A 288,358-nucleotide genomic window follows, 5' to 3' on the forward strand; every position below is an offset into this window, starting at 1 on the left:
AGGGCACGACGATCGCCTACATCGAGGAAATTCTGGAAACCAGCAATGCGTTTGTCCTCTCGGATTCTGCCGCATCTACCCCGACGACCGTAGTTCCCGCACTAGACTTCGACATAAATCCAAGTCTCCCCATGATTAAGCAACAACAGTTCAGCTTACTTCAACGATACAAAGAGTGCTTTTCGACGTCATCAAGGATTCGACAAACGCCAGTCGCAAAACATCGCCTATAATAACCGAAGAGTGTGCTCGACCTCTCCACCAGAGCCCATATCGAGTTTCTACGCGAGAACGTGAGGCTATAAGGCACCAAGTCGACGAAATGCTGCGCGACGACATCATCCAGCCGTCAAAAAGACCGTGGGCATCTCCTGTAGTCTTGGCGAAGAAAAAGGATGGAACCCTACGTTTCTGCGTCGATTATCGTCGTCTGAACAAGATCACGAAGAAGGACGTATACCCCCTCCCACGAATAGACGACGCATTGGATCGGCCCTGCAATGCTAAATACTTCTCGTCGATCGACCTCAAGTCTGGCTATTGGCAAATAGAAGTCGACGAAAGAGATCGCGAGAAGACGGCCTTCATCACCCCAGACGGCCACTACGAGTTCAAGGTTATGCCATTCGGACTGTGCTCGGCGCCTGCAACGTTCGAGCACGTGATGGACACGGTTTTAGCAGGATTCAAGCGGCAGACCTTTCTCGTATACTTGGATGACGGCATCGTCTTCGCCGGAAATTTCGACGACCACCTTAGGCGGCTTGCAACAGTACTAGAGGCCATCAGGTCATCAGGGCTTACTCTGAAGCCGCAAAAGTGCCGCTTCGCCTACAACAAGCTTCTGTTTCTTGGCCACGTCATCAGCAAATCTAGAGACCGCTCCGACCCGCAGAAGACAGCTGCCATTGCAAAGTTCCCGCAGCCCATCAACAAGAAGGCAGTGCGTAGATTCCTTGGCATGTGTGCCTACTACAGGCGCTTTGTCAAGGACTTTTCACGCATCGCGGAGCCGCTAACACATCTAACCACATGTGATGCCGAGTTCAAGTGGGAAACGCCGCAGGCCGACGCATTTGAAGAACTCAAACGACGCATGCAGTCGCCGCCGGTACTTGCACACTTCGACGAGGACGCCGATACCGAAATCCATACTGACGCCAGTAGCCTAGGCCTCGGTGCCGTCCTAATCCAGAGGAAAGACGGACTTGAACGGGTGATATCTTATGCTAGCCGGTCGCTGTCAAAAGCGGAAGGCATTTTTTCCACGACTGAAAAGGAATGCCTCGCCATCATTTGGGCTGCAGCAAAATTCCGCCCTTATCTATATGGGAGGCCATTCAAAGTGGTCAGCGACCATCACGCGTTGTGTTGGCTAGCTAACTTAAAGGACCCTTCAGGACGGTTGGCGCGGTGGAGCCTCAGACTACAAGAATAAGACATCACTGTAACCTACAAGTCCCGACGAAAACACTCAGATGCCGATTGCCTATCACGCGCCCCCATTGACCCGCCGCCGCAAGATGATGAGGATGACGACGCCTGGAATAATAAGCGCTGAAGACTTCGCTGAACAGCAACGAGCAGACCCGGAGCTAAAAGGCCTCGTCGATTATTTGGTAGGGCACACCGACGTTGTGCCTAGGGTATTTAGGCGCGGATTGTCTTCGTTCACGCTTCAAAACAACCTACTCGTGAAGAACTTCTCACCAGTCCGCGCCAACTACCTTCTTGTTGTTCCGTCGGCGCTGCGTCCAGAAGTACTGCATGCCCTACATGACGATCCGACCGCTGGGCACCTCGGTTTCTCCCGGACGCTATCGAGGATACAAGAAAGGTGTTACTGGCCGCGCCTAACCGCCGATGTCACCCGTTACGTCAAGACATGTCGAGACTGTCAGCGACGCAAGACACCACCGACAAGGCCAGCAGGATTACTACAGTCGATCGAACCTCCTCGTCGACCATTCCAGCAGATTGGGATGGATTTGTTGGGGCCGTTTCCGACATCAACTTCCGGAAATAAGTGGATCGTCGTGGCGACAGAATATCTCACCCGCTTCGCTGAAACTAAAGCTCTACCGAAAGGCAGCGCAGCCGAAGTGGCGAAATTCTTTGTCGAAAACATCCTGCTTCGACATGGCTCCCCAGAAGTCCTCATCACCGACAGAGGAACGGCCTTTACAGCGGAGCTCACCCAAGCCATTCTGAAATACAGTCAGACAAGGCACAGGAGGACCACGGCCTACCACCCGCAGACGAATGGTCTTACGGAGCGGCTGAATAAGACCCTCGCCGACATGCTAGCGATGTACGTCGACGTCGAAGACAAGACCTGGGATGCCGTCCTGCCGTACGTAATATTCGCTTACAACACGGCGGTGCAAGAAACAACACAGATCACGCCGTTTAAGCTGGTTTACGGCAGGAACCCGACGACGACGCTCGACGCTATGCGGCCGCACGTCACTGACGAAGAGGATCTTGATGTCGCTACCTATCTCCAGCGCACCGAAGAAGCCCGACAACTTGCCCGCCTACGGATCAAGAAAGCGTACCGACAGCCGACACTACAACCTCCGACGACGCTTCGCCGAGTACCAGCCCGGCGACTGTGTTTGGGTATGGACCCCGATACGACGACGAGGACTGAGTGAGAAACTATTGCGCCGCTATTTCGGACCCTACAAGGTCATCCGACGTATTGGCGCACTGGACAATGAGGTCGTGCCAGACGGGATTTCGCATTCACAGCCGCGCCGCGCACGATCTGAAGTGGTCCACGACCCTTTTGCGGACGCTGACGAACATCCTTATTTTGTTGTTTTCTTTGCTACAAGTGCTTTTCTTTATTACTTTCGTTTGTTTGCAGCATCGGGTCGATGCTTTTAAAAGAGGGGGGTATTGACACGTGTACTTGTCTTTATCGGGCGACCAGGTTTCACTGCCTAACAAATGTTATCGCACAGCACGGGACGCACTTGCTTGTGTCGGAAATTTCTGGAATGGTATCGATGCTTCTATCCTCTGTATGTTGTCGCCGAACCTTGTGTTATCTGATTTCATCGTGTGACGCGAATGGTGTAGAACTTTGTGGAAGGCACGCGGGTCCCAACGATTAGTCTGGAATATTCGACGACTGCTGTATAAAAGCCGACGCGCTTACCCGCTGATCAGATTTTCGACGATCGCCGACTGTGTTCGCCGCTGTCGCCGTTCTTTGAGTGTAGCCTGTCCTTGAGGGCACAAGTTCACCCAATAAAACGCTAGTTTCGTCTTTCTCAGTTTGGCTGCTTTCTTCACCGTCACTACCACGTGACAATATAGAGGCAACCGAGTACAAATTGTATGCGAAGGCCGGAAATGTAATGAAGTGGTGGAACTTCACCAAGGACTGAAGCAAGGACGTCCCTTGTCCCCGTTTTCACTCACGCTTTATGAGTGCATAGGAAGACGACTGGAAAACAGTGAACTAGGGTTTCATTTATCCTACATGCGTGATGGACAAATAGTGCAACAGAAGGTCCCCAAACTGATGTATAGGAACGACATATTGCTACTAGCGGACAATGCAGGAGACCTACAGACACTTGCGAATATCTGTGGTAACGCAGCGACAAATCCAGGCCTTAAGTTTAGCACGTAGAAATCGGAAATTATGATCTTTAATGAAGAGACGAGTAATTACATGGTGTCAATTGAACAGCAAGTCATACCCATAGTCAAGCAATATAAGTACCTCGGGGTATACATAAACAAAGGAAAGGCTTGCTCAAACACCCACCAAGATACCCTGAAAATGAAGGGGAAGCGGAATGCAGCAGTAATGAAACATAGAACACTTTGGGGCCACAACAAATATGAGTTCACGCGTAGAATCTGCAAAGGAGCAATGGTGCCAGCACTAGCGTTCGCAAATGCCAATCTATGTTTAAAATCGGATATCGTGATGGGGTTGGAAGTTAGCCAAAGATCAGTAGGGCCCGTTGGTTTTGGGAGCACACATCAACATCACAGATCATGCAGTGCAAGGTAACATGAGTTAATCGGGCCTCTTTTGAAGTCAGAGAAGCGCAGAGCAAAATTAGTTTTGAAGAAAGACTTAGGAACATGACACAAAGTAAATGTGGGGGCTAAAGTGCACAAGTATCTGTACCTGAAAAGCGTGAACACAGAATGGAGGGAAAGGTTAAGAAAGTTGGCAACCAAGTACGAGGTAATTGAGAGTGTAAATAGACTACCAGGAGTCATCCGGGAGAAAGTGAGAGAAACAGAGACAGCGAATTGGATGCCAATAATGCAAAAAAAAACGGATATATACAAGAATGGGTAGAAAGAAATTAGAAGGAAAAGTCTGTACTGTAACACAAAGCACAGTGCCTTGCTATTTGAAGCTCGATCTGGTTGCCCAAGGACAAGAACATACAGGAGCAAATGTTCGCAGCAAAATGACGCATGTGCATGCTGCAGCGAAAAATCCGGAGCCAGTCAGCACATTCTAATTGGATGTGAAGGGATCCGCCCAGTGAGACCCGTAGGCATCGTATACACCTTCCAGAAACGCTTTGTTTTTCAAATGGACGGAAGCATAAACTGGTCAGCAGTCGAGATAACCAAGTTTAGTCTATTGGCAGAAAAAAAGCAGGGAGAGATTAGCAGGAGGAGAGACAACCGGATCCCTTACAGGTATAGGCAGCGGTACTAGGTAGATAGCGAAGTTTTGAGGCAGAGAAAGAAAGATTTAAGGCGATCTATACACACACGCTAGAATGAAAAGCATGTGCAGCATACCTTATTAAATAAAGCAGGCTAGATGACTATTTGTCACCGCGTTGTTTCAAAATGGATGCCAATACATAATCATCATCATCGTCATCGTCGAGGCGCGAAAGAAGAGTCCCGCTGTAATTCATGCCTTATACATAACTCATTTCGACAGTGACAATACGTTAACTGCATGTGTCACTGTATTGATTCACTGCTAAACGCCTTACCGTCGCCTTACCGTCGGTTGCTAATAGGAGATGAAGTTCTGCCAATGTTCTTTTTTTTTTCGGACAGAACAGGGCCGTACCCAGGATTCTTTTCGGGGAGCGGGGGGGGGGATGTTTGTGTGCAAAACGGCTGCTTTTTTGAAATATTTTTACTGGCTCATCTTCATGTGTGAATCAAGCACATCGCTTGCATATAATAATTTAAGGCTACGTTAAAAATTAGTTGTACCTAAATAACAAAAAAATGGTGTGTAATACTCCAATCTTGGTTAAGGTAAGAAATAAAAGTTTGTACTATAACACCACCGAAGCCGGTGACACAACCGCCTGAGTTTCATGAGCGAAAACTGCAACTGCCTTTGCCCAGCTGTGACCCGGCACCGCGCCTATAAACTGGAAGCTGTGTGCAAAGTACCTTTACTCAGCGAAATGTGTTTTTCGCTGCAGTTCCGAACGCTAGCTGCAATTTCTGTGTAGATGAACGCATGTAATTATCGCAAATGGTGATGTTAGGTCTCATTACGTTTTGTTTGCACTTTCTTGGGCGTGCAGACCCATTATTTGTGCATATGTTAAGTGTTTCGAAAGATTCTGTTTGTTTTTGGCAAGATACCGATCCCTGTGTTTACCCACGGCTCCTGAAATAATAACCCAATGTAACCACGTTACAAGAAATGTATAAATGTTTAGAAGCAAACGACCAAGTAGTCCGACGTTCAGATCTTTTTGTTACCATTCGCCCATTCTGCTTGCTGAGAAGTTTCCTCGGAACCGCGGTTGCAGCTTGGTCTAGTTGCAGTGGCGTAGCCTCAGGGGGCGGGGGGGGGGTGAGGGGGGAGCTGATCTGGCTTCAGTGCCCCCCCCCCCCCTCACCTTGAAACCTTTCCGGCCAGCACCCTGCTTCCTTTTATGCCTGGCACGTCACTGTCAACAAAAGCGCATATATCCTTCTTCGTAGTGTTCCTGTATATGCTCTACGCATGCTCCCTGCGGGAGCATATACAGTAACACTACTTCTTCGAACGCCCGCCCCGGACAAATACAGGATTGTACACGCCTTCATGCAGATCAGGGACCAAGTCAAGGTTACAGTTGCAATACTATTGTTACGCGGAGGACGAGTCAGTCAGGCGAGCAACTATGTACAGGTTACATTTACAACAGCGGTTGCAGCGCTGACTGGTTAGATTCACAGCGCGAGCCCAGTTCGTTTTTCCTCTTCTTTTCTCGAGTGATGGCGCCCACGCGCCTCGTTCTGGTGTGTGTGTGTTTTTCTTTTTTTATTGTTTAACCTCGGTAGGACATTAAGCAGTATATATAATAACAAGAGCTTGGCGACGCAACCCACCGCCCCGTTTCAAAGGGGACGCTCATAACATCCATCCATTCATCCATCCATCCAAACAATCAAATACCACACGCGTGTCGCACTTTGCACCAATCATGGGAAACTTAACAGAGAACTTAACAGGTGGCCGCTCATTGACGCCGCGCCGTCGTGTTTTTGCCCACAAAGTAGGTGCAGCTCAACGCCATGACACCTAAGGCTGTACAAGATTGTGCTCGCCAGCGCTTTGCTAGTGACATCGTACACGGGAACGAAATATACAAAATCTTTTCGTATAGGTAGTTCCAAAGCGTCGTGTTCGACATACCTCACACCCAGGGAAATAAATGTGGGCAGTGCGAGATGTATCAGTGGCCTCGTCAGCTAGAACTGAGAAAAGCATGAACCTGAGTTGACGTTGTCAACTGTCTTTATTTGTATGATTTTACTACAGAGGATTACAAACTCATTTTGATGCTTTGGGCTCGTGTACAGGGCATTCGCCAGAGACGTTTCATGCCACTGACAAACGACGGAAATTTTCGCGCACTGCTTAAAATGAGGGCAAAATGTGGAGATGCCGCCCTGAGCGCTATAATATTGACACGTCTCCGGCTGCAGCACCTGAGACATATTTATTGGACCGGAGTCGTCTGTGCCGCGAAGCGGCTCCTCTGGCCTGCCACAGAAAAAAAAAAAAGCGTTCCCACTATATGTAGCAAGTTCTTGCGGTTTTATTCCGCCTGCTCTTTAAGGCCGTGGTCAAGTTGTGTTATAAGGTCATGTTGTGAGTAGGATCGGACTGTTAGAAAGTTCTCAGATAGCGTTGTTGACATGGCGTTGTAACTGTTGGATGCGTGGCTCTTGAAGGCGTGCATGACTTTTTTTGTAATTGTTAAACGCCTTAGTTACAAAGCAGACCAAGCACTGGTGCTCCCCTTTCCCTGCACACTCGCCTGCGAAGACTACGCAATATTTGCATAACTCTTCTTGAAGGTTCTCTGGATTAAGCCATATATAACGATCTACCTGGTGAGGTATCTATATAGCGCAACAAAACAAGGACACACGAAGAAACAAAGACATATGAACAGGGGCGTAGCCAGGGGGGGGGGCTTATGGGGCTTCAGCCCCCCCCGAAATTTTTTCGTGCTGTCCATGCACCGCCGACCAAAGCGGTCCCCGGCGCCGGAAATCACTCCGGATTTTGTCTAGAATTTCTTTTTGGCGCTCGAAAAGGCATTTAACCGCGAAGGTTGCAAACTCAGGCTGGATTTCATGGCAACGCCCATACACCAGGAGTCACATAACGCCAAGCAGTCTCACCCGAGCACAAAGTTTCAGGGGCGCTTTGATGGTGAGCGGGCTCGCCGCGGCATCTCCCTGAGGCCACGGAATCTATGGAGCGCATGGATATAAATTGCGAAACTTTATTGGTATAAATCTCATAAGCTCTTGATGTGAAAGGTGCATTGACATTTCCAAAGTTGTGCTTTAGATTTTCAATTGCGGAAATTTGTGGGTTTAATATTGTTATAAACATTTGACGCCAAAGTCTATTGACTTTTCTAAAGTCTTACACCGGAACATACGACGAGAGAAGCCAAATCAACACACTATCAGACGAGTTGACAACGCAGGCAGCGAGGTCCAATGAGACGAAGCGTTGGGGTGGTTCATTTGTGCCGTCATGCCACATAAAAAAATATCAACATTTTTTTTTACCTACGCCAGAAGATCCATGTCAAGACACTAAAGCCAGCCAAAGTAACAACGTTCTTATGTATTTTTCTACTTTGACTTTTATTCGCGAGGACACATTACGCCTCTTCAATTTTTTTTTTGTTCTGGCTACCCTACCCGCGGGCTGCCAGAGCCAGCCAGAGCGCATACGTTTTTCTCGCATGGCCCCGACCACCATGCGGTACACTTCGGTGTGCGTTCGGTTTACTCTGGCCGAGTGGATTTTCACCGGACAGAGTTTTGGACGCTTTCTGGCTAGCAGACGAGAAAAAAAAAACAATGGTCGCTCGCCGCATTACTGTGGGGACTCGAAGGATTGCACCGCATTCCTTGAGCGGAACCTTTCCGGAAAGTCTTGTTTCGCCGCTGTAGGATACTGAGCAGTATGCGTATGGTTCTCAGTGGACCAAGCGTCTCATGTTTTCTTCGGTATTCCTTCCGTAGCCCCATTAGGTGCCCGAAGTAGGCATTAGATTCTGGCCAACATACTTTCCTGTTTTTTTTTTTTTTCATTTCGGTGCCTCCGCCTCACAGAAAAAAAAATACATTGTTGCGGCGCAGGGAATTGTCGCATGGTGAAAGTTCGATTTTGATACTTATTTTGCGGAAAGTAATGGGCGACGGGACGCTTCAGTTGCCGGATACGTTTATTATATTATTGCGAAAGCAATTATATGGACACTCCAGGCGCATTCCTGCCATCGCCCTCATGTTTCGGAGTCCAGTCCAAGGGCGATAACATCGTGACCACGCGCTGCATGCTGTATGTGCGAGCGAAAGCGTAGGAGGGGAGGTGGAATGGTTGAACCGACGATGGTGGCTCAGTCTTGTGTGCGCAAAGGAGAAAAGCGGGGAGCAAGCGAGCTGCCTTCCGTCGCGCGCAATACATCGGGGGGAGTGGATGGAATGGGGGTGGAATCTAGGATTCTGTGAATCTATGATTGTGCAACATGTTTATTTGCCTTGTTTGACGCATTATATACAGTTACTTCTTCTTACATACATAGACTCATTGGAGACTTATACGTATACTTGAATATCTTGTTGCGAGGTTTTGTGTATACATGCAGTGAACTTTGTTTCCAGTGACACTTTTTTGTCCTTTATCAAGCCGTATTTTCGCATTTGCATATCCCATTGTATCTTTGCATTTCTAATGTACGAGGGCGAGTCAAATGAAAGTGAGCCTACCCTAACCGCGCAATAATGGTTCGGTTCATTATCTGCGAGGCATGCGCGTAGGAGAACGGTATGTCTCATTTACAAAAGTGACACGCAGGTGTGAAGATAAATGTTCTTTAATGCTCTCATACACTGAGTTGAATATAACTGCGTCACATAATGGACACTTCAAAAGTTGAACAGCTCGGTGTCGCGAAGTTTTTGACAGCTGATGGTGTTTCCAAAACAGAAATTAATCACCATATGACTGCCGTGTACGTTGAACACTGCATTTCATTGACCACTGTGAAGCGTTGGAGCAAACGGTTCAAAGGACGTTGCAAAGACATTCCAAGGCCGGGCCAAAACCATCGTGCAATCACCCCCCACACAATTTCAAAGGTTCATGAGCTGCTGAAACAAGAACGGAGGATAAGCGTCGATGAACTGGCGGACCGTCTGAACATCAGTCACGGTTCCGTTCACGCCATAATTCATGAGCTTCTCGGTTATCGGCTCTTTGGTACGCAATGGATCCCCAAGATTTTTATCCATCGCGAGAAGACGGAGCAGTTTCGCGCTGCCTTGACTCATCTGATCGGGTATCACAATGAGCATGACGACTTCTTGTTTGCAACTGTGATCGGGGACGAACCTTGGTGCCACTACTACGAGCCTGAAACACGACGGCAAAGCTTACAGTGGAAACATTCGAATTTACCACGCCCAAAGAACGTAAAGGCCAACAGGGTCCATTACTGATAGAATTTGCTAAATCTTGAGAGGCTATCAATTGTTTCCGATATTGTAAAACGCCAGAACGGCAGCGTGTCGCAATCAAGAACGAACAACGTGGAAAATTGACGAATGGGGTCATCTTGTTCCACGACAATGCCTGTCCCCACGTCGCTTATGCGGTTAATACAAAACTGGCCAAGTTCAAGTGGTTCAAAATCCCGCCATACAGCTCAGACCTGTCACCTTGCGACTTCTACATTTTAGGGCAACCGAAAAAACAGCTCAAGGGAACCAGATACAGACTTTTTGAAGCAGCAACCCAAGGAGTTTTATAAGACGGGAATCACGCAACTCGTTAGTCAATAGGACAAATGTCTAAATTCTCATGAAGACTACTTTTAAATAATGTACCCCGTTGTTGGCTCATTCAATTGACTTGCCCTCATATATCTTGAAGAACTCCTGCTTTTTATACGTGCTCTCTGTCGCAACTATAACTTCGGTGCAATTACTCACGATACACGACAAGGAACAGCTACTCCTGCGTAATACATTGGAACAAACGACAGCGTCATTGAGATTTTTCACTGGCCATTGCACATATACAAGAATGTAAGCACGGTTCTTGAATGACAAAGTTTCATTAACATATTTGTCCTCAACTTGTTTAGTTCGTTGCCTTTTAATTTTTCATATCAGCGGCATGCACTGCTTTCCTGGTTTCGAACTGACGTAGTTCTAAAGTTCGTGTGATATTTTCTTTACTTAATAAATAGACAAAAACATGGAAGCATTGACGTCAGTTATGTTGGGCACAATATTTGGCACATACGAGTACAATATTTAATGAAAAAATACATATTTTATTTGTATTTACAGTGCGTAGCTTTCAAGAATTCGTTTGCAGCATCTTTGGCAATGACAATGCAGTTATTATTCATGTATTTGATCCCTCGATAAATTGTGTAAGAGGAAGCTTTAGCTTGGGCCCAATCCGACGCGGCCTATTCAAATACTTGTAAAACGCAGAAATGCTTTTCTGAGATAATCCTGCTAATCACTTCAATTGAAATTGGTTGCATTTGAGAGAGAAAGTTTAAATCCTAGTGTCTGTTGGAAACAGAACTTCGATTTAGGGCCTGAATTTTGTTTAAAATATTTTGGAAAATTCGAAAGTTTGAAAAAATAGAAGCACGGCGTTTACAAACTAATAGCTATGCATGAAGAACAGATATTGTGGTTCTGTAAACGGCATTTATTATAACAGTCAAAGCGGACAAGTTTGCTGTGTCAATTTGTATCTTACGTGAATTGGTTACGTTGTGTACAAGGGTTCTGCAAAAGCCGTATTTCCACAATACTAAAATTTTTTAGATTCATGTGTAACATATCTATTTTGTCCGCTGTAGATCTACTATTAGGTGCAATTCACGGAATTGTGATAATATTTTTCATTGTTGAGTCACGGAGTTTTAAACTTGATAGTTTCGTTTTCTGAAAATTTTTAATTTTGGCCAATTATATATATATATATATATATATATATATATATATATATATATATATATATATATATATATATATATATATATATATATATATATATATATATATATATATTGGGCCAGTGGCGTAGCCCCCCCCGAACAAAATTTCTGGCTACGCCACTGCATATGAAGACATACAAATAAAGACGAGCGCTTGTCTTCACCTTTGCGTTTCTTCTTGCGTCCTTGTTATGTTGCTCTATACAGGTACCTTTCAATGATGACCGACCAACAAGCCCATATCGCCACCCTCGTCGATTACCCTGTGAGGTTGGAACTCCAGGTTTCTTTTCTCTGTGGCTGGATAATCATAGCTAGCCGTAGGGGTCCGTGGATCAAGTAGCAGCTTCTCCATCGTCTCTGGGTCAAGTACATGCTTAGTCTTTGAGCCAAAAAGCCACAAGCAAGAATACTTGCACTCGTCGCACTGAGGGCAGGCGAACCAGAATGTGCAGGTGTCATGACACTCACCTTACTCGGGTATTGCTTGGAGTCGAACGGCGGCCGCCATCATTTCTTCGTGGCGTGTCGGTGTCGTGCTTGTCGTTCTTTAGGGCCTATCGCGGTTCGTTCTCGGGTGATTCACATACCGCTGCATGAGCATTTTCCTGAGTCGCTACAGAAGTTCCGACGCGCTTGGCTGCTGGCTGTGCAGAGAAAGAGGAAGTTGTGTCCATTGACGGAGGTAGCGCTTCTCCTCCGCCCGTTTCGACCGTTCGGAATTTTTTTGAAGTATAAGGCGCAAGTCTCGTTTGCTTGGTTATTGCAGCGTGTCTTTTCATATTGCTAGCGCAACCCTGTGCACGCAAACGGAAGCGGCCAGCGACTCCAAAGAGACACGTTTGCGATTGCCTGGCGAAAAGGTCGGACGAATGGAGGGAGAGTGAACGCGCAGAGAATCTATATATGTATACCCTGACAACCTCCGCACTTGTATCGCGCTTAAAACTACAGAATACATTTGGGCTGCGTGGTTTTCTACGACAGTCTTTTTTTTTTCGGTAATCTGACAGGAAGGGAAATGCCGGCTTTAATGAAGCAAAATGTTTTCCCTCTTATCAGTTTTTTTTATCTTATATGGAAGGCAAGGAAAAGTCACCTTCTTTCTTCTACCTTCTCCCCTCATGCCACAGCGCACGTTTTCTTTTCTTTTTTGCTTTCAGCATGCCACCAATGTGGACACAGCTGTGTGTTTGCTATCGACAGGCCGGCAGAGCTGTAACCACTCATGTGGCTTACGTAGCGCTACGCTTGGGAACACTTGGCTCATCTTTTTCACTGTGTTCTTTACATCCGCGCGTCGCCGGCGGCCGCAATTATCTTTTGGCGCGTATGTTCGCTGTCAAGTGGAATTGCTTGACATGCCTTCCTTTCACCAGAGTCGCGGTTGTGCTCCAACGTTTGCTTAGGCTTGTTTTTTTTTTTCTGTGATAGGACCGTGCATTGAAGGAGCCGCCACGGGGGGGGGGGGGGGGAATACAAAAAAAAAATAATAATTGCTGGCTCTCCCGTAATCGAGAGTAGATGCAAGCATGAAGTGGCTACCGGCAAAGCGGATTGGTTGGAGATGATACTAGCCCATAGGCGTACCTACCGGGGGGGGGGGAGGGCAGTTGACCCCCCCTCACATACTTTCACAAATGTGGGGAGGGGGGGGGCAAAGTACGTCATTTGCTCCCGCCCCCTTCTGAAAGTGGGCACTTTCGGCCTGCACGCTGCAAAGTCGAACAAAACTACAGCTGAAACAAAGTTTTCTTCTTAATAGAGTGACCACATAAGGTTTTTTTTTTTTTTTTTTTTTTTTTTACTGCGCATCCTCTGCTTGGACGGGGAGGGTTGTCTTTTGTGCCTTCTCGGGACGCCCTGTCGCGGACGACGCGCTGGATTGGCCATACACTTTCGGGTTGCGGAGAACGCCTGACGATGGGCAGATGCCGCCCTAGCAAATGTCAGCTTGCGCAACTTGTATCACGCCCAGGTTTTTGGGACCGCTATTTCCGTATTCGGAAACACAATCAGCTTGGTACTTTTAACCTACGGGCGAGGGGGAGGTCTGGATAAAGCATTACAATCAGCCGCGCCCAACGACTGGCGTGCCTTACGGCATGAGATCGTTGGTTTTTGAAATGCTGGAACTGTTTAATCTCTGTGTAGAAATAGCCTACGTAGCATTGCAGTCTCAGTATATTAATACCGTCAACAATCTAATCAAACTTCTTACAAGTATAACTGCCCGATTTCATCATGTAATCATGGCTTATCGTAGGTATGCTATTGAACATGACTTCGGCCGAACGTGCAGAGCCATTTCAATACCAACAGAACACTGACGTGAATTTTTTTCTAAAGGAATGTGTCGCTTCTGACTTTGACGATTTCATTTTCAGGCTGTTTTTAAATAAGAGCTGCACTATTGCTTGTCTCCCGGCAGGAGAAAAAAAAGCAGCAGATATTCCGCATTTTGAAAAAAACGAGGGCCACTTTTTCGTGACGTGTACCGAGATACTCTGTAAACAGTTACTGATAGTCACTTTCTCCCAATTATTGGGTGTTATACACGGCATTTAGTTGTTTTCCCCCAGTATCCTCGGCAAAATATGCGATGCACGGTGCTTATATTTATTCTTCGTAGGTTCATTACAGCTTTTGTAGAAAGTTACTCATTAAAGCGTTCCAGAGTGTCATACTGCTGCTAATCTAAATGTTTCCCAGACTCTTAAAACAACAGCACAAGAGACGGTTGACTTTCCGTGAAAACAGAAAGAATTTTAAAAGCAATGCGTCGCGAAACTTTCACTTTTCTGCTTTAAATGGAAGTGTTGCAGATAATTACTAAATACCCGTTTTTCCAGATGTTTTCATGCATCATACAAGATTCGTAGTTAGTTTTTGCGGTGTCCACGGTGAGCTAAACAAGGCATCTTGTTTATATATGAGAAAAACTGTGGGCATGATATGGCCAATGTGTAGGCAATGTTCCAAATGGGTGGGTTAAACGCGCATTTTCCTGTAGAGTACGCGTGTAAGCGGTCCATAGCATTATTGATGCGTTTTGCGAGCGGTGTGAGACTTACACAGGCTGCACTGGCATAATTACAACTACAAATGAGTTCAAATTTTGCGAACATAACGGAAACAATACGCCAAGGTTATGTGCGGTGGTAAATGTGTGTTGATCAAGTGCAGCGTTAAAATGTTTTAAGATAACGTTCGACTGTATCACGCTGCTGCTATTAGGCTTCCCAATGTTCCAAGAGAACTCTGCGTTTCATATATTTCATAATTTGATAGAATAGGCGGCATTTTAAGTGTTAACGTTTCTGGCTTATTTAGAAGCATTAAGAATAATTATTGAGCCGTCATCTTCTTTTTTTTTATTTTTCACGCGTGATATATTAGTTTAGCCTGAAAAGAAACAAATTCGTTTTGTTTGGTGACTCTAAGGACAAGTTAATGAGTGAAGCGTAGGTGAGGTTAAAAATACCTGCGCTTTCACAATAAGTTACGCATGCAAGCACTCTAGAGTGTTATGAGCGTATACCTAACGAGCGGCAGATAATTTAGCCCTCTGGCCTGCAGAACTATAAAAGCCACCACGACCAAATTTAGCGAAAAATGGTGGCACGCTGTGGAAACTCTCTGCGGGAAGAATGGCTGAATCAAACACAGCCTTAATTTGTAAAAAAAAAAAAAAATGCCGTTCGAGTGTTAGGTGGGATGTGGCTGCTATCAGTATGCTTCCCAGTGTCCCGACATAGCTGCACTTTACAACAGGTTTATATTTTGTGGAGAGCGGACGGGGGTCGTTGCAACAGCAATGTGCGACAAAATTTTAAGTTCCTGGTCCAGTTGGAAGCGTTGCGAATAATTACTAATAGGAAATTATTGACAGCAAAAAATAGGAAATTTCTTTCCCTATTTTCAGGCGTCAATACATGTTCCGACTTTGTTTTGGCGACTTCCGCGGCGAGCTGAACAAGACATTTTGTTTATAATCGGCGCAAATCAAAGGCGCGTTATGGACAATGTGTAGGTAAACTTCAGAGACAGGGGGCTGATTATGACATTTGCAGCAAATTACGCATGCAAGCGATCCAGAGTTTTATGAATGTGTTTTGTAAACTGTAAGCAGAGAATTTATCCTGCTGCTCCGAGAAAACTGTGAAATCTACCGATATCAAATCTAGCGGAAATTGAGACGGGGGGTGGAGGGGAGGGGGCAGGGAGGAAGGTAATACTCTATAGTGAATGTTATGGCGAAGTAATGTGTGCTGATGAATTACTGGCTTTTTAACAATTACCAGCAAGAAGTCCTCCAACGCATTACTTGTGGGCAAGGTTTCAAACGGAACAGTCATATAGGCGGGCAACTTTTTAAAGTATATATGCGATACAGTAAAAAAAAAAACTAAAAATATTATAGTAACTGTTCTAAAGAAACAGCTACGCTGTAAGTCGGGTTGTAATTCTCCCAATGTCGAACACATCTGCTGCCTTTTATTTCTTGTGAATATTGCAAGTAATTTATGTTGATTGTGCTCGTTGCGTATAACCTCGCAATACCATTACGTAAACTAGCGATACATTTATGCTGTAGACTTAAACATGAAGTGCAATAATTTGTTTAATTATTACAAATTGCTTGTAGCAAATGCGCATTCTTCATGAGCGCTGTCCTGCTGCTATACTGGGCGGGACTCGGGACCTCTGCGAGGCACTCATTGCCTTTTGTCCATGTATTATCGTGAGATTTTGCATAGTTGCATGAAATACATGCAAATTCAAAGAACGTTCCGGGCCCCCATGGTTCACCACGTGTGATTGATAAAGGTCTATGTATGTTAAAAATAAGTATAACTGACAGACGCATTTCCATGCAATTCAGTCACACGTGGTGAATAATGGGGCCCGAAAAATTATATATATATATATATATATATATATATATATATATATATATATATATGTATGTATGTATGTATGTATGTATGTATGTATGTATGTATGTATGTATGTTATTCATCAATGCTAATCGCATTAATGACTACATTCATCGTGAGATGGATTCTGTCAGAAAATTTTCTAATTCTTTTGATTCTTTCTTCGTATTCACAAATACAATTTCCTGATTTCGTCCAATGAACTGAACCAACCCAGTTCTTTGTTTCTCTGATAATTCATGATTTTATGCTTCCGAGGTACTGCATCCGTCTCATGAATTCTAACATAACGAACAGGCATACTACCGGCTGATTGTTAAAATCTGAGTTTCAGCTCTCTTTTTTATGTTTAAGCTTTGAAAAATAGGAATGTTGGTTTAATTTAAATGGAGATGCATTGCTAGAGCGAGACTAATGCCGAGGGATACCAGAACATTTGCTGTGGAAAGCAAATACACGTACGCTACTTCATTAAAGAAGCATTCAGTTGCCGGTGCATTTGCTGCCAAAGACAACAACAGTACGCTTTCCAACGTACAAAGAAAAAGAAGTGCCTGCGTACCGGCTGCTATTCTGCAATGGCGGCGAGCAGCACTCGGCCAAACGACGCCACAGTTTCAGCGGCCCCGCCTTCACCGCCGCATGGAAACGCAACCGAAACTGACGCTCCCGTCGCCCCGTTTCTGGGCGTTCCTCAGGAAGCGTCTGGCAACTCTGGACGGCAGATGGAAATGTAAAATGGCCGCCGAAGTGCTAATTAAGAAGGGAAAAAGAGGAGCGGCTGCATATTTTCAATCGGAATGCGCAAGAACAAGCAACCCGAGGCAGCTAAACGAGCTGTTGGACATTATTCTTGACCCTCGAAAGCCCATCGACATATGGGACACCATAGATTGGTGCAAATGGCTCATGGCCGGAGGCAAGACTCCGGACGAGTTCTCCCAGACAGGTAAGCAACCCATTCTCTTCTGTCGGGGCGCGTTTGTTGAGGTGTCACATCGCAAGACGTGTCGCTTCGGTAACCGAAAACTCCGAGCAGTACGGACACCTAGTTTCGCCTTATCGCGGCGTGGTCACCGTCGATGCTTAGTATTGGTTTTAGTTTCAACTTTCGCCTCTCGTAGGACCCTGCTGAGTCCTTGACGCGTAGGCGCTCCTACGTGTTAAATTAATTCGCACCACCGTGTGTACTTGACGCTGTTACAGTGCAGTATGTGATTCGCGTTTAATTTCAAATCGTTTATTAATCGTGCCTCAGGTAGTCGCATGAAGGTTTGTCCGGTTTCTAAAGAGTGACGCTACACAGAAGCAAATCTCCGTGCCCATCTGACAAGTCTGGGGACATCGCTACGCGAGGCGTGAACCGTGCTCAGCGCGTGCACCTCCGAAAACTGTTCCGCCTTTCGCTGCCATCAGCGCGTCTTGCGTTTTGATGAATTAACGTGACCCTGAATTTTCGTGCGCGATGCGAAAGTGACAGATGCAGCGCTTCCAGCTGCCGCGTTCGGCCTGGTCGCAGGGTTCGTCATTGCGGATACGCATTCCGCCGTCTCTCGCCGTGCGCGGCTTTTCCCGAGCGTCTAGCGCTCGCATCTGTTTGCAAACTACAACGCGTGTGAGTTCATTTTGTGTTCGCTTCCTCAGTACGATCGTTGCACGCGTCTGTGCTGCTGTTTTGGTTATCGGGGTTTCGCACGCCTACGAGTTGGCGACGCGAGTTTGTTAGTAGTGGTTGCGCAACCACGCTCTCTCTCGATGCCAACCTCGTAGCTGACCGAACGTGGCACGCGCTCTCAACTTTCTCTTGACCAGCCAGCAGCGCGAGAGCGCTGCCGATCGCCCGTACAAGCGCGTGCAGGCGAGCGTTGTTTGCACGTGTGACTAACCCTGTGAACTTCCTGTGGAAAGCTCGCCGTCGGTAGCGCGCGACCGTGGGCCTGGATTTTCGGCGACGTTTAGGGGCATATCGGAGCGGGTTGAAGAAGTGGCGCGTATCCATCTCGTTCCCTAGCGGAGGACTTAGCTCCGAAATTGCACACCGCCTCGCACCAGATGCGCGAAAGCTTTAATACATGTTGCGCTTGCCCTGCCGCAGCGGTATATGCCACCGATTACACTCAGGCGATCCAAGGCTTCTAGATTTGTGCTATTGCCTTTAGATACTTCTTCTGCAAGCAATCCCTCTGTGATCACAAGCAAGTTGCCTGGAGAAGAGGGCAAAAGATTTACGCAGGGCTGACTGAAACCACCTATAATGGGGCTCAGTCTCGGGACCTTCCCTCATTGGTACTCGATGTAAGGCCCTTGCTATGCTTCTGTTGGTCACTTCCCACACACCCAGCAGCAGTAGCACACTGGGCAACTGCCCCCCCCCCCTACCCCCCCTTCTGAAATTTCTGCCTTCCCAGCCTTCCCCTCCCCCCATCCCCAGTCAAGTGGGTGCCTCCCTCACCCCACCCCCCTCCTCAAAAAAATTTTCTGGCTATGTCATTGCCCAACAGCTACAAAACCTGCCAACAGCTTAGGCTGTGTAGCACCGGGAAGGAGGAGGAGCACCGGGAAACAGCACCGGGAAGGAGGAGGCCGAGAGCTAACGTGTCTCCTGCTGAGCTGCACCAACAGTCTCGTTCACCACCGTTGAGGGCACTTGACTGAGATCAACATCGCTGTGGCTCTCAAAATCTTGAAACTCATGGCAGAGCTAGCTATTTAATTTGAATAATCCAGGTATCTGCATTAAGTGTTTCTGTCCTTGGCAACCTTGCCAAGAAAAGATTAAGCTCTAAAGGCAGGATGCAGCGGTGCACTTTCCACAAGTCGTGATGTGCTACTGCCCATCAGAGGGAATCACCGTGATTGCTGTACTTTTGCCAGATGCATCTGCATGAACTTGTCGTCTGGAGGGTCAGCGGGTATGTTGAGACACTTGAGGAGCTGTACATGTTGAGAAGCTGCGTGCATATTGAAGACCTCTGCTCACCGTCGGTGTGGTTCGTTGCAGCACTCCTGCAGCTATCACATGTACCAAGAAGTAAACACCCATCCACTGAGCTGCTGTACTGCAGTAATGTTTTATTGGAAAGCCATCAATGTCATTGAAAGGGTAGAGACAGTGTGGGAACTGGTGTCACTCCTTCAACGAGTGGTCCTTTCTAGGAGACCACTGCCAAGGTTGCAGAAAAGGCATAAGACAGGCTCAAGACTGACTGAGACCAGCTAGCCATGGCTTGAACCCGGCTCTTCCTCACACATTATTGAACCGATTCACTTTCTTTATGTGTGATGCTGTGATTTGATTGGAGTATTAGTTCAATGTAAGTTGATAGGTAGGCTGAGAGAGGCCCTTTGATGACCTTGAGGTAATATTCCCGAGTTACTTTGCCTTGCCAGGAACATTGAATTAAAATTTCAGCCTAACATGACATGTAAGTAACCTATCCTAACCTAAAGTAACATGTTACATATTTCAAAATAATTAGAGATGTTAATTTATTTTCTTCTTTATTGACAGCTGCATTTTCCTATTAGCTGAGGCATTTAGTAAAAATAGAAAACTTGTGTTTAAGGCCTATCGGTCATGTTGATTTGTATGCAAGCAAGTTGAGCATAGTAGATTGGAATGTGAACATTCAGTTTCCACACTGGGTTGTAATTCCCCAAAAATCTGGGAATGTAATAATTAGGGCAGACATTTTTACTGCGGCGTGTCTGCTCATATTTTTTGGGGTTTTCAAGCATGTTGAAGTGTTCAAACCTTTGTGATAGGTGGTTCTAGATTGTTTTATTTTGTTTAGTTTCCAAAAAACTTTTTTTTTTGTTAATTTGCTTACTTCCTGCAGAGCACTTGGCTGTTACTGTGTTACTTCATGCTAAATAAGTATAACGATTATTACATTTTTACTTAATGACAAGAAGCTTTAATATGAATGCATTATGGCTTATTGATTTATAGGTGGGCATTGTATGCAATTCAGAGTCTCAGACCATGGGGCCATATTGAACAATGCACCCGGTGAAAATGCACTTATAGAATGGGCTTTTTGCACCGCTGCGAGCAGTTGTTGGATTTCCGAGGTTGGAAGCTTCCTCCAGGGTGCCCTATAGCTCCGTCTGCCAGGTCGGTGTCCAGACACCTCCAATGCTCTGCGACCAGAGATTATGTTGTGTGCAGAGGCATGGGGATGCTTGGGGAAGGAACGATTAACTTGATTTATTTCACTTTTGTGCCAGCATTAGACCAAGAATAGAATAAAAGTAAATATGAAACGAAACATGAGATGACAGCAAAATGTGCATTTTCTCTTTTAATATCTTAGTTACACTAGCGCTTGAGGATAAATGAAGGTTAAATAAAGGATAAATAAACACTTTATTGATTTAAATGCAGTATACAGATTAGAGCAGGTATAGATTTATTTATTCATGGCTGCAGCTGACACCTGAACGGGGATCAGCTTGCAATGAGAGCCTTAGGTGCAAATCATTACGTGTTATTTTTGGGTGCTTCTTGTTGTACTGAGCAAAAGGGATAAGCAGAACCATGAGGCTAAATTCTTGTAAGAACCATATTAAGTCAACAGACAGTGACACCAAACCAAGGTAAGCATTGGAAGATTAACCCCCGTATGCAGAGATGCAACTTAAGTCGAAGCACATGCTTGACTTGATTTAGATGACGCCTGGCGTTAACATGCCCAAAGACGCTCACTGCGTTTCCTTCGGCGCGTTCCCAATAGGCATCACTCGGATCAAGTCAAGCATGTGCTTCGACTTAAGTTGCATCTCTGCATACGGGGGTAACTGTTTCTTTATTGAACAGTATAGCTGATTACCATTGAGGGTTAAATTTACGATAAACTTCGCATTCTTCATAAAACACAATAGGATAATTAAAGTGGGTTTCAGCTTTGCCACCACTGGAAGCTGAAAAATCTTAGCATGACTTGTGCTTCGCTTTTCCAGTTGTTACATGTTGCCTGTCCCTTAATCTACTATAGCATGACATTAAAGGGACACTGAGGAGTAAAGGTTTGCGAATGTTCTAAACTTTTGAATAACTAATTGAACATTATTGCATTAGATTTCATCCTTGAATTGAATAGTCGTTTGAGATTGCTAATATTTAAAAAATAGTTTTCAAATAATTCATATCTTCCGCTGTGAATGATAAACATGAAGTTCGAGCAAAAATGAATCAAATTTCACTCCTGCCTCAGTGGACACATAGAATGGGAAGTTGCATTTAGAAAATGCTGTGTCACTCTAGGCGACAGAGTATTTCAGCCAAACTGCAATTAATTGCAGTCATAGATTGTTTAGACATAATATTAAGCATGGTATTCGCTTGGTACCACATTTACCAATGTTGCAACTGTGTGTTCTCCTGGGATTAAATGTAAGTAAGCTCAATTGCAACAATATTTGATGTAATAGTATAAGCATACTTGTGCATCGACTATGCCAGCAATAGAACATGCTTTATTCTGATAATGTGCAAGCATGCATGCTTCAAAAAATCCTCCTTATTTCTTTTTAATGCTTCATTCCAGGTTTCACTAAAGCTTACTTCACAGTGGTACAGTATAACAATAGAAGCTTACTAAAGTAGTGAATACTGGGGTGCCAACTTTCATTTGTGTCGATGGTGAAAAAGGCTGTTCATTATTGTCTGTTCTTTAGTTGATGAGTATTCAATATTCTATTCAATTCGCTTTTTGCACAATTCCATTCAGTCTAAAAACTTACTATTTGCACACCCCTACTAAGGAGGAATATGAAGTTGTGCTCTATTGGTAAATTATGCTCCTGCAATAGCTAAACAGACAAACAGACTCTCATACCCAAAGAGGAGGCTTGGCAAGCCAGGAAAGGAGCAAAAAGAATGAATGACAAGGGGCGCCACTGGCTGAGAAGTTCCTGCACCATCTCACCGTGATGTCATGGGTTTTGGCAGCGTCTGCTCAGGTCTTGTTGATTGCTTATCAATAAATAATTTACTCCATTGCATTTTTAAACAACCAGAGACTCTACCTAGCAAGTTTTCACTAGCTTTGCAGCATTCAAAACAGCCAAAATATATCTGAGAATACCCTGAAAAATGTGACATCACACTAACGTACCAGTGCTCGGGTTCTAGCGCAAAATTGAAGAAAAGAAAATGGTGCTATCATTTTCTCATATTGTAACCAACCTTTTCCTGCTAAATGAACAATAGGGTTATGAAAGAATACTTTACTAGTACATACTGATTTAGACTTGCTCTTTAGTGCCCCTTTAAAATGCCTATGAAAAGCAGTGTTAATAAAATAACATTCTTTTTTTTTGTATTCACATTCTTACTTGAGCTGTATTGACAGCTGCACAGCCTCATAGGGTGAAAAATGCTTGGCTCTTTCAGCTCGCCTGCGTAAACATTGACTTACAGATTGCGGCTTTCTGTCGGTGGTTGTGCTGAAGTGATGTCAGTGAGACATGGCTGCATGTTATCGGGGAGGGCAGGGGCAGTTGACGCAGCCTTGGATAGCTTCCCCCACTTTTGTTATCTGTCAGCACTTCGTTATCCCTGGGGTTGCCCGGCCCAGGGATAAAAACCTTGATGACGAAACAGAAGGTGCACAAACACTGATGTATGGTGAGCAGCCTCGGGCGTATAAGCGTTTTGCTGGACGCAGGAATTCAACTGAACATGTAGGAAAAAAAGGCTGGCAGAACCATCTCCCGATGACTGTTGAGGGTGGCACGGCCATCACATAACAGAGTTTCCTTAAAAGAAAAAATTTGTAGTATTCTTCACCTTCTGTGTACCTCAACGGTCAAACTAATAAAAGAAGATATGTGAATATTTAAAATATTTTGTTTACCAGTTGTAACAATCGTTGTCGTCTGTGTAACATATTGTAGCTGTATTAAAGGCCTGGTGGGTGTTAGAAAAATTTTGATTATGAGTATCATTGTACGTGACACATTCACACTTTTAAACACCCAAGTTTGCCTGGCTGTGTGTATTTAAAGGAAAAGGGAAGTAAAGATTAGCACATTTCTTAATATTCTCATTGGAAGCACAGGGTTAACCATGTGCAATCAGAGTTGACCATTGTACACATTACTAAGAAAGCAACAACTTTTTTATTTTCGTGCAGTGACTAGAGAGAACTGCCTTCCATACAACATTGAATCTGAATGATCGTTTTTATGGCTTTCTTTATCATTTATTTTACTGTATTGGGGGCGACCAAGTGGTGGTCATAGAAGTATTAGTGAGAAAAACATTTGCTATGTGCCCACACCCAGTTTCCACTGTTTCACCACAATGAACACCCACTTCACCATAATTTAAAGTTACTGCTGGTGGTACTGTTCTATGCAGTAGATATGTGAAAAGTATTTCAAATGGTAGCTGTGTATCGTCTGTGGTGCCATTGCAGCTCTATTAAAAAAAAAAAAAAAGTCGTACACCCAATTAGCTCACACACACATATGAGGGGTTTGTCAGAAAAAAAAATTTTTTTGAACTAAGGTTTTTTTAATGTTTTTTTCCTACTTATGGAGAGCTCATTTTTTCTGACAGTGTTTGCTTTTTGCCAGGTGATGTTTTGTCGATCCCTTGACTATATGAGTTTCTCGCAAAAAGAAAAAAAAACCTTGTATGTTCCCATATACCACATGGGGCCCCATATGATACAAGTTTGTATATGGGATACTTATACTACATTCATATAATCATATAAGACTTGTCCCATGTGATAGTATATGGGAACACAGAGGTTTATATATGAAACCCCCATATATTCATATGAGGTTGTTAGATATGGGGCCTTAATGCCCTTTTATTTTTTTATTTTTTATTGGGACGTAGTGAATAATGATACCAAGTGGCAGACACATGTGTACTGTATTTTCATTGCATTGTTGGTGGCATTGTAGCATGCAATAAATAAGTAAAAAAGTACTTCTGGTAGTAACCATATAGTTTGTGGCACTGTCTAGTATGCAGACACACATGTACTGTATTTTCATTGCATTGTTGGTGGCATTGTAGCATGCAATAAATAAGTAAAAAAGTACTTCTGGTAGTACCCATATAGTTTGTGGCACTGTATAGTATAAAAAGGACAAGGAATTTCAAGAGTACTTGTATTGTTTGTGATGTTGTGCATGCAGTGATCAGAGGGAAAAATATATCAAGTGGTGCATGTACTCTTAGCAGTTGCAACGATGCATGCACTGTTGCACGCAATAAGTAATAGAAAAGCATTTGTAGTGGTGCCTATATTGCCAGTGGTGCCATTGCATAGAATAAATAGGACAACAGAATTCGCGTGGTACCTTTATTGCTATTTTTTCAGCAACTCAAACTCAGCTTCAGAAGCTTTTAGTCTGAGGCGTTGCTGAAGGTGAATTTGTCATTTCAGATTGGTAGTTTTGATTTTGTGCCTAGTAATGATGTTTCTTGTAATAACAACTGACTGTAGCTGAATGAATGCAAGAATGAATACAGTTTGGTAATCACGGCTGCACTTGTTGCAATTTGGTTTCAAGGCAGATGCACATAAAAGCATGACAGGGATACTTATAGTAACATTGATGCTTCTTACATTAAAGAAGGATTGAAAATGGGAAGGAATTGGCATTAGGAAACATCGCTGATAGTGAGAGTAGTAGACCCATCACGAGAGGCAATGTGTAAAGGCAGTTCATTCAGTGGTACTAAAGATCACTACCTGGACACAAGCAGAAAAATTGAGAAGCAAAGTATTAAGTTCCTGGGAGTGACTGTTGAAGTGTTGTCCTGTTTTGAAAAGCAAGACAGTTATTTGTGGGCAAACCTACACTTGACAAACGGATAGGAAGTGGCATGCTTGCATACCCAAGGTGTTCCTTCTATTCACGCTCGAATGCCTCCTCTCCTCTCTCAACAAACAGCTAATTTCACATGCAGATGGCATATGGGATAACGAAATGGGCGCTCTGCCTTTATCTCCAGTGACACAACTGCTGAAACATGCTGTCGGCAACTTTGCAGAGCATGCATAACAGCACATCTAATTTGAAGATGGTGAACTCCTTGCAGCTACTTTTTATTGTGGCCTTGAATTGAAAGTCAGTTTGGCAGTTCTTGTGTAGATTGGGTGTCCCGTTTAATGTTGGTGTTTTGGGAGTTTGAACTATCCTTTAAACCAAACGAAAGGGCTGCTCCTTGTGAGGCCTTGCTGACCACTGATTACACCAACATATCCAGTGTCACACAGTTTATCTTGTCAGCCAAGGCCAGTCGATGGGCTACTTTAACATGGTATCACACACAGCTTATCTTGTCAGCCAAGGCTCATTTTTATTTTTCCTCGATAGGCTACTTTAACATGCTATCAGCTTTCGGATGTTATTGTAGCTTTTGTGTGTAAGCTCTCACGTGCTGTTGTGCAATCAGCGCCCATTTTTCTTGAGCTAAATTTTCTTTCCATTCATCACCGTCATTTCTAATGGGCACACTTCTCATGCCCTCTTTGTGCTGTGCGCTGCTGTAGACTGCTTTCTGTTGTGCTTGCACTCTGAATTTCAGATTTGCAGCATTCGAATGCGCGAGCCACTCTAATGGTCTTTTAGTGTGATGATGCACCACTCTGTATTACCTGTGGACACAAAGGTTGTAAGTGTTCAAGCGTGGGCTGTATACAAGAGTTGTGATTGATTGATGGGACTTAACATTCTAAGTGAACACTGAAGCTATGAGAGAGGTGGCATTGGGGGGCGGGTGGGCTTACAGATTGATTTCAATGATTTCATGTCCAGACGGAAGAGAAAATTGAGTTGAGTTGTATATTATTAATTACCCGTGTGTAATATATATATATATATATATATATATACACATATATACACATATATATACCAGAAAAAAAGTAGTTCTGGGTCCGGGTAAATATTCACAGTGAAGTAGACGCGCGTATGAAGCGGTTTATTGACGTTTCGGCCGGGGTCCGGCCTTCATCAGAACGCTCGAATGTGTGTATATATATATATATATATTTATATTTATATAAGGCACTCATATCACGAGAGGAGGCTTGGTAATTCAGGAAAGATGCAATAACAAAAAACTGTTCGCAGCACTGCCTTGAAGCTATCGCAGCAGTTTGCCTTGACATCAGGGATTTTGATGGCACCTGCCCGGGCCTAGTTATTTCTTTTTATCGGTAATGATGGATTATGTTGAGTCCTAAAGAAGCCATAGACGGAACCTAGCAAGTTTTGTGAACTTTACTTAGCCACAAGGCCCAGATATGTGATATACTTTGAAATCTGTGCAGTCATGCTGACGTACCGGCATTGAGGTGTCAATGGGAAATTGCTAAAAAAAAAAAAAAAGAGAAAACTCTTCTATATCACTTTCTCTTCTGATAATCAACTTATTCCTGCAAAAGTAATCAAAGTAGAGGTTTGAAAGGGTACTTCATCACTTTAAATTGATTTACTGTTTCAATTTAATGTCCTTTCAATATGCACTGAAGTCTGTATAATTAGCAAGTACACAAGCATTTTGACACTCTGCTGTTGTCATATTTAGGCTGCTGTGGCTAAGAATTGAATTTGTGACCCTACGCTCAGTGGGTGCTTCGGGTGTGTGCTTCAGAATCCCGGGTGGTCAAAGCTAATCCTGAGACCTTAAGCTATTGCATCCCTCATAGCCCACTGTGTAGCTTTGGGATGTTCAACTGCACACTTTAATCAGAATTTTTTCCTCTGCTGAGGCCTCCGGATCAATATCTCAATTTAGAACCAAATGGCAAAACCTCGCACACTCTGAAATGCACTGCATTTGTTCAGTAGAGACTTTCATGTAAGTGCAAAAGGGACTGTAAAAAAAGGGAAGGCATTCTTTCTATAGGCGACTGGTATGATAGTATGATAGCTTTCCAATGTTATGATATGGTATGGCAGGTTTGTACGCTTAAGAGCTTTATGTAGGGTTACTGCATTTAAATGAGGAGGCTGGTGCTTTCCATGTAATTTCATGGTTTAGAAAACTGACGCAAATCCCAGGCTGTGTTCTAGGATTTGTGTTGTGTCGCCTAACCTTGAGGTGCCTGCATTGTCTGCTTATGTGCTAATGAAGGCTGTTAACCCTATCCCCACCAAATTTTTTCAGGAAACCAAAATTTTCTGAGCTTATGACTGATTTACGTGAACAGCTTTCGTTATTGCTATATCAGCAGTTCATTTGTTGTTTTCTGGAGCATTATTTCTGCCAACTTTTCCTGGTTTTGAGTTGCGGATACGCTTGGCCACCAGAAACATTCTATATAACGCTTGACATTTCTTGGAACAGAAGTGAGGCGTGCTTGTGTTGTGCACCATGCGATGTGCCATTCGTGGCACTGCGATATAAAAAATCGCAAAGGCACCAGCAACAAAGCGTTTTTGTCGACCTGCATCCAAGCGAGAGAAGCCACCAGAGGGTCGAAATGCCACGATTCCGGCATTAAGAAAGGTGGCTGCTGTTGCTGCAGCCATCTGACTCTATGCCACCATTTTTAAATGCCCCGAGGGTTGGACTTTCACTGAGTTTCCGCCAACTGTGCCCACAAGAAATTGGTTTTCTGGAAAGCTGGCACCATTTAATTATGCAGCATTCACACCATAATAATAAAATGACTGCCACTGGGTTTGTAACACTCGTAGACGAAAGGAAATCCATTGATGAGTGAGACTCGTCCTTTGCGTGGAAAGGGCTAACAAGCAGTTTAGACACTGAGCAGCTGTGCAGCTTTGCCAAGATCTCTTGAATGGCATGTACTGTTCATTTATAGCCAATTTAGTCGAAGTTTTGTTGCAGTTGGCCTTTAATGTTCAGTTAAGCTTGTTATGCGTTTAGTTATGCTGAAGACAAACAAGGCTCCTTTAGAACCTCTCCATTTGGTGCACTCAATTATTTTATTGTACAAGCCTCTGACGCTTGGTATTGTTTCAGGAAAAATATGGGTTTTGTGCATTCTTATTTCTTGTGTGCTACCTGCTGCTTCCATTGTTTTACAAACAACAGCCTCTCTCCTTCAGAAGTGCAGCGGTGTATGTGTGTGTCATTGTGGTTGGTGAGGCTGAAGGAAAAACGTCTGACGTTTCTGCCTTGTTTTATCCCGCTATGGCAGTGTTTATTCTTGGAAAAAGGTTTAGGGTGGGGGTCTTGGTCTGATTTCAGAATGTTTTAACTACATATTTTTGCCATTATCATTTTATTTACATTACTACAGCTTGTACAAAAAGCAGATTGTTTTGTTCTTGTTGTAGTGGTCGCAGGACTGCACTTTGTGATTATACTCGCAGATTACCTTTTGTGGCAATGAAGGAAGAGCTACGGAGGTGAAGCCACTGCACAAGTAGTGTGGTAGTGTTTGACAGCGCCTTTGGTTTTGTGGAATGGACCCTCAATCAGCGTAGCTTCCACGTGCAACTGTTTTGCATGTGCCAAAATGCGGAAGAGAAAAGCGTGAAAATAAGTCATATTTAACACTCAACCATGTATTTTGTCTTTTATTGGTGTTGTACGAGGGCAGAGCCAAAGATAATGTCTCCTATATTTTTAGATATAGAAACAACTGTTTATCTACTATTAAGTTACATCATTTTAAAGGTTGAAGAATGCTTTATTTTTCTACATAGTCACCATTTCGGTCGATGCATTTTTGTAGATGTTGTGGCAGTTTTACAATGCCCGTGTCATACCATCTTGATGCCATGGCCTTCACAAAGAGCTGAACGTCATCTTTCACCTCGTTGTCGGAGCAGAAATGCCTTCCAGACAAATGTTCCTTCAACTTAAGGAATGGGTTGCAGTCGCTCGGTGCCAAGTCTGGACTATATGATGGATGGGTGATGACTTTCCAACCAAAGTTTCACAGGAGATCGACAGTTTGCCAGACGACGTGTGAGCGGGCATTGTTGTGAGGAATGCTTAAGCCCTTGCCCGACATTTCTTTTGTCTGGTTCTGAATTGCCCTTCTGAGTTTTTTCAGTGTTTCACAGTACCTGTCAGTGTTTATTGTCATCCCAGCAGGCAGAATGTTGACCAACAGTACCTTCTTCCGGTCCCAAAACACAGTTGCCATGACATTACCAGCAGACTACGTTCGTTTGAATTTTCACAGCTTTGGCAAAGAGAGACGCTGCTACTCGTGTGTTGTCTCAGGTGTAAAGTGGAATGCCCAGGCTTTATCACCTGTGACAATCGAGTTCAAGAAGTTGTTCTTTTCGTCTGCATAGTGGCGAAGAAATTTGTGGAAAGAATCAGCTCGTTGCCATTTGTGATCTGCTGTCGGTATACACGGTACCAAACTTGCGCACACCTTTCGATATTGCAGTTTTTCTAGTAAAATCCTTGGGATGGTGCTTTGGGAAACCTCGGTAACCAAAATGCAGAGAGAGCATTCGGCGTGATCCTCCGATCTTCACATATGATTTCCTCAATCTTCGTGACTGTCTCATCGGGAATTGATGACCTACCGCTCCTTTCCTTGTCATGGCTGTCATTGTGACCAGCTGTAAAGTCTCTACACCGCTTGCAAACATTCTTGACATCCATGCATGACTGTCCATACATTTCTGTGAATTGGTGATTAATTTCAGCTGGTTTAACACCTTTTGCGTTCAAAAGTCGAATAACTCTGCGAATTTCACACTTGGTGGTAGGGTTTAATGGGAGCAACCCAGTGGTTGCTAGTTTAGGGCTTTGCCTGTCGTCCTCACTTCGTTCCGTACAAGCGCTGTTTGTTCCCATCCTAATGATGTACTAACCAGCCCAGATCAGCACACTCCTTTGTCTTCTCTTCCCCAGCGTAAACTAGTGCGGATGAGAATGTGTGACTTAATTCAGGAGCGCTGTTACTTGTGCGTACTTTGCCTCTGTAGCTTTCCCTTAATTGCCACCGAAAGTTGTCTGCGAATGTAGTTGTGAATTGGCAGCATTTCAGTCAACAGTGGTTAGTCCTAGAAGTGAAAACCTGACACAGGTTTGTGTATGGAATCAACACTCCCTAATAAGTGTGAATTTAAAACTTGAACAAGAGCCAGTTTTAAATTTCTATTGTCAGAGTGGGTGGATTAAATAAATAAAAATACATTTGGTATAGATAGTTGAAATATTTTAGGTATAGTTGAATCAGTGTGAGTTTAATGTTGGTCTGTTCAGTGACACAAGAAATTGCTTTGCATGTCTTTAGTGCAGCTTTGCTTCCATTGTTCATGATTCCAGATTTTTGTGTTGGCATAAGTTTGCTTAATTGTCATGTGGACAACTCCAATGCCGACATTTGTTAAACAAAAGAATCTGCTCATGCAGTCAAGCTTGGTGGCTTCATTCACTTGAGCAAAAGCAGTTTGGGTAGCTGTCATCATTAGGTTTCTGCCACTGTTGCTTTAATTTTATTCCACATTTCAACCACTCATCACACCCTTGTATCTCTTGTCTGTATCTCTGCAGTGCGGCGTTACGACAATGCCACCACCTGTGGCCTGGTGTGGACGGCGAACTTTGTGGCATACCGGTGCCGCACATGCGGCATCTCGCCGTGCATGTCCCTGTGTGCCGACTGCTTCCAGCAGGGCAACCACCAGGGGCACGATTTCAACATGTTCCGCAGCCAGGCGGGGGGTGCCTGCGACTGTGGGGACGCCAGCGTCATGCGCGAGGATGGGTGAGCAAAGTGACAGCACCGATGAGCTTGTGAGAATATGTCAAGGTTACAGGCAGTGGAAAAAAAACAAAAAAAAAAAACAAGAGAACGACAGGGACGGAGTCGATGGAACATGAAGGTTACAAACTGTTCTTTCTGGTTGCTTTGCGATGCCTGTAATCAGGAACCAGCATGAACTTTCCCAATTTTCTGTTCCTCAAAAGTGACTTAAAGGCAAACACTAAATCAGTTAGACTGACAAAGCATTCTTTCAAAAGTCTGTTTGTTCTTTAATTTTGTGCTAGGAGGTTGAATATTGTTAGACAAGTTGAAAGTCAAGGTTCTGGTTTTGCAATTTTGTGCCAAAATTACAGTGCTTGTGCATCAGTGTCAGGTCAAAGATTTTAAAGTAACTTTTCATATTATAGCCACTGTAGCTCAATGAATCTTTTGAAACTTACCAAGTTCAGTCTCCAGCTCTTTTACAATACAGTGTAGTCCATCTTAACTGATAGAAACTGGGCCCTAGCAGGTGCCGTCAAAATTTGTCACAGTGAGTTGTTGCGGGAAGCTTAAGGTGTCATTTCCACCCAATTTTTTTTTTCGTTCTTGTATCTTTTATGGCTTACAGAGCCTTCTTTCACAATAACACTGACTTTCTTTCATGTAATTTACTAATACAAATCTAAATATATTTCTCCTAAGTATCTGTTTAAGAGAAAATACTTGTTTTTGCATATGATCACGTGCAAAATTATGAAAGGGACAGCAGAGGGAGCAATACTAAAATGGTTTAAGCCAAAAAAGTATTCTTTGAAAACTGTTTTCCTTGTTCAGGCAAAAAAAAGAAAGGCCTATTACTAGAGGAGAATCTAAAGGCCAATCTTTCATTTTCTTTTTAATATTGCGCTAAAACCTGGCTGCTGGTTCGTCAGAGTGGTATTGAATTTTTTAGTGTATTTTCACATTTGGGCCGTTCTTTAAATTTTTAACTAGAACTTTAATTATTTTAGGGTAAAATGTAGCCCTTCTTTGCTGATGACCCGTATCAAATTTTCACTTCTGAAATAAATTTGAATAATAAAAATGAAGTGTGAATAGAATACTTTTAGAATATGAATACTATTTCCATTTTCAAAAATACTATTTATTTCTCCAACCAGAAGTACGAAAAACAAGCCAGTTTGTTGTGCATCAATAATGTACCAAGAAGTTATGCCTTAAGGTCATCAAAATTCTTTAGTACAACACTTTCGCTTGACAGTATCACAACTGCAGTTATTTTTCTTGAAGGAGGGATAGCTACTCAACATGTTCAAAGAGCAGTGACACCTTCCTGCATGTCACAATTCCTCCGGACAATGCAAACAGTCGCTTACTGGACACACTGGTGTCATGTATAGGCAGGTATATCTTCTCAAGCAGAGCTAGCAGTGGGTAGCTCTGAGCACCATGCTCGCACCACCACTCACATGGATCTTTATTTTTGGCCCAAAATGTGATCATGCACATATCATTCAACCTGTGCTTGGGGCAGTGAAGATTGGTGCTGGTTGGTGAGCCTATCGAAGTCTTTCCGCAGCGCTGATGTGGAAAGAGCCTGTTCAGGAGCTTTCGTTGTTGAGGACATCTCTAGGTCTCTTGGTGTTGAACTTTTACTTGCTTCATCTAAAGCCAGGTTTTTAACCCAGTTTGCCATTGAAGCTAAATAATGTAACAGCGCATGGGAATAGGGCAAAAGAGAAGAAAAATGAATGAAAACGCCGATTGTTTCTCTTTCTTTGCCTCTTTTATTTCATCCTGTCTCATGCGCTGTTATTCTATCGAGCTTCAGTATGTACCAACCGGCCCATGTCAGCACTATTTTGCCATTGAAGCATCGTGGTGGTGCACAACTGCTTTATAGCGAGGATTTAAAAACATTGCAAAGCTTTGCTACTTGGTCAAATTTGTAGTCTGGAGACCGTGTTCTTTTAGGCAGTTAGCTAGATTGGTAGCAGACACAGTGGTTTACACTCAGCGGTTGGTGTTGTCCAGATGTGTGAAGAGGCAGTATTGTATGGCTACTTGAGCTGGTAGTGGTGGATGGCCATCAGCACCAGCAATGACCCTGTAACAGTGCCCCCATTACACTTTTGGTATGGTTCACTGCACGACAAGTATGCTTCACTGCAATACAGTTTGCATGTTTTGCTGCCTAGCGTGGCTGTACTGCGGTGAAAATGCTTATAGGGAACTGACCAACAGCATACTTAGTCCCATGCACATTGCTGCGTGCTGGCGACTATGCAAGAACACCGGTACAGCCATTGCTAAAATGCACTTGGTGAGCTAGTGAGCACTGTTTATGTAATTCCTATGTGGCTTCACAATTAAAGCACGTTCTGAATACATTTAAGAATGTTTGGGACTTAGAATATTTTCAATAGTAAAATCGTCTTTCAAATTGAATACCGACCAATTCAAATTGAATATTCACACAGCATTTGTTGTGTACCGATTCTGGCCGCTGAGTTCAGCGGATGACGTATCTGCATCAGTTAACCCCTGTGTTGAAGAGCGCCCTCTCCCGGCCTCAAGAATGTATATATTGTAGCAGTTATCAAGTTCCCACTGTTCTGTGTTTGTTTCGTGACGGCAATAAAAGGTTATTGCTGATACGCCTTGTCGCGATGGTGCCTCGCGATACGGCCCACGCAGCAACATAACACCATTACCAATAAGCGATTAGCTATGCCCGAATAGATGTCAAAACCTATGATGCCACTACAGGCTGGTGAAAGAAGGCCAGGACGGTGTCTCCTCCCAGTCTTTTGTTCTTGCAGTTTTTCTGGCTTTCCAAGCCTCCTCACACAGCAAGGGAAACCAGTTTGCTGCAGCAGAGGTTTAGTAGTGTTAGTGTCCCTTTAAATTGGTCTCAAGCTATAGAGTTGCTGCAAGAATGACACTTGTATAGAAAAAAAAAAAATTGGAGGACGCTTAAGCTTCGCCTTCAAGGGTGGGACGCGACAGCGTTCCCGTCGACCCGCCAAGGGGTATAAGACAATGCGCTACGGCACAGCAATCACTTACGATGCGCCCCGCATCGGACTTAGCGCCCACCTATCACGCGGTGAGCGTCGAGCAATGCAGCGTTCGGCGCGGCAACGAAACGTGCGCCTGAGCGAACGAAACGAACCAAAGAACTCGGTGTCTCGGAGGGGAAACGATCTACGCCAGCCAAACGTCGTGATCGGCACGGGCAGAGAGATAGATAGTAATCTAAACCGGGAGCACGGCGAAGCGTCGTCAGGGGAGAGGGAGTCCCGCGACGCGCCTGGCAGCAGTCCCAATGCGCGCGCGGCGCGCCTCCTGTCGGGGCAGCGCCGTACATTGAGAGGAGGGGGTCTTCTGTGTTTGCCGCAAGATGGCTCTGCGTGTGCGGAAAGCGCAGAAGAAATGCAGCGGAAACGCACTTCGCAACTCGTGTAATTGTGACTTCTGTACGTTACATGTTCATAATTACCGATATACACCGCAGTATAACTTTCCACGGCTCGTTTCGAAGGCAACACCGCATTCACTAGAGGCACGTTTGCACCGCTTGGAAGCATCGAACTCGTGGCTGAGTGGTAGCGTCTCCGTCTCACACTCCGGAGACCCTGGTTCGATTCCCACCGGGCCAATCCTGGAAGTTGCTTTTTATTTATGAAGCGCCTGCCGTGATTTATCGCTCACGGTCAACGCCGCAAACGCCGACGCCGACGCCGACACTCGACGCCGACACCGACGCCGACGACACCGGCTTTTCTGCGACACGAGCTCCTTAACGCTATCGCGTTAATACAAATAGTAGAATATTGTTTGCCTTAGCAAACAACATTCAAGTATGTGCCAGTACAAATATTGTACTTAGCAACCTTGGTACCAAGGAGTGGTATTATGCAATTATCCTCTTCGTCCTACTGCTCGGGTCCACATATACCTTTCCGATCTTGGTGATATTGTGGCTGTTGGGTTTCTTGATCGCTTGTGAAGGGCGAAAAGAGTCAGTTTGGAATCGAATTGGAGGGAAATTGTTTTGCCCTGGGCCTGTACTTGCTTGATTATAGGCATGCTTAAAATACACTGTTAACAGTAGTGAGGTTCTGTGGTAGTAGGTGTGCATCGCTCATTCCCACCTGCCTACATGTCTCTGGGTTGCGAAACAGGTTCTGCCACCGGCATGGTCCCAAGGCACAAGTTGGCAAGCCACCGGCACCTCCGGATCTACTCTGCGTGGCCGAGTCCATGATGCCTCGAGTCATCCTGCGCCTCGTCCAGCACCTGCGTGAGCACAGCAGCAGTGTTGATGCTGGTGAGCGTCTCCACTCTCTGTGAACTGCTCCTGGTTTTCTAACTTGGCCATTTACTGTACTTGTATGATTCTGCCGTGCCACCGATTGTAATGCACAGTGATATTACCACTCAAAAATGAAAAGAAAACAAGCAGGCTTGATGCGATTCTACTTCGCACATCAAGTACACATCAAGTAACGAAATGTGAGTCGACGCGTAGCGTGTAGAAATGATTTTATGGAACATACAAAGGCACACTGGCGCACACAGCTGAATCTCAGCAGCTAGTCGCAATCGTTATCTGTCAACATCTCCTTTTCACTGTCTGCTGACCGCAGACAGTTATCTTCAGTTCCATTTAATGCATTAGAAACTGAAGGCTTGTGCAGTCATCATCTGCGGAAGGGCATTCCATGCACCATGGACCCACCTTGCGATGTCTCCGAGCATCACTTTCTTCAGACAACCCATTCGATGGCAGTGTGGCTAGCTACATTGCGTTGAGCTTTTCTTCAGTAAGAATCGGTTTCATTTTTTATTTTGAGTAGAAATAGCTACGATTGTAATTTGCATGCAAATTTGAACGCTCCTTTTATTGAAAAGAAGTATGCATTCGAATCGTGCAAATATGATACATTGCACACATGAAAGCTTCTGTTACTCTTCCTTAAGCTTGAAACTGTGTTTGCTGTTTGCATCCATTCTTTCCATTAAGCCAGTTCTTTCCATTACACCCTTGGCCTGGGCATTCCGTGACCATGATTTTCTAGCAGTGCCTTTTATGCTATTCTTTTTCATGCTTTGCGTACTGCATCAGTAGTCAGAGCGACATTCTGTACTTCTTGAAAGGGATCAGGTGGCCATGAACAGTGAATGATAAGAGTGACATACAATCGAGCGGAAGGCGTCGCTACTGTATTGTGGCTCATCTCTCGGTCACTCTTATGCTGTCGCTACAGATAGATGAAAGTACAGCCAATGCATGCATCGAATTTCATCATTGACTACTAGATCGACTATGCTTTGCTAGTTTTGGTTTCGCGGAGCACCGACATGGTCTATGACATGGCTCCTCATGTAATGTCCTTGGGCCTTTGACGTATGAAAGAAATAAAATAACCATGCCGTGCAGTGCCCGAAATTTCATTCATCCTTGTATGTTAAAGCTTATGGGGCTAGTGGCGGTGCTGCAGAGCTGTCTGAGTGAATGACCAGGGGAGCAAATTTCTGTAAAACAAAACTTGCCTATCACTGCTACTGAGATTCGAAGTCTGCCCCTGTGGCAATGCACCATTGAGAGGCGGACACAATAACCTGTGTGCTTTTATACAGTGGTGGAGCTTGACAATTTGTGTGAACTGTTGTGCCCCATGCAGACTTTAAAAATGACGACAGCCAGTGACGGTCATATATTTCGGAAGCCATCACAGGCATTACTGTAGTGGGCAAATATAACGTGTGCACCATGAGAAAGTTGTTCTTGACAAGATGGCAGTGTCCACAGTGAGATCCTGCTGCTGTCGCTGTGAGTTCAAAGCCGGAGGAATCGCTGGAGTTGGCAGATCTGTTTACTTCTTTTTGACTTTTAAGCTGTGCTTCTTCAGTTGCTCTAGCTTGGTAGAAATCACTGGACAATTTACTTACAGCTATTCTTTTTTTTTTTGCAGGAACAGTGGGCCAGAAGGCGGTGCAAGAGGCAGATGGCTTTCTGACTATGCTGCATCAGCTGAGTGAGATGGGCGCTGTCATGCGGCAAGTGATGACTCATGCGCTCACCAACCCCCTCAGCTATCGAACTCTCACCTGTGCCGCCGCCAGTAAGTTACAGGAGCTTTTCTGACTTCTTGGCATGTAGGAGATGAAGTCACATGTCAGCTGCTGACACCGCTTGGTGCTTGTGGGCTATCAGAGTGGAATCTTCACGTCTTTGTTACGTTTGAGCCTTAAAATTTGTGAGTGCAGGGCCAGTATAACGTAAGAATTCCTTTCGCGTGATTTGATTCCTTTCTTATTGTACACCGTTTTCAACCGGCCGATCGTAGTGATAACGTGAACAGTGCACCACTTGTAGCACTGAAGAAGTGTGAAAAGAAACAGCATTGAATTAAAATTGTTACATTATCCTGGCATAAGTGTCATCAGAAGCAGAAGAGAGTGAAGTGCTTTAGGATTGAAATGTCCACTTGTCTGTTTTATCAAGCTCTATTTTTGACCAGAAACTTTTTTAGGTCAAGAGTTGCACTAAACTGTAGTTTTCTGATTCTAAATGTGCAACATTCTTGTGTTTTCATAGCAGACCCACCCACTTGCATATTATGAACAAGCACTCATTAAAAGTCTTTTTTCTTTTTTTTTAGCAATTCAGGCAATAGTTATTGCATGACTGAAATGATTCAGGGGTCATTTTATGTAGCTTTTAGGGCAGAGCTTGACAAAGCAAGAGTTGACAAATAATTTGAACTAGAGGGACATGGTCAAAAGAGTGCTGCAATAGAACAAATGTGGAGCTATCAATGTTTGCTGTGTACTACCAAATCTTTAGCTTTTAAAGTTGTTTGCTTTGGATCAAGCAAGCCATCATAACACAGGATTGCCTAGAATGTTTTGTCGTTCAAAACAATGTGCTGCTGCTGCTCCGGCATCATGGATCCCAATAATTGTGCAATGTGTTCAGCCACTCTGCAGCACCATGTTGGTTAGCTCTAGTGTGCGGTCAGTGGCAAGTTTATTGAAATGGAATTATGTATGCTGGAAGATAATGTGCCTTGTTCCTGAAATTCTGTGACTAAATATCTGTTGTGTTGTTAGCTGAAATGCTCTTGTTGCTCAAAGGCCTTTGTCTTTGAAGTCACATTGCTGCTCTGTCTTAATGTGTTACATCTTGCATGTGGCTGTGTACACCTTCACGAAAGCCTTCAAATACCCTTAGTCTTGGAATAATACTTTCGAGGGTTCTTAAAAGGACTGAGAACTGGCCATTATGTGTTGCGAGATGTTGATGGAAATGAAATGACCATGACTTATAGAGATAAGAATCCAGCACGCTGTTTGCGATTTAAGTAGGAATTATAATTTTAGATTGGCTAAGAAAGTCTAAAAAACCAGTAAGTGGAGAGACCTGGCAGTGAAATCTTGGCATTTCGGATGTATTCTGTGAGATTACTGTACGTAAGTTGGCTGTTATTAAATACATCATAATTATTGCTTAAAATTGCAGTTGGTATACTATTAAACATTCACGCATTATTCTATGCTTCGGAAATCAAAAACGCACGTGTGGCTGTGGCAACATGTGTAACTCCGTATCGTGTAAAGGTGTTTAGTTTTTGATCCGACTGGTTTCCTTTTGACTGGCTAAATACCAAAGCAGTTAGACGGGAAACCATGAAAACACGTTGCTATTATTGCAGAAATTATTTAACAATTCGGAAAACATGAATCGTAGGAACATCGACTTCATAAACAAAATTATACTTTGTCACAGCACGGCCACACTTGCCGTCTGCCTCCTGCTAATGCCGGCATATAATCGCTCGCGGTTACCTATCATTGTTTTCAGCATGCTTCTAGTGAATGACTACATCCTCGCTCCAGATTGAAAGATTCTGATAAAAAATGTTCCACAACGTTTTCCGCATTAGCACTTCATGATTAGACACTCTGACCAGTAAGCTTTCCATTGCACAAAAAAAAAAAAGGGGGTAACATGAAAATAGGTTGTCAGTCCCTTTAATACTTCTTGAAAATAGATGCACTCCTTTAATTCTTTGAAAATGGGTGCACAGGTGCCTTGGGTCATAAAATTCACTGGAATATAAGATGTGCGATTGAGAAGCCCCTCACGTGGTAGTTGATGCGATGTGCTACTGTTCTTGGCACAGGTAAGGTGAGGTTCTCAATTAATCTCCGTGTTAGAGTAGGGGGTGAAAAAATAAAGGAAAATTAATGTCGCGTTGAACACAATTCCGTAAGGTCTGCTTCAGCATTACCGAGTTTCACCTTCATCAGACTGAAAGTCCTTTAAATGTCCTTGAATTTTTGAGTAACGCATCCTGCATGACCCCTGTGCGTTGTTGCAATCTCTGTGGATAATATTTACTGTTATGGCAGGGCTTAAAACCATTGTTCTATTGTGCACTGTTTGCAAGCGTGTCTGTTGCTCCCTGTGCAGTCGATGTGGAGGACGAGGAGAAGGCAAAGTTTCTACGGCACAACTATGAGTGCTACGAGGAGGCCAAGCGTCGGCTGCAGAACTGGGAGTGCCCACCTGAATACCAAGGTGAGCTGCGTCGATGGGAGTTTTGCGTATCAAGGCAGCAGAAGTTGTCAACCGCGAACACACACACTTACTGACCCTTGTGCATTGACAAGAGAAATGGGGTATTGGTAGCAATGCCGGTAAACTTGAGGAACCAGTCCTTATTCCTGGATCTTTCATGAGGAAATGGACTCTGCTACAGACTAAGTATAAACCCCCATTTAAACAATTTTTTGTGCGACAGCAACAAGCGGTGCGAGTGACATAGCAGTTGCGTCCACTCTTCGCCTACAAGTTGAACCCTGAGCGAGTGACAACTCTCCTGTGTTACCGGCATGATGGCAGCAAATAAGCACCGAAACTGGCGTGACACTTGCTCTAATAACTTGAGCTGATTTGTTTTGCTGCACAGAGCAACATTATATGCACCTAAACCTTGACATAACATAGTCATTAAAATTGGCAATTTGCTTTGTTATATCAAAATTTCATTACATTGAAGTTCGACTTTTTATGCAAATAAGTACAGTCGCCAATAAATTTTTCTTACACAAAAGGGGCAGCAAAATTTTCTTAATTATTAGGCAGTCAGAAAAAGCAAACTTGAATGAGAAAAAAAAAATCATTTTGTTGAACTCGAGAGTTGGCAATGAAATATATGGTTTCATGCCATGTCGATGATGTCTTCACATCGTTGGTACGAAGCAAAGCCATGCACGTCGTCGTGTCCACTCCATAGTGTTGCCCGCAGTAGGACGACAATATCATGAAAAGCAGCTTATAGCGAACGCTTCGTCTGCCTTTCGTTTCAATGTGTCTCCAAAACTCTATATTACGCAACCTCCAGCACTAAATGTGCAACAAGACAATGCACATGATGCCATGCCATCTTGCCCTGCCCACTCTTTGCATGCGGGCTGCATACGTGCTCAGCCATGCTGAAAGCTATCCGCAGCCACGGGCACGCTAGAAAGCGAGACGTGTTACCATTTTTATTTAATTAAGGCAAATTAAGCCATCAATTTCTTTATAATATAGTATGAAGCCGAGGTGAAGAACAAGCGTCAGCATGACCTATGGTGTTAATTAAGGCATAGTTAATTAAGAAAGAGTTAATTAAGGCACTTGGACCCACAATCTTTAGTGGGAGTCAAACCAATTTTGAGATATGGGCTAACCAGCCATGTCTCCAGGTTGGAGCCCAATTGACATTATGAAGGTCAAGAGTCAAACCCACGACTTTTGGTGGGAGTCTAACCCGTGATCTTTGGTGTTAAATACGCCCAAGTTAATTAAGGCATGGTTAATGAAGTTTGTCTGGCAAGCACAAGATTCAAGTGTTGGTCCTCACAGTGACTTGGAATATGGCCTTGCAAAGTAAAAATTATAGAAGCTTTCAAAAGCAGAGACTGGATCATTGCCGCACAAGCTCATGTTATGCATCAGGACTCATACAAGGTAGTTCGCAGCATTGTTCTCAATGACAGGTTAGTCAGTGGATCTGTAGGTAAACATTGTTACGTACAACTGAACGTACACTCGGAAGTTGTGAGACTGTGGTTGGAGTTTCCGCCTGGCATCATTGTCTTTTGTCAGTGTCAACTTTTGTCTCGGTATTCTGTCGTGGCTGCAGTGAAATTTTGTTACATTGAAATCGTGTATAAACACACTTAGTTATATTGAGTTTCTCAATTCATGGTATTTTATGTACAAGAAGGAATAAACAGTTAAATACTTCATTATATAGAGAATTTTGCTATTGTCACGGGGTAGTGACTGTGAAGAAAGCAGCCAAATTGGGAAAGACGAAACTAGCGTATTATTGGGCGAACTTGTACCCTCAAAAACAGGCTACACTTAATGAACGGCAACAGCGGCGAACACAGTCGGCGATCGGCGAAAATCTGATCAGCGGGTCAAGCGTGTCAGCTTTTATACATCAGTCATCGAATGTTCCAGAGTAATCGCTGGGACCCGCGTGTCTTTCACAAAGTTCTACGTTATTCGCATCGTGCACACATGCAATCAGATTACACAAGGTTCGGTCACAGACAGCAGATGGAAGCATCAATAACATTCTAGAAATTTCCTGTACATGCAGGCATGTCCTGCGCTGTGCGATAACATTTGTTAGGCAGTGAAACGTATCACCCGATAAAGACAAACAAGTACACGTGTCAATACCCCCCTCTTAAAAAGCATCGACCTGATGCTGCAAACAAACGAAAGCAATAAAGAAAAATACCAGTAACAAAGAAACCAACAAAATAAGGAAGTTCGTCAGCGTCTGTAAAAGGGTTTTAGATGCACCACCGGGACCACTTCAGATCGTGCGTGGCGCCGCTGTGAATGCGAAATGCCGTCTTCCGCGACGTCATAGTCCCGTGCGACAATACGTTGAATGACCTTGTAGGGTCCAAAATAGCTCCCTAATAGTTTCTTACTCAGTCCTCGTTGGCGTATCGGGGTCCAAACCCAAACACGGTCGCCGCTGGTACTCGACGCAGCGTCGTTGGTCACCAAGCGACGCTGGTCACCAGCAAATGGCAGTTTTTCCGCACTAGAGCATATATACACTTGCACAATGGCAAGATTAATGGCCGGCATACTAGCGGGAGCCAACCACCCAGCTCCCTGCCGTGTCGACCGCTTGGCTTTACCGTGTCATCGCCTCCAGGGATACAAACATTGAGTACCGTTTTTTACACAAAACAGTGATTGGTAGAACAAACTCTTATTTTTATCTTTTGCAACAAGCAATGACCACTGTCAAACATGAAGCTTGAACCACTGCTGTGGTACGAGGCAAGTTCAGTTCCAAGCCTACATCAGGCCACCGCTGCATTGCTTGCTAGACGACTTGACCTCATCATGTGCTTCACGCTCTGGACCCTGTAAATAGAATCTATGGTCTTTTTTCATGCGAACTGCTTTGTTGAGAAATAAAGCGTATATATAAGATGCATTTTGCAATAGTTGCGTGTTGATTTTCATATCGTTTTTGATACAGCTTCAAAGCCAAGTTCGTTAGGCCTAATGGCACTCTCTGCCCTTGCACGTCGCTGAGCCAACAGCGGTGGGTGTCGTCAACCCAACCAAAAACTCTGTTGGCTGGTGTGCAGCATGCTGTTCTGTTAAGCAAGCAGCTGGTGGGTTTATTTCTTAAAGTGCAATTTCGCACATTTCCTGAGTGGCCGGAAATAGTGAGCACGAACACATTGCTGCAGCAAAGTACATTGTATTTACACCATCTAGACAAAATCTGTGCGAACACCCGAAAGTATGTTATAACCAGGCCCGATAAATGTGCAGTGCTCCCACTCTCGGGCCAAATGCACTTAATTGCCCCAAAAAAGGATTTCCTGTGCCATCGTGATGAAATGCACTGAAGTGTGCCAGAATTAGCGACTGCACAATACATGTGTGGCTGCAGTGGTCTGCAGACATGTATAGTGCACATGACTAAAGCAGTTTAATAAATTGAACTTCCTGTTATCCATATGTCGCTGACCGATAGTTTGGGCTCGACAGGGACCGCCTCCAAGTTGTAATGATCTTGAGTCTGAAATATGCAATTTCGCTAGGAAACAAGCAACTTTATTCCACGAGTGCCCAAATAAGTGGGCCATGTTCTTGGATGACCACTTTCAGGGATGCATTGTCTTTTGCGGGATTTCCCATCACTAGCATCAGACCGCATCGGCATCTGTGAGCGAAAGCATTCTTGGCACTGTGTGAGGAACGCTATCCTCCATTGATGTGTCCAGTGCTAGTCACACGAAATGTCGCAAAAGTGAAAGTGTCCTTGGAAGGGATTGTCATAACATAATGCTGAAGTTTGTCAATGCGTTGCTGCATGTATGTACGCTTGCCTACATTCTGATCAGCCCATGTGTCTACCATTGCCATGCTGTCGCCACATATAGACGAAAGTACCATCAATGCATGCATTGAATCTGCAACCCCTGGCAGCGTAACAAGACTTCGATTTTGTAGCGATGCCTTTTCTGGTGCCACCCGTTTTTGCGCTTCGTCAGTGTTAAAAGTGGTGCTCTGCCTGCATTATCAGTGGAATCAGCCAGCCGGGAAATGTGGACCATGAGGGCGGCATATACAATCGAGCAGATTGCATCACTTCAATATCGTGGCCCAGAAGTTGACTGCATTATCATAGCCAAATGACGGCGGATTTTTTTAGCAACAGTCATTGTTCTTGTCGGCACAGACATCGAGCGTGGTGTCGGCACAGCTTAACTTGAAGTCACTGGGACCATGTTGTTTAACACGTGACTGAAGAAATGCTGGACAGACGTAATTAACATTGCTGGACCTGTGAATGGCTTGCCAGGGTTCGCTTGTTGTACGGCTTGGGCATGGTGCTGTATTAACTAAGTTTCACTAGTTTCAGTTTCCAGGAGGTGTCGGCAACATGGCCTACGACCATGTTGTTGCGACGTCAGTGACACATCAAAGCCAAAATATCACTATTTCCGCTCAACTCAGTGGTCAAGTTAGCATGCATTCATTCAGGCAGAGTCTGAATTATTGGACGACTTGCCTTAAGGTGTCCGAATTTCGGTCCTACATACACATTAAATTTATGGCCAGTAATGAGGCCTCGAAGTGTTGTGAATAATCAAGCTTGTCTGAGTTGTTGGTGACCAAATAATCGTTCGGTGCCAATGGAAAATCAGCCAGTTTTTGGACAGTGTCTTCAGCTTTACGAGGAAGAGCAGACAATGCATTGAAACATTCCTGGTGTCATGCAAAACAGTCCTTGAGCATTACCAAGTGATCATCGAGGCTGGCCTGGCTCAGAAGAGCATTCACGGCATTGAGGATGGCCAGGTGTTTCTGACTGATGCTAGCTCTAGCCTTGCTGAAAACATGGCCAAGCTGGCAGGTGTCAATGAAAAAGATGTAAAATGCAACATCTGAGCATCTTCACTCAACTTGAAATAGACTAATTGCAGTCCACTGCTTGAACAGGCTTGTTGTCTTCATTGAAATTACATGAATACGCAAACTCTGGTTTCCCCATTTTTTGTGTTTATAGGCAGAGCAGCATTGTTTTACAGCAAGCAAATACTTTCTTGAATAATGCTTGTCAATTTTAAAGGTTAGGAATAGCCTAGGACTTGCCCAGAAGTTGGGATTTACAGTACATGACCGATTTTCCGGACACCTGATTTTTCGGACATGCCCAATAATTCGGATGCCTTCGCAGCACTGCGACGGAAGCCCATAGAGTCAATGTATAAGAACATCTGAAATTTTGGACACAAAAACCTTTCGCTGTCTGATTTTCCGTACTTTTTGCCATGACTGCAGATCCAAAATGGCATTATTCGAAGCCACCACCACTGCCATTTTGATTATCTCACGGCGCTCTCGCATGCAGATCCGTTGGTAGTCGTAGCCACCACCGCAGCCTAGCTACTTCGACATTCGCTACCAAGCTTTGTGCTGTTCAGTGCGTGTTCTTCATTGAAACAATTTGCCGCAGTTAGTAATAATGCGGGCTCCACCTTTGTAACCCTCGTCCATGTCTTCGAAGCTCGGAAAGCATGGCGCGTTGCATAATGCCGGTTCCCTAAAATCAGCTTCGCTTCAATACAGAAGTTCTACGCGGTGAAGCATACCAAGAGTAGGAAGGGGCCATTGTCACAGGACACAATATGTATTCCTTAAGCATACAGGCGTGCACCTGCCATTTCTTATCACAGTACGAGCACCAATATGCATAAGTGTACTGGCAGGCCTTCATAGCTATTTCGGACATGCCTGTGGCGATTTGAGGGTAGTGAAAGGCGTGCATTCATTTTTGTCGGACTGCCCCATTTTTCAGACGTTTTCGCGGCCACTAGGGAGTCTGAAAAATTAGACGTTGACTGCATTTGCTCCAAAGTCTCCAAAGACTGTATTTGTGGGCTCCAAACTACTCCAATATTAATATTTTACTGCTCCAAACATTTCTCCAAATCTCAGGGTGTCAGTGGCACCACTAAAAGCAGAAATGTTGCATTGGAAATATAGGCAGACCAAACCAAGTGAGTTGAATCAACTGTTAGATCAAAAAGTATGTTGTATGTGGATCCGTTGTTACAGGCATGGACTATATCTGCAAGCGTAAATGGAGCGGACCTAGTGTTGTTTCCTTACCATCCTGACAGTTGGCAAAGCAATGCATTCTGTTCTTCGATTGACAATCAGTATTTTTGGCGCTTGTCGGCAATGAAACAATTCTATGAAATAAAAATGATTCCATGAAGTACTTTTTTCTTTTGCTTCTCAAATAAGGCTCTAGTGCACGGATGTGATATCTGCTGACTTTAAATTTGAGCTGTAGAACAAGATTACTTCGCTAGATTGCAGTTTTCAGTAAAATTAATAATTATTTTTGTCATTTTTTATCAAGTTTTACTGCAATGTCAGATTTTTCTTGAAGGCCGTTTTCTCAATGGAAGAATGCATTATCCTATATTATCTGTCATAGTGATTGCATCATTAAAAGTGGTTTATCTTTTCACAGACATAATGTGAGAATTAGTGGTGCTGACGTAGTTGATCATAAAAAGTTGTGTATTGCAGGACGTGCAACATATTTATAACATTGCAACCAACAAAAGCATGGCAAAGAGCCATAGCAGTAGCGGGCAGTACATTCATGTTCTGGTTATAAATTGTAGTCTGGGTAATTGAAAATGGGGCTGGGAAGGGCTAAAGTATAAATTATTGGAAGAACCACTGCACTTGATGCCAAGACTGTATTGCTGCATGGGTTTTCTTTTTCTTTGCTGACCACTCTGTTATCATCACAGGGTATGCCCAATTACCATCAAGAGAGAGAAAGAACACTTGCACCTAAATCTTGGGAGAGTCTCTCACTATTAACAATTGTTGTGCAGTACATCCGGATAGGTAGTCCTGATAATCATGTGGATTTGACGTGGTCCATGTGACAATGGATTTTGCTGACCTGCTTTTTTTTTTGGTGGTGGCCAGATTGATAACAGCCACTTTTTGCCCACATCACAAGAGAGAGGCTGTCCACTATCCACTTACTTTCATTCTTATTCTGGCAATTATGTTGAGTCTGAATTCTGGCCCTGAGCTGCATGGCAGTTTGCTACTTGGACCTTACTTACTCAATTTTACTGAGCTCTTCTGGTGAAGCCAGTACAATTAAGCATGCTGAAGCACTGGCGAGTTTGCAGCTGGATGTAGCTTTTTGCCCGCATTGACTGGAGCCAGAGCATACGTCTGTTTCTGGACTACCTTCAGCCTAACAGTGGCATCTGGCAGCTGGCATAACCGAGACAGGGTGGCTGGCTACATGAGAGGCCTTGTCTTGGTGTCGAGGCCCTCACAGATATTTGCACAAGTGTGTACAAAGTGCCCGTATTGATCAGACTGTCAAAGACCACTGACTTCTACAGGATGCCCAAAAGATGTCCCGTGCTTTTCATGCAACTTTCTGCTGTCTCAGATGCCTCCTGCCTCTATGGAGGCAGATGCAGATGAATACTATAAGGGCACATTTTCACTTTTCTAATTAGATAATCAGATTAGTATGTATATCACGGCATTGACTCTGCTGCAAAGGCATTGGGCAGCAGGGTAGTAAAAGGAACAAGAAAGTAAATTTTTCTTTTGTTTGGGTGGCACAACTGTTGTGATCTCTCTTTCTCCTACTCTTGTTCCAGTGTCTGAGTACAAGATGTTCACAAAAGGTGAGCTGGTGACCGGCTGTGGCGTGGCTTTGTTGTGCATCTACACTGTAGTTTTGCATGGCAGCAGCCCCCTGCCCCTCACCAGCTGCTTTTCAGTGGCAAAGCCACTTTGCTATGTCCAGGTGTTTTAGACCCATTTAACATTATTCTGTTTACCTACACATGGCCACAAGCTAGCTAGCTATCCTAAATAGGACAGTGATTAATAGCTGTGTTTTAATTTTTTCTATAGTTGGGAACCACTTACCAGGTAGGTAGTTCTGTAACTCTTGTTTTGCTTGGCTTGTGTTCCCATAGTTCTCCTGGTAGTTCTTAGTTAGTGCTTTGCTTGTCTTCTGAGTTTGCTTTATATGCACTTTTAGTGCAGCAGTTCTCAATCTTTCTCCCCACTCCAGTCCCCCCTCCCCGGCCTATTGTAACAAAATATTCCTAGTGTATTGTTGATTTTGTTTTACTGCATTTCGAAACCTTGTTTTTTTCTTCTCTTTCTGTCTTCCATTTCTGATGTCTCAAATTACCTGTATGTATTCACTTTACCCCCCCAACCCCCCCCTATGTAACAGAAAATCAAGCCCATAGGTCATTAAAAGTAAATGAAGTATAGACATACCAGGTATAGTATAGACATACCTCTCATTTACTTCATTACATGAAATAAAAAGGGACATAAAACTAATATTGAAACTTTATTTTATGGTGAGCATCTTGGCTTACTTTATGGTTTCTCTGCATTGGATGTTCCCATTCCGCTCTGAGAAATAAGTCTGGTCTCAGTCACTGGCATGTTCTGCACTTACGTGACCTTCCCCAAGATAACTTGCGGCCCCCCACTGGTAGCATGCTTGCCCAGCTGTATAGTTGGGCAAGCATGGATAAATGCACCCATAGCTGGATACTTTGTGTGCATTTAGTTAGCTTCCAATAGATGCAGAACAAAAGAAAAGCTGGTTGATGTGAATAACTGCACTTCTGCTGCATGCTCGTTAACAGTAGCTCAGGACGTGGTACATCAACTAGCATATTAAAGCACCTAGCAATTGATTACTATGTGTCTTGTTGGACATAAGGAAAGAAAAAAAAAAAACCCTGGTAATGTAGGAGCATGATAAAAAAAAGAAAAAGGTGTTGCAAGTATAATGGCAAGAATTCGTAGATGTGTGTGCTCTTTGACCTTACCGCAAGTATAATGGACTTCAGGGTGGCTCAATGTTCAGTGATGAACGGCACTTTCTTACATTTGGCTTATTCTGCTCTGTGGACATCTAGACACTGTTACTTGGTATAACATGCCTGGAGAAAGGGCAGTTACATAAAAAAGTAAGAAATTCAGTTTGACATTTGAAGGCTGTTGTAGTGGGCCATTTCTGAAGGTAATGTTTCTTGTCAAATGCTTAGTGTTTAAAATGTCTGTCTCGGAACTGCACCTTGTTTAAACTTGTTTAACTCTTTGCAAGACCTTACTTTGTTACGGATAGCAATATAAATGAAAGTGTAGTTACAGGCTTTTTACAAAGAAGAGCAAAACAGCCAAGATGTTGGATAGTGTATCCTCAAAGCTCCTCATTGTCTTCTTCACTATGACCAACATTGTTGATTTGGGGAGTCGTCTGTTTGCTGACTTTTGACTGAAAATTTGAATATTAAGAAGGCTTGTGCTAAGATGGGGCCAATACTGCTGATGCCTGAGCAAAAGTTTCGACATAAAAAATGTTGCATTTATTGGAAAACTTCAGATAACAGTAATGAATTCTTGCAAAGGGTTGTCACTGCTGATGAAACTTGAATTTACAAATATGACATCGAGCTGAAGTCGCAGAGCAACGAGCGGAAAAAAGAGATGAGTCAAGGCTGAAAGGAGCATGGAAGAACAAAGCAACAATCAGTCACATTCATTATGTTTTTTTTGACTGCCAGGAATTGTGCACCACGAATTTGTACCTGAAGGTAACACTGTCAGTGCAGCTCTCCACATGGAGGCCCTGAAGCATCTTAAAGATTGTGTGTGCCATGTGTGATCAAGTTTGTTGATAAAGGGGTGCTAAATTTGGCGTCATGATAATGCGCCCTGCACACTCTCTGCTGATAGTGCCTGAGTTCTTGTAACACAGTTCCATCCCCTGGCTTTAACACCTTCCCTACGCCCTGGATTTAGCCCCCTGTGACATTTATTTTTTATCCCTAAGTGCAAACTGGCACTCTGGGGGTGGCATGTCAGTGATGTGATGGCACTTCAAAAGGAAACGACATAGTTGCTGAAGCACTTAACGGAAGAGGACTTCCAAGGGTGCTTCCAGCAATGAAAGAAGTGGAACCACTGTATTGTGTCTAATGGGGAGTATTTTGAAGGTGATGACATCGATGTATTTGAATGGTCATGATATTAATTTTTTAAGACTTGCTGCATGATCTTTTAAAACAGACCTCATAATTTGAAGATGGTATAAGAAAATGGTGCACAACAAACTTAATGCTTCAGATTTACAGTACTAGAAGACAGATGTCATCTGAGGCCCTTCCAAAATTGGTTTGAAGGTTGGACCATGGCATCCTTTTAATTCATGTCATCTCTTTAAGTCATCGTGTTTAAGATTCACTTTGCATCAATTTGTTTTTCAAGCCAAGTAGCACACCAGCAATTTCGGAGCTCATTGTCTTGTGTTACTGCTTTACAGATTCACATTGTTGAACTAACATTCAGCACTGCATCTGTGCTTGTGAAAACTTCGTTTAAAGTACCTGTTTGCCAACATAAATAGTATAAAATGTTTCAAGCGAAAATCTGCTACAATTTTTGATTACTTGTAGCAAAGGGGGATGTGTTGATGTTTGTGCTTTGATCTTCATAGGCAGGTGATGCGACTGATGGGATGTCGAGAATCTTCGAGAATCTGGCATGTCGTAGCATGCTGGAGTATTTATGGGAAATAGATATTTTTTTGCTTTCTTTTTGTCTTTCGAGAATCTGGCATGTCGTAGCATGCTGGAGTATTTATGGGAAATAGATATTTTTTTGCTTTCTTTTTGTCTTGCTTAGGTCTGTATGCATCTTTCCCTCTGCTGTCCGTATGTGCAGAGATCGCCTCACTACAGCCCGTCCTGATGCACAACAGCTTCCTGGAGGAGTTGGTCTTCTGGATGGTCAAGTTTGAGTTCCCTCAGAAGCTAGTCTGCTTCCTGCTCAACATGCTACCTGACATAAACTATAAGGTGTGTTGCCCATCCCTTTCCGTCTCCTTTGTTTCGGTGAGAGTAATAGAGAAAGAGTAGCGCTTGTCTGTGATAGGGTGTTTGGCACACTGCAGTTGCTGTGAGTCAGGCTGCAATTGGGGCCAGTTGGTTGGGCACCGTTTTGTACAAAACGAAGAACGACTGCAAAATGGCGCAGCACATACACCCTACACAGAGCGCAAACCAACAACTGTTGTTAGGTTGCACCCTGTTGAGTGTGCGTTTCATCCCGTTTCGAAACCTTCCTTCGTTTTGCGCATTTATGCACTCTTCTCTCGCATTCCTGTGATTGTTCATAAACGATGTGGTTGCGTACTACAGATGTGCAGTCGGTAGTCGTTACATGTGTTCGCCAACAAAATAGGTTGGATTGTTATGCAGATAGTTATCAAAAAATCAAAATTGACCCTTCACATTGTCAAGGTAGTCTGAAAAACACTGCCAATCTGTCATGACAACTAATAGCCAGTAAAAGAAAAAAGGCTAAAAATTGTGTTGTCTAAGAAAACTTGAGCAAAAAAGGTTGAGCAAATAAAAGCCAAAAACACTCAGCCTTATTCACATGTTTTTCTGTTTCTTGTCGTAATATACACTAAAATGCTCTAACCACTACTGCTTTGTCAATGGGTAGTCAACAGCCTGTCGCTGTGCTGTTTGTGTATTCCCATCTCATCTTTAGTTCCTGTGGTGTTTCTATAACCCCTTTAGGCACCATTTAGTTCTGTCCATTAAAAAAATGTTTCACCTACTTTTTTGTATCTTCATAATAGTGAATTGCATACAGCTGCAGAGTGGATTGAGAAGCTCCAATTACATATTCAGTTATATTTTGTAATGTTTACACAATGTGGAGTCCGTGCAAGAGCTCTCTACAGAGACATCAGATATGGAAATATCAACTATTTCTTGTCTAGCATAGTTTAAAAGCACTTATCCAACCAATTGAAGAACATGTATGATGAAAAAAAAAATCTTGAAAAAAATTGTCAGTTTTACCCAAAAGCAAAAGCATCGAAAATGATTGCATGGTTTAGCAATGCGCTAATAATGCCTCAGAAAGCTGGAGATGAGGAGCATGCCAGCAGCTTTGCAAGTGTCACGCCTCGAGACCTGAAGCAAAGCTGTTAGCGTTTGTCAGCATCTAAAGAAAGGATTATGTAAACTTAGCGTGACGGTCACCACGATGTAATATGCCTTAGGACAGAGAGCTGAAGATGACATAGAGGTAATGAATGAAACTGTAACTAGAATGGCTTCAGAAGCAGCAATTGTAGGAGGTAAGGTGCCATAGCAACCAGTCAGTAAGCTCTCCCAAGTATTGAAATACCTAATAAAGAAACAACAAAGCATGGAAGTGTCGAACTCAAAAGATCACATAGAATTTGTGGAACTGTCAAGACTGATCAACAAGGAGAAAATAAGGGATATTTAAAATTATAATGTAAGAAACATTGAGGAAGCAGTAAAATATGCACGCAGCATGAAATCAGTGAGAAGAAAACTTGGCATAGGGCAAGACAAGATGTATGCACTGAAAGATATGCAGGGTAATATCATCAGCAGTTTCAAAGAGTAAAAGCAGCGGAAGAATTCTATATTGACCTGTAAGCACCTAGAGCAGCCATGATACGTATCTCCATCTGAAGTAGTAATGAGCAGGCTACAGAGACTCCTTCTGTAACTAGCAATGAAATTAGAAGGGCCCTGCAAGACATGAAACGGGGAAAAGTGGTAGGAGAAGATAGAATAAGTCGATTTGATCAAAGATGGAGGAGACATCATGCCTGAGAAGCTGGTGGCCCTTTATACGAACTGTCTCACGACTTCAAAGGTCCCAGAGAACTGCAAGAATGCCAACAATATATTAATCAACAAAAAGGGAGAGGTTAAAGAATTCAACAATTATAAGCCCATTACATTACTGCAAGTATTGTATAAAATATTCACCAAGATAATTTCCAATAGAAAAAGGACAACACTTGAATTCAGTCAAACAAGAAAACAGGCTGGCTTCAGGAAGGGATACTCTACAATGGATCACATCCATATTGTCAATCAGGTAATCGAGAAATCTGCAGAGTACAATCAGCCTCTCTATATAGCTTTCATAGATTACGAAAAGGCTTCAGTAAAGACACCTTCAGACACACCTTCAGAAAAGGATTGAGTAAAGATACCAGCAGTCGTAGAGGCATTAGATACAGGAGGCTTACTTAAAAGGACACTAAAGAGAAAAATGATTCCTTCTGCATCAGTAAATTACCTTTCTATGACACCAAAAACACCACTCTTACCACGATAAGATGTTGGTAATCCAGAAAAAGCACAAGAACAAAAAATGGGTGGCGACGCCTCCTTGAAGTTTCCTCACCTGGTCCCTGTGATGTCATGGATTTTGCTGGCATCCTCTAGGGCCTACTTAATTATGTAGCAGTACAGATTGACTACACAAGTTTCGGGAACCTTTACTCGGCTAGCCAACACGGCCCAAATGCAAAAACATACTTTGGAATCCTTCATGTCACACGACGTACCGGTGTCGGGGTTTCGGAGCGAAATTCAAATAGTACTCATACTTTCACCTTCACTTTTTCATAATAATCAAGCTATTATTTTGAAATGACTGCCTGCAGGGTTCTCAAACAATGCTTTGTTAGTCTCAACTGATTTATTGTTTCACTTTAGTGCCCCTTTAAATATCTTAGAAAATATCTACAGAGATTGCACAGCTACCTTCATTCTCCACAAGCAGAAAGATACCTATAAAGAAAGGGGTCAAGCAAGGAGACACAATCTCTCCAATGCTATTCCTGCATGCTTGTATTCAAGCTATTAAACTGGGAAAGCTTAGGAGTGAGGATCAACAGCGAATATCTCAACAACCTTTGGTTTGCAGGTGACACTGTCCTGTTCAGCAACACTAGGGACGAATTACAATAAATGATGAGGACCTTAACAGAGAGAGTGTAAGAGTGGGGTTGAAGATTAATATGTGGAAGACAAAGATAATGGTCAGTAGCCTGGCAAGGGAACAGGAGTTCAGGATCACCAGTCAGCCTCTAGACTCGGTGAAGGACTATGTTTATCGTGGTCAATTACTCGCAGGGGACCCTGATTATGTGAAGGAAATTTACAGAAGAATAAAAATGGGTTGGAGAGCATATGGCAGACATCATCAGATCCTGACTGGAAGCTTGCCATTATCAATGAAAAGAGAGGTGTATAATCAATGAATTCTACGAGTGCTAACATATGGGGCAGAAACATGGAGACTGATAAAGAAGCTCGAGATCAAGTTAAGGTCTGCGCAAAGAGTAATGGAATGAAGAATGTTAGACGTAACGTTAGGAGACAGAAAGAGAGTTGTTTGGATCAGAGAACAAACAGGGATAGCCGACATTCCAACTGACATTAAGAGAAAAAAATGGAGCTGGGCAGGTCATATAACCGTAGAGGTTAGATGACTGGTGGACCATGAGGGTTACAGAATGTGTGCCAAGAGAAGGGAAGCGCAGTCGAGGACGGCAAAAGGCTAGGCGGGGTGATGAAATTAAGAAATTCACGGGTGCTAGTTGGAATCGGTTGGTGCAGCACAGCGTTAATTGGAGATCGCAGGAAGAGGCCAGCGTCCTGCAGTGTGCATAAAATAGCCAGCTGCTGCTGCTAATGATGAATATGCACACAATGCTCATGCTCATGGAAAGCCTTACGAGTTGGCGCAGTGTGTCACAAGATGGCGCCAGCTGCTTCGCGTCCATCACTGGTGATCGTCCAGGAAAAAAAAAAGCGAGAAGCAAACCATCCCTGCGCTCCCTTTCTTCAATCTCCCTCTCTTCCTCATGGAGTGTGGAAATGCGCCATAGAAGCAGTGGTAGGTGCCCCGACAAAGCGCAAAGCTGTGTTGCTTAAGACGAAGCTGCAAATTTTACAAGACTCAAAGTACCAGCTTGCACAGTCAATGATATTGTTACGCCCACGAAAGGGGTTTATTGACAAGTCAGATACAGTTAGATGCAATGGCTTTGATCAGCTGAGTGCCTATTGAGATTCAGCCAGCCTGCCTGCATCATCTTCCTCCTTCACCTGTCTTGGATGCCCCATATACTGGTGAGGCGTGAACTCACTACGCATGCAAGAGTGTCACAATATCGACGATTCTAAAAACCGCGAGCGTCACGATCATGAAAGCTAGAACCAGTGACCCTGCTGATGAATGGTAACGGCGCGCTTTTTGCGCCCGGCTGAAATTCTCATGTATGAAACCAACACGATGGCAGCCGCTGACATTACTGAATTCTGGGAGCATGTTGCTACTGGCAATAAAATGGGTGGTGCTTCGATGGAGGAGTTTCCGAGTGCAGATAGTACTGCCTCGGTCTGCGAAAAATCTCCGATGGGGCGATCGTTGTTGCGACAGGCAGTGGCAAATTTGGTTTCGGAGTTATGAAAGTATGTCTGGCAGCTTTGTTTTTCTTTTTTGACGGCAGTCCAGATATAGTGATGATCAGTTATAAAGATCAGATTTTTCATTCCTGATACCGTTATTAGTGGACTGCACTGTAAAACACGTTGGCGGGCTTGTTGGTTGGAATCCATGACAGAATGTGCAAGTGCGACTGAATGAGGATGTGGAAAGAAACAGACACACAGAGACAGTGCTACTTTCAATTATAGATTTTTATTTTCGTGCGAACCGATAAATATATAGTACTGACCTAGCGGCAACCAAACAGAGGAAAAAAAATTCAGTGGAACATATTGCAGAACTATACACGTGTGTAAGGCGTGATCAAAACGTACACTGTAATAGTTACAGCAATAAACCAAGGAATTCAATATCTTTTTCTGATAGCAACACTGAAGGCTTGCTTACACACCTTCAGTCTAATTTTGCAATATTATACGCCTCCACAATTCCTCTTGTCATCCTGCTGTGAGCCTTCTACAAATTTGAAGTATTTTCAAATATAGGTTTTCAGCCACACTCTCGGCAGTGAATGCCTAAATGGCCTGAAATTAATTTAGTGACGTTATATAGATGCTCTTTGGTTTCTGATTGATGCATCTGCCAGTTTGACCAATATAGGTTCTTTTACAAGAAAGGGGAACGGCATAGACAATTTTGCAAATACAGGTTACGAAATCTTTGCGATGTTGAGTTGACCTCTTTGCATAGCTTCTGCAGACGTTCAGGGGCAGGAAAAACCAGATGCAGCCCCAACTTTCCCGCTATTCTTCTCAGATTAAGCATAATACAATGAATGTATGGCACTACAGAAACTTTCTTTGCTCAAGCATTGCTACTGCTTCCCCTTAATGAGTTTTTACAGAGGTGAGCAGACACGACGGGCAACCAGAATATTCCAGGCGATTGGCCTTATTCCTGAAACTGGTTTCCACTTTGTGGTCATATGACTTCATGAGAGAGTTATTGAAACTAGATGTTACTACAGTGAAACCTCGTTAAACCGTGGTTGGCCGGAGCTCGGAAAAACTATGTACTAAATGGTAGTACTGCTTAACCGAAATAGCATGAGATCGCCCACTTACCTGGCAAAAACGGAAGAGAGAGTGTGATGAAATGGGAAAAAACATGCAGTATTTATTTACTTTGCGTGACAAAAGTGTTATTTTTGTTTGATGCCGTGGCGGCCTAGCAGCGACGACAGTGGCCTCAAACTTACTGAAGCTGCGAGCCAGCTTTTGAAGCAGCCCCCTCTTCTCAGCAAACTCTCACATTGCAGATTCCTCGTTAGTGTTGCATATTCTCCGTGCACGGGCGCGGTAGCGTTGTAGAAGTCACGGGGCAACTTTTTATAGCGCGGTGCTGTTCTCGCTGCGAGGATTGCATTCATGAGGCTGACGTAATGCACAGCTTTTGCCACTGTCGGGCCTGAATTGCCCATGTTGTCGCTTTTCATGTCATCGTTATCACTATCGCTAGGTGACACTTCAGCAAAACAGAGGCAACGATGGCAAAAAGTTGAACCTCACAGCCGACATCTCTTTGTGGTCGCAGCAGCGCTGCCGAGCAACTTCACATTCCAAATGCCACACACCGTAGTCAACAGTAGACCCATGTCGCATGCCAGCACCGACTTCTTCGGGTCACGTTCGACAGCTCGAACGATGTCTAATTTTTCTTCTATGCTGAGCACCCAGTGTCTTTTTTATCCGAGCTTCGGCATGATGCGAGTCCTCGCTTACACGATGTCACAATGCTCTCTGGGACGGCGCTGAAATGATGTTGATGTTGATGTGGCTTCACGCGCAAACGCACAGGGCGCTTGGAGGCCGTTGTTCAGATCTCTGAGGCTTGTTCAGGGTGTCTACAAACCGGGAAAACCATGAATTCTCAGGGATTTTGAATAGTCAGGAAAAACTCGGGGAGAAACTCTGGGAATTTGTGCCTCTATAAGGGAAAATTAGCTGTAATTTTATTGAAAGGGTCGAAAGTCGCGGTAATGCTGGCTCGAGTAACAGACAGGAATCGTAATGAATCGTCTTTGACGCCCTGTCGTGAGCTGGAAGAGTTGCCAATGTACAGTCAATGATCGACTTTCCAGATGACCGATAATTTGGACAGATTCACGGCACCACCACGCACCCCATAGAGTCAATGTATCAGAAGGTCTGAAATTTCGGACGCAAGAACCCTTCGGCGTCCGATTTTCCGGCACTTCTTGCCGTGACCGCAGGTCCGAAGTGGAAATAATCAAAGCCACCACCATGCATGTGCATGTGCATGTGCATGTGCTTTCAGTTTTGATTACCTCGCCGCCTCGAACCGGCGCTCGCATGCAGATCTGCTGGTAGCCGTAGCCACCACTGTGGTGACGCTAGACCTAGCTGCTTTGACGTTCATTGTTAAGCTTCTTGCCATTGGGTGCCGTGTTTTCAATTGAAAGAATTCGCTGCTGTCAGCAATGGCACCGACTCTGCCTGTGTGGACCTCATGATTGGCTTAGAAGCTTGGAAAGCACGGTGCGTTGCATAATGCTGGTTCCCGAAAGTCAGCTTCACCTCTCTACGTAAATGTCATTGTGGTGAAGCATACGCAAAAGTATTGCATTGAAGCATAACGAGCGTGGGAAGGGGCCAATGCCATGAGACACAGTATGTATTCCTTAATTATACATGCGTGCACCCGGTGCCTCCTGTCACTGTACGAGCACTGATATGCCTAATACGTGTACCAACAGGCCTGCAGAGTGTTTTTGAATGTGTCTGGAGCGGTTTGAGCCCTTGAGTGCAGTAAATGACGTGCATTAATTTTTTCCAACTGGCCGATTTTTCGGACGTTTTTGCGGCCCCTAGGGAGTTCGAAAAATCAGGCGTGGACTGTGCAACTGACCAAGAAGATGCTTCAAATGGTCCGTGGGGCGAACGAGTGGTGGAAGGAGGGCAAGAACAAAAAGGACCTACGCATTAAAGAATGAATGGGAAAGGAAGCGTGCTGCCGCTGTTTTGAAGGAGCTTGAGCTCAAAAATCAGTGTTGGCTGATGTCGAGTCAGGTGTCTTCCCTTATCCAAACCAAAATAAACTCTTTAAAGCAGTGAAACACAACGCTGAGTTGTAGTGCACGGGCTGAGCAAATGTCAGACAGTTGAGGTTGACTTACGAGCTGTTGAGAGAGAATCTCAAATGTGACAAAGTTCGGGCCTCATACCACTGAGCTTCGTATGAGTTGATAGAAATAGCTCAGATTCGAAAATATTTGCGTCTGCATGCATCTCCTTTTTATTTGTATTTGAGAATGTCCGACTCGATTTGCTATTTTTTCGAAGACATTTTATTTGCTGTGCATTTTAATAACCCCTCCCTCCTATTCTGTTTTTGAATAACATAAGCACTACTCCTTAGCATTCAAACTGGATTAAGTCGTTTTTTTATTTGTTTTTCATATGCTTACTAGAGAGTGACAGCATTGGGCTACATAGTTTCAACCTGTCTTGACATAAAACATAGTTCTGCGTCACTCAGGGAATTTTGCAAAGGCATTCAGGGAAAGCCTGGAAAACTCGTGGAATTTGGAAATGTCAACTTGGTAGACACACTGCTTGTTCTTCTGCTGGGCCGCCCGATGGAGACGAAGCATTGCCATGTTTGCGCGACTAAAAGTGGAAACACTACCTGTTAACCAATACGTACACAATAAGCTGGTATGGTTTATGCAGGTACAAAACACATTATGTTCAATGGCTGCTGAGTTGGGGATTTGACTTTACTACTTTTAAAATGAAACTACTGTTTAGGTGGGTACGGTTTAATGAGGCTTTACTGTATTGTACATTTAACGAGGTTTGAATGAGCAGAAGGAAATGGTGGGACTGGCTTATTGCCTTTAGGCTGATAACACCAGCAGACCTTTTATGGCTGGCAGATGCATCGATCAGAGACTAAAGGAGCATTATTATAAGGTCACTAAATTAATGTCGGGCCATTTGGAAATTCGTTGTGGAGATTGTGGCTGCAAACTCATACTTGAAAATACTTCAAATTTGTATAAGGCTCATAGCAGGATTACAAGAAAAATCGTGGAGGCCTATGAAGTCGTAAAATTAGATGGAAGGTGCATAAGCAAGCCTTCAGTGTCGCCATCAGAATAAGAGATCGAATTCTTTGGCTTATCGCTGTAACCATTGCAGTGTATGTTACTCATGTCTCACACACGTGTGCAGTTCTGCGATGTGTACCACTGAATGTTCTTTTTTCTCTGTTTTGTTTCTGCTCGTTCGGTACTATACGTTTATCGGTTTGTGCGAAAATAAAGATCTATAGTTGAAAGTAGCGCTGTCTGTGCGTGTCTGTTTTTTTCTATATCCGTGTTCAGTCGTGCTTACACATTCTATCATTGATGCTAACACATTTCTCTCGAGCTTACCATTAAATTGCCATTGAAGTTTTTACATTATTGCTTGTGCTTTCGATGTACACTTGTGCATACAGTGCTTCAAGGGTATATTAGTCACGGTCAAAGACCGTGCCTTTTACTAGCCAGCCTCGCTTCTCACCTGAGTAAATCTCTTTTCCTTCTCCTCTACAACCACCCTGCAGGAGGCATTCACGCAGACCTTCGTCCAGCACTACAGCCGCATCAGCCACATGCTGACACAGTCAACCGACTCGGAGACCCTGTCCAACCGGGTGGTGCATGTGAGCGTGCAGCTGTTCTCCAACGAGGCGCTGTCGCTGCGCATGACGCGCCGGGCGCACCTGCTGCACATCATGGTGATCAGCTTGCGCGCCATGATGTCCCTCATCCTGCAGCCCAGCACCCTGCAGGAGGGCGAGCGCAACTTCCACTACGTCGTCAACTGTGGACACCGCATTGCCAAGGACCACTGCTACTGGCCGCTGGTGAGCGACCTCAACAACATCCTCACCCACCGGCCGGTCGCCATGGAGTTCCTGGCTGACACCCGCCTCCTGGACATGTGGTTCTCTCTGCTCTCCATGTTTCAAGGCAGGTTGTTTTTAACCCTGTGTGTGCCAGTGCTGCCAACAGGTGACTAACCACCAAAAAAATAATTTTTCTTTTTGCTGAGTTTCTGTTTACAGTACATAGTTTCTAGACAAATTTCTTTGGGCAACACTAAATGATAGGTAGCGCGCATCATTTGTTGTATTGGAGCAGGAAGAGTGGATGAGCAAGAAGTTTGGAGCATGACTTGTGTTCTTTTGATGACATGGTTAGAGGACGAAGACCGATGCAATATCCTAGGCTGCAGTGGTATCATAGAGCTGATGTAGAGGAAATCCAGTGTGCATCTCTGCTTCACATCCGATGCATTCTGTCCACACGCTTTATGTTGGCTAGGCCTCCATTAGCCTTACTTCCTTAATTGCCTTGAGGTATGGGTGTGCGAATACCGAAGAGCAAATTTTGAATCGAATATCTAATTGAATCAAGGAAAAAAAAAACAAATATTGAATCAAATATCATAAAATTTAACACAAACTTTTAGGCTTCCAAATTCTGTGCAAGAAACTGCTGCAGGTGCTCAGGACGCTGATCACAGTATTTTACGAGAAAGTATTGCTTTCAAGTTTTCTTGCAGAAAACAGGAGGCAGGTTTATTTCTATCATTATGGCAGGTGGTTTCTGTGGGTTATCGTCAGCTCATTAAAAGCAACCTGTGCGACAGGCAAAATCAAGGAATGCACATCACATCACTCTGCAACGCTCCCGTGGGGTCATTGATGGCAGGCCCATGACAAGTTCATGTGACGAGGGCCGAGATCACGCCTGCAGGTTAGATCAATGGCGAATCGGTGTTCAGGTCCGCGGTCGACCATCTGGCAACTACCACAAGCATGCATGCCAAGTTCATCTGTGTGTTGCCATGTGGTAGAAAGCTCAACTGCACGAATATGCATGCTTGAACTCTGAACTCATGTATGAGATGCAGTAGCGTACCTTCCAGTGGCTAATTGGCCCGATGTTTGCACCTGCTTTCGTGATTTCCACATGCTCTGTTTTTTTTCTGTCGCCTCTGTTTGCGTAGCGTTAATCGTTTCGACTAGTTCGATTGACCTGGTCAAACCTTGTACTGATAAAGATTGCACGCCGTGGGAATGCTGTTTATGTCAAGGCACTGGCCACGGCCAGGTCATTCACCGACAGTACTGATATTCAAAAGATAGAATATTTGAGAAATTGAATATTAGATTTTTGATTCATGAATCAAATTATTTGAATGCTCACTATTCTATTTGAAATTGAATATTCGAGTTTTCGCATACCCCTACTTTAACCCTTTGAGGGTCGATTTATTTTGAAAAAGCTTTCCCAGGTGGTCAAATTACGTTATTGCGGTTCTTGAATGTACAAGATGTATAAAGTCGGGAATATATAATAAAAAAAAATTAGGAACAGTATTTTGGTGTCGGTATCACTCAGAACTGCAAAATGTTCAATAGTATTTTAGAGCGTGGTACTCCTTGAAACACGGGTCTCCGCACAGCGCCTTATCGCAGTCTGCACTCCTAAAATGCGTGTATGTTCTTCTCTTGGAGCGACGAGTTGTGTTGGCGCACACGACATCTTCTCTGCGTGCGGCTGCCTTGGGCAGAGGTCTGAGGCACCCTCTCGTGTAAGCGGGTTGCCACAGAGAGCGAGAATACCTTGTGAGCAGCGGTGATAAATAAACAAGCTAAGAGCAGCGCCAATCAAGATAGAAATCAGCTTCCACCGTGCCTGCGATAGCGTGCCGATAAAGAGAAAAATCATGTTTTGCGCACCTCAGTTGCGATCATGCGGAGGAACCGAAACCGTGAAAGCGCATTGCCACTGAGAGCGAGAACACCTCGCGAGCGGCGGTTATAAACAAGCTGAGAGCAGCACAAATCAAGATAGAAATAAACTTCCACTGCCTCTGCAAGAGATTGCCGACAAAGAGAAAAATGACGTTTCCTAAGCCTCCGTTGCGATCACGCTGTGAAACCGAAACCGCAAAAGGGGTGTTGCTGCAGTCTGTGCGACGCGCTGAAGCTAGAAATCGGTTCTGTTTATCTCCCCAAGAAGGTAGCACAAATTTCAAATGCTTCTTGTAAGTCCTAAGAGGTGACAGCACCTCCCAGTGAGCACGCATCGTCATTATGGCGTGAAATTTCAAACGGAGGGTTGAAACCGTACCCGTACAGCAAAGACCTTGTGGGACAGAAAACCGCCGCCGTACATGTACGGCAAAAACCTTCAAAGGGTTAAAGGAGTGATCATTGAACCCCTAGAAATGTGGTCTATTCCAAGCCACTGCAGCCACATTCCGAGGAAGGTGGGATATGGAAAGACAGGAAGCACCAAGAGGTTTGGGGATGCTAAACAATTCCAGTGAAAATGGTTCTGGAATACTCTGCTGCGCTCCTTATGGTCTAGGTATAGTTTTGGGATGTGATGACATTTAATTTGCGCTTTGTTTTGCCTTCCTCTGCAGCACAAGTGAAGCTGCATGTAGCAAAGTTAAGCTAGCTCTCCTGCGACTCGGCTTGCTAATATAAATTGTATGTGCAGTAGCTCCTAAAGCAGCAGATATGTATGCAGCTTCACTGGTGTGAGACAGGAAGCAGCGATGTGGCTGCTGAGAGTTGACATCATGTTCACCTTTCAAGAACTGGCACGTGTGATTTGCACTTTGGCCTAACGTGAAAGATGACTTGTACTGTGACTACGCAGACGTGCAGCATCAGAAAGCAAACTAAAGAATTAAGATAGGTTCTACGATGAAGTCGGTAGTTCCATTGCACCAAGTTTAGGAGTTGCTGCTAGCTAATTCTAGCTTTTTGTTCCTGCTTTATTGATGACAACAATAAAGAGCACCACTTATCCACCACGGTGCCTCAGTGGCTGTAGTGTTCTGCTATGGAGTGAAAGGTCACGGGTTCAATTCATGGCTGCAGTGGCCATATTCTGATGGCGTCGGAATGCAAAAAAAAAAAAAAACTCACTTACCTGAATTTACGTGCACATCAAGGAACCCCAGGTTGTCGAAATTAATCACGCGCTTTCTACTACAGTGTTCCTCATAGCTTGCAAGTTGCTTTAGGATGTTCAACCGCATAATTTAAGTAGATTTTTGGAATTGAACTCTTAGACTGTGGGCCTGGTGTTCTATTGTTGCACAATCATACTTGAAAGCCCACTTACAGCAAATTGTGTTCTATCGGTGCAAGGACAACTGGCAGGGATTGTAATTGTTGGTGCCCATTTCCTAGCGTGACTCATGGAGGTCACTAATACCTGCTTGCATGTGTGCATGATGCAATCGAAGCCACTGTGGCCAGCTGTTGTGTGTTACCTCAACTGTAGCTGATGGCACGCTGCCTTGCCTTACTTTGTTCTGTCTCCACGCTTTGTGGAACAGGCATGAACGTCAACCAGCGAGAGCTGACCCAGCACGTGGAGTTCGAGCCCAACACGTACTATGCAGCCTTCTCAGCCGAGTTGGAGGCTTCAGCAACGCCACTCTGGGCGCTTATCTCTCACCTAAAAAATGAGGTGGGTGTTATTTCTCTACATTTTAAACCTAACATGTTTAATGTTTGTTCATTACAATCATAACTTTGCATATTTGGCACTATGTATTTGACTTTTTCACCCTAAAGGGACACTTAAGAGAAAAATGATATCTTCTGCATGAGTAAATTACCATTCTACAACACCAAAAACACCACTCTTCTAGGGCCTACTTATAATCTTTTAGGGCCTATTTAATTATATAATGGCACAGATTGGCTACATTGTGTTCTAAAAGAACCAAATATTAAACATGGCATGTTTCGGGAACCTTTACTCGGGCAAGGCGGCCCAAATGCAAGCATATTTTGGAATCCCTGACGTCACACTGACGTACTGACGTCGGGGTTTTGGCACGAAATTCAAATACTGCTACTTCGACCCTCATTTTTTCATCTAATAATCAAACTATTACTCTGAAATGACTGCCTGCAAGGTTCTCAAACAGTGCTTTATTAGTCTAAACTGATTTATCATTTCGCTTTAGTATCCCCCCTTTAAACACTTAATTAACTGAAACATCAGATAATTCAGACTAATTATGCATGTCCTGCCAGGATTCAATAGAGGGATTTCAAAATGAGTTGCAATAAGCCACCGCTGCCACAAAGCATGCTGGTAAATAGTAGTTCTTATTGGACTGAAGGACAACTATGGTAAAGGATGTCTTATGTTTGTACCATGACAAATCCTCTCAGCTCTCGAGACCAAACAACAGGGAGATGAGATTAAAGGATTTTGCAGTAGTAGAGTGGCAGTTGAAAAGGCATCTCCTTCAATTTGTCCTTAAGCTTCACTGGAAAAATCCACAATAGTATTGTCCGTGACATTATTTTCAATTTTCAATGGGAAAGCAGTGAGGTCTAGTACTGTCATAACGGTGCTGGCAGGGCTGCTGCACATGCATGTGTGTAGTGAGATCGGCCTATCGAAAGCCCCAAAGCACAATTCTTGTCTGGTGCCTTGTCTATGAAACGAGGGTTGCTTTTATGGGATGATATGGTTAGCGATCTGTTCTCGCAGTCATCAGCACTTAAATGTCTCGACTTGGGTTGTGGCTGCTGTCCTTTTTATGAGCCGAGAAATGCTGCAATGCTGATGGTTGGTTGCATCCTTTTTCTGCAGGAAACTTTGCCCCTGTCTAAGAACGTCCTTGAGAGGTGCCTCACAGCACTGGAGGATTTCTTTGACAGCATTGGCTTCAAGAAGGATGATACAGTAAGTTTCTGAGGGGTGGCTGGGGCTTTTGGTAATGATGATTCTGTCTTTTCACGGTGGCGTAGGCTGGGCCTACAGGAATTCCAAAGCTTTGCTCACGCTGTGATCTGATCTTTTCTTTTTTTTTGGCAGAGCTACACTTCTAATTCTTGAGAGTGCCTTCCATTAATAAACGCAGCCATAAGTGTCCATCCTCTCAAGGTGCAGGATGTGCATTCAGTTTTTATGAGTGAAATTCTCACAGCCATGAAATGTCACAGCTGTGACAGTGGATAGTTGTTCGTTCTTTGTTGTTGCACTCCTACATCATCACCCTTTACGTTCGTTATCGAAAATTTTTCGCTGACAGGTTTCGCGTGACAGGCCTTGAGATATTTAACCCGGGCACCATCTTGGGACTGCCCTGGTCACTTTCTCTTTTTCTACTAGTGTGCGATCTCTTCTTTTTATCTCTTGTATTTCATCAAATTGCGTTTCATGAATGACACCATTTCATTATTTTTCCTTCAGCCCAACCCGTACCAGGTGTCATTCCACTTGCCTCTGCACCGGTACTATGCGGTGTTCTTGTGCCAGGCAGTGACGAGGCAAGGGGCCACGCTGGTGGAGCTGCTGCCAGACACTGATATCCTGATGACCCTAATGGCACACCCTCTACAAGCCATGGTGCGCTTTCGGTATTTCCATGCTTCCGCCCCTTGTCCGTAGTTTGTGACTCCTCCTTCACCTGAAGCCAGTGGGAGTGTGCTTGTAATGAAACCTTTCATATGACCAAGTGTCAACATGTGAGAAGAAGGAAACCGAGGGGCTTGATTTTTTTCTTTCTTTAGTGACTGCCATATGAAGCCAACAGTCTATGTAGCCAGGGATAATGTAGGATGAAGCACCTGCGTTTTCTTTTTCATTTGGAATGTTGGCATAATAAAGAACAAGGGAAATGAAGTGGAAACAAAAAGAAAAAGGAATTTGGTAGAGATAGCATATTGTCAGGCTGTCCAGTACATCCCATAAAGCAGAAAGTCGTGTGGGCGAGGAAAGTGGAAAGGATTTGCATCTTCATCTAAATGCATCTTTCCATCTACCGTAGTTACTCTAATGTAATGTGACTGCGATTGTAACACAAGGGTCTACTTTCCAGTCCCGCGAAACAAAAAAAGACTAAAACTGCGAAAGTAATGCGGGATGAGCGGGTAAAGAAATTTTACCTTAATTCCAGGAATCACTGTTCAGAACTTACTTCTCCACATTCATCATCATAATCTGAGGTGAAGACAGAGCTTGGGTGTTTTCTAAGGCGAGCACTTTTTGGGTGTAGTAGTTTCACTTTCGCGATATATTGCCCAACTCATCATCGAACGGGTCACCCGACAAGTGTTTCTGGTGCCTTGCCAAGCTCCCTATCTCTACACAATGCCAAGAGCGCTTTCGGTCATATACTTCAAGGGGTTCAGCACCGGCATTAGCCGAGCCTCACAAAAGTGAAACTATTTTCGAAAGTGATAACCTGAGATCAAGTCATCTTCCATGCCATTGAGCTCATTTGAAATTAGGCACTTCTTCAAAGACCACACAACCATTTTATTTGGGGAAAATACCAGGCCACTACGAGGTCCAGATCCCTTCTTACCGGCCTTGCACTTAAAGACGGTTTCCGGCTGGTACCGCTATCTGCAAATCATCATCTTGTGGACGCTGCGCCATGGAGTCGCAGCGGAGTTTGCCAGCTCGTCAGGCAATTTATTTATTTATTTATTTACAAAATACTGCAGACCGGATCGGTCCAAGCAGGAGAGGGTACATACATTTGTTAGTAAGCACTATGCCTTAGGATCAGCAACAATGGGGATTTACACAAAAAATATAAGAACAAAACTAAACAGGGTTACAAAGCAAATACAATTTGTGAGAGTGCGTGCCCCAAACACAGGTACATAGACAAAAAAGCACACTACGCACAGTTAATCAGTAATCATCATTTCTAGCCATACACATAGATACTTATATACAGGCTCTCAAGAAGTTGAAGAAAGGAGAGGAGAGTCAAGAGGCAGGGAATTCCAGTCGGATATTGTTTTAGGGAAAAATGAATGTTTGAAGAAATTCGTGCGGGCAAATATTGGCTTGATGTTATGGCTATGTTTGTGTCGTGAGGGTCTGGTTGTGTCCCTTTCGAAGTAATCCTGTGGCTGAATGCCTAGTTTTTGAAAATACAAAGAGTGAAAAAAGCGCAGCCGGGCAGCCTTTCTTCTTTCAGCCAATGGCTCAAGGGCTGCCTGATTTAACATGGCGGACGGAGAGTCCCTTTGCTTATAGCGGTTATATATAAACCTTACTGCTAATCTCTGGATTTTTTCTAGTTTATCTATGTTTATTGTGGAATGTGGGTCCCATACTATGCTGGCGTATTCAAGAGTAGGTCTAACAATTGATTTGTAAGCTTGAAGTCTAAGTGCGCTTGAAGAATTGCCTAATTTATATTTTAAGAAACCTAGCTTTTTCCTTGCAGCGGAGCAGATGTTGGAGATATGGGATGACCATTTAAGATCAGATGTTAAAGTCACGCCCAGGTATCTGTATTCTTCCACTTGACTAATTATGTTGTCCCCAATGCCATACGTAAATTTCATTTTGTTGATCTTATTCGTAGCACATAAATAAACGGTTTTATTGTAATTAATTGTCATATCCCACTTGTTACACCAGTCTGCAAGGAGCTGTAAGTTCGAATTTAGGACAAGTTGATCGGATACAGAATGAATGCTTTTGAAGATAATGCAGTCATCGGCGAATAACCTGGCCGACGTGCTTAGTTCCAGAATACCTAACAGGTCGTTAATATATATATTAAATAAAACAGGCCCCAAGACTGAGCCCTGAGGAACACCAGAGTGAACATCTAAAAAGCGGGAGCAGTTGCCATCAATTTCCACATATTGTTTTCTATTTTGTAAATATGACATAACCCAAGCGATGATACAGGAAGGGATACCCATTTCTTTCATTTTGGTTATTGCTCGTCTCTCAAAGTGGGCATCATACCGAATGTGCTGCATCATCACCATAATGTGGCGAATGAACGGTCTAAGCATGAAAGGCCACGAGCTACTGCAGCACCCTAACTGTAACACCGGTCACAAAAACAGCGAAAATGGCATCGATTCCAACAAAAAGCAAGTTTTCACTTTGGTCAACCTGTGTATGGATTAGATTGAGACGTTAAGGGGCAGGTTACCAACGTAGTGCTAAAGACTGCAGGATTTTGAGTATTTATCTTAAAATGGTCATTTTTGCTGTTACAATTGAACCTCGCAGTAATGAAATCTGTGGGGAATGCGAAAAAATTTGCTTTTGTGATAATTTTGTTGTTGCGAAATGAGACAGCACAGATAGGTAATGCATCGTAGAATGAAACTTTACTGTCGAAATTCCATTAGCCTACGTTGGCAAGCTTCCATATTAGAACCGCTATAGCCGGATATAGAACCGCATTAGAACCGGATATAGAACCGGATATAGATATAGAACCGGATATAGAACCGCATATAGAACCGGATATAGAACCGCATTGTTCACAGTACAGAGTGTGCCGCACACGTTGGATCAGCAGTGGCAGCACTGCCATAGAGCAGTATTCTCGGTCAATTGCTTTCGAAGGTACGAACACTTTTGCGAGATTTTGCATAGCTCGACACCAGACACAGAGCAACAGCAGTCCAAGCATGCAACAGCATTTGTCCAGTGCACACTGTCGCCCGTAGGCGCCTACGCGTCCGGTGCCAAGCAAGGAAGTGATTGTATCTCGTATACCCAAAGGCAGTCGACCGAGATTAAGGCACCTTTGCACAAATCTACTTCTGCCGCCAAATCGACATGCATACCCGGGCGATCGGTCAAGCACGGCCCAATGCATGGCACTCCATGGTGCGACTGCCATCGCAAGTAGCATAAACAATTCCACGTTGTGGGCTGTTGATGTTCTTCTTTTTGCTGCATTTTTCTCACCAAGGTGCACATTTCACACTATACTAGGTGTGCATGCAAAAACAGTTGTCACATGTTGGTAGCAACAGGCGTGCCACTTCGAATAGGCGGTCATCAAACAAGATGGCGGCCATGATGTGTTTCCGGTGCGATCGCTTCCGGTGCTTGTTTGTTTTTGCAAACAATAATGGTGGTATCCATGCAATTGTAATGTCGTGGTATTTTACGCAATTTTAGTGCAAAGCAATCACATTTGCGTAACAAGGATGTGACGCCCACTCGAGCATAATCTTCGTTGGCCCGCCACACCCTGTAGGCAACATTGGTCAGCGCACCAATAAACATCGATGAGCACAGCTGCTCGGTGGTCAGTCATCGTTCACCGCCATGCTGCGGAGCGTCTGCCTAGCGGAGGGTGCCTAGCCCTCCCTCGTTCACGAACCCGGGTGGATCAGGGCACTGGCAACGAGTACCCACGGGTTGTCCCATGCCGCCACGAGCGGCGGAACAACGCCGCCCGTTGCTGCCGCCATGCCGCTATACGGAAGACTTGAGCCGTTCGAGGGAGATGGGGTCTGCCTAGCCAGTTTACAAGGAGCAAGTTCACATGTTCTTCCGTGCAAATGACACACCCGAGGCCAACCAGTGGGACATTTTCCTGGCCAGCTGCGGGACCTGCATCTTCAGTCTCCTGCTTGACCTTCTCAAGCCAGCTACACCGCATGCTAAGCTGCTGGGTAAGCTGCTCACCATACTGTGCTCTCTTTTCAACCCAGCACTGTCCACACTAATGGAGCGTTTTTGTTTCAACGATCGGAGCCGCTGGGAAGGAGAGACCCTCGGGCAGTTCGTTGCTGCTCTACGAAAATTAGCGAGTGCCTGCGCGTGCGGGGACCGACTGGACTCGCTGCTCCGGGATTGTTTCGTCTGCGGCATCAACAACATCGCCATGCAGACGCGAATCCTGGAGCTTCGTGAGGGAGCTTTCCAACCCCTCGCTGGATGACGCCGTGAAGGCAGCACTGGCAATGGGAGCTGCCGCCTAGGATGCCGGCGAGATTGCCCGTGTGACTGGCTCACCATCGGCGGAAGCGGCGGTCAGCAAGTTGTACACCACCACAGTACCTGTGGTCGCTGTGGTGGTGCCCGCTCCCCCACACAGTGCCAGTTCTCTCAAGCACAATGTTTCACGGGCGGGAAAACTGGGCACCTGGCACGGGTATGCCGAAGGGGGAGGACGAACAGCAAACAGCAGCAGCAACCTGGTTCAAGCCCCGGTACCACACAAGCCCATGGCCAGGGTAGCCGTCGCAAGGGTACGCGGTGGGGGCGTATGGCAACAGGCTCGAGTTCTTCAGTGGCCAGGCTCCACATCGTGGCCGAGGCCCCGCCAATTTTCGACATGTGGCACACAGGCTTTGTTCTGTCGTCTGTGGTGCTGTACATGCTGACCGTCGAAGTCTGCGGGCACCCCATTTCCATGGAGCTGGACACAGGGGCTAGAGTGTCAGTAATGGCCGGGAAACTCTTCAAGTGTACTTTCCCTGGTGTGTCTGTCGAGGCTTTGGGTGTGATGCTGCACAGCTCTCCCAGGTCCAGGGTCAGGCCCAGGTCAGCGTTCACTTTGGTGACAGGGAGGTAACCCTTCCCCTTTACTTAACCAAAGGGTCATCGCCGACGCTGCTGGGCTGAAACTGGATTCATGCACTGGGCGTTTGTCTGCCAGAGTACCAGGAAGCCAGCCTGCATGTGGGGAAAGAAGTCTCCAACCTCCTGACTGAATTCAAGTCTCTGTTGCAGCCAGGGGTGGGCACATTCGTGGCACGACGGCTGGCATCTGTGTACCTGAGGCAGTCTGGCCACATTTTTTCAAGCCTCGCCCACTGCCGTTCGCCCTGAAGGACGGGGTCACCCAGGAGCTGCAACGGTTACAGCGAGAGGGCATCCTGGTGCCCGTCAAGACGTCTGAATGGGCCTCTTCCATCGTACCAGTCCTCAAGCGAGACAGCAGTGTCAGGATCTGCGGGGATTTCAAGGTTACCATCAATCCTGTTGCTACCGTCAAAAATTACCCGCTGCCCCAGATAGAATATCTCTGTTCAGTGTTGTCCAGTGGACAGAAGTTTACCAAGCGTGACCTCAGAGGTGCTTGCCAGCAGCTGGTGCTCCAGGATGCCTCCCAGAATTATGTCACAATATCAACAACTTTGGGGCTCTTGCAGTACATGCACTTACCGTTTGGCGTGGCCTCAGCCCCAGCCATATTTCAGAGGGAGACGGACAACCTCTTCAGGGGCTTGAGGCATGTGGCGGTGTACTTGGATGACATCCTGGTTACTGGCAGTGACGACGGGGAGCACCTGCAGAACCTGCACAACGTCCTGGCACGACTGCAGGATGCCGGTCTCAAGCTCAAGCTGGAAAAGTGCATTTTCCTGGCCCCCAATGCTGAGTACTTTGGGACATGTCATTTCCCATGCTGGCCTAGCCCCGGCTCCCCGCAATGTTGATGCTGTGCTGAATGTGCCTAAGCCCCAGTTGAAGAAGGAGCTTCAAAGCTATTTTGTCCTCATCAACTTCTACATCAACTTCCTGCTGAACCTGATGGAGCATCTATAGCTGCTCCATCTTCTGCTTCGAGATGGTCAGCAATGGGTCTGGAAGAAGGAGCAGGACTGGGCCTTCCACAAGGAGCTAATCACCAAGGCTCCAGTGCTGGTACACTTCGATCCTGCCAAGCCTGTCGTCCTGATCATAGATGTGTTGCCATATGGCGTGGGAGCCATCCTGGCGCACCGGGACAAGGATGGCCAGGAACGCCATGTGTCGTTTACTTCATGTCGGCTTCATGCTGCAGAGCAACGCTACAGCCAGTTGGACAAGGAAGGCCTGGCCCTCATGTTCGTGTTGAATGCTTCCACCAGAGTCTGGCCGGAAGTTCGAGGTGGTCACGGATCACAAGCCGCTGTTGGGGCTGCTGGGGCCTGACAAGGCAGTTCCCGTGCAGGCATCACCTCGAGTGGTACGCTGGGCCTTGAGGCTGGCAGCTTACATTTACCAGCTGGTTTACCGTCCGGGAAAGGACCTGGGGCCTGCGGATGCCCTGAGCCACCTGCCCCTGCCAGAGGTGCTTGATGCTGTTCCAGAACCTGCTGAAGTGGTCATGCTGGAGCACGCATACCCGGAGGCACTCTCCAGCTCTGCGGTATTGCAAGAGACCAGCCGGGACCAAGTCCTGTCTCAGGTGGTCAAGGTGGTGTCCCATGGGAGGAATTGGTTCAGCAGGCCTATAGCCACAAGGCCGCCCAGCTGATCTTGCAGCAGGCCTGCCTACTGTGGGGTTCCAGGGTGGTGATCCCACAAAGTCTCCGGTCCAGGATCCTGCAGTTGCTGCATGCAGGTAATCCTGGCATGGAAAAGACCAAGATGGGGGCCCGGTCCCATGTTTAGTGGCCTGGCCTGGACCAGGACATCGCTCACATAGTGCAGAGCTGCCAAGTCTGCCAGGAGCATCAGCAGGCCTCGCGTCATGTGGAAATCACCCCCTGGCCGTTCCCGCAGAGACCCTGGTCCCGCCTGCATGTGGATTTTGGGGGGCCCTTCAAGGGCCATTATTACTTCCTGGTGGTGGTGGATGCTTTTTCGAAGTGGGGGGGATGTTCTACCTGTCACCACTCCACCAGCAGGCATGACCACTGCTGTGCTACGACAGGTCTTCACCGCCCAGGGGTTGTCGGACGTCATCGGGTCTGACAATGGTCCTGCTTTCGCCATACCTAGCCTGGCTGACGAAGAACGGAATGTGCTGGATGATGGTTCTGCCATACCGCCCTCCTTCAAATGGTGCAGCCGGGCGGGTGGTGCAAACCTTCAAGGACAAGCTCAAGAAGAGCCAGACTGGGGATTTCGGGATGCAGATTGCCTGGATACCGTTCCAGTACCGGACCACGTTCCATGATGCCACTGGCCGTACCCCCTGTGAGCTCCTGCTGGGGCGGGTGGTCAAGACACTCTTGGACCTCTTGCATCTGGACTTCCGATCCACAGTGCTCCTGAAGCAGCTGAAGCAGAAGCTGGCTGCTGACCAAGGGCGCCGTTCCGGGCCTTTGCCAGAGTCAGGAGTGCCAGTTTTTGCCAAGAACTTCCGTCCTGGCCCACACTGGTCCGATGGACAGGTGGTGGCTCCAGCCAGCACCTCATCGCTGCTTGTCCGCATGCCAGACGGGGCCACGTGGCACAGACACGCCGGCCATGTTAGGCCTCGCCTATGGACCTGGCTAGCACCCTCGACTACCACTTCAGAGTTACAGCTCGCAGAAGGACCAGCGGCAACACCAGTCACTTCCAGCGGAGCACTGCCCACCTCGGAGGCGGCAAGCGTTGCCAGTGGTGCGGTGCCCGTTGGGCCAGTGTCAAGTCCGGCACCACTTACAAGGCTGACCACTACGGATCCTCCAGATGGAGCGAGGCTAGCTCAGGCAGCACCCGGCGTTGCCAAACCCAGCCCGTCAACACCGGTGCCCAGGTGGAGTACTCAACCGCGGAAGCCGCCGGACCGTTACTCGCCTGGATAACAGGCACCGTCGACTTGGCTGGGATGGCAGCAGAGCCTTATGCACTGAACTTGGACATTTGTTTCTTTTAGTTAACTAACTGGGGGTAAGGAGGTGTAACGAGCATGTGATGCCCCCTCGGGCATAATCTTCGTTGGCCCGCCAGGCTTGGTGGCCTGCCAGGCTCGGTTGGCAACATTGGTCACCACACCAATAAACACCGACGAGCACAGCTGCTTGGTGGTCAGTCATCGTTCATCATCACCATGCTGCGGAGCGTCTGTCTAACGGAGGCTGCCTTGAGCCCTCCCTCGTTAATGAACCCAGGTGGATCGTGACAATTTGAGCACACTTTAGGGCCTGCTAGGCTTGTGCAAGGAGGTAATATGCGGGGCTATGTTTCGGCAAATTTCATTGATGTGGGATTGTGGTGCAGCAACATTTCGTTGTCGAGATACGAAGTGCACTGAATCCTATGGGTGTTCGCCAAGCATACGAAAATATTTCCTTGTCGCGAAAATTTCATAGTTGCGCGATTTTATTATTGTGGGTTTCGACTGTATTTGAAACCTGCATTATTGTATTCGGCTGTATTTGTACGCAAGGGTCGAATTCAAGGAACAAAAATCATGAAAAAAAAATCATGAGGAAAAATAGGAAGTGAGTTGTTAGATATTTTGGAAGCAGGTCGGGCGAAATTGGCAAGAGAGATAATCTAAAATTGAGGTCACAAGGGTGTTGTAACTGTGCATAATGTCCTGAGGCATTTGGCAACCATGGAAAATGCCCTGCTTTTGTTGGCGTGCCGCATATCTTGACTGCTTTCTCACTTCATAGATTTCTAAGGGGGCATGACTTTTTGCATTGCTTTGCTCTGCTGCTGCTTTTATGTGGCACTTAGTACCAATATTTCTTTGTTTAACTTAATTAGTGTTTTGACATTTCAGGGTCAAAGTTCAGGAACAGGCATCAGGAATAGGCAGCTGTTGCATTAATGTGCTTCTGTACCATGCAGGTGTCGTTCCACGAAATATTGTGTGGCCTCTGGGCGCGCAATGGACTGCAGATCAAGGGCCAGGCCATGACGTACATCCAGTGCCACTTCTGCAACTCCATGGTGGACGCCGATCTCTTTCTGCTCCAGCTGTGTGCCACTCATCTTGATCCTGACTGGTTCATTTCTACGGTCTTTCAGAGGTGTGTGCATGTGAGCTTTAACACGCTGAGAATGCGTTTCTTCAGGAGTCTGTGAAGCAGCAAGATGTTGAGACCTAACTGTACATGGGCTTTGTATGTAGAATTGAATACCAAACATTTTGGCTTCCCTAAACATTTGTGATATGTGCAACTTTTAGAGGCTGCACGACACAGACCTACTTTAACTTCTTTAATCTAATTTCTGGTTTACAACTGCCTTGTGCACCTTGTGGTCAGAGGTGAGTGGTGTACTGCAGTTTGCGATTTTCGATACTGTTTCCACCTGGCTGGTTTTCCACCAACACAGCCAATTTTTTCTTCACAGTGCTTATAAGCTTCATCGCAAGTGCTGTGGTACAGTTAAACCTCGTTAATCTGACCCTCATTAATTCGGAAAATTTGATAATTCAGACTCGTCCTCTGGTCCCGGCAGGTGGATGCATTATTTAATGCAATGAAACTCTTGTTAAGTCGAGCGTATTTGGCCGCACCTTGGTTAATTTGGACAACTCTCAGAACTCTGAGAGCGCGGAGTGCTGCAAATATGCGCCGCAAAAAAAGCAAAAAAGGCGTTAGCATCCACCAAAATGAAGTGGCTGAATTTGCATTGCTGTAGTCATCAGTAGAAATCGTATGTGAATGACTGCAATGCCAGAGCACGTCGTGCCTATTTGTGCCTTTAAGGGGTCTTCGGGACCGAAAATTGTCCCAAAATTCGAATTTTCAATTTTTATATTTCCACGTTCCTGATGCGTTTCTGCACCTATCTCCGAAATTTGGTTACATAATACTGTGCATTTGTTCCGTTATCGGGACCTAAAGATGCTAGTCTGCAAGCGTGTGTTTAAATTGGGGACAAATCTTGCCCGATTTTCGTCGCGCATAATTTGATAGCTATGCGTTGTGCCAGTGCCATTTTGGTATCATTCTAAAGCTCACATTTCTGGCTTTTTTTTTATTTGTCAGTCGGCAACATTGCCTGCTCGATGGTCACGAAAAAATAACAGTGAAAGAAATGTGCCGTGCATGCTACTTTTGGCCACATTGAGCATGTGACCAAGATACCAAGTAGTGATTGGCTCCAAGGACCATGAGCGCCCAGCCGACGATAACAGCCGCCATTTTGTTGTAGTCTCGCGAGTGCAGTGCTGGACAAGCAGGAGGTCCACCAAAGTTTCGTTCCGTGAATCGTTACGGGCGGAAACGTGCAAGACGCAAGTGACTTCCGAAAGCAACTCCGTCATTGCCGTCGGCACAGGATACCCGGCAGCTTGCTGCTGAAATACCGCCTCCTAACGTCGACGCCTCAACTGCTCTGCCGGATCACGCATCTCCACACACGTGTGCCACTTGCTAAGAATTAACACGGCTGTCATAACTGATAAGGAAGTGGATAAGATAAGAGCGCACGAGCAAGCTACCGTTTGACAAGATTGCATCTACGCTGACCACAGAGCAAAAGATTCAGCGTTTTGTTGAAGATTGGACTGCTGATAGTGCGGTAGTGCAACAGCCTTGGTCGCGAAGCCTGCTGCTCCATACATTGTCGTTTGACTTGCAGCAGTGAACAATCTTCTCGGCGTTTTCTCGTGTAGTACTTGTGGTGGTTCTGCGTAGCTAGTGTGGAGCGATCAGGATTACGGTCTTGCTACTAAACTGACTGTGGTTAGCGAGATCTGCAGTGAAGTTGCACCAAGATGGAGCTCGGGGAAAATTGAGGGCCCTAAAAAATGTAATCCTTTTGAAGTGAATGTACTCGCAGTGCGTGCTATGTTGTCGACCGGCAGTGCCCAAACGGCTATGAATGATACCTGGTGCCTACTGATGGTTTTTGGTGCCATATTTTTCAAACTTTCTTTCAATATATCACTTGTAAAGTGTTTTTTGTTGTTTTCTCAAAACCACAATTTTGCTGATGCCATATTGGAGGTGCATTATCTCTGCTTCTTCTTGTGTTATCACTGTAATTATTTTTTTTCCCCCAGAAAGGCAAAGCTGTTCAGAGTGCAAATTTACGAAATAAGGTTGCATTTATTAGAAAATTTGTAAAAGATGTTTCTGTTTTTAGCAGTGTTATGTCTCAACACCACAAAGGCGTTACTTAGACATTTGCCACGTGTCAAACCACCACCCCTTCTATCCAGACGTCAATGCAGCTTGGACGCCGACTGTTGAGGGGTCCCATGACAGGTGCTCACCCGACCATTACTTAGAAGCCCGAGAAAAGGATGAAAAAGAGGGGGACAAGGACGACGAACTGGGTGTCACCGGTTGCTTTCTTGCCCCAGATTCCATACCAGTCTCTTCGGAGGCGGAGTTATGGCGGGTTTTTGCGAGCACATGCGTGGTATCGCCACAAAGTCGAGGAGTGTGATTTTCTGCTGGTTCAGATTCCCTAGTTGACTCGCCTAGGGAAAACAACGGGATTAAAAGACTTTTCTTGAGCGGGAGAGACGGGTCCTGATGTTAACTGAGACATTTAACTTGCTCCTGCATGGAGTGGTCTTCCGTAATGGAGCCGGGTAACTAAGCTAAATAGACCCTTTTCTTCTTCATTTCCTGCAACCTGACGTAGCAGTCGACAAGCTTGATGGATTCCATGCCCTGAACGCCCCCCTAGCCGCAATAGCAGTTACATGGATTTCTCTCACTGAAGTTTGCAATGTTCTCATTTAATATAAAATTAGTTTAGAACACCACTCTTGTTAATTTACACTCTTTGTTAGTTGCACACCATTTAAATAGCTCACCTCCAAGCAAATTATTCAGTAAAGCTGAATTTCTTCAATTTCTGGAAATTTATTTACTCTGCAAGAAAACTGGATGTATATTTAAAACTAGTACGTTGAAATACATAAACTCAGCAACGTTTATAAAAATCGATCAAGAATAATAATAATAAAAAAGTTTTCGGGCAAAGGGTCTCTTCTTTTTACATTTAATGCCACACTTAGCACCACGTTGGCCATGTGCATTCACGACTGCGTAGTTGCCATACATTATCATGTCTATAGCAGCCATAGTTCCATCCGCAGTGGTTGAGGCAAACATTAGTTTCGCTTTGACTCGGTGTGCACATTAGCCGTGCGCCTTCAGAACCACAAGGTTGCCGTGTGTGATCGCATCGACAGCAGCCGAGGTTTCGTGTTCACAATGGTTGTGGCAAACAGCAGTTACGTTTTTACTCAGTGTGAAGCTGACGAAGATGAAGAGCACCGTTTACATTGCGATGGGCGGTGACCTGGCGACACTGGGGAAAAAATAATTGGGATGTGCGCGCGGTAGTGAAAAGCCTCTCAGATGAAGTTGTGTGCCACGGCTATGCTGTGAAGAAAGTAGCAAGGCCTTTGCTGCTGCGAGCGCTAATCAGACACGAGATGAGAATGGCAGCTTCCGCACTGCTTTTGTGCAAAATAGAAACAGGATTTGCTGATCCATTCAGTAAATAAAAGTGTGTTGACATAGTATGCATTTGTTTATTGTTTTCTTGATACCCTCGATAATTTGACATTCACTTTTTTCGGACATTTCTTTTTCGGTCCCGGGAAGTCTGAATTAACGAGGTTTTACTGTACTGGAAACTGCAACTTAAGAAAATGACCACAAGGGCACATTATTGCAGGGGTGTGCAAATACCGAATAGTAGATTTGAAATTGTGTGTTGCTGTGTAAAACCAAAGTTAGTCTTCTCACGGGTTGCTTAAAGCTACAAAAAGACTGATGGGCATCTACGGATGGCGTTGGGAACAAGAGGCTGCCTCATGGTGTGTCGCAAAGATGGCAGCCGGGAACAACTTTGTTGTTGTCCCGTGCACTTGTTTTCATTTGTAAGGCAGCTTGCAGTTTTCTGAGTGTCGCACCACTGTTGCGAATCGATCTGCACCAGTTCTGCACCACTGTAACTTTAGTCACTAATGCCGTGAAACAGCGCCAATTAGGCCTAATGGCCTGGGCAGCGTGGCCGTGATGAAATTTGGCTGCAGGCTGATGTGGTAACGGGCTAGAAGCCATTGTGGAATGCTTGCTGCTAATGTGTTCGTATGGGTGGCTCATCAGTAATCGGTTTCGAGATCACGCGTGCAGGTTAGATTGACGGCTGTTGAAGAGGCCTGAAGTTCGTCCTCACATATCCAACATGATCTGTGTGCCTACTACAGGCTTTCGCACTTCCAAAAATGTGCATTGTTTTTGGCGCCGTTCCCTCTGTCCGCATCACGTTTTCATTTTGATCAGTTGTGTTGACTCGGACGCACTTTGTGCCGACAGAGGCGGGCCCGGCCAACGGGGCGCCGTTCTATGAATTGGGATGTTCGGGTGCTGTGTGTGCGATCCCCGCATTGAGCCAACATCGAGGAGCCTCGCAGTGACTAAGTCAGCTACCGCATCAGCTGGAGCGGCCAGTTCGTGGCATGCTTCGCGCTCCTTTTGCACCGAAAACTAAGTGAAATGCTTGCTTTGGTGGCATCAATCACGAGGGGCTCTGCAGCGCATGCTACAGGTGGCACTAGGTTGGTCTCTACGTATTCAAGAAATCGAATAGTAGATATTCAATTCGCAAAATGAACTGTTCGAATGTTTGATATGGGATTCAATTTGGTGATATTTGAGTAATTGCACACCCCTAGTTTTTTGCGAAAGAAATCCTTCCTCAAGTGGTAAAACATTAAGGCAAACTGCAACAAACTTTCACTTTGACTAAATTGGTTATAAATGATGATGAAGAAACTGCGGCCACTGACCAAGTCAAGGTGAAAAAACACACAAAGACGTTTCGGGACCCGTACGGGTCCCGAAACGTCTCTGTGACTTTTTCGCCTTGACTCGGTCAGTGGCCGCAATTTCTTCAAGGAACCTATACGGGTCCCGAAACGTCTGTGTGTTTTTTCACCTTAACTTGGTCACTGGTTGCAATTTCTTCATCATCATATTACCTGACCAGACGAACTTTCGTTGAGCTCTTGACTACTACGATTATAAATGAGTAGCATATACTACTGAAGCGATATTGGCAAATACTGAAGGACTGGTAACTGTTAAATTTCTTTGTGAATGGCCTTTAGCTCCTAAGCAAACGACACATGCACCTAGTAATTAGCAGATATAACGAAAATCTCAGATCATGACCTTCGAGATTTTTGGTACGCCATGGGAACTGCCGAATCTCGAAGGTCGTACCAAGGAGCTGTGCTGCTTCTCAGCGTTTTCGAGTTCTGTGTCATTTTGGGCAAGTGGTAAGGTGGTATTTATTCAATTTTTGGTGTGTAAAATGCTATTTTTTCTAGCTTTTCTTGATAAATTCACAAATACTTGAAACATACAATCTGTCATCGAGGTTACACTATCATACTATATGAAATTAGACTTTTTATGAAGTCTTAATTTTATTGCAGTTGGCCTTTGGCTAATGTACCAGTCTTGCCTTGCTTAGCATTTGGATTAAGTGCCCCTCTAACGTTTTTCATAAGCTCTTGACAATTTTACACATAACAACGTGAGAAATTGATGGAGGTAAGTGGGGAGGGGGTTGCTTATTCTTCTAACCCTTTGTGGCCTGTCTGCATGGAAAACTAGAAAGCAGGAAGTGGCTCATCTGATTGTTTTACTTCCCCTCTATCCGATCAGGTTCCACGTGTGGGAGTGGCTGTCGCTGTCGCCCAATCGGGCCAACTCCTTTCTGGAGCCGGACAAGGTGCTGCCCATGCTGGAGGCTGCGCTCACCTTTCTTGCCATGCTCTTCAGCGTCCGCACCAACCTGGGTGCGGGCACTCTCGCTGCTTCCTCCTTTCCTCCTCTCTCACTGTATGTGTGGTGGCGTGGCATGTCCTCATGCTTTGAGGTTCAAGTAAGGCAGTGCTGGAACAGCTGCGTCAAGCGCACCAAATTGCACCAGTAGTGGCCCTTTGTGCCATCCTGCTCTGAAACAGAATTTTAGTAGAAAATTGTGCCAAGCCTGCACCAAATGAAGCTTAAAAATGAGAGCCCCCTTTCATTGATGCTGCCTCGGTAGTGAAACAGGAACCAAAGCCTTCACCATCCTCATCAATGTGGAAGTCATTGCTGTATTTGTGCTTTTGTTGCAGGTTTATCCCATGAATGTTTCAATGTACTGACGCTGTACTGTCTTTTTGTTTGTGCCACTCGTGCTACAGTTTGGTATTCCTCATACTAGAATGGGACGGAGCTCACTTAATAAAGATGTCATAAAAAAAAGTATCAGATAAAAGTCCGGTCACACATTGTTTACCGTAGTTGTCGGCGTGCGACTTTAAAATAATATCTTTTAATACATCTTTCGACTGCCGACATTATAATTTGCTTATGAGTGGGCATCTTCTTTGGAACACTACATGATTGTAAAACTGGATTTCATGATTGCAATTTAATCAACGTTCACATATTCGATGGCACAGTTGTGCCGGGGGAATAGTGCACTTTAGAAAAAAACTTGGGGACGTCTTCCCTGTAGCTTCGGTGTAGTTGCGGGCGTCCTAGAGCATGATCACATGGTCTTGTTGACATGGTCTTGTTGTTCCACTAACTTTTGTTCCTGCTTGTTTGAAGTGCACCGAATGTGCAATGCCTGTTGCAATATAAAGCATAGAAGCAGCTTTATTATGCTTTTTTTCAGAACTATCGAGTTTGTTATATAAATGAGTTCGGCTGTGCTTGTTTTGCACTGTTGTGCTACTCTTAAACTTACTGTGAAACTGTCAAAAGCAGTTCTGCAGTTTCATTACCCTTGATTGCATGCAATTACTGAGTAAAGATCAGAGTAAAACATTCTATAGAAAAATTTGAATCATTGTTTAACTATACTTAATTTCATACTTAGCAGGCAGTACTAAAGAGGCTAGAGCAACTTTCACACTTTTCGCATTCATAACCAATATACAGTAGAACCTTGTTCTTACGCTCTGGAAAAAAAAAATGCGAGAATAAAAACATACTGACTGGGAAAACATGATCCAAAGCAACAAAAAAATTTGACAGACTCAGCTGTAGTTGACATATACATAATGTGAAGTGTTGCGCTAATCGTTGCGGCATGAGGCATGAGGCACCTACGCACATCGAGCTTGTGGGGCTTCGGCGGCCCAAGACGTGTCTTGTTATCTTCCAATATCACGTAGTGTTTTAAGATGCCAACGAGCAACCGAAACGAAATCTAGCTGGTGGGTAACGCTGAATGTCACCTGAGAGTAACGTGGCACTCATATCAAACTGCCTGCAGCAAGGAATAATGTAGCGTTTGGGGTATTATTATTATTATTGCCTGTTAAAGTATTATTACCTGTTAAAGGCATGCAGTACCCTTCCAACAGCACTATGCCCCACCTTCTATAAAACAGACAGGTGAAGATGCTTATCGCAATAGGGTTGGAGGTGATAGCTGTGAATGCAATGTGCAATGAACCGGGAGCTGATTTGCTGGTACTGTAATGAGAAACTAAGTGCACACTGGCGTTTTCATGCAAAATGGGCGGGCGAGTATTGCAGTGTAGCTGCCATGGCAGGCAGCTACTCAGCTCAATCCAAATGCCTCGGGCATTTTGATGCGAAAGCATCAAATGGCTGATGGAGTAATAAAGCCGGTGTGCAGCTCCTGTAGCAGCCTAAATTCCCATTGGCTGCTACAGATGCAAACAAATTTATTCTGTGAAGGTAAAGTTGTCTGGTCCCAAATTTCCGCTATGAATGTGCTCTAGTTTTCTTGTAATGCTGTTAATGTTGCATCCGACACTTCGTTATATAGGATACCCATTCTAAATATACATGCTGACATGGTGAAAAAAAGTTTTACAATTCTGATAGAAACGCAAGTTTGATGCCCTTGATGTACCAGCAAGTGACCTCCTGTGGATTATGATAACCTCTTGGTGGCTTGCCATGTCAACGTGTGGCAAATGAGCTATGTTAATTACAAATGGGCACTTTGCACCATGTGGGATGAAGCCAAGCCAAGTTGCTGGCCAAAACATGCATGTGTGTCTGGAATGTACAATTTTCATTGTTTTCACTGAGTAATTCAAATTTATGCTGCTAGAACGCATATTTGGAGCTGTGAGCAAACAAGTATTAGTTCTGCTGTAACCGATGTGCAGTGGGTCTTGCATATGGGCATAGTCCTAACAGTAGAATACTGACTTAGGTAAAGCATAGGTAACCAAACTTTAGATTTACGTCATTATATCCACGTTCGTTATGCCCAGGTTTGACTGTAAAAGCAGAAATAAGCAGTCTGATTTCATTGAATTGACTGCACGGCTAGCTTTGAGTGATTGCTGTTGGAAGGATTTCGCTGATCATTTACGGCAAACAGCGCAAAAATGAGACAGAAGAATAAGAGAATGCATGACACCGCAGTGCCTGTGTTGTCCGTTTCCTTAATCTTTTGTCCTATTTTTGCACTTTTCGATGTATTGTGTAGTCATGCCATCAAGCAGGGCTAAGAACCATTTTGGTGGTTAAAAGGTAAACAAAAACCCGGGGCAATTTGCCGACCAAATAAAGATTTAAAAGAAAAGACATTTCGGCTCCCACACGGGAGCCTTGTTCACAGGTAAAATAAATTACCTTATTTTACCTGTGAACAAGGCTCCCGTGTGGGAGCCGAAACGTCTTTTCATTTAAATCTTTATTTGGTCGGCGAAGTGCCCTGGGTTTTGTTTACCTTTTAACCATGTTTCATCCCGACCAGACGGGCTTCCGTCAAACACTGAACTTCATTAACCATTTTGGTGTTCATTTGTCGTGGCCGCTAAAGAGCATTTGAGGACGTTCAAGCCTTGCCCATCTGTTGTGAAGCACTCTTTCACCAGGTGTGTCCCTTTTGCAGGCATGAGCGAGGCTGAGGTGACGCGGCAGGAGATGGTGAGCCTGCTGTGCATGGGGGACCGTACGCACTCCCAGCTGATGGACCTGTTGCCTGAGAAGTGTGGCACCAGTGCCCACAGCCGGGACTTCGAGGCCTTCCTCGAGGAAGTAAGCCCTCCGCGCTTGGGCACTGCCGCGGTGCTGCTTGGGGATCGTTGAGTCCTTTTTGGTAACGCTTATAAAAAAATCTAGCACCACCATCTATGCGAGTTTCTCAAAGGTCACCTTGACACCATGAAATTTCAGGCTTGGGTGGGTTTGGTGTTGGTCAGTGGATGTTGCTGCATCGGCAATGGCAGTATTGCAGTGGGAATCTGGTCTGTTCTTTCTGTATAGGGACACTGGTGTAAGGGTGCTACATAATATACACCATACTTGTGGGAATGTAAGTAGCCCCTGCCCTCACATTTTTTGCCAAGTACCATATATACACCATTCTAACACCAAACCGAATTTCACATGTGGCCAGTTTATATATATATATATAAAAAAATAATAAATATGGCATGCCTGCTACTTTTGCTATAAAAATAGAACAAGATGTGCAAAGTTTACCTTTACAGAAGGAAAATTTTTCTAAAATGAGCTTTCGAAGTGAAAGTTAGCGTGTCGTTGCCATTTGTACTTAATTGGCCAAGATACCAAGCATGCAGAGGCAGTACGCTCGAGCAAACACTTCTAGAGATACTTATAATGATTCCAGATGTAACAATATATAGTTATAAATAAGGACTATAAAGTTACAATAATAATAAAGTTATAATAATAACTAATAGTTAACTAATAAAGTTATAAGGACTACATTTCACTGCATTTATGGTTTTGTAACCCTGCCTATTGAAACTGCGCTCAGATATAACGAAAGTTTTCAACAGTGCCATACAGTTACAGCGAACAATTCAAAACCGTTCATGGTAAAGGGAGGGCACACATCCAAAGCACAAAACCTCTCCTTACCCCACCCGTGCTCCATTCCAGCAGCAATGAAGATAGGACCACAGTGATGAGCAAACACAACGCACAAATTTCAGAAGCCGCGAAAAAAGCCACGTGCTGTTGACCATGCTACGGTAACTGTACTCTCAAGGCATGTCTCCAGCATGCTTCAGAGTGAGGCAGTATGGCTGCCTTGGCCTCCGAGATAGTATGGGCGCACGTGCTGGTGCTATCTTGGAGGCCATGACAGTGGCACCCTCATTTTTGCATAGTTCTCCATGTGGTAGCACGTACACTATGCCTGTTTAGATAATTTAGACCAATCGGGACCAACGCAACTCTAGTTGCAACTCTATCATTGCTGCTGAGTCATGTGGCCTGAGTCAGCTTGAACGCGGTAGGACATGCTGCTGTTACGCAAAGCTGCAAAGAGTCGGTGGTTATTGGGAGATCGCAGTTCATCAATGCTTCGTTAACATCATTGCTGATAAACGTTCACAGTGGCATTCTACCGCTCGTACCATACTTTTTTGACTGAAGTGACTCAGGAATTGAAACTTCATAGCGCTTCGCGCACAAGCGGCTGACACCGCAGCCGTAGCGGCAAGACCTTTGCAAAATACCAGCAAGCCGCTGTAGTTCCCGCTTCCAGCCAGCTAGAATGCTTCGCTATCATATGTAGAATCCACTCGTGTGTGCAAATAGTAAAACATATTACAAGCTATCGAACAAAAAATAGCAGCGGCTGTGCTCGTATATTCAAAATGGCAGGTGATCGGAACCAGCCGGGTGCTATTTTGAACAAGCTATGATGCCTCATTTCATTCTTTAGAGGATGTTTAAGTGTCCTCAGTGTCGGTAATTTATGCACATTATAAAGGGAGTTTCCGCATATAACTATCCGCATATAACTTCCGCATATAACTATCTACTGATACAACGCCCACATTTCACGGAACTATAGAGTTCATTATAAATGGGTTCAACTGTGCTACAGTCAAACCTCGTTAATACGTAGTTGGCCGGGAAAAATGTTTAAGCATGCACTAAACGATGTACGAATTAACTGCCAATGCCAGTTTAGAAGCTACTTATCGGTCGGAAAAGAACTACGTCACGATGCTCTCAAACACACACAGGCTTTATTTGTGGGTAGGCTGAAAAAAATGGCGATCTTCACTTGTTGCTGTGGTGGCCTGTCCATGACATCTTCGAACTCGGTAAGGCCGCAAGCGAGTTTGTCCATGAGGTCCTGCATCTCTGTGAAAGCTTGCATGATGCGCTCAAAGCGAGTGCTGCGTCAGATAATGAAGGGCCGTCATGCACTTCCACATCGTTGTTGTCATCACTTTCGCTTGAAGATGGGCGAGGTGCGACAGCAGCAACAATGTTGCTATCCGAGAACACCGCGGATGTAACAATCGGGACTTCTCGATAACATAAACACGACACCCCGCAGCAAAGATGGTTGAGCACCACAACACCACGACCGCAAACACACTGGCGGAATGAAGAAAAAATTTCATGCAGTAGCTCCTCTGGGAGTTGTCTATGTATGTGCAAGCATTGTGCCAGTTGCTCACCCCCATGCAACTGGAACAAAGTCGGCCAAAACTGTCTTCACTTCGTGGTGACGGGCCTTTCTTTGGTCCGCTAAATGCCATCCTCGTAACGGCGCACGCAAAAAGTTGCTGGGTGCTGTCGTTGTCCCCTCCAACGACGGACGTTTTTCTCATCGACGCCGAAGTCCCGCCTGGCTTGAAAGTTCGACGATGCCTCTATGGCTATCACAACTTTTTGCTTGAAAGCGGCACTGTAGTGGCATCTCCTGCTTGGTGCCATCGCTACGGCCGACACCGATACGGCCGACACGACACAGGTCAAAATGGCGACCTCGCTTGTGTACGGTTGGCTACTAGCATGGCTAGTAGCGGCTGCAATACTGACTTTTCTAGGTGGTGCTAGCTATGCACTATATTTAGCAATTTCAATGAAAAACTGGCGCATTTTTTAAAATCGTCGAATCTAAGCCGATCCTAGAGTTCGGAATATGATTTGAAAAATACTATCGGCCTAGATTCAAATAGATATGGTACATGCGTCAGTTAAGGTAAAACATACCATAGCTTTACTGCTCGTCCTTCTTCACAGAGTGGAAGGGCTGATGAATTTTTTTCAAATCTTAAAACATTATATAAAAACTGAAGTTTAAGAAATAACTGAAGTATAAGAAAATAAATTTTGGTTGCAGATCCTTCATTCTTTGAAGGTGTCCTGAACCACCCCTTGGGGTTAGTGAAAAAACATAGTCCGTGGATAGCATTCGCTGCTGTTAACATCTCGGTCAAGTTTTACAACATGCGCAGCACGTGGAGCTCGCAAGTGGAGCGGGAAGTTACCTTTCTCTCAAACATTCTCTTTTCACCAGTAGCCGGCTCGTCACTCTTTTCCGGATGCTTTATTTCGTAATATAGCAAATTCCCATATGCAGCTGCTGTCGGCCAACAGCTCACATCAAACAAGAAGGGTGCTTGGATCAGTGCGCTTCTTTCTACTGTTACTTTGTATATTTAGTGACGAAGTTTAGCAAACAAGCTGAAGTAACCGAAAATCTGCTTTCGATTTTCGATTCTGATTACATACTTCCGGAACAAGGCTATTATCGTCTGCTCACGCTAGACTTGTAAGGTTGGGGTCGGGCATGAAGTAGATGGTAGCTGGCCCATGCCGTCGTCCAACTCATCCACGCTGAGGACGTTGTTGTAGGGAGAGACTTGTTCTCATCGAGAACGAGGAATACGAGATTTACCGTATTTACTCGCATAATGATCGCACCTTTTTGTAAAAAAAAAAAATTGACGCAAATTCAGGTGTGCGATCATTATGTGAGTTAAATTCCCCACAAAAATTTTTTTTTTACATCCCATTTTGCTGCGGGATGACAACAGGTCAACAAATAGGCGGCTGCCGCTGTATGTAGCGCGGGACACCAAAACAAAGAAATGGCGGCCGGCGGATCAAGCCGAACGTGCCTAACGCGATTTTTTTCTTCTCGTGAGTACATTACGTGCATTGAAACAGTTTCTTCCATAGCAGTAATGAATAATGTCGTTAATAACGGCAAGTTTGCAGCAATAACCTAGCCATGTCCACTTTGAGAGGACAGAAACAGATGGCCGCGCTTAGCTGCCAGTGACATAAAAACACATGGCGGGCATGCTGGGGAAGCTGCGGCATTTTTCTTCCCTGCTATCCTAGTACGGCATGTTTCCGCTAAGGGTGGGTGAACATCTTAGCTGTGTTACAAGTGTCGGCGTATGAATAGGGTACACTTCTAACGTATCAGTGTAAATGTGGCTGCTATCGTTGCCACTTGCGGTTTGTTGCATGCCCACGAGTGCAGACGAGAAGAATCAAAAGGCGCCTTTTTTGTTGTTGTTGACCACAACCATTATAAAGTCTACACATAATGAAGGTATGCTTGGTTGTAGCATTTTTTTTTGTCATGGAAGTGCGGAAAGTGATGAAAGGAATTAAATGGGTTATCTGCTTAAGAATGTTTGGTGCGTGCAGACCGCTTGCTTTGTCTTGAAGAGTTGTTCGCGTAGCATTCGACAGATGGTAAGATTATTAGCTAGACTTGGCACACGATATATCGCTGCGGCAAGTTCGGGGTGCAATCATTACACGGGAAATAAAAAACATCAAATTTTGACGACAAAATTTAGGGGTGTGATCATTATGCGAGTGCGATCATTATGCGAGTAAATACGGTATTTACAGTATCTACATGAGAATGTTACAGTTCATCACTCGTAGCATGAGTGGAGGAGAATGCACACTGAACAGCCGACAACGGCTGCTTAAATACACACTGTCCTCCCTAAATCCCTAGGTGAGGGAAAACGGTCGGTCAACCTTTGACCAAACGGAGCGTCCAAAGTCATCGTAGCTGACCCGCTTTTCAGGGGGAAGGTTTACACACTCACTTCCGTACAGGTTTCACAGAACACACCGAGGTGAGAGGGTTTCTCGCAGACGGAGGCCTTGATCCGAGCAGGCGCCTCTTGATCCCAGAGTTGACCCTGCAGTCAGTGGCCGCTGCGTCTGTCCATTGACTGTGACCTCTTCTGGTGCCCGTGAGACCGCACCGCAAAACATCTTCTTTCAGGAGTTCCCCCGCTCCAATCAAACCGTGAAGGTGACAGTGACTTCACTAAGAATACTTGGTCCGCCGACCGAGTCTAGACATACCAGCGCCGTACGGCTGTTGACGCGGCGCATTGTCGTCTTTACAAAGCGAGTCATCGCTTTGTAAAGGGACGAAGCCTTCCAGGGTGGGAAGGCTTCGGAGGTCGCTTCTCTGAAGATCGCCAGCCCCCCCCCAGGCCGATCGTTACAGACTGCGGCCACCTGCATAGGAATTAAACTTCGGCCACCCTGCTTACCGGTGTCGTAGCTGTTGGGTCCTGCATATGTCGACTAGCTTTCAACACTCAACTAGCCTCGAACCACGCGAAACTTAAGGTCAGACCACACACACGCTTGCCAGTGTACACTCACTTCTGGTTGCTTCTGGTTAGATGCCTTGGCAGACTTCGTTTCGAATTGAGCTATTCACAGTGGTTCAAAATGCACAAGTTGGATGTAGCTAATATTCGCCAGTCAAGGTGGGGAAGGACAAAAGCCGGTCCACACCACGTAGCATGCGCAGACTGGAGCATATAAGCACGAGCACACACTCCAGTCCTGTTTTCCACAGAGCAGACGCTGTGCATGTGCACTACAGTTGCATGTAGCTGCGGTCTGCTACGTAGCATAGATAGCGCGGCCACCATGGCGTGTCGTGACAAGTTTATGGCTAAGCACACTGTGGCACACCAAGGACAACCGTGTTTGGCTTACGTTTGGCGCATTGTAGATGCCAAAATCAGAAGTAGTGGCATCTACATTAACATTCAAAATCAAACTTGAACTGCATGCCACAGTGACATTCAGTAGGTGGAGCGTTGTTGGAACACCCTGCTCCTCCGTAACCTTCACAGTGCAAGGCACTGAAGAAAGAGTGAAAGCACTGCGAAAGGAGTGTTTGATTGCCAATAACTCAACTTCTGCTGAAGGCTTTGAAGTACTTTTTGCAGTCAAGTATTTATAAAATAGTCTCTTTTAGCTTAAAATGCATTTCTCCAGTTTGATAAGAAGTGGTTCAGGGCCCCTTTAATTCAATTGTTCCCAACCAGGCATATCTCTGCCGAATGTATCCCTTTGCTTTGCTTTTTTGTGAAGAAGCCAACAAGGGTCAAGCTGCTGGTGGCATCATATTTAAAGACCTCAGTTGCCAAATTGTTTTATTTTCTCTGCCTGAATAAACTTGCTCCTGCTTGCGCTGCCCCACAGATTGTGTTCTGCCATCTAAGAGACGCACAACAAAGTACTGAGACAAAATGCACTCGTTCATGGTATTTCTAGAAAATGGAAAGTACCAACGATGAGCTCAGCCCATCCTTGACCATTTTTTCCTAAAACGGGTGGACAAACCCAGCTCAATCAAGGTGCTGAAGTGGTTAAAAAGGTCAAAATTAATCCAGAGCTGGACACTATGTCCTCCCTCATAACCCATTATGTAGTATCTTGGTACATTAAGCCCCTCACTTTCATTTAAATTTGTTTCTAAATTGTGGCAAAATGGAGCACAGGATCTGGTGTTACTGTGCTTCTGGTGACCGTTTGCCTGCCCTGTGTTCTACACCCAGGTGGCACTGTACAAGCAACCAAACTTTGAGGCCGGCGGCAACTTGCTGCAGGGGATGTATGTGCCTCAAGGTTCAGTATGGGAGCGAGAGTATGATCCTGTGCACGTCCAGCTACGTGCAGTGCATCGCAAGGACTATCAGGCATCCATGGACCGATACATGCACTTGTGAGTGGTTCTGTGCTTTTACACTTGTTAAGTTTGGAGGTAGGACGTAGCAGTCATTGCCCACCAGCTCGATTTCGTTGCTGTTTCCCATCACTGTGCTAAAATGACAATGTGCAGATGCGCATTGTTGTTTTAGGACTGCGATGGGAAACAGCAACGGTAATTCTGACAGGATAATTCAGATGCTTTCGCGGCACTGCCAGGTACCCCATAGAGTCTGTGTGTAAGAGCATCTGAAATTTGGGACACAAAAAACCTTCGCTGGGTTGCTTGGGCCCCACAAGCTTGACGCCCGTCCACGTCTTGTACCGCAACGATTCTCGCTGAGTGGGCACATCCGCTTCCAACAACTTCCAACTGGCGCACTAACGCACATACTGCCAAGTTTTCTGATGAAATCAGCTTCCACAATTTCCCTGGTGAGCTGTGAGCAGTGTCTCGCTAAAACTTGCGTATCTTCTAACTTGCGTGCGTTAGTGCGCCCTCAATTGCGCTGACCCCTGTTGAAATTGCGTTTCTAAACAGATAGTAATCGTAATGCTTAATTTTTTTGGTGACCATGTTCTTAGTTCAATGACTTGCTGTTAGGACACCCCCTGTGACTGTCGTATATTTTCTGCGCATGCCTCTTCTTGTATATATACACACGATGTGGCGACGCAATAAAATCTTGTTGGAAGTCAGCGCTGTGTATGTCGTCTATCACTGTCCTTGTCCTTTGCGCTGTACGTTATTTTTGATCATGAATAACCAACTAGCCCAAGCAACCACACTAGTGGAACGTTTCGACTGAACGGTGGCAGCATAAACTCAAGCTGATGAAGGAACTTTAGCGTAGACGTACGTGAGCTGCCTGATCGGTCTCCACGGTCCAGCCACCTGTTGGCGCAGAGCTTAACCAGCCAAAGAAAGAGCTAATATTGCTCTAACCAAGTGTAAAAAATGTTAAACATTTACAAAAACAATGTGTTAACGATTACACTCCTGCGAAAAATTTACACAAGCAGCAAAGAAGAATACATTTTGTTACTGCTACTGTGTCTGGTTGAGCTCTATGCCACCAGGTGGCTGCACCGTGCAGACAATTCACATTTGCGCTTCTGTTCATCCCATGAAACGACACGCAAGGGGACATGGCCAGGCCCTGTCCCCTTTGCGCTTGTGTTTACCCTAATACCGAACTCGCGAAACACTATTGTGTTAGCAATCTTCCGGTGTAAAGTCATGGCCGCAATCGCGCAAATCCTGGCGCCGATCGAATAGCGGCAGTCCGATGCGCTGTAGCCAGTCCGCTCATCTACTGGCTTGCAGAGGGACACGATGTCGTAGCTTGGCATATTGCCAGTCGCAACGTTTGCAGTCCACAATGCAACAAAGTCGAGCCATAGCGCTTGCGAAAAGACAGACCGACACTGACGATGGAGCTCTCATCAAAGACTGAGCACGTTGTAACACAAGCAGACGACACTTGCTGGGTGCTGGAAGTGCTTAAGTGTACAGAAAAATTGTTCTTGTACATTCCCTTTATGTTACTGTCTTTTTATAAAAACAAATTAACTAAGATTTCAGCTATTACGAACATCATTTGTTTACCTTAAAGTTGGAAAAATTATCGATCACGCGCCCTGGACAGCCAATCGGATAGCTCGCCCCACTGACGTTACATGCGTGATTTGCGTCATATGGGTAGGGGAGGCTTAAAATTCTGCCATGCAGTGTGCTACGATCGGCAGCGATGTGCATCATTAAAACCTTATGATAAATTACATGCTTTACGCAGAGCATTTAGATGCGTCAATTAATGATCAGAAGGACCTACTCTAACAACTCAGTACGTTTGTAGAAAATCGTCAAAATCGTTTCAGGGTCCCTATAAGTAGATTTTTTTTGCATTGAGTCTATGGAAAACCATATGAACGCTCCCATGTTGTTTGTTATATGCGAGAATTTGGCTTAACTGAGTTCGTGTTAACGAGAGTTCACTGTATTAACACGATAACGTTAAGTTCCCCGTGTCACAGAAAATCTGGCGTTGGCTTCGGACGTTGTTTTGGCAAAAAGATTTGCGAACCACCTATACCCAGGCCCTTCATGTGACGCAAGAAAGTTACTGAATTATTGAATTTCTCAAGCTAAAATACATAGAAAAGTCAAAAAGTACGACTTACACACAACCTACAGACATGATTGTGTTGGATTGTAATTTGACTATATGAGATAACATAATTCTGTTACGTGAAAACTCAAAGAAACCCCTTTTCCAGCGTTTCTACCAATCATAGACCAGTCACGGCGTCTACCATTTGCATGTGCCATCGTGTGAATATGTCGGAGGCCACGGAGTGCTGCGCCCATTTCCTTGCAATGCCTATTGATGTTGCTCGCCTCCACTGCATCGCGGCCCACTCAGGAGGCTGCATTTCTACCAGAAAACCCGCCTTCGTGCATAGCGTTCGCCGCGAGCGTTTCCCAGTAAACATTACGGTTACATGCACTGCAGTTGCTTGGTAGCATGGGAAGCAGTCAGGGATCCTGGAATGCTATCGTGTTCCACTCTTAAAGGCGAAGCTTAAGCACCCTCCAAATTTTTGCATTTCCTTCTGGAAGTTGTGCATTTGCTTTAACGCTGATTGAATTGCTGGTGGTATCGCAAAGTTACTTCAAGATGTTTTGTGAAGTTATGTGTTTGGCTGTTCTTCTAGCCTCTCGCCTTATCACTGGGCATCGTGACCTCTAGTGGGTGAGGTAACTGAGGCAATCGAAGTGAAACGGCTTGGTCCTTGCAGCATGCGCCAGTCTGGTCGGCTCAAGGGAAGTGCCACACCCTGGCCACCATACCGACTGCCACGCACTGTCCACCCAGAGCTGGTGGACCCCCGCAAGCTGCTACAGTGCAAGACTATGCAGGCTGCTCTCTTCATCATCTTGTTCAAGGTCAGTCTCAAAATGGGGCTTTCTGTGTGCATGAAACCAAATTCTCAGATTTCTCCGACAGAACTGGCTCTCGTAGCCTGTGGGCTTGTTAGTGTTCCAGCTGTTTGGTTCTTGGGCCTCATTGTGGTTATTAAGCTTGCCAAATAGCGCTTGTGATGTGCCCTGCCTCTTCATCCCCATCTTTTCATGCACTCTATGCCTACAGTGCAGTCCAATTATAACAATATCAAGAAGAACGAAAAATCCGATCGTTATAACCGATCGTCACTATATCTGGACTGCCATAAGCAAAGAAAAAAAAAAAGCTGCTAAACATACCTTCATAGCTCCGATACCAAATTTGCCACTTGCGATAAAAAATTGCCACTGTAGAAAGTAGGCTGTGAAAAACGAAACATTAATTTATACCTCTAAGCAGCGTGTCAAGCGTAGGCACGCTGAAATAGAAATCTGCACTTGCTTTCACGGAAATGTCAGGTTCACCACCACGGTGTGCATCACATAGCGGCTGTGCAAACACTGGCAGCTATAATTTAGCTTGCATGAAATCGATGAGTGACTCTATCGACGACAGTGCACTTTGCGTTAATGTTGTGGTCAGTGTTAAAGGCGGGCCACTGTCAATGTCGTCGTCACTGCTGCTGCTGTCGTTGCCTCTGCCGCTCCACGCCGCCGTCTGTGTCATGACAATGATCACGGCAGCCCAGTGTTGGAGATTCTTCGCAGAAAGAGGCAGCACTATCTGCACTCAGAAACTCCTCCATTGAAGCACGGCCTGTTTTATTGCCAGTAGCGATGTGCTCCCAGAGTTTGCTAATGTCAGTGGCTGCTACTATGTTGTTTTTACACATAGGGGTTTTGCCCTGGTGCACAAAGTCCGCCGTTTCTGTTGATCAACATGATCACTGCTTCTAGCCTTCAGGATCGTGACGGCACTCGTGGTTTTCAGAATCGTCGACTGTGCGAGCTCCTACTTCGAGTCTTGCGAAATTTACAGTTTCGCCCCAAGCTACATAGCTTTGCGCTTTGTCGGTGCACTGACTGCTGCCTCCGCAGCGCATTTCCACGCTCACAGAGGGAGATTGTAAAAAGAAAGCGCAAGTGCGGTTTGCTTCGCCTTTTTTTTTTTTTTTCTCTGGACACTCAGTGGCGAAGCAGCTTGCGCCATCTTGTGAGATGCTGCGCCAACTTGTGATGCTCTCTGTGGCTTTTGCAATTGGCAGACTAGTGGGGTGTGCTGTGCATTAATGGCGGCACATACAAATTCGCGTAGGCAAACTTTTTGCCCTGTTTCAGTTAAAAACAACTTAGCAACGCAAATTTCATGATTAATCTGCATGGAAAATGCTGCCCAAAAGGCAGAATTTCGTTCGTTATATCAGATATGCAGTGAATAACATAGTATTATATACCGTTTTTTTTTTCTCATAGACCCTAATGCATAAGTTGATACTCTGAAGTCAACTCATTGTTATAATCGATGTGTCGTTATATGTGGTATCACTATAAGTGGACTGCACTCTATTACAATCCCATACCAACAAGGTTCAAGGTTAACCCTTGTGAATCTGTCCCTATAATTTGTGAGTCGACAAGCCGTGTGAAAAAGTACACAGCAGTGGAGCTTCTTAGTGAAGTCATTGGCTTGGGAGTTGCTTAGGCTGTGTGGTTTTTTGCTTTGTTGTGCTTGTTTCTTTTGCCCACAGAAAATTGATCTGTTTTCGGTTCCCTTCAAATGCTGGCACTCTGCATCTCTTGTAGGCCCTGAAAGACCCGGAGGTTCCCGAGCAGATACTGGCTCTCACTGTCTACCTGCTGGAGATGGCCCTGCAGTTTCACCCTCACTCCGTCTCTCAGAAGGTGAGTGCAAAGCTTCTTTCTGCCGTGTACTGTGTGAAATGGCAAGCAGCTAGCTTGCACTCTGTAAGCTCGGCGCTTTACTTATTAGGCTGCCCTTGAAGAAATATGCCTTGTTAGGATGCCGTACCATCTCCACTTCCAAAAAACATAATACAGTTAAACCTCGATATAAAAAAGTAGGTAAAATTGGCAATTTGCTTTGTTATATCGAAACTTCGTTGTATTAAAATATGACCTTTTATTTTATATGACCTCCTCGTCCCAACAACACTGCCGATGTTACCAGGATCGTCCGGCGTGAGATTGAGGCCCCCTATCCGGCTGCCTTCGACTCCAGTCCCACCAACACATCTGCAGTCACGGTCTCACTGATCCAGGCAATTGTCCGCCAAGAGTTCGAAAACATGGGTCTTCACACCATCTGCTCGGCCCATCGTCCTGATACCCGCCCGGCTTCTTCGATTCAGCCCCATCCCGCACCTTCTTACCCACCACGTTTCCGCAACCCATCTGAATGGCGCACTGCTGACGACAAGCCCATTTGTTTCCACTGCCGTCGAATCGGGCACATTTCTCGGCACTGTCGCAGTCGCTGGAGTTCCCCGACCCAGTCTACTTATACCGCCTACTCTCGCCCCCCAGGTGGCCCTTCTCGTCTCTATGCCGCATGCTCCAATAACGCCGCCGCTGATTCTCCTGCACCGAACCGCTCCTATTCTCGTTCGCCTTCGCCCCAACGACAATCTCGCTCTCCCCAGCCCCGTCGCTCCTATTCGCCGACTCCCTTCGGACGCCGCTCCCAGCCGGAAAACTAGACGATGCAGCGCCTCGAAGTGACGCTGCATTGCTCCCTACGCCGCCAAATCCTCTACTGATGTTGCCCACTCCTTCTTGACGTGCAAGTCGACGGTGTTTCTGTGTCTGCACTCATAGACACTGGGGCGCATTTGTCCGTAATGAGCGCTGACCTTCGTTACCGGCTCAAGAAAATTATCACGCCCGCCACGACGCCTGGTGTCCGTGTCGCCGATGGTGGAACAGTCCCCGTAATTGGTATGTGTACCGCCCGTGTCTCCTTCGCGGATCGCTCAACAATCGTGCTATTCACAGTCATCGCCCACTGTCCCCATGACATCATCCTCGGCTTAGACTTCCTCTCCGTACATTCTGCTCTCATCGATTGTTCTGCCAGTACTCTCCGCCTTGACCTGCCTGTTCTGGATCCTGCTGAACCACACCCCAGTCGCCTCAGTTCCGTCGACTTCGTTCGCTTGCCACCTTCGGCACTGACCTACGTTGACTTAGTGTCTTCCCCACCAGTCCCCGACGGTCACTACATCGCGGCTCCTATGCAAGACGTCCTCCTTACACACGGGATCACAGTACGTCATACAGTTTTATCTATTACGGCGAATTGCATCTGCCTGCCAGTGGTCAACTTTGGCTTGACGACACAAGTGCTGCCACGCGGGATGTCTCTGACCCAGCTGTGCTCATTCGCGGATCACTCAGCAGCATCCATTGCAGTAGACGACACTTCATCCGATGCTCCTCTACCATCGCAGTCGGCAAATTGTACCACCGCTGACTTACAGAAAATGATTGCGCCCGACTTGCCGTCCGAGCACGCCCGTGAACTCTACCGCGTTCTGTTTTCCTACCACGATATTTTTTACTTTAACGATCGTCCTTTGGCCCAAACTACAGCTGTCAAACATCGCATTAATACCGGCGATGCCCCTCCTATTCATCGCCGCCCGTATCGAGTGTCACCAGCTGAGCGTCAAGTTATTCACGCAGAAGTTCGCAAAATGCTTGCCAAGAACATTATTGAACCATCATATAGTCCATGGGCGTCACCCGTTGTACTGGTCAAAAAGAAGGATGGCTCATGGTGCTTTTGCATGGATTATCGGCACCTTAACAGGGTTACCAAAAAGGACGTGTATCCCCTACCTCGGATTAATGACGCCCTTGACTGCCTCCACGGTGCTCGCTATTTCTCCTCTATTGACTTTCGCTCCAGCTACTGGCAGATTGCCGTGGACAATCTCGACCGCGAGAAGACTGCTTTTGTAACACCTGATGGTCTTTATCAATTCAAAGTGATGCCGTTCGGTCTATGTAATGCCCCTGCCACTTTCATGGCACGTCGACGATATCTTCAAATAGGTGGTACAAATTCAGTGAAGCCAGCCATGCTTTCACATGCACCCTGCCCCTGTGGCTGATAGCGTCGCCCACACTGGGACAACACTATTAACGCTATCATTAAATGTGCTGGCAATGGGGAGCAAATGCTGCGTCTGCCTCTCGCTCCAACGGGTCACTGAAACTTGAAATTAAGCAGCCTGCAATACTAAAGGCGTGCATAGGCAGGTTACATGATGCCACACCGTCTCGGCACGCATGTCCACTTTTTGCACATGCTGCAGATCAGCTCTAAAGCAGGGTGCGCGGCTGCATATGTATGTGCTCAGTCGCGTCACAGCCAAGCGCACCAACTTATTACCTTCCTCCTGCCTGCCCTGCCTCTCGCCCGCGCTTGATCGTGTTACCGCGAGCGCGCTCTCCTCCCCTTCATTACCTTTGTTCACATGAAGAGGTGGCATTCATGCGTGAATCCATCATTTTTCTTTCTCACCTTCATACACTTTCACTCGCACCTAAAGCACAAAGTGCGCAGGGCACGATAGGATCTTATCGCAGTTTTGGACTGTATGCAGAACATGATACGGCTTCCCTGCGGTGGTCGCTTTTGTTGTGCGGTGCATGATTTTAGAGGTGCGTTTGCAAGCAGCCGCTTGTAATTCAATCATTTGGCCATATGCATCGGTTTTGTTGTCTCGGCATTCCTTCGCTGCACAAGCAAAATTTCGTTATATTGAAATCGCATATTGAGGTTCTAATTACATGGTGTTTTATAATATAAATAAATATATAGATAAACACTGTTTTCATTTTGAACACTGTCCTCGCTTTTTTGTTCGGCCTACATTTGAGGTAAGTTTTTGTATTTTTTCTGGCTTCGGACATTAGGGGGTTGGCTTAGAATCGGGGCCGGCCTAGATTCAAGTAAATATGGTATGTTTCATATGTCCGATCTTGAAAAAAATTGCTGCTAAGTTCGACCACCGTAGCCGATAGTTCGTTGTAGCACGGTTTGTTAACCCTTTGAGGGTCGATTTTTTTCACCATAAGTGATCGCCCAGGGTCGATTTTTTTTTATTACTGACTCCAATTCTTCTTGGGGACTTATTCTGAAAAAAAAATTAGTGCACTTTTTCTAGGGTGACCCTAAAGTGAGAAAAAATATTTTACTCTCATATATATGCACTCTTCGTTCATGAATAACAACAATAAAAAAGGAAATAAACATACAAGAATTAAAAATTTGATGCATATTTATACACATTGTTCAAGGCCTTGAAAATTCACACACAAGAATATTTCGCAATACTCAAATGTTCCTGCTCTTACACTAATATCTAATATGTACATCCACAGTGTAATCGACCTTCTAGGTGCGCACCCTCAAGAAAACTGTGTGGTTGTGTGCCCATCAAAAAAGCATGTGTGACAAACTTCCTGTAATCTTTATCTTATGGCCAACGAGAGGCAATTAGTTTTCGCTAGTGTCACAAAAAAAAAAAAGCACCAGAAACGCACGCACGGCGGCATACTTTCTATGCGCACCCCTGTGAGCACTAAACGAGTGAGAAAGAGGCGGTCACCCTTTAAGCGATTAGGAATGAGATAGCCATCAGTTTTGCAAGCGTAAGAAGCCAAAACCGTCTGCAGAACAAATCCCAAACCGCCATCCGCCTGCGCGCACGCGCCAATGTGCGAGCGGTAGTATATAGATGCGTGGGAGCGAACTAGCGCTAAAACAAACCATGCAACGAAGACCGAGAGAGGCAGGTGCACGAAAAAAATTCCCTGTGTTCCCACATAGTGTCAGCGCATGACAGAAAAGAAAAAGTTAGGAAATTGGCGCACTTTTTAACCGTCAGACGGCGCTGTAAATATACGGCATCAACCTTTTTTGGACTTGTTCGCGGCACCATATATTTATGTCATTGACCATGAAAAAAAGAGAACTTCGTTGCAATAATAAAGCAGGTAGAACAAACTGGGGTAAGGCGGAAATATGGTCCGTTATATCCGAAAGTCTGTTGTATGCGGATCCGTTGTAAAGAATGTAGACCGTATTACATTGGAAATTCTCAGCACATTAGCGATTTCATTGCCACGTCCCCCCTTAATTTCCCGTTTTCTTTTTTTAACGTTTTTAGGTGATGTGAGCTTCAGGTGAAACAAATTTTTTCGCTGTCCTGAGATCGTATGATTGAGATTGTACTGTACATTGTGTGCACACATTATGCATGCATTCACATGTGTGGAAGTGCAGTATACTCGTCATTCTTCTAGTCCTTCCACCAAGCACAAGTGACTTATTGAACTTACTGAACTTTTGAAGTAAATTGCATCAGAAAATTTGCAAAGTACGACGTACACACAAGCCACAGACATGATAGCTTCAAATTGTAATTTTAATTGACATGAAAGCATAATTATCTTGCATATTATCCAAAAAACAAAGCTTTTTGAAGAAAAAATATATTCTTGTCTGAAAAGAGAAATGCCCATATATGTAATATCCTTGGGACGCCTATGGTGGGATATCCTAAAAAAGTTAATATGCGGTATCCTTTTGACATCTGTGGTGGGATAACCAAGAATGGAACATTCAGCGGCTGTCCTGTTTGTCTTTGAAATGGGGCACGGACATTGCGACATGATTTGGATGCGTTAGGGATCCAGTGTTTTCTCTGGGATGCTTATCACAATAGGGTTGGCAGAACACTGCCCTTATTTTGCAGTGTTCCGTTGCACATTCCATCGTTCTTTGCTTATTGTGTTGCACTTAGTGGCACTCTCCATGGTGGTGTAATGGCTATGATGTTGCACCGCTACGCCCGAGGTTGTGGGATCAAATCCTGGCCTTGGCGGCCACATTTCGATGAGGACAGAATGCAGAAACACCCTTGTACCGTGCGTTGGGTGCATGTTAAGGGGGGACATGGGTTTTAAAGCAACCTTCCCTTATTTCTGAAAAGAATTTGATAATAGTTGGCATGATTTCTTTAGTTTCTTATTCCGATTCTAAAAATACTATTGTTTTTCTGTAGGTTCATTATTTTGTAAGATAATTAAAAAAAAATTCGTTTGTGTTTGAGCTATGGAATGTCCAATGCACAAAAATATACATATGACACATATATATATACTAGAAAGCATAAGACACACAATAATGGAAGTACTTTTCATGATTGGGTCATTATTTGTTGCTTTAAAGCAGACTTAACTCCAGTTCTTTGCACATGGCCATGCAGTGGTCACACAAAAGCAAAATTTAAAACAACTGTGAAACAAATTTCTTAAAAATCTGCTCCCTGTGTTGTGTGCTCCAGACATCTAGCTTCATGCTTTAAAAAAAAAAATTAATATTCTATCTGTGATAGGTGCTGCTGGTTGTGGAAAATTAGTATTTCAGAGAATGAAGAAAACAAGCAAATTGCCCACCCTATAGTTCTAAAATTAATATATTATGGTTTAAATGTTGACATATGAGATAGGAAACTTGGCAAATTTAGAGAAAAATAGATGCAGAATCCGGAAATGCAATTTTACAAAGCTCAAATTTTTGATAATTTTTATGCTTAGTCACCCCTGTCCCCCACTTAAGGAACCCCTGGTGGTCAAAATTAATCCAGAGTCCCCCACTACGGCGTGCTTCATTATCATATTGTAGTTTTGGCACATAAAACCATATAATTTATTTTTACACTTAGTAGCGAACCCCACCAATAACGGCAGCCACATCAAACCAATGAGAAAGAAAGGAGAAAAGAATGAAAAGTGAATTGGATTATGTTAAAATACAGCCCATGAAGAGAAGAGGCTTTTTCTTTTTTACTGCTTCTGTTCATGAACGCTAGCTAGCCTGAGCAAAACTTGTCTGTAGATTGCTTATTGAAGGAATGTTTTTGGTCTGCTTATTGTAAAGGCCAAATCCAGACACTATCTTATTTGCTACTTATAAAAACCAGGCAAGAACATAGAGAATATCTCCTGTAAACCTCAAATAAAACTGTGTACTGCTGACATTTATATTGTATTGAGTTCACAACACTTCAAGAGTCCGCATGCATTGCCATGTATTCTTCAAATACTCAAAAAAAAAAGCACATCCATATTGATTTGGACTTCTGGTGCCAAACCTGATAATTTATCAGCTCTAGTACAGTCGGCTTTCATTAGTTCAACCTTGACGGAACTGACGAAATCCGTAAATTATCCAGAGGGTCTAATTAAAAAAGATGAAGAAAAAAAAATGCCAGAGCGTACTGCTGATTCATTTGATGATGCGACCAGCACTTAGAACCTAGAGCTTCTTCGATCTGCCAAGAAACAGTGTTCTGGGCATGGATGCGATTTCGACACCCGTATGGCTGATGTTTTGCTGCATCACTTTTCACACTAAAGCTCGAAGCATCCATCAAGTTGAATGGTGGGGAATTTTAATGAACAGCTCTAATGGCAGGCCACAAAATCAAATTTCGTACCTTTGACAACAAAGAAGCCGTCAATTCTCCTTTTTAATCTTTGTTCCATTGGAAGAACTTCTTTTTCACGTAGGTGGCGCTATGCCCAGTTAACCACTGATGGACTGCCATGTTTTGAATGTTTGGACTTCTATGGAAGCTTCACTACGAGGCATATTTACCTTGTATTCATTTCCATGTAACAAACATTTGAGGCCACTTTATGTATGCATGTATGTCTACTGAAGGACCATTTGTCTGCATTCATTCTTAGATGCACATTTCACACACGACAACCCAGGACCACTTTTTGAAGACTGGCTAAGTCATATGAGGGCAAAGCAAAAATGTTTGGCAGCCTGTGCTTTTACACACATATTAATGATGGGTTGATGAAATGAATCATGTCCCCTCCATCTCTGGCAGGACGATCTAACATCGGTGGCTGAAGTGACAGACCTGTCACTGTTGGACTGGTTTCCGGAGACATGCATAGTGCAGAATGCGCTGCGCACCATTAAGACAGTGATGCTGCCGGATGGCCTGGCTCTTACTCCATCGGGCGTTGATGACATGGAGGTCGACCAGGATCCCGATGAATTCCTCGAGGAGGCCGAGGATGCCCTTGCCTTCCTTTTCCCATCGGCCAGTGGCAGCTTTCCAGAGCTCACTGCCGGCACAGAGGCACATGACGCAGGTAAGGAGTGTAGCAGCTCAATTGCTCTCTTTGTTGGTCGGTTTCGTTTCCGCGGTTGCCGAGGTCCTTGGCCAAAAAGTAGGAGTGTTCAAATACCCGAATCAAATAGGAAATGTTTGAATAATTCGATTCACAAATCGTCTGTCTTCTATTCATTTTTCGAATATTCAATCTATTCAGTGTAGAGACCCACACAATGCCCCATATCGCCATGCCGCGGAGCCTCTCGTGCTTGATGTCACCCAAGAAAGCATTTCACTTTGTTTTCGGTGCAAAAAAGTGCCTCAGATGGGCCACCCCGGCTGGTGTGGTAGTGGAGTCTGTCACTGTGAGTGCTCCCCAACATCGGTGGTTCGGAGATGCGCACACACAGCCTGCAAATGCCGCACTTCGCAAAAGGGCGCCTCATTGGCCAGGGCTGCCTCTATCGATACAACATTAATCCGGGTTGACAGGACCGATTGAAATGATAATGCGATGTGGACAGAGGGGAGGGCAACCAAAGCAGTGCATATTCCATAAAGCACGAACACATGTGCGAAGGTCAAGCTACACGTATACTTGGCGGCACGTGCAACCTGGTGCCAGCGTGTCTACGGATGCGCGAGGTATGGGACAGATGGTACGCGTCCAAGTGCGGCGCGAGCACAAATACCTGTTTCAGACAGATATCGCACGGATATCTGTTGCAGGCAGATAGTGGGCTCTGGCTGCCTCGCATTTCTACACTCCTGGCTACACAGCTGTGGCGCATTACAACTCAGTGAGGTATATTTATGCCATGCGAGAATTAGCGTTTTCTTTACTTTATTGCGGTGATCTAACTGCTCTAAAAATAACGAAAATGTATTTATTAATATTTCAGCATTTTGAAGCACTGTCAATAACAAAGTGCAAGACGATGTCTCTTAAAACGTCTATCAGTGAACTTGCGCGTCTCTTGTAGCTGCAAACCACCATTTTGTAGATGTAAACTAGTCACTTTCGGTTTTGTTTCTGGAAGGTACTGTGTCATGATGTCATGACACAGTACAGTCAACGACCGATTTTCCGGAAGCCCGGTTTTTCTAACATGCCGGATAATTTGGACGCTTTCGCGGCACCTCCACGATACCCCGCAGAATCAATGTATAAGAACGTCTGAAATTATGGATGCAATAACACCTACCGTTCGATTTCCTGGGTTTTTTGCAATGACTACAGGTCCAATGTGGCATTGATTAAAGCCAACGGAGTTTCAATTGCCTCGCTGAACTGCTTGAGAGCTACCATGCACCGATGTTAAGATATCCTGCATATTCTAAAGGTCACAGTTCTTATCTGCTGGTTGTTAAAAACTTGCTGTTGGGATCATTTGCTGGCGGCTGCGCAGTGAGTCAAGTGTTGCATGAAAAGATGGTCGGGAGCCAGCATTGGCATTGCGCTAGGGCTAGTCTCTAGTGTTAATGTTTTCTTATTATCTCAAACTTTTTACATAGAATGATGATATTTTTATGCAATACTGCACTTGTATTTTGCGTTGAAAATGCATAGTCTAACATTTTTTAAAGGCTTTGCTGTGCAAAGCAACAGTGACGTTTCTAATAACTTTTTCTTTTCTTTTACAAAACTTTTGTTTAGATATTTCTTTGTCAAATTATTTTTAATAAACACATTGTTTGGGAATAGTACCATTGGCAAGGAAATTTCTTATTTAATTTGATACTATACACTTTAGTATCAAGCGTGCTTTTTGATAGGAAGAAAAGTATTTACTAGACTACCCAAGAACTGCTGCTTTTCTATGAGCAGGAAAGTGTCTTAAATTGCTAAAAAAAAATTAAATAAAAGAATCCTCGAATATATTATGTCAGTGCCACTTTAATACACTGTGTTGGTAATGTCTTGGCCTGGCTGTGTTACGTACACTAGAAAACCTGCTTTTCAGATCATTATTGCTTTCACAGCAAAAGAGCACGGTTGAAGTGTTCTTTCCGTTTAAAGTGTGCTTTCTACTCATTCATTATTTTGAACTATTGCACCTTTAATGCCCTTCGTAATGACGAAACTTAAAATGGTACATTTGAAATTTTGTTTGTACCTTTTGCAGCTGAATTAAAGGGGCCCTAAAGGCAAACTAGGTCGATGTGGACTCTTTAAATACAATTCCAGAAATGTCACAACGCTTGTTTCCTGCCAAGAAAATACTAAGTTTACGAGAAAATTGCATCTGAAGAGTCCGAATACCTTTTTCGCAATTCAAGTCTCCTGCCGCTCAACCAGGGGAGTGGTGATGTTGCATACGCTATCAGAATGGGTAGAATGCAGAATGGGTAGCCATCTTCGTTGTGCAGCTTAATGGGTGTCTGCAGAAGGCTCAGTGCTCTCTACTTGCAGGCAGCACCACTGCGCCCCAGCTGCCCCCGTCTGGCCAGCCACTGGCTCTTCCCCCTTCCTCGCCAACTCCAGAAACTGGTGCGCTGGTTCCGGTAAACCCTGAAGCTGGCACCATGGTGCCAGCCTTTTACAGTTCTCCACCGCCGTCCTTTTACGCCCAACCTCTGGCTGGTCCGTCGCACCCTTCCACACCAGCCCTGCCTGCACCGAATGATACTGGTACTGCAGAGTCAGCCACAAACACTGCCCTGGTACCTACTACCGGTGGTGGCAGGGCAAGGGCATCTGCTGGTAAGGGTGTGCACATTGTTAGCCCTCATTGACCCAGCCCACTTAGTAAAAAGAAACAATTTCTGGCCAGTGTAGCATAGTTATTTTTCTCTGTCTAATAAGACAAAAGTTATTTGCGTGGTGGATGTGCTATGGTGTGAAGTTTGCTACAAAAATTGCCATGGGAACTTTGTGCTTGTGGTTTTTATCATTCTTGTGGCATTATTTTCTGCGCTTTATCTTTCTAAATATTCAAATGGTCATACTTTGTCAAACATGCCAAGGCATTAAGTCTCTGTGCACATGCAGACCCATTGCGAATTGTGGCATTTATAACTCGGTGGTTCACTGAGCTTGATCAGTTTGCCAAGTCACAAAGCCGCTTGAAGCCACAATGACAAGGTTTAGGCAAAATCCATTTCCTAAGACCCATCATTCCAATTCCGGCTCAACTGCCATACTTACAGCTTGCATCGATACTAGTGTCAGAGTTCCTTTCAGCAATTTTTGTAGGAAATGCTAGGTTCTTCGGTACTTGTGGAGGAAAATATGCTTAAGGGAGCAGAGAAGAGCAGGCGGGGGTTACTCTTTCAAGAAACGAAAGACAACCTAGCAGGTGCCAAGTGCTTCATTCTTCCGCAAGACTGCTCAATTCAGACTGCTCGCTGTTCAAAAAGTTAAACTGCACAACCATCGATAGCATGTCTGCACATACCGTATTTACTCGCATAATGATCGCACTTTTTTTGTCAGAAAAATTGACGCAAATTCAGGGGTGCGATCATTATGCGGGTTAAATTTACCGCGAAAAAAAATTTTTTTTTTCGCCCCGCGTTTGCTGCGGGATGCGAGATTGCGGGTGCGGGACACCAAAACAAAAATGGCGGCCGGCGGAGCAAGCCGAGCGCGCCGAACGCGATTTTTTTTTCTTCTCGTGAGTACATTACGTGTATTGAAACAGTTTCTTCCGTATCAGTGATGAATAATATCGTTAATATCGGCAAGTTTGCGGCAGTAACGTAGCCATGTCCACTTTGAGGGGACAGAAACAGGTGGGCGCGCTTAGCTGCCAGTGACATAGAAATGCATGGGTGACGTGCTGCGGAAACTGCGACATCTGTCTTCACTACTATCCTAATACGGCACGTTTCCGCTAAGGGTGGGCGAATATCTTAGCTGTGTTACAAGCGTCGGCGTATTAATAGGGTGAACTTTTATCGTATCAAGTAAACGTGGCTACTATCATTGCCGCGCGCGATTTGTTGCGTGCTCACGAGTACAAAAGCAGATGAAAAGAGTCGAAATGCGCCTTTATTGTTTTTGTTGAGATCAACCATTATAAAGCCAACCCATAATAAAGGCAAGTTTGGTTGTACCTCATTTTGTCATAGATGTGCGGAAAGTGACGAAAGTAATGAAATGAGGCATCTACTTAAGAATGTTTGGTGCGTGCAGGCCGCTTGGCTTGTCTTGAAGAGTCGTTCGCGTAGCATTCGACAGATGGTAAGCGCGATCATTATTAGCTAGACTTAGCACACGACGTATCGCTGCGGCAAGTTTGGGGTGCGATCATTACGCGGGGAATAAAAAAAAATCGAATTTTGACGACAAAATTTAGGGGTGCGATCATTACGCGAGTGCGATCATTATGCGAGTAAATACGGTATTCCTCTGATAACAGTGTTTTTAATTATTTCCGCATTTCCGCATGTCACAGTGTCCAGCCTTATGACTCAATGTGGCCATAGGCGTTAAGGGGAGATGCAGGTCGAAAATCGCGGTTTTTCTCAAAAATTATCCATTTTTGGTTTTTACTTGTTTTGTCAAGTTTAGTACCTCTACTTTTATGAAAATAAATATCAAAGCTGAATTTAAATGAGAAATGGATTAAAAATGCATTTAAAGAGCACAAGGTGGCTATTAAAAAACCGAAAGTATGCTGTCTTCGAGCGTCTCGCCGCCGCCATGGCGCGGTTCCTCGCTGTTGCGGATCGCGTGAGGAGATCAGCCAAGCCTCATTCTCTGAATCGCCACGGTTGCCTGGGCGTCTACAGCGCTAGAAATAATAAAGAAAAGCATGTTATTGCCGCGTTTTCCGAGCGCTGCGACCGATTTTTCAATCACGTGGTACGAAGCCGGAAACGCCATTGGCCATCATGCGCGTACATGTGGCGAAGCCTACTTGCTGGTTCCATGTTTCGTCGAGGTGCGCTTCACGGTGACGATCATTCGGCAACCAAGCAAGCGCAGTCATCGTGGAGTGAAACACCGTGCGGTGCGCAAATATTGAGGTCGCCGGCGGAAATCTAAGGCAAAGGCTCAACCAGCGACAACTCGATCCACGGCCGCTACGGCGGTTAGGCCTAGCGCAAGCGGCGCCGATCCCGCCCGTGTTACGAATGCCTCCGGCGAGTTTGAAGCGGCCTTAGAATACGCGAGTGCGTTGGAAATGAAGATTGGAGATTTCCAAGATGAGCAAAGAGCATGTGATGAGGTGTCATCATTCATTACTGATTTGACAGCGCTCAACATTCTTGTGAGCGGCGCGATTTGCCCAACATGCCAACGCTCAGAACTTCGTGTCCGGGAACCGGCCATGAAGCGCAAAGGACTCGCTTCGTTTCTGGAGCTACACTGCGAGAACTGTGCGTGCCCAAAAAGTGTTCTTTCCGCAACTTATTCATCGCGGCGAGCTGCGGCATGCAGGGACACCAGCGAAGGTGCGCGCCGAGACTATGACAGCGGGAGCTCGCGTGAAAGATTCGCCGTCAAAGCTACTGTGGCGGCCCGTTCGATAGGAATTGGGTATGAGCAGCTAGTGCGGTTTTCATCAGTGATTGGACTCGCAAGGGCCATGAGGGAGAGACATACGCTGCAGGAAGTTTCTAGTGACAGTCGCTGTTTTATGAACAATTTTCTTCTTTTATGTCAAAATTTGATTGGAATTCAAGCCCTCTTTTGTAAATAAACATGCAATTAAAACTTCAAATGCGTTTTTCTCAAAATGAAATTTTGGGCGATTTTTTGAGTTTGCCCCTCACGTTTTTGGCACTTCTGATGCTTGGATTTGAATGAAATTTTGCACACATTTTCTCTGAAGTGTGAGGAGTGCCATTATCTCTCTCAAACATAAATATAGGTCAAATATTTATAAAAAAATTTAAATTTCCACATGGTGGTGTCATGAAAATGTAGACTTGCCAGGTTCAAATTTTACACGTCATTAGCATATTTTGTATGCACTTTATAATTTGCTTTTGGCACTCTACAGTTTATATGGATCAAAATGAGCCATCAATGACCTGTGATTAGGGAAGTTAAGTGTGACAAAAATTGGGGCTAAAAAGGTGCAATTTTGCACATAGGCATCGAATAGAACAAAAACTATGCAACTTACAGTGAAACTAAATGCAGGGTTGAAATCAGCAAAAAAAACTAAATTAATAGGTGGAGTTTCATAGCTCTAAGTCAAAAATTAAAGGAAAAGTGTCTTCGAGTAGCATCTCCCCTTAAGGGGGGACGCGGCTTTGGCATCGTGAAAAATGGCCAAAAAATCGAATTTCTGAAAATCACATTTTTAATTTCTATTACTCTTTTTCTTTCTGATTCTGAAACATTATTACTGCAAACCATGGAGAAGTACTCAAAAAAATTTATTTTATCAGCCAAGGTGGCGAAAAATTTCACGGAAATCAAGATAGAACAGCATTTTTTAAGCCGCAATATCTTCGGAACAGCGCAACCGAGCGCCGCCATCTTGGTCTCATTGGAAAGGGCATTTATCCCTCTTCAAATTTGCTGCTTCAGCTACTTCCTCCATACAGAAACAAGCACACAAAAAGCAAATGAATGAAGGTCAATGCCGGAATCTGCCATTGGCCGCGCCCGCCACGTGACTCCAGCGTGGTTCGCCATTGGTCCGGCGCTCGCGTCTGCTCGGCCTTTTGCACCTTCTGAGTCTGGAAGTCTCCACTGGCCGTAATCTCGACGTGTCATAACGGGTGCTACGTAGACATCACAGTAGTTTGGCCGATCCCTGTGTTTGTGGATGTCTCAGACCCACGGCTAAGCATACAGAGCATCGGTGACGCGGACATCGCGACCGAGATTTGCATGCGGAATCCGGACACGCGGCTAAGCCTTTCAGCACTCGGTGTTTTGAAATTGGTGACCAAGCACATCGCGCACGCAATCCTCGGACCCGCCGCTAAGCATTTCGTGCATAGGAGTCTCCATCTTGGTGATCAAGCACATTGGGCGTGGACATCTCGTACCCTCGCCTTAGCATTTTGTGATCGGCGCCTCCGACTGTGCGACTACATACATCGAGCGTCGACTCTTCGAGCTGCGTCTAGGCATTTCGCGCGTCAGCACCTCGAACTGCGCGACTAAGCACATCAAATGTTGACTCCTCAAACAAAAGGATGCCGACGATACTGTTGCGTATACAAGTGCCACAACTACGTCGGGATGAGGGAGAATGTATCCTTCTGCGTCTTTCCATCTAAACCCTACGAACAAGAATGGAGGCGGCGTTGGATCCAAGCAGTCAGGCGAGCGGAGTAAGTTCCTGTCTTGTCGCCCTGTCGAGCGGTGTCGGGCTGGTTTCTAAATCGAATTTCGCGTGTGTGCTTGGTTTATTCGATAGTGAAGACGGTCAGCCGTGGCAGCCAGTACCAAACAGCAGAATGTGCAGTCGGCATTTCGTCAGAAACAAAATGAGCTATAGCATGCACCATCCGGCATATATATACCAACCATTTTTCCTTCGCAATACCACTGCCAAGCCCCTTCCAATGCCACCGCATGAAGCAAACGATGTGAAAAGTAAATATTATCCATTCATTGCCAAGATTTATGTGGGAGGGAAGCTGCCTTGTAACACGAGTTGTGTGCGCATACTGCCGGCGCACGCACGACTAAGCCATCTGTGTGTTGTTTAAAATTGCCATGCGAATGAGGACTCGGCGCTGAGATGCATCTGATAAATTTATGTAATTAGTGCTAAATGTGGCCAGCGTTGTTACGGCTCCAGCAGCGGAGCACTCAAACCCTTGCTTGCGCGAGTCAGCTGATGCGATAAAGCTTTCTTCTCCATTGACTGCTGTGGCGAAGTAACATCTGAATTTTTTATGTCTAGCCAGAGAAATGTGGAAAGTCTTCAGGCCAACTAATACTTCCGAAACCATAGCGCAGCACGACCGGAGCCATAGCTGCTAGATTTGCGAGGCAGGCTGCCCCGCACGCATGGCAACGGCACACGCGCAACCATTAAAGAAACACACGTGCTCGCCGCGACACACTGTGAAAAATATATAAAGCTTAAAAAGCTTTTTTTGTCATTTCTTCACTTAATGGCGCTAGCTTCTTTACGAAAACTGTCCACTTGAAGCGGCGCGAAAACGGAAACATACGAACTATAATACAGCCGCGCACCTGTGTGTCGTCTGGTCGACGAGTGGCTGGGATATGCCGCGTTTCGTCGCCAGGGTGGCGTGCAATGCACTCTTTTCGACGCGCTGCCTATCCAGCGCTGGTTCCCCATGGAGTCAATATAAAAGAACGTCTGAAATTTAAAGCGCAAAAAAAACGTTCGCTGTCTGATTTTTTGGACGTTTTGCCATGACCACAGGTCTGAAACAGCATTAACCGTATCAACCATTGCCGCCATTTTGATTATCTTGCCTCCTTTAACCTGCGTTCTTGCATGCAGATCCGCCGGCAGCCATAGCCACCACTGTGACAACGCTAGGCCTAGCTGCTTCGACGTTCGCTACCAAGCTTCTTTCTGTTCGGTGCCGTGTTTTTTATTGAAACAATTTACCGCTTTTGACAATGGTGCTGACTTTGCCTTTGTAATCTTTGTCAATGTCTTTGAAGCTAGGGAAACACGAAGTGTTGCATGATGCCGGTTTCCAAAAGTCAGCTTTGCTTCAGTACAGGGGTGTCACGCAGTGAAGCATACGCGAAGTATTGCGGTGAAGCTTATCAAGAGTGGGAAAAGGCAATTGCCATGGCACACGATATGTATTCCTTAATTATACACGCATGCACTTGCCGTCTCCTATCACAGTATGATACACCTGATAAAAGTACTTGCAGGCCTTCAGAGCTATTTCGGAAAGGCTCAAATCGCCTTTGAGCCTTTGCTCAGATTTTTTCACACTGCCTGATTTTCCAGACATTTCTGCGGCCCCTAGGGAGCCCTAAAAATCGGACGTTGACTGTATAACGGTTTCATCCGCTAAAAATCAAATCGTAGTACTTCTAAATGATGGGCTGTAGTAAAATTTCTTGACTCCAAACCTTTCTCCTTTTTTCGGTAATTTAACTTGGAAGTATGAAAAAATATTCGATTCACTCTCAAACTTTAATATGCGAATTCACTTCGCACCCGGAATATTGTTATTCACACAGCATAGTGGTAACTCATTCGTGAGCATATTTGCTAATAATATGCATTAATGCATAGTTAATGCAATATGCAATAAAATTTTAAGGTAGTGTCGCTGAAATGTATTATCAAGAGCTCAGCCCCCAGTACACAAGGTATCGAAGTTACGACTTGTGGTGCATATGGACGGCGGAGGAACTTATTTCAAATGGAAGCGGAGCAGCGTGGCAGTAAGTTCTTCTCGCTATGCGATACAATCCTATTGCGTAAACTGCAATTTTAGTTGACGATGCCCCGTGAAGCAGCGCCAATTAGCCCTAATGGCCTAGGCAGTGTTGCAGTGATGAAAATTTGCCCCAGGTCAATGCAGTAAGGGGCCATAAGTCGTCACGAAGTGCTTGCCGCCAATAAGTTGCTATGTGTGGCTCAGCTGTGATCGGTCCCAAGATCATCTGGGATCATGCATGCAAGTTAGCTTGATGGCTGGTGAAGCGGCAGGAAGTTTGTCACCCCGTATCTGACGCGACCTGCGTGCCTATTGGCGACTAATTGGCCTGATCTTCGCACTTCATGAAATGCATGCTACTTTTGTTGCTGTTTCGTCTGTCGGGCATCGCATTATTATTTCGATTAATCTTGTCAGCAAACCTTGTAATGACCCAGCCGACACGGTGCCATTCTGTGAATTGTGGTGTTCAGGCACTGTGTGTGCTATCCCTGCATCGGACAACATTGGGTAGCTTGCAGTGCATAAGTCCACTAATGCGTCAGCCTGGGCCAGCCGTCCACGGCGCACTTGGCTCTTTTTTTGTGCCAAAAACAAAGTGAAACGCTTGCTTGGTCAGCATAGAGCACAAGGGGCTCCATGCCGCACGTGAAATGTGTCACTATGCGGGTCTCTACACCGAATATATTGCATATTCGTAAGATTGAATAGTAGATATTCGATTCACAATTCCAGTTATGCTAATGTTCACTACAGTTAAACCTGGATGTAACGAACCTATATGTAACGAATTCCTGGATTTAACGAAGTTTTTGAATTCCCCAACGCTGCCCCCATTGAAGCCCATGTATTTTCGACCTTGATGTAACGAACGCGTTGCGGCGGTTAGCCTTGATGTAACGAACTCCCAAAGCTGATCAGTCATTACTTTTTGCACTTTTAAGGAAAATTCGGCCGAAGAAATGCTCTAGATTATTGAATATTAATATTGTAAGGAGCCAGCAGCTACGCGAACGCCAGGGATTGCCGCGACCGAGCAAAGTTAGCGATGATGATGATGATGGCGGCAACTAGCGCCGCTCCGTGCCTAACGTAGCAGTCTTTTCAGGCTTTGCTTGTCTAGCGTGACGCTAGGTGGCATTGGTATCGGCAGCTGATTTCTCTTTCAGATTTATTTTGTTTCGTATAGATTTGAGGACAAGCATTCTTATTTAGTGATTTTTATTTGTTTAAACGGCTTAGACGCACTTATGTGTAAGAATTCACTTGAAAAGCAACGCTGATAGCCGGTTCTTTCATTGCCAGGGAACGATGACGAACGACACTCCATGACGAACGACATGCGTCACTTTTTTTTCTTTCTCTATGGATGCGTTGCATTCGCCATTTTGAGTGTTGTCCTGCGTTCTGCACGTGTGCGTGTGTCAACTGTGCCCTGGTACTGGTTTGTCCGACTTGTTTTGGAGGTGCTAGGCCTGCCTGTCGGCGTGTAGTCGTGCGTCTCCGCTTCTAACTACGTCGTCGGTTGGTCGTGATGAGTTCTGCTGCCAGAAAACGAAAAGTTCTGTCTTTTGAAGACAAACTCGCAATTTTAAATGCTGTCTCCGCGGGCGAGAAGAAGAAGGACGTTGCCACCCGTTTCAGCATTCCAGCGAGCACACTATCAACGATTTTGAGTGCGGAACACAGCATCAGAAACGCAGTGGAGTCGGGAACAAGCTCGAAGAAAAAAAGACTGAAGCTGTCCACATACACTGATGTGGACAAGGCAGTGTTCACATGGTTTTTGGACACGAGAGCCAGAAATGTACCCATAAGTGGTGCGATCTTGCAACAGAAGGCAAAGGATTTTGCGTGTATCTTGGGCCATGATGATTTCAAGGCAAGCAACGGGTGGCTGCAGGGATTTAAGAGCCGGCATGGTGTCGTCGGAAGAGTAATCAGCGGCGAATCTGCCTCCGCAGACAGCGATGCTGCTGCTTCGTGGGTGGCTGACGAGCTGCCTGGAATCCTGAGTCGCTTCGAGGCGGCTGATGTCTACAATGCCGACGAGACGGCTCTATTTTATCAGATGCTTCCGGGCCGCACGCTAGCGTTAAAAGGCGATGACTGCCACGGTGGAAAGCAGAGCAAGCTCCGCATAACGATTCTGCTGTGTGCCAACCTCGACGGCACAGACAAGCGAGTCCCGCTAGTTGTCGGCAAAAGTGCCCGTCCCAGGTGTTTTAAGGGGACGAAGCGTATGCCCGTGAAGTATGTGGCGAATTCCAAAGCTTGGATGACTCGGCCAATATTTTCTGAGTGGTTGAAGGAATTTAACCAGGACGTCAAGCGGCAAGGCCGTCAAGTTTGCCTACTGCTGGACAATTGCTCGGCGCACCACGTCGAGGGCCTGCAGCTGTCGAACATCGAACTGCATTACTTCCCGGCCAACTGCACGTCTCTAATACAGCCCCTGGACAAAGGGGTCATTAACAGTTTTAAATGCTGTTACCGGCGCCGACTAATCCAGAAGATACTTCTCGACATCCGTCTGGAATGGGAGATGAAGATCGACATTTATCAAGCAGTCGAGATGCTTGCTGCCTCCTGGCAAGAGGTCAGGGCAGAAGTTATCGCGAATTGCATTTTAAAGGCTGGAATAGCCAAAAACGCACGGGCTGGTGCCGACGAGGAAGAGGAGGAAGACCTTTCTACTCCGTCCGATGTGGCCGAAGCGTGGAACGAGCTATGCACTAACGGTGGTGTACCCGACGACGTTGAACTGACTGACTTTTTGTTTGCCGACAACGCCGCCGTGGCTACAGAAGAAATGTCTGATGCAGCAGTAGCTGAAAGCGTGCAAAATCCCGATGGCGGTGATGATGGTGCCTGTGAGGCAGATCCGTGTGACGTGCCTTCTGCAAAGGAGGTGATGAACGCAATGGACGTTATGCGCCGTTTCGTCGGCTCGCTCGACGATGAAGGAGCTCTACACGATTTAGCTTCTTTGGAGCGGCGTGTTGTGCCGTCACTTGTGCCGAAGAAGCAAGCGCAAATTACGCAGTTTTTTGGTGTAAAATAAATGCTTGAAGGGTGAGTTCACTTTCGCGGATATATTGAGCTATTTGGTTTCGTTTCTGCATCATTCGTACGAGCCTTCACGCGAAACCTGCATGTAACGAAAACCTGCATGTAACGAAAAATTGCGAGCTTTTGTCAACTTCGTTATATCCAGGTTTAACTGTATTCGATTTATTCCTGTGATGTTTGGGTATTCGTACACCCCTACTGAACTTAGTGTGCACAATGTTATGAGCCCCGTTTCTGTGCGTGCTATGACAGGTCAATGATGCTTTTGTTTCTCCTCAAGTCGGCCACAGATGCCTCACTGTTATGTCACCACGAAACAACACTATGCATTGCAGACCAGGCTGCCGCTCATTCCGGGGCTCTCGTGCCTTCCACTACCACCCTGGTTCCCACCACGTCTGGAGCAGCGGGTGGCGTGCCAAGTGATGCACTGGTGCGGCATGGTGCTGCCGGTATGTCCCAGCGTAGTTTAGCTGGCCCCGGTGGGGCCCTAGTTCCATCATCGAGGTTGCCAACAGCACTGTGGGGGCGGGCACGCCCTCTACCCTCCTCCGAAGGGGGCTCCACTGGTGCGGCTGTGAGCGGTCCCGTAGGTGCACTCGTGCCGCTGGGGCGAGGCCTAGCTCAGCTAAGCCGGCGGCTGCGGTCCCACGGCCTCCGATCGAGGGCTGGTGGCGGTGGCGTAAACAATGGCAACGGCAGCAGCGGTTGCCACCCTCAACTGCCCGCCTGTAAGCCTCGACATGAGCTGGAGAGCAGCACTGCTTTTAAGGTAACTGACCTCTACATGTTTTTTTTTGAACACACAATAAAAGAAAATGTTAAGACCTTGTCATCACGCTGAGTAGACCTTAAATATGATCGCTTTTGCGCAAACAAGAAAGGATGAAAAGGAACAAGAGGAACAAGGGGAGCAAGGGGCGCTCCCCTTGTTCCCTTAGGGAACACTCATCCGCATGCATGATTTCGGGACCAATCACTGATGAACCACCCGTATGAACATATTAGCAGCAAGCATTCCGCGACTGATTGCGGCCGTTATCACATCAGCCAGCAGTGAATTTTCATCGCGGCCACACTGTCTAGGCCATTATACCTAATCGCCACTGCTTTATTGGCCATTCGTGAGAAAAGTTCAGTTTTGGTGCCTAATCAACGCAGATCTGTTTGCAGCAGCCGTGTGACACTTGGAAAGCCAACAAGCCACCTTGGAAACGAAAATGATTGCACAGGATCGCAACAAAGTTGTTCACGGCATCCATCTTTGCCACGAACGGAACAGTGGTTATACCGATGCCGTTCGTAGACGCATATCGGTCTTTTTTCGTAGCTTCGAGCAACTCATCACAAGACTAGCTTTGGATTTAAACGGTGGGCGCGAAAGTGTCATGATCCGGTAACATGCATTGGCGTGGCTAGTGTATGAACGAAGGGTGGAACGAAGGGTGGAAGCATCGCATAAACTTTATATAACCCTGCAGATTTCACAATCTTTGGCAGGTGGCAAATCTCGCCGAACCTGACAATAAAACAGTGTGGAGAGTGCTTGCTCTTTACTGTTGGCGCTGGCTATGCGTGGAGCAGTGATCAAGTCTCGTGATGCACGATCCTTTCATCTGTCACACAGATTCACCTTATGATAACCCGCCTGCCGTAAATTTCAAATAATCCTTCTGTATACTGGAGAAAAACTGGAAAGCAAAATTTTCTATGCAATTAATAAACGATTGCCACAAAACACTGGTTTACTATTAAGCTGAGAACTTTGTTGGAATTCAGTACAACAGAGCATCACAAATTTATTAGCTGAAAGAAGAAAAAAATGCTGTTGATTCTGTTCAACAGAAGTTCTAGTGATAAAAAATATTTTTCAGGTTTTCATTTACTAGAACAGCTGTAATCATTGCTGGTATACTAATTTGGTGTCCTCTTTATTAAGGTTAGACCGTACTGAATATCTTTCTTTCTATGTACGTATGTTACTTATAGCTTGCTACATTCTTGTTACGCAGTGCTAAGAGACTCCCGAATTTGTACGCATTACATTTTGTGAAACATTTTCTGATGTACTATTATACTTGGCTTTTTTTTTCTTCATTCGATTTGATATCTGATTCGAAATCTACTATTCAGTATTCACTAACCTCTACTATATTGCTAAAACATGTATAGTTATAAGTGGGTTTGACTGTACCTCCCATAAACCATGTATTGGCATCAGCCCTTGTAAGGTACCACTTTCGAATATGTATATAAGGGAAGCACTTTGCGCTTAAAATGTGCAAAACTCTCATGAAATGATTTCTTGGAGGTTGCATCCACAGTCCACAGTCACAGCTTCAGTATGTTCTGTGCAGGCCCTCCCCCCATCAGATGCACCACGGCCAGTGGCCGAGATAGATGAGAGCCTGGTATCCCTGCTGCTCAAGCTGCACTCGAAGCTGTCAGGCCGGCCAGACTCATACCGGCTGCCGGACAAGGACCAAGGTGGCCCCACACCCGAAGAGCAAGAGAGGGACAGGGTTGGGGCAGGACCTCACTTCCTGGGCCTTTTGCTCGACAAACTGGTGCGGCTGACGCGCACCGGCGACCGAGAGTCGCCTGTTGAAGAGGTGCGGCGGCGCATTTGGCCACCGCAGTTCAGTGATGGCGAGGGAAGCTCGGCCACTCCAAGCACGTCGGCTGCAGCGCGGGAGGCTAGCGATCGTGAGGAACGGTGTGTAAAGGCTTCGATGTTGCATCGTTTTGTTTACTCTCACCACAGGTAGCGTCAAGTTGCCTAATTTGCTGTGCGTCACTCTTGCAGGAGGCGTCGAGCCAAGGAGCGCCAAATGAAGCTCATGGCAGAGTTTGCCAACAGACAAAAGTCTTTTCTCAAGAAGGCCATGGAGATTGGTGAGTGCTCTGCAGCTTGGTTGCTGTCTGTTGTGCTTTGTCGAGATCATTCCCAAACAGGTGCAATTTTGTCATGCTCTTGAATTAATCGCATTGAAGTCACGTTTAATGATCTACAGTTATGACAGGCTTTAAGGTGGTTAGATGTTGGGGGTAGGGTTTTAACAGAACAATGGCTCGTTGCCAGAGTTGGTGCAATGATGTCCTCAATAAATTTTTTTTTTTCAACTGCCCTCTCAGAAACTGAGGAGTTGGACATGGCAGAGCAGCTGTCCGAGCCAGAAACAATGGTGTCAGTGGCCAAGGAGTATGAGTGTGTCATCTGCAGTCAGACATCGCCTTCCACTGTGGCTCGGCCTGTTGGCATGGTGGTGCTTCTGCAGGCTACCAGTGGTAGGTAGCCACGGCTGTTGCCTTTTTGCCTTGTAGAGTGGGGACCATTGCAATCTTGGTCTACAGGAGTTGCAATGTTGAAAAGGGTGAGCTACTAATACAGTTTCTGTACTTACATATTCTGCTTCAAATTCAATAGTACTAACAATGCTCAAATACAGTCGAACCTCGATATATTGAACAGCATGGTGATCGCAAAATAGTTCAACATAGCCAAAATTTGATATATACAATCACGTCAAAAACGCATCAAAAGCTTCTGCAAATCAAGTATAAACCCCATGCAAGTGATCTTGCTCGTGACAGCGACAAGCGATGCATTGGAGATGGCGATCGCATTAGCTTGTCGCCTACAAGTCATACCCCGTGCGAGCAATGATTTTTAGCGACGTCTCCCTTGTGTTGCCAGTAGGAGGGCAGCAGATATGCATCGAAACTGGCATAACGGGTGCTTTATTAAATTAAGTTGATGTGTTTTATTGTAAAAAACAGCATAAAATACAGTGAAACCCCGGTTATACATCCCCCAGTTTTGCGATGACCCAAGTTTTACAACAGATTAGCACAGTCCCGGTGAAGTCCCCATAAATGCAATGCATTAAAAACCCCGGTTATACGACGAAATTTTACGCCTGACCCACGTTATACGATGACCTTCGCAAAGCGCAGGACGGAACGGCGGACGAAAGAAAAGTGCCGCGGGTCTCTTTCCTCGCTCTGTCTCTCCGCATGCAGAGCGCTTGACACCGCTCGACTGGTTCGCTCCGGCGCAGCTTTCTTCCCTGCCTCATCTCATCTTTCGTTTCTCTCTACCCCACCAGCAGCCGCCCGCGACGCTCGCTGTGCTGAAATAGCGCCTTTTCTTCTCCACAATCACTTTCTCCCTCTCTTCTCGGCAGCGTCGCCTCTCGTCACATTGGGAAAGCGTTTCTCTCCTTCCAGTTTCCCAGTAGCAGATCGCTGACAAGGTAGCGCGGAGAGGTCTAGGTTTATCGCACGTGTTCTTCGTCGTAATCCTAGCGACCAGCATTCAGTGGAGGTTTTGAGTTGTGTGGAGCAACGCGACGCACGATGTCCTAAAAGCGGACAGTTCTGTCGCTCGGCGATAAGCTGAATATTATCGAGGAAGCAGAAAAGCGGCATGGAGCCACGAAACCCAGCATTGCCCAGGACCTTAGGATACCTGAATCTTCGCTCAAGACGATCCGTACAGGATATAAAGAGAGAGTGTGCTGCTCTGTAGATAAGAACTTTGCTTCTAGTAACTTTTGTAGCTGCTGACATACACTATGGTGCTCTGTTGCTCGATGTTGTTCGCTCGCCCGTAGCGATGTATTAAACCAGTTTGTTTTACGTCGTCTCGTCTATGTGCCGTTCCCTCCTCTATGATCAATGAGGGGCAAGCTCCAAGCGAATGCTGTTGAAGTTGGCGGCCGCTCGAAGTTATGAAGTTATTTAAATATAAAACGTTAGTAATGGAAGGACCAAGTTCATTCCGTTCCCATGATTGTTGTAAGGAAATATGAACATTTAAAAGCAACATGAGTTAAAGGTGTTCTAGAGAGCTTGTGGCATGTTGACCTAGAACAATTCGAAGAACTTCATGCGGATGTGTCAATAGTTTTCTCACCACGTATAAATTTAAACAAAAACTTTAGTCGTGCTAGCTTTGCCCTACTTTGCAGTGTTAATAAAGTAGCTCTTTTTAATAATTCAGTCGATGAATCTGTTTACTTGTATTTATTATAAATGAACCTTATTGCCTTCCTCTGCACTCGCTCTTACGAGTTCATTTGTGTACGTAAATCAGACAATACTGGCGAACTCCAGCAATGATCGAACAAACATCTTGTAGGCCAGCAGATTTGTATCTACAGGTGCAAGATGAAGGCGTCTTCTCAGAAAGATGAGTCGCTTTAGTGCTCAACATATACATTGATTTCCACTTGAGAATATGTTGTTAACATGGGTTTCCTATCAGAGAGCACATAAATATTTACCCTGAAATACACAAATGAGAGGTGTGTCATTAATAATGCAAGTAAAATCGGATATCTGTTTCTTTCTACTTACTGTTAGTGTTACTAATGTTCGGGCATTTACAGTCATCTGCCATTCCTGACACCAAGAAAAGGTAGAATTTTGTTCATCATTGCAGTTAATTTCATGTTACGAAAAACAGTCGTCAGCAAATAGATGGATGTTACTATGTAATCGGAAAGGCAAATTGTTTATGTAGATTAAAAATAGAACTGGGCCTAAAACGCTGCTTTGGTACACTCCAGATGTAACAGGTGCTAAATTGGAAGCTTTGTTATGAATATACACACATTGTGAGCGGCAGATGGTGGCACACTCACTAATGAGTGCACTCGCTCACGTTCACTCGCACTTATTTCAAAGTTGTGAGTGTGAGTCAGTGTGAGTGGGGGATGGGTATGAGTGAGCGCCAGTGAGTTTGAGTGGAGGTAAGTGCAAGTGCGAGTGAGGGCCAGTGAGTGTGAGTGGAGGTGAGTGTAAGTGCAAGCCAGTAAGCGTGAGCGGAGGTGAGCACGAGTGCGTTTCACGAAATGGAGTTTGAGAATAAGGGAACCCAAAGTTCAGGGGATGCTGTGGGGCAAATGTACAAAAGAAATCAAAGGGGCTGCGAAGGGGTTTGGGATTTTGGGCACACTAGGCTGCTTGGGGATGCCATTTCTTGATCTTTCTAATCTCCTCTCGGCTAGTACTAAACACCAGTGCTTCCCGGATCTCTGTGCTTCCCTCGTCCGCATGGGGCCGAAGGGCATTGCACCCCTTAAAATTTGTTACCTAGTTTGCTACGCAGCTGTGGCAAGTACCGCTTACATTGTAGAGCCTTGTTTTATTGAGTGATTCATAATGCAATGTTCTGTATGTTGGGGATCAACTGTAATGTGTCGTTGACACACCCCTGCTGATTCAGTTTCATCGAAGCAAGGTATAACTGGGGTGTCCCTCTCTGCAGTGATGGGTCATGCGCGAGAGGAGGAGGAGGCTGACCGCAAGCTTCCCTGTTCAGATGAGGAACGTCTGCCGCTGCTTCGGGACGCCAGTCGATCGGCTTACATGAAGCAGCGCTTTGAGACCCTCACCATGCACTTTGACGATGTGAGTGCATTTGTTCGTGGAAGGCTCCAAAGGGCCGTACGGAGATAAAGATGGGCAGGTAACAGAATTGATTAGTGCCTGGCTGGTTAAGTGTAAAAGCGTTGGCGGCCTTAAACTTCTGTCGGCATCAGCTGGCAGCACGAGGTGGGACAGTTGCAGTGGGACAGAGCAAGGTGCATTCCAGAAATACGGTTAAAAGGGGTATTGCCATTTTGTTAGAGACCCTACAATAGCTCTCTTCCAAACTGAGAACAATGTAGAGTGTGTATGATGTCCTTCTCTTTCAGGGAGTTTATATTCTTGCAGAAATTTTTGAAAAGGACCTCATGGCAGTAGAGATATAGAGCGCAATGTTTGATTTCTCCATTCCTCCTTAACACAACGTTTCCTCTCAGTTGAGATGGCGACACCCTGCCATCTTCCTTTCTTAATTCTTCTTCTTTCAGTAGTGCACTTATGGTAACTATGGGTGCGTGAATACCGAATAGTAGATTTCGGATCTAATGTCTAAGCTAATCAAAAAAAGAAAAAAGCCAAATATCAAATTGAATATCAGAAGATCTCTCACAACATTTAGTGTTCACAAATTGTGGGCAAGAAAATATGGTGCTGCACATGCTTGGGAGTCTCCTGGCATTATTGCATAACAAGAACCATAGCAAGCTATCATTAACTTAAGTACATATACATCAAAATATACAGTACAGTCTGCTCTTATAAAGGGCCCCTGAACCACTTTTTATAGAAGTCCAGAAATGCATTTGAAGTTAACATAGACTATTTCAGAAATACTCTGCTGGAAAAAGTAGTTCAATGCGTTCAGTAGAAGCGGAGTTATTGGCAATCAAAGGTCGCCTATGATCCCCTTTGCTGGTGCTCCCACTTCTGCAATGACTCGCACTGAAAAAGATATGGTCAAGCGCTCCACCTACCGAATGTCACCGTGGCACACAATTCAAATTTGATTTCGTGTGTTCACATAGAGGCCACTATTTCCAATTTTGGTGCCTACAATGCACCAAACATGGTTGTCCTTTGTGAGCAGACATGTTGCAGCACCCCTTGACAGCTGCGGTGTCTATGCTATGTAACAGACCACAGCTAAATGCAACTGTAGGGCATGTGCACAGCGCTTGCTTTTTTGCAGGACAGGGCTTGAGTGCACGCTCGTGCTTATATGCTGCTGTCCATGCTACGTGGTGCGGACCGGCTTTGCCCTGCTCCAGCTTGACTGCCGAATAGTAGCCACATCCAACCTGTGCATTTGGAAGTGCTGTCAATAGCTCAATACGAAACGAAGTTTGCCAAGGTGTTTAGCCAGGAGCAGCCAGGAGTGAGTGTGCGCTGGCAAGCGTGCATGGGGTCTGACCTTAAGTTTCATGTGATTCAAGGCTAGTCGGCTATGACACCAATAAGCATGCTGTCGAAAGTTTAGTTTCAACACGGGCAGCTGTCACCTATGGGGAGCAGACGATAGTCAACTTCTTCCAGAAATATGTAATTCTTATCAAAATTCGAAAGCAAGTTTTTACTTACTTGAGCCTGCTTATTAAACTGCGTCTTAAGATATAAACAGTGACAGTAGGGAGAAGCGCACTGATCCAAGCGCCCTTCTTGACTGATGTCAGCTATTGGCCATTAGCAGTCGCGCATACAATACGCGATTTGATGAAATGTGCCCAGAAAGAGTGAGGAGAAAGCTTTTGTTGCAAAGAGAGGGTTTCGGGAAAAAGCGCTCCACTTGCAAGCTGCATGCGTCGCGCAGGACTGCAAAATTTTGCTGAGTTCACAGCAATGTATGCTATCTGCGGACTGCGTTTTTCACAAAGCCCAAGGGCTGTTTCAGGAGGACCCTATTAAAGGGAACACCAACTTAGTATGCCAGTACTGATTGCAACTCAGTTCTAGTATACGAAGGTCTGGAAGATATGTTTTTGTCAATGGATTTTTTGTTGAATAAAATCAAACGTTTTTTTCCTCTAAAACTAATGAATTAGTGACATTCTGTTGTACAGAATACCAATGAGGTTCTCAGTTCAATAGTGGCCCTATGTTTTGCGACAATCTTTCATTTATTGTATAGAATGCCTTGCTTTCCTGTTTTCCTCCAAAATACAGAAATGCTATCGAACTTTATGGCAAGCGGGTTATCGTTAGGCAAATCTGTTTAACAGAAAAAATAACCACGTATCATGTGACTCTATCACTGCTCCATGTACTACAACTGGCACTGACAGTAAAGAGCAAGTGCTGTCCAAGCCATTTCATTGCCAGCGTGATTTGCCACCTGTCAAGGATTCTTAAATCTGGAGGGTCACAACAAGTTCACCTGACGCTCGCTCCCCTTCCTTGCCCCCACCCCCTCATTCATTCGCTTTGTTCATCCACCGTTCGCACAAATGCATGCAACTGGGTCATGACACTTTCATGCCCATCATGTAAATCCAAAGCTAGTCTTGTTACAAGTTGCTTAAAGCTACAAAAAGAAACCGATCTGTATCTTCAAATGGCATTGGGAATGAGAGGCAGCCATACAGTGTGTCGCAACGATGGCAGCCGTGAACAACTTTGTTGCCATCCTGTGCACTCATTTTAATTTGTGAGATGGTTTGTTGGCTTTCTGAGTGTCACTTGGTTGCTGCAAATAGATAGTCATTGATTTGGCACCAAACTATAACTTTAGTCACCGACACCCGATGAAGCAGTGCCAATTAGGCCTAATGGCTTAGGCAGCGTGGCTGTGCCAAAAATTTGCTGCAGGCTGATGTGGTAAGAGCCGCAAGCCGTCGCGGATTGCTTTCTGCTAATAAGTTCGTACGAGTGGCTCATCAGTGATCAGTTCTAAGATCACATATGTGTGTTGATCACATCGGTCGGCAGCTGTTGAAATAGTGTGACATTTGTCGCTGTGTATCCAACATATTCTCCATGCCTTCAAGCGGCTAAGCAGCCCAATCTTCATGCATGTTTTCGCACGCACCTGTGCACTACAGTTTAAAGGGACACTAAAGGCAAATACTAAGTCAAGCTAAAGTAATAGATTAGTGCTAGAGAATCTCTAAGGCATCAATATTATTGTAAACAGAGCCTTAATAATTGAGAAATTGAAGTAAATGCAGAACATGATTGGAGAATCCCAATATCCAGAAGACGCTAAATCAAGAACACTCCCACCGCGTCTCAAGGCAGCCGCGAAGAGCTACGACCGAGACGATCAGCTCTGGGCCGTCCAGCAGGTCCTCGAGGCGCTTGAAAGGCACAGACCCAGCGAGTCGGCAACGGCGAGCAGAGACCCGCGCCGAGTAACGGCAACTTCAAGGACGACGTAGGCCCTCGTCGGGGCGTGCGAGCGCCCAACTGCAGGCATAAATAAAGTTTCTCCAATCCAATCCAATCACGACATTCAAGTACTTGCCCAATGACAAAAGCACTCTTCAGTTAAATTCTGTCACTAATACTCAACCACTCATTGCAAAAAGCATCCTTGTATTGTATTATAAGATGAAATAAAATGCTACTTGTCCAGTTCTGTTTCACTTTTAGAAAAAATAACTAATTGAAATTACCCTTAACAATGACCTGGGGGGTCGAAAGGTTTCGTATTCGCTCGACTCTGCGCCACCCGCGCTTTTGCATTTCAGTAGTTTTGTTATCGCATAGTGCTGCGCTAGTCTTACTGGCTCGCAAAACTTGCACAAACTGCTAGCGGAGTATTCAACTTCCATGTGATGTCACGGGATGTCCGAATGGTCTATGCCTATTGACCAACAAGCGGCTGCAGCGGCGAATCTACTGCTCTGTCTTGGCGCAGTACCGCTGTCCGTCAGGCGCCATTTTACTCACTGACGGCAGCAAAGGGTGGTGAAGGCTTATGTAACTTCACCACTCCCCCGGTCGGGTGGCGGGAGATATGAATTTCGAAAGAGGTATTCGGACCCTTCAGATGCAATTTTTTCGTAAACTAAGTCTTTTCTTGGCACGAAACAAGCGTTGTGACGTTTCTAGAATGGTATTTAAACAGTCCACGTCGACTTAGTATTTGCCTTTAGTGCCCCTTTAAGGTAGAATGTACTAAGTGGTTGAAAAGGCACTGCATCTGTTGCTTCTCTTTAATTTTGTATTGTTCAGAGCCTGCTACCATCAATGTATTGCTTTTCTTTTCCTTGTGGTGATGTAGTAAGGCAGTGACAGAAGTGGTGCGCCAATTGTGCCAAACTCCGCCATGTAGTAAATGTTGCTACATGTTGTGTCAAATTCTCATTTACCTCAGACATTGCACTGACACTCACCTGCTACGAATAATCAAGCACCTTTTAGTAAGAATTAATTTTATTGCTTTTTACAATGTACCAGCGGCACAAAGAATTTGCCTATTTTTGCTCTTTGTTGTGCTTTGGTGAAATAACCTCTACTTTACGCAACGGTCCTGTCTATTGAAGCAGTTCATGTTTGCCCATCGCTGGCATTTAACACAGCCTGATGTGCGTCACACAAAGTTTTACTAGTTTGGAGCTTTCTGCCTGTACTGAAAGTGAGAGAGGCACAAAGGAGAGATGCCTCGACCTGCACCACTAGTGTATCGCAGGTTTGTACTGTTCCATCCTGGAAGCAAGCATATAGTAGATGTGTTTGTGGTAGTTCCCACCGATTCGCTCATACACCCAGTCTCCGCTACTGCAGCCACCAGTTTAGTCTGTGCGCATTTCGCATCTGGTTGCCGAAGATGTCTATGGTACGAACGTATGCAGATGGCAAGCATTCCCCGAGAGCTTGCCGCCCGCCTCTGTGCTGGCTGACCGGTGCCAACTTTTCATCACGACCATGTGCTGCTGGCGTAACCAGCGCCACTTCGTCAGGATCTTGCAGTGAATGTAGAGGTTTAGTTTGGGGTCAACGAAAATCCCTTAGTAGCGGCTACATGGCATTCTGAAAGTTAAAAAAATTGCTTAAACAAAAGTGAGGGCTAGGGTGACAAAATGAATGGCGGCTCCTTTGTTCGCAGCCGCCTTGTTTGCAACATTGCGTGCGCAGATTGTGCCCCCGCTGTTATTCTACATTGGTTCTGTGGACAAGGGCGAATCCAAGGTAATCTCAAGGGGGTGGAGGAGACCAGGGACTGCACATTCAACTTTGTCAGCTTCGATTTATATGAGCATGTATCAGCTAGGGCCTGGAACCTCCCAACCCTTTCGTTCTTAAAAATTAAATTAGATTATTGGGTTGTATATGGCAAAACCACGGTCTGATTATGAGGCACGCTGTAGTGGGGGACTGCGGAAAATTTCGACCACCTGGCGTTCTTTAACGTGCACTTAAATCTAAGTACACGGGTGTTTTCTAATTTTGCCCCAATTGAAATGCGGGCCTGTGGCCAGGTTTAACCCTTTCTTTCTGGATCCACCAGTGTCTTTGGAGAATGCGGCAGTGCCATGGGGAAGTCCAAATAATCAGAGCAGGTACGAAAAATCGATCAGCGTGTGAATACTGCAATAGGACCGATACTTCAGCTAGTTGACTGAAATGTACTTCTTTTTTCTTATTAGGGCCCACTTGTTGCTGTGTGCACTTCCGTGGCGCATTATTTCTCGCTGCTAATTGTGTTAGATATTTGTGGTCATTTTGCAATCCATCACAGATATCTACATGCCTTTCATTATTGTTTTCCACCTGGTATGTGTAGTTTATAAAGAAATATATTATGCAATTGTGGTGATGCATGATTGTGAGGGCCTATGTGTTTGACGCATCTTTTTTCACGGTCTCTTAGTGGTTTTGACGTGTGCACGGAAAAAACTGACATAGTATAATACATATTGAGTGCAATGTTTCAAAAAGTACTAACTTATATACAGCATTTTCTTTCATAGACCACACACAGAGGTTTCTTATTGCACAAGAGCAACAAGTTACTGCTCCAAAGCATTTTTTTATTTTCCTGAGAGCAAGCTTTTCTGCTCCAAACTGCATTTTTTCCTGCTATGAAAGCTGCTCCAAAAAACCAAGTGCAGCTTCCATCACCGAGTTAGGCTTCAATAAACAAGTTGTGCTATGGAATGTTACTTTTTCTGTAAAGTCCTGACAGGAAAAGTAAACACTGGCTGGCTGAAGCACATCTTCAATTTAAGCATAAATTATGTTTTGCTCTCATTTCTTGGGGCTTTGGTCTAAAAAGCATATTTTGTGCTACATACTGGTGACAGCTGTGCGCAGAGCAATGTGTGGGGTGCTGTCATCAGTTTAGTGCACAAGATGTGAAGTAATGAGTGTCGGTAAGATTGAGGCGCATTCCCATGAACCTGGTTAATAACATTAGGCACTGCTTGAATAACTAAAGGGTCAAACAGTAACTCTGATGACACACATTCTGTTCTTTAGTGATGACTGCCGAGTTGCCCAAGTTGATGATGATTATTGTTTCTGTGCACATAGTTCATACTAACAGCTTTTGAATACAGTAAGAATTTGGGCTAGTTAGTGTTTTTTTACCTATAACAGTGCTTTACAAGATGAAAGCTTTGGACCTGGTTATTGAATGTTAATCACAATTTCTGGCATTACTAACGTGCAACTTGGCATGATGAATGTTCATAAGACCTGCACCTCGCTTCTCTATTATATAACACTGCTGCTGTTTTTCTTGTCAATTTCAGTTCCCGCTGGCACAGTCAGTGAACATAGGCTGGGAGGGTGGGGTACATGTGCAGACGTGTGGCCATTACCTGCATCTGGACTGCCACAAGTCCTACATGCTGTCTCAAAGGGTGAGTACTTTCTTGCAAATAGTCGTGAAACAGGCTGTGAACGTTGTGACATGCATTGTATCTGTGCATACAGTTGCCTTCCGTTAATTCGACCCTGACAGGACTGACAAAATTGATTGAATTATCTGGCAAATGGAACTAAACACGATTCAGAAAAAACGGCAGGATACGCCACTGATTTATTTGGCAGTATATTTGCTAGATCCTAACACGACCTCGAATGAAATAAGTGCCCACTTTCTATATGTCCAAATTAGAAAAATGACGTAGAAATGCCATTAATGCTTCTAAACAAAGTAGAAACCTAATGCACACGCAATGTTTTAGCAAGCAAAATGGGCAAGGGTCTGATGTGTTACACAAGGGGGGGCTGGTTTCCTAAAGTCAGCTACGCCGCATGGTACTTTAAGTCAGCTTTGCTGTAATACATCTATGTTAAGCAGTAAAGCATAGAAACAGCGCCAAGGCAGTTCATATCGCATATCCAGGTTATATTCCAGATATGCGCTGTTTGCGCACATATGCGGGTTTCTTATCTAATTGCACTGCACAGGCAGTTTTCAGCCCAATTTTTTTAAAAAAAAAAGGTTGGGCGTTAAAATACAGTAAATACCTTAATCAGATATTGTTAGCTACAGTTATTACTTGAACATTTTCCATGGGCGAGATGATGATAGGCGTTTTTAACTGGAGATGACATGCGTTCGATGCATTCGCTGTCCCCTAAGTTCTGCCGGGACAGACGCTGCCACTAAAGGAGTCGCTATTGGCATCACCATAGGAGTCACGTACACACATGCTGACTGGTCAGGATCGAATTATCTGGCGAAAGCCAATTTTAGGAATGAAATCACAAAAGTTTGAGCCCATAGAAATGCATGGGCACTGGCTGGCACCTTTGCTCACGATTGAGTTAACCGACAAATTGAGTTAACTGGAGTCAAATTAATGGAAGTCGACTGTATATAAGGTAGCAATGACAGAGGCTGACAGTCTGACCTTTGAGAAATTAAGAAAAAATATATCACTATGATTGCAGTGCTTCCCAATTCTGCTTGTATAGTGTAACCAAAGCCAAGAACTTAGAGCAGCAAAAATGTTGAGCTCAGATTCTTGTCAGAGATGTTCATAAACTGTTGACTCAAATTCCTCATCTCTATCATCATCCTCTTTACAACCTTTGAGCTGCAAACTGTCAAAGCTTGCCTGCACCAGTTCTTATCATTTGAGGCCACTAGTATACTGCTATCTCTTGCTTGCCAATCCTCATGCCTAATGGGTTTCTTTGTGTGAACTCGTGGAACAGAGCCAGTGGTGCTCATGCATTTCAGTCACCTTTGATTTCACTGGTCCTTGAAAGTGTGACTGTGGTGTTAAACCATATACCAATCCTCTAGGAATTTCATTAGCAGAATTGTCGTTATCACTGCTACATTGCATATGACCATATTGACTGCTGACATTTCCGCTTTTAATTGTTGCAGGAAAAACAAGGCATGATTAAATACAAAGGATGTCATTTCTGCCTGGCAGCTGTGTGGTGCCAGAAATACTAGTTGTCATATTCAGAGTGTGGAACAATGTTTACGTCCAAAAGAAAAATGCTTCTTTTTTCTCTCTCTCTCTCTCCTATTTTTTGTAGAGCCAACAAAGCCAGCGGTTGCAGACTGTAGCGGTTGAGCGGGGAGAGTACTGGTGTCCACTGTGCAGACAGCTGGCGAACTCTGTCCTTCCCCTGCACCCTGAGGAGCCCCGGGGCACACTGGTGCGCAGGGGCATGACACCCAATGCTCAACTGGTGCAAGACCTGTCTGCGATGCTTGCACACAAGCCTCCGGTTGAGGTGAGCATTGACATGTCTCGTATTGGCAGTGGTCCCATGACAGTGCCCCCGTCTTTTGATATGCTTCGCTGCACAACAAATATGCTTCGCCGCAAACAATGGCTTTACTGTAGCGAAGCTGATCTGAAGAACTGACAACAGCAATTATCAGGGATTTGAATAAAGTAGACTTTCATTCATTCGACACCGCTTAATTTTCTTCTTCAGTTAATTCAATCCCAACCGAAGGTCCTGGTCTGCGTCCACACATTTCTATGGGCCCAAACTTTCGTTATTTTTATCTTAAAATTGGCCTTCTCTGGATAACTCGAACTTGCCCAGTCAGCACACACAGACCCGACCCCTATGGTAACCCCAATAGCGACCCCTTTAGGTGCAGTGTCTGTCGTGGCGGAGCTTAGGGGACTGTGAATGCATTAAACACACATCATCTAAATGTCTATTTCGTGACTGCCTTAGCAAAATTTTCTAGCAATAACCATAGCACGCAATGTCTGGTTATGGTATTTATCTAATTCTAATGCATGTTTCTCTTTTTTCTAGAAAATTGTGCCGAAAATTGCCTAAGCGGTGCAATTGAATACAAAACAAAAACTGCCTTCGTGGCATTTTTATGCTTTACCCCATTACATAAATGTACTGTGGCGAAGCTTACTTTGAAACCCATGCAGCAGAACTGACAGAAAAACCGGCCACCATTGTGCAACACATATTTATTACTTGCTTAAAAATCGTGTGTGCACTAGATTTCTACTTTGATGCAATTTTTACATTAGTTTTCAGCTTTGGACACATAGAGAGTGCACATGCATTTGATTTGGGGGACGTGTTAGACTGGGAAGTACTGCCAAATGAATCGGCGGTGTTTTGGCATTTCTTATGCATTTTGTTTAGATCGACTGGTTGGATAATTAATTTTGTCAGTCACACAGGAGTCAAATTAACAGAGTTGATGGTTTTTCGAATACAGTGAAACCTTGTTAAACCGTCGTTGGCCGGAGCTCGGAAAAAGTATGTACTGAACGGTAGTACTGCTCAACCGAAATAGCATGAGATCGCCCACTTACCTGTCAAAAACGGAACTCGGAGATAGTGCGATGAAAGGGGAAAAAACATGCAGTATTTATTCACTTCGCGCGACAAAAGTGTTATTTTTGTTTGATGCCACGGCAGCTTAGCAGTGACGACAGCGGCCTCAAACTTACTGAAGCTGTGAGCCAGCTTTGCAGCCAGCCCCCTCTTCTCGGCAGACACGCACATGGCAGATTCCTCGTTGGCACTGTATGTTCTCCATGCACGTGGGCGGTAGCGCTGCAGAAGTCGCGGGGTGCCTTTTTCATTGCGGGGTGCTGTTCTCGTCGCAATGATTGCATTCATGAGGCTGACAGTGGCTGCGCAGCTTCTGCCACTGTCTGGCCTGAGTCACCCTTGCTGTTGCTTTCTGTGTCGTCCTTATCACTGTCATTAGGCGACACTTCGGCAACAGAAGCAATGATGGCGAAAAAACAAACCTCATAGCCGACATCTTTTTGCGGTCACAGCACGGCCCTGCGCTTGTTAGAAGCCGTCGCTCGGCACTAATCAGTGTGCAGGTACATCACAAAGTAAAGGAAAATAAAGCGTAGTTTCCTGTCACTTTGCGTGTATGTTTTCTGGCATTCCTGCGTGCTTACATACACGGTAACTGTGCGGCAAAAAGCATGTCTGTGCTAGTCGATGCCTTTTACCGCAAGCAGCGAGTGACCTGTTGAAAGCCAGGGCAGAAAGCAGGTGCACACCAAACTGTGCTTGGAAATATGAGTGCAAGCACATAGCGAGCTGTGCCAATCGAGTGCAGAAGACAGAGGAGGAGGGCTAGCGTGGCCTCGCCAACTTGTCACACTAAGCTCAGCATTACTGGTTGCAGCAGGGCTGCCGAGCAACTTGTTTGCATTCCAAATGCCACACACAGTAGTCAATGGTAGATCACTGTCGCGTGCCAGTGTCAACTTGTTTGTGCCACGTTTGATAGCACAAACAATGTCCAATTTTTCTTCTATGCTGAGCACTCCTTGTTTCTTTATCCGAGCTTTGACATGACGCGAGTTCTTGCTTGCACGACGCTGAAATTATGTTGATGTTGATGTGGCTTCACACCCAAACGCACAGGGCGCTTAGACGTCGTTCCAATCTCTGAGGCTTGTTGTTCTGACGGGCTGCCCGATGGGGATGACGCACCACTGAGATTGCACGACGAAAAGTGGAAACACTACGTGTTAACTGATACGTACGCAATAAGCTGGTGCAGTTTATGCGCATACAAAATGCGTTATGTTCAATGGCTGCTTAGTCGGGGATTTGATTTTACTACTTTTAAAATGGAACTACTGTTTTAAGCGGGTACGTTTTAATGAGTTTTACTGTAGTAAAGGTGTCTTTCGAATCTAATGTAATGCTAACCGATTAAAATCGAATATTCAAAGTTTAAAATATTTGCATATCACTAGTTAAGGCCAGTAATGATGTTTGTATGCCTCTTTCCCTCCAATTAAAATGGTTAAAAGTTTGTCCCCTCTGCTTTTTTAATGCAACCCTGTTATAACAATTCTCGGTTATCACAGCGGGATGTTCTTGGCACTTGAAGGCTTGACTTTACTTGCACCAACAGTATAACGCAAATGTGCTATACAGTAAGAGGTTGAGAAATATGTATAGCAAAATTTATGGCTATCAATTTCTTGTTCCAAAAACATGTTACATCAGATGCAGAAACACATCAAAAACGAGTCTGTAGAAAGGACGCTTGAGCAGTTGCTGCAAGAGGCACCATGCACGGCCATATCGAAATCACTTTACTCACTGCAGTCTATGGGAACACGAGAACCGCCACAGTAGAACCGGAACTATAGGCAAAGAAAAACAAAACTTATTAGTATTTCTTAACTTTCAGCCACGGAGGGCTGTATCTTAGCTATCGGTAACATGATAGCGTCTCCGTCATGCACGCCTTGCAGTTCGCAGACGCGCAATCACGTGAGCGAGTGCCTGGAGGTGACCGAGTCGAGTTGTGTGTCTCACGGAGCAGAAACTCAATTTCAGATAAATTTGGGTAACTCCATAGAGGTGGCAGCAGATCTTAACAACCAGGGGTGTCGAGCGCATGCAAAATATCTAACATGAGATTGAGGCCGTACATTTACGTCAAAAACCAAGCGGCACGGATCAGGGTTGCTGTATATACACTACAGTTGAACGTCTATATAACGAAGTCGGTCAAATCAGCAATTTGCTTTGTTATATAGAATTTTCGTTGTGTTGAAATTTAGCCTTTTATGCAAGTTAAGTACAGATGCCAATTGACTTTTCTTACGCGCAAAGGGGCTGCACAATTTTCTGAATTATTGGACAATTGAAAAACGCAATTTTGAATGAGAAAACGATTCATCTTGATAAATTTGGGAGTCTGCTCCCAAATTTATCTATACTTATATATATGGCTTCATGCCACATACGTTGATGATATCTTCACATCGGTGGTACGAATTAAGCGAAGCCAGCCACGTTTTCGCATGCACTCTGCCCTGCGTCTGACAGCGTCGTCCGCACTGGCAACGACGCTATCAGGAAAAGCACCGTCAGCAGAGAGCAAATGCTTCATCTTCCTGTCATTCCAACGGGTCATTGAAACTCGAGATTATGCAACCTCCAACTCTAAACGCACAGGGAGACAGCTTACATGGTGCCACGCCGTCTCGGCATGCCACTCTTTGCACATGCGGCAGATTACCCCTGAAGCGGGTGCATGGCTGCATAACCCTTTGAGGGCTAATTTTTTTTCCCCATATGTGACCGCCCAGGGTTGATTTTTTTTATTTCAGATTCCAATTTCTTTTAGAAACCTAATTTGAAAAAAAATTTACTGTAATTTTTCTAGGACCATAAAGTGAGAAAAAAATACTTTGAGTTGGTATATATGTACTCTTCATTCATGAATAACAACAATAAAAAAAGGTAATAAACTTATAAGAATTAAAAATTTTATGCATTGTTATACACATACCGTATTTACTCGCATAATGATCGCACTTTTTTCGCCAGAAAAATTGACGCAAATTCAGGGGTGCGATCATTACGCGGGTTAAATTTCCCACGAAAAAACATTTTTTTTTTTTCGTCTCGCGTTTGCTGCGGGATGCGGGTGCGGGACACCAAAACAAAAATGGCGGCCGGCGGAGCAAGCCGAGCGCGCCGAACGAGGTTTTTTTTATCTTCTTGTGAGTACGTTACGTGCATTGAAACAGTTTCTTCCGTATCAGTGATGAATAATATCGTTAGTATCGGCAAGTTTGCGGCAATAACGTAGCCATGTCCACTTTGAGGGACAGAAACCGATGGGAGCACTTAGCTGCCAGTGACAGAAACGCATGGCCGGTGTGCTGCGGAAACTGCGGCACCGGTTTCACTACTCTCCTAACACGGCACGTTTTCGCTAAGGATGGGCGAATATCTTAGCTGCGTTACAAGCGTCGGCGTATGAATAGGGTACACTTTTAACGTATCCGTGTAAACGTGGCTACTATCATTGCCGCGCGCGATTTGTTGCGTGCTCACGAGTGCAGATGAAAAGAATCGAAAGGCGCATCTTTTGTTTTTGTTGACCACAACGATTATAAAGCCTACCCATAATAAAGGCAGGTTTAGTTGTACCTCTTTTTGTCATGGAAGTGCGTAAAGTGATGAAAGTGATGAAATGAGGCATCCACTTAATGTTTGCTGCGTGCAGACGAGTCGTTCGCGTAGCATTCGACAGATGGTAAGCGTGATCATTGTTAGCTAGACTTGGAACACCACATATCGCTGCGGCAAGTTCGGGGTGCGATCATTACACGGGAAATAAAAAAAATCGAATTTTGACGACAAAATACAGGGGTGCGATCATTACGCGAGTGCGATCATTATGCGAGTAAATACGGTAGTTCAAGGCTTTGAAAATGCGCTCACGAGAATATTTCGCAAGACTCAAACGTTCCTGCTCTTACACTAATATTTACATCCATAGCGTAATATAACTGCGTAGAAAACTGTGTGGTTGTGTGCCCGTCAAAAAAGCAAAACGTATGACAAACATCCGCTAATCTTCATCTTATCTGCCAACCAGAGGCAATTAGTTTTCGCGAGTGTCAAAAAAAAAAAAAAAGCTACGGAAACGCAGCATCCTTCCTATGCGCACCCCTGTGAGCACTAAATGAGCAAGAGACAAGCGGTCGCCCTTTGAGTGATTAGTGACGAGATAGCCATCAGTTTCGCAAGCGCAAGAAGCTGAAACCGCCCATAGAACAAAGCCCAAACCACCGCCCACCCGCCCACCCGCCCACCCGCCAATGCGCGAGCGGTAGTATATAGATGCGCGGAAGGGAACTAGCTCTAAAACAAACCATGCAACGAAAACCGAGAGAGCGAGGCGTGCGAAAAAATTCCCTGTATTCCCACATAGTGGCAGCACATGACAGAAAAGAAAAAGTTAGGAAATTGGCCCGCTTTTAAATATACGGCATCGTCCATTTTTGGACTTGTTCGCGGTACTGTATATTTACGTCATTGACCCTTAAATGGATATGCACTCAGCCGCACTTACAGCTATGCGCAGCCATGGCTGAGACGCATGGCAACTTAGCCCTCACTCTGCTCCCCCATCCCCTTGTGCATGCTTGATCGTGTTACCACGAGCTCGCTCCCCTCCCCCTCTTTACCTTTGCTCGTGTGTGAAGTCACCCTCTTTCTTGTCTCATCCTCACACACTTTCACTTGCACCTAAAGCACACAGTGCCCAAGGTGCGATAGAATCTTATCACACTTAAACTTTATATGGAACAGGATGCAGCTCTACTCCAGTGGTCGCTCTTGCTGTGTGGCATGCAATTTGAGAGGTGCGTTTGCAAGCAGCCGCTTGTAGTTCAATCATTTGACCATTTGCGTCCGCAGAAGTTTCCATTTATCAGCAGTGAAATTTAATTATTTTGAAATCGCATACAAACACACTTCATTATATTAAGGTTCTAAATACATGGTGTTCTGTGGACAAGAGGTTATGAAAACTTAAATGCTTTGTTATAGCAAGAATTTTGTTATATAAAAGATTGTTATATTGAGGTTCAACTGTGTATGGTGAAAACCCTCAACGGGTTAATAAAGACATTAATAGCCTTCCCCTGGCTGTGGTGTCCTCACTTATGCTTCCATGTCTGTGTCTGCACTGATCCAGGAGCCAACGATAAAGGAGATGCGGCCCTTCATGGAAGACCTCACCAACGCTACGTTCAGCCAGTACCGGACCATCTCCTACTTGCCCAATTCGCATAGTCTGGTGCTGTTCCTCTGCTCCATTGCCAGGTGAGGGCCTGACTATTGGCACAGCAGCTTGGACTAAGCAAGTGCAGTAAGGGTATTGCATGCGCTGCCAACACGAGGACCTAGTACTGTTACCCCGTCTACCGGTCTTTCTATTTTCGAGGCCAACTGCTATGAAATTGTGGGCTACGTTGTGGGGTCTGATGTGGGATTCTCACACCGTACTCTTGGGACAAAGGAACAACAACACAGTAGTGCAAACAATCACAAGGGCATTTATTGCACCTTTCATAGATCAATGCCTGCTAGCCGAGTTGCTATCCACAAAACATGCCGATGGGCGCGCGACAAATCTAGAAGTCCGACTCACCGTGACCTCACGAGCGAATATGTTCGCCCCATGCTGGATCCCAGCACCTGGTCGTTCGCGTGTATAGTCACGCGAATCGTGGCGCGTTCGAAGGCGGCCACGCGAGGCGGTCTCGCAAAAGCATGGGTCGCCGCGCTCTCGCGCGGGACGTCCACGCCGCGCGCCGACCCGCCGGGAAAGAGCGTCGCTGCACGAGCGGCACGTCCGTGCTGCTTGCTGTCTCGAACCCCAAGAGAGAGCGCCTTGTCTCTCCCGCACCCAAGTAACCCCGCAGCAGCGCAACACTAGCGCCATCTCTTGGAGTGCGCTTCAACCACATTGACCGCCGCGGATGTCACGCAGGCCACGCGGCGAAGCGAGATTACAGGAGACACGCTATGCGGGAAAAACATCAGGGGAGGCGCGAGAGTCGCGCATCCCCACAACCCCCCAACCTTAAATCACTTCTTATTCCGGCGAAACATGTGACACGGTCTAACATCAACCTGTGCTTCGCAAACAAGATAGTACATGCAACAGTGGTCGCACCGAAGAAATGTCTACACGCTGTCCATAACATGCGAGCCGACTGTCCTTGGGTACACCGCTGGCGTCCGCCGGTCACAGCAGCAGCTTTGTAGACGCGACGGCACGATTCCAGGCCAGGTCTCCAAAGACGACAACGCAGTAGTCGGTACGAGCAAGCGTTGCTCGCGCCGACGCGCCCTGCTGGCAGAGCCGCCGTAGCTGTCGGTGACCGCCGGCTCTTTTGTCCGCCGCCGAGGGTTGTGAGCTGCATACAGGAGGCCGCCGAAGTCGCCGCGCCGAACCGGCCACAGCATCACCATTGCCCGGGGTGGCTCGATCGTAGTCCGGGGCAGCAGCGCAGATGATGTGCAGGTGACGGCAAACCAGGGGTGACTCCAATCACGCTGCGTAAACTCAACACACTCGGCGAATACTAAAGTAGTGCAAGGGAGAGGAATTCTGCATGCGTATCGCACACGCGGTACGATGTTCAACTCGGCTAACAAAAGATCAGGCAGCTACTCAGATGCTAAGTTCACGTGAACGAAGCTCGCTTCCTTGAGTCGAACGAGTAATTTCAATTCGTGCGAGGCTAACAAGAATGAGGTAAGCAAAGTGCAACACCTCAACGCCACGGTCCACCAGGTTGTGTCCTTCCATGTGTGACAGGCAGCTTCGTAAAGCCTTAGGCCTAAAGCGTCGCTACCCTGACAACAAGCGGCATCCAAAAACAACACCCAAAATGAGCGCAAAACAGGCAGCCGCGAGGAGACGTCAGCTCTGTGAGGTGGTCCTAGTCCGCTCGGTGCACACAGCATCCGAGTTGACAGTGCCCACCGTCCCAGACAGTGTCGGAGCGCCCGGTGCCAGGCCGCAATACCAGTCAGCCCGTAGTGGCACCCGTGGCCCGCGGCCACCCGGCTCCCAGAGCCGCGACTTCATCAGAGTCAAAGAGATAGGAGAAGCTATTTACATAAGAAATTCGGACCACCCACGAGGCTTCCGTACTCACTCGCTTCAGGCTTGCCACTGCTCTGCGGGCGCTCAGCCTTGCTCTCCCAGGATGCAGACCACGTGGCTCTCGTACTGACGAATGTCATTAAAAAAAAAAACACTTGCGAAAAGGCTTAGCATGTTGACATGTTCAAACACACTACAGCCACCGTCACCTCGCTCAAGAAAGCACGCCGCCTCCGCTAGCGATCAAAATCCACGCTAGGCCTACGCTTCGGTTCAAACAAAGGTCTCGAACGAAGCAACACTTAAAATTATCGTCCGATGCCCCAAGAGCCCCACGTTGGGCGCCAGTGTAGGGGTTGAGGACGGACTTCGGGATGAAAACAAAACTTGGGAGGATTTATTTTACATTATTTACAAGGAGGTGAGCGTCAATTAACAGTCGTACAGTCATTACGGGCCAGCAGCAACTCGGACGCTGCGGCCCGCGGCAAGAAGTTCGAGAGAGGTCAAACAGGGAATCAGGGAATGCTCTGGTCTCTCTGAAATGCTTCTTATAAACCCTCCGAGCACTGGAAGTCGCGTCATGTTTGACCAATGGGAGAGTCCGCTCAGATGACGCCATTTTCAGCCAATGGTTGGCGCCCGTATCGCGTTGTCACACCCGGCGGCTCTCTGCGGTCTTGCCTCGCAGACCTGCAATGCGCTTCTTCAAACGAGGAGAAGGGGGCGCTCATGCTCCATTGTCCGACGGCCCACCTGCTCCCGGTGCTACGGCCCCGCAGCGGCAGCAAATGCCTTCTTCAAAGGCGAAGAGGGGTGACGATTGGGCTCCAATGTCCGAGGACCCCTTCTAATCCCGGCGGCGTACGAACTTGTTTGCAAGTGTCCTGCCTCAGGAATGTGGCACCCCTGCTTCTGCATTCCTCAATTAGCTGTGCTGCGATTCGAAGTGGTTTGGGGAACTCGAAGCAGCCTCAGGAAACGGCGCCATATCTAACAGCTCGTCCTCGCCCCGGTTGTTCTGAATGGCCGGTGAACTCAATTCACTGGCCATGAGGAACGCTGATAGAAGCTGCAGGGTACTGGGGTCGAGCCTCGTTTGACGAACTTTGGGATCCTAGGCCCTGGAGAACATAAGTCAAACAAACAAAACCACACAGTGCTGCACCATGTGCAAGCGCAGGCTCTTCACCCCTGACTCGCCAGGCTATTACTGACTCAAAATGAACCCTGATCTTTTATTTCCTCAATTTTGACTAAACCGTTCCAACCACCCTTCCAAACAGCTATCCATTTCTCCTCGATTGCTGACAATACCAGTGTACTATTGTTGTTGCAAAACAAAAGGGTCGTTGACGATGCAAACAACAAATGAAAACAGCCGAACATAACTTAAGTGGCCTAACTACACGAACAGCATGTTTCCAATGTATCGCAGTGGCGTACTTATTGCACGTATTGGTGCCACTGAACAATCTGGTCAACCTCACAAGTACGTAATCACAAGCGCACTAGCCTTGTGGTCACTAAACAAAACGCGTACTTGCGTTGTAGGCAAACTTTTCATTTACGCTTACTCACGTTTCTTCCCTGAAAGTCCTACAGGACACGTGACGTAAACGAACAATTAAACTTGCGGGACTTACACACTCCGCAGAACCCTTAAACTAATGCGTCTTTTAATAACTCGTTCCACGCATACTTATAAGAGAAGTCAGAATACGGCTGCCCTCAACACACGAGCAACCCAGTCATAAATCTGCTTCCTTCCGTCCACACAGGACATGCCCTAATGGAACTAAGAACGCTTCTCAGTGCAAATCATGCACTCACTGAAAATCTATGCGGTTAACCTTAGAAAATAAAAAAACGCTTATAAAAAAAAGAAGGTTAACTAAAACACACGCGCGTTATGATAGGCCTCTCAACGATAACCTTGACCTTCAGGTTACTCACACACACACACACACAAAAAAAGCCTATCTACTTAATAATGAGCATCTCGCGAGACTACATGTTTACACAAACGTGTCTTTCAAATCTCAGAACTTCTCAAACGAAAACACAAGCAAAGCTCAAACCTTACATATTGAAAGAAATCCTAGTCTCAAATCGCGAAAACTTTCCAATGCTCAAAATAAAAAAAACAACACTTCATTTCTACGGAAGCGCTCTTGGCCTCCCTTTCCAAACGCTTATGTCTGACTCATACTTTGAGTCTGACTCGAGGTGGGCGCGATTTAAAAGCTACTCTGGCTACGGAGGGACAACAAAAGGGCTGACTCACTATCAGCTCCCCCAAGACGTTACGGTCTCCTGCCAATTTGCGTCTTCGTGCCCCGCTTTCAACACAAACTCGATTGACCGCGTCGCTACTCCCCACCTGGTCTCGTCCTGCCACCTTGCGTTTCTTCGAACTGCACGCTGAGCTGTGAAAAGAACTACGGAACGACGAGGAGTTTAACTGCCTCGTGCCCTTTGTCCGCGTCCGTGCAGAACCTGCTTCGCGGTCCCCCTTGAACCGGTGGTTTGAACATTTTGGGTGCGTCAACATCGTCAATGACGACCGCACTTTTCTTCTCCTCGCGCCCTGCTCATTTGGGTTTCTCGTCATCTTTGGCGGCGCTACATAAGTTACCGTCTTTCGGTCTTTACCGCGCTTCTTTTTATGGCGCTTTCTCTTTGCACTCGCCTTCATGTCGCCTCGTGGCTCGTGCTGGCCGGTACACATTTCGTCGGCCCAGATCGGTCTCTTACCCGCACAGTCTGAGTGATTCTCACTTAAATCAACACTCGCTCTGCCTCGACTGGCGGACAGCTCAACCGATTCTGGAACAATGCAGCAGGCTTTACTCGAGTTAGACAACTCGCACTCTTGCGAACTGCCCTCTACTACATTGCCCAGCTCACGCTGTGCATCGGCACACAGCCCGTTGGTATCGATCGCTGTCTCACGCGCACAGTCCGAATGATTAATAACTGAACCATCCCTCTCTAGGCTATCTAGACTGGCGGAGAGCCGCACCGATCCCTGAACAATGCTGTTGTATTCTCTTGAGCTACGCAGCTCGCAATCCTGAGAAGTACCCTCAACTGCATCGCTCAGCTCGCACTTCACTTCTGCACGCAGATCTGACCTGACATGGGTGCTCGTGTCTGTCGCGTCAACAGTACCCTTTTTTTCGCTAGCAACCTCGCTAACATTACCAGCGACGCACACGCTCGGTAACTGTGCCAATTTGTTCGCAGCTGGCCTAGCTGTCTCTACAGTCATCTGTTGGCACAGCACCTCGTCGCTCTCACTGCGTCCTTTAACGGCTCTGTTGCCACTAAGGCATCGTTAGCAGCTAGCCTTTTCCCTTCACTTATGAATCGGCAGCCAATCTCACAGGCACTACTCTTCTCGTCGGCTTTTGGCGAAAATCTGCTAGATACTTCCTCATTCTTTCGCTCTGTACTACCTGCAGAATTCTCAGACAGCCGTTGTTGTCTCTGTGCCAATAACTGACCACAATACTGTATCTCTTTGATCAGTGCTGCCTTCTCTCTCTCATACTTTTGCTCACGCTCAAGCTTACGTTCCTGATACTCACGTTCGCGTTCATTCTCAAGTTCGTGACGCTCACACCTAAGAGTAAGTTCTTGAAGCTCATGCTTCCGTTCATTCTCGCGTTCTTCACGCTTACGCTCACTCCTAAGTTCACGACGCTCACGCTCCCGTGGCTCCTGTATCACCTCCCAAGCAAGCTCAATGCTTTTGCCATCATTGCCACTATCGTTAATCGCTTTTATGATAGCTGGCGTTTTCATCCGTTCGTCCGCCTCAACTCCCAAATCGTCGCACACCAACAACAAGTCAAACCTCGTCAACCTTCTAAGATCGATGGCAGCTGCCCCGACAGGTGGTTAAAACTGTTTTCCTTAATTAATTTGTGCAAACACACAATGCATCAAACTCCAGATTCCCAGAACTATCAAAATGAACACACAACATTTGAGTCTGGCGAATCATAAGGAAAAAAACCACGCGCTCACTTACGGTTGCAGCACCCTGCCATCCAGTTCATTCGTGCGCTGTTCCCGGTTCCTCCGGACTCCCTGGGTCGAAGGCTCGCTCCTTCTTCGCTACTCCCAGTTTCTTCGGACCTCTTTTGACGAAGGCTCTCTCTTCTTCGCTCTTCCCGGTTCCTTAGGATCTCTCTCGACGAAGGTTTATCCGTAGCGCTGCCACCAGCTGATGCATTCGGAGGCGGTCTCACCGCTGCCGACCAGTTGTAGGGGTTGGGGACGGACTTCGGGATGGAAACCAACTTGGGAGTATTTATTTTACGTTATATACAGAGAGGTGAGACTCAAGTAACAGTCGTACAGTCATTACGGGCCAGCAGCAACTCGGACGCTGCGGCCCGCGGCAGGAAGTTCAAGAGAGGTCAAACAGGGAATCAGGGAATGCTCAGGTCTCTCTGGAATGCTTCTTATAAACCCTCCGAGCACTGGAAGTCGCGTCATGTTTGACCAATGGGAGAGTCCGCTCAGATGACGCCATTTTCAGCCAATGGTTGGCGCCCGTATCGCGTTGTCACACCCGGCGGCTCTCTGCAGTCTTGCCTTGCAGACCTGCAATGCGCTTCTTCAAACGAGGAGAAGGGGGCGCTCATGCTCCATTGTCCGACGGCCCACCTGCTCCCGGTGCTACGGCCCCGCAGCGGCAGCAAATGCCTTCTTCAAAGGCGAAGAGGGGTGACGATTGGGCTCCATTGTCCGAGGACCCCTTCTAATCCCGGCGGCGTACGAGCTTGTTTGCAAGTGTCCTGCCTCAGGAATGTGGCACCCCTGCTTCTGCATTCCTCAATTAGCTGTGCTGCGATTCGAAGTGGTTTGGGGAACTCGAAGTAGCCTCAGGAAACGGCGCCATATCTAACACCAGATGTGGGGTCTGATGTGGGATTCTCACACCGTACTCTTGGGACAAAGGAACGACAACACAGTAGTGCAAACAATCACAAGGGCATTTATTGCACCTCTCATAGATCAATGCCTGCTAGCAGAGTTGCTATCTACAAAACATGCCGATGGGCGCGCGACAAATCTAGAAGTCCGACTCACCGCGACCTCGCGAGCGAATATGTTTGCCCCATGCTGGATCCCAGTGCCTGGTCATTCGCGTGTATAGTCACACGAATCGTGGCGCGTTCGAAGGCGGCCACGCGAGGCGGTCTCGCAGAAGCATGGGTCGCCGCGCGCTCGCACGGGACGTCCACGCCGCGCACCGACCCGCCGGGAAAGAGCGTCGCTGCACGCGCGGCACGTCCGTGCTGCTTGCTGTCTCGAACCCCAAGAGAGAGCGCCTTGTCTCTCCCGCACCCAAGTAACCCCGCAGCAGCGCAACACTAGTGCCATCTCTCGGAGTGCGCTTCAACCACATTGACCGCTGCGGACGTCACGCAGGCCACGCGGTGAAGCAAGATTACAGGAGACACGCTATGCGGGAAAAACATCAGGGGAGGCGCGAGAGTCGCGCATCCCCACTACTTAAAAGTCCCTAGTTTCTGTGATGTATATGTGGAGTAGCCCCAGTGAGAAGTTTTGCATTCGAAGTGCAAGCGGATGCATTACGAAAAATGCAAGCAAGACTAGACGTTTATGGTTTGAAAACTGAATAAAATGCCACTGCTTGCCTGAAGTGGCGCACAGCCAACAGCATGCGTTTCCTTGGCATGCCATCCAATATTACACTCCACCTGCTCTGAAAAAAAAAAAAATCTCAGACGCAACATACCGGGATTTAGTAAGTCAATACAACAGCCACCAGATACACGTGTCGTCTGTTTAGGTGCTGTTTAAAGTCTGCTAATCAGAAAATTATAGCCTTTCAGCTTTGTCAAGAGTGCTTCATTGGTTTAGACTACTCACCAATAACTAATATAGCTAAAGTGAAGTTTTGTTGCAGTTGGCTTTTAATAACAGAATTACTAACGTTCTGCTCTGGTAGCTATCGCAGTTCCGTTGCATCGGCTTAATTACTAGAAAAGGCAAACACTACCACTTGCAGACAAAATGTAAAATAGTGTTAACTAATTAAAAAAGTCTTACATTTGTTATTGATACAGTTGCCGACCGATAATTTAGACTCGATGGGTACTGCCAAAACATCCAAATAATAGGGAGTTTGAAATGCCGGATTCGCCATAAAGTTAGTGACTTTATTTCACAACTGGCAAAAAAGAAAGTGCGATATTCTTTAATCGCCTCTTTAGGGGATACCTTCAATTTCGCGTGACTAGCACAAGATGTGTCAGCGTCTACGAGGGACAGCTATCATGACACAATGCCAAGCACGCTATCTTTTGAGTTTCCAACGCAAGACACATCGACATCTATGATCGACAGCATTGTTGGCACAGCCCCCAATCTCACTATCTTATGACAGTGCGAAAGCACTGCCGCCCGCTGAAGCATCGGGTGCTAGTGACGCAAAGTAGCATGAAAGTGAATGTGTCTTCTAAAGTGAGCATCAGAGAATACAGCACAAGCTTGTCACCGCATTGATACGAGTTCATACACTTGCTTTTGGCCTAAATGGTCTCTGGTTGTGATTTTCTAGCGGTGCCTTTCATGCTATTCTTGTTCCGGCTTTTTTGCACTTCGTCAGTGGTCAGAGCAGTGCTCTGTCTGTATTATGAGCAGGATCAGCCAGCCATGAGCGGTGGATGATAATAGCGGAACAAAACTTGCTTGTCAAATCGTGCAAATCGCAAATGCAGCCTTTAAGAACGTGACTGGAATTTCTAATAACATTGGCCTTTACTTCTTATTGGCTCCTATTGTCCTGCACTTTGCGTGCGGTCAGTAAGCACTAGATCGCCTAGGCTTCACTAGCTTCGGTTTCGAGGAGGCGACAATGACATGACCGACAACATGGCTGACGACATATAAAAATGAAAATATCACTTTTTCTGCTTGACTCACTGGCCGAATTAGCACACAGCCATGCAATCGGAGTTTGAATTATCAACGACACGCTGTAAGGTGTCCGAAATTGTGGTTGTCCTTATACATTAAGTCTATGGGAGCCATGGCGGTGCTGCGGAGCTGTCCGAATTGTCAAACATGACCAAACTATCGGTGCCTGAATAATAAGTCGGCAACTGTACCTTTAAAGCACATGTCCCAGTTGTGGCATTGAAGTCAAGCTGCAGTAAGGTTATATGCATTTGGCAGAAAAGATAAGCTTAGCACCAGTTTACGAAATATGTTCTCAAAACCCAGTGAAATAAGCGGATGTTCCAGTTAATACTTATCTATGCTCCATTTCTGACCGCGCTTATAAATTTCATAAGTGTAACATTTTTTTGTCGAAATACAGTAGAGAGTTTTCGAATAGGGGCCCCAAATGTTTGGGGCCCCAAAAAAATAGTGACGAAGCCACTGCGCAAGCACAAGACGCAAACCGCTTTTGGGTTTTGCGTCAGGCATGCTATTTCACTGATTTAGTGGGAGCCACAAAAGCTGCCCCAGGAGCTTTGCGTCAACAAATGTGGCGGCACCTATCGAAGTGACGGTTATAACCTAGCACCAAGCTGGGCTCTATTCATGGTAATGTGGGAAGTTTGTAAGCTAGGAGAAGTGACTGTGGTAATCGCTTTCTCCCATCTAACATGTGTAATGAAGATTGATTCATTAGATGCTGCTGATGTTGAATTCGAGTGTCAATTTCCTGGCTGACCCGCCGTGGTTGCTCAGTGGCTATGGTGTTGGGCTGCTGAGCACGAGGTTGCGGGATCGAATCCCGGCCACGGCGGCTGCATTTCGATGGGGGCTAAATGCGAAAATGCCGGTGTACTTAGATTTAGATGCACGTTAAAGAACCCCAGGTGGTCGAAATTTCCGGAGTCCTCCACTACGGTGTGCCTCATAATCAGAGAGTGGTTTTGGCTCGTTAAGTCCCATAATTTTTTTTCCTGGCTTGTAGGCCTAACATGATTTAACTTGGCTGGCAAAGGCACGTAAAGTTCGTTACTCAAAATTAAGTGTAACAGATTGCTTGCTGCTAATAGAATAACCTCTAAATTGTTATTAAATGTGAAAACATGAAACTCAAAATTACTCTTCTTATCATAAAATGGTATATTTTATTTTAATATTCATACCACAGTCCACTTATAATGATAGCACATATAATAATATATTAGTTATAACAGTCAGGCGACTAAAGAGTATCAACTTATGCATTAGGGCTGTGAGACAAAAACCCATGTATTATCACCGCATATCAGATATAATCAAAATTTTGCTGTCTGGGTTGCGTTTTCCATGCAAAATAATCGTGAAATTTTAGTTGCTAAGTTCTCCTTAACCATGACAGGGTGAAAAGTTTGCTTATGCGTGTTTCTATCTGCTGTCATTATCGTGCAGCACGTCCTGCCTACGTGCCAATTGCAATAACCACGTAAAGCATCCACCCAAGATAGCGCCAGCTGCTTCGCGTCTGCCTCACCTGCAATCGTGCAAAGAAGAGAGAGAGAGAAAAAAACGCTGAAAGCGAGCGGCGCCTGCGCTCCCTTTCTGCTATCTCCCTCTCTCTCTCTCAGTGAGTACGGAAATGAGCTACAGAAGCAGTGGTAGGCGCGCCGACAAAGTGCAAAGCTGTATTGCTTGAGATGGAAGCTACAAATTTTGCCAGACTCAAAAAAGTATGAGCTCTTGCAATTGATGATGTTGACGATTCTGAAAACCGGGAGCACCATGATCATGAAGGCAAGAACCAGTGGCCATGCAGATCAATGGAAAAGACAGCCTTTGTGCGACAGGGCGAAACCACGGTGGGAGCCGCTGACATTGCCAAACTGTGGAAGCATGTAGCTGCTGCTGATGAAAGAGATGATGCTTCTGTGAAAGCAAGTGCAGATTTCTGACTATTTCAGCATGCTTAACGCTTGACACTCTGCTTAGTGGTACAGTAAAAGCTCGTTCATTCGAATTCCACGGGGATGCTAAGAAAATTTGAATTATGCAAAATTCGAACTAATGAAAGTCAGAGAAAAAAAATATCGCTCGGTTAAGGTGCGTATACTGTCCGACGTAGCGTGAGTGCGCGTGAGAACATGCTACGTCATGTTGGCGAGAACAGCATCTATAGTTCAAAGCACTGGCACAGCCAAAGTAACCGGATGCAGCCAACGTGACCCGACATGCCCGACGTCAAGATGGCTCTTGCTCCATCCGCGTGTTCGTTGCGCCGACTGCGCCGATGTGTGTGTTAGTTAGTGTAGTGGGCGCGGTCATGCACATCGCATGGCGCGAAAAAAAAAAAAAAAAAAGGTGCCCACGCTGCTTCGCCGAAAGTCGCAAGTAGCCATTCAAAGTGCCAGACGAGTTGGGGATCGTTCTGTGCATGCTCCGAAGAGAACAGCCGACGGCGTGTGTGTCGAAGTCTAGACGGGACAGCATTTCGGCTGGCGCAGTGAAAGCACCGTAGCGTGACTGGCCGCACGCGACACGCACCGACGCTTGCCGCAGGAACAAGAGCTGCTTTCTAAAATGTACTCTCGAAACGCACCACAACCTGCTGTGACGTCGGTCTCAGTTGTGCTTTCATAGATGCACCAGCTGCATGCTGCCGAGTTTTACTATATGCATAGGTGGCATCCAAACACATATCCCAGCGATGCTTTCCTTTGAGTAATACCCACAAATCTCAAAGGCAATGCTTTTTGTTACTGCGAGCGCTGACAAACATCACGGTTGCTGTGCTATGCACGTACCTGGTTCTGCTTCTTGGCAGAACACCTCGTAGATAAAGGACATAGCCTCCAAGATGTAGCACGAAAAGAAGGAAGAAAAAAAGATGCAGTTTCACTTGAAAGACGAAGCATCGATTGCAACAGCAAATTAGTAGACAGCCATATGGCGTAAGCATAGTGCTTTTATCGGCTGTATCAACTTGTAAATATTTGCTTGCTATAACTAAAATAGTAAGCCTTGTGTCAGCGCTCACAGCAAACATGAACGCATCACACCTGATGACTATGTACATGCGCTGTCAGAACACTGGCGTGAGAAAACGCAGCAACAGCAGCAAGCGAATGTACATTCATGCTGTCTATCGCTTCACTGCAAAGTGAGCGCTGAGAACACAAAGCACGCACAAAGCTAAGAGCCGCCAGAGCAACTAGACTCTGTCTCCAACGCAGATCGCCCTCAAGATACGGCTGCGCGAGCACGCACAGCCGCCACATGCCTAGTTGCAGCTGGAGAGAATGCGCCCCCCTGGCGCCTCGCAATGTTGGGTGCTTGTGCGTGGGAGAAGACAGTGTGCTTCACTTCGCATTCGTCCCTTTTGCACGGACGAGATCGAGCCACAGTTGTCAGCTCAAGTAACCCATCTTATTATAAGATCAGCTTCCACCAGCTAGCCCAACTTGCTGCTCTACTCGGTTCCCCTCACACTCTTTCACTCTCACATACACCGAAGGGTGCAACGCGATAGTGTTATCATCCTTGGAGTTTATACGGAACCTCAGGGTGACGCTGACACCCAAGCCGACGGCGGAAATGTGCTTGGAGTGTCCATATAGTTCGTATCGCAATAAATAAATAAATAAATAAATAAATAAATAAATAAATAAATAAATCCAGGCAGTCTGTGATCGTGTTTTTATTGTGAAGGTCTTGAGAGAGGGAGAGAACCGACCTGCAACAGATGGCCGCAGATAGAAAAAGCAAAGCTGCGCGGCGACGATCGTTGCCAACGTGCTCCCGTGTACTAGCACTCTTTCCATCCACATTGACGCGGAGTTCGAATTATTGATGGTAGTGTGGATTTCAATGTGAATTAGCGAGGTGTGTTATATACTGCTTTCAATACATTGTTGGACAGACCATGGTGGCTACTTCGAATTATCCAAAATTTCAAATTAACAAGTTGTGAATTAACAAGCTTTTACTGTATAAATAAACATTTTATTTTTTTGCAGCCTACTTTTGACATCAAATTTTTATCATAAGTGGCAAATTTGGTTTCGGAGCTACAAAGGTGTGTTTGGCAGCTTCTTTTTTTCGTAACGGCAGTCCAGATATAGCGATGGTCGGTTATAAAGATGGGATTTTTCGTTTGATGATCAGTTTTCGGTTATAACGATCGGTTCACATGCTTGCATCATGCACTTGCTCACCTTACACTAGAGTCACTGCATAGGCTCTTGTAGGGAGTCAGAGTGCCGTGTCTGTTTTCCAAACGCTACATGTGCCGCCATTCTGTGGTTGCTGTCACATGGAACTACAAAGCTTAGTAAAGAAGCCAGCTCACGAGCTCTGCTGCGAATGCCGTGCTGGTTTCAGTGCTGGTAAGGGCGTCAACATGTTGATTACCGTTAATCGTGTTCAGCGATGCCACAATGGTCTTGCCTCAGTATTTGCAGTAACTTTAGGCACATTCAGTCATCATTGGTGTTGTGCTGTGAAGAACTAAAACTGTTTCTTGTATTGCTATTAGAGGCGTGCATACAAACGTTTTGTACATTTGCCTTGTTTCCGTGTAATTTATCACAGATGGGACTATCGCAAGCATTCTTTCTCAAAGCTTATTTTACCTACATTTAATTACAGTGCTTACATGTTCTGTTTAAGATAAATGAAAGTGTGCCAACAAGACCAAGGCATAACCAACAAAGCACAGATGTGCAGTGCGACATCTGTATCCAAATAAAAACAGCATTGCCGTGGAGGTTTATCTGTGTAGCTCATGTGATGCAATTCAGCCTGCCAAACACCATTTTTGATGAGGAGAATTTCTTGTGTGCAATCAAGATTATCATTGCCTCGTTATAATAGTAACAATGAAAAATAAAGCGCTGAAGGTTCTTTTGACACTCATTAGCCTGGCTCCTGCAAGCATGAATAGTGGCTTTCCCTCATAAAGGATCGCAAGGTGGTGGATTTTTGCACAATTCTGCTCCCCATGGGAGCATATAGAGGTACACTACCCTACACAAACATGCTGTGCCATCTGGTATACCACTAGGTGAAACCCCACACATGGCCAAATAGCCAGTTTCCGCAAAATACTTCAGATAAAATTGATTCCCCTGGTGCATGGGTACTGCATAATTGTTGTTCTCAGCTGCTGGTAACAAGCGAACAACACCACACTTTGGTGACGTGTTTTTCACACGAAAGCAAGGTGGTGCAATATTGGCATGGTCTGACTAAGCTGTAAGATATCGTTTCCTCACGTGCTGGTCATTTTCGGTCCCTTTCCATGCAGAGGCATGCAAAATTAGCTAATAGCTAGTGAACAATAAAACTGGAGGTAGGTAGGCACGAGTAAGGGTGAGCAAGGTAAGTTAGCACTGTGGAAAGCTTTAGGTGCAATGCATTGCCAAGACTTCAGTTGGACATATCAAAGGCATCACTTGTGAAAGCACAAAAATAACTGGCTTCAAAACACAAGCTTGCAGAGAAACCAGCAATCATTTCTTAGTGGTGTGCTTTGTGCACTGTGTTTATGTGTGTATGCTTGTTTGTGCACGCATACAAACGTATGCAAGAAAAAAATTTGCAGTCAGCATGCTGCAGTAAGTGACTCTTGCTTGGCCTTCTTTTTGTGCCTCTGCATACCAGGACCAACCTAGAGGCGGAGATAGTGCTAAGGAAGCGAAACCTCTGCCTACCACAACCACAGCAAGTCAAGAAGCAGTCCTGTTTCTGTAAGTGCCGCATGGTCTGTTGTGAATTCTTTGTTTGTCCCAACTATTAGTGCATGAGTGTGTGGTTCTTCCGCACAGGAACATTTGCCACTGACTTTCCTGTCCGTCGTTTTGATCCCCAATCGACGTAGGTCCTGGGGCGTTTATAAAATAGGAAAAGGAAAAAACATGTAACGCTTCCTGCGACTAGTACAGTAAAACCTTGTTAAACTGTACCCGCTTAAACAGTAGTTTCGTTTTAAACGTAGTAAAGTGAAATTCCCGACTCCATGGTCATTGAACATAATGTGTTTTGTATCCACATAAACCATACCAGCTTATTACGTACGTATTGGTTAACACGTAGAGCTTCCATTTTTCATCATGCAAACATGGCTGTACGTCATTTCCATTGGACGGCCTGGCAGAACAACAAGCCTCAGAGATCAGAACGATGGCCTCCAAGCGCCCTGTGCGTTTGCGTGTGAAGCCACATCAACATCAACATCATTTCGGTGGCGTGTGGCTGTGCCATATGGCCGTGCCAGAAAGCGTTGTGGTGTCGTGCAAGCAAGGACTCACGTCTTGCCGAAGCTCAGATAAAAAAGGACACCGGGTGCTCAGCATAGAAGAAAAAATTAGACATTGTTCATGCTATCGAATGTAACACGAAGAAGTTAGTGCTGGCACGCGACATGAATCTGCTGTTGACTACGGTGTGTGGCATTTGGAATGTGAAGAAGTTGCCTGGCAGCACTGCTGAGACGGCGAAGAGATGTCGCCTATGAGGGTCAACTTTTCGCCATCGTTGCCTCTGTTGTTGCCGAAGTGTCGCCTAGCGACAGTGATAAGGATGACACGGAAAGCAACAGCACGGGCGATTAATACATATAGTATTCATTTGCTGATACGGATTTCATTGAAGTTTAAAATCTGTGCGTGATTCTGGTGCTTTATGCCTTCTTATTCTTTGCAATATTGCGCAGTAAGTTTTCATTCAAGAGGTGCTCTTGTGAGTAAAACCAAATGTAAACTCTTTGAAGGGTATTCCGAAGAGTTATTAGCTGATTCATCACTGTCTGCTGGGTCTTTTTATAGGCACAAGCAGCTAACGTTCCTTGCACGCATTTGCAGTGCCTTTGTTCCGGGTGCTGGCATTGCATGCAGACCGATGGATGGAGCGACGCCAAGCCCCCTTTTGGTCACAACTCACTGGCATGGTGCTCAGTGAGAATCTTACCAGGTAGCATGGCCATCGTTATCCTTCACCTATACCTTCCTCCTTCCTTCTGGGTGACTTGCATTATTGCAACTTGCCGATTCAGTTAATATGCTTCTTGATGTAATAGCTATGTTTGTATAAGCAAAGAGCAATTTGTAAGTCAGGAGCTGCTTGGAATTTCTTGACTGCCATCCAATTTTCCTGAAAGCTAGCATAAATCAGAACTGTATTCAGAAATGTATAGCCTGCTTTTGTTTTCGCAATATGCAGTATTATTTGTGGACCGCTGTCACGCTCACAAGTGTCTTTCACAGACAGACATGTCATGGCTGCTTTTGCACAGTTATAAACCCTCCAACGCTAAAACACAAAGCAGTTTATAACAGGGCCAACAAGAATTACCCAGTCTCTTTGCTTTTGCAGCTACTTACTTCACTGCAGCTTTCTTTTGTATTTGTTCTCTACTCGCAACAACCTTCGTTAGGTTTAAGTTGTAAATATATACCAATGCAAACACTGAGCAGCGAGGGACAAAGGTACTAGTGTAGGCTAAAAACAACTCACAGGTGTCCACGTTTTGTAACAGTTCTTAAAGAGATGTCGATCCCCACCCCTCACCTCTGCCCTAACAAGTGCTTTTGAGAAATTGACGTCTTTCTATTGGCAATTTAACATAGCAGAAATTACATCATATTCTTTCCCACTGTTGCATGGGACTGCTCAGTCCGAAGGTAGTGTCAGCCCAGTACCCTGGAGCTTGACCAGATATATCAACAGAGAAGGCCTGGGCATTGATAATTCAATGCGGAACAAAAACATGACGTTTACTTGCATTGTTATGTAACAACCAATCTTTTGAACAAGCTGCTCATGAAAGAAAGATGAAGGCTCGCCCACCGGCAAGGCATACTGCATTTTATAGCTTCCCTGAAGATTGTTGCCCAATAGAAGTAGGCAATCGTCAGCCGCAGCACATACTGTTCACGCTTGGTCATCACGTCTGGGCATGTCAGCTCGCTCTTCCCACACAGCATGTGACAGAGAGAGGGGGAGCAGGTTTCCCATTGGGGCACAAATGCGCACGCAAAAGCCTATCTGTGCAGACACAGGGGCTCGTTTGTGCTCACCGTTTGAAACGCACGGCTTTTGGTGTTTTTAATTGCGTCCAAAAAAGGTTTTCGTTGTCCGAGTGATAATTTAAAGCACTTTCAGTTATTCGTACCCGCATGGCAAGAATGTTTGTCCTGGAGGTAAGCTGTAACTGCACCATCTTTCCTACATTTGTTTACTCATCCATACCTGCCAACTCCGCCAATTTACCCGGGTGACTCTCAAATTTCAACCGATCCTCCAGATTTAAGGACACTGCTGTAAAGCTCATCAAGAATTGCACCATCGCAGAAGAAGAAAAAAAATATCTAATGCAGTGACAGGCATCGTAATTGTTATTAGGTGCCGAGTAGCTAGACAAGGACAGATTTAAGCATAAGCTATGTCTATGTAGGCAGAGTAGGCATAACTAATTTCACTTCAGGTCGAGACTTGCATTAGGGAGCGTTCCTGAGGCAAAAGTCTAATGTGCATGGCATAATGGCCAGTTACCTTTCGTTAGTTCTGCTGATGTACAGTACTGCTGTGCGGTTAAGCGTATTGAGGGTGAAAAAGGATCACTGTCACATAACCTAGTATGTGTTCCTGTAATTATACACCCTCACATGCCATCTCTGGTCACAGTACGAGCACCGAGACGTGTAGTAACTGTACAGGTAGCTATTCAGAGCTGTTTCTGACTCGTACCTAGAAAATGGCATGAAATAAAACCAGGACAAGAAAGACCACACAGGACAAGCGCTGACTGCCAACAAAACGCATTTATTCTATGTGTACACACATATAGTATACGAGGTGCATGGGAGGTGTGTACACATATTTTGTATGAGGTCCCAATGTTGTGCAGTGGCTCGTACGTTGGATAAACGGGTCATTGCCTTAACGACCGCTTGCACAGGTACACTAATAACCTCAAGTCTGAGAGTAAAAGCAATTTCGCCATTCATTGTACCAAATGTGGGCGCCTGCCTTTACTTCAAGAGGCACATGTTTTGCATCAATACAGAGACCTGCGAGCATGTGACACCTAGAAAGCTTTTTGTATGCACTCCAAGGGATCGTCATGTGTCAGTGCGCCTTCGTCCGGTTGACTTTCAAGGAGGTTCAGTATCTCAGTGATTGATTGTTCCGAATTTTTTGACGTCTTGACGCATGCGTAGTTAGAAGAGCACGAGCCCCTTCTCTTCCTTCCCCCCTCCTTGTTTCTTGGGAATATATATATGTAGACGTAGTTTTGGGCAATCAGCGCTCGTCCTGTATCGTCTTTCTTGTTCTGGTTTTATTTTGTGCTGTTTCTTTAGTTACGAAACAGTACCAACTGGCTGAGTTCAAACTCTTTTAAATTGTTGTTTCTGATGTAGCTGTGGCCCCCCCCTCCCCCTAAAAAAGAGCAATGTTTTTCATCCGCCCTCCTTCCCTCAGCAAATCGTTCGTACTTTGAGGCCCTCAGGTTGGCAGGTATTCTCATTCCATGTGTGTTTGTGATTTGTTGTTACATTTTATGTGTGCATTGCAGCCTGACACCCGTGGAAAGGAAGGTACCAGTGTTCGTGTGCGACCCTGCAGCTGTGCTGCTGGAACTCATGCTGGCCTTGCCTCTGGACCTAGAAAGAGGTAGGTTCAGGTCGCTTCTCTGTTAATGAAATCAAAGAAATCGAATAGAATTGGTATGGGAGATGAAGTTGTGCATCTGTAGCTGGCGCAAGGAATGCGCTGAGGCGAGCGTGTTAACTTAGAGAAGCCTGGAGTGGAGTGAGCTGTAGGTGTCTGGTACAAAAGTATACGCATCACCACAATCATTATGGGGAAAGCAATGGCAGGAAGCTATGGCAGCCATGCAAGTGATGCCTATATGGAAATGATAATTAGAAACTGGATTACAGGCAAACACCTATTTGTTATGGTGCACCTTGGCTTGACCCTTTTGTTGTGCGAGTGCCACTTATGAGTTAGTGTTTTAGCACTGGCTTTCTAGTACCTACAAATGCCTATTTCTGGTCCTTGTTCCTTTATATTGGTGCTTTTCAGATGCCCTTAGCACATGAAAATGCTTTTTTGAGGCACTCTTTTTGTTTGGAAAGCAAATTAATTTCTCTCCACAAGATCTGGCAGCATTGGCAGACACTGTTGCTAATAGCAATGCACTGGGAAATTTGACCTAGCAAATAGGCACTTGTATTGTTGATACTAGTAGAGCTGTTGAGAGCCTCTCGCCATGTGCCTGACGCTTGTTGACAATGCCAGCGAAAAAGTTCACCGAAAGGCTTCTTTGGCAGTGGACACACAACTCAGTTTTACTCTGTGAGCGGGGATTTCATTGAGGAAAGCGCAAAATTTTGAGAAAAGTGCTGTAGACTGTAGCTTAGAAAAACCATTGACTGTAGATTGCACTGCACGTGCTTTAAACGTAAGTGGGCAAAGTCTGCTTGAAGTACTGTCGAATGTATTATGCAGGTCTTTTTTTCGGTACGTCCACACCTTTTTTTGATTGTACAGAAACACCAGCCTATGGTGGCTCATCTACACTCTGCAATTGATGGGCTATAAACTCTGCCCCTCTGCATTTAACTGCCCCTCATTTTGCCCCATCCTGATCTTATAGAGCACAGCTCGTAGGCATCCATTCCTGCATTGAGCATCGGCGGACCTTGGCGTCGTACCTCGTAACCAAGCGCACGAGCACAGTGAAAGGTGATGGAGAACGTGGAGCGCAGTGGGAGATGTAAGACGAATGCACGAGAAGGAAATTGGAGGAGGAGGCTACAGTGAAAGCGTGAGGCGAAAAGGGGGAAGAGGAGTGAAGGGGAGGGGAAATGGCCTGCGCATGTGCCGAGTTGGTGGCGGCGAGGGCATCTGCAGCCACGTGGCCGTTCTCATCTGCGCTTCCGAGAGAGGGCAAAGGTGGCATGAGGTGGGGAGAGCTACGCTCGTCCACGGTACCAGCGTGTGTGACGGGGATCACTCCTTCTGCAAGGGGCGGTGACGAGTGGCTACTGTTAAGAATGGCGAGCCGCTAAGCAAGATTGCCACCTTGCCACCCGATTACGACAAGGGGTGCAAGACGCGCACCTCTCCCTCTCCGTCGCTGCAGCTGGGAGGCGTTCAAAGAAGCGGCCTTTGCGTTGGAATCCGCCGCCTTCCTCCAGCCCCTTCGACATTGTGACGGAACTAGTTCGGTGCGTGAACAATGATTCCGGAGTTCCCCAACGCGGAGCTGATTTGACACGCATGGACAAGCTGCCGCGGGAACGACGTATTTTTGTGCTTCTCACGGTTCGGAGTGGCACGGAACAACGAGCGACCCTCGAGCGGCAACGATAGTTCCCGGAACGGCACCCGCCAACGCCGTCGTCGGGCATCAGAGCGCGGTTGCCTTTGTGTACGTAAACTGTTCTGCAGAGCAGCGGCGCGTTGGTGATGAGTAAACGAACAGTCGCCGCGTCGTAGGACCGGCGTATCGAGTGTATAAAAACTGTGGTTGTGCGAATGCTGAGGGCACTTCTCTTGAGCAGTCATGTTAGACTGAGTCACTTCTCTCATGCAGTCATGTTGGACTGTTACTCATTTTCTCAAGCAGTCATGTTAGACTGATTTAATTTCTGTAAATAAACTCCTTTTCCTCGTTCTCGATGAGAAGCAGTTCTTCACTTCATCAACGATCTCAGCGTAAATAAGTTGGACGACGGCATGGGCCAGCTACCTCCGAATTCATGCCGTACTCCAATCTTGGCAAAGGAGCACGGACGATGGGATTGAGCCCCCAATCCTGACAACTGGCTGACAGCGGTGAGATGGACTTTGCGACATGGTGCTGTACAGTTGAATCCCGCTATAACGAAATTCACGGTGCACGAAAAAAAAATCGTTCTCGCGGAACTTCGTTATCGCAAAAATTTGACGTGAAACGCAGAAAGAATTGCCCAAGCAGCAGCAAAGGCGTTTAATGCCAAAAATCTGTAAGCTTGGTTTGCTTACGCTTCACGGCGAGCAACGCCGTCACGCGATTTTCGCACTCGGTCAGCAAACCCATTGCAACATCGTCGTCTCGGACAGCAACGAAATTCCTGATGACATCAAAAGCGTCCATCACCTGTACGGCGGTTGCCGCAGCCGGCGCTTCCTGTACGTCGTCGTCTTCTTCATCGGAAGAGTCCTTATCATTCCGGGCAGCTTTTATGATCTGCTCATCACTCACATCTTCGTGAACAACAACACAAGCGTCAGCGCCGATGTATTCGTCGAGCTCGAGATTAGGCGGCACGGTTCCTATTTCTCCCAGCGTTTTCCAGGCGGCCGCGATCCCCGGAGCCGGTGACGCCTCTTCGTCGTCGTCTGTAACGCCTGGTGTTAGGCCAGCAGAGTGTACGGGTTGGCAGGGTCCCACTACAGTTCTTTGACTTTGGGACCCTCGTCTGTATATTCGTCATGTAATTACTTTTGTTTTGGAACCAATAAATCTGAATCTGAATCTGAATCTGAATCTGTTGACCTTCGGCAAATCCGGCGTGCCTGAAACAGTTCACAATTACTGAGCGCCCCAGTGTGCTCCAGGCAGCAGACATAATCTGCAGTGCCACGTACAAGTCCACCTTCGTGTCTCGGCCGGTTTCAGTGTTAAAAAGCAGCCGCTGAATTAACCTCCCACGGTAAGCGCGCTTCAGGCTAAGAATCACGCCCTGATCGAGAGGCTGTAAGACAGACGTGCAATTGGGAGGGAAAAACCTCAGCTCCGTGTTAGTGAGCTTGACTTCGTCGGAGTGATGCGCTGAACAATTGTCCAAAAGCAAGCAAACTTTACGGCCCTGCCGCTTCATGTCGCGGTCGAATGCCATCATCCACTCGGTGAAAATAGCGCGGGTCATCCATGACTTGTTGTTCGCCTTGTACTGCACAGGTAGGCTACGAGTTCCCTTAAAACAGCGCGGCTTGGCACTTTTGCCTATGACTAACGGCGGACGCTTGTCCGAGCCATCCATGTTTGTGCAAAGCAGCACTGTGATGCGTGTTTTGCTGTGTTTGCCGCCGTGACAGCGCTGCCCCTTGAAGTCGAGCGTCCTAGCCGGCAACATCTCGTAGAATAGCCCGGTCTCGTCGGCGTTGTAAATGTCTGCAGGCGCGAAGTTGCTTAAAATTCCGGCCATGTTACTCGCCTTCCAAGCAGCTGCTCCGTCCACGTCTGCTGACATTGACTCGCCGCACAACACTTTTCCAACGATGTTATGGCGGGCCTTGAAACGGTTTAGCCAGCCAATGCTGGCTTTAAAATCATCAATGCCAAGTAGGCATGCATAGTTCAAGGCTTTCTGCTGGACGATGCTTCCGGACAGGGGGACGTTGCTGGCTCGTGCTTCCACAAACCACGCATGCACTGCTTTGTCCAACTCTTCATGGAGGGGCCGCGTCACCTTTTTGTGCTTCGAGGATGTGCCTGAAGCAAGTGCCATTCTCACGCTGTCCTTATTGCCTAGAATCGTTGACAGCGAACTTGCAGGAATTCCGAAGTCTTCAGCAATTGCCGCTTTCTTCCTTCCGCTTTCTGCTTGGGCGATTATTTGAGCTTTTTGCTCAAGGGAAAGAGTTTTGCGTTTTTTCACTTGCGTTGCCATCGTGTCCTGCGGATGAAAACTCGTCGTTGTCGAAGAGAAAGGCAGCGAGTGAACAACGCGACCACGACACAAAGCCAAAATGGCGGAACTGCAATCACGTGATTTCATGCTTAATGTGGCTTTGGATTTGACTTGGACTTCTCGCCAATAAAACTAGTTTCGGTTTCGATTTTGAACGCGAAAATTTCGTTGAAGCGGAAACGCTCTGCAAAAATGGTTCGTTGTGCAGAGAAATTTAGGCCATTAATTCTTATAGGATACTCGCGGGGAATAAAAAATTATTCGTTGTCGCGGAAATTTCGTTGTGGCGGTATTCGTTGTGGCGGGATTCAACTGTATCTGCGGTGAGTGCTTGGTTTTTGCTTTGACTCTCTAGGCTTCATTTTGTGGTTGTTCTGTTTAGAACAGTAGGGAAGCTAGATTGTTGTGTGTTAGCTAGGTTGTGTTTTCCTAGCTAGATTTAGAGAGCAGAATCAAGGCAGTAAAGCAGCAGTCATGGAGTTAAGGACACTGCTGAGGGACGAGTTGTTGATTGTTGGTGAGGAACTGGGCCTAGATGTACGCAAGGAAATGCTCAAATCGGAATTATTGGAGCTAATTTCCAATCAGGCCAGTGAGGAAGAGATTGAAATGGGAATGGAACTTCTCAAAAAGAGAGAGAAACAGGAAAGAGAAAGAGAAGAACGGGACAGAGAAAAACGAGAGAGAGAGGAACGCGATAAAGATCGCGAGTTTCAGTTAAGGAAAATGCAACTTGAACTTGAAAGCAAACGTTTGGAGTTGCCTCAAGGAAGTGAAGGCGCTCTGGGTCGATCAAGTGAGGCAGAATCGTACCGCATGGACAGGCTATTAAAGCCATTTGAGGTCGGGACCGACATAGGCTTGTTCCTAAGCAATTTTGAAAGGACTTGCGAGAAGATGAACTTCGGCCCGAGTACATGGCCACAGCGGTTGCTGTCTATGTTGCCGTGTGAGGCGGCGGAAGTAATCGCCAGACTGAGTGTGCAGGATGCATATGATTATGCAAAAGTTAAGGCTAGTCTCCTGAAGAAATACCGCCTTTCAGCCGAAGCTTTTCGGCAAAGGTTTAGGAGTACAGGCAAGAAAGATAGCGAGGGCTATCCGGAGTTTGCATATAGCTTAAAGGCCAACCTTGTCGAGTGGCTCAAAAGCGCGGAAGCGTACGACAGCAGAGACATGATCATTGAATGCATGTGTCTAGAGCAGTTTTACAAAACCCTCCCCCAAGCTGTGAAACTGTGGGTGCAAGACAGAGGTAATGTAAACACTGTGGAAAGGGCGGCTGTATTAGCCGAAGAGTACGCAACCCGTAGAAAGTTGAACGCCGAGGAGGGAAACTGGGACGGTCGAAATGGACCGCGGAAACCATTTCCGTTCAAAAGGGGTGCGCAAACTAGACGATCCGAGCCTGTAGACATGGCGGAAAAGCCCGCAGAAAAGAGCGAGGAGAAACTTAACGGAGAAACCACACAAAAAGAACAGAAAAGAAAATTCGAATCTTTTAGACCAATTCGCTGTTACAAATGCCACAAACTGGGACATATAGCTGTAAACTGCGAGAAGTCTAGCGTAGTTTTTTCCTACGTGGAGGAAAAAGATGAGAATATGGAACTTTTAAGTCCATATCTCCACAACCTGCAAGTTAATGGAAAACCATGCCGAGTGCTAAGAGACAGTGCCGCCACGCTGGACATTGTCCATCCGTCTTACGTGATGGTAGATGACTTCACCGGAGAAGTAGCATGGATAAAACAGGTTGTAGAAGAACACAGCATGTGTCTGCCCATGGCCAAAGTCAAAATCAGTGGACCATTCGGGGAGCTAGAGACTGAGGCTGCAGTTTCCAAATTTTTGTCACTGCAGTATCCCTACATCTTTTCGAATCGCTCGAATCAGTTACTGCGTGACAGAGGGCTCAAACTGGGAGAGGGCATAGTACAGGCATTGACCCGAGGCCAAGCTCGTAAGATCGCGGCGCTTTCGGCTGAAAATGCTCAAGCTCCTCCAGCTGAAGCAGAAAAGGGGATAGCTTCAATACCCGAATCCGAGCTAGGCCCGAGGGACAAAAGAACAGTTGAGGAGAGCCTGCCAGCTGACCAGCTCAATGAGAGCGTAGCACTAGAGTGTCAGAGTTCTAGCCTGCAGGAAGAGCAAGCAGACGCGCTCACAAGCGAGACAGGGTCGTTATTATCACCGGCCTCAAAGAACTTTGATCAACTCTTACGCGTGGATAGAGAGTCACTGGCAGCTGAGCAAAAGAATGATGAGAGCTTAGCAAAATTACATGACACAGCTAAAGAAGGCATTGCTAGGCGCAACGTAACGATACATGAGAGAGGAGGATTGTTGTATCGGCATTACAGAGATCGAAAGGGTAGGATTTTAGATCAGTTAGTCATACCTACTAAGTATCGGGAGGACCTTTTGAGTCTTTGTCATGGAAATGGGTGGTCCGGCCACCTAGGCATAAACAAATCAAAGGAAAGATTGCTTATGGAATACTACTGGCCTGGCTGTTTCAAAGATGTAGAAAACTTTGTAAGATCATGCGACGCCTGCCAGCGTTCTGGTAAACCAGGAGAGACATGGAAAGCTCCACTGAAGGTAGCCCCCTTAATAACAGAGCCTTTCAGACGACTTGTAATAGACACGGTAGGGCCTCTTCCAAAAACAAAATCAGGCTACAGGTACTTGTTTACCATGCTGTGTCCGGCTACTAAATTTCCAGAAGCATTCCCTTTGAAAGAGCTCAGCTCCACCGAAGTAGTAGACGCGCTTTTGACAGTGTTTGCACGAGTTGGGTTTCCAGCCGAAATTCAGGCAGATCAAGGGTCAGTATTCACGAGCGCACTGACTTCCACATTCTTGCAAAAGTGCGGGGTAAAGTTAATACACAGTTCTGTCTATCACCCTCAGTCAAACAGTGTAGAGAGGTGGCATTCGGTGCTTAAGCGAGTTTTGCGTGCGCTCTGTTACGAGCACAAGGAGGACTGGGAGAACTGTCTGCCGGCAACTTTGTTTGCTTTGCGAACGGTTCCACATGAGGCGACAGGGTTCTCACCGGCAGAACTAGTGTATGGGAGGACACTCCGGTCTCCACTGAGAATGTTAAGAGAGATGTGGGAGGAAAGAGGGGAGAGTCCAACCGTGGTTGAATACGTGCTAAATTTACTGGAGCGGCTAAGCGCAACCCAAGAACTAGTCGGAAAGAACATGGCACTAGCTCAAAAGAATGCCAAATTCTATTATGACAAGAATGTGAGGCTTCGTACGTTTAACGCCGGAGACCAGGTAATGATCCTCAAACCTTCAAGAAAGAACAAGCTTGAAGTTCACTGGGACGGGCCCGTTAGAGTGTTGCACAAACTTTCAGATACTAACTATGCTTTGAGAATGCCCGGTCGCAGGAAGGAAGTGAGGATATATCACTGTAATTTGATGAAGCCGTATGTAGAGCGGAGCGGAGTCGTTAACTATACCGTCAAAGAGCCGGATGGCACTAGTACCAAGTTTGACGAATATAGGGCGACCTCCAACTCTGAAATCGGCCTAGAAGAAGTAGTAGAGCACTCGGTAAGCTCGCACGCTCTAAAACCCGAGCAGCTAGATGAGCTAAAAGGGGTGTTAGGGGAATATCTCGACAGATTCAGCGATCGGCCGGGTAGAACCGAACTGATAACGCATGAAATTGAGCTGACCTCTACCGAACCAGTAAGATCAAAACCTTACAGGGTGTCTCCAAGACAGAGAGAGATTATGGAGGCAGAGATACAGCGCATGCTAGAGTTGGGAGTTATTGAGCCCGCTGAGAGTGACTACACGTCACCGCTAATACTCGTAGAAACCCCTAACAAGGACCCTCGTCCGTGTGTTGACTACAGGAAGTTAAATGCCATCACTAGGGATCAGCTGTACCCGATACCCAACATTGAGGAACGAATTGAAAGAGTTAGCGCTGCTAAATACATTTCAACTATAGATCTCGTGCGGGGGTACTGGCAAGTTCCCCTTTCAGAAAGTGCCAGCCGCTATGCCGCATTCATCTCGCCTGTAGGCACTTTTCGCCCTCTCGCACTCAGCTTCGGGCTGAAGAATGCGCCGTTTAGCTTCTCTAAGTTAATGGATATTGTCCTAAAGGACTTGCAGTTCGCCTTACCTTATCTTGATGATGTGGCCATTTTTTCGGACAGCTTGGAACAACACGTATCGCACCTCAAACAGGTGTTCTCACGGTTGAGGGAAGCCGGCTTAACGATGAAAGCGGAAAAGTGTAGGTTTGGTTGTTCGCAGGTTACTTATCTGGGCCATGTTGTCGGTCAGGGCATGAGACGGCCGGCTGAGCTGAAAATAGCTACAATTGGAGAATTTTCTCAGCCGCGCACGAAAACGGACCTTCGTTCATTTTTGGGACTTGTGGGGTACTATCAACGGTACATTCCGAATTACTCGCAATTGGCAAGTCCATTAACAGACGCCCTCCGAAAGGGAGCACCGAGTAACGTACACTGGGATAAGGACAAAGAGAACGCTTTCCAAAGTTTGAAAACGCTATTGGTTTCTCGCCCTGTGCTTCGCGCGCCAGACTACACAAAGGAATTCATAGTTCAATGCGACGCAAGCGACAGAGGTATGGGCGTGGTACTTAGTCAGGTCGGCGACGATAACGAGGAGCATCCTATCCTCTACGCCAGCCGTAAACTAAATGTAAGAGAGGAAGCCTACAGCGCTTCAGAGAAGGAATGCGCTTGTTTGGTTTGGGCCGCCCAGAAGTTGTCGTGTTACTTGTACGGAGCGAAGTTCATCTTCGAGACCGACCACTGTCCTCTGACGTGGCTCAATCAAATGTCACACAAAAACGGCCGCTTGCTCCGATGGAGCCTCACTCTCCAAGAGTACAACTTCTCCGTTAGATATAAGAAGGGAAAGTTGCATAGCAATGCGGAAGGTTTGAGCAGGCTAATTTGAATTCTGCGTTTGGGGGTCCCGCCTAAATTTTAGGGTTACTAGTGTTAATTTTATTAAGCGAAGAAGATCCCCTCTCATTTGGCAGGATTCCCTCCATGATTGCTGAATGTGTCAGCAGGAATTTGCTTCAGAAATTGGCATAGCGAAATGCAGCATTTTTTGTTTGCTTCTGCACTTATGTTGTTGTTTTTTTTTTTGAAGCCTAGCGAGTCTAAAGTGATAGCCAATGCACGCCATCTCGGCGCAGAGCCGTGTTGTGGGGTTCATTTTGCAGTTGCCTGTCCTTGTTGGATGTTTTGGGGCGGTGACATCAATGCACAAGTGGTCGCTGCGAGCCAAGACATCAATCCCCCCCTGACCAGCAGCCGTTCTCTTCCTGCCTAGCGGTTGTCAGCGCTAGACAGTCGAGATTTTTCGGGCCATGGAGGCGCTGTTAAGAATGGCGAGCCGCTAAGCAAGATTGCCACCTTGCCACCCGATTACGACAAGGGGTGCAAGACGCGCACCTCTCCCTCTCCGTCGCTGCAGCTGGGAGGCGTTCAAAGAAGCGGCCTTTGCGTTGGAATCCGCCGCCTTCCTCCAGCCCCTTCGACATTGTGACGGAACTAGTTCGGTGCGTGAACAATGATTCCGGAGTTCCCCAACGCGGAGCTGATTTGACACGCATGGACAAGCTGCCGCGGGAACGACGTATTTTTGTGCTTCTCACGGTTCGGAGTGGCACGGAACAACGAGCGACCCTCGAGCGGCAACGATAGTTCCCGGAATGGCACCCGCCAACGCCGTCGTCGGGCATCAGAGCGCGGTTGCCTTTGTGTACGTAAACTGTTCTGCAGAGCAGCGGCGCGTTGGTGATGAGTAAACGAACAGTCGCCGCGTCGTAGGACCGGCGGATCGAGTGTATAAAAACTGTGGTTGTGCGAATGCTGAGGGCACTTCTCTTGAGCAGTCATGTTAGACTGAGTCACTTCTCTCATGCAGTCATGTTGGACTGTTACTCATTTTCTCAAGCAGTCATGTTAGACTGATTTAATTTCTGTAAATAAACTCCTTTTCCTCGTTCTCGATGAGAAGCAGTTCTTCACTTCATCAACGATCTCAGCGTAAATAAGTTGGACGACGGCATGGGCCAGCTACCTCCGAATTCATGCCGTACTCCAATCTTGGCAAAGGACCACGGACGATGGGATTGAGCCCCCAATCCTGACACTACGAGTAAGGTGTTCGATGTGATGCTCCCATGGGTGTTGTTGCTGCTGACACTGGCGGCATGATTTCCACGCGACGAAGGTCTGCTCTCGTTGGTGGAAGGAAAGCGTGAGAAGAAAAGTGTAGTGCCGTACAAGACAGGCTGTATGGCGACAATGACTACGATGTGATGCCGGACTAGCATGCATTGCCAATATAGAAACGAAGCATACTACTCACAGCATTCTCTTCTTAATATAAATGGTGTACCTATACAATCATAATACAACATATTGACAAGCGAAATGAAACACGCATACAGCTGGGCTCAAATTTCACATTGAGAGTATCGTAATCGTCAACGAATATTTAAATTAGGTAGGTGTACATACAGTAGCGGGTAGTGCAGTCGAGGAGGGCAAAAAATCACGTGGAAATAAATATAGGCTGCAGTGAACATAAAAAAACTGGTAATGATTATACACAGTATAACCTTGTTCGTATGTCTTGGAAAAAATATGCAAGAAAAAATGGACTAGCTGGGAAAACATATTCAGCGTCACCAAAGAAGTTTGGCAGTTTCAACCATAGTTGGCATCAACGTAATGCAAAGCGTTGAGTGAGTCGTTGCAGCACAAGGTGCCAATGTACGCCGAGCTGGTGGGGCTTGTGTGGCCTGAGAACATGCATTGTCATTCTTGCGACTTCATCAAGCTTACGTTCACACTTCTCGAATTCAGCCTTGGTCAACAGCTTCTTTGGGCAGGGCATTTCAGCAGGAGATTTTGACGTGCCCACTCAACAAGAATCAGTGCGGCATTATGCAAACCCATTCCCACAACATATCAACTATACGAGTTAAAATTTGTATGGTATATGGTAAGCACACGTGCGTTGGGTCTTGTGCCAAAAGTGCTTGCTGCTGTGCCAAATCTGTGTTTTGCCTGTGCCAGGACCTGTGCCGAAAGGTGAAATAGCTCTTCCACCACTGCCAATGATGTTTGATAATTTGACATATGGTTAGATATGATTGAAAATGCTAATTTGTACGTTTATTCTAGTCTCATAAAATAAAATATAACAAGGCTTTAATGGAGCTTTATTGCTCCATTTTTTACTTTAACTAACGTGTTGTCTGAATTGTTTCATGTCTTCATTTTTTAGTTTGTTTGCTTGAGTATATTAAACTTTGCATACACTTTATTCTTTATTGTACTATTATTGACAAAGTGTTTTTATGATTTGTATAAATGAATGCTGTCTATACCACGCAATATTTTGAAGCTTCTCTTACCCAATTTCCGATTCTTCGGGCCTGTCAGCTATATTGAGTAAATAAATAAAATGCTGGTAATGAGCCAGACAACATTTTTAAACTTGTTTTTCCTGTCATCATTGCCTCTTGTGTTTTTACTGCATTGCGCTGTTTGAGAATGAGGGACAAACTGCTGCTTTGTCTTCTCCCCCCAACCTCTGTTTCTTTTTTCTTGCAGCATACTACACGTGTCTGGTTCGGTCACTGTATGCACTCAACTACGTCCAGTCCTTGGTGCAGATCAGCTGTAATCTTGGTCACGTGGCACGGACTCAGTTCAAGCAGAAAAGCCTCGGCTCACCAGTGGGTGTCTTGTTCGACTCTGTGATAGGAGCTTGAGTATGTAGAATGCCCTTAGAACTTGAATAATTCCCTCTTCAGTCTTTAGCCTCCCCCAAAAAACATTGTCATTTAGAATATGGTACCTTTAAATTCCCGAATTATTATGTGTTCTGTTTTCCCTCATCCCTCCCTGATGTACTTATTTAATTCATTAAATTTATTTATTCAATTGATTTCTCAATGAGCGTGCAGCAGCCACATCAGTACCAGCTTGGATTGCCGTAAGCTCAGCATACTCACTCACCAGTTCACCCACTCAACTCTGCATTCTGATTTCGCAGACGTGTGAGGGAGTGACAAAATGTGCGATTAGACGTGGGTATTAAGAATGGCAGTGAGTGCCAGTGAGTAAGTTGACGCAAGTACGAACGTAAGTGACTTTCGACAAGTGTGAGTGGATGCTAGTACAAACGTTAGTAGGGGCTGGTGAATGGAACACAGAAATGCCCACATTCTCAGATTTAGGTCACCCCCCCCCCCACCCCGTCCCCCTTTCATGCATGGTGTCGTGTCTGCAGGATTACAGTTTACAGGTTGGTAGGTACGCTCTTAAAAGAACCTAATGGGGCCGAAGTTGATCCGGAGCCTCCACTATTGTGTCTATCATGGCCTGTGACTTGCTGTGAAGCCTACAAACATCACTATTTTAATCTTTACATGTTATACTATTTTATGAGAAAAGATGAAGTTGAGGATAAATCTGCCTTCTGTATAGCTTGACAAGCAGTCAACCTCCTCTAAATAAGTGGACAAGAGGACAGGGCAAAATGCGCAAAAGAATTATGTTCATTTTCATTGGTTGCTGTAAACTGATCCCTGTACACTCTTTCATTTATGTGCAGAATTCCCTGGAATCTGCAGATTCTGTGCTTGGCTTGCTGGTTGAGCAACTTGAGCAAGGCAATCTGTACATTGATGACGAGGACATGGACACCCATGTGGTGAGTCAGTCAAATGGATTCTTCGCATATTTATATTATTTATGTATTTATTAAAGATACTTTCAAGGAGGGAAGGCACTGCATAAAGGACTGGGGTAATATAATGCATAAAAAACACATGCAATAAACAATAACAACCAAAAGAAAACATCACATCGCATCTTGCAAGGCAGTGTTGCCCTTTCTTTGGACTGTCAATTGTATCTGTTACATAAATGTTTGCGAGACCAGTTATGCGGTACCGCTCACAGCTCCGGAAGCGAAGTAGCGGGCAAGGTCATCATTGTCTGTGTGCACAATGGCACGCACCTTGTGCTCCTAGAAGCCACCTAGTCATGGGCCAAGCTGAGAACAGGCGGTTGCAAAGTCGGCATTGGCCGGCCACTCTTGGGCCTCCAACCATTGGCAGGCCTTGGTTAGTGCGAACGCCAACTGCACCATCCCAAAGGGGGTAGCAAAACCCGTGCTTGCTACCTACAAGCCCTGAGGCAGTCTTGAAGCATGTGACATGGTGGCAATAGGAGTGAGAAGATGGTTCCATTTGGCAGTGTTTGTTGACACAAAGGAGTCAATACATAGGCAGCTAGTTTCTATACTTATTGTACATACTCATGTAAGGACCATTATTATTTCCCCCGCAACCTTGAAGAGGTGTGGCCTTACAAGGGACTGGGCCATTTGCACGCCGAAGTTGTGGCCGGCTGCTAACTTGCTTTTCTCCTCATCGTACACGGCAACCTTGAGCTTAAATGCAGCATCGTACGCCATCAAACGCTTCCTCTTCTGTGGACTCCCGGCAGTTGACAGATGAGCTGAAGGAGCTGGCTCATAAACTAACCACACTATGAAAACATGGCGCCTGTGATTTGCGCACTACCATAGAGGAACACACAGGAACCTGTCATGGCCGCACCATGGACATGGGGAAATCAAAGTGCAGCTCCTGTCAGCTAGTAGTAGCACGTGAAAACTCGCCGATGCCTGCGTGCGACGTCAGTGCACCGAACACGATTGCGATTGGGTTGGAATGGATTTTTTGCTGAATCTTGGGCTGCCAAGTTGAGAGTGCAGCCCATACACACAGCTGGAGCCCCTTCCTCGAGATTATACGGCGATTCATAATGCTGGCCATTTCAAAATGATGGCTTATAGACTAGCAAAGGGACAGAAAAAAAAAGTGCAATTTATAGCAGTATTGTAATAATAAATCTTATGAAGAAGTCTGAGAGAGGGACACTCGAAATCTTATGAACAATGCTAAGACATGAACATTTCCAACATTGCAAAAATTCATGCAGGCTTAAAGTTAACTTCATAAAAAAGTCAAGAGTGATTGAAGCCAAGGGAAGCATTGAGGAATTTAACAGTTCTAGTTTGCAGATGTTACTTGGTAAAATTGTTAGGTTAGAGATGCACTGAAGGAAACCACCCAACAGGACTGTGTACCACCAGTGGGTCGTACCAAACCGCAACCATCATATGTCATGAGATGCAATGGCACTGATAGCATTGGCGCAGCATTGGCGCAGACGGCGGGTGAAGAAGGGGAAAGAGAGGGGGGGGATGTCACACGAACTTGCTGTGACGCTGTCAGTTGTAGAATCTTTGACAGGTGGCATAACCTCACAAAGAAACGGAACGGATGATGTCTGCTCTTTACTGTCGGCGTGGGCAACACGAGTCACGTGATGCACGGCCCTTTCATTTGTCATGCAGATTGGCCTTACGATAACCCACGTGCCATAAAGTTGGGATAGCTCTTCTGCATTTTGGAGAAAAACTAACGATAACCCACATGCCATAAAGTTGGGATAGCTCTTCTGCATTTTGGAGAAAAACTAGAAAGCAAGCCTTTCTGTGCAATAAATAAAAGATTGCTGCAGAAAACAGGTCTACCATTACGCTGAGAACTTCATTGGTATTCAGTACAACAGAGTGTCACTAATTCATTAGCTTCAGAGGAAAAAAGCACTTGATTCTATTCAGCAGAAATTATATTGATAAATAAAATTTTCCAGACCTTTATACACTAGAAGTGAGCTGCAATCAGTGCTGGCATACTGATTTGGTGTTCCCTTTAATAAGAATAGACCGTACTGTATGGCTTGATTTCTGTATGTATGTTACTGATAGCTTGCTAGATTCTTCTTATGTAATGTTATGTAATGCAATGCTATAAGACTTTTCCGAGCATGTGCAGCACCATATCTTTTGGCCAAAATTTGTAAGCATTAAATTTTGTGAAAAATTTTCTGATATTCGATATTTGTCTTTTTTTTTCTTGATTCTATTCAATATTCAATTAACAATCTACTGTTTGGTGTTTACACACTCCTAGTATTTTGTGATCATAGTTTTGGTATTCATTTGTGTTAAAGCATTGGACTTCTCGCATACTGAAACTGTTAGTGAAGTGAATGCTGAACAGCATAACATTCTGTTGAATTTTTTATTAAGCTTTCCACCTGTTCCAGAAGCCTAGGTAAAGGAAAAGTAAAACAGTGCTGGGCTTCCTGTGGAGTCTTCATGATTACAGGGTAGGCCAGTTTGATCATTGATGGTGCACAGGAAAAGGGGTACATATATGTGAACGTCCATCACGGTCGCTCGGTGGCTACAACCTGGTATTCTACTACTGAGCTCGAGGTTGCGGGTTCGATTGCTAACTGCCATGGCCGCATTTACAGTAGGGATGAAATGCAAAAGACACTTGTGTGCTTAGATTTTGGGGAATGTTAAAGAACCCCCAGACATTAAAATTAATCTGGAGTGTTCCCTTTCCTCTGTGGTGACCCTTTCAGCCCATTTGTTGCTATGTGACAATAGACTCCATAACTTCATAAATGTGATTCTTTATTTGAATACAGTTAAACCTTGATATAACGAAGTTAGTGAAATCGGCACTTTGCTTTATTATATAGAAATTTCATTCTATTGAAATTCAACCCTTTATGCAAATAAGTACAGTCAATGTTCGATTTCTCTTAGAAAGAGGCCACAGGATTTTCCAAATTATCGGGCAATTCAAGAAAGCACATTTGAATGAGAAAACAATTCATTTTCATAAATTTGGCCGTCGGCGACGAATGGTATGGTTTCATGCCACATACATTGATGATGTATTCTCGGCGGTACGAATTAAGCGAAACCAGGCATGCTTTCACGTGTACTTGGCGACCGCAGCTGATAGTGTCGCCCGCACTGGGATGACATTAGCAGGAAAAGTGCTGGCAGTGGGGAGTGAATGCTTTGGCTGCCTCTCGCTCCAATGGGTCGCCGAATCTTGAGATTAAGCAACGTGCAATACTAAACGTGCGGTAAGACAGCTTACATAGAGTTATATTGTCTTGGCCCAGCCACTCTTTGCACACGCGGCAGAGTACATCTAAAGCAGGCTGCGCGGGTGCATATGTGCTCAGTTGTGCTTACAGCCATGTGCAGCCACGGCCAAGATGTGCGCCAGAAATCGAGACATGCACCAACTTACCCCCCACTCCGCCCCGCCCCCTCGCACGCACTCGATTACGTTACTGTCACTTGCTCCCCTCCCCTCTTTCCCATTGCTTGTGCGGGAAGGCGGCACTCGTGAAGCCACCATCTTTCTTGTCCCACGTTCGCACACTTTCAGTCATACCTAAAGCACACAATGCATGGGGTGCGATAGGATCTTATCGCACTTTGAACATGATGTGGCTCCACCTTGGCGGTCACTCTTGTCACGCGGTGCGTGATTTGAGAGTTCTGTTTTCTTGCAGCCGATTGCAATTCAATCATTTGACCATCTGCATTCGCATGTTGTCTCTGCAGTCCTCTGTGGCGGCTGGGAAATTTTGTTATGTTGAAATTGCATACATTGAGGTCCTAAATACATGGTGTTCTATGGACAAGAGGTCATGAAAAGTCAAATACTTCGTTATATCGAGAATTTTATTTTGTTGAAGTTCATTATATTGAGGTTTAACTGTATTTTAGCAAACAGTTCTAGCAACGCACAATCCTTGGGTGAGATCACAAAAACAGCGAAAGTCTGTTGAGTTGCTAATGTTGCTAAGTAGCAGTTCGAATGTACACCCTCGCAATTTTTTCACCAGAATGTGCAAACTTCAACTGAGTGACACGTCAGCACCTGAAACGGTGAGAATTGCTGAGATAGATGACAGTGTGCACAAGTGCACATAGCATTATCCAGTGTGAGCATTGTCTGCTACGCTGTTTTCATCAGTAAGGCCATGAAGGGGTTGCCTGCACAGTTCTGCTTGCAAAAAGCCAGTGTGAGAATAGGCGTACATTAAGATGTTTTATTAGCAATGCACTTTCCATTATTTCTTATTACTGGTACCCATTTGTCTGCCAGGAAATAAAGATAAATATATAAAAGGAAGAAACTTTATGGGCACATTGGAAGTTTTGTCATAAGAAGGAAGTAAAAGCAATGATTGTGAATATTTGTAGCTTTGTGGCCTGGTTATTTGTGGTAATACGCAATGGGGCCCCATAGGTAGCAAAAGCAAGCGTGTGTGCCTTCCTGAAGCAGACAGTATAGCAGATAGCATTCGAAGGACTGGAGATTGCTTGTGCATACCATTGCCTATCTTGTCTCTTCTAGCCACTGTAAGATGATGACATGCCATGCTGTCCATGCTTGCATGTTTTGGTTAAAACATTTCGAGAGTGTACTCCAAGTTACCAGTTCGGCAAGTAGGAAAATCTTGAGAGACTGCACTGTGCCTTCTGGTTTGGTAAGTACTAATTTGGCTCTGTTTGCTTCCTCTGCATGCAATTTGTGTTGACCAGCGGCAGAGAGACCAGGAGTTGACAGGACACCAGCTGGAGAAGCAAGTGATGGCCATGTGTGGACCCTTCCTGCGCATAGCTGCCCTGCTGCAATCGCACCTTTTCGAGGAGAAGCTGCCCATAGCCGCAGTGAGTAAAAAATAAATTCCATCTTTGTTTATCTGCATACTACCAGAGATAAATGAAATTTACTTGAGCGATAGCCAACTAGGATATGTTTTCGGTACCACTTTTACCACTTCATAGGATGTTGGTACAAGTTTGGTTGCCATATCTAATCAAAGATACCATCAACTACAACATGCCATTATTTGCTGCCGAAAAACCCCATTAATCAGTCGTGAGTAATACTGAACTATGAGATGTTTTTGGTTCCACTTTCATCACTTTTTACTATGACGATGCCAGTTTGCCTAGTATGCCTTTGCTGCATTTGACTGGTTGCATTGAAGAGCCCTGGAGTGCTCTGGCGGTGCACTTTACGTTTGGCTGGTTGAAATCGAGTGCTTGGAACACGCATTTGCCTGGTTTATTCAGTGCCACACTCTATACTCGGGAACTACTTTCTGTTGAAATGAAGGAGAAACTACAGTGGCGGAGCATCACCACTATCTTACTGTTCCAAGTAGTCTGGCAACATTTCATGGCACTTTTGGGTTCTTGTAACGGATACTGAATCAACGTAGCTTCCAGCTGCGACAGTTTCGAATTTGCCCATATGCATGAGAGATAAGGCAGAAGTCAATTTGAACACTCAACACTGAATATAGTCTTATTTTGCTGTAGTAAAAACAAGATGTTTATGTCTTCTCTTCCCTAGCTTAAACTAGCGTGGATGAGAATGTGGGACTTTCTTCAGGAGTGCTCTTGCACAAACTCTGCCTCCGTAGGTTTCTGTTCATTGCCATGGCAGGTCTGAGTATAGTTCAGAGTGTTCAGAGGACAGTCCATCTCCGACTCCAATCTCGAGAGGGCTCCGAATCGCTACACACTGAGTCAGAGCATCGTAGAAACCAGTCAAATCTGCTGTTAGTTCAGAGCTTCCACAATCTTCGGTGGCCATTTTTGTGAAATCACATTATCAATTACTAGTACAGTTAAACCTTGATATAACAAAGTCAGTAAAATTGCCAGTTTGCTTCATTATATAGAAACTCATACTTTTATGCAAATAGGTACAGTCACCGATGTATTTTTCTTACGTGAAAGGGGCTGCAAGATTTTCCCAATTATCAGGCATTCGAGAAAGAACAAATTTAGACAAGAAAAAAAATTCCTTTGTTTAATTTGAAAGTCGGCAACGAAAGATACGGTTTCACGACGTGTCAATGACATCTTCGCATCAGCGGTACGAAGCGAAGCAAGCCACGCTTTCACGTCCACTCAGCCCCTGTGGCTGATAGTGTCGCCTGCAGTAGAATTATGCTATTATGAAAAGCACCAGCAGAGCGGAGTGAATGCTTCATCTGCCTCTCACTTCAATGTGTCTCCAATGCTCAAGATCATGCACCATCCAGCACTAAACACGCGGGAAGACAGCACACATAATGCAATCCCCTCTTGGTTTGCCCAGTCTTTGCACACATGGTAGATTACCTCATGTGCAGGCTGCGTATGCGCTTGACCACAACAGGTGGGCTAAAAAAGGAGACACGCCAACCTAACCCCCCCGCCCCCTTGTGCACACTTGATTGCATTACCACGAGCTCGTTCCCCTCCCCCTTTCCCTTTGCTCGTGCGGGAAGACAGCGCTCATCAAGTCACCGTATTTCTCGGCTCACCCTCGCATGCTTTCATTCGCACCCAAAGCATACAGCATGCTGGGCAGGATAGGATCTTATTGCACCTGATGATGCTACTCTGCTAGGGCAGTCTGTCGTGGTCGCGCAGCCGCCATTTGACAGGTGTTTTCACATGCAACTGACTTCAATCATTCTAGTTGTTGGTCCTGATAAAGTGGCCAGTAGCTAGCAGCAATATACTATTATCGGTGTGCTGCATTGCACTTGTCATTTCACACACGTTTTGCATCAGTAAGAACTGGCCACACGACTAACTACCAAATTATCAATTTTTCCTCTAAGGTGACGTGCGTGTAAGCAAAGGTTGCATCACATGCAGGCGAGTTCTGTTTTTGCCTTTATACCTAAATGAACTATTAGAAGTTATGTCATGATAGAAAGTTAAGAGACAAGGCCAAAATGATGGAAATCAGACTATAGGAGCAAGGTTGAGGCGAGCTAGAGTGCCTCAGAAAGGTTAGCCAAGGTTTCATTTGGTGGAGCAACCTTATTCAAGGTTGCTTTGTCATCCATATGCGAACATCTAAAGGAGTACTGATATTGCATTTTGGGCTTATTATTTTCTTGCAGTATAAATGAAGGCCTAGGCCCTCTAGATCCGGGAAAAATCGTTTGCAAGCATCTAAGTGGCCTAGATAATGTGCCATAGTCGACTACCGTTAGTTCTACCCTTGTCGGACCGCAAGATTTGGTTGAATTACCCGAAAGGTAGAGTTATCAAACGACAACAAAGTGAACAAATTCAGATCTCTTTTTTTATTGCTTGAAGTAGTCGGTAATGTCTTTGTTTCTTGCTCTTCAAGCATGATTCAGCTAGCATGAGGGGACGAGTGCTGACATGACACTGGCTCAGCCTGACATGACGCACAACAAGCAACAACTTATTGCTTCACAAGCAGAAGGAGCGCTTGCCACTAAATATAAAAATAAATTTATGTAACAGAGCTTCATTCCTTGGGAAGCACTGGCATCATCTGCTGAATTTCTTGTGTTTTCTAGCTTGTAGTAACCACTGCATGCGTGAGAGGGTGCCAATGCGTGTTGGTAGGGATAGAATTAATCAAAGTGGTACGTTTTTGAGTTTGAAGTAAGCAAGTTTTCCTTCCGTAGCACGGTATGATTTCTCGCCAAAAGGCTTTTTCAGTGCATTCGAATTAAGCAACAAGTCGAATTAACCGAGGTCAAAATGACGGGAGTCGACTGTACAATACTTTTTTCCTATAAACCAGTTTCAGTTTTGGTACCCAGGAGAGAATTGTGTAATGACATCATGATGCACTGGTTAACTCCATTTCTGCATTGGCTGTGGCTGCCACATGTGAGCTCAGCCAGAAGAAACAGGTGTAACGCTCCAGTTTGCTTGTTTATGAGCAACATAGTTAGTCTTATTGCTGCATGATGTTGGCATACTTTGCTTGGTGTCTAGAATGACAATGATGTAAATGACACCAGCCCTAACATTTTGAGGCCAACATTGCTTTAAGTTAAAATATCCCAATGCATTTCCAAACCATCATACAGTGTAAATGTCATCCTTTCATGTGAAAGAAGTGTGGGGTAGAGTTTATACCACTTTGATGTGTCTGTACTTCACTAAAAGCACCGAGGGTGATAAGGCTACCTTTTCAAATTGAGGCACCCTATCAGAATGGAACATGCCTTTCTGAGAAACACTTTCTTTTTCAGTCTTAATTGTGTGCCTCTGTATATCCTTTCACATTTTCTCCTAATCTGGAGAGCCCGTTGTCTAGGATATTCGCACGCTTTGCAGCAGCTCTTCATTTTTTGGTGTACTCCTGCTCTCGACAGGACCCCGCGGACGAGCTGGGCATGCTGTGCCTGTTTCTGGGACTAGGCCGCGAGGGCCAGCCTCCCCAGTTGGCTGCGGCAGGCGTCTCGTGGGTCACCGAGAGCCCCCAGGTTCTCTTGCGCTCCTGGTGCCGTGAGTTCAACCAGTTTGCTGGTGGGGTCCCAGTTGCTGCTAGGGTAAGTGGGAAGAATATTTTCTGGCAGTTAATCATGCTGAATATTAAGTTTAATGCCAGCATTACCCTGAAACTACAGCACACTTTAAAGGAGCAGATGTCAAGTCTAGCGAGAGTCATAATATTGTGAAGGCAGTTAGGCACCCAAATCTCAGCCGTCCCAAGAACCAACTGTTCCCCTAACCCACTGCTACTCTATCCTTCTGCTTGCCCTTCTCTTTTTCTTCTTTCACTTGTGGCGTTCTTTGTTATCGTTGCAATGTATATATCACTGACCGTCATATCTCTTGTATTCATTCTGCATCGAGAGATGACACGGTTGCTGGGAAAATCCCCATCGGAGATAATAGGTGGAAATTCGTTGTCCACACTGATCGCTGGTCAGCACGTATCGTGATGAAAACAAAGCATCATGGTCATGTAGTCATTGTAGCAGTACAACTTATGGGGTTGTTCAAATGTGGGTGGTTAGGCAACAGGCAAAGGCGGTCCTGTTTTTGCAGGGGATCTAGGTGGAACATTAACAGAGTATTTTGCTGGGATAGTTGGTGCATGTTGACATGCTTGGCAAGTATAACGTTAGATGGAGTCGACAGAGAAGAAACAAGACTGTTTCCCTATCATTTGTTAAAATTAAAACGAATTCTTGTGTTTTACATGCCAAAACCATGACCTGAAAACCACGACCTGAGTGGGGGGGCTAGAAATTAAATTTTGCTACCTATGGTTTTTTAATGTGCACCCAGTGCTTTGCACATGAGCGTTCTTGTATTCCGCCCAGTTCAGAATGCCGCCGGTGGAGCTGGGATGAAACCTGTAATGTTGAACTCGGCAATGCAACCCCCTAAACCGCGCCAGATTCCTTGTTTGTTCTTGAGGATGTTTGTTATCGTTTCCGTTCTTGGTTGAGTATGCTGGCCGAACCTGCCCTATAAAAGTGTGAAAGCAGCCAGCAATTTCAGTATCCCTAGCTGTTAAGTCTGCTAGAATGCTCCAAGGCAGTCCTCGTCTTGCAACAGGGCCTGATGTCAGTGAGGTGGAACTGGGCCCAGCCACGGCTCCTGTCTCTGCCGGGCCGCTATGACGAGCTCTTCCAGTACTACCACAGCCGGGCGTGCAGCAACTGCCACAGCGTCCCCAAGGACCCGTCTGTGTGCCTCGTGTGCGGCACACTGGTCTGTCTGCGTGAGAGCTGCTGTCGCCAGCAGGCGCACTTCGAGGCTGTGCACGTGAGTTGACTCGTGCTGCCCTCTGTTGCCCTTGTGTGTTCTCTGGCAGCGAGGTGTGTCTGCATCAGGCTTGTCAGCCTTGTTTTATTGTTTCTCAAGAAAGAAACAAATTGTGAAGCTCCCGACGCTTGGGCGTGAATGGGATATAATGGCTACAGCTGTTGCGCTGAGATAGTTTTCGTGGAATCCCTCATAATCTGAAAAACATTAGGATAACTCCTGGCAAATCCTGGAAAGTGCAAAAAAAGTTCCTTCATAATCTGAAGAAGTATTTAGATTGCATGCAACAACAAACGCGCGCTGTGCAAACTGTTCAAGACATGTTTGGTTAGCGGGCCCTCTGTAAGGTCCATTGAAAAATTATGGGCCTATTAGCTTACTCCCAGTATTATATCAAATATTTACCAAAATAATCTCCAATAGGATAAGGGCAACACTGGACTTAAGTCAACCAAGGGAACAGGCGGGCTTCAGGAAGGGATTCTCTACAATGGATCACATCCTTCTCATTAATCAGGCTATTGAGAAATCCGCAGAGTACAGTAAGCCTCTCTATATGGCTTTCATAGATTACAAAAGAGCATTTGATTCAGTAGAGATACCAGCACTCATAGAGGCATTGTATAATCAAGGAGTACAGACTGCTTACGTAAATACCTTGGAAAATATCTACAGTGATTCCACAGCCACCTTAATTTTACACAAGAAAAGTGGGGTGATACCTATAAAGAAAGGAGTCAGACAAGGAAACACAATCTCTGCAATGCTATACACTGCGTGCTTGGAAGAAATATTCAAACTATTAAACTGGGAAGGTTTAGGAGTAAGCATCGGCGGCGAATACCTCAACAGCATTCGGTTTGCCGATGACATTGTTCTATTCAGCAACACTGCAGACGAGTTACAACAAATGGTTGAGGACCTTAACAGAGAGAGTGTATGAGCGGGGCTGAAGATTGATATGCAGAAGACAAAGATAATGAGTAACTGGGCAAGGGAACAAGAATTCAGGATCGCCAGTCAGCCTCTAGAAATATACTGAAGCAAGGTTTGACTCCTTTTGTCTTGGTACAGGCTAGTTGGTATTCCATGGTATCAAACATCGCTTACAGCGCATACATAGATGAGGGACAAAAAAAGGATGACGAAGACAAGCGCTGACTTCCAGCTGATTTTTATTTTTGGGAAAGAAACATATAAGTATACTGAGACACCAAGACAAAAGCGCCCCCTACAAAGCATCAACCCGACGTGATTATGCATTCAAAATTCATGACCTAAGGGGAACGAGAGCTCATGTGCGACCTCAGAAAAACCAGTTTTTTGTCTGTTAATGCAATTGATGGCTTGCTTTTTGAAGAAACCACTATCTTAGCCAGGCACTCTAATGAATTCACCTGACTTATCATTGAAGCAGCAGCGATTGCCGATGCTGATTCAGTTAGCAAACCATCAATTGCATTAACAGACAAAGAACTGGTTTTTCTGAGGTCGCACATGCACTCTCGTTCACCTTAGGTCATGAATTTTGAATGCATAATCACGTTGGGTGGATGCTTTGTAGGGGGTGCTTTTGTCTTGGTGTCTCAGTATACTTATATGTTTCTTTCCCAAAAATAAAGATGAGTTGGAAGTCAGCACTTGTCTTCGTCGTCCTTTTTTTGTCCCTCGTCTATGTATGCGCTGTAAGCGATGTTTGATACCAGCCTCTATAGTCTGTGAAGGAGTACGTTTACCTAGGTCAACTAATCACAGGGAACCATGACCATGAGAAGGAAATTCACAAAAGATAAAAATGGGTTGGATCGCATACGGCAGATATCGTGAGCTCCTGACTGGATGCCTACCGTTATCATTGACAAGGAAGGTATACAATCAGTGCATTTTACCGGTGCTGACATATGGGCAGAGACTCGGTGACTGACAAAGAAGCTTGAGAACAAGTTAAGGACTGCGCAAAGAGCGATGGAACGAAGAATGCGAGGCATAACTTTAAGAGACCGAAAGAGAGTGGTTTGGATCAGAGAGCAAATGGGTATAGACGACATTCTAATTGACATGAAGAGAAAAAAATGGCACTGAGCAGGTCATGTAGTGCATAGAGTAGATAACCGTTGGACCATTAGGGTGACAGAATGGGTATCAAGAGAAGGGGAAGCGCAGTCGAGGAGAACAGAAGACTAGGTGGTGTGACGAAATTAGGAAATTTGCGGGTGCTAGTGGGAATCGGTTGACCCATGACAGGAGTAATTGGAGATCGCAGGGAGAGGCCTTTGTCCTGCAGTGGACATAAAACGGTATGGTGATGATGATGATGATGGTGGTGGTGATGATTATGATGATGATAATGTAAGGTCGCCTTATCAAGTATTGTAGGCAGACCACTTCTGGGAGAGCCCTGGTCAGCACTGTTGTTTCTGTCGCAATTCTTTTTGTTTTGCGTGTCCTCCACTTGCACTGCCATTGAACGTGGTTGCCTTCCACTAAGGCTTGTGTAGTAACTAGCTGTGAAATTTTGCTTGTTCAAAACCGGTTACCTTTTTTCTGCCTACATATATTTCGTTCCTTGCAGATTTGTTGTTTGAAGAAATGGATAATTAAACCTAAAATGTGCCATGGTGCTCTACATATGCATTTGCAAATTATAGGCAGACGAATGCAGACAATGTGTCATACATGTGTCATGCATTTATTGTTCTGTCATCAAAAAGTGCATGTCAGTGATTTTATGTTGTCCAGAAGCTTCTGACAACATTGTTTGTAAATTTGGAATGCTCATTAGGCCTGAGTACATCAAGTAGTACAGTTAAACCTGGATATAACGAAGTTGACAAAAGCTCGCAATTTTTCGTTACATACAGGTTTTCGTTACATGCAGGTTTCGCGTGAAGGATCGTACGAATGATGCAGAAACGAAACCAAACAGCTCAATATATCCGCGAAGGTGAACTCACCCTTCAAGCATTTATTTTACACCAAAAAACTGCGTAATTTCCGTTTGCTTCTTTGGCACAAGTGACGGCACAACACGCCACTCCAAAGAAGCTAAATCGTGTAGAGCTCCTTCATCGTCGAGCGAGCCGACGAAACAGCGCATAACGTCCATTGCGTTCATCACCTCCTTTGCAGAAGGCACGTCACACGGATCTGCCTCACAGGCACCATCATAACCGCCATCGGGATTTTGCACGCTTTCAGCTACTGCTGCATCAGACATTTCTTCTGTAGCCACGGCGGCGTTGTCGGCAAACAAAAAGTCAGTCAGTTCAACGTCGTCGGGCACACCACCGTTAGTGCATAGCTCGTTCCACGCTTCGGCCACATCGGACGGAGTAGAAAGGTCTTCCTCCTCCTCCTCGTCGGCACCAGCCCGTGCGTTTTTGGCTATTCCGGCCTTTAAAAAGTAATTCGCGATAAATTCTGCCCTGACCTCTTGCCAGGAGGCAGCAAGCATCTCGACTGCTTGATAAATGTCGATCTTCATCTCCCGTTCCAGACGGATGTCGAGAAGTATCTTCTGGATTAGTCGGCGCCGGTAACAGCATTTAAAACTGTTAATGACCCCTTTGTCCAGGGGCTGTATTAGAGATGTGCAGTTGGCCGGGAAGTAATGCAGTTCGATGTTCGACAGCTGCAGGCCCTCGACGTGGTGCGCCGAGCAATTGTCCAGCAGTAGGCAAACTTTACGGCCTTGCCGCTTGACGTCCTGGTTAAATTCCTTCAACCACTCAGAAAATATTGGCCGAGTCATCCAAGCTTTGGAATTCGCCACATACTTCACGGGCATACGCTTCGTCCCCTTAAAACACCTGGGACGGGCACTTTTGCCGACAACTAGCGGGACTCGCTTGTCTGTGCCGTCGAGGTTGGCACACAGCAGAATCGTTATGCGGAGCTTGCTCTGCTTTCCACCGCGGCAGTCATCGCCTTTTAACGCTAGCGTGCGGCCCGGAAGCATCTGATAAAATAGAGCCGTCTCATCGGCATTGTAGACATCAGCCGCCTCGAAGCGACTCAGGATTCCAGGCAGCTCGTCAGCCACCCACGAAGCAGCAGCATCGCTGTCTGCGGAGGCAGATTCGCCGCTGATTACTCTTCCGACGACACCATGCCGGCTCTTAAATCCCTGCAGCCACCCGTTGCTTGCCTTGAAATCATCATGGCCCAAGATACAGGCAAAATCCTTTGCCTTCTGTTGCAAGATCGCACCACTTATGGGTACATTTCTGGCTCTCGTGTCCAAAAACCACGTGAACACTGCCTTGTCCACATCAGTGTATGTGGACAGCTTCAGTCTTTTTTTCTTCGAGCTTGTTCCCGACTCCACTGCGTTTCTGATGCTGTGTTCCGCACTCAAAATCGTTGATAGTGTGCTCGCTGGAATGCTGAAACGGGCGGCAACGTCCTTCTTCTTCTCGCCCGCGGAGACAGCATTTAAAATTGCGAGTTTGTCTTCAAAAGATAGAACTTTTCGTTTTCTGGCAGCAGAACTCATCACGACCAACCGACGACGTAGTTAGAAGCGGAGACGCACGACTACACGCCGACAGGCAGGCCTAGCGCCTCCAAAACAAGTCGGACAAACCAGTACCAGGGCACAGTTGACACACGCACACGTGCAGAACGCAGGACAACACTCAAAATGGCGAATGCAACGCATCCACAGAGAAAGAAAAAAAAGTGACGCATGTCGTTCGTCATGGAGTGTCGTTCGTCATCGTCCCTCTCCCTTCCCGCGCTCTGGCAATGAAAGAACCGGCTATCAGCGTTGCTTTTCAAGTGAAATCTTACACATAAGTGCGTCTAAGCCGTTGAAACAAATAAAAATCACTAAATAAGAATGCTTGTCCTCAAATCCGTACGAAACAAAATAAATCTGAAAGAGAAATCAGCTGCCGATACCAATGCCACCTCGCGTCACGCTAGACAAGCAAAGCCTGAAAAGACTGCTACGTTAGGCACGGAGCGGCGCTAGTTGCCGCCATCATCATCATCATCGCTAACTTTGCTCGGTCGCGGCAATCCCTGGCGTTTGCGTAGCTGCTGGCTCCTTACAATATTAATATTCAATAATCTAGAGCATTTCTTCGGCCGAATTTTCCTTAAAAGTGCAAAACGTAATGACTGATCAGCTTTGGGAGTTCGGTACATCAAGGCTAACCGCCACAACGCGTTCGTTACATCAAGGTCGAAAATACATGGGCTTCAATGGGGGCAGCATTGGGGAATTCAAAAACTTCGTTAAATCCAGGAATTCGTTACATATAGGCTTGTTACATCCAGGTTTAACTGTAGTAGCAAAATGTAAATGGAATCAAATAAGCTATTAGAAGTATTCAATGTCATGACTATTTGCCCACCACCAGCAGACGTACTAGTGGGCAGCAGTTCTGGCTCTCAAAACTTGAAATATATTTTGTATGGCAGTAAAAAAAATTTTTAATGTATATTTACTGCTTATTGTAAAATTGTTGTTTTGATTTTTCTTTGTAATTAGGAACATTTTACAAAAGGAAGAAAGTCTGCATTACACTGCAGTAATAATGTTGTCAGTGACATATATAGGAGCCAGGTTTTCTCAAGTACATGAAACACTGAGAGAGAAGAAACATCGGTCTTGAGTATGTTTACTGCTCTGAGATCACAGCATCAAACGAATGGATGCTCGAAGCTCACAAAGACAGCTGCTATTACCATTATTTGGCCCAAGCCAGTACTATAGTCGGTTATTTTAGTGTCCTGAATATATAATCATTTAAAAAAAAAGAAAAAAATGGCCTTCAAATATTTCAAACTCACACTTTGCCTGGGCAGGCCGATGTGCTTCTTATACTACTAGGTGTTCCATGGGATCATAATGGAAGGTTGTAAGATGTATTGTGCTGTTCGCATTACTGGTACTGGAGTTAGGCAACATTGTGATCAGTAAAAATGTATGGGCATGTATTTTGCCGGTCACCTATTAACAGGGCTCTACATACAGTACCTAAAACATTTAGTTTGTTCTTAAAGTTTAACCGTACGCAGATTGCACGTCAAGGCCCTAGAAGCAACGTCACTATGTTCATTGTGGCGATTTGGCATTACCACGGGCACTTTGTGCTACAGCATGGTTTCTTGTGTTTTTCTTGTTCTCTGTGTGGCCTTGAGTGCAAGTTAAACAGCTTATTTGTCTGCGTATTCTGTTTTCTGCGCCGTGCAGCACTCCATTAACTGCGGCGCGGGCACGGCCATCTACTTGGCGGTGAACTCGTCGACAGTGATTGTGATACGAGGCAAGCGGGCCTGCCTCTGGGGCTCCGTCTACCTCGACAGCTTTGGTGAAGAGGACAGAGACCTCAAGTGAGTACGAAACAACCTAGACAGTGAAGTTATCCTTCTAGAAACTCCACAATGTCAGTCTTTGTGACAGGAAAAATGACTTCATTGTGGAGAACATTGCAGCTACAGGAGGTTGCATTTTTTGTTTTGCAGTTCAAATTGCTTGTAAAAAGAAGAGCAGTGTACAGTGCTGTCCACTGTTGAAGAAAACACAGGAATGTAGACCATGGGTGCACATTCACCCGGCTTTGCAGCAGGTGACTTGTGGTCAGTGCTAATGGCGCCTTGCCGTGCCCTTGTGTAGTGCTTTGACATAAATTTAGCCAGCACTCGCAGCTGTATGTGTGTATACATGTAGTTTATACGTGTAGTGTAGAATGAGTTACAAATTTTGTAAATATATTGTTTTGTTGTTGGTCATAGCTAGGTGTACAAAAAATTGGAGGACGCTTAAGCTTCGCCTTCAAGAGTGGAATGCGATAGCGTTCCCGTCGACCCGCCAATGGGTGTAAGACAATGGGCTACAGGGCAGCCATCACTTACGAGGCGCCCCGCATCAGACGCGGTGAGCGTCGAGCCATATGGTCGAGCAACGCGGCGTTCGGCGCAGCAATGAAACGTGCGCCTGAGCAAGCGGAGCGAACCAAAGAACTCGGTATCCCGGAGGGGGAAATGATGCACGCCAGCCCAACGCCGTGATCGGCACGGGCAGAGAGATAGAGAGATAGTGATCTAAAGAAAGGAAGGACGCTTGATTCTGCGGAGGGAGCGAGGCGAAGCGTTGTCAGGGGAGAGAGTCCGAACCGCGACAGCTCCAATGTGCGCGTGGCGCGCCATCTGTCGGGCCAGCGCCGTACATGGAGAGGAGGGGCTCTCCTGTGTTTGCCGCAAGATGGCTCTCCGTGTGCGGAAAGCGCAGAAGAAATGCAGCGAAACGCACTTCGCTACTCGTGTAATTGCGACTTCTGTAAGTTACATGTTCATAATTACCTATATACACCACAGTATAACTTTCCACGGCTCGTTTCGAAGGCAACACCGCATTCACTAGAGGCGCGTTTGTACCTTTTGGAAGCATCGAAATCGTGGCTGAGTGGTAGCGTCTCCGTCTCACACTCCGGAGACCCTGGTTCGATTCCCATCCAGACCATCTTGGAAGTTGCTTTTTATTTATGGAGTGCCTGCCGTGATTTATCGCTCACGGTCAACGCCGCAAAAACGCCGACGCCGACACCGACGCCGACACCGACGCCGACGACACCGGCTTTTCTGCGACACGAGCTCCTTAACGCTATCGCGTTAATATGCCACTGCAGCTAAACCTCAATACAACATATGTGATTTAGCAAAATCCACGCTATAACAAACTTTCTTAGTTTCCTTATCTTGCTCCCATCTAATGCCAGATCCTTTTTTGAAGGTTTAGTGAAACCGTCTTGTTCCACAATTTTGAGTTAACCAATTCTACGCCTGGCACATGCATGTACCTGGAGCCTCTGTGACAAGCAGAAATAAGAACATTGCCCTACTATGACCTTATCATTTTCACGCATCCTTTTGCATGTGAATGTTGCAAGTAAGCAGCAAAAAATGACAGCTGCCTAGCAGATAATGGCATGCGCTGCATTGCCATTTGTTCTGCCTATGTGGAAACCACATCTGGTGCTCCCCATTCATTCCCATGATCTCACAGATATGCTCCAAAAAGGTTCAAGTGGCCTTTTGGAACAGTAACGATGAGCTTACCATGAAAATAATGTGGCGGTGATGAAAGGAATGTGTGTTGCATCAGTGGCGTCATTAAAGCGGATGAATATCACATGCGAAATTACCGTTATCTCGCAATTGTGACCCAATGCACCGTTGTAAACAAACATATTAACATCAGAGCCTGGCACAATAGCATACGTCATCACACATGTACAAATCGCATTGTACATTTGATACACATACATTATATACACATATTGTAACGGGAGTCCAGCGCCTTGAATGGGCTCCAAGCAGCACACGACAAACCCAAATCTCAGCCGTTCCAAAATTGAACTATTTCCCTGACCCACTACTACTCTATCCTTTTGCTTGCCCTTCTCTGCCTCTTCTTCCACTTGCGGCGTTCTTCGCTACCGTTACATGCATGCATGGTGCCATATGGTGGTGGCCCCCTAGCATTAGGTGCTGGTAATGCTTCAGGATCCTGTGAAGGAATTTTTGCTGTTGAGATATAGAAATGTCGACCTCACAAGTGTGTGATTTAACAAACTTTTTACTGCATATATGGCTTGATGGCTTGGTTATGTCTAGAGAGATAATTTTTAATTGCAGTAAGGGGGAGAGGTCAGCCTGAGTGAAGTGCTTCCAGCCTGCTACTCCATGCTGGGAAAGGGGTTCGGTGGAATGACAGAGAATGTGAAGAGGAAGGAGGGTGGTGGTATGGTGAATATGATGTTGATGAGGGCTCCACAGCATACTGTTTCTGTATAATGCATACGTGTGCACTTTACAGCACACCCATCATCTTTACGGGCAAAGGTAGAAGTTGCTGCAGCGTAGCTAGAAGACTGTCTATAGCTCTCAGAATTTTTGCCGCTGTTAGCGCAACTGGCGTATTTAAACCAGACAGTAGCAGCTGTAGAGCGTCGATTATTTGTCGCAGCATGGCTTTGATGGCAGAATACCATGGTGATTTTTCAGTGCACTGTCCTTGCTCGCGCTGACAGTCTAAGGCTCATGTGCACGGCAGCAAGTGTAGCCGTACATTAGATTCCGGGCTTTCAGGGCTCACTTGAAGCAATGGTTCGGAGAGATCCATCGATGTCGATCAACTACCTTCTGCTGAACCTGCGAATTGGAGCCAGGAAGCTCTCGTTTAGACCTACAGCTTGTCTACGTTGACAACGAGATCGTCTTCTCTGGTGTTGCACTGACACTGCCGCCTCTTTGTGGGACATACTTGTCTTGCTCATTTGCTTCAGTATGTTTATCTCATTTTTCTGTTTAGGACAATCCTTGGACAACCCTTGGTCGATCACAATTCGAGTATTTCATTTCCTTTACTGTGCACGAAGATATGTCATGGCTGCTGGCACAGTGGAGGCATGCCATCTGGCCTGTGCAGACAGCGCTCACGTGGCCTAGCTTTAGGCACTTGTGACATTGCAGTGGTCGGCGCACATAAGCACCCACCGGGTGTCTCACGTAGCCCACTTGTGTTGTGTTTAAGTTCAAGCGTACTTGAAGGCTCCAAATTCAGCTGTTTGGACCATGCTGCCCTTGTCATGTCTCTTATCTTTTCGCTCCCATTTAAAAGGGCGGGATTTGAATCCAAATGTTGATTCAAAATGTTTTCGGTGTGGCGTACATGCACGCAGGCGAGGGAAGCCACTCTACTTGAGCGTGGAGCGGTACCAGCTGTTGCAGCAGCAATGGACAACACATGCCTTTGACCACACCTCGAGACGCTGGGTGTGGCATAAGGACAACCTGTGATGCACCCCTGGCCCTCCTTCCCCTCGGCCTCACCCACCACACCTGCGTCTGGCCGCGCTCCAGGACGCTGTTGGCCACAACTCTGTGGTGCCGTTGTTCCCCTAGGCTTGTTTTACAGATGCCTGGACGCTGCGGGCGCTGCAGCCGTCACTTCTATCTGCCTTTTTCCTCACCGCACTATAAATATGTACAGGCGAAGTTCTGCCGCTGCTGCGGGGAATGGCGCATAGGATTTTCTTCTTCCTTTTTTTTTTTTCTGCGAGATGCAGCTGTTAAGTAGCACTGCAGCCAGGCTGAAAGAATACAGTATAATACTAGTATAGGAAGTTGCAAAGAAAAAAATTGCTGCTTGTTTGCATTAAAAGAAGAGAGTTGAGATCACACGTCTCTGTCTCCATACAGTGAAAGCTGTCCTGGTAGTTTGATGTTGAATACAATGCTCACAGCATCTGTGGCATTCTGTCACCAAGCACAACGTTATAGGTTCAATTCCCAATCGAAACAACTGCGTTCCAGTAAATGCGAAGCGTAATAATGCTCATGCTGCAAGATTTCAATTCAGTTTCAGCTGAGGGGTGCTCTTGGTTAATCAAGACCCCTTCACTGTAGAATCTCTTGTAGCTTTCATCTTACTTTATGACTTAAGATTACACTGGTTAAATAAGCTGTTGATGTTAGGAAAAAAAAAAGTAAAAACCGAGAGGCACTAATGCTTTAAAACTATGTTCAAACAGCGCGACTGAAACAAGGACACGCAGAGAAACATACGTAGTACCACAGAACAAGCCCCTGTTCTGTCATATTTGTCTCTATGTGTCCTTGTTGCAGCCCCGTAGTTTGAGCACAGTTCAAAAGATGAAACAACTAGCCCTCAACAACATTTTAATAAAGCTCTAATACTGTTACCGGCAGGCCTGTCACAATGACTATGTTGTAAGACCTGCAGGATGGCATTGAGAAAAACAAACAGGATTCACAGTACACGTATAAAAAAAAAAAAGAAAAAAATGTGTTGATATTGATTTACTCTCATATTTTTTCAAAAGCCCCTTCCTGCATTATGTAAACTGTCCTTAGCACTATTTGAGTCACTGTCTAGCTGCTGTAGGGTAGCAAAAGAAACGTCAATGCGTTGCACAAAGAAAGGAACCACTAGAAGGGAGCAGGACAGCGCGCTGCCAGCTTTCTCAAGTCAACACTCTGTGAAACCATCCTCTTTGCTTTTTTCTCTCCCCCGTGCCTGCGAAAGTTGGCCCAGCACATGACCTCTCAGATGAGGTTGTGCTGGGCAGACTGTCCATATGCTTGGTTCACTTGTGCTTACTGGCCTACAACCAAACCTGAAAAAATACCACTTCATGACGCAGAAGCTCGTGATTCTTGGCAAAGTCTTATCTAAAGACGGACTCCTTCCTGACGCATCGAAACTTCACGCTGTCCCCAAGTTCCCCAAGCCAAAGCCACCCAGAGAAATCTGCGCTTCATCAGCCTCTGTTCTTAATTCAGATGCTTTGTTTACAATTTTGCCTCAATTATGTAGCCTCTGGCAGGACTGTTAAATGATGCCAATGATCCGTCTTTGTGATCTCTTGCATGTGACGCTGCATTCAAGGTACATTCATTATGCCTCCACCTGTACTACAGCACTATGACTCTGCCACCAGAATCATACAAGAGCCAGCAACCATTCTTGGCACTGTCCTTGCAAAGCGCAAACATGGCTACATAGCAGAGTGCAACAACTATAGTCTTGCAGAAAAATAAATTTAGGGCTAATTTATTTTTTCACTAAAGTAGGTTACCGCAGCAGAAGCTGAGCCTCATGCTTGAACGCTGCAGAAACATCAGAAGCAACCACACAGAGGTATGCAACTAGCATGTGTTTGGCGATGTGTAGACCCATTCTGCACGGCTAGCAGGATCGCTAAGTTTCTTGCTCGTTCCAAAGGCTGTCTGCTTAAAGCTTTCTCTTGCACTGTTGCCCAATTTGGTCCAATTAACGCTTTCGTTGATGCAGTGGTTTCTCAAGACGGATCTATGTGTTGTGAAACACAGCTAAGCCAGATGCCTCCCTGCGGAGTGGAAATCGAATCGTGAGCTGTAAGGTTTCTCTAGCTCCCGCACCATCTGGGTCAATGGACAAGCGAAGGGCGACTCCCAAGTTTAGGAGTGGAGAAAGATGTGTAGAAGCATTCTGACACACATTTATGATGGTAATTGAGCATTTCAGTCGTTTCAAGATGTGAGTTTCCGTAAGCATATATGTACGAAAGGGCCAAAAATGCACCTGTGTATAGCATGTAAATTGAGAGACACATGTCTTTGTATCCAATTATATTGCACTATGCATCTGCAAAATTAAGTGTTTGATACATCACTGCATTTGTGTATGTTAATGAGTGTTTCAATTGTTTCAGGGAGTGAGCTAGCAGTAGCCACGCACTACTACTAATGAAGAAGAGCGTATGCTCCCTGAAGCCATGCCAATTACAGAGAGCTGGTCTGGCATCCTCACAACTGTTCGTTTTGTGGGGAAGAGGTGACAACAGACAATTTTTTTTTTTCATTGCTTGTGAAGCATATTTCAATTCTAACAAAAAAAAAAAGAAAAACGTTAGAAACACCTTTTAGTTTTGTTTGATTAGATTTGAATGTTCCTAGTTTACTACTCTTAGGGGCCTCCACTCTTGGGCACAGGGTCAGGAAAGTTTGCGATGCCATTCAGCATTTTCTTGTTGGTTAATGAGATTTACCGCTGCATTCACAAACAATCCTTGACTTGAATCTTTTCCTCCACTTCACCGAATCGATTACCCCTCGACTGAAGAAGACGCTATGCTTCTCAAGAATTGCTGTGGAATGTCAATGAAGTGTAGTCATCACTTCTGTCGAGAGGTGCTTCTATCGTCTACGTACTTACTTGAGTCATGCTGGAGTCTTGAGAAGAGAAACGTTCTAGAATACGAAGCTTAGGCTATCAATCAAATCAGTAAAAATCAGGCCTTAAGGTTTTCATTTCTTTCCTCTGTATTGATTTTGATTGGTTGTATTTTTGCTTTTATTTAATCTTTCGTTTTCATGAGATCAAGAGCCAGTCTCAAGAAAGCCACTGAACTTTGCCACCGAAAAGTGAGATGAGGGGTAGCAAAAGTCTGCAACACCATTAACTTCCTGTCAGAGGGGTAAGTGGATCAGAAATGGCTACCAAGTTGGCCTGAAGCAGGCAAGTTTCGCGTGGCCATGACGATTGATGCAGCTTCTATTTCTGGTAGTGGAAGTCTGTGGGTTACCTATATTCGACCTAGGCATAAACTGGTTCTGCAGCAAAAGAATTCCTGGTTGTCATTTGGGCATTTGAAAGGTTTCATCCTTATATATATTGTTGACTTATCAGCATTGCAACCAGGCACCACGCCTTTTGTTGTTTGTCTTCCTTAAAGGGCCCATTACCAGACCTCATAGCAAATTTTGGTTATGCGCTGACAGTTCTTACGTGTCCCCTAGGGAGCATTCTGCCGCAAAAAATTTTCAAATGGCTCATTAATAGCCGGGATATAAATATTTCAGTGTTGTGAACCCATGATTTCAGGAGGCAAGCTTCACCACAGACTTAGACGCTCTCTCCACTTGCCCCGTCTGGCCTCTACAAGCGAAATTCCTTCCCTGCGTTCTCCCGTACCGGACCTCGAGGATCGCTTGACGCATACGTCACGAGCCCTGCCTTTATTTTTATTTTTCACCTCGCTTTTTTGCAACGCGGTGCACTTCCACTGACGGTGTCGCGTGCCAGCTGTCGCGATTGTCTCGTTTCGCGCAGCACACGATTTCGCGCGCTGTACACGAGGACACCTGACTAGCGGTATAAGTCTGTGCTACACGAATGCTGAGGCAGACACAGGCGGATCACAGAGCGGGATCCCGCGCTGGAACATGGTAGAGAATGACATAGTTTCGGTGTCTGCGCGCGCAACTGTACGACGTGGGAACAAGCAGACGAAACAAAAGTACATCTCTCTTGCTGCGCAGAGATTCGGTTTGTGTGTTTTATTATTTCGCTAAGCTTTAATTCGTCTATTCAAACAGCATATTACACAATTAACAAATGTCTTGAATAATTCTCGAAGTCACGTGTCACCATGAGCGATGTCACAGTATGTGCAAACGTGTACGTAGGCGCACTAGCATGTGTACGTCGTCCTCCGGCTTGGAGTGCAACGGCCGCGAGGAGAAAGGAAAACGGCGTTCGGTTTTGAAAATTTCAGATCTTTCTGCAGTGTAAAACTTTGAAGACACGATCGTTATCGCGCAATGTATGCTCTGCGCTTGTCAGCTCAACATGGCCAGACCTGGGACGGCTTGCACGAACACTTAATAACGAGAATAATAAAGAATTTAAAAATGCGTTCTTAAATGTTTCGTAGACAACGCCTAGTACTCACAAGAACGCGTTCCTAAATTCATTATTATTTTCGTTATTAACTGTTTGTGCAAGCCGCCACTGGTGAGGGGCCCTTTTAAGGAGGGGTGGTAGATTAAAAGGGCCACCTTGGTTTTAGCTGTCTGTTGTGAAAACTACTGCACATGTTAATCTGAAATTTCGCATGCTGAATGGGGATGCCCTTTAGCTTAACATTCAGCAGCTTTCTCACCATAGAACTTGTATTCTTTTATAGTTACTTATCAAATTTTAGATATAGAGTAAGATTTCAGTGTGCCTTTTCCCAAAACTATTAACAGGAGGACATTAAAATTAACAAGTGCAGTTAAACCTCGATATAAAATGGTGTTTTACGTGGTTTATAACCACTTTCTGATTATGAGGCACGCCGTAGTGGAGGACTCCGGAAATTTCGACCACCAGGGGATCTTTAACGTGCACCTAAATCTAAGTACACGGGTGTTTTCCCATTTCGTCCCCATCGAAATGCGACCGCCGTGGCCAAACCTCGATATAACGAAGTCGGTAAAATCTGCGATTTGCTTCGTTATATCGAAGTTTTTATATTGAAATTAGACATTTTACGCGACTGGGCACAATCGCCGATGAATTTTTCTTACGTGGCAGGTGCCGCAAAATTTGCCGATGTATCGGGCCGTCGGAAAAAGCAAATTTGAGAAAAAAAATATTTTTTTTTAGTTTAAATCAGCGACAAAAGATTGCCCGGTTTCAGGCCGTGTCGATGGCCGTGTGGACACGCGAGAACGTCCCGCAAAGCCCGTTGAGCCCGCAGCGGAAGCACGCAACATACCACACGTGCTCCTGCGTAGTGACGCCTCCGCGGTTTGCTGCGTACGCCGAACTTAAACTGTCTAGTGTGACCCGCAGTAGGACGACCAGTTTCTTCTGTTCCCTCCTCAAGTCTAGGCTAATCTGAGTTCCTACCATCCTATGGTCACTGCAGCGCACCTTGCCGAGCACGTCCACATCTTGTATGATGCCAGGGTTAGTGCTGAGTATGAGGTCTATTTCATGTTTAGTCTCGCCATTCGGGCTCCTCCACGTCCTCTTTCGGCTATCCCGCTTTCGGAAGAAGGTATTCATCATCCGCATATTATTCTGTTCTGCAAACTCTACTAATAACTCCCCTGATATTTTTAGAACTTATGTTCCCCCACTGACTTGTCTCCAGCCTGCTTCTTGCCTACCCTAGCATTGAAGTCGCCCATCAGTATAGTGTATTTCGTTTTGACTTTACCCATCGCCGATTACCCATTGACTTTACCCATCGACGTCTTCATAGAATCTTTCGACTTCCTGGTTACCATGACTGGATGTAGGAGCGTAGAAATGTACGACCGTCAATTTGTAACGCTTATGAAGTTGCACAAAACCTGCCACCCTCTCATTAATGCTATAGAATTCCTGTATGTTACCAGCTATGTCCTTGTTAATCAGGAATCCGACTCCTAGTTCTCGTCTCTCCGCTAAGCCCCGGTAGCACAGGACGTGCCTGCTTTTCAGCACTGCATGTGGTTCTTTTGTGCTTTTAACTTCACTGAGCCCTATTATATCCCATTTACTGCCCTCTAATTCCTCCAATAGCACAGCTAGACTCGCGTCACTAGATAACGTTCTAGCGTGAAACGTTGCCAGGTTCAGATTCCAATTGCGGCATGTCCGGACCCAGGGATTCTTGGAACCCTCTGTGGCGTCACAGATGTGACCGCCGCCGTGGTCAGTTGCTATGCAGCTGCTGGGGACTGAGGGGCCGGGGTTTGATTGTTGCATTCATATAGGAGGTTGTGGCCAAGTACTGCACCAGGGTGGCCAATCTTGCTCTGGTGAGGGAGAGCGTTACCGGTTCTGACCGTGATCAGGTCGCACTCCAGGCCTGTTTATGCAATTTTATCTGCACGCGGATTTTTTTTTTAATCCGAGGGAAAATTGCGTGGCACCGGGATTCGAACCACTGTCCTCTTGCACGCGAGGCGGATGCTCTACCTCTGCGCCACCGCTGCACCGACGTCCATGATCATGTCGGCCATTTGTGCTATACAGTCGATGGATTTCGAGGAGGACACACTCAAGATCATGCGCCTTTGCTGCAGTAGTCGCTGCAGGAAGAGCTGGCGAAAGATCAATCTGTCCAGAGAAGCGTTCCAGCTCAGCCGGCTCCTTATAGAATTTATCGAGGGATAAAATACACCAATGATAACTGCATTATTATTGCCAAAGATGCTGCAAACGAATTCTTGAGCGCTATGCACTCTAAAGACATGTAAAACAGGTATTTTTTTATAAAATAATATATACGTATGTCCCAAAAAATTGTGCCAGAAATAACTGATGTAAATGCACCCACCTTTTTTGTCTATTTAAAGGAAAATATCACACGAACTTTAGAACTATATTAGTTCGAAACCAGCAAAGGAGTGCATACCGCTCATATGAAAAACGTGAAGGCCATGAAATGAACAAGTTGAGGATAAATACTTTAATACATTTTTTTTTAAATTCGAGAACCTTCTTTGCATCTTCGTATATATGCAACGGCCAGGGAGAAATCTCAATGATGCTATCCTTCGTTCCAATGTATTGTTGCGCAGGAGCAGCTGTCACCGGTCGTGTATTGTAATTGCACCAAAATTATCGACGCAGCAGAGAGCACATATAAAAGACAGGTGTTCAGCACAATATAGATTAGAAATGCGAAGATACAGCTTATAAGGGGCAAAAAAGTGACACTGGAAACAAAGTTTATTGCGTGCATACAAAAAAGCTCGCAATAAGATATTTATATATACGTATAAGTCTCCTATAAATCTACGTATCTAAACAAAAGTCACTGTTCATAGTGCATCAAACAAGGCAAATAAGCATACTGCGCAATCACATAAACATAAGGCGCCCCCCCCCCCCCTTCTCCGTTCTTCCCGATGCATCGCACGCGACGAAAGGCGGCGCCCTTCCTCCCCGCTTTTCTCCCTTGTGCACACAAGACTGATCCACCATCGTCGGCTCACCTACCTCCCCTCCCCCCTACACTTTCACTCGCACGTACAGCTTGCGGCGCGCGGTGACGATGTTATCGGCCTTGAAGTTTTATCAATAAGCGCGAAAAGATGCACTGAGCAAGATAACTGAAACTTTAATAACGTTTCCCGCGGTTCATGATACGGGAGCCTTGTTCACAGTGAAACCGATAAGAGATACATCGTATTTAAGTAGGTTTTTATGCACCTGGAGTCGCATAACACAAGAAGTCCCATCCGAGCACAAAGTTTCAAGGGATACGGCCTCCGCAGATCGACTCCAGGTGCATGGGATTTGCCGTGAAAATCAGCCCGAGTTCTCAATATTCGTGCCGAAATGTCTTTTCGAACATAAAAGAAAGACATTCTATACAAAATCCAGAATGATTTCCGGCGTCGGGGTTGTGTTGGTCGACGGTGCTTGACAGCACGAAAAAATTTCGGGGAGAAGCCCCTTAAGCGCCCCCTCCCGGCTACGCCCCTGGCTAGATGTCCCAAGCATCAAGCGGCTTCATTACTCCGGCGACAAGAAATATTACATGGTAGGACCCCGAAGCAAGGCTCGCCTCCTCCAAACTTAGATGCTGTCATCCCAGTGAAAGCAGCTCCTCCGTTACAATCAGCAGAGCGCAAGAAAACGTATGCGATGGGGGCTAATGGTTTACAGGAGATGAAAGGCAAACCAAGCAGGAAAGGCAGCCAAGGAAAGACGTCGCCAAGTGTTGTTGACCGCCAACATGAGTCTCAGCAGGCATACAGCCCTTTGAGAACACAAGCACCTGCGCATGTCTCACGTGAAGCGGAATCATCTCAGCAGCGTATGGTGATGTCTATGCTCTTCGTTGCTGTTTTCGAAAGACAACCGTATTTCAATGGAATGCGAATGGCGTTCGATCTAGGAGTGTAGACTTCAGGAAGCTTGTTTGGCAAAACAGGTTCCCCGTTGTGTGTCTTAACGACGCCGGTGTAGACCGTAATTTCCGTCTTTCGAACTGCGTAATAGGCTCAGCTTCACGAACTCCGAACCCCAGTCGAACTATGTTATGCGTCAGACGCGATCTACCTTCCTGTCTTCCTTTCTCCTCGGACTCTGATGTGCCTGAGGTTGTTGCCTGTAAAGTTCAATTTAAAAAGCTGCTAGTGACCATTGTTTGCGTTTACATGCAACCAGCATCGCGCATTACTGAGCCAACTTTCATGCATTTCTTTCAAAGGATTCAAGGACCAGTCATATTCTGCGGGGACTTCAATGCTCATAACGTTACCTGGGGCAGTAGCCACAGTGATTCTAGAGGCAGGTCTTTAGAAAATGCTATAGACTCATGCGGCCTTGTTGTGCTGAATGACGGATCGATTACCTTTTTAAGAGGCTACAATTACGCTAGTTGTCTTGATCGTACCATAGCCTCCCCTGACCTTACGCGCAGTATTAGATGTTGCACAGATTATGAGACACGGGGTATAGTGAACACTACTCAATTATCATAGAGCATCCCCTTATGCATCCGGCAAGATCTCCCAAAGTAACTAAACTTACTGATTGGCAGCTATTTCGAAAATATAATTATGTGATACTGAACCAAGTAAATGACCTGGACACGTTCATGTCATCGGTACTAAGTAATTGCTCCAGGGCTACGCGGTACACAACTGTTCAGGAAGAACAATACAGTATCGACGCGGTCTATGAACGTCGACAGTTAGACGGAGAGCAGAGCGTCGGTTTCGTCGTTCCGGACGGCTTGAAGATTATCAAGAAAGTCAAGCTGCACACAGAAAATCTAACCGGGACATGCAAAAACTGGGACAGCAATGGTGGCGTGAGTTCTGTGCGTTACTCCCTTCACTCCCTTGCCAAAAATCTGGAGAATAATAAACGCCCTTGGCCATCCGGTATCACAATGTAGTCCTTCAAAAGCCTTGCCACAGCTCTTGGCTTATCTGAACGCGAAATTGCAAACACGTTCTGCGCAACACTAGTAAATTTCGCAAATCCTGTATGAATTCAAGATCAACCTATCTTTTCGGTGCAGCAACACACTGAAAATGCTTGCAATGTACCTCATACCCAGTTGGATATTCTGTTCTCTGTAAAAGAACTGCAGCGCGCTCTTTTGAAGACACGCCAAAGAACAGTGACTGGTCCTGACAACATCTCTTATTTGACCTTGAAAAACATTGGCCCAACAGGCACGTCCACTGTCCTACACGTCTTCAACAAGACGAGGGAGGAAGCACATGTTCCTGTGAGTTGGAGGATCGCTAACGTAGTCCCATTGCTAAAACCTGGCAAAAGCCACCGTCTCTTGACTCCCTCCGTCCTGTTAGTTTAACGAGCTGTGTTTCAGAGGTGATTCAAAAAAGTATGGATATTACACTGCAATGGTGGATAGAATCCAGCAGTTGTCTACCAGATCAAATGGCTGGCTTCAGAAAACGTAGATGTACAATGGACTGCATCTTTGACTTGGTAACGTTTGTTGACTCCGAGACTAGCTGTGGGAACATTGCTGTTGCTGTGTTTATTGATATTAAGAAGGCATTTGACTCGGTCAGTCACCTTCGTGTTCTGCTTGGACTCCCAACTTTCGGAGTGCATGGCCGAGTTCTCAAATGGGTCGCCAACTTCTTGAAAGACAGATATATATATATATATATATATATATATATATATATATATATATATGAATACAAGTGAAGGACAAAGCGACGCACACACCATAAACAAAGGAGTTCTTCAAGGAAGTGTATTAAGTCCACCTCAATGCAGCAATAGCAGGTTTACCTGCAGTGCTTCCAGCAGACATAAACATATCTATGTGGGCTGATGACATTTGCATATGGACATCGATCAAATCTCTAGAAGTTGTCAAGCATCGGCTGCAGGAAGCTTTGAACGTAATAGGTGATTATTTAAGAGAATTGGGCATGAATATATCTTATGCCAAATCAGCGGTTCTGCTTTTCACAAGAAAAAAGGTTACAAATTTTGGTCTTTCGACAGACGGCCATGAGATAGAGCTAGCTTGGAAAAATCATTTTTTAGGTGTGATCTTAGACCACAAGCTTCGATGGACTCATAATTTGACCGCCCTGGAGGACCAGATTAGTTGTGTTATAAATGTTCTCCGCGGAATCGCAGGCACGAAGTGGGGTGCAACAACTGCATCCCTTCTTCACGTCCTTCACGTGACTTGTGCGTCAGAGAATTGCTTACTGCGCCCATATATTGCACAAATTATCTGCGACGTCCCTCCATCGGCTATACCTCTTGCAGGCTCGGAATTTACGAGTGTGCCTTGCAGTTCCGCAAGCTATGTCCAGTCACCTCACTATTGCAGAAGCGCAGGAAGCGCATTTCATGGTGATTCGCAGCCTGGAAACATGCCATCTTTTCAGAATTTCTACTCAGCATTCTGCACACCCCCTTCTCTCTCTAATAGAGAACCGTCCGGGTGCACAGATACATGCCATGTTTCAAGAGCATAAATCACGACTCCCATGATCACTTTTTTTTTGGCACTAAGACCTCTGCTACCCACCATAGCTTCTGCAAGCGCCGAAAATAGAAACGTCAATCGAAGGGCTTAAAGACAAAAGCGACGTTTCCACATTAACAGAAAAACAATTAGCGTTACATCACCTATTTGACAATTACCAGGAATCTATCCACGTCTACACGGACGGTTCTGTAATCAAAGGAAGTGCGACTGCAGCTTATGTTATACCATCCTTAGAGGTAGAGTATACGCTTGTCGACTAGGACCCATGTCGTCAACAATAATTGTGGAATTAGTGGTAATTCTTTAAGCCACTCATTTTATCAAAAGACATGAGACACCAACAAAGTGGGCAATTTGCATGGACGCCTTATCGTTTTAGCATGTCTTGAAAATATTGATGACAGCCAACCACACGCACGAATAACATACGCAGTACTGAACAGTTTAACTCAGGCTAATGAAAGGAAACATAAAGTGATATTACAGTGGGTCCCGGGCCATGCTGATATAACAACCAACGAACTAGCGGACTCATTGGCAAAATCGGCCCATAAAGATGCAGAAATTCAACTCATCCCTTTATCACCCATGGACACAAAACGGATATTGAGAGCACTAAAGAAAGACTTGTGTATGTCAACATGGTTTAATGAGAACACTCAGAAATCACTTCTTTACGAAGTGGACCCTCAACTCAAATACCAGCTGGATGTACAACTTTCTAAATGTATCGAGACACTAATTCATCGACTGCGCCTTGGGACAGCATACACCAAACATTTCCTCTATCGCATCAAACGGGCTCCTTTCCCGGCTTGCTCCCGTGGCCACGACGATGAGGATGCGCGCCATCTACTCCTCGAATGCCCCATATACCAGGTGCAAAGACGGCAGCTGCAACAAGAGCTACACTCCATTGATCCTCGCCGGCCTTTCTCACTCACGAAATTGCTGCGCCCACGGCCATCGAAAATAGCACAGCTAAATGCATTGAACGCACTTGAGCATTTTAATGAAGAAACAGGCACCCTAAACAAGTACTAGGCTCTTTAAAACTGATGGTAGCGTTAAAAGGGATGAACACACGGTGGAAAGAAGACACGACGACAAGGGAACGCTATACTGACAACTGGTTTATTTTTGAAAAAGTTTTAAAATTTAAGACATGCACAACACATGCGCACAGCCGAACTGCATGCGCCAGCCTTCTTTTACAAATAATGATATCGCAATATCGCAATATGCAAGCAGTTGAGAAGAACTTTGTGCAAGTGAGAAAAAGCGATGTGCGTGTAAAAACTAGGTTCATGAACATCTGTAGAGTTGAACCCGACGAAATTAGGCAATGGTATCTCCAATAGCAGAGGTAACTCCTTGAATGCTTTTTTCACAGCTAAAGCTCACAAAGCTGACATTCCTTTTAGGACCATTATTAGTGAGAACGGATCCTGGCAGCAATGTTTTAGCCGGTTTTTACTATGTAAGCTGAAGTCGATAAAAGTGAAGGATCCCTTCCTGACAAAAGAATCCCAAGAAGTTTCAAAATTTCTCCAGAATAACCGCCGTGTCGGCCACGCTTTCTCTGTGGATGTTGAGGATTTATTTTATTCCGTCCCTTAACCTGAACTGTTAGTTGCTGTGAAAGAGTCTTTTCAGTCCACAGCAGGAGTGTCTCTTGATAATTTTTTAAAGCTTTTAGAATTCTATCTGAGTGTCACTTTTATCCTTTTTGACAGGCAGCCTTTTCTGCAACGCAGTGACATTTGTATAGGGTCCTGTGTTGCACCTATCTTGTGCGACATCTTTTTAGCTCATGTTGATCGCCTTTAGAATCGAGATTTTATTGGGGGTCCGGTTTTAAAGGTTTTTAGATATGTTGATGATTTTTTTATTTTTTTAAAAGCTTGTAATGACACCTCTTTTGAAGATTCTGGTCGACAGGTCTTAAGTACTTTTAACGACCATGGTAAAGACCTGGCTTTTACCCATGAACTACCGCAAGATGGCGAGGTTCGCTTTTTAGACCTCAGGTTGAGAATAACTAAGGGACGTATTTCCCACGTGCAAAGAAAGAACTTTTGCCCTATGAATCGTCTCATTCAAAGACCGTAAAAAGAGCAATTGCATCGCCCTGCATGGAATCGGCGCTTCAAAAGTCGTGCCCGCACGACAAGCTTTTTGGCTTTGACAATCAGGTTCGCAGGCTTTTGGCCGCAGGCTGCCCTTGCTCGGTCCTTTTAGCAATCGCTGAAACCCTCCTCAAGAAATTTGGTCCCCGACGAATGAAGGCGGCACCTGAACGCGTGAAGACCAAACCTGAGGTGATGCCTTAACTTCATAAGGTTTCACACAACCTCAAAAAAGTGGCCAGCAAGCACAACGTGCCGCTTGTTTTTTCTGCGCCAAACAAGTTGGCGAAGCTGTGCCCCCGCATCTGCGGTGCAGGTCAGAGCGGTTGCAAAAAGCAGCATGAAGATGCCCGGTCGTCAGGTGTGCCATAGGAGTGGTATACGCTATTCCCCTGTCCTGCGGCAAGTGCTATATCGGGCAGACGGGGCGTTGCTTCAATGACCGCTTAAGGGAACATTCTCAAAATTTAACAAACCAAGACAAGCTTGCGTATTTAGTTTCGCATGTGATGGTTTTCAAGTGCGTGCCACGGTTCAAAGAAGCAAAGATTCTGGGCAAAAGTGCAAAAGCTAAAGCTAGAGTTTTGCTGGAAGCATTCCACATACAAAAAAAAGGCGGGTCTGTGCATCAGCGATGTTTCGATAAACTTGTACTTGGCTGAGCCCACACTTCTGGAGAGATGTGTAAAACCGTAACATATGGTTTTTCGTCCGTCGCTGTCTTTTATTGGTCATTTGTTTCACTTCTCGCTGCTTGATTTTTTATCATTGCATTTCTCGTGACTGCTTGCGATATTGCGACATAATTATTTGTAAAAGAAGGCTGGCGCAGTTCGGTTGTGCGCATGTGTTGCGCTTGTCTTAAATTTGAAACCTTTTTCAAAAATAAACCAGTGGTCAGTAGCGTTCCCTCGTCGTCGTGTCGTCTTTCCACCGTGTGTTCGTCCCCCTTTAGCGCTACCATCAGTTTTAAAGAATGCGTCACCAACTAGCCCGGCACCAAGTTTTATTGAAGTGCTAGATATTGCACTGAATAATCACGCGATGTTACTATAACGTTCTTCTATTATTTGTAATTGTTAGTGCTTGTATATTACGTGTTATACATTTTTTTCTGTGCGCAAATGATTTTAACACTGTGCAATTCCTCATCTGTTTATATGCTCATCGAAGTCTACATCATGGCCGTTTGTGTGTGTTTGGGGCTTTGTTTACGAACTCATTATGTTGCAACTTGCATTTGACTTTTATACTGTTATGTTTATGGGCGTATATGACTGTGCTGTGGATTTCGGACCGTATGAAGTGATTTCTTTTCATTTTCCTACATATTTTACATTTCCTACATATTGTTGTTTCCCACCCGCCGTGGTTGCTCAGTGGCTATGGTGTTGGGCTGCTGAGAACGAGGTCGCGGGATCGAATCCCGGCCACGGCGGCCGCATTTCGATGGGGGCGAAATGCGAAAACACCCGTGTGCTTAGATTTAGGTGCACGTTAAAGAACCCCAGGTGGTCAAAATTTCCGGAGTCCTCCACTACGGCGTGCCTCATAATCAGAAAGTGGTTTTGGCACGTAAAACCCCAAATATTATTATTATTGTTGTTTCCGCTATGAGAAAACGAGTAGCCGCCACCATTATAAGGTGAAAACGTCTCTATCATTTATTTTCATTTCAATAAAGAAAATAGGGAAATTAAAATTTGCATGTTGGAACTTGGAAAAATTCTTTGTGAGAGAAAAAAAAAGCATTTATGAATACTTGAATAAGAAATATTATATATAAATAAAAGAAACGGGAGGTGCACGGTCAGTCTAAAATAGTGATTGATTAGATTCAATGGTGCAATTTTCGATTGCCAAGCAAATATTTCTGTGGCTGAGTCCTATAATGGAGGCTCCGAATGATAGTATCACAGGCACAGTATAATTTGGGCCTATATTGCTAAGCGGAGTTTCCAGTAATCTTTTAATGCGATAGCATTGCACACTTACCGGCGGGTTATCCATCTATCTATTTTGCATCTAAACCGCTTCCCGCCTATCTAGGTTACTGAGTAGCCCGTGATCAAATGGGTAGCGCATAGGGCTACTGTGCTGACCAACTCTCGGACCAACTTCGGTCACTGAGTGTTTGACGACATGTCTCTTTTGAATGGAGCTCTTTCACGCTGACATGGCTCACTGTAGATGCGGGATTAATAGACACCGCTATTCGAATAAACTCTTTGATGCTGAATTGGAACACTGTGTATGTGCCGCTATTCAATGAACGCCTCGTCAACTTGAGTCACTTCGGCCAACTTGTACTTCGACCGTGCGACCATTTACACAAAGTAAATGGGAATCAGCCTGTTCTTTAACGCGAGTTATTTACCTCGCGTATGTGAAGAAATTCATATAAGGCGCATTTATCACAATTAATTCGCAACTCCGAAACAAAAAAAAATTACCGACGATTACGTTACTTCCTAATGCGAAATTTGAGCGCAGCAAATAAGCTGTTTCACCTTTTCGATAGATTGAGGCAAAGAAATCGAGCAACACATGTATGCGCTATCACAGAATTTTTTTTTTATTTTTCACACGTATTCCTTTAACAAAGACTCCATTAACAGTTCTTGACAGTCATGAAGGAAGCTTTGTGGTCGGAGAAATAGACTGATATATGTTCGACTTGGTACACCAATGCTTGATTCTCAAAGACGAGATCTATACAAGTGCCTCGCGAGGTTGTCACAGCCGTGGGACGCGTTACGAGCGAGAGGAACGGGATGTTCTCCCGCATAAGTGTTAGGAAATTGCTGTTTGTCTTTATGTCAACATTAAAGTCCCCCACTACTAACATCGGTGTGGATCGATGGACGGTTAATGCGAGTTGCAGGAAGTGCACGACGTCTTTCGTGAGTGCGGTAGCGGACTCACGAAAGCGGTATCAGTCGGTCGCTGCTAGCGCTGGGGGGATGAAAGGGGGGCGGAGCTGGTTATGAGGCCGACGACAACGCGAAACCCAGGAACGGACGCCAAAGAGCCATTTGTGTAGCCAGCCCTCCTCCACAGTCTCTCCTCCTTCCTTCCATCATCCTCCCTCGCCCGGAGAGCCGACAGCGCGCATGCGCGGCGGCGGAGCAGCGGCGCATGCGCGGCGGCGGAGCGCGGCGGCGGAGGCGAGCTGGTTACGAGGCCGACGCCGTCGACGACGACGACGACGCGAAACCCAGGAACGGACGCCAAAGAGCTGCGCTCTAAAAGCATGCTTTTAGGCAGTTACAAGCTAATTCCTTTAGGAAGCTCCTCACACAAGCTCTTTTGTGCTTTTTGCCCCTCATTATAGGCTTGGCAAGGACGCGTTCTGTTATCCACAGATTTGAGGAGGCTTCGGAGCAACTCAGCGCCTGTCAGCGTTCGTATAGCAGCGTGCTCGCGGACGCCACTTCAAAAACTTGATCACAACTTAGAATTATCAACATTAAGAGCTTTCAAGACTTATTTCTGCTTCGAGTATTCACGGTACAATAGCTGAATAGACGCTTGACAAATACAAACATCAATGCTGCACATACTGGAGTGGCACCGGTAGGACATGAACGCGACTGTTCCCGCCCCTTTTCATCATTTACGGTTCGCTATACCCACCAGCAACAGCATCGCTGGCCACTGCTCCCAAATAAGCTCTCTGGTAACGATAAGCAGCAACAACGAATTCAGCACGTACCGGACAAAAGGTTCAGAAAAGGCAGAGAATCGACACTTTATTCCACGTTCCTTTGTCCGCGTGACGCAATTCGCAGTATGGCGGATAGCACTCAGGTACCTTGCCGCTCAACTTCCTGCGGCGCAACTGCCTTGTCGACCCTCTAACGGCTGCGGAGAGCAAGCAAGGCTCCGCTGCGAAAAAAAGAAAAAGGACAACAAGCTTTCCTGCCATAAACATGGTTTTAATAGGGTTTCGAGAAGGCGATCATACAAATAGCCTTTTTGAAAACGTTTAATAAGAAATTTTAACGATTAGATATATTCTGACTAGTCCGAGGCGTCTTTAAGACGTGAAAAAAGTATGAAATCAGTTTTATTCGATGTCTCCCTCAAATCGATGTTTTTAAGACCGTGTGCTACTTGGGATATATTTTGATTCAATGCTAACGCATTACCTTCGACAGTCATTGTGAGATGGGTACCGTCGAATTTTTTCTTATTGCAGAAAAACGCCTACAATTGACAACTAGAAACGGTCTATTGTCTCCCCTTCGCCACAGATTGAGCATAATGCTGAGGGACCCGGAGCAGTCCAGACCTGGAATCGCTAACCTCGAATCCGGCAACATTGATGCCTTCATGTAGCATACGTGGGTTTATTGACCAGTTGCCTTCACCCGAAAAGATCACGTTCTCGTGACGCCTGCGGCAAAAGAGACGTTCCACGTCCGCCGCCAAGGTCTATGAGTGGTGGCGCTGGCTAACACTCCCAGGGTTCTACTAGTACACATAAATTACCCAAGAAAGTGGATGGGGAAACGCCGCCGCGGTAGCTCAATTGGTAGAGCATCGCACGCGACATGCGAAGGTTGTGGGTCCGGTTCCCACCAGTGGCAAGTTGTTTTTCATCCACTTTAATTTCCATTAATTTATCGTTACTTTATTTCATTTATTAAGCACATGCAATTTCCCCTATGTTGTCCTTGGTGTCAGTGTTTGTTGGCTTCTCATTATATATATATGTATATATATATATATATATATATATATATATATATATATATATATATATATATATATATATATATATATTATTCGTTTCAATAAAAATTTAGTTAAGAGTTAGCGCTCGTACGTCCTGTCTACTTCTAATCTGTATCCGTGTCACTTCGCGCTACAATCCAAGATGATGTAAGGACACACCGCATTTCTGAATTCACGTTTATTTAACATCTGTAGAGGTCATTGTGAGACTCCCGTTGCTTCGGCTGTATGCGACATACTCCGGTATCGTCTCACTTTGCTATGACACTTGCTTGCAAAGGCCTCTCGTGAACATGGCAGCATGACTACACTTACATGACGCCGACGCAGTGACGACGATTGAATGACGAAGGGGTGCCTTCGATGGAACAACAAAGGCGCTGTAATGACGACACCAGGACGATGTGATGATGACGAGAGTAGGTGTGAGGTGTACGGAGTTGGTGTTGCTGTTCTTGTGTGGCACAGTTCATGCAAGTGCAGCAAGGCGCAGGGAGGTTTCACACGCTGCTGTATCGGCCAATTGCCGTAAACGAAGGACGCGGGTCGGCTCCGCGGAGAGAGGACGGGTGAGATACCCACGCATGGAAAGAAATGCGGCTTAGTGGTTGCGCCGTAGAAGACCCGCCAAGTGCATGCGCACGCTCACTAGGAACGAAAGGGAAGACGGTCCGAGCTGAATGATGAAGCGTTCGGGGAACCGGGCGCGAAGATAAGAGGAAGGGGTGTGCTTTTAGGCCGGCGCGACACATGGCCATCCGGTTTCGGTGTCACTGTTTGGCATTCGCATGCGCCTTTTGAGAATGCCTTGAGAAAACGGCGGTATATTTACGATCACTTAGCCGGCCGCGACCGATGGATGCTTTTATTTGCGATCGCCATCGGGTCACAGTTACGGTGTTTGGAGCGTTCAAGCGAACCGGCCCACAGTTGCACGTGTAGCCGAGTGCTGGCAGAGCAACCCACTGTCAGGCACACATGTCGTCAATAGGCCATGACTTCGTGGGAACATTCTCGCAGCTTGCGTGGCGGCTTCTTGCAGGAGATGTATAGTCCGTGAGCTGATGCGTAGACGAAGGGGAACGATACGGGCAATTTATGGTTACAAGTGCGAGCTTAAGCCTGGTCTCCAGTGCCGGAGGACATCAAGGTCAATGCTAGGAGCCTAACGTAGGGGATAGGGAAGGGACACGTCTCTTTCAGCAAACATATATCATCTTGCGTATTGTAGATTGTGTCCCTGTTTCTACCAGTGCCGTCTCCGTCACGAAAGTTTTTGTGCTATTGATTGCTGTGGTGTGAACCCGAATGTGTGGTTGGCTGGTTTGTGACTCTTTTGTGCGACTGAGGGTTTAGAGAGTCATGTTTGGGTTGTGTGTGTGAGAGAGAGAGCGGAGGTTCGGGCTTGGACCCGGACAGACGCCTAGGCATCTCATTACCGGACAACGGCTCTCCCTTCGTGCTGCCACCTTTCACTGGGGTCATCGAGGGGCGCCGACATCGGACCTTAAATAGCTTCCCTCCTCCACTCGTGTTTAAGCTAGCAGAAAATAAATGGGGAGAAATTTAACCAAGAGTGTATGACGACGATGGTATGATGAAAACAGGGTGATTAAGTTGAAATGATGACATGACACAACCACAACGGCATGAGAATGACGGTAGTACAACGGACGCATTGTAGATACTGTCTGCCGAAAAGTGACATAGAAGGGTTGACGTCGATTGATAAACGAAGGTGGCAAGACGACGGCCACGAAGACAATAGGATAGCGTTACTTAAACGATGACGACAGTAAAATGACAGCGTGACGGCGACGGTATGACGGCAAAGGTATGACGATGACTGTGTGAAAACGATGGCGTGTCCACGACGGCACGACGAGAGCCGGATGAAGAAGTTAGAATGACGACGATGGGACGACCGCAATGGTATCACGACGATGGTGCGAGAGCGACTGCATGACTAGGACTGTATGGCGACGACACAATGACAGAAATATCGCGACAACAGTATGATAACAATATGTCATAACGCATAGTGTATGACGACAACTGCGTGGCGACGACGGGACTTCCGCTACGGCGTGATAACGGCGGTACGATTACGGATGCATGATAGCGGTTGTCGGACGATGACGCGAGGAAGACGATGACGTGACAACGGTATGAATACAATGGGATGAAGATGACTGTAATGCGACAATAGTGTGGCGACGAATGTATCGCGAAGACTGCACGATGCCGATGGTGTGACGACGATGTCATGGCGGCAGTCGGGTGACGAAGCTGGAGGGACGACGATGGTGTGACCGCAGCGTCGTCACGACGCTCATGGTCTCGACAAAGAATCGACGGCACGGCGACGGCATGACGAGAGTTGAAGGACACATCTGGAATACTGACGATGCAACGGCCACGATGGCATCACCTAGTGAATCAAGCTATTAGGCAACTTGAGCCTCTGGGTTAGCGTAGAGGGCGTGCGAACGACATCATGACTAGACCACGAAGTTGTAACGAGAACAAACGAACGACCACGAGCGCATACGTAGTGGCACCAGCTGGTAAACAACCAGGACCGCTCAGTCGGCGTAAAAAGGATAGGTACAGATAGATAGATAGATAGATAGATAGATAGATAGATAGATAGATAGATAGGTAGACAGATAGATAGATAGATAGATAGATAGATAGATAGATAGATAGATAGATAGATAGATAGATAGATAGATAGACGGACAGACAGACAGACAGACAGACAGACAGACAGACAGACAGACAGACAGACAGACAGACAGACAGACAGACAGACAGACAGACAGACAGACAGATAGATAGATAGATAGATAGATAGATAGATAGATAGATAGATAGATAGATAGATAGATAGATAGATAGATAGATAGATAGATAGATAGATAGATAGACAGACTCAAAACGCTAGTGTTAGCAAAGAATGCTAACTATAAAGCACTTGGCATGAAGCCCAATACTTTAGTAGAACTTGTTGTTGGGCGAGTTGGTAGATATTAGCGAACATTGTTTAACCCAAGGACTGCGCCCGTCCCTGTCCCTCGCTGTCTCTGTGGTTCGTTTGCTCGCGCAGTTAAACAATGTTCGCAAGCCCAATACGTTGCGCATTTTCTGAACCACGACGACCCACACGGTGGACCATTCGCTCCCCAGCCCTGTACCTCGCAGTGGGCGTGGAAGAGGTTCACAAAAGAGCGTCATATACCCAGTGGCACATAATCAGTGACCCAAGTTGGTGCCAAAAAAGTTCATTGAAAAACGGCACACACCAAGTGACCCAAGTTTGTGTGAAAAAGGTTTGACTGAATAGCGGAACATACCCAGTGACTCAACTTGGCGTGGACAAGGTTCATTGAAGAGCGAAACATACCTAGTGTCCAGTGGCGTAGCCAGAAATTTTGTTCGGGGGGGGGGGCTACGCCACTGGCCCAATATATATATATATATATACATGTAGCAGCACGTTGCAGCTCAGCCTCCTCCTTAAGGGGAAGCTTTAGCTCGGGTTGCTCCTATTTAAGCACATGTAGAAGGGGAATTCGTTTTTCCCTTCAACCACTTCACCAAATTTGAGCAGGTTTGTTGCATTTAAAAGAAAAAGTTCAATTCTAGTAACTACTGGCTTCGAATTTTTCATTTAGGTGGTCAATTATTTATTAAAAACTGGCCAAAATTGAAAATTTTCAGAAAACAAAACTACCAAGTTTAAGACTCCGTGACTCAACAATGAAAAATGATATCGCAATTCTGTGAATTGCATCTAATAGTACATCTACAGCAGACAAAATAGATATGTTACACATGAATCTCAAAAAAATTTAGTATTGTGGAAATACGGCTTTTGCAGAACCCTTGTACACAACGTAACCAATTCACGTAAGATACAAATTGACAGAGTAAACTTGTCCGCTTTGACTGTTATAATAAATGCCGTTTACAGAACCACAATATATGTTCTTCATGCATAGCTATTAGATTGTAAACGTCGTGCTTCTATTTTTTCAAACTTTCGAATTTTCCAAAATATTTTAAACAAAATTCAGGCCCTAAATCGAAGTTCCGTTTCCAACAGACACTAGGATTTGACTTTCTCTCTCAAATGCAACCAATTTCAATAAAAGCGATTAGCAGGATTACCTCAGAAAAGCGTTTCTGCGTTTTACAAGTATTTCAATAGGCCGCGTCGGATTGGGCCCGAGCTAAAGCTTCCTCTTAAACAATTTATCGAGGGATCAAATACATGAATAATAACTGCATTGTCATTGTCATTGTCATTGCCAAAGATGCTGCAAATGAATTCTTGAAAGCTACGCTCTATAAATACAAGTAAAATATGTATTTTTTCATAAAATATTATACTCGTATGTGCCAAAAATTGTGCCCAACATAACTGACGTCAATGCTTCCATGTTTTTTTGTCTATTTAAGTAAAGAAAATATCACACGAACTTTAGAGCTATATCAGTTCGAAACCAGGAAAGCAGTGCATGCCGCTGATATGAAAAATTAAAAGGCAATGAACTGAACAAGTTGAGGACAAATATGTTAATGAAACTTTGTCATTCAAGAACCGTGCTTGCATTCTTGTATATATGCAATGGCCAGTGAAAAATCTAAATGACGCTGTCGTTTGTTCCAATGTATTACGCAGGAGTAGCTGTCCCTTGTCGTGTATCGTGAGTAATTGCACCGAAGATAGAGTCACGACAGAGAGCACGTATAAAAAGCAGGAGTTCTGCAGGATATATGAGGGCAAGTCAAATGAATGAGCCAACAACGGGGTACTTTATTTAAAAGTAGTCTTCATGAGAATTTAGACATTTGTCCTATTGACTAACGAGTTGCGTGATTCCTGTCTTATAAAACCCCTTGGGTTGCTGCTTCAAAAAGTCTGTATCTGGTTCCCTTGAGCTGTTTTTTCGGTTACCCCAAAATGTAGAAGTCGCAAGGTGACAGGTCTGAGCTGTATGGCGGATGTTGCAGCGTTTCCCACTTGAACTTTGCCAGTTTTGTATTAACCACATAAGCGACGTGGGGACAGGCATTGTCGTGGAACAAGATGACCCCATTCGTCAATTTTCCACGTTGTTCGTTCTTGATTGCGACACGCTGCCGTTCTGGCGTTTCACAATATCGGAAACAATTGATAGCCTCTCAAGATTTAGCAAATTCTATCAGTAATGGACCCTGTCGATCGAAAAAAAAAGTCAACAACACCTTTCCAGCGGAAATGATGGCCTTTACGTTCTTTGGGCGTGGTAAATTCGAATGTTTCCACTGTAAGCTTTGCCGTCGTGTTTCAGGCTCGTAGTAGTGGCACCAAGGTTCGTCCCCGATCACAGTTGCAAACAAGAAGTCGTCATGCTCATTGTGATACCCGATGAGATTAGTCAAGGCAGCGCGAAACTTCTCTCTCTTCTCGCGATGGATAAAAATCTTGGGGATCCATTGCGCACCAAAGAGCCGATAACCGAGAAGCTCATGAATTATGGCGTGAACCGAACCGTGACTGATGTTCAGACGGTCTGCCAGTTCATCGATGCTTATCCTCCGTTCTTGTTTCAGCAGCTCATGAACCTTTGAAATTGTGTGGGGGGTGATTGCACGATGGTTTTGGCCCGGTCTTGGAATGTCTTTGCAACGTCCTTTGAACCGTTTGCTCCAACGCTTCACAGTGGTCAATGAAATGCAGTGTTCAACGTACACAGCAGTCATATGGTGATTAATTTCTGTTTTGGAAACACCTTCAGCTGTCAAAAACTTCGCGACACCGAGCTGTTCAACTTTTGAAGTGTCCATTATGTGACGCAACCGTATTCAACCCAGTGTATGAGAGCATTAAAGAACATTTATCTTCACACCTGCGTGTCACTTTTGTAAATGAGACATGCCGTTCTCCTACGCGCATGCCTCGCAGATAATGAACCAAACCATTATTGCGCGGTTAGGGTGGGCTCACTTTCATTTGACTCGCCCTCGTACATTAGAAATGCAAAGATACAATGGGATATGCGAATGCGAAAATACGGCTTGATAAAGGACAAAAAAGTGTCACTGGAAACAAAGTTCACTGCATGTATACACAAAACCTCGCAACAAGATATTTAAGTATACGTATAAGTCTCCAATGAGTCTATGTATGTAAGAAGAAGTAACTGTATATAATGCGTCAAACAAGGCAAATAAACATGTTGCACAATCATAGATTCACAGAATCCTAGATTCCGCCCCCATTCCATCCACTCCCCCCGATGTATTCCGCGCGACGGAAGGCGGCGCGCTTGCTCCCCGCTTTTCTCTTTTGCGCACACAAGACTGAGCCACCATCGTCGGCTCACCCATTCCACCTCCACTCCTACGCTTTCACTCGCACATACAGCATGCAGCGCGTGGTCACGATGTTATCACCCTTGGACTTTATACGAAACATGAGGGCGATGGCAGGAATGCGCCTGGACTGTCCATATAATTGCTTTCGCAATAATATAATAAACGTATCCGGCTTCTGAAGCGTCCCGTCGTCCATTACTTTACGCAAAAGAAGTATCAAAATCGAACTTTCACCATGCAACAATTCGCTGCGCCGCAGCAATGTATTTTTTTTTTCTGTGAGGCGGAGGCACCGAAATGAAAAAAAAGAAACGCATAGGAAAGTATGTTGGCCAGAATCTAATGACTACTTCGGGCACCTAATGGGGCTACGCAAGGAATACCGAAGAAAACATGAGACGCTTGGTCCACTGAGAACTATACGCTTACTGCTCAGTATCCTACAGCGGCGAAACAAGACTTTCCGGAAGGGTTCCGCTCAAGGAATGCGGTGCAATCCTTCGAGTCCCCACAGTGATGGCGGCGAGCGACCATTGTTTTTTTTTCTCGTCTGCAAGCCAGAAAGCGTCCAAAACTCTGTCCGGTGAAAATCCACTCGGCCAGAGCAAACCGAACGTGCACCGAAGTGCACCGCATGGTGGTCGGGGCCGTACGAGAAAAACGTATGCGCTCTGGCTGGCTCTGGCAGCCCACGGGTAGGGTAGCGAGAAGAAAAAAAAAAATTGAAGAGGCTCAATGTGTCCTCGCGAATAAAAGTCAAAGTAGAAAAAATAAATAAGAACGTAGTTACTTTGGCTGGCTTTAGTGTCTTGACGTGGATGTTCTGGCGTAGGTTAAAAAAATGTTGATATTTTTTTATGTGACATGACGGCACAAATGAATCACCCCGACGCTTCCTCTCATTGGACCTCGCTGCCTGCTTTGTCAACTCGTCTGCTAGTGTGCTGATTTGGCTTGTCTCGTTGTATGTTCCGATGTAAGACTTTAGAAAAGTCAATAGACCTTTGGCGTCAAATGTTTATAACAACATTAAACCCACAAAGTTCTGCAATTGAAAATCTAAAGCACAACTTTGGAAATGTCAATGCACCTTTCACATCAAGAGCTTATGAGATTTATACCCATAAAGTTTCGCAATTGACATCCATGCGCTCCATAGATTCCGTGGCCTCAGTGAGATGCCGCGGCGAGTCCGCTCACCATCAAAGCGCCCTTGAAACTTCGTGCTCGGATGGGACTGCTTGGCGTTATGTGACTCCCGGTGTATGGGCGTTGCCACGAAATCCAGCCCGAGTTTGCAATCTTCGTGGTTAAATGTCTTTTCGAGCGTCAAAAAGACATTCTAGACAAAATCCAGAGTGATTTCCGGCACCGGGGGTCGCTTCGGTCGGCGGTGCATGGACAGCACGAAAAAATTTCGGGGGGGGGGGGGGCTGAAGCCCCATAAGCCCCCCCCCCTGGCTACGCCCCTGCTAGTGTCAAATGCCCAGTGACCAAAACTGGCACATGTCATGGTGTATATCCAGTGATCTAAGTTGGCGTGAAAGAGGTTAGATGCGGACAGACACACATACCAGAAACTGGACAGCCTAAACAATGCTAATCGCATTAAAAGGAAGCCTTTACTTTCTCCGATACGGAGTGGAATTGACTGATGTCACACCGGTAACGCTGTTTTCAATGCGCAGCAGCCAGACGCCGTCGCGAGCAGCGCCATGTATGGAATGCGCATGCGCCACTCTTCATTTACCCTCTATCACGCCAACTTGGGTCGCTGGATATGTGCCATGGTGTATGCCGCTACTCAATGTAACCATGTCACACTGGCTCCGCAAGCACAACGACCCGACGCTTTAGTGCGTTGCGCCACGAAAGACCGCGACCAGTGAGGGAATAATTCTCAGCGTTCGCAAGCGTTGGCGCACCACGCATCTTGGGGGCCACACGTAAACTCTGTGCGGAGTTTGTCCAGAGAGAGGTGCCAGGCTGAGTACAACCCGCCGTGGTTGCTCAGTGGCTATGGAGTTGGGCTGCTGAGCACGAGGTCGCGGGATCGAATCCCGGCCACGGCGGCCGCATTTCGATGGGGGCGAAATGCGAAAACACACGTGTACTTAGATTCAGGTGCACGTTAAAGAACCCCAGGTGGTCAAAATTTCCGGAGTCCTCCACTACGGCGTGCTTCATAATCAGAAAGTGGTTTTGGCACGTAAAACTCCAAATGTTATTATTAGGCTGAGTACAAGCCTTATGCATGACGCCTCTCGGCGGTGACCAATATGGTGTGTCGCTGCATTGCTTTAGTTATTATTAATCGCATTAACGTCGTCATTCATTGTGAGATGGTTTCTGCAGAATTTTCTCGTTAGTTTGTTTCCTTTCTATTCGCGTATGTGTATTGCCACAGTGGCTTGGGTTTTGTTTATTTTATTTAAAGCACAGAAATTATGTCATCTACGTCTCACTGTCCAATCCCACCCCTTATTTTTAGCTCGTTTTCTTTTCGTTTATTGAACGTAAAAAGTACTTTCTATAATATATTTTGCATCTGCCAGCTGATTATTGGCTAGCAACCCTTCGTGAGTACGGGTCATGGTATGAAGTCATCATCATCGTCATTAGGAGCGCTCCTGCGCACGAGGCAGCACCGTCGCTCATTCGTGGCGCAGGTGATCTTCCGGGAGCAACAGAGAGAAGCAGAAGAAGAAAAGAGAAACGCCCGACGGAAATGGAGACCCAGTCGTACCACACCGAGGACGGGAGGGAGCGTCACGTCTACTTTCTCAACGTCAGCTCGAAAGGGGGAACCGATGGTACTTCGACGGCGAGAACGGGGGCTACCTGCGAAGCGTCCAGTAATGCCACCGGTTGCGGCTTCTGGGAGACCGGTTCGTCGCCTACCGGTTCGTCCCTAGTCGTTTCGTCCATGGCCCCACTCAATGCTCGGGCTGCTGACTCTCCGGGCCTCGCGGAGTTCTTAGCCGAGGAGCCCACGGTGCCACCCAATCCTTTCTTGGGCCGGCGCAGCCAGGTACGTTGCATCGCGATCTTTCACGACCATCAGTTTATGTTCGTTTCGTATATGAGTACAGTCCACCAGCGAGACTGACTGAATCTCCAGGCGCGAGGTCGTGCGAATCTGTTGGAAGTTTCCATATAATACACGGCACGGCAAAACTCTCCCATCCATCTCTTCATATGAACGCATGATTTTGCTTGATTTACGCTGCAGCGCGCAATGAATGATAGTTGGTCCTTCAACCGCTGCATCCTGGGAACCTACGAACATGCATCCCGCTTTTGCTACTCCTGGGCTACTGGAACAATGGCATGGGACGCACAACGACTATCGCACGTCGCTGAAATCTTATCAGACTTCAATTACACGCACTGAATTGTTCGTGTCGGGCCATCTTGGATTAAGAAAAATACCAGCATTACTTCCCGCCATTTTTTTTTTCAGTTCAATGGCGAAGGCATTAATGCGCCGAGAGCAGCGCCACAGCGAACAACCCACCGGGCAGAGTAATTAGCAAGCTAGGTTAGGCGGGGCTGAGGGAGTGGTGGAAGCTGTGAAAATGCTTTAAAAAAATGTGTCAAGCTAGCGTTCATACGCAAGTGGTAACAGCTAGGATTCATACAAAAGAGATGTCAGATGAATGAATGTGTAATGTTTAGTGGCGCAAGGGCCAGGTATGGCCAAAGAGCGACATGCTAATGTTAATGAGTTTGCAGTGAAGTTATGATTTCTATGAAGTTGATGTGACCTGGCTATAAAGGGGCCTTAAAATAGTCGCTATAAAGTGCGTAAAATCTATGTATAATAATATTATGGTGATGACAAACGACGGGAACTATGAGCTTTAATATGCATTGCCAGAGAATGATACGATATATACAATATGTCTGATGCTAAAATTAGCTAGAGCATTACTGCCTCATTAGAGCCCTTGAAGCACAAGTGCCTGGAGGCATGTGCTATACAAAACATTATCAGAGCAGTATCCCCTGGAAAGAGGATGCGCTACTACTTTAATGAGCTTATAACATACAGGACAACATCATTCAAGAAATCAAGGACTGCTTTGGTGTTGAAAAGCGGTTCCTTACCAAGAAACGTAGACGGGTGAAGAGGCTTGCAATAACGGTATGCAAGAGGAAAATGTTTCTTTCTCTCAGCTTCGGCTTCCCAACACTCCAGAAGGACGTGGAGGACGGTCAGCCTCGCACCACATCTACCACAGGTTGGAGGTTCATTTCGAGAAAGTAGAAAATTACGGGTCCCAAATGTGTGTCCTATTCTGAGACTACAGAATAGGACATCTGTTCGCCGGGATTTTGTTGCGGAGGACCAAAAACCTAACTCTGTCTCGAGTACGTGGAGCTTATTATTTGTTTCCGCATCCCACAAGCGTTGCCAGTGGTTCCGCAGTTTCCTTCGTAAGAGAGGCTTCAGATCAGTAGCAGGGACCGCCGCTGTAAGAGTAGTTTGCGATGTAATTGATCTGGCCATTCGGTCTGCTAGAACATTACCCTCGATGCCTCTATGGGCCAGTTACCCGGCATATAATGATATTGTCACGTGGTAGTGACGTATAAAGAACACAGTAGAAATACCGTGGAAGACGAAACTAACATTTATTGGGTGAACCTGTGCCCACAAAAACAGGCTACACCTAAAGAACGGCGACAGCGGCGAACACAGTCGGCGATCGTCAAAATCTGATCAGCGGGTCAAGCGTGTCGGCTTTTATACACCAGTCGTCGAATGTTCTACAGTAATCGCTGGGACCCGTGTGCCCTCCACAAAGTTCTACACAATTCACGTCGCGCATACATGCAATCAGAGTAAACAAGGTTCGGCGACAAGAGACAGCGGATAGAAGCATTGATAACATTCTAGAAATTTCGGATACATGTAGGCGCGTCCTGCGCTGAGCGATAGCATTTGTTAGGTGGTGAAACGTGGTCACCCGATAAAGATTAACATGCACACATGTCAATATGCTGGTTAGATATGGACGCTCTACACAGAACGCAGTAGAGCTCAATAGGTACAAGGTTATTGTGTTTACAGAGTGACTTCAGGGCTTTTACGACGCTTAGAGAGTCTGTAAATATGACTGTTTTTCGAAGTTCGGATTTCATTATATGCTTCACTGCCGACAATACAGCATAGGCTTCTGCCGTAAATATAGTTTCTGGGTGCAGTACGCCAGATCCCGAGAAAAATGGGCCGATGGCTGCGTAAGAAACTCCTGAATCTGACTTGGAAGCGTCCATGTAAAACTCAGTGCAAGGGTACTTATACTGGAGTAAATACGTTTTAATATGTGCCTCTGGCGCATGTTTCGTGACCTCTACGAACGACATATCAGAGTCTATGAGCTGCCACTACCATGGCGGTAACAGTTGCGCTTGAGTTATAGGACAATGTTCAAGAAGTGGAACATCCGTTTACTCACTGAGGTTCCTCACACGCAAAGCAAACGGCTTGCTCACTGCAGGTCGGTTATGGAAGAGCGTAGCAGCGGCAATATCGTTTATGGTTGAATAACAAGGATGTTCAGTGTTCGCTTGTACTCTCAGAAAATATGTAAAACTGCTATATGACCGCTGCAGCTGATTTGACTGCTTATGATTTGACCACTGATTTGACTGTGTGTAGAGGCTCTGGATTGGACTTATCCTGAAAGCACCGGTCGCGATACGGATACTCAGATGGTGGACGGGGTCAAAGATTTTTAATGCAGTTGGTGTTGCAGTATTATAAATTATTGCGCCGTAATCAAGGCGGGAGCGGACAAGGTTGTTATATAAGTTCAGAAGGCACTTTCGATCACTACCCCATGTAGTGCGGGACAGAAGCTTGAGAAGGTTCATTGTTTTCAGACATATTATTTTCAGATTTTGAATATGGGGAATAAACGTGAGCTTTGAGTCTAACGGGATCCCCAGGAATTTATGTGTGCTGTTCACAAAGAGTTGGTCTCCCTTGATCGTAATACTAGGCAGGGGTGCTACGCTTCTCTTGTTTGAGAAGAGTACACAGGTACTTTTTGGGTGTTTATTTTGAAGCCGCTCTCATCCGCCCACTTAGACAATTTGTTTATCCCAAGCTGCACTTGTCGTTCGCAGATAGCAATATTGCATGATTTGAAACTTACTTGAACATCGTCAATATAAACGGCATAAAACATTGCGCGTGGAACGGCTGTATGCAGGCTGTTCATTTTTACAATAAACAGTGTGCAACTAAGTACGCCCCCTTGCGGTACACCAATTTCTTGGGTGATTGATTTAGATAAAGCATCACCTACTTTTACGCGAGAAGTGTGGTTAGACAGATAGCTTTCAATTGTGTTTAACATGTTCCCACGGGCGCCCATCGCGGAAAGATCGTGAAGGATCCCGAATCGCCATGTCGTGTCGTACGCTTTCTCTACGTCTAGAAATACTGAAAGTAAGAACTGCTTATGAATGAATGCATCTCTAATGCTTGCCTCAATGCCGACAAGGTGGTCTATTGTGGACCTTCCCTCTCGGAAACCACACTGAAGGGGTCTAGTTTGTTGTTACACTCTAGGAAGCTGATTAAGCACCGGTTTACCATTTTTTCAAAAACTTTGCACAGGCAGCCTGTTAGCGCTACTGGACTGTAGCTGCTGGCCAAGGCCGGGTCTTTCCCTTGTTTAAGTACGGGGATGACTATAGCTTCTTTCCAGGATGATGGAATATACCCCGCCGCCCACATAGTGTTGGAAAGAGATAGGAGTGTTTCCATTGTTTCAGGGTGTAGGTGCCTAATCATGTCGTGTACGATACGATCGCCACCTGGTGCCGAGTTGTTGCAAGAAGTGAGAGACGCCTTAAGTTCCGCCAAAGTAAATTGGCAATTGTAAGCATCACTCGATGACCCATTGCGGTTTAGTGGATGCCTCTCCTCGCGTTCTTTTAGTCTTAAAAATGTTTCTATATAGTGCGATGCACTCGATATATGTGAGATATGTTCGCCTAGGCAATCCGCCTGATTTTCCAGGCTAACACCTTGGCTGCTTACTAAAGGAAGGGGATGTGACTCCCGACCTAATAACTTATTTGCCCTATTCTATACTCTTGTTTCATCAGTGTGCGAATTTATACTAAAGATGTACCTATCCCTACTTTCTCTCTTTGCACGTCGACGTATTCTCTGGTCTTGTAACTTGGTTTGTTTGAAATTAATTAGGTTTTCGGCGGTTGGACAATTTCGAGGCAATCTGCAGGCTTTATTTTGATTTTGTCGTGCTTTCTGACACTCGCCGTTCCACCGTGAGATGCGACGTTTACTTGCCGGTCCGTTAGTTTGCAGCGTCAATAATAAAACCTGTTAGATATGCCACAGCATCGTTTACATTAAAACCAGCAATCTTATCTCCGCCTGAATACGTCAGCTCTCGGAACAGTTCCAGTTGGCTGAGTTCATGTTCCATCGCCAAAAATGTGCCAAGTATCCATCCTCTTTCGTTAGGTTTAAAATATTTGGAAAGTGGCCGCTCCCAAAGGGGTTCTTCAGAACGGACCACCCAAGATATGGAATTAGTGCACTCGATACTATACTTAACTCTGTGGATGAGTACGTGTTATGTGATGCACTGTAGTACGTTGGCTCTTTCCTATTAATTACACATGCTTCTGAGGAAAAGATAAAATTTTCAATTAGGCGACCTCCCGCATCGTAACGAGATTCTCCCCACAACGTGTTATGTGCGTTTAAGTCGCCGACAACTATGTAAGGCGCCGGAAGCTCATCTACATAGTTTTGAAATTATATTTTGTGAACTTGGTAATTCAAAGGAATGTACATAGAGCTAATCGTGCCTAGCTTGTTAAACAACACCCCTGGGACAGCAGCTGCCTCTAGGGGCGTACGGAGTTTTAATTCCCGGCAGGCAACGCCTTTGTCAACTATGATAGCCACACACCTGGACGACACGACAGTGTCATCGCGGTCTTTACGAAAAATGGCGTACTGCCGGAGAAAATTAGCTTGCGTATGTTTGAGGTGTGTTTCTTGAACACACAGCACTTTTGGACTATATTCATATAGGAATTCATTACTGTCATCGAGATTGTGGAAGAGGCCTCTGATACCCCAGTGTACTATTTGTGTAACCATATTGGATGTGGTTTTGGTGCTGTGTGTTTAAGAAATAGGAGTTAGCTCACAGAGCGCTTTCCAGGCGCCATGATGCGGCGTTTTTATTTTTTGGTGCCACTGCGAGAACATCGTCGCTTCTATAGGCGCTGGTGGCGCCGTCTGGCTGGTTGTGTCCATCGCCTCTTCCGACGCGCTGGACAGGCGCTCTTGCGAGCGCTGCGTTTGATGTGGAGGCCTCGTCTCCGTAGACGAAACCTTTGAAGCCACCATCCCAGAGTTAGATGGCCTCTTCTGCCGGGGTAGCGGAGCAGCGCTAGCTGCAGCCACCGGGGGGTGGATGGCATCACGGCTGCCTTGCTGGGTTCGGGTCGGACAGCCGCCACAACGCCACAACGCGGCGTTGCGGCGCTGCCCCCTGACGCGCCACTTAGGCAAAGCTGTTCTTTGGCAGGTATGCTACCCGCCTGCGTACCTCTTTGAACCATATGTTTTCCTTAAATTTGATTGTGTCTATTTCTTTTTCTTTCTTCCATGGTGGACAGGACCGCGAGTACGTGGCGTGCTCCCCATCACAGTTCACGCAGTGTGGGGCATTCTCGCAATTGTCAGATGGGTGTTTTTGGGCACTACATTTAGCGCAAGTCTGGAGGCGTCGGCAGTTCTGTGAACTGTGGCCGAATCTTTGACAGTTAAAGCATCGGAGAGGATTGGCGATGTACGGTCTGACTCGAATCTTTATGTACCCAGCCTCAGTGGTATCACGTAGCATACTTGATGCGAAAGTTAGAATTAAGTGCTTTGTTTCAATCTCCTTGTCATCGCGCCTCATCTTTATTCTCTTGACATTGATCACATTTTGATCGCTCCAGCCCTCCAGTAGTTCAGCTTCAGCTTCAGTCAGCTCTATGAAATGAGCATCGGAAGCGACTCTGCGGGTGGTGTTCGTTGGGCAGTGCTGTGTGATCATCACTGGAAGACTCTCGAAAGATACCAATTTAGAGGGCTTTCGTGTTGTTTCTTTTCGTGGAGTTATAAAAGGAGATCGCCACTTGTCATCTTGGAGACTTTATTACGTGGGACAAAAGCTTCCTAAGTAACCACAAAAGGTGAGATCATTCTCGCTGCCTTTTCTTTTTTCTCTGAATGTATTACATGAAATCGTGGAAAATTGCCAATGTTTCGGCCAAAAAACTCGAAAAAGTCTCCGGTGCGCCCGCGTTTCTGACGGTGATGAGGGAGTGGAGCGTATGAGTTTTCTACATGTAAAGGCATGTTGCTAGGTAGCAACACCAGCCACCCCCTTGGAGCCCAACAAGAGGACGCTGCAACACCTGGAGACACAGGTCCTACAAACGCCAGCTGTACGCTATCGCTATGACCAAACATGGTATACCCAAGGTTGGCTACCCACACAAGGTTAACCCTTGCCGTCCAGAAAGTTTGAAGTGAGGAGAAGTGAAGATAGGACAGTAAAGATTAACGTGAGAGAGAAAGACGAAGATCGAAGAGAAGGACAGGAAAAGGCGACCGCCAATTTCCTCCAGGCGGGTCAATCTGGAGGTGCCGTCTACGTGAAACGTTAGCCAAAGAGGTGTGTTGCCGCTACTGAGGGGCCGTAAAGGTCCAAACACCCGGCATTGGCTCTGCCCCCAGGATCCTCTTTTCCCCGGACACGGCTAAGCCGCGCACGGTTACACGCGGGAGGGTCCAACCCTCGTGTGCTCGGGTAAGCAGTCTCGAAAAGAAGTGTCAGATATCATTCGTACACGTTTGGAGGTAATCGAGCATCTTGCTCAATAGGTTCCTGGCATTCATTTGGACCTCTTTGAAACCTACATCATCTCCCTTCCCGCGTTCGTTCTGGTCTTACGTGTGCAACATAAAACGAACGGCTTTTTACATTTAAACAAGTTTCAAGCAAGTTGCATTTAAACCTTAATAGAGATTCAAAATTTGCCTGCACATTGCCCCTAACGTTCCCCACATTACCCGAAAATATAAATTTTGTTAGTGATGTACAGATTTTTCCTTAAACCGTGAAAACTGGCAGATAATATTTTTTGAGCGATCCCATAGTCGCTTTGGCAGCTTCGCTGTAAGATCAACTCCCAGTTTTTCGAATAGAACGATTCTATTACAATTCCTGTCGCACTTAATTGTCGAGTGGTCCGACCTGCCACATTATCACCCGGATCGGCCGGCCGGGAGCGGCGGATGATACGAAATAAATAGAACCGCATGACAGGGATTTTAACATTGTTCCTAACCTCGCTTTGCACGCTTCTTTTTTTTTTATCGCGCAGCCAAGCTTCGCCGCATTCGCGGACGCGGCTCCGCTGGCGACGTCGGTGAGAGCGGGCACCGATGGGCGGGCCAGCGACGACGACGGCGCGTTCTCCTGGCTGCGAAACTTCCTCGTCGGCGTCCTGGTCGTCTCGCTGCTCGTCGTCGTCGCCTCGGCGGGCGGCCTCATCGACTGGACTGGCGGCGCTGCGGTCGAGCTGCACAGCAGCGATGCCAGGCCGCCGACCACGTCCTCCGACGAGATGGAGGTGGTCGACGCGCGCCGTTTCAGCGCCGCCGCGCCCCAGGCGCCGGTTGTGCCCGACGCTGTCGACGAGAACGGAGCGGGAAGCCAGATTCAGTGAGAAACGCCGGTGCTGCTTGTCGGGCGTTTCGATGGCCGGCAACGACATCGCAGCCTTTGTGGCGGTCGCGCGAGTTTGCAGCAGCGTTGTGAAGCGCTCACCTTGATAGAAATTTCAATTCAATCCAATTCAGTTTTATTGAACGTCCGTCAGGTGCTTTGAACGCGGACAGAAATACCGAGAAGGCTCGACTGGGTTCGTGCCCCGGAGCGGGGCATACAGAGGCATCGATTCCGTACGTATACAAGAAAAATGAGAATGCATGAAATGCGAGAACTGCGGGACGTATACAAGACCAGGAAATTATGAAAGGAAAGACATGAAAAAAAAAAATGATGGGAAAGATACGAAAATATTGCAAAAGGGCCACATGATTATGAACAGCAGTTCAACAAAAAAAAGTAAAATAACGGGAACGTTAAAAATTATGGGATTTCACGTGCCAAGAACACTTTCTGATTATGATGCATGCCGTAGTGGAGGGCTCCGGAAATTTCGACCACTTGTGGTTCTTGAACGTGCGCCTAAATCTAAGTACACGGGTGTTATCGCATTTCCGCCCATCGAAATGCGGCCGCCGTGGCCGGGATTCGATCCCGCGACCTCGTGCTCAGTGGCCCAACACCATATATCCACTGAGCAACCACAGCGGGTAACGGAAAAGTTGTATACTTCGTATATCTTTTAAGAAGGTCAAGTCCACAGCGAGGTCCGATTATAATTTGGCACTTTCTTATCTGGTTATCTCCAGCATCGCTTTTAATGACAGCGCTCTCCTGTGGGCGAGCATGAACACTTCGAACTATTCTACAGCTTCAGAAGGATTTGTTGGCATGGTTAATATATCTTTAGGAAAATTACGTTGCCATGCACCAATCAAACGCAAGCCTTTCTTTGGTTTCCTTTCAATTCTTGCAGCGGGAATTTCACAACGGCCGGCATTCCCTCAGCGCCGTCCACTGCGAGAATTCCAACCGTGAAGGAAGAACACGAAGCTGACGTTGGGTCAACCGGGAGCCATCTTCCTATGCGCATGTTGGTAAGCGGGCGTCAGATGTCGGTAACTCTTTGACCGACGGGTGGCGCTCTGCGGCTTAGAACGACATCTCGGCTTCCCTTCCCAAATGCAGTGGTGGCGTTCCGAAGATGCAGGGACGTAAAAAAGAAGGCAAAAAAATCTACATTTATCTGTAGAACAATGAACTATGGCCGATGGAAACGAACTGGCCGCGCTTCCACAATTTGGAGATCATCGGCGAGCTTTAGTAATCTATCGTGTGATGCGTGTGTAGTTAATTGGGGATGGCAATGTTCTCTATGTTATGATTATTATGAACAGCGGCACATACCCAGTGGGACATATCCAGTGGCACAGTCTGGCGTGAGAGGAAATAGATAGATAGATAGATAGATAGATAGATAGATAGATAGATAGATAGATAGATAGATAGATAGATAGATAGATAGATAGATAGATAGATAGATAGATAGATAGATAGATAGATAGATAGATAGATAGATACTAAAAGCGCGTGAGGTATCCTAAGAATGCAAATCGCATTAATGGTCCCAACTCTGCTATTTTGTTCTTTTCATAGCTAGGGTGTCTAGGACGTAGTAAACTCGACCACGTGACGAATACGCTATCCTTTGCAGCGAGTTCGAAGCCGCAATTAGCGAAATTTTCCGCTGCAGTTTCGTGGTCAAAAGCGCCCTTTGAAAAATGCTTTGGCTGAGATAACGTAACGATTCTACTCCGATTGTTCTCCTTTTCGCGCTTCCTCAGTGGTCAGAGCGGCTCTCCGCCTGCGTTATCACCCACCACCACCACCACCACCACCACCACCCTGTCGTCAGCGGTGAATGACAAAGAAATAAAATCAAGCGAAAGAAATCTCTACATCATACACTCTTAAAAAGGTTTGCACGCTTTGGGGGTTATCTTGCCCCACAACGGTAATTGCCATTTGTCTTACCCGCATTTCTTTCCTTTAACGCTGCGCGCGGCATTTCCAGGTCGTGAACGCCGTGCGCTTGATCAGCGTGACAAAGCATTCTCAAGAAAGCAGCGAGCGCGGAGTTTTCGAGAAAGGAAACGCAAGCAAAGCAGATAACCATTATTGTTGTGGGACAAGATAAGCCCCAAATGGTGCAAACTTTTATTGCGATAGCAATAATATATAGATACTCCACGCGCATTTCTGCCGTCGCCGTGATGTTCCATATAAAGTCAAAGGACGGAAACATCCTCGCCACGCGATGTATGCGGTATGTGCAAGTGAAAGCGTGCGAGGATGAGCCGCCAATGGCGGTTCAATCTCGCACGATCTAGAGAGAAAAGCAGGGAGGAAGCGTGTCGTCTTTCGTCACGCACAAGACACCGGGGGAGGGGAGGGAGGGGGCGTTATACTCCGGCGGCTGCTGCGTATGTCGCGACCGCGCGGTGCCTTCTTGAAAGCGTTATGCGATGGGGACAGAGTGCACCGAATGCCGATAACTTCGTGTGCGCTGCGTTTTCACCACTTCGTTCGCGTTCAAGCGAGAGGCAACACAAAAGTCAATTCGCTCGTTGCTGCTGCCGCGCTTCCTCACTACAGTGATTTTACAGCGAGTGTGCGTGATCGTCGAGCGAGACATATGGGACCTGAGAATAAGGTTCCACCCCATCTGGTGCCAGCGCGCACCACCCGTCACTGAGGGCTCAGCACAAAAGTTGATTCTCTCTCTCTCTCGAGCGAGATGTGTTCATGTTTGCTTGTGCGCGCGTGGCACCATGCTTGTTAATTTAGTTAGTCAGCGAATGTTCGCAAGTTAAAACGGCCGATAAAGCTACTATCCTTACTTCGTACGGTTATTTACTGATTTGCTATGGCAATCGATTTTTCGAATTTTGAGGCGAAATTGCGACGTTCTTTTTAAGAGTGTACCTGGCCTGATTTTACGTATGAGAAGTTATGAGGAGGCGTTAGCTCGGGGTTAACTCAAATTTTTTTATTCAAATACATGTAAAACGCAGAAATTTTGAGACTACAGCTGCACCGATTTGAATGAAAACTAAGTTTATAACTTTATGTAACTTTGTACCGAAAACAGATATCGCACTTTAGTAAGTTACATCTGTTGGAAAATGTAGTAGAGCATCTGTCACTATAATCTAAAGTGAAAAAACGTGATATATTTGAATTGACAGCTTATGCGACATTTTTACAATGTTTACGAGAATTCTTCAAAAGACCTGTGGTATGGTTGGTAGACCCTGGTATATTTTATAGCGGAGTATAATACATCGAGTTTTTCCTTTTAGACGTGTCATTCGTGTAGCTTACAGAATTGACATCGTTTTTTAATGCTGAGTTAAGAACTTGTAAACTCGACACGATCTTTTCGAAATATTGAAGTTTTCAATATTTAAGAAAATGATGGCATGAACAGAAAGTCTGCTTCTTACGGCATATCATATTGACCGCAAATAAAGACGAGGACAGCGGAAGGGAACACAAAAACAACGCAGGCAATATTTCTTCAGTGTTCTCTTCCGCTGTCCCCGTCTTTATTCGCGGTCAATATGATACGCAGTAAACACCAACTAGGCCAAACTGAAGTCCTTCTACTTCTTACAGTTACTATTAGATGTTAACTTCGTCTTTTACGTGCGACAAATCTCACCTAAATCGACGCATGGTTGCTGAGAAAAAAAAAAAAAACGAATTATGTGTTCTTACCTATTTATACGTAGCAGCTCCCGAACTAAAGCCTTCCTCTTAAGCGTCCTTGCAATTTTTTGTTAGTATCGCGTGAGCGTCGACCGCACTACGTGAGCGTCGACCGCACCGCCTGCCAGCGGCTTTGTAGTGGCAAAGCACACTCTTGAAACGAACAGCGCAGGCTGCACATGGCACAAGAACTAGAAATCGCCTTGCTCGCCCGCGCATATACTGCCGCCAATCTCGCCGGCCCTTGCCGCTGCAAGGCCTCTGACATGCCACGCGGTAGACGCTCGGGCGATATTATTTAAAAAAAAGAAGTAAGGCTCTACACGGGAGAGTGATGAAAGAACTGGCTGTATTGTATGTGACTGCGAGGTTGACCCCTTTTCGTGACGTGTTCAACGCGTGGTGCAGTGGAAGCGCGAGTGTGGCCACTACTTCTACACGTACTGCGACAGCATACGCCAGGAGTGGTACCACAAGCCTTCGGCGCACGGCTGCGTGGCCACCGCGAGCGACAGCGCGCACGTGTGTAACCGGGGCGCAAACCGGTTCGTCAACCTCGAGTCGTGCTTCGCCAGCTGCGTGCACGGTGACCGCAAGCCGGACCAGTGCTTCGAGAGGTCCCTCTTCACCGGGTGTGACAGGTGACGACGCTCGCTGCGGTTGGATGGCGCCCGCTGCTGGTCATGGTCCCACCGCACAGAAAATCGCACGTTTACTCCTGTAACTGAGGCCCATCCCTTCGCTGTAAGCTCGTTTTTCGAGATAAGTAGAGAGGCGGCAATACAGTTGGTCTCATCTGGCCACCGAATCCATTGGCTACGTTTACGTGAACGCGACGGGAACGCGTGCGATCAGAACTCGGGCTTGGGCCGCCCGATCGCACAGCATTTACGTGAACTCGCACCTGACGGGTCGAGATTGTTTCTACGGCGTGTATCAAGGCTAGAGAAAAAACAACGCGCCCGGTTAATCAATGCTAGCTCCAAACCAGCGACCGTGTTTACACGTGCGCTTCAAGTGGGTTGGGCTGGGTTAAGGAGGTTAAGCATACCTCTTCGGGCTGGCTGAATATTAAGACTCTGCTCACAGTAAGGTTGACACTCGTGGCAACCAAAAGTGCCTTTGATATTCCAAATCCAGACTTTTTATTTAATAGTTCTCTGAACCACGGGGCAGTGCAGCGTTTTTGTGTTCCTTATCTGGGGCATCTTGTGCACTGTGCACCAGCATAAAAGGAAACATGAGTTTCAATTAAAAAGAATCATTTTATTGTGTACGCTGGAGTAATATGCAAGAAGTTTTATGAGGGAGACTCCGCAATACGAGAACTATTATCAAGCAGCACGACTGGTTCACTCATTTAATGGAATCACAGTTCGAACACAGATTAAGTGTTTGTTTTTATACTGACCAAATGTATGTACGTGTACTTATATATATATATATATATATATATATATATATATATATATATATATATATATATATATATATATATATATATACATATATGTATATATATATATATATATATATATATATATATATATATATATAACAAGAAGAAAGGGGGTTAACCGAGGGGCCTGATTTTTATTAATCATATCATAAGAAGGCGACAAACAGTGACGCAAAAGAAAACATAGGGGGAATCCCTGGTACTGACTAATCGAATTCAAGAAATGATAAATTAATGGAAATGAAAGTGGATGAAAAAACAACTTGTCGCAGGTGGGGAACGATTTAGAATTGTGCCATCTGCAAAAATTTGGTGCAGCTAATTTAATATATATATAACGTTTTTATCAGGGCTAACAGTGTCATTAAATAAAATGAATATGCCCGCGGCAAACTTCCTGATTATTTATCATGTACATATGACATTTCATGGAGGCAGCCAGAACGGTTGGACCGTGTCGATTAATTAGAGAGCTCCGCGTCAGTGCACGAGCTCCAGGCGACGCGCGGTACCGGGGTTGCAGCCGCACCGCACTCTCAAACAAACCTATAGTTATATAGCTGCGCGGGCCTCTCGAAATCTCACTGCATCTTACGGCAGTAGCGCTGCCAAACGTTCGTTTCCACACGTGGGACATTTGTAAGGGGGCACTTGCAGCGTGTTGCAGCGAAATGCGATGTACTACGGATTGATCCCCGACGACCACTTGGCGGCGCGCAGGGAGGACGTGGTGGAGACCTGGTGGTTCTTCGACGGCCACCGCTGCGTCCGCTGGAACTTCCCGCTGGGCAACTGCCCGTCGGAGCAGAGCCGCGTGTTCCACACGCACGAGCAGTGCGCGCTGGAGTGCGTGCCGGACTGGGAAGCGAGGCGGCCGAGCAACGCCAGCGCGGCCGTGCGGCGGCGGCGGCGGCGGCGCAGTCGTCGCTGCGAGGCCCCCGTCGCGGCCACGTGCAGCCCGAGGCAGCTCAGGTACGCGGGATCGGCCCAGAGGGGTGGATTCCAGGCATTAGACAGATCTAAAAAGAACGTGTTAGCTCACGGAGTTTTCTACAAAAGTTACCCGAGGCAACGCTAGCTCTAAGGTGCACGCCAGCAAGTGCAGCGGTTCAATTGAATTCTCGGTAATGCTGTCGTGGATACTGTATATAGTTGGTGAGAGATCATGCTTATGACACGCTGCTTGAAGGCTGTGGGAAGGCGGTGGTCCCGAATTTACAGCTTGCGGGCCTCAGCCACTGCTTGAGCGTACTTTGTCCTCTTCATCTACAGCCGCGATGCCGCACCTCTTAGTTAAGCTTGCGGCGAGCGGCAACAGTCCCACGAGGCGTAAGTAACATGGGAAAGGTTAGTGACCAGAAAACGGACACGGTGAATACACCTTGCATGTTTTCTGATCGCTAACGTTTCTCTTGTTAGACCTTCGAGCTCATAACCGAAACTGCACATTCGGTTATCAGGGACGCTGTAGAGTGGACGGCTCCGGATTGTTTTTACTACCCGGCGGCCAATTCAATGTGCTAACAAAGCGCGGTACGCGAGCGTTTTTTGCACTCAGCCCCCGTCAGAGCGCTACCGTTGTAGCCGTGATTGAACCGTTTTACACAAACTTCACTTGACATGTGCCTTGGTGCCGCATAACGTTTATTTGACAATTTCGCGTCCGAGCTGAGACGGCGTGTACCGTTGTTTGACGCACCCTACGTTTGCCTGACATGTCTGTGTTGAGCGTATTATGTCACCGCGCTTGTGTCACCGCGTATTATGTTTTCCGCGCTTGTGGACCCCTTCATCTTGGACCACATCTTGGCCTCTGTTCGGGACACAATATACGGTGGGTGGTGTGACTTGTCCTCACCTTTTGTCGCTCCACTTTCCTGTGTGCGTTGGACCATAAGCAGACCTCGTTTATTCTCTTCATCTCACCCTGTTTTCGGTTTTTATCGTCTGTGGCGTTTACTCTTATTTTATATTTCATTATTACTATTACGTGAAACGGAGAGTGACTAAATCTCCCTACTAAGTTTTCATTTCAGTAATACGAAGGAAGAGAAGCGCTCTCGTATTCGTGCGTGCGTGAATTCTTACAGCGTTCGTATGTGCATGCTCAATGTAGTCCACCTTTGCTGGACGAGTGCAGGTACCCTTACTTCGCGGACATGCACGCCGAAGGCAGTGCCCGCTGCGTCAGGGCGTCGGCGGGGAATCTGCTGACCCGCCGGTGCTTGGTCGGCTCGAACCGGTTCGCATCACTGTCTACCTGCAGCCAGTTCTGCGCTACTCGGCGGCCGGCGACATGAACCGCTCCGAGCCTTCGATATCTGAATTTGAATGCTCTTTCATTAAACGGCGCCATATTGCATCCGCGAAGAACTTTGTGGAAATCGCGACCGAAAAGAATACCAAAGGGGAAAAAAAAAGAAATATTTGAGCTGTATTAGCAAATCATCCCGTTTTGCAATACCAAAACATATAAAAAACCCTGAATTTTACGGTGGGGGGAGGCTTAATAAGACAGAAAATAGCAAAAACTCGGATCGTCTGCAGCGACGCTTTCTGGGAGTTCTTGCACCAGCTAGCTGTGACGTCATGAAATTTCACGGTGTCTGCTTGCAGTTAATCTTTATCGGTAAAGATAGACTGATTTGACTTCTAAAGGAGCGAAAGACAGAACTTGCGTAGCTTGAAAAAAATTGCTCTGCGATTATGGACCAAATACGAACAAATACTTTGAAATCCGCGCGTCATACTGACGCACCGGTACCTTCATTTTCAATGCTAATAATCAACGTCTTGCTGCGAAGTCAACGAAAATAGACTATTGAAGCACTGCGAAATACAGAATAATATTTTTGAAAACCACTTTAGCAGTCTTCAGTGGTCTATTACTCTTCTTTAGTGTCCCGTTACAAGTTAAGGGCCCTCAGTGTGTGTTGCCTTCCTTAATTGACCAATCTCGCTTTTTCTCTGATGGCAGCTTTCAAACGTCGAAGGATCTTCCATAATGTAGCATACTGGCGTGAAGAAAGAACGTAAACGAGAGGGATGCCCGTCACGACCGCCCTCATGCCGGACATCATGTGACGGTTATACATATGAAGTGCGGCACGCAAAAAAAAGAAAACGAATGAAGTAACTGAAATCGCCAAAAGCTCGAAGGTAACGGGGAATAAGTCTATTGGTCCGCAATTAAGATAGACGAATTAGCATTTCGCATGGCTGATAGATGGCAGCCTTACGCGCCGCGCATTCTTTTCGACAAAATTATTCCTCATTCTTACGGGTGTGCTGATGTACTGCCTTCTGCAAATGGAAGTGTGTATAAAAATTCCATAACGTTTTTGTGGCCTCAGCACACTGCAAGAAATAAAAGGAAACAAAAAAGAAAAAGACACCTTCGTTGACGGCTGCCACAGCCCATACTCAATGTGCACTTCAAGTACAAAAACACCTTCAAGTTTCTTCCACGAATCATTGATGATTGAGGTTCATTACCAGGTGACACGCGTTCGTTGCCGCTGAAGCAGTTTTTTTAGACTTTATTAACCATTGTCAGTCACCCATTTTATTGTTTCCAGTCCATGTTACTCAACGTGTTCATTTCACGCTTGTACAACTATGGCGATTCATTTATATACATTTCTTTTGTGTACGTGTGTTCAACTCCTGCTGTAGCTTCAAACAGGGCTGCGATATGTGTAAATATTAAAAAAACTTCAGTGCCCTTTTACTCTGTGAAGAAGAGAGAGAGAGAGAGAAACAACTTTACTGGTCCATTGTGAACTGAAATGCGTTAAGCGTCTGATGGGGTGGCTCCCTCTTCGCGGGCTCCATATGCTTCCAGGGCCGCCTGGCCCCTGTGGATCAGTCGGAGCTGGTCTTCCAGGGCGGGGCTGGACAGCATGATCTCCCATCGCTCGGAAAGAGTGGGGATAGCAGGGGGGTTAGTTATGGGTATAGGTGGGGGGTGGTCAATGGAAAAATTGCACTCTCCTATGACGTGCCGAAGGGTGCCTAATGCATTGCAATGAGGACATGTGTTCTTATATCTCTCTGGGTACATTTTGTTCTGGAGGCAGGGGTGGGGAAAGGATCCTGCCTGGATTTGCCTGTATATTGTTTGTTCGGCTCTGGTCAAGGAGTGGTGGGGGTGCGGGAAAGTCTTCCTGCCGTCCCTGTAATATCTGACTATATCTCTGTAATTTGTGATGGGTTGCCATCCCCTTGCCTCCTCCTCGTTGGCCCGGGAGTTTAGCGCTCGGGCCTGTTGATGAGCATATTCATTGCCCTCAACTAAGGAGTGAGCCGGGACCCAAACTAATTCGATTGCTTGTTTAGGAGGCGTAGCTTTACCAAGAATTTTTAGTGCCCCAAGGGACACCCAGCCAGATCTGTAGTTCTTGTATGCAGCCTGTGAGTCCGTGACGATCTTGGTGACGTTTGGTTGCAGGAGTGCGAGAGCTATCGCTGCTTCTTCTGCTTCCTCCGAAGACGGTGTGTAGATTGATGCGCAGGTGACCAGCTTTTCTAGCCCGGTGACCACGACTGTTGCCCTCGTGGAGCGTTTCGATAGAGAGGCGTCTGTATATAAAACAGTGTCGTCTTCCTCCAGGGTCCTGGAGATGGCTCTTGCGCGGGCGTCGCGTCGTCCGGCATGCCTTGTGGGGTTCATGTTGCGTGGTAGTGGTTTGCATTCCAACTTCTCACTCAGCTTTTCGGGTAATTGGTCGTGGCGGGTGTAGTGCGATTCTTGCCATCCTAGCTTGCGGAGGACGCTTCTGCCCGCCTTGGTCTGGCTAAGGCGTACCCTTTGATTGGATAGGTGGGCTTCTACGAGCTCGGCTACTGTGTTGTGCACTCCCATTTGAAGTAATTTTGTCGTGGATGAATGTATGGGAATACCCAGGGCCTGCTTCGTGGCTTTCCTGATTATTGCGTCAAGTAGTAAGACGTCCTTCTTGAGGAGCTGCAGGTACGGCGCCGCGTAGACGATTCGTGATATAACAAAGGCCTCAACGAGGCGCAAGGTGTCCGATTCCTTCAGACCCCTCTGCCTGTTGGCCACTCGTCTGATCATGTTCAAGATTTGGTGTGACGTGAGCTTCATTTTTCTAATCATGGCGGTTGCCTTGCCGTCTGCCTGGATCAGGAGGCCCAGGATCCTGAGTTGTGGTACCGGGAGGATCCGGTTCCCTTCCAAAGTGATTTCTATATTTTCTGCTTGGGTACTTGAAGCACGTGGTCTGACAACGGTCAGCTCCGATTTTTGAGGCGAACAGCAAAGGCCACATGTCTTCACATAGCTGTTGATAGTGTCAGCCGCTTTTTGGAGCGTGTTTTCTATCCAGCCATCCGACCCTGCCCTCGCAGTCCAGAGGGTGATGTCGTCGGCATATAATGCGTGGCCCAGACCATCTATTGATTCGAGAAGCTTGGGCAACGGCAAGAGAGCCATGTTAAATAACAGGGGGGAAAGGACCGAACCTTGCGGCGTTCCTCGATCCCCCAGGTAGATCGGTTGGGATGTCTCCTCTCCTATTCTGATCCTTGCCGTTCGGTCACGAAGAAAGTCTCGGATGTAGTTGTAAGTTTTCACTCCACAACCCGTGTTGCGCAGGTTGCGGAGGACACTTTCATGTGTGACGTTATCAAATGCCCCTGTGAGGTCTAGCGCTAGTATCGCTCGCGGCGCCTGCTTCGTTGCTCGCTTAATTACCAGTTCGTTGAGTTGTACGAGAACGTCCTGGGTGCCCAGGTGTTGCCTAAAGCCATACATTGTCTCTGGCATCTGATCGGTGGCATCAAGATGTCGCTGCAACCTCTTAAGTACCATACGTTCCATGACCTTCCCCACGCAGGACGTGAGGGATATCGGTCGCATGTTGTCGATGTGAGGTGTCTTCCCAGGCTTGGGTATGAAGCGGACTTCTGCCTCTTTCCATTCGTGTGGAAGATTGCCAGACTCCCAGACCCGGTTCATATACCCGAGCAGCTGTCTGCGGGCCTTGTGCTCGAGGTTGTTAAGTAACTTGTAGGTAATGGAATCGGGTCCCGGCGCGCTGCCCCTGTTGCTCTCGGAGATTGCTGAGATCAACTCGGTGTCAGTGAATGGCTTATCTAACGCTTCATTGGTAGGTCCTGCGTAGTCGGGAGGTGCGATATCACCCTTCTCCGTTTTCAGGTACTTGGCCTTCAGGTCGTTGATGAGTTTGTCGGTATCCCCAGTATAGTTGTTGAGGGTGCGTGTGAGGCTTCGATTAGTGGCGCTCTTGCTGCCGAGAGGATCGATCAGGTGACGAAGGAGGCACCACGTCTTCCTGGTAGAAAGGGTGCCCTGCAGTCCATCACACACGCTCAGCCAGTTCTCTCTGCACAGCTTGGACGCGTATTCAGCTGCTTGCTTGTTGAGATCATGGATGCGTTTGCGAAGTTTCTTGTTGTGTCGTTGTTTCTTCCAGCGTCTGGTGAGGCTGTGTCGTGCTTCCCAAAGGTGGGCAAGCTTTGCGTCCACACAGGGTGTCTGCAGTGTGGTCGCAATTTTCTGGGTGTATTTGTCTACCAGCTCGAGTTGTTCCTTAGCCCATTCCCCATATGATTTGGTGCTGTTCGTGTCCTCGTCTTCATCGGCTGCTTGCCTTTTTCGAAGTTTGTCCCAGGCAGTTATCTTTGTTGTTCCCATTCGGGCCTTGAAGGCGGGCCCCCTGATCGTAATACTGAGGATATCGTGGTCCGACCCCAGGTTCGCGCCTGTGTTCTGCCACGACACGTCCAAGGTTCCACTCAGCAGGGTAAGGTCTGGAGTAGTGTCCCGGGTTGTACTTGTGCCCATGCGGGTGGGAGTGTCTGGTTCGTTGAGTAGAGCTAATGTGTGCTGATCCATGAGGTTCGCCAGCACCCTGCCTCTCTTGGAGCAAAATTTCTAACCCCATATTGTGTGAGGCGCATTGAAATCTCCTAATATCAATAGGGGTCGGCTGCCCGCCTCTCTCTTGCTGTCGAGTAATGTGTCCTCTATGTCGAGGTTCTTCTTGGAGGGCCGACAGTATGCGTTGAGTATAAAGATGTTGTTTTTGCTTCCTATGCCTCTGCTGTGAATTTCCAAGAGAACGTGTTCACACCCTCTCTGAATGGTAATGTGCTGCGTTGCAGCAATGTTGCTTCGGACTAGGATGGCTGTGCTTTTCTCACTGGGATCGGTGTATGTAACGTACCCCGCGAGTTTTGGTCGCGAGTTCGTTTCTTGAATTGCAAGGATATCCGGTTTGTGTTCCGCATTATCTATGTATTGTTGTAATTCGCCTATTTTGTCTTTAATTCCTCGGCAGTTCCATTGGGCTAAGATCGTTGTATCTTCCTTCCTATTTTTATGCCTGGCCGCCATCTTGGCTCAGGTTGGTAGTCGTGAGACTACTCGCCATGCACGGTTTCCCATACGGGGCTCCCTTTTTAGCTTTTTGAGTGGTTAGTATAAGCTGGTTGACATTAGCTTCTAGCGCGTCGAACTTGGCCATCTTGGACGTTATCAGGCCGATTTGGCTGGCAAGCTGTGTGACCATCTCGGTGAGGGCTTCAATGGGCTTGGCCCACGCCGGTTCCTCAGACGGACTCGATTCAATTTTCTCTGCCTCCATTGCTGTTACCGGGGGCTCTGGTTGAGCGTCCCTCTTGGCAATTTTGCGTTTAGTGACATCCTCGCTGTTTTTCGATTTTTCTAATGCCTCCATGCGTGCAAGAAGCGCGCTGATTTGCTCATTTTGCTTAACTACAAGCGCTTTGAGTTGCATACATTCCTCACAATCTTTCTTGGGAGTCTGGGGAAGGGGAGGGAAATCTTTGTTGCTAAGAGCGATAGGATATTTAACTGCCCAGCCCACCTGTTTAGCGGCGTTCCTCGACGGTGTCTGGCTCCGGGTCTTCGACCTTGAGCGCGACTCCCGGCGGCGCCCGCTGCAGCTGCTGCCGGCCACGTCACCCGGCGACGACGCTCTCGAGCCCGGCTTTGAGGCGCAGCTGCTGCTCCGCCCTCGTCCGCCTTCACAGGAAAGAGAGTGATTCCGGTACCCTGACGTAGCTGCTCCCTCCCGACGTGGCGGTTTGGAGGATTCTGCGGGCGTGTAGTTGGTATCTTTCCGCTCCCACCGGCGTTTCCGTACCACGTACGGGATCTTGAAGCGAGCTCTGCACACCTTGTCTGCGGTCAAATGTTCTCCTCCACAGAGGTCACACTTGGGGGTACACTTGTGCTGTTCATCGGGATTTCGAGCACCACATCCCCGGCAGATCCGGTCTGTTGGATCAGGGCAAACATCCATGCGGTGGCCCAGGCGACCGCACTGATAGCAGATATCTATGTGTTTTCTGTATAACGAGCATTTGGCGAGCATGCCCCCGTAACGAACGTAGTTCGTTACGGGGGCCTGTGAAGAAGTATGACCAGCGAAGCTGTGTATGCGGGCCCCTTAATGACGAACTGCACCTCTGCCGCGGCTCGGCCCGGCATTGTATTTCGATATCGGGGAATGTTTGAAGAAGAAGAAGAGCCGACAAGAGAAGAAGCCCGACAAGAGAAGAAGCAAGCACGGCGTCTCCGACGCTGCTTCCGTCTGCTGCTTCCGTCGTCCGAGTGGAACTGCTCTTGCCTCGCAGGGTCTTGGCCTAGAATTGCATAGCTGTTTTTTTTTCTCTTTTATCGCTTCTCATCAGTTTTGCTAGTCCTATTATTATTTAGCTAATAAGACCACGCAGATGTCCTTTTCTTCACCAGGGCCAGGGGCCTCCCCCTGGTCCGCTTCTATTCCTCCGCAGGAGTTACCTGTGGATCTGTTTCTACGCAACGGCATCTCATCAGTTCCTGTGGCTCTTGTCCCAACCAATAACGGAGTCATACGGATGAAGAATCCGAAAGCGATTCAGGCGGAATTGCGCTCGGCGACGGCCCATTTCCAGTCCATCTCTGAGGTCCGCCAGTTTGGCAGAGGTGGAGTCCTCTGCTTTTCGGCAGACCAGTCCTGTGTACAAGACCTGTTAAAGTGTTCGCTGTTTGCCGCCAATCCGGTGAGCGCATTTATTCCCCCCCACTTGGCATGTGTGAAAGGGCTTGTCCGCGGCGTCGACGTGAACATGACACCGACAGAGGTATTAGAGATGCTTTCACCCGCGGGTGTAATTTCAGTTTATCGGTGTGGACGTGTGGTCGAGAAAAACAGGATCCCTACTGAGTCGATCATAGCCACATTTGCAGGGACACTTCTACCCTCAGAGATAAAGGCATGGCCTCTAATCTACAGAGTGGAACCTCTGTCCCCTCGTCCCCTCCAATGTGTGAAATGCTGGCGCTACGGACACACGTTAAAAGGATGTAGATCTGCTTCCAGATGCCGAATTTGTGGTGAAGAACACAATGCAAGCGAATGCAAAAGCAAGGAAGAAAGGTGCTGCCTTTGCAATGAGGCGCACCCTGCAGATTCTTCTACTTGCTCAGCAAAGGCACGGGAGATTGAGATTCTGGAAATCATTGAACGAAGACGTTGTTCGCGTAGAGAAGCGGTAGCGGAAATTCATTCTAGGACACAGGGATACGCCGGCGTCACAGCACGCCAGGTGACAGCAACGGATGCGGCTCTTTCATTTTCTATTGCTAATGCCATCGAAAGGGCAATGGAAAAATCTATGGAGCGCCTAGCTGGAAACCTTTGTGAGTCCCTGACACAAATTCTCACTAGCCAGATGGCGCAGATATTCGCAGCAACAACAGCAGTTGGTATAACTTCGCGAACTACTGAGTGTCTACCTACTTCAAACGAGGAAGTAACCGCCAATTACTCGTCGCAAGATGCCCAAATTGTAATCCCACCAGTCGATGTTAACCAGACCCAATGTACAGGCTCCAACGATAATACAGAGGGCGCAGAGGAAATGGGCATGGATCCTCGGTCGTTAAAACGATGTAGGTCCCCTTTGTCTAAAAAGGCTACGACTCTAACTCAGGCAAAGACAAAAAAGTATCAGAAAGACAGCCTTACCAAGGAAGATTTTTTAAAGGAAAACATTTTAGATAAGGCAGTTACTGAGTCCATACTTACGCAACCATAGGTCTCCTCAAAATTATTCATTGGAATTGCCGATCAATTTACTCAGCAGCAACAGATTTATTGTATCTATCATCGAAATTCTCCCCGGATATCATTGCTTTGCAGGAAACATGGCTTTCAGTACATCAAAGTTTTCAGTTGACGAACTATCGATCTTTCCGACTGGACCGTCCATCGAAGGGCGGAGGTTTAGCTTTCTTTATCAATAACAGAATTAGCCTTAAAGCAAAGATTTCATATAAACATATGTCCCCCGAAAGTGAAATTCTCGCATTAGATATAACTATACCAGGGTGTCTACCTTTCTCCTTAGTAAACGCATACTTTCCTGCGGGTGTACAGAACACTCGATGTTTGAATTCAGCAGTGACTTCATGGTGTAAGGATAAAATTCTGGTTGGAGATTTCAACTCCCATCACACATGCTGGGGCTTTCGAACTGACCAATGTGGCAAACGCTTGTGGGATTGGACAATAGATAATAATCTGTGTTGTCTGAACTCTAGAATTCCTACATATATTTGTAAACAGTCCCGCTCAGCATTGGATTTAAGTTTTGTAAGTTCGTCCTTCACTAACTCATCCTGGACAGCCTTGGACTGTGCAACCAACAGTGACCACTTTCCAATAATGGTTGAAATCGCTTGCCCGATTATGCCAGCGTGCTCCCAGGTACGCGTATTTGTAGATTATGTTAAATTTAAATCCGATCTTAAGGTACATTTGGCTTCTCATTCTGAAGAGCAGGAAGACACCAAGGCTATGAAACTTTGTGCGGTAATTAAAAGAACATACAAAAAGGCTGAATTCAGTGTTACATCTGCAAAGCAAACATCTTACAACCCTTGGTGGAATACAGACTGCACGCGAGACCACCGACGCCGACAGGCGGCTTGGAAGCAGCTCCTGTACAACCAGTGCCCCAAAAATTGGTTTGATTACAAGTTTCATGCTGCAGTCTTTAAACGTACAGTTGCTAAAGCTAAAGAGGATTATGATAGGAAACACTATGATTTCCTTTCTAAATCTAAAAACAAAAAATCGTTGTTTAGATATATGAGATATCGAAAAATTCTGCCATCGCCAGCTAATATTGATTATGTCAATCTGTCTCCCGAGGAAATGAGAAAATCTCTTGAACTCCTGGCTAAAGGCTTGGAGAGTAGATTCACGTCATCGATGTCGTACAAGTTGCAAAAAGTAGCCCCATCCTTAGTGTATACTGAAGTTACATTGCCTGAATTATCCCAAGTGATTGGAAACTTACCTTTGTCAGCCCCTGGTCCTGATGGAATTACCGTGCACATGATAAAAATTTTATTTGATCTATCTCCTGGAGACCTTCTAAACGTTATAAACTATTCCTTACACAAAGCCTGGATACCTAATGATTGGAAAGTAGCTAAAGTAATCCCGATACCTAAAACACAAGGACTAGGGTATAACATAGAAAACATCAGACCCATTTCTCTTACTTCTAATATGGTCAAAGTCATAGAGAGGGTATTACACTGCCGAATTACTATCTGGATGACGGATAATTTAATATTAAGTCCAAATCAAATAGGCTTTAGAGCTAATTGCTCAATATGGTGTGCCCATGCTGATTTAGAGAGCCGCATCCAACTTGCCCGGAAAAGGAGAGAATATTCTGCTTTGATGAAATTAGATATAGCTAAAGCTTATGACAGCGTCCAACATTCAATTCTACTTGATATTCTGCAGCGTCGTAATTTCCCCAATTATATAACCGCGTGGGTGGCAGAATTTTTGCGATCAAGAGAATTTTATTGCTTCAAGGACGGATGCTCTTCGTCTAAATTCAGACAAACCCGCGGAGTTCCCCAAGGATCAGTCCTATCCCCACTATTATTTAATATAATAATGAGCTCTATCCCCACTTGTCAGGACGTGCACGTTTTACGTGTATGCCGATGACATTGCATTTTTTGCTGCCGACACAGACATTAACACATTATACCAAAAATTACAAAGATACATGAGCATGCTAGAAGTATGGCTTCAGACAATTTGTATGTCATTAAACGTAAGCAAAGGCGCCATTTTAGTGTTCTCGGTCATAGATCCGGTTTCAATTTCTATAACTTATAAGCAAAAACCCATTCCACAGGTTGAGTCTCTAAAATATTTGGGAATCACATATAATGGAAAACTCAACTGGAGTCCACACATAGAGAGTGTAGCAGGTAAGGCACAACGTGCTTTAGGTATTCTGCGCAGAATGAGTAACCGGAAATATGGACTACGTAGGGATACATTGTTGATGATTTATAAAATGTATGTGCGCCCCATATTGGAATTTGGGTGTGTCTTGTTCTCAGGCGGCCCAGCTTATAAAATAAAGCCTCTGGTTCTTTTGGAGCGTGAGGCCCTACGCCTGTGTCTGGGACTCCCCAGGTTTGTGGCTATTAATGTTATCTACCAAGAAGCGCGCCTTCCAACATTGCCCTGCAGATTCCGCATCTTAACAGTTCAAGCATTCCTGAAATTTTACAGCTTGCCGCTTAGACGATCTGAATACGCATTCATTAATGACCCAAATTCCTTCTTCCTTGCTCATTGGCCTCGATTTCACACTCCACAGATCATATTTGTTCAAAAACAATTAGATAGCCTGAATGTGAACATTCGAGAGGTAATTCCGTCAACCGAATCACATCAGAATATTAAGATAGATTTTGATGACATTTTCCCCCCAAACTCTAAGTTTCAATCAGCCACTTTTTTAAATAACCTGTTGCAAGATTACCTAGCACACGTGCAAACAAATAACATAATAGCTACGGACGCTTCAGTGCACAACGAAAAGGCGGGCGTAGGCATCTTCTCGCTTCCGCTTGGCTGGTCATTCTCCCTGAGACTGCCAGACTTCACACCTGTTTTTGAAGCTGAGCTTTTAGCAATTCTATTAGCGCTTCGGAAACTACCGTCGAACTCAATAAGTGCGGTTATAATAACAGATTCCCTTTCGGTCTGTACTTCGCTTACGGCTTCACCCAATTCGCCACCAATAAAGACGTTTCTAACATTAGTTCCTCCGCAGTTGAATTCTCTAAAACTATTATGGGTACCTGGACATTGTGGCTTACATTTAAATGAAATGGCAGATGCATTAGCGCGAGCATCCCTGAGTGGACCAATAATGCAGGTTCTTCCTTTGGTGGCCCACATAACAGCAATCAGATATAGAAAATATTCAATTCATAGAGATGTCAGTGAATCAATAACAACATGGACAGAATATCAGCACCTCAAATTTCCATGGAAAATCCAGTGGTGTCCATCAAGACAATCAGAAGTAGCGGTCACGAGATTACGCTGCCGTGTCCCTCCATTAAACCTATATTTACACAGGACTGGTCTGACGCTATCACCTCTGTGTCCACACTGTCAAGAAACAGAATCACTAGATCATTATTTTTTGGCATGTCGACGATACAAATTGTTAAGAAAAAGACATCTAGAACTTCCGTTCGCAAAATTAGGGTTAATGTTATCACCAGAAACCATACTATCTTTCGGTGCGTCAGTTATAGGGGTCAGCCACAGGGACGTATTTGATGCCGTTTGCAGTTACATAACGTCAACAAAACGAATAAATTTTTAACCTTTGTCTTGTATTTTATTGGTTTTTGTATGTTTTCTTATCTCTCTTTCGTTATATATATATATATTTTTTTATCATCGAATAAGTGGCACTTCAAAAAAAATAGGTGAACGTTTCAGCACGCAATTCTTGGCCAATCCCCCAGTGTGGGTATGAGCCATAATATGAGGCTATCATCATCATCATCATCGTAGACGTGCTTCGCATGGGCTCTGTCGACTTTTATTATTCTCTTAAGAAATTCACATCGGAGAACCGAAGTCTTTGTCGGACGACCTTCGTGGAGTCATCCGGAACCCCCTTGGGAAGTTTGAAGACCGTGAGTGCATATTATTTTGCGCTTTTGGACTTTGAAGTTCTTCGGGGTGGCGCTGCCGTGTTAAGCCTGACGCCGCCGTACGTAGCAGCGCGGAGGTAGGCGAGACGCACCGCCGCCTTTGCCGCCGCTCGCTTGCTACGATTACTCGGCACTCACTATGGCGCACATTGCTGGATCCCAGCCGGCCACTTCTACTTCTACCAGAGGGAGTGGAGGTGGAGTTGTTGCTACAGCCCCACCCGCCCCCGGTGCTATTGTTCAAGCTGCCGCAGGGCCTTCGTCGCCAGAAACTACAGCCATGGACTTCCAAGACATTTCGGAAGATCGCCACGACGACCCTGCCACTATGGAAGAGGACCTTTCGCAAGGGACGCCATCGGAATGTCCTTATTCCAACTGGTCATTACACCTCAAGCGAAGAACGAAGAAGAAGCTCGCCAGAGGCGAGCAAGTGTGCGTGGCAGGCAGGTTGATCTCTCCGCTATCACCCTCCTCTGCCACCACGTTATCATCATCATCCTACGCAGCTGCAGGCGCTGGGGCACCAAAGAAGCCTTCTTTTAAGAAGAGGCGACGACTCCCCCCACTGCCACGTAGCGACTTCAAAATCATCATTCGACCCAAGAAAGGCCTTCAGGTGAAGAGTTTCAGCAACCACCAAATATCAAAAGCCGTCTCGGCCGCCTGCGGAGGGAAAGTTGACGATTCGCATTTCATCGTGCGCTTGAGACCCGGTTCCAACATCATTATTGTTAGTACCCCAGATCAGGAGGTCGCGGATATTGCGCGCAAAATCACGCGGATTGTGCTGGGCGGCAACCTTTACGAAGTCAACTCTTACGTTGCGGCACCGGACGGAGTGGCCCGGGGCGTCATTCATGGAATCGACCCGGATACCCCGACCGAGGAGCTTATGACTCACCTAAGGGTTAGGACCCAAGGCGTGGAAATCGTGCAGGCCCGCATGCTGGGAAAGACCAAGACAGCCTTGATCACGTTCAGCTCTCACGTAGTTCCACGATACGTCTACTACTACGGAGGGGAGACCGAGTGCCACACCTACAAGCCCACAAAACAAATCTGCTATGTGTGCCAGCGCATGGGACACCGATCGGACGTTTGTCCTACCCCGAACATCAAAATCTGTCTCGCTTGCGGGACGCATGACCCGACGGACGACCACGAGTGCTCGCTCAAGTGCGCCGTCTGCGGCGAAGCCCACGCCACGGGGTCTCGCGAGTGCAAGCAAAAGCTAAAAAACAAGAGCACTACCACCAAAAAGCATCCTCCACCCGGAAGGAGGAAGGAAGACGACGACAATGATGGAGGAAGGCCAAGGCGAAGCCGCCTACGGTGGTTCAGCTCGGAATCCTCGGCGAGCCGCTCGAGGTCCCGGGCCCAGTCCAGGTCAATGTCCCGGTCCCGGTCCCGATCCCGGTCCCAGTCTAGGTCCAGGTCCCGATTCCGCTCGGAGTGGCCAAAGCTAGGAGAGAAGTAAGGGCAGCGGCAGCCTTCTACCTCGACATCCACGTTTAAACAGAAGAACCAATCGGGCAAGAAGAACCAAGCCAACAACAACAAGGTGAGCCGGAATCAGTCTAGTACCTCCTCCGCTCAAAATACCAGTGAAAATAGTAAATGCTCCCCAGAATGTACGCGCATCAGGGAAGAAAATAAAAAACTCAAGGCTCAGGTTAACGACCTAAATCAACGCATGCAACGCTTAGAAGCGTTGCTAAGCAAAACCAGCAACAACACACAGGCAGGGTCGCAAAGCGGAACGATAGGCCACGAGCCCGCCATCTCCATTCCTCCCCCCTCAAGAACCACCACGCCCTCATCGCTCCCCGGTGCGGCCTCGGCAGCGGCAGTCCAGTCAAGTGCAGTCACCCTCGAAGGTATTTATGCTACGATACAACAGATGCTTTACCAGATGGGCGAATTAAACAATAAAGTCAAGGAGAACACATTAAGCCATGAAGACCTTGAAAGAAGAATACGCAAGGTTGAGTTTGGCTCGCGCAAGCGGGTCGACGACGAGATCAGCAACCCACGCATCAAGGCGCACAGGCACATAAATAACACGGGTGACGTCAGGGACGCCGACAACTGCGACGGTGGTGGCATGAACGTCAGCAATGGCTAACACCACACGCAGCGCGCCCGAACACCTCGAGATCTGGCGCTCTTTCAACAAGAAGGCAAGTTCACTCCAACTCTTCATCCAAAATCACCTATACCCCCACGACGTCATCTGCCTTCAGGAGGTCGGGAACCAGCCGACCAGGCTACGGGGTTACTACTTAATTAAACACGCGGGATCACCGAAAGTCGCGATTTTAGTTCACAAAACGGTGACGGCCGTGGGACAACATTATCAACATCATGACATTAATCACGTGCTAGTGGAAGTCCTCTCGCAGAAGAGGGGTAGACGTAGCACTTTCATCCTCAATTTGTACAGTCCGCCGAGGGCTCAGAAAGACGACTTCCGCAATATCATTTACGACAGCGTGAGAGCCGCTGGCTGCAACCAGCTGGTAGTTGTGGGAGACATGAACGCTAGACACCCGACTTGGGGGTACCAACAAGACACGCAAAAGCGAAGGTCGCTCCTCGATGCGGTTGACCAAATGGGCCTCGAATTGATAACCAACCTCCTCCAACCAACCCGAGTAGGCAACAGTGTAAGTCGAGACACGTTTCCGGACCAGTCATTTGCCAAAAACGTAAGGGAATACTCATGGGCGCACCTGGGCGAAACATTGGGCAGCGATCACTATATCCTCAGCATCTCGGTATCCACGCCGAAACTCAAGAGAACAATTGGCGAAATTAGGCTTAGGGACTGGGAGGCATTCAGGCAGTACCCCCAGCCCGAAAACGGTATAACAGACATAGCGGAATGGATGCAGCACCTCTGGGACGCCCACATCCAAACCACTAAAACCATCCAGCGCACGGTCGAGACGCCCGAAGTCGACCGCCGGCTCTTACACCTGTGGGAAGCCCGTGAGGGCCTCCTCAAACGGTGGAAGCGACAGCGGTTAAACCGGAAGCTACGTCTTCGAATCGAGAAAATAACAGACGAAGCCAGAAATTACGCAAACGAGCTGACGCAGCAAAATTGGGTACAGTTTTGCACCTCGCTCAAAGGTACCCTGAGTACGGCGCAGACGTGGGCCATACTACGCTGCCTGATCGAGCCCGACAAGGCGAAATCGACAACCAGTCGGACGCTCCTAGAAATCGCTCACAAGTTCCCCGGAAACGACCAGGATTTGATTGACACCCTAAAAACCAGATACCTGGGTAGCGACCCCATACAACCCTGCCTCCTAAAATATGAAGGAGAACCAAGACCAGAACTGGACGCTCCCATCACGGAGGAAGAGGTGTATGCCGCGGCACGAGCCTCACAGCGCAATACAGCTCCCGGAGTTGACAAAATCACCAATGCCATGATTAGAAACCTGAGCCCGATGCACATCCAGGACTTGACCGAATACCTAAACGAGGAACTCTGGAGCAAGGGCCACGTACCAAACGAGTGGAAACACGCGGAAATCGTGACCATTCCCAAACCCGGCAAGAAGCCCGCGATCGACGCCCTGCGTCCCATCTCGCTGACTTCGTGCCTCGGCAAGCTGTACGAGAGGGTCATCGAAACCCGCCTCCAACATTACATAGAGGACGGTGACCTCTTCCCGCACACCATGCTTGGCTTCAGGCCGGGACTTTCTGCTCAAGATGCGTTCCTAATCATAAGGGAAGAAGTTCTCAAGGGCATCCCGAAGGGGGGAGAACACCTCCTGCTCGCACTCGACCTAAAAGGGGCCTTCGATAACATCTCCCACGAGGCCATTCTCAAGGGACTGAACGACATCAGCTGCGGGGAGCGCATCTTTAATTACGTTAAATCGTTCCTGACGGGCCGGAGGGCAACCATCGGAATAGGCAAGACTTGACCGGATACGATCGACGTGCCGAACAAAGGAACACCGCAAGGGGCTATAATCTCCCCGATTCTATTCAACGTCGCGATCCTAGCTCTGACCAAAAAGCTGTGGAAGATCCCCGACCTAGGTTACACCCTGTACGCAGACGACATCATGCTCTGGGCCACCAAGGGCTCCCTAGCGCAAAAAGAGGCGACCCTTCAAGAGGCCGCGACGGCCGTGGAGAGATTTGCGGCAGCGAGCGGGATGCGTTGTGCGCCCGAAAAGTCCGAGGTGATCCGGGTGCACGGGCAGGAATCTACAAGTCCCCCGGACCTATCGACCTCTATCTTGAGGGCCAGATGATAACGGAAGGCAATAAGACTAGGATTCTGGGTTTTTGGATCCAGAGGAACCTGAAAGCCTTCCACACCATCCAAACCCTAAGGTCTGCCACCAACCAGATCTCGCGGATTATAAAACGAATTACAAGAAGCCGCAAGGGCATGCGAGAAGAGGACACGATTCGCCTCGTCCAGGCTCTGGTGATCAGCAGAATAACGTATAGCATGCCGTATCACTACCACTCGCTAAACAAACGCGACCAAGAACAAGTCGATGCCATCATCAGAGGCGCGTACAAAACGGCTCTGGGTCTCCCTGTCACCACCTCAAACGAGAAGTTTGCGGCCCTCGGGATCCACAACACCTTCGCTGAGCTGTCGGACGCGGTTATGGCTTCGCAAAAGGTCAGACTACAGAACACGGCGGCGGGCAGAGCCATCCTCCACCGGACCGGAACGGCAGCGGAGCTCCGTGCCTTCGATGGGCAACGATCACTCCCGCCTGAGGTCAGAGGCAACATCAAGGCGAACCCGATACCGAAGCACATGAGTCATGAACTCCATAAAGGACGACGCAAGGCTCGCGTCGACAGACAGCGCCGACAATTCAAGGGTGACCCGCACGTAACGTACGTGGACGTGGCGGCGTACCCTGTGGGGGGCCTCTTCGCGGTAGCAGCCGTGAACGGGAGAGACAACTCCTTGACTCTCGCGGCCTCCGTGAGAGCAGAGACCCCAGCTGCGGCTGAGACCATAGCCGCGGCGCTGGTAATAAAGCAAGAACACAGGGTAGGCAGGGAAGTCCATGTCGTTACCGACTCGCAACAGGCCTGCCGTAACTTTACGAATGGACGAACACCGCTGCTGGCGGCTCAGATTCTAGGCCCGAGGCTGCAAGAATACCATCAAGTCACGTGGACGCCGGGTCACGCGGGTCTGGAGGGGAACGAAAGGGCGAGCGCCCTAGCGAGCGCTAATCAACCGAGCGGGGCAAGACCAATCGTCTCATCAATCCCCACCCTTTACCTTCATGCCCCTGCCATCCAATTATTGCGACCGACTGGAGATCCAGCGACTCAACCGCAGGATTTATCCCCCGCCTCACAAAAAGCTCAGCACTGAAGATGCCGTAGCTCTACGACTTATACAGACCAACACATTTCCAAACCTACACAGATACAGTAAAATGTTCCCACATACATATCGCGGCATCTGCCCCTGGTGTGGTGACACACGCCCTACACTCTTTCACATCTCGTGGGGGTGCGAGGGCAAACCACAACACTTAAAGACGCCTAGCACGTCATTTGAGCGGTGGGAGGTACAGCTGACCGGTGATACCCTGGCGGGACAAGAAGCTCTCGTCCAGCAAGTACGTCGAGCAGCCACGGCCAGTGGAGTCCTGGAATGAGGACCCCACCCACTCGACCTCAAGAGCAACCACCTCGATGGTCCGAATAAATGTTTTTCTCTCTCTCTTTCTCGGTATCGGCCCACGTTATGGGGAGTGTTTAACGCCTGCTTTACCTCCATTGTGGGTCGGCCCGGAATTGCACTATCTTGTGGATCGTCCCACGTATGAAAGAGTTTTCGGCCTACAGGCGACGAACGGACGAGTCTGCTAGCCGTATACAGCTTCGCTGTAAAAAAGGACAGCGATGGCGTCCTAGGTAGTTCTCACACAACGCGAAAGTCGTAGGGGAATGCTTTACCGCTATACCCTAAATCCGTACCCGAATACTTTGCAGACACAATTCACGATTGCCGTTGCATGTCCTTCACCATAAGAGAACCTTTCCATGTGCACGACGCTATAGTAAGCGACGACACAGACGCTTCTTAAATTTGTCTTAAATTTCTTCCCGTCCTCCTTATTCGGTGTAGTCGTTTATTGAGCTCTATTGTTATAAATTCCAACTCGCCTGGTTGAACGTTGAACACGGACAAATCGAATTATTGCTTATTGCGACGAGATCAGCAACCCACGCATCAAGGCGCACAGGCACATAAATAACACGGGTGACGTCAGGGACGCCGACAACTGCGACGGTGGTGGCATGAACGTCAGCAATGGCTAACACCACACGCAGCGCGCCCGAACACCTCGAGATCTGGCGCTCTTTCAACAAGAAGGCAAGTTCACTCCAACTCTTCATCCAAAATCACCTATACCCCCACGACGTCATCTGCCTTCAGGAGGTCGGGAACCAGCCGACCAGGCTACGGGGTTACTACTTAATTAAACACGCGGGATCACCGAAAGTCGCGATTTTAGTTCACAAAACGGTGACGGCCGTGGGACAACATTATCAACATCATGACATTAATCACGTGCTAGTGGAAGTCCTCTCGCAGAACAGGTGCTGAGAAAGACACGTATTTTCAACGTAGCGCATAGGACTTTCTCGGACATGAACTAGGCATATCGAACACCGCAGCGCCGGACTGTGCGCACTCTGGAGACAGATGGCAGCCTGACAGCTGCTACACGCAGGAGGGTAGCTGCGGTGCGTAAGTCTCATGCGACTCGTGCAAGGCGCGCATAGCAAGGTTTGACGCCATGCGCAACATCCGAAACGTTGTACTGCCTATGCCTATAGTACATGAGCACAACAGCCGCGGTTTTTCCGTTGGTCTCAGTGTTTTGCCGTGTAGTTGAGCATCGTCCCGCAGAGAAAGTAACGAACATCTGTTTGTTTAAAAATATGTTTAATAAGGCTTCGTTTTCCAATTCTTCCAATTTATGGAAGATTTTCTTTTGAGGACGTGGAGGACTCAAGGCTCGAAAATTGGAAGCACTGATAAACTTTAATTCTCTCCCTTTTTCTCTCTCTCGCACTTACATTGTTGTAGTGGCTGGCCAGTTAATAGAATCGTAAGGCGATTCGTAAGACAAGAATCGTAAGCTGATTCTATAGAGGTGTTCACGGTGTGCCCACGGAGCATTTGAACGTCAAGCATCTCAAGAACGAAAGAGATGAAGTTTGCTGAACCCTTTTCTTGAAGGCATTGACCTCAGATTGCGTCCACGAGGCCTTGTAAGTAACGTACCGCCACACTGCAACAGGAGAGAAGAAATGAAATTGGAAATCAGGTGTTATTCGTTTATCCGCATATTTGCATGTTTTAGCGGGCTATAGTACTCCCTAAAAAACAAGAACGGTTCACACATTCTCGTTATCCCTGCTGCTGGCAAGGTCGCCTTTGAGATCTTCTCTCTTCACTTCGCATGCCTTACAGCTGCTGGCGTTCCATTGAAGCAGGAACATTTTTATCAATATTTCCGGAACAAATAGTTCTCTCTCGCTCTTTACATTTTGCGCAGCCTTTAAAAACTTGGGTTTTGTCATCAATGTTATCTAGACTAGTGCTAATTCTTGTATAATTTAGTTGACCTATGTTTTGTGCCATTATTCTTTAGGCTAGCTTCTGTCATTGTTTGCGATGCTCTGCTCTCACTGAAGCCAGAAAGACAAAGTTTAGGCGAATCCGTGTGCTAACCATCATTCCGAGCCTGTCGCTCACTGGTTCGTCTTGCTGGCCGCCTGGCTGTCGCCTTGCTCGCTCTTTCGTTCGTTTGGGCTATTCGCTTATATTGACAATCATCGTCGATTGGTTCTGTATAACTTTTGTTTCTTTTTTGCACCATATAGACCATTTATACAGTGCGACATTATTACGTGCGCAGTGCCCTGTACAAACTGTGGTCGGTTTCTGCGCCATGCTGGCTTGGACGGGTGCTCCGGGATGGAAATTTATATACATTGTTCTCTCTAACGTGCCCTCTCGTAACATCTGCACCGTAGCTAATCTATAGGGTGGTATAAAAACAGTGCATAGTTTAAGAAACCCACAAGACGATCGTAACAACATGGATAGCGTTCTGCTATTCACTGACAAACATTGGAATTGTGCTATTCACAGACAATGCGCGACACTTATAATACGCAAACTGCGCAGGAACTGGGCAATATTACAAGGAAACGTATTGGGCGCAAACTTTATAAGTTATAAACGTAAACTCAACAGACCGAGAGGAAAGAGCAAAAGGTAATGTTGGGACGTAAAACGTTATAAAGACATGCAATTTCTGACGTGGGAGCCGCTGCCAAGAATTACCCAGGAAAAAACAACTTAGCTCTCCTATGCGGCACCCTGTTCGCTAACAGATGCAACGGATGTAACAGCTTTTATTTCCTCGAACAATAAAACCGCTGACTGCCCAAACTTTCCTCGACGTAAAAGAAAGCTGAGAAGGTGGTGTTTCAGCAACGTGCAGCGGCGACAAGTTTTCTGCGATGCAGTCAAGGGGACTTTGGCAGTTACACTGTGGCTACATTATTCTTTGAGACGCGCTGGATCACAGATGCACGCACGCCCACGCACACATGCACATGCGGAAATAAATGCGTTTACATAAAGTGTAGATACGGGAACGTGGAAAGGGTCTGTATTGTGAAAACACGCGAGAAAGATTTGGCTAAACGTAGCATTCGATTGTGAATTTCAGTTATCTGCCAGATTTTCTCTTAACTGCTGGTAGTCGCTTTTTCGTTTATGGTGGAAGTAACGGGAACAAAAAGCAGCACAATGTTACATATGTTACAAGTGAAGCAAATATCTCAAAGACAAAATTATGCTGAGCGATATCTCATTGATATTGTTATACCTGATCCATCTGGGTAACACTCGATCTGAACTAGGTACTTGCAGTTGTCAGTGTCCAGGATCACCGACCTAGTTTTCTCTGAAAGTAAAGGAAATGAAATTAGAATTTCATACCCAGGAAGTCACAATCAGTTATGCAGCATCTAAATATAAGAAGTAGACGCACTATACCGGCAGTTTTCTTGTTCGAGGTGCTTAAAAAATTGCATGGACCCCATAGCACAATTCACCCTGTACAGGTAGATTACCTGACGAAGCAGACTTTTCGTGCGCGACAATTTACAATGTCCAAGCATCTAATTAAAAACTGCTCACTCACTTTACTCTTCACTTTAAAGCACGTGCGGAGATTGTGAAATCGACGCCGAGGAGAGTGAATTCACGTCTACTTAGCAGTACGCCTAAAACTAGCAGTACTCTCAAGGTATCCGTACTTCAAATGTTCTAAAAACGCATTGTCGTTCCATTGAAAATCAAAGAAGTAAAAGATTGAAAAGAGAGATAACATTTATAACACTTGTTTCCCATGGTAACACGAACGTACGCACGCAGTCACGCACACCCTAATGAAGGAATAGAATAATTCTCGACCTTCTTAAGTGAGTTTCTTTTGTAATCGTCTTGAGAGTCATCCATCCATGAATCATCCGTTGAACTCAAGAAAAAGAAATGGGCATGGGCAGGACATTTAGTGAGGACGGAAGATAACCGATGGTCATTAAGGGTTACGGACTGGATTCCAAGGGAAGGGAAGCATAGCAGGGAGTGGCACAAAGTTAGGTGGGCGTATGAGATTAAGAAGTTCGCAGGGACGACATGGCCACAATTAGTACATGACCGGGGCAGTTGGTGAAGTATTGGAGAGGCCTTTGCCCTGCAGTGGACGTGACCAGGCTGATGATAATGATGATGATTAGAGTAGTCTATTCCCTCTTTTTTATTTATTACGTACTTTCCAACAAATCATACAGCAGCACACTTGTTCGCGAGCTTTCATTCTAGAAAGAGAAGCCAGGTTGAACCTAGTGAAATCGAACGAAGCTGCCTTACTTCCACTTCCGATGTCCCTCTCGAGGTAGTGTTTACCATTCACAGGAGCATAGGTGTAGCTGAAAAGAGATAAATAAATTGAGCAGATCCAACCTACATTTTGGAATCTATGTGAAGCGAAGTTTTCGTGAAGCCGTTACTGAAACGCTACAAATTCTGCCATTTCATTCATGCGTCTTTGGCGAGGAAAATGGCGCGCGCCCACGTGTTTGCGAGCGCCCATGCTACGCAATGGCACAACGCTTACATTGCCATGTATTTCATTCTTTTAATTTGATTATGATGATAACATTAAAGTCTTTACCACATACCCACTTACGGGGACTGGTCGAGAGTCGGGAAGATTTTACACTTGCGCTGAGCGAATAAATTAGAAATCCATAATTTTGATGAATAACTTAAAGCGAGTAAAATTGAATATGATTCAGTAAATAGCCATTCTAATAGACCACAGAGAAAGCAAGAAAATATGTATATATATTTAATAATAAAACGTGTTGTTAGTATTTATAAGTGAGGCAGTGAAAGAAGAATGAAATTAATAATGTGATTACAGTGAAATTGGTTATTTTCAACAATAAATTTTTGTCCAAGCACAAAAGCTCTGAAAGACAGCAACACTGGAGAGTTCAGTGGCACACCGTGCTGTCGCATTGTAATTTGCAATGTCCCTTTTCTCAGGGAACAAAAACGCGGGAAGGCCGGTAAGTAATAATCAATCGTATCTAATGTGTCGCAGAAATGGCACAAAGGGGAAATTGCCAGACCAGATTGGTGCTAGTACGGCTTTAGGGGTGGGACTCGACAGCGCAGTGTCGTTAATGCCACGTACCTCTGTCTGTCTCGAGTTGGAAAATGTCCTGCCCCAAGTGAATTGTAAGCGGTACAGTTCCTTGGAGTACGTTACATTTGATTTTGACTTCAAAAAGGGGTGCACCTCTGGAATCTGAGGGACGCAATGAAACCCGTCATGGGAGGGAGGGTAAACACAGGGCCTGCAATGGAAGCCTTGACGAAACTGTTCAAAAATATATGCCTCTGTGTCCAGGTGCCCATACTGATTGCAAACTCCGCAAATGACTTGCAGCGATTGAGTGTAAAGTTCTGAATATGTGCGACTCGCCGGCAGCAGGAAGAGAGGTGCACAATGATAAAGAGTCTGCGATTATTCCCGTGGTTGTCGTGGAAAGCTGTAGCTTACGCAATGCTAGGACAACAGGTAGCAATTCTGCCAGGAATATTGGAGTGTAGTCTGGGAGACAGAAAAAGCCCAATACAACGAAGATAATATAAAAGCCAACTCCGGCCTTTTTCCTTACACTGCGAAGCATCCGTTGCTATAATTACGTTTGTGTGAAGCTGATCCAAGTGATCCTGGAGTAAGCCATTAAGAATATGCCAGGGAAGCTCCTTTGCATTGTTGGGGTATATGTCGTCATAAGTAATAACCAATGACTTGGCGATACTGCTTACCGTGATTACGTCATTTATAAGTAAATTTAGAGGACTCTTTAACGATTGTGTTTTCATCACTGGTGATGTGTGAAAGCGAGGCCATGAGACTCCAAAAAATTGAGCTGGTCGATTGATGAAGATCGACCGGGACCTTAGTGGAGATTCACAGAGCCTTAGGAATGTTTGAACGGGGAGTATTTTAAGTCTCATTTCAAGGGAAAGTAGGCGTTATTCATTGTAGAACACGGCGTTTGCTACAAACTGGTAGCCTCAGACATAAGCGGAGCGCTTCCCGTTCTAGCAAAACTAGCGGACATAGCTTATAAGCAAAGGCGCCGGAGAATAACACATAGCCGACCTATAGTATAGGTCGGATATACAGCGGTAAATGACTATCAGTGTGTGATCTGTGCATGCCTCATTGATTATTGCTCACCCTTCTCAGTATCCCCATTGCACGGGAAGCTCTTGAAGTTACATGTTCAGTATGCTCATGCCAGTTAGTTTCCATCATAAATAATTCCAAGATACCGGATTTTTTCTCCTTGTGGAATAATTGAATGACGTTATTAAAGGGATATAATAAGTTGGTCTTGTAAAGGAAAGACCAGAACACCACTCGTATTTACATTATGGGACATGCGGATACCGTTCAGCCTTGCTTCTAGCTCGGATAAGTATTCATGTAAGTGCTCCTACAGTGTCAATATCACTTGCCGAAGCAAAAAACGCTATATCAGCGTAAACGTAAAATCAGCGCTATGTCATTATTACGCTATTACGCTATATCAGTGTAAAATTATAATGACAAGGAATGGAGCTAAGCAAGATATTGAATAAAGCGGGCATTAAACTTCGCCTTCCGTAACTACACCAGTTTGTCTGAATTTTCCGAATCAAATTTCACTTCGCACATAGTAAAAATCCCTGCCCCGCAAGAACTCGGCAGCCCACGTTACAGGTAATCCAACATCCTACATCCTCTCTATTAAAATAGGGTATTCCACTCTATCGTATGCTTTAGAACTTTCTAGTGTAACTAGAGCCACACCTTGTTTGTGGCAACGTGCCAACTGAATTCGGCTATCTAGGTGGACCTTCCTAGCCTAAATCCAATTAGGGAGGGTCTCAATAATTCTCTTGTGGTCACCAATTTAATTATACGCGCGTATATTAATATTTCTATTAGTTTTACAAAATTTAATGTCAGTGAACTAGGCCGAATATTGTCTAGATCGTACCCTTTGCTTTGGTCTTCAAGCAGTGGAATCACCTTCGCGAGTGTCCCACGCAGGAGGGATCCATGCATATTGTATACAATAATTTATGACACCTAACAAAACATTAGGAGCGCCTTCAAACAAAATTATAACTATCTTAGTAATGAGTACATCAGAACTTGCAGTTGCAGCTGGTAAACATGAAACAACGTAGGGCAATTCTGACAAAGAAATCTCTTCGAAATCTTCTATTATGCCCTGTCTATGAGGAGAGGGAGGACGACAGGTCTTGAATTGTGTCTCCAAACCTCTCGCAATCACGTCTAGATAGCTCTCTCATGGGTGGTCAAAATAATTGACTCCAGGTCCAAGGAGCGCGTAGTCATTGCTTGCGATCTTTAAAAAGTCGCAGTTTCGCCCGAAAGGCGAAGCATCGATTGCCATAGCAAATTAGTAGACAGTTATATAAAGTAAGGATAGTAGTTTTATTGGCCGTATAAACTTGGAAGCATTCGCTTACTGACTGAATTAACAAGCGTGGTGTAGCGCGCAGAGGCAAACATGAACACACCACACTCGATGACCGCGGACACTCGCTGTCAAAGCGCTGGCGTGAGAAAGCGCGGCAGCAGCAGCGAGCGAAGTGACAGCCATGCTGCCTATCGTTCGAACGCAAACAGCGGCGGGAAAACACGCACAAAAAGTATGAGCCGTCTGCAGATCGCTTTCAAGATACGGCACGCGTGACCGCGCGTCTCCGCGCAAAGTACGCAGTTGCTGGCGGAGTAAAAGCCACCGCCCGCCCCCCTCTCCCTCCCGCGCTGCCTCCCCACTTTCCTCCGTATATGGCGCGCGAGATGAAGCCGCGGTCGTCAATTGCCCTTGCGCCCGGTCGCGAAATGCGCAGTTGCTGCCGGAGTGACGAGAGTGACAGCTGCTCAGGGAACAGCAAAAGATAGAGAGGGGAGCTATCTGATGTTTCCCTCTCGACTGACGGCGATGACGTAACGTGGCGCTGCTCCTAGTTTCGGTCGCCGCTCGAGTGATCACCTTCAAATTGATCGCGACTGTACATATACCGACCGCAAGATGACCGGAATGAGGCCAAGAATGCTTCGCATCGGTACCTCGCGAACAAGGAAAATTCAATTTCGCAAAAATGCGTTTCTGGGCAACTGGAGCACAGTTTCTTCCACGGGTCATTGTTTTTCACGATGGCTGTACTTACGGTGTCATGCTGCAGCCAGCGCTCGAGTTTGTTGCGTAGCACGTGAACTCGCCTTTTGGCGATTTGTCGATGCTGTCGCGTTGACAGTAAGGGCACCCAGTTGGCGGAATCCAAATCGCGTACGCATTGGCGTTCAGACCACAGTTCATCATCTGCGCTTTGTTAGATTATGAATTAAGAACACGACAACGGACTGCAACAAGTTTAGCGAGTTTCACGAGAGTCATCGGTGGAATCACCGCGGAAAGGAAAGCTCGTTACGGGTTACGGTTCACCCGACTCAGAAAGCCGGCTTACTCGTCTCAACCCACCCCTGTCTGGCGCACTAATGTGACGCGCTTTCCTAGTGCATTAGCTCCGTTTACGAGAATACGCTGCGCTAGAAAGTTGACGGGATGTAGTGCGATGCGCCAGTTGGCGCTTTCATGTAAACGCCAGTACTGGCGCTACCTGTATCTGACGCTCAAGTCTCCATAATGAGTACGCCTTCATGCGTGCACGCAGTGTTTTTTAACATTCTAACTTAGTCTAACTTTCTAAGTTAGATGAATTACCATTATCATTATCATTATCATCGTCACTTGTATTCCTAGCTTGTTGAACGCCGAGATTGTCACAAAATCTGTACCGGAAAGTAAAGCTAAACATTTGCACGAATGCAGTGACTTCTGTAGTTCCGGCGAAGTTCCTCAATTGCAGAAAAACTGCTGAACAAAAAAGGGACCAAGTGACTTTAAATGCGACCTCAAAGTTTTAGAGCCTGCATTTTTGTACTTTGCGACCGAAAGAGCAGATAAAAAAATCACCAGCTCTTTCCTAAAGAAAGATGGTTGAACGCGGAGCTTTCCCCCAATGCAAACTGAATCAAAGTTCAAGTCCAACGACCGCGCAACGAACCCAAGAAATGCTAAGCGACCCGATGCTATGCGTATGTGATTTGATTGCTTGTTTCAGATTATTTTTTTCGACGTTGAAGTTGAATGAAGATAGATTTCGTTATGTTGCATAGCCTTTATTTTAGATCATGTAGCCGTTGATTGCACGCACACACACTTTCTGTCTCTGATAGTCAGGGAAGCTCAGTTAATCGCGACAGGGGTGGTGTCATGCCTATTAGACGCAACTTGCGCTTCCAGTGAACTTTGCGCGCATGCGCTACTCTTGCTGCGCTCGTCGCTTCGCGCCGTTATCAGGCACTGACCGGCCGCTCAGTCGACGCTTGCGCGGTACTGCGAATGTAAAATGTAGTGTTCTACGCAGATGTGTAAGTGGGCTTTCCAGCAGTGCGTTTTTGGCTCTCACGGACGAATCGGTGAGACATAAAAGCTTCGCTTTAAAAATCCTGGCTCTCCCGTAATCGAAAATGGCTACCGGAAAAGCAGATTGATTGGAGATGATACTAGCCACAATCTTTAAATGGGTGTAGTGCGTGTTCGCAACGGCACACCCCACCGCACTACACCGCACCATGTCATACTGTGCACTGGTTCATATGGACGCAATAGTTTCCTGTCAAAGACAGAACCTCACACAATGGAGCAATGGGAGGCACAGCTAACCAGTTCAGACCTGGCGGGACAACAGTCCTTTATAAAACAGGTCAAGCGGGCCGCCGAGGCCAGCAGGTATCTTGGACTAAAGGGTCTCCGACCACTGCACGTAAATCGTTTAAGTCAATAAAAGTTTCCTCACTAAAAGTATCTCTCTCATTGCATGTCTCGTCTCGGTCAAACAGCCATTCACGGCGCGCCGGACGCTGCCGGCGCACCGGAGCCGCCGCGGGACTCACGGACCGCTGGCGTTGAAAAGAGCACTCAACGCCAGAAGATGACAAGTGTATAGTTAGTGACCTGTATCTGCCTTTTGAACGTCGCTATTGCAAATGACGAATAAAACTTCACGCTACCAGAAGTTACAGCTTGAGTGATATCATAAACAAACATTAGGACAAATTCGGAAGCAATATTTTTTGTTACTTGCTTGTAATGTAACTAGCGTAAGTAATGCGGTCTTGTCTGGTTGCCCGAGTGATCGCGTTTCGTTTTCGTAATATGCCCCGCTTTTCTCGTTTGAGTGCCCGGATGACTGCTCTGGATTTTGGTTCAAGATCAGTTGAAGGTCGCTGACAACGGGAGCCACTCGCTTCTCATGCTTAAAAGCTAAGAGAACATGCATGCATTGAATCTTACAGCAGAAATTCGTTACCTTCTTAAATGTACTGCAGTCTGTAGGTGCACTATACATGTCCGTCCCACCTCGCGATACCTTTTCGCTAGAAATGACAAAGCGGCAATTCGTGGATGGAAAGTTTAGAATAGACTAGGCTTACGCCCGTAGTTCAGGAAGGCGGCCTTAACTCGAAGCCCATTCCTGACTTGTTCAAGTGGCCGCCCCGCCCCCCATGAACGCGCCCAAGGAAGGGCAATGAGCTCCATGGGCACGTTCACGCCAGGCGCTATATTCACCAAGTTAAGCGTGGGCTTCAAGTTAGGCCGAATTTCTAAATACGGGGGTTAGGCTCCTAAATTCAGAAGTGCTTCCACTAAACGCATTAGCAGGTACGGCCCATACCACTAAATGCACAGACGAAATGGCTTTAAGCCACGCAGAGATGGCGTGTACCGCAGTATATGCTGAGCAGCTTTCGCCTATGAAAAATGTTCCAAAAGACGTAGTCGGACGACTAACAGTTTTTTAGAACCCGAATTATGTTCCTATCGTACATACACTTATTTATATCTATATTTCTTTTTCGTTTGAATGTGCTTGGAAGCACTTTGTTTTGCTCATTACCACGCGCGAGAGGCAGCCAGAGCAAATCTAGAGCAACTTACTCGTTGTACACTCAAGGACTGCTGAAATTAACCTACCAAAGCCCCGCAGGGGCAGAGAGAGCAGGCGTGACTGCGCATTAATTTGTGCCATCTGGATACATCAAAAGTGCACTGAAAGCTGGGTGTACGGTCATCTTACCAAACTATGCTATATGCCCAGTCACCATGGCTGGGCATCAAACCTGCGACCTTGTGCTCTGTACGGCAGGACACTGTAGTTACGCTACACTGGTATATCGGCGAGATGACCTTTCAGTGGATGGCTGCATCATAAAAATGTGATTCAAGATGACCTGTCGTCACCCAATAACTAAATGATCCAACTTCGAATTCGAAAGTGGTGTAATGCCTCGAAAGTGAAGGTGAGGTTCCCCTGTTTGGGAAGGGAATGTGCTAGCTTCACTTTTGAATTTATAACCACTTTGCGATCCCCACACTCGCCACTCGCAGAAATAGAGACAGAAAAGTAAATGCAGTAACAGAAAAAAGCGTAAAAAATAAAAGAGAATCGGTGCCAGCAAATTCAAAGCGATTGGCACAGACGAACTCTTGCTATGTCACCGCATCGGTTGGGAGTCGTACTTTTACGTCTTTCTGACGGCTGGGTGAAAAGAAAAAAACTCACTCACGTGGCAAAACGTTTTAACTGTTCGAGCCAATGCGCTAAATTTAGACAGACATTAAATTACTGTGGACTACCCATCATAAAGAGGGCCTACAGATAGAGTAGCACGCTATGGCATAGAAGTTATGTAAACAGGGATGAAGGGCTTCGGAAAGGTTGACCAACCTTTCCGAGGCACTTTATTTCTTTGTATGTAACTTCTATATCACGTGGAGTACCTAAACAGTTTTGCCAGCGGCAAACTCTATCGCACATAAAGCAGGCGTTGCTAGTTCTTTCTTGACGAACTTCTTTGTTTGAAACATGTAAAAAACCGTTTCGAACAAATGATAATTATGCGCTTGTAAGTTTCTATTTTTAATCACCTAAGATGACATTGTTCTTTGTCTGTTTTCTTGTGCGCGCGTTTGTAAGAACGGATTATTGAGGTGGACAATCAGTGGCACAATATCTAAATTCGGCTGTACAGGGGCGTGACTGAAGCTGTAGTCGACTCACCCGGTACCATTACATAGTTTGAAGGTAATGGAGAATCAGCAATGACAGAGATGTAATTAAGACATAAACGCTGAATAGCGGTTACCTTCGTCAGGTCGAATGTCTTTAGCGGGCTCGCATCGCAGGCGCTGTCGTATGTGTCCGTGCTAGCCGCGAGTAATGCATGGATGAATATTGCCGTAAGGTGAACGGCGGTGCTGGCAGGCATGATATTGATCTCTTATCTTTCTTGCGCTTTCAAATAATACGAATGTGCTCTGCGGCTGACGTCTGTTTCTGAAACGTCCGTCCCCACAGGTCCCTATATATGAAGTCCTGCGATCACGTGGTGACAACTCATTTGACCTTCGCTGCGATGCTTCTATACTGGTGCATAGCATAATGAATTAAAGCATGATAATAGAGAAACAGGAACAGTGAACGCAGAAAAGCAACGATCGCACATAAAAAAAAAAGAAAAGCGCTGAAGGTTTCAAGTTTGTGCAACGTCGCTCCGCTTTCTACAATCAAAGCACCTTCAAAAGCACCGACGAAAACGAACAGTGCGCAAGCTCACAAATATCAGTATGCCTATGGGCGAAGTATAAAAGGAAAATAATGATATTTGAATCACATACTTACACGTACGTATGAAGGTGAGCTGCGCCAAACAGGAAAACTTGAATCGGCTTCATTGCAATGGGTGCTGCGCTCCTCCTACTGCGTGCCACATCTGTTTGCAGGTGTCGACAAAGAAAAACTCAGCAAGCTACCAATTTTTCTGCGGTGAAAACAGGTATATTGCTTTGTGGTTGTTGTAATATCGAATGCTATGCGCTGCCTGATATTTAAAGGGGATGTGAGAGGTACCGTAATGCTACCATCGGTTTTGTTTTCAAGCACTACAGTAGCATTATGTGGCTTTCCTACTGCGGTTGCCCGAAAACTCACTTTATATATGACACAGTTCTAAAGGACTTCTTTTTTGCATGATTTCTTTTACTATAAAAGACAATATTTAAAGCTGTATTGGTATACCTTATTCATACTTCAGTGTACTAAGCAGTTAAGCATTGGTGCCTTCCAAAGAAGGACTTTGCGAGGGTTGGGGAATGTCATAAGCGCTTGTCCTCCAAAGTGAATGTGTGTTTCGACTAAAACGTACTTGCACGTTGATACTCCACGTGGCATAAAGTGTAATATCAAGAGCCAACAACTCCCGAAGCTATAACTCGTCTTGGTTTATTATGCGTACAGCACTTTAGGCCTCTGAATCGAAGAAAGTGGAGGTACAGGAGGCCTACTTTGCTTCGACGGTGCTAATTAGGCCCTTATCGTAGTCAAATGAAATGCGAACAAGATGCAGACAATTGTTTTTGTAATTCGCCTCGGTTGCTAGGCGCACTAATGTGGAAATGAATTGAAATATAAGCATGAAGTCCCGTTTCATGTAGATGTTTCAAGAGCGACTTATGAAATGTATTGCCCGTGAGTCACCGTTCATGTACTTCAGGCTGGTAACTTCTCATCTTCACACCATTGAACACGCAATGATGGACTTCGTTCGGTTCAAAGCACGTCCAAAGCAGTTGGTGGGCAGGCGCTGCAAACGGAGAAGTGGAGCACTTCGGACAATGGACGTTGCCTTCACATGGTTGAACCTATGGTTGTAACTTACAAGTGATGACTCGTTGTTTTGTTTCCGATTTCGCTTGAAGTCAATACTGTGTTCGTAACCGTGGTGCACGCGCATACGTTACGCCCATGATGTTGTGTGAGCCTGGATATGTTATTAAAATCTGTACAGGATGATGAGCAAGGACGCGCAGCTTCAGCCATATTTCTTTGCGTGTTTATCGTCTCTTGACGATCATGGGCCGTTAGCTTAGAACGCAACTGCGCTCAAACGCAGGAGGATGCCTAATGATGACACAGCAGTAGGTGTCAGAGAATTCAGATGTTCTCGACATCACTGTGAGTTACAGCGCACACCGGGACAAAGAACCGGAAATACCGAAGAGCTGACTTCGCATTAACATGGAATACCAATTAGTGCAGTTTCAAATCTTGTAGCAGTTCTCAAAGCGTCACTACAGAACATCCTTGGTCAGTATGGCACGTTACGCAAGTGCAGATTAACTAAAATGCTTGACAACCTGCTCCGATCAGCGCTGAAGCGAGAGAACAGCCTTGCGAGGGTCCACGGGCGCTCGTGTTTGAGGTTGGCGCCGCGAGAACCATACGGTGTTGCGGAATGAATGAATTAATTAAAAACTTTATTTAGCCCTCTCTAAAAGGAATGGCGCAGTGGGACAAAGGGGGGCGAGAGGAACTACTTGAAGTAAGCCTCGTCTACCCTCTCAGCGCTATCCAAGAGGACTTCTTGAAGCTCGGGCCTCGAGCTGCGCAAGGCAGCCTGCTACTGCTCCTCACTAGACATTTATTGTTTGAGGAAAGAGGATGTGCACCCCCACTTATTGTGGTCTAAGTCTGCTCTGCGAGAGACGCAGAATTTACAAGCGGCAGAAAGGTAAATGGAGGGATGGATGCGGTGGAGGATCTAAGGGGAAGGAAAGGTGCTAGTTTCCAGCAGTCGCCATAGAACTTCGCACCTGCGCAGGGATTTACGCATGAGCGGTGGAAAGGTTAAACGATGTAATCGGTTGTGTGTGCAGATGTAGATAATAAGTGGATTCCGTACTGTAAACTGCGCCTCCTCCGTAGCGAGGTTCGACACATCCGATGCTTGCGTGGGGCACATCGGGCACTGACATGAGCTGCATCGTTCACGGCAAGGCCCGCATGCGTGGTAGTCCAGTCTAATGCTACAGTTTGATGGAAAGCATGGGCCAAAAGGAGGGAAAGGGCTGGTCTAGAGTCCCTGCCGGCTCCGAAGTTATGTATGGCTGTTTTGGAGTCGGTAACGATAACTAATGAATTTGGGATTGTGACGTCCAGAGCCTCCTCCTCCGCCTCCTCCGAGGAAGAGCCAGGAATGGAGGCGGCCGCAGCGACCTCGCAGTGACAGTTGTCTCATATCGCATAATGATTCCTGTTACCATAATCGGCGTCATAAGCATACAGCACGTCTCCTAAGGAGGTGATTTTTTTTGTAGAGCCTTTGCTCTCTGCCTCCTGCACTGTTTGTGCTACATAGGGTGCATGTGTTTAGGAAGTGGGAGAATGTAGAGGTTCTCGCGTATGTGGCGTGGAATGGTGCATTTATTGTTGATGATGGGTGCCGTAGTTATAGGAAGAGTTTTGCGGCCTGTCATGGTGTTAGAAAGTCTGCTATACTGGGGTGTGATATGGGCTTCTGTGAGTTCAGTAAGTGTGTTGAAGGGGCCAGTATAAGCATGATCCTTTCAGTGGAGGTCAGTATGGGGACTCCACAGAGCGAACTTATATATCTTGCGTAAAAAAGTGCCGATCTCATCTGATTATGATTTAAGACAATGTAAATAGGGTGTTGCGAATGTAATCTTGCTGATACGAAAGCGGGGACCAAGTGGAGGAGGTCCGCCTCCTTTCGTCCGCCATGTTCATTGGAGACCCGCCCTAGAAGGTGCAGGGTGGGACGAACTGTGGTGTGAAGTGTATGTAGGGCGTATGTGTTGAGCCGGTTGCTTTGAATGCGTGAACTAAGCACCTGGGGCCCTTGCACTCTAGTAACAGGGATAGAGTTCAGGACGAGCTGTATACTAGATATGCGTTTTTCGGCTCCCCGGTGGGATGACAGGAAAAGTAGCTAGGGTTTTTGAGGGGAGTATCTGAGATTCATGGCCCCTGCATGACCAACGACCCTGTTGGCTGTGGCCTGCAGAGTGCCTTGAATCTCACCATCGGATCTGTCAGTCGTCCAAACAGTGATGTCGGCGCAGAGCGAAAACTTGAGATCAAGAATAGATATCAGTGCTCGCGCCAACGGTATCAGAGAGAGATTAAAAAGGAAAGGAGAGAGCACTGAGCCTTTGGCGTGCTCTAGTTGCCCAAAGCGTACAAGGGAGATTGCTCTGCGCTTATGTGTATGGTTGCGGTACGGTGGCCTGAGAAGGTACCTGTGTAGTCTCACGTCTTTCCGCCAACTCCTGTGAGATTAAGCTCTCGCATTATAAGGGAAAATGAGACATCCACCCAATCGTAGCGATTGCTACAAAGGAAACCTATACGCGTTCCTCGAAAAAAACTTTGCAGTTGAAGAAAACCCCGTCCTGGTCCGGGACACAAACCCGGGAGCACCACCTATCCGGGGTAGCCGCTCTACCATCTGAGCTAACCAGGTGGCTAGCAGATGGCAGAGCGAAGTCGAATTTGTCAACAACTCGAAGCAAAGACAAGAGTTTGACGTTAGTTTGACGCCTGGTTAGCTCAGATGGTAGAGCGGCTGCCTCAGATAGGCGGTGGTCCCGGGTTTGAGTCCCGGACCAGGACGAATTTTTTTTCAACTGCGAAGCTTTTCTTTCGAGGAACCCGTATGGGTTTCCTTTGTACCAAGTGCTACGATTGGGTGGATGTCTCATTTTCCCTTAATAGTTACTTCACTACACCTTGCAGGTTTCCGCAGAACTATTACGTTTAAGCTCTCGGAGAATGGCAAAATGTGAAACGTTATTGAAGGCTACGTGGAGGTCCAGATTCATAATTGCTTGCGTATCCAGGCTGCTGTTGGGTGTAATGATGTCACGCTTCCTTCGAAGCACGACATAATTTTTTTAATTTGAAGTTTATTTTTTCTTTCCTTGATACAGAAAGAGGAAACATGAGCTAAAGGCCATGTGGCCTGACAGAGGCTCTTGCTTATAATATTCAATGCAGGAAAAAAGCAAATATAGCACAAGAATGAGTGAGTGCACGCGAGGTAAAAAATACAAAGAAAAAAATAGTTTGTACATTGTACAATTACTACACGAAAATACATTCTATGCTTCAAATCTTTTTGTTTTCTTGTACATTCCAATTACAGCGCAGATTAAAAAATACGTATATAGTGCATAAAATGTTAGCACAATAGCATTTTCTTGATGAGTAATTTGATAATGTAAAATAAATGTTTTTACACATTGTTTCAAATGAGGTGCATAAAATTAATTTTTTTCTACGATGTTTAGTGGCCTAGGTATTTGATAATTTAGAACCCGACGTCTGTAGTCGGCACGCATAAGTGGTATTGCTCTGATTTGGTTACGTAATCGGTATTGAGGAGAAGTGGGTAGGCTTTCAACATGGAGTCTGGGTTTTCTATATGCAAGAGTAATCTATAATAAGAAGCTTGATTTGCTCGGATCAACGAATGTTTTCCAGAAAGTTTATGCATGGGCAAGTCACGCGGCCTACCATGATTGTTTTTAAGAGACCCCACGTGATTGCTCAGTGGCTATGGTGTTGGGCTGCTGAGCACGAGGTCGCGGGATCGAATCCCTGCCACGGCGGCCGCATTTCATCATCATCATCATCATCATCATCATCATCATCAGCCTGGTTTCGCCCACTGCAGGGCAAAGGCCTCTCCCATACTTCTCCAACTACCCCGGTCATGTACTAATTGTGGCCATGTTGTCCCTGCAAACTTCTTAATCTCATCCGCCCACCTAACTTTATGCCGGCTCCTGCTACGCTTCCCTTCCCTTGGAATCCAGTCCGTAACCCTTAATGACCATCAGTTATCTTCCTCCTCATCACATGTCCTGCACATGCCCATTTCTTTTTCTTGATTTCAACTAAGATGTCATTAAATGGCGTTTTTTTCTCTCACCCAATCCGCTCTTTTCTTATCCCTTAACGTTACACCTATAATTTTTCTTTCTATAGCTCGTTGCGTCGTCCTAAATTTAAGCAGAACCCTTTTCGTAAGCCTCCAGGTTTCTGCTCCATACGAGAGTATTGGTAAGACAAAGGATACCAATACAAAAGAAAAGTCTTACTTACAAAGTAAGTAAGACTTTTCTCTTGGAGGGCTAATGGCAACCTAATGTTCATGATCTGAGAATGCCTGCCAAACGCGCCTCAGCCCATTCTTATTCTTCTGATTATTTCAGTCTCATGATCCGGATCTGCGGTCACTACGTGTCCTAAGTAGATGTATTCCCTTATCACTTCCAGTGCCTCGCTACCTATCGTAAACTGCTGTTTTCTTCCGAGACTGTTAAACATTACTTTGGTTTTCTGCAGATCAATTTTGAGACTCACCCTTCTGCTTTGCCTCTCCAGGTCAGTGAGCATGCATTACAATTGGTCCCCTGAGTTACTGAGCAAGGCAATATCATCAGCGAATCGCAAGTCACTAAGGTATACTCCATTAACTTTCATCCCCAATTCTTCCCAATCCCTGAATACCTCCTGTAAATACGCTGTGAATAGCATTGGACAGATCGTATCTCCCTGCCTTACGCCTTTCTTTAGTGGGATTTTGTTGATTTCCTTATGGAGGACTACGGTGGCTGTGGAGCCGCTATAGATATCTTTCAGTATTTTTACATACGGCTCGTCTACACCCTCATTCCATAATGCCTCCATGTTGCTGAGGTTTGACTGAATCGAGCGCTTTCTCGTAAACAATGAAAGCTATATATAGGGTTGGTTATATTCTGCAAATTTCTCTATCACCTGATTGATAGTGTGAATATGGTCTATTGTTGAGTAGCCTTTACGGTATCCTGCCTGGTCCTTTGGTTGACAGAAGTCTAAGGTGTTCGTGATTCTATTTGCCATTATCTTAGTAAATACTTTGTAGGCAACGGACAGTAAGCTGATCGGTCTATAATTTTTCAAGTCTTTGGTGTCCCTTTTCTTATGGAGTAGGATTACGTTAGCGTTTTTCCAAGATTCCGGTACGCTCGAAATCATGAGGCATTGCGTATAGAGGGTGGCCAGTTTTTCTGGCCACCCTATATAAGTGTAGAATGCGTCCAGTAGAAAAACTGGCCGCATTTCGATGGGGGCGAAAGGCGAAAACACCCGTCTACTTAGGTTAAGGTGCACGTTAAGGAACCCCAAGTGGTCGAAATTTCCGAAGTCCTCCATTACCGCGTGCCTCATAATCAGAGAGTGGTTTTGGCACGTAAAACCCCATAATCATCTTGTTTATAAAAATTCGGACTACTCGTTCTTGCAGGTTTATTAACTTCTCATAGTTTCTGCTGCGGTTGTTCCCCAAATCAAGGCACAGTAAGTTAGCTTCGAGTAAAAAGGCGCATATTATATTGCTTTCTTTAGCCACACTGGTATTAGGTCCCCACTTTCATACATACCGCCTAGTGCTTTTCTAAGTTCATTGCTCAGCTTGTTTCCATGATTCTCCCAGGAGTTCTCCTGAAACCTTACCCCGAAAATCTTTTGCTTTCTTACTTGTTCTAGCCGCTTTGTTTTAAATGGTGTAATTACATTAGCAAGCAATGGTTTATTTACCGGTTTAAATATTATACACTTGCATCGTTTTATTGACATTCAGTTATGGTTTGTTTATGTACAGCCATTTAGATAAAAAATTAATCACTTGTTTCTTTTTCTAAGCATCGCAGGAAAAAAATTAGCAAATGAAAGGTTAGTATCATCCGCATACATGATGATATTAGGTCACTAAGAAATGTTAGGAAGGTCACTAATATAAAGGTTAAATAATGCAGGACCAAGTATGGATCCTTGTGGCACGCCAGTCTGTATTTGAGAAATCAGCAAGTCACCTGATTAAAAGAAACAAACTGGTAACGATTCGTTATGTAAATCCCCGTTACATATAATGCCGTACCACGTATACTGTGGTCATAAACTTTGAACAGAAGTATAACTAGATTTACACTGTCAAACGCCTTACGCAGGTCCAGATGGCATGGATTGGCATGCGATAGATTTTTGAAAACCCACCATTTGTGTTGGATGAAGATTGTCGTTTTCCATAAAGTTACTGAGTCGGTTGAGGATGACGTCTGCAAGTGTCTTGCAGAGACAATGGGTTAGTGATGTAGGTCGGAGATTTGAAGTGCTAAGTGGGTTGTTTGGCTTTGGCATGAAAATTACCCTGGCTTCTTTCCACGAACTAGGGAGGGTGCCACAGTTGATATATATATATATATATATATATATATATATATATATATATATATATCCTTACCTTTTATACAGTTTGCTATTAAGAGAGGTGTAAACCAGTATAGTAACTTTTCATTATGCAAAAAAGGTGAGGCTTGCAGACAGGACACAAGAGTAGAGAAGTGGACAACACGAACGTCGCTTCACCTTTTTTGTATAATGAATCCTTACCAACTAGCTTAGTTGTTGTTGTTGTTGTTGTTGTTGTTGTTGTTGTTGTCCTGAATGGCCGTGGCACATACCCGCAGTGGGGGATTCGCCAAGAATCGGGCGGTTTAATTAGGTGCCTAAAATAATAATGATAACAAGGGAGTTAACAATTTGGGCGTGTGAGTTTAAAAGTAAACGTTTTGTGTTTGGAGAAAAAAGGAAATAATCAGATGAAAACCGGGTATAAGATAATAATAATAATAACAATAATAATTAATAAAAGATAAGAAATAAAAGAAAGCTATGGTTGGGAGGGAGAACGATCAATCTAACATGGAAATCGATTAGTTTCAATGAGGTAATTTTGGATCGCCAAGCAAACATTTCTGTTGCTGAACCCAACAATGGAGGCTCCAAAAGATAGGATCACAGGCACTGATAAAGTCAGACCAATAGAGCGAAGCGGGATTTCAAGTAGTCGTTTTCTTATAATAGAAAAACGTCTGCAAGACAACAAGAAATGGTCGATTGTCTCCGCTTCGCCACAGAATGAGCATAATGGTGAGGGGACCAGACCAGACCTGTGGAGGTAGAAGTTCAATGCAGGTATACGGCAGCGCAGCTTCGTGATGGACACTTCAATTTTCCGTGTTCGGCAAAAATCTCTGTTCCAAGGGTGCAGGAGATGTCCGTAATCCACAGAGTTAGTAATTGCGGAGCCTGATACTGACTGTATAGTGATACTCCTGCGAAATCTAGCTGCAGTTACATAAGCAGTCAAAGGGCAGCAAGGAAGAATCTGGCCACTTATCGATGCCTTGGCTAGAGAGTCTGCAATTTCATTAATGATTAGTCCTTTATGGCCGGGCACCCAAATCAAACGCACGCTTCTCAAGTAACCAGGTACCAATGATTGAAATGTCCTTATCACGCGAGAATCACTAGAAGGAGTAAGGGATGAGCACAATGATAAAGAATCAGTAACTATCACGGCTGACGTAATTGATGGTTCTAATTTGCGTAATGCCAGCACCAAGGCCATGAATTCGGTTAAAAAAATCGGTATGAAATCTGGCAGCCGAAGAGAAAATGTCCAATCGAGAATCGGGGAAAATATTCCTACACCTGACTTTTCTTCACATTGTGAAGCATCTGTAGAAATTACAACGTTTGTTTGAAGGTTGTTCAGATGGTCTTGTAATATACCGTCTAGAATACGGTGTGGAAGTAATTTTGCATTATTAGGAAAGATGTCATCAAATTGAATATCCGTGGCAACAGCTCTGTCGGTAATAGGAAGAACATCGCATATGCGCACGCCCAAAGAGTCAAGTAATTTTTGCACGAATATAATTTGCGGGTTATGTAGGCGCGGCCAGATGACACCGAAAAACAACGCAGGTTGTGAAATAAAGATTATTTGGGAATGACGCAGTGTTGATTCGTAAATCCTTAAGAACGTCTGCACCGTCAAAAGCCGGAACCTGCACGAGAGTGGCGGAACACGGGATTCTAGATAAAGAATAGAATTTGCAACAAATTTAGGAAGACCTAAACACAGACGTAATTCTGTACATTCTGTAACGTTTTTTATAAATCTTATGGTGCCACCACATGTTCTTGAACTACCGAAGGGAGGCTGGGTCTTCGTCAGGTGTTGCGCAACACCTTTAGCCCAATCTCTCTCGGTCCTAAGTATATACTGTGAAAAGAAATTATATATATATATATATATATATATATATATATATATACATATATATATTGTAAGTTGTACGCATTTATGCGGACTTCCTGTTCATCAGTACAAAGTCATCATCGATCATCGGCTCGTGTTGGTTTCTACATCGGCGCAATTTTTCCTTCTTGGAATAAAGCGTCTCGACTGTGGTATTTCATGTGGTGGAGGAGCTTTAAGATCCCTTCGACCTCAATCCACTTCACGATCTCTCCTGGAGCTACGTTCGGGACGCTGCTAACACCAAGAGGCCGCCATGTCGCAAGACCAGACCGCAGCGTCCACCATTTCGGTTCAAGTGCCAGCCACCCCCACTCCCAGCCCTGCCAACAACCGGCATCGCGATCCTGAAATCTTCTCTGTCTTGCCTGCTGAGGACGTTGAAGACTGGCTCGACAACTACGATCGTGTCAGCGAATACAACAACTGGAACGAGACATCGAGGTTAAACAACGTACCATTTTACGTCTCTCAAGTAGCCAAGACATGGTTCGTGAATCACAGAGAGACTTCCGTGATTGGCCGTCTTTCAGGGAGCAGCTACGGCGGGTTTTCGGCAAACCCACGGTTCGTTCGGAAGTTGCGATAAAGAGGCTGTCTGAGCGCGTCCAGCATTATGGCGACTCGTATACCTCGTACATTGAGGACATCCTCGGGCTTTGCCGCCATGACGACAGTGCCATGCCAGACCCTGACAGCGGACGACACCTTCTTAAGCGCATAGGATCTACTGCCTTCAACGCGCTCGCCGCTCAAGACCCTTCGACGGTGTCGGACGTCGTCTCCGTCTGTCAGCGCCTCGACGCCCTACAATCAATCCACTTGCAACCGGACTATTCCGACAACCCCCTGGCAAGCAGTATTGAGCTCCGGTCTATAATTCGAGCCATAATTCGCTGGGAATTGCAAGCGCATGGCTCATCCCCTTGCTGCAGCGCTCACGTCCAACCAGCTTCTACTGACCTGCGCGGCATTATTAAGGAGGAATTGGCCTCCCTGCAGAACGCCCACCATACCGACGCTTCTCCTTGCTCACAACCGGCTTCTTACGCCCAGGTTGCTGCAATGTCAGCCGCGCCGTCTCCAATCACACCACCTGCGCCTGTTCACGATCACCTGGCACCTTTAGCCGCCCGAGCTCCGAACCCGCCTTACTATTCTGCCTGGCGTCCGTCGAGGCCTATCTGCTATTACTTCCGTTTTCGAGGACATATCTCCCGGTTTTGCCGACGCTGCCACCAAGACGAACGTCATGGTTACGCTGCCTTTGAACGCGATGAGCCACCTCCTCGCGTCTACCGCACTTATGACGATAATCCTCCCGTTCGCCGATCTCCATCTCCGGCCGACTTCGCCAACACCGCACACAACACACGTGCCTCGAGACGCCGCTCCCCATCGCCGCTCCGACGTTCTCTTTCGCCACTTCCACCTGTCTTCCAACTCCATGTCCAGCGACCGGAAAACTAACCAGTGCAGTTTTTGGAGGGAAAACTGCATCGCCGCGAAATGCTCCAAGTCCTCCTGAAAGTCCTTCGAACATGTTATTGGTGTCTGTGGAGGGTGTGCGTTTGTTAACTCTGACCGACACGGGAACTACTATACCTGTTATGCGTGCGGACCTGTGCTCTCGTCTGCGAAAAGTGAAGACGCCTTATATTGGATGACCCCTGATTGCTGCTAATGGAGCAATCATTCGACCATCAGCCCAATGTACAGCACGTGTCTTCATTGATGGTATCCGTCATCACATTAAGTTCGCGATTTTATTCCCGTGCGCTCATGAACCAATTTTAGGTTGGGACTTTCTCTCGCCAGCCTCCACTTTAATTTCTTGCCGTGAACGTGTGGTCCATATGACCGAGAAAGTTCATTGCAGCGGGAGTGCCGATGAGCCACGACTGCGTTTTCTCATTGCTGCCGATTCTGTACTGCCTCCGCGCAAAGAGGAAATCATAAGTCTCTCTTCTACGGACATCACCAATTACGACGTGTTCATCACTCCTCCTTACGGCCGCTGTCTCTTCCGTGAGATTATCTTCGCTTCCTGCCTGGCGCGGTTCAAAGAAAGCTCTGCATTAATCATCGCTTTAAACGCGACCACTGAGACAATCCTCCTTCCTCAAGGCTCCGCAGGGACCCTTTTTGTGGATACCCAACCAGTCTCCCTGATTCCTCTTGCCACCTCGCAAGCTCTTCCTCAACAGGGCAAATCTGCTTCACCTGCCGTTGCTTTCGTGATAAGTCTTGACCTTAGCTCAGAGTGAAGCGTTGCTAAAATTGCTCACGAAGCATCAGGCCTCCTTTGATATGGATACTTCGTCACTCGGACAGACTTCCGCTGCCTTCCATCGTATCGACACCCGATTGATATCGATGGCCAGACTATTGTACGCCGTCGTCCCTACCGAGTCTCTCTGGCCGAACGCAAAATCATCAAAGAGAACATCGCCGATATGCTGAAAAGAAACATCATACGTCCTTCCGCCAGTTCTTGGTCATCACCCGTCGTTTTAGTGCAGAAGAAGGATGGATCGGTGCGATTTTGTGTTGACTACCGCGCGCTATACAAGATCACCGGTAAGGATGTATATCCGATGCCCCGTATCGATGATGCCCTTGATTCTTTGCAAGGCGCGCAATACTTTTCGAGCCTTGATCTTCGCTCTGGATATTGGCAAATTCCAACGCACGAAGCGGACGAAGAAAATACCGCCTTTTCTACTACGGATGGTCTTTACGACTTTAACGTAATGCCTTTCGGTCTATGCGATGCTCCCGCCACATTTGAAAGAATAATCGACACCGTTTTTTGCGGCCTCCAATGGAAAACTTATCTATGTTACCTCCACGACATCGTCGTGTTTTCCTCGACTTTCACTGACCATCTGCAACGCTTAGACGAAGTGCTCACATGCCTTTCTAATGCCGGACTTCAACTAAACATGAGGAAGTGCCGTTCGCTAGCACAACATTAAAATCCTGGGTCATCTCGTTAGCAAAGACGGCATCCAATCCCGATCCGGGCAAAATGTGCGCAGTGCTCGACTTTCCACGCCCGCTTCTTGCAAGAGAACTGCGCAGCTTCATTGGACTCACCTGATACTTTCGAGGTTTTATCCGGAACTTCGCCAGCATTGCCTCGCCCATCCACAAGCTCCTTGCTTGTTCCAGTTCTTTCGATTGGAATGATCAGTGTGAAGCCGCGTTCCAAGAACTCAAGCGCGCACCAACATCCCCACATGTTCTTTGTCATTTTGATGACAAGGCGCCCACATTACTGCATACTGACTCTAGTGGTCAAGGAATTGGTGCCGTAGTATTGCAGCGCGACCACGAATTTCGCGAAAAAGTTGTTGCATATGCAAGCCGCGTTCTCACTTCCGCGGTAAAGAAGTGCTCGATAACCGAACAAGAATGTTTGGATGTTGTCTTGTCCTTTCAGAAATTTCGTGCATATCTGCACGGTCGACATTTCACGGTTGTGACCGACCACCATGCCCTATGTTGGTTGTCGACAATCAAAAATTTGTCTGGACGCCTTGGTCGCTGGATACTCAGACTACAAGCATATGATTTCGATGTCATATACAAGTCCGAAACGAAGCACCAAGATGCCGATGCTCTTTCACGATGCCTATTACCACCACCATCAGAGCACATCACATCACCTTGTCAAATTGGCCGCACGGAGGACGCATCGCCTATTACATCGATTTCTTCCTTGACTCCATCAAACTGCCCTTCAGTGCTTTCGACTCACCAGCGCGCCGATTCTTATTGCCATGGTATTATCAATCGCCTTAGCGGTGTTTCAGCTCCACCCTGTGCCAGGCTACGGAAACAGCTCAAACTGTTGAAGTTCGTAGACGACGTGCTCTACCGGTACATTTTTCACTCGGAAGGCCATCTATGGGTTTCCCGTTCCACCGCGCTCAGTTCGCGCTGCAGTGCTGCAGGCCTCACACGATGACCCTACGTCAGGCCACTTGGGCTACCACAAAACACACGAGGGCATACGCAGCCGATTCTTTTGGCCAGGTCATTCCACGAGCATAGCTAGATATGTTGCTTCGTGCACGCTTTGCCAACACCGTAAGCGACCTACTACTGCACCGCTCGGGACGCTACAACCACTACCTTGTCCAGCAGAACCCTTCTCTGTGGTTGGCATTGACCTTTTCGGACCACTCCCACCTACTCCAGTCGGCAACAGATGGATCGTCACTGCTGTTCACCACTTGACTCGGTACGCTGAAACAACCTCAATACGTTCAGGAGCTGCCCCAGAAGTAGCGGCCTTCTTCTTGCAGGCTATCTACTTACGTCACGGGGCGTCTCACGTTCATTTGAGTGACCGAGGCAAGGCATTTCTTTCAAGCATTCTTAATCAAGTTATTCAAGCGTCCAACATTGTGCACAAGACAGCGTCTAGCTACCACCCTCAAACCAACGGCCTAACAGAGCGATTTGATCGCACGCTGTGCGACATGCTATCCATGTATGTTCAACCTGACCATCGCAACTGGGATGCGATTCTCCCATTTGTAACATTTGCATACAACACGTCTGTTCAACGGACCACCGGATACTCTCCGTTTTTCTTAGTATACGGCCGCCACCCAACTTCATCACTCGATGTTTCTTTCCTCTCTGGCCCCGTCAACGCTTCACCATTCATTTGCGACCAGTTTGTGTCTCGTCTTGCCCAATGTCGTCGTCGTGCCCGTATGAACACTGAAACCAGTCAAGACGATCGCAAACATCGGTATGATGCCTCTCACCGCGTCGTTTCCTACCGCCCTGGTGACGACGTGCTCCTATGGACACGTGAACGAACACCTGGTTTATGTGAGAAGCTTGAGTTGCGGTATATTGGCCCCTACAAAGTCAGAAAGCAGACCTCGTCGGTGAGCTATCGCGTTACACCTGCTGATGGCCCAATTGACCGACGCTGCCGCGGAACAGAGATCGTGCACGTTTCCCGACCGAAGCCCTTTCACCTCCCTTCCAATGTCTAACGTGCCGCCAGGCTGGCCGCTTCCGTCCACGGGAGAAATTAGTGTAAGCATTTATGCGGACTTCATCTGTACAAAGTCATCATCAATCATCGGCTCATGTTCGTTTTTGCATCGGCGTCACTTTTCCTTCTTGGAGTAAAACGTCGTCTCGACCATGGTATATCACCATATATATATATATATATATATATATATATATATATATATATATATATATATATATATATATATATATATATATATATATATTTATATATATATATGTAGCGTTCCTAACTAGAACGGCAACAGAAATGACATAATCTAAGTGAGACGGGTGTCGTCCGCCATTTTATTCCAACTTCTTCCTTCTCACTTCTCCCCTAGCACCTTCCTTCGTCTTCTTTCATGCGTCCAGCGCAGACCGCTTCACTCTTCCGGATTTCTTTTAATTACACCTCCTGGGGTAATACTTGAATGCGTTTCCAATAGCGGCGCACTCCGTTTGGCCCGAGGCTCCGGCGTACCAGACATTCTTCAATATTCCATGCTGGCATGCAGTCTTAATAACTTGAAATGGTCCGCAATATTTTGAATTTGAGGGCACAGCTCCTTTCCTTACAAGGACATAGTCTCCAGGCTGTATGTCCGGTATCTCGCTACTGTGCCTTTTATCAAAGTTTCGCTTCATGCGGCGCTTGTAGATCTCCTGTTCTTTGACAGTTTTTCTTACTTCCGCAAGTTCGAGGTTCTCTAGGAGACCTAGCTCACGATCTGCAGGAAGTATGGGCGCTGTACCTGAAGTTACAAAATGAGGGCTGCAGCCTAAACTCGTGGTGTATGATCTGTTGTGATGCTTCACAGCGGCCTCGAGACAGCACTTCCAGCCACCGGCAAAGTCTGGATACATCTTCAGATACTGTTTGATGTCTCGTATGGCACGTTCCGCTAGGCCGTTTGCTGCCGGGTGGTATGGAGAAGAATACTTTATCATGATGCCGTGCTCCTGGGCCCACTTTGATAATTTGGCACTCCGAAAAGCCGGCCCGTTGTCGCAGACGAGCGTCTTTGTGTGTTTAAAACACTCAGCTTTGAGGAGGTCTATTACGCTGTTTGCGTCTTCTTTGCCAGCTTTAGCCGCAATCGTCCGTGTGCACTCATCTATGGAGAGCAAGAAAGCTTGCGTTCGCTTGACTCCTTCTCCCTTCTTTTTGAGCTCCGCGAAGTCCAAATGAATTACTTCGAACGGGATGCTTGAATATTCAGGGTTTGTCATAACGTCTGTCGATTGCTTGAATTTAACTTTGTTCACCTGGCAGAGGTGGCATGTGCGGATGTAATGGCTGATGTCGTTTTTCATGCCCGGCCATGTGAATCTCATGAGCAATTTCTTATAAGTGCGCCAGAAGCCATCATGTCCACCCGATTCAGGGGTGTCGTGGTATAGATGAAGAATCCTTGGAATCATAGTTGGTGGTACGTGATACCTTCCATTGATAAACTGGAGCTCTTCTGTACCTTCCCATAGCTTAATATGATTGATTGTATCTGGATTATTGCTTGATTCCTGTACAAGTAATCTTGATAGTGCGTCAGCGTCAGTGAGGAGTGGGCCAGGACGGTGCGAAATTACGAAATCAAATTGTTGCAGATAGTTCACCCATCTAGCAATGCGGCCTCTTGGCTGGGCCATGCTCAGAAGTTGAGTCAATGCTTGATGGTCCGTGAAAAGTATGAATTTGGCACCTTCCAGGTAAGTACGAAAGTACTGCACAGCTTTTAAGACGGCCAGAGCTTCCTTTTCTGTGGTACAGTAATTGATTTCGGCGGGTTTCAGGGTATAGCTGTAGTACCCCACGACGTAGTGTTTAGTTTGATCAGCTTGTTTGGATGGCTTCTGGTATAGAACTGCACCGGTAGCATAATGTGATGCGTCCGTGTTCAGCACGAAAGGCAAGGAAAAATCCGGTATTCGCAAGATGGGGTCCGACGATATTAGTTTTACAAGCTCACGATAGACAGCTTCGCACTTCTCGTCCCAATGAAAAGGCACGTCTTTCTGAGTTAAACGTGTGAGGCACCTTGTTCTCAGTGCGTAGTCTTTGATAAACGCCCGGAAGTGTCCTGCAAGGCCAAGAAAAACGCGCAGGGAGTGCACATCATAAGGCTTTACCAGCTTGGAGATTCTCTCTACCGATTCTTGCTTGGTGCTTTTAGTCTGTCCATCAAACACCCTGCCAAGAAATACTACGGTATCTTGAAAGAACGCACTTTTCTTGAAGTTGACTTTGAGTTGGGCAAGACTGAGGGCATGAAGAACTTTTGAAAGATGACTACGGTGTTCGTCCTTTGTCTTTGAGTAGATGATGATGCCGTCGATGTACACATTGCAAAATGTGCCCAGGTAAGGTTTCAGAATGTCCGTCATAATCTTCTGAAACCACGCAGGGGAGTTTTTCCAACCAAATGGTAGGCGGTTGTACTCAAACAAGTCAAATGGGGTTATGAACGCGGTGTACTTCTTCGTTTCTTCACTTAGTGGAATCTGCCAAAAGCCCTTGCAGAGATCTATTCGTGAAAACCAATGGCAACCACCGGTTTCGTCAATGATGTCGTCGATTCTCGGCATTGGATAAGGTATCAATTCAGTTTGACGATTGAGAGCCCGGTAGTCTGTGCAGAGGCGGAATGTCCCGTCTTCTTTAGGTGCAATAGTGATAGGAGAAGCAAATGGGGATACAGAAGGCCGGATGATACCTGCGTCTAACATTTCTTGCAACTCCTTTTTCAGCCACACCTTTTTATCTCTGGACATATTATAGGGGGTTCTACGAACCACTGTTTTATCTGCGAGCTCGAAAGGAACGACATGGGATTTCATTGCTGGAGGGTAGCTTCCTATGCATATAAGCTCTGGGTACTTAGTCTTGATGTCTTCGTGGTGAAAAATTAGCCTTGAAACACTAGGTTCTTCACCAGGGTCTTCTGTTCTTATCGTGTCTTCGGCCATTACCTTGTCATCCCAATAGAGGTTCATCTTAAGTTTTTTCATGTCTGGACGGGACAAAAGAAAATCGTAGGTGACATTGGGAATGGCCAATACGTCACTGGTAATAGCATTTCCTTGAAATTCAATAGCCAGGGTTACCCATTCGCTATGCATGGTCACTGACCCATCGTAGGCTTGGACACGCAATGTTCTACCAGCGTGCAGACGACTGGCATCCACTCGAGTCTTGTTGATAATAGATACCGAAGCTCCACTGTCAACGAGAGCCTTCACTTCAATGCCATCTACCTTAATGGGGGCGTACAATAAGCTTGACGACACCAAATATACTGTCTCACTGAAGCTCATTTTCTGGGGCTTGTGATGCACGGTAGACAGATTATGTGGAAGTAGGTTGCCGTGAACTGCGGTAATTGGTTCTTCACCATCCTCACAGTCATGATTTACGCTTCCCAGAGATTTGTTTATGCCATGGTGATATATATATATATATATATATATATATATATGCCATAAACAAATATATATATATATATATATATATATATATATATATATATATATTTGTTTATGCCATGGTGATATATATATATATATATATATATATATATATATATATATATATATATATATATATATATATATATATATATATATATATATGTATATATATATTTATCCTGTCGGCTGCGCCAAAATGTAGCGTTCCTAACTAGAACGGCAACAGAAATGACATAATCTAAGTGAGACGGGTGTCGTCCGCCATTTTATTCCAACTTCTTCCTTCTCACTTCTCCCCTAGCACCTTCCTTCGTCTTCTTTCATGCGTCCAGCGCAGACCGCTTCATATATATATATATATATATATATATATATATATATATATATATATATATATACATACACATATATATATATATATATATATATATATATATATATATATATATATATATATATATATATATATATATATATATATGTCCTCGTAAACTCGCGTACTGATGCTCACAACTTCCGAAATTCTGTGAGTTTTTTTGCGTTAAGACGCCGCGTGAGTACGTTTCCTCAGAAATGACCGTTCTGCATCGCAGAAGTATTGTTGACAGCTTGCCATTTTACACAGCACTTCGCAGTTATCCGATCTCTTACCACATTTTTTCAGGTCTAGGAATTCTTGACGAGGAAATCTATATTGTAACGAAAAGCAAGAACAACCACAGAAGGTTATGTCAATAAAAGAAAAGTCGAATTAAAGCTTATTTTTAACGGTGCACAGGCGGGTCACAGTATGTTTAATTGAGGGTGCGCTCGCGCTCATTAAGGTCAAAGTATACTTGTGCACTTTCAAAAACAGTTTCCTGCGCATACGCCAATCGCTCAACCTTGTTTTTGTCTTTTCGAGTCTTTGAACCTTGAACACGCTGCAGTTGAAGGCTTTTCTGTAATACAGCTGCCGCGACCTGGGATATGTATTTTACACGTGCCGAATATTTTATATATTTTTTAATATTTTTCTAGCGACGAGAGTTGGTATTTGCTAAAACAGACGGCATTGCTGTCTCAATCACGAAAATTGAACTGTTTCGCTGCAGGAACGAGCCATCTACGTAGAATGCATGACACCGAATCCCTTAGAGAGCCCATGCTACTTATCTTTGATGACCTGGAGATAACCAGCACGTTTAATATGCCAAATATATACTAAACGCAAGAAAAAAATGTGTTGTGGAATCACTGGAAGTGAGAAACTACTCTCTAGAAATGCTTTAAAGCTTATTTGTGGCGGAGAACTACGCACCTAGTTGGAGCTCGCAGCTTTTATAAGTATCTTACTTGTGCACTTGAACGGGAAAAGATGCCTTTTTTCTCTTAAGACTGTTTGTAACGCCAACTCAAATGCCCGCACGCGCACCCGCACGAACGCGCGCGCAAAGGTATTCCAGTCGGTAGCAGTTTTTGCCTTTTATAGTTCTCGAACTCCTCTAAGATATAAATCGATTCAGACCCACACACATTCATACACTTAAAAAATGATCTATGGAGTGCACGGAACTGCTTGTGCATTACTGAACGCCATAAGAGTGGTGGGTGTAGTCGTTCCCTTCACGGGGAATATTTGCATGCTAAATGTCCCACACGAAGGGATATTCTCCCACCGGTGGAACATATTTTAATTTTCAACGCATTTCTTGTTCTGCAATGAAGCACTCCTAAAGGTGAAAAAGCGTTACGAATTTTACGGCGCAGGCATCGGAAGCACTTATTTAGCATTTCCCACTATGCTTCTCGTAGGGACCCATCACTCGATGTTTGAGATGGCGAAAACGCGAAAGCTTCTTAGTACTATACAGAAACAACTTTCTTAAAATTTGGTGCACGCGTAGAGTTTATATCTGCTTAATTCAGTTTTGCTTTCAAAATGACCTTCGCCATAAGGAATATGTTTTCTGCCGCAGGCCAGCATTGCGAGTGTCAGTTGTAGACGCAAAAACGTGTCCTATAAACGCAGTGTCGAACCGAAACATTTTACGTTCTGGTTTTCGTTCCGGTTAAGCGAAAGGGGTTCAATTTCTGTTCCTATGCGGAGCACAAAAAACGCAGGTCGAACTAGTTTGAACAGGTTGGAGTTCATTTGCATAACGAAAGCATAATTACAGGAAAACAGCCCAAATTTATCTCATAGAAAAAGTCGATGCCGCTGCTAAGCTGCACAAAAAGATTACGCGCGTTGTTTAAGCTGCATGTAGTTGGTATGGTATGATATGGTATGATGAACTTTATTCAGGTCCCGAACATCAACCTTTAGGTTGACGCAGGCGGCTCCCACATCGCGACAGTAAGTTTTAATCTTACCGCCTTATCGTGGGCCTTCTGGACGGCCTTTACTTGTTCTAAAAGAACTCCACTGTGAAGGACTTGTAGGTAGAAAAGAATTAAGCATATCCAACAGGCAATGCTGAAATAGGTCTCAAGCGAAGCTTTAGTGAGCGATGGAGAGAGGCGTGATTGGAAGAAACATGGAGAATTGGCCGCTAGCATCCTCTACAGAAAAAAAAATGAAACGGGATGGAGCTATGGAGCCTTGCCATGAATCTGGGATTATGCTGATTACTGATCCGGCGTAACCCACCCGTTGTGGCACGTGCACAAGCAGGGACTCCACACCTTGACAGAAGGGTAAGGAAAAAAATTGCGCAATTAAACAGAGAAATTGGTGATCACTCGAAGACCCTCGTGAAGCAACAGTGGGATGAGATCTGTAATTCGGCTGATGGTAGACTCAAGCATGGAGGTATCTGAAACCTCCTCAAGCATTCTCTCAACGAGAATGAAACAAGGAAAAAAAAATTACCGACGATTACGTTACTTCCTAATGCGAAATTTGAGCGCAGCAAATAAGCTGTTGCACCTTTTCGATAGATTGAGGCAAAGAAATCGAGCAACACATGTATGCGCTATCACAGAATTTTTTTTTAATTTTTCACACGTATTCCTTTAACAAAGACTCCACTAACAGTTCTTGACAGTCATGAAGGAAGCTTTGTGGTCGGAGAAATACACTGATATATGTTCGACTTGGTACACCAATGCTTGATTCTCAAAGACGAGATCTATACAAGTGCCTCGCGAGGTTGTCACAGCCGTGGGACGCGTTACGAGCGAGAGGAACGGGATGTTCTCCCGCATAAGTGTTAGGAAATTGCTGTTTGTCTTTATGTCAACATTAAAGTCCCCCGCTACTAACATCGGTGTGGATCGATGGACGGTTAATGCGAGTTGCAGGAAGTGCACGACGTCTTTCGTGAGTGCGGTAGCGGACTCACGAAAGCGGTATCAGTCGGTCGCTGCTAGCGCTGGGGGGATGAAAGGGGGGCGGAGCTGGTTACGAGGCCGACGACAACGCCGACGCGAAACCCAGGAACGGACGCCAAAGAGCCATTTGTGTAGCCAGCCCTCCTCCGCAGTCTCTCCTCCTCCCTTCCATCATCCTCCGTCGCCTGCAGAGCCGACAGCGCGCATGCGCGGCGGCGGAGCAGATTCGTCGGCGAGCTGGTTACGAGGCCGACGACAACGCCGACGACGACGCGAAACCCAGGAACGGACGCCAAAGAGCTGCGCTCTAAAAGAAGAGAACAGCTATATCAAAGTTAGTTCGTCAGGAAAGCCAAGATAAAACACAGAACTACAAAAGGTAGCGAGGGACTTCCAGTGCGCTGCTACCTATCGTAAACTGCTGTTTTCTTCCGGGACTGTTAAACATTACTTTCGTTTTCTGCAGATTAGTTTTGAGACTCACCCTTCTGCTTTGCCTCTCCAGGTCAGTGAGCATGCATTGCAATTGGTCCCTTGAGTTACTGAGCAAGGCAATATCATCAGCGAATCGCAAGTTACTAAGGCATTCTCCATTAACTTTCAACCCCAATTCTTCCCAATCCAGGTCTCTGAATACCTCCTGTAAATACGCTGTGAATAGCCCTGGACCGATCGTATCTCCCTGCCTGACGCCTTTCTTTATTGGGATTTTGTTGATTTCCTTATGGAGGACTACGGTGGCTGTGGAGCCGCTATAGATATCTCAGTATTTTCACATACGGCTCGTCCACACCTTCACTCCATAATGCCTCCATGTTTCTGAGGTCTGACTGAATCTAGCGCTTTCTCGTAAACAATTAAAGCTATATATAAGGGTCGGTTATATTCCGCACATTTCTCTATCAACTGATTGATAGTGTGAATATGGTCTATTGTTGAGTAGCCTTTACGGAATCCTTCCTGGTCCATTGGCTGACAGAAGTCTAAGGTGTTTGTGATTCTATTTGCGATTACCTTAGTAAATACTTTATAGGCAACGGACAGTAAGCTGATCGGTCTATAATTTTTAAAGTCTTTGGTGTCCTTTTTCTTATGGATTAAGATTACGTTAGCGTTCTTCCTAGATTCCGGTACTCTCGAAGTCATGAGGCATTGCGTATAGAGGGGTGCCAGTTTTTCTGGGCACCCTATATAAGTGTAGAATGCGGCCAGTAGAAAAACTGGCCGCATTTCGATGGGGGCGAATGGCGAAAACACCCGTGTGCTTAGGTTAAGGTGCACGTTAAAGAACCTCAGGTGGTTGAAATTTCTGATGTCCAACATTACGGCGTGCCTCATAATCAGAAAGTGGTTTTGGCACGTAAAACCCCATAATAATCTTGTTTTTAAAAATTCGGACTACTCGTTCTTACAGGTTTATTAACTTCCCATAGTTTTTGCTGCGATTGTTCCCCAAATCAAGGAACAGTAAGTTAGCTTCGAGTAAAAAGGCGCATATTATATTGCTTTCTTTGGCCACACAGGTATTAGGTCACCATTTTCATACATACCGCCTAGTGCTTTTCTAAGATCATTGCTCAGCTTGTTACCATGATTCTCGCAAGAGTTCTCCTGAAACCATACCCCGAAAAACTTTTGCTTTCTTACTTAATCTAGCCTCTTTGTTTGAAATGGAGCAATTATATTAGCAAGCAATGGTTTATTTGCCGGTTTAAATATTATACACTTGCATCGTTTTACTGACATTCAGTTATGGTTTGTTTATGTACCGCCATTTAGATAAAAAATAATCATTTGTTTCTTTTTTTTAAGCATCGCAGGAAAAACATTAGCAAATGAAAGGTTAGCATCATCCGCATACATGATGATATTAGGTCACTAAGAAATGTTAGGAAGGTCACTAATATAAAGGTTAAATAATGCAGGACCAAGTATGGATCCTTGTGGCACGCCAGTCTGTATTTGAGAAGTCAGCAAGTCACCTGATTAAATGAAACAAACTGGTAACGATTCGTTACATAAATCCTCAAAGAGACTGTTTGAGAGCGTCCAGCATTATGGCGACTCGTATACCTCGTACATTGAGGACATCCTCGCGCTTTGCTGCCGTGTCGACAGTGCCATGCCAGAAACTGACAGCGGGCGACACCTTTTTAAGGGCATAGGATCTACTGCCTTCAACGCACTCGCCACTCAAGACCCTTCGACGGTGTCGGACGTCGTCTCCGTCTGTCAGCGCCTCGACGCCCTGCAATCAATCCGCTTGCTACCGGACACTCCCAACAACCCCCCGGCAAGCAATATTGAGCTCCGGTCTATAATTCGAGCCATAATTCGCTGGGAATTGCAAGCGCATGGCTCATCGCCTTGCTGCAGCGCTCACGTCCAACCTGCTTCTACTGACCTGCGCGGCATTATTAAAGAGGAATTGGCCTCCCTGCAGAACGCCCACCTTACCAACGCTTCTCCTTGCTCACAACCGGCTTCTTTCGCCCAGGTTGCTGCAATGTCAGCCGCGCCGTCTCCAATCACACCACCTGCGCCTGTTCACGATCACCTGGCACCTTTAGTCGCCCGAGCTCCGAACCCGCCTTACTAATCGGCCTGGCGTCCGTCGAGGCCTATCTGCTATTACTGCCGCTTTCGAGGACATATCTCCCGGTTTTGCCGACGCTGCCAGCAAGACGAACGTCATGGTTACGCGGCCTTTGAAAGCGATGAGCCACCTCCTCGCGTCTACCGCACTTATGACGATAATCCTCCCGTTCGCCGATCTCCATCTCCCGCCGGCTTCGCCAACACCGCACACAACACGCGTGCTTTGAGATACCGCTCCCCATCGCCGCTCCGACGTTCTGTTTCGCCACTTCGACCTGTCTCCCAAATCCATGTCCAGCGACCGGAAAACTAACCAGTGCAGTTTTTGGAGGGAAAACTGCATCGCCGCGAAATGCTCCAAGTCCTCCTGAAAGTCCTTCGAACATGTTAATGGTGTCTGTGGAGGGTGTGCGTTTGTTAGCTCTGAGCGACACGGGAACTACTATATCTGTTATGCGTGCGGACCTGTGCTCTCGTCTGCGAAAAGTGAAGACGACTTATATTGGATCATCCCTGATTGGGGCTAATGGAGCAATCATTAGACCATCAGACCAATGTACAGCACGCGTCTTCATTGATGGTATCCGTCATCACATTAAGTTCGCGATTTTATTCCCGTGTGCTCATGAACCAATTTTAGGTTGGGACTTCCTCTCGCCAGCCTCCACTTTAATCTCTTGCCGTCAACGTGTAGTCCATATGACCCAGATAGTTCACTGCAGCGGGAGTATCGATGAGCCACGACTGCGTTTTCTCACTGCTGCCGATTCTGTATTGCCTCCCGGCCACGAGGAAATCATAAGTCTCTCTTCTACGGACATCACCAATTACGACGTGTTCATCACTCCTTACGGCCGCTGTCTCTTCCGTGAGATTGTCTTCGCTTCCTGCCTGGTGCGGTTCAAAGAAAGCTCTGCATTAATCATCGCTCTAAACGCGACCACTGAGACAATCCTCCTTCCTCAAGGCTCCGCAGTGACCTGTTATGTGGATACCCAACCAGTCTCCCTGCTTCCTCTTGCCACCTCGCAAGCTCTTCCTCAACAGGGCAAATCTGCTTCACCTGCCGTTGCTTTCGCGATAAGTCTTGACCTTAGCTCAGAGTGAAGCGTTGCTAAAATTGCTCACGAAGCATCAGGCCTCCTTTGACATGGATACTTCGTCACTCGGACACACTTCCGCTGCCTTCCATCGTATCGACACCCGATTGATATCGATGGCCAGACTATTGTACGCCGTCGTCCCTACCGAGTCTCTCTGGCCGAACGCAAAATCATGAAAGAGAACGTCGCCGATATGCTGAAAAGAAACATCATACGTCCCTCCGCCAGTTCTTGGTCATCACCCGTCGTTTTAGTGCAGAAGAAGGATGGATCGGTACGATTTTGTGTTGACTACCGCGCGCTATACAAGATCACCGGTAAGGATGTATACCCGATGCCCCGTATCGATTATGCCCTTGATTCTTTGCAAGGCGCGCAATACTTTTTGAGCCTTGATCATCGCTCCGGATATTGGCAAATTCCAACGCGCGAAGCGGACGAAGAAAAGACTGCATTTTCTACTCCGGATGGTCTTTACGACTTTAACGTAATGCCTTTTGGTCTAAGCAATGCTCCCGCCACATTTGAAAGAATAATCGACACCGTTTTTCACGGGCTCAAATGGAAAACTTATCTATGTTACCTCCACGACATCGTCATGTTTTCCTCAACTTTCACTGACCATCTGCAACGCTTAGACGAAGTGCTCACATGCCTTTCTAATGCCGGACTTCAACTAAACACGAGGAAGTGCCGTTTCGCTAGCACAACATTAAAGTCCTGGGTCATCTCGTTAGCAAAGACGGCATCCAGCCCAATCCTGGCAAAATGTCCGCAGTGCTCGACTTTCGACGCCCACTTCGTGCAAGACAACTGCGCAGCTTCATTGGACTCGCCTGATACTTTCGGCGTTTTATCCGGAACTTCGCCAGCATTGCCTCGCCCATCCGCAAGCTCCTTGCTAGTTCCAGTTCTTTCGATTGGAACGATCAGTGTGAAGCCGCGTTCCAAGAACTCAAGCGCGCACCAACATCCCCACTTGTTCTTTGTCATTTTGATGACAAGGCGCCCACATTACTGCATACTGACTCTAGTGGTCAAGGAATTGGTGCCGTAGTATTGCAGCGCGACCACGAATTTCGCGAAAAGGTTGTTGCATATGCAAGCCGCGTTCTCACTTCCGCGGTAAAGAAGTGCTCGATAACCGAACAAGAATGTTTGAATGCTGTCTTGTCCTTTCAGAAATTTCGTGCATATCTGCACGGTCGACATTTCACGGTTGTGACCGACCACCATGCCCTATGTTGGTTGTCGACAATAAAAAACTTGTCTGGACGCCTTGGTCGCTGGATACTCGGACTACAAGCATATGATTTCGATGTTATATAGAATTCCGGAAGGAAGCACCAAGATGCCGATGCGCTTTCACGATGCCTAATACCACCACCATCAGAGCAGATCACATCACCTTGTCAAATTGGCCGCACGGAGGACGCATCGCCTATTACACCGATTTCTTCCTTGACTCCAGCAAACCGCCCTTCCGTGCTTTCCATTAACCAGCGCGCCGATTCTTATTGCCATGGTATCATCAATCGCCTTAGTGGTGTTTTAGCTCCACCCAATGCCAGGTTACGGAAACAGCTCAAACTGTTGAAGTTCGAAGACGACGTGCTCTACCGGTACATTTTTCACTCGGAAGGCCATCTATGGGTTTCCCGTTCCACCGCGCTCAGTTCGCGCTGCAGTGCTGCAGGCCTCACACGATGACCCTACGTCAGGCCACTTGGGCTACCACAAAACACACGAGGGCATACGCAGCCGATTCTTTTGGCCAGGTCATTCCACGAGCATAGCTAGATATGTTGCTTCGTGCACGCTTTGCCAACACCGTAAGCGACCTACTACTGCACCGCTCGGGACGCTACAACCACTACCTTGTCCAGCAGAACCCTTCTCTGTGGTTGGCATTGACCTTTTCGGACCACTCCCACCTACTCCAGTCGGCAACAGATGGATCGTCACTGCTGTTGGCCACTTGACTCGGTACGCTGAAACAGTCTCAATACGTTCAGGAGCTGCCTCAGAAGTAGCGGCCTTCTTCTTGCAGGCTATCTACGTACGTCACGGGGCGCCTCACGTTCATTTGGGTGACCGAGGCAAGGCATTTCTTTCAAGCACGCTTAATCAAGGTATTCAAGCGTCCAACACTGTGCACAAGACAGCGTCTAGCTACCACCCTCAAACCAACGGCCTAGCAGAGCGATTTCATCGCACGCTGTGCGACATGCTATCCATGTATGTTCAACCTGACCATCGCAACTGGGATGCGATTCTCCCATTTGTAGCATTTGCATACAACACGTCTGTTCAACGGACCACCGGATGCTCTCCGTTTTTATTAGTATACGGCCGCCACCCAACTTCATCACTCGATGTTTTTTTCTTCGCTGGCCCCGTCAGCGCTTCACCATTTATTTGCGACCAGTTTGTGTCTCGTCTTGCCCAATGTCGTCGTCGCGCCCGTATGAACACTGAAGCCAGTCATGACGATCGCAAACATCGGTATGATGCCTCTCACGGCGTCGTTTCCTACCGCCCTGGTGACGATGTGCTCCTATGGACACGGGAACGAACACCTGGTTTATGTGACAAGCTTGAGTTGCGGTATATTGGCCCCTACAAAGTCAGAAAGCAGACCTCGTCGGTGAGCTATCGCGTTACACCTGCTGATGGCCCAATTGACCGACGCTGCCGCGGAACAGAGATCGTGCACGTTTCCCGCGCGAAGCGCTTTCATCTCCCTTCCACTGTCTTATGTGCGGCCAGGCTGGCCACTTCCGTCCACGGGGGAAATTAGTGTAAGCATTTATGCGGACTTCATCTGTACAAAGTCATCATCAATCATCGGCTCGTGGTCGTTTTTTTATCGGCGCCAATTCGCCTTCTTGGAGGAAAGCGTCGTCTCGACCGTGGTATATCACTATATATATATATATATATATATATATATATATATATATATATATATATATAATGAAATGGGGTTTATGTAGCTCGTTCGAGGGATCGCAGGTAGCTCTAGATCACGAGTCCTAGCGCTTCGCATCAACAACCCGCGCTCGTGTCTCGCGCCGCAGCGGTGGCAGTCTGCACAGTGCCACATGCATATTACCCACTACAACTACAGTGCCACATGCATATTACCCGCTACAACTTCCCCCGGGGCGAAGAGGACCCATCCAGGCGACCTAAGGCGATGATACGATAAGGGGGTCGTGGTACGGCTTCAGGCGGCTGACGTGAACAGTCTCGCGGCCACGGCGGCGTTTGTCCGAAGATGGCGTCACCGGTTCGACCACATAACTCACAGGCGAAGTACACGCGACGATCCCGTACGGACCTTGATATTTCGGGGCAAGCTTTGGGCTAAGGCCTGGAGCTTGGAAGGGCCGCCGAAGCCAGACGTGAGAGTCCACGGCGAAGGACTGTGTGGGCTGATCGTTGTCGTGGCGATCTTTGCGGATTCCTTGGGTATCCGACGTGAACGAGCGAGCCAGTTGGCGGCACTCTTCAGCATGGCGAGCAACTTCGGAAAGAGGGGTGAATTCAGAGGCATCCGGGTGATATGGTAGTACGGTGTCGAGGGTAGTGGATGGTTCACGCCCATAAAGAAGGAAAAATGGTGAGAAGCCTGTGGTAGCCTGAACGGCGGTATTGTATGCGTACGTCACAAAAGGGAGGACATCGTCCCAATTGGAATGATCCGACGCAACATACATGGTGAGCATGTCCCCAAGGGTGCGGTTGAATCGTTCCGTTAGACCGTTAGTTTGTGGGTGATACGCCGTAGTGGTGCGGTGAATAGTGCGGCACGCGGCGAGT

General features: G+C 46.0%; 4 protein-coding genes across 5 annotated transcripts; 2 read left to right on the forward strand and 2 right to left on the reverse strand.

The window, feature by feature from the left end:
* The first annotated feature begins 17,007 nt into the window (after positions 1–17,007).
* Positions 17,008–187,361, forward strand: Ubr3 (Ubr3 ubiquitin ligase). 2 transcript variants are annotated; one of them, XM_070532286.1, is made up of 37 exons: positions 17,008–17,399; positions 30,924–31,137; positions 35,307–35,452; positions 37,101–37,250; positions 39,605–39,712; positions 50,498–50,631; positions 59,711–60,119; positions 63,517–63,650; positions 64,794–64,886; positions 65,397–65,552; positions 74,436–74,617; positions 80,240–80,373; positions 83,454–83,599; positions 90,181–90,347; positions 93,134–93,281; positions 95,043–95,141; positions 102,176–102,446; positions 104,823–105,113; positions 115,120–115,236; positions 115,342–115,556; positions 117,142–117,500; positions 117,591–117,679; positions 117,920–118,072; positions 121,059–121,201; positions 127,852–127,962; positions 129,605–129,805; positions 136,047–136,174; positions 150,591–150,676; positions 151,790–151,898; positions 154,504–154,601; positions 166,261–166,385; positions 167,267–167,365; positions 172,160–172,288; positions 175,771–175,947; positions 176,966–177,175; positions 183,378–183,517; positions 186,868–187,361. In XM_070532286.1, exons 1-37 carry the CDS (start codon positions 17,093–17,095, stop codon positions 186,983–186,985), a joined length of 6,096 nt encoding a protein of 2,031 aa, XP_070388387.1. In that variant the 5' UTR covers positions 17,008–17,092; the 3' UTR covers positions 186,986–187,361. The 2 variants fall into 2 exon arrangements, with proteins under 2 accessions (XP_070388387.1, XP_070388386.1); XM_070532285.1 differs by having other exon boundaries at positions 115,120–115,556.
* Positions 156,928–158,925, reverse strand: LOC139054994 (tigger transposable element-derived protein 6-like). The gene is made up of 2 exons (XM_070532703.1): positions 157,423–158,925; positions 156,928–157,328 (listed from the first exon to the last, which is right to left on the reverse strand). Exons 1-2 carry the CDS (start codon positions 158,699–158,701, stop codon positions 156,928–156,930), a joined length of 1,680 nt encoding a protein of 559 aa, XP_070388804.1. The 5' UTR covers positions 158,702–158,925.
* A 26,458-nt stretch (positions 187,362–213,819) lies between the features above and the next one.
* On the forward strand, positions 213,820–229,560 carry LOC139054738 (uncharacterized). Its single transcript, XM_070532287.1, has 6 exons — positions 213,820–214,227; positions 221,640–221,980; positions 222,903–223,023; positions 226,106–226,338; positions 227,877–228,128; positions 229,297–229,560. The coding sequence occupies exons 1-6, from the start codon at positions 213,925–213,927 to the stop codon at positions 229,454–229,456; spliced, it is 1,410 nt and encodes a 469-aa protein (XP_070388388.1). The 5' UTR covers positions 213,820–213,924; the 3' UTR covers positions 229,457–229,560.
* Positions 229,561–248,350: 18,790 nt separating this feature from the next.
* Positions 248,351–269,675, reverse strand: LOC139054308 (uncharacterized). Its single transcript, XM_070531128.1, has 5 exons — positions 269,639–269,675; positions 259,676–259,766; positions 251,195–251,253; positions 250,146–250,223; positions 248,351–248,534 (listed from the first exon to the last, which is right to left on the reverse strand). Exons 1-5 carry the CDS (start codon positions 269,673–269,675, stop codon positions 248,401–248,403), a joined length of 399 nt encoding a protein of 132 aa, XP_070387229.1. The 3' UTR covers positions 248,351–248,400.
* Positions 269,676–288,358: the final 18,683 nt, after the last annotated feature.

This window comes from Dermacentor albipictus, chromosome 1 (assembly GCF_038994185.2).
Source record: "Dermacentor albipictus isolate Rhodes 1998 colony chromosome 1, USDA_Dalb.pri_finalv2, whole genome shotgun sequence".
In the NCBI taxonomy this organism is placed as follows: domain Eukaryota; kingdom Metazoa; phylum Arthropoda; class Arachnida; order Ixodida; family Ixodidae; genus Dermacentor; species Dermacentor albipictus.

What these genes read in the sequence shown, in the direction of transcription:
- Ubr3 (XM_070532285.1), top strand. Translation starts at nt 17,093, where the DNA reads ATGGAAACGCAACCGAAACTGACGCTCCCGTCGCCCCGTTTCTGGGCG. An exon ending in GTGCCCACCTGAATACCAAG is followed by an intron (nt 39,713 to 50,497) that starts GTGAGCTGCGTC and finishes CCGTATGTGCAG; the next exon opens with AGATCGCCTCACTACAGCCC. An exon ending in TCTTCATCATCTTGTTCAAG is followed by an intron (nt 93,282 to 95,042) that starts GTCAGTCTCAAA and finishes CATCTCTTGTAG; the next exon opens with GCCCTGAAAGACCCGGAGGT.
- LOC139054994 (XM_070532703.1), bottom strand. Translation starts at nt 158,701, where the DNA reads ATGAAATCACGTGATTGCAGTTCCGCCATTTTGGCTTTGTGTCGTGGT. An exon ending in TTATTGGTTCCAAAACAAAA is followed by an intron (nt 157,329 to 157,422) that starts GTAATTACATGA and finishes GCCTAACACCAG; the next exon opens with GCGTTACAGACGACGACGAA.
- LOC139054738 (XM_070532287.1), top strand. Translation starts at nt 213,925, where the DNA reads ATGGAGACCCAGTCGTACCACACCGAGGACGGGAGGGAGCGTCACGTC. An exon ending in ATCTTCCTATGCGCATGTTG is followed by an intron (nt 223,024 to 226,105) that starts GTAAGCGGGCGT and finishes CGCGTGGTGCAG; the next exon opens with TGGAAGCGCGAGTGTGGCCA. An exon ending in CTCTTCACCGGGTGTGACAG is followed by an intron (nt 226,339 to 227,876) that starts GTGACGACGCTC and finishes GGCGGCGCGCAG; the next exon opens with GGAGGACGTGGTGGAGACCT.
- LOC139054308 (XM_070531128.1), bottom strand. Translation starts at nt 269,675, where the DNA reads ATGGCGGCAAAGCCCGAGGATGTCCTCAATGTACGAG. An exon ending in GGATGTCCTCAATGTACGAG is followed by an intron (nt 259,767 to 269,638) that starts GTATACGAGTCG and finishes ACCTGCAAACAG; the next exon opens with ATGTGGCACGCAGTAGGAGG. An exon ending in GAGGGACATCGGAAGTGGAA is followed by an intron (nt 250,224 to 251,194) that starts GTAAGGCAGCTT and finishes CTTTACTTTCAG; the next exon opens with AGAAAACTAGGTCGGTGATC.